This window comes from Rana temporaria, chromosome 2 (assembly GCF_905171775.1).
Source record: "Rana temporaria chromosome 2, aRanTem1.1, whole genome shotgun sequence".
In the NCBI taxonomy this organism is placed as follows: Eukaryota; Metazoa; Chordata; class Amphibia; order Anura; family Ranidae; genus Rana; species Rana temporaria.
In genome coordinates, this window is record NC_053490.1 from 49518097 (window position 1) to 49779823 (window position 261727).

The window sequence follows — 261727 nt, forward strand, 5'->3', positions numbered from 1 at the left end:
TTTCTAAATGGCCCGGCGGCAGGGAAGGAGGAGGTGGGCCGAACATCTGACGTACCTGGACGTGGCAAGGTCCGACGGAAGTGGGGACGGGTACCTGTCAAAAACAGGTACCCGCTCCCCCCAGGAAGGTACCAAATGTGGCACCGGAGGTGGGGAGGAGACAGATAAGCAGAGCTTCCACTTTTGGGTGGAACTCCGCTTTAAGGATCTTTACAGTGTGTAGGATGGCTGCATCTCCCACTGCGCTCTGTGGTTTCTCCTAGTAACCCGTACTTCACTACTCTGTCCTGTAATGACACAGGGGTTAATAGGAGGACCACAGAGTGCAGCAGGGGACACAAGCATTCAACAAACCCAGAAGTATTCCAGATGTGAGAATTCTTTGTGTGGCAAAGCTCTACAGCAGAGTGAAGAGTCCATGAATGGGCATCAGACCAGGTGAAGTCTTCCCAGATAGCAAGGATAACTTTCCAATTTTTTTTAGCAGTGTTGAATTGGAAGGCCCCATGCACACGAGAAGCAAATGCAAACACATGTAAACTCAAGTTTTCAAAGGCAAAAACCGGCGTTTAAAACGCCCGTTTTTGCCGCGAATTTTGCGGCGTTTTGCCGTGTTTATTGGCGTTTTACCGCGTTTGCGGCTATCAGTGTTCATAACAAAGACATTGTAGACCCTCCCAAAGCTTTGAAACGCAAAAACGTTTGCGTCTGAACCCAAAATTTTGCGTCTGAAAAAACGAGCCTAAACCCAACTGCTTTAAAACGCAAAAAAAACGTGAATGTGTGCCTTTGAACTCGAGTTTACCAGCGTCTCGTGTGCATGGGGCCTAAGTCTGTTAACTTGCTGCACATTTTCACTGGCAAGTTGTATGCTTACAGAGCATGTGAAGCACAAGTTCTAGTTGACACTTTTACAATTTGTAGCAAATTTGCATGGCAAACCTCTAGCAAGAGCAAAGTTGCAGTGGTGTGTCTACAGCAAGAGCTCTGCAAGTCACAGTGCCCCCTGTGGTGGGATGACTATTGCACAACGTAACTGAAACAGAACTTACAGCAGGCTTGCAGAATGTTTGCAACAAAAGTTGATCTGGAGTCATGCAATGTGGATTTGCTGCAATTGTGCAACAAACTTGTGAAGCCCGGCAAGTCTAGCAATAATTTATCAAACTTGCAGCTCAATTGCTTGTTATCTGGGTTCCTTTACAGAAGACTTTTTGGCTGAAAAAACTCCCCACCAACAGGGTGACTTTAACTGATGTTTAATTTCTTGCTATTGTTTACTGCAATTTGTACATCATTTTTACTTTCTTAAAAGAAACGTATACCAAGAAGAATACGTATGCTGCTACCGCTGACCTCTCCACCTGAAAATGCTGGTTGTCTGGCAGTCATGCCATTTCTACAGCTTCAACAATTTCTCAGCTGCTGACCAGGAATTAGTATACTGTGGAAGAGGTCCTACTTCAGTTTCTGCACACTGGATCCATGAAACAAAGACAGCCAGGCAACTGTTTTTAGATATAGGTCAGTGATGGCAGTATGTGCCTTTTCCTGAATAAGCCCCAAATGCACTTCTTTATTGCTACCACTAGGTGTCAGTGTCTATCAATACTATTTGGTCCTGATACTAGTGACTTTAGCAGGTTCATAGTTTGGGGGACGTGGTTTTGGGTAATGTTTGTTGGGTTACAAAGAAAGGACACGTCCCTCTGCTGGTATACTCAGCTGGATTCGACAGAGAAGGCAAAACACATTTGGCTACCTTTGCAGAAGTACACTTGTCACAGGAAGGCAGAAGGTGTTTATTACATGTGCAACGTGTGCTTTATACAGCCTAAACACTAGCTGTTGATTCACTGTGTATTCATCCCAACTCGGAATAAGAAGGATTTGTTTCCCAAAGATTAAACAGATCCCTTCTCCACTAAAATGTTTTATTCATCAGTCAATTTGATGCAAGTTAAGAACTTTTTACAGTATATGTGGTATTAGACTGCCACCTTTTAGAAATGGTTGACCTGATCTTAGTTGAGATCTGATTTTGGGACAGCACACAGCTTAGCTGAAAAAGTATTCACACATGCTACACATGATAAGAACATAGGCCCGGATTCACGTAGAGCGGCGTATATTTGTGCAGGCGTAGCGCATCTCATATGCGCTACGCCGACGTAACACAGAGAGGCAAGAACAGTATTCATAAAGCACTTGCTCTCTACGTTGCGCCGACGTAGCGCAAGTTGGTCGGCGTAAGCCCTGCCTAATTCAAAGTAGGAAGGAAGTGGGCGTGAAACATTAAAATGAAGCGTGACCCCATGCAAATGAGGGGCCGAACGAACGGCGCATGCGCCGTCCCGTGGACTCTTCCCAGTGCGCATGCTCAGAACTACGTCGGAACGAACGCCTAAGATACGTCGAATCACTGAACGTAACCTACGCCCAGCCCTATTCACGTAGTACTACGTAAACAATGTAAAATACAACGGCTGTTCTGACGTCCATACCTTTGCATGGGTTGCGTCACCTATATGTGGAATAACTTTACGCCGGACGTACGCCTTACGTAAACGGCGTAGATTACAGCGACGGGCGCAAGTACGTTCGTGAATCGGCGTATCTAGGTCATTTACATATTCAACGCGTAAATCAATGGAAGCGCCCCTTGCGGCCAGCCTAAATATGCGCCCAAGATACGACGGCGTAGGAAACTTACGTTGGTCGTATGAAGCCAAATTTTAGGTGCATCTTACTTGCAGAATCAGGCGCAGAGTACCAGTAGATACGTCGGCGTAAGTGCTTTCAGAATCCGGGCCATTATATACAACTTGAATCAAAATCAACCTGAATCAAATCTGGGTAATACAGCTCATAGGGTTGTAATCATAGAAAAAAAAGAAAAGGCTATTTAAATTTGCCCTCTGAAAGTGCATGTACATTCCTCTCATGTGAATGGGGCAAAAATAAATGTTATGAGGCTATTTCCTGTGTTAATCTAATGTTTTTCATTCAACATGGAAAATTTCACATTTGGCCACTAGATGGTGCTAAGTATCAAAAGAATTCCTATAATACTTGGCACCATATAGTGGCCAAATGTGGTATTTTTCGTATTAAACCAATGAATGAAATAAAACAAATAAATAGCTTTATATATTTTTTTATAAATACATCCCATAGTATATAAAGATGTCAAAACATCTGATAGGGTCTAAGATGAACTTGAATGCAAATATAGACTTTGGGGAAAAGTGTGATTGTGTGTACGGGCTTTAACAGTTTCAAAAAGCAGTTAGTAATCCTGGCATTCTGGGTGTAACTGTCACATTTCTTGTGTCCTCAACCAAACTGTCAAACCATCAAATGGCTGGTGTCATAACTGATCACATGTACAGCACCATGGCAGTTCAAACAGAAGCATGTTCCTTGTCTGTAAGGCTGCATTCACACCTGAGCGTAGCGTTTTGCTGCGTTTTTTACCGCGACAAAACACAGCATTTTTTACCGCGATTTGCCGCAATTTGCTGTGACAAAACGCGGCGTTTTTTACAGGTCTAGGGTCACCAATGTAAAACGCCCAAATTCGAGCGACAAAAAAGGGTCCAGAACTTGTTTGGGCTTCAGGTGTTCGGCGTCAGGCGTTTTGTAGTGGAGATGTGAACCATCTCCATAGAGAATAATGTATTTTTTCCCCTCTAGCGTTTTGGGGCGTCGCGCTTCAGGCGACAAAACGCTCAGGTGTGAATGCAGCCTTAAAGGGGTGGTTCCCCCTAAAACAAATTTCTAACAATGCATTCGTAAGACCCGTTACACTGTTGATTGACGTTCCTCCGACGGGCGCATACTGCGCGTCACGACTTTCCGACAGAAGCCGAACGTCGCTGCGCAGGCGCCGTATAGAGCCGACTCTATACGGCGCCTGCGCAATGACGTTCGGCTTCTGTCGGAAAGTCGTGACGCGCAGTATGCGCCCGTCGGAGGAACGTCAATCAACTAGGAACGCCCACCGCCAAGGGACGAAACGGCGAGATCGAGGTATGTACTAAAAAACAAAAACAAAAGCCAGCCTACCCGCAGTGTAACGGGTCTTACGAATGTATTGTTAGAAATTTGTTTTAGGGGGAACCACCGCTTTAAGGATGGCAAGGTTTAATTCCACTTTAAGGCCCCTTTCACACTGGGGCGTTTTTCGAGTGTTATTTGAGCGTTTTTCGAGCGAAGCCTCATCTGCAATCCCAATGTGCTGGTAAAGCACCGCCAAGACCCTAACGTTTTATGAGCTTTTTAATAGCGATATTTCTAACGCTAAAACGCTTCAGTGTGAAAGGGGTCTTAGACTGTTAGCTGAAAGGCCTCTACAAACTTGGCAGTGCCTAAAATGGAGAGTAACTGAGCATGTGCAGAGCAGGATGAGACTGTGTATTATTGGATTTTAAACATTATAAGAACCTATTTTTAATGCTTACATAGCTATACCTGCAAAAGGGGCCAGCATGAAGTAATCTTAGCAGGACTTAATTTTCTGACTAAAGTTCCACTTTAATAATGCTATTGGGGCAAAGCAACGCAAATGACCTAATGAGGAAAAGAAAAGCAATCATACAACCTATAGTAGCCCATTAGACACCTGCCTTATTTTCTAACATCCAGGGGAAAATTTGTTGTAAGGGGGGGTTGGCATTTATGGGCCTCACTTCCCTTCTCTACATTATACATGAGGTTCAATATGTTGAATTTTTTTTTTATGTATGACCTTTGAAAATCTCATCTAGGTTGATGTCTTTCATCCAGTCATCATTGATGTGACCCGTTTTCAATAAGGCATCAATAAAGTCTGAGTCATTGCTGGGCGATGAGCCTAGTCCACCATTCTGTGAAATAAAATCAAAGGAACCCAAGTCGTTATTTGAGTCGCTCCTTGGAAAAGCTCTAGGTATCTGATCGGTGGGATTAAATGTGTTTGTTGATGCTGTGGCAGCTCCTCCACCAGCTTGGCTTAAGTTGGTCAGCATTTGAGATCTCTGGGGGCTTTGTCCACGATTAAAACCTCTTAGAGGTTCCATAGATGGTCCACTGTTTGCGGACGTCATCTGATTGATCTGTAGACCTTGGTTGACCTGGCTGGGCATTGAAAGACCACGTTGAGGAAAATGTTGATGAGGCATCATGCCCTGAAGTGACTGGTTAGAAAACTGATTATTGGAGAAGCTCACCATGTCCTGTCTTTTTATTTCTGGACCTATCCACTTCTGTGTGGCTGTTGTGGTATTGATGATGTTTGGTGGTCTTAGCGCCACTGGATTATTTCCATGATTTGGACCAGGTCTGAATGGTGGAGGGTTGACTCCTGCTGGATTAACAAAAGGAGTTACATTGTTTCCCGGTGTAACTGATGACTGTCGTGGCAAAACATTGCCATTTGGGCTTGTTCCCATATGACTTGGGCTGGTTTGCTGTTGTACTTGATTCACGTTGCTGTACATGTTCGGCTGTGGGCATGGGACATTTCCGTACAAGCTTGGACTTCCATGTACAGAAGTCATTCTAGAACCATGACTTTTTGAAGAATGGGTTGGATTCTGAGGTGTTATATGTCCTGATGTTGCATTGGTTACTGGAGGATCAGAGGTGGCACCTACAGTTTGCAATCCACCTGACAAAAAAAAATTGTGCATACATGAAAGAATCCCGATACCACAATGCATAATATTTTTAAATGTTAGAAAAGTATTTTCTGCCCACCCTCCGTATAATAACATCCTAGAGCAATTCCCTATGTTGGGGATACATTTATAAATATCCACCACTTTGAAAGCCACCAGACAACAACTGCAACTGGTGGCTTTCAATCCCAGCTGCCATCATCGTGGAGGGCACAGGTCCTATTGGAGGGTGATATGCGTCGGTGGGACGTGGGTTGGGAGGCGACAGGCTGAAGCCCCTTCTCTACTCTTGTACTAGATTGCCTTCAGTGTGCAGCATTCAACCTTCTATAGTAGGGGGCATATCCTCAAAGATCTGCACCGGCGCAGCGTATCTGAGATACGCTACGCCGCCGTAACTTACCTGGCTTTGGTTTGAATCCAGAAAGAATTTGCGCCGTAAGTTACGGCGGTGTAGTGTATTTCTCGCGGCGTAAGGGCGCGGAATTCAAATTCGGCGAGTAGGGGGGGCATTTCATTTAAATGAAGCGCGTCCCTGCGCCGAACGAACTGCGCATGCCCCGTCCGTCAAAACTCCCAGGGTGCATTGCTCCAAATGACGTCGCAAGGACGTCATTGTTTTCGTCGTGAACGTAAATGGCGTCCAGCCCCATTCACTGACGACTTACGCAAACAACGTAACATTTTCAAAATTATATGCGGGAACGACGGCCATACTTAACATTGAGTACGCCACCAGATAGCACCTTTAACTATACGCCGGAAAAAGCCGAACGGAAACGACGTAAAAGAATGCGACGGCCGCTCGTACGTTCGTGGATCGTCGGAAAAAAGCTATTTTGCATACTCGACGCGGATTACGACGTGAACGCCACCCATCGGCCGCCGGAAAAATGCATCTTAGATCCGACGGCGTACTAAGGCGTACGCCTGTGGGATCTAACACAGATGCCGTCGTATCTTGTTTGGTGGATACTAAAACAAAGATACGACGCGCAAAATTTGAAATTACGCGGCGTATCAACAGATACGCCGGCGTAATTTCTTTGAGGATCTGCCCCTAGATGTTGCATGCAGAGCCAGGACAAGTTTTCTTTGGATGCCTGCACCTGACAGCGGGGGGAGCCACTGGATAATCTGAAGCTGGTGCTTGGAGCAGCACTCTGCAAGCATTCATTTAGGGCAGGGATCTCTAAACTACCGCCCTCCAGCTGTTGCGGAACTACACATCCCAGGAGGCATTGTAAAAGTCTGACATTCACAGGCATGATGAGTCATGATGGGAATTGTAGTTCCTGAACAACTGGAGGGTCAGTGGGCCAGATCCACAGCCAGCCAGCGCAACGTAACTTTTTCCATTTAAGTTACACTGCCGCAAAGTTGCCAAGTTAGGTGCCGATCCACAAAGCACTTACCTGGAAATTTGCGGCGGTGTAACTTAAATCCGTCCGGCGCAAGGCGGGCCAATTCAAATGGGCGAGTCCCATTTAAATTAGGCGCGCTCCCGCGCCGGACGTACTGCGCATGCTCCGTCGGGTAACTTACCCGACGTGCATTGCGCTAACAGACGTCGCTCCGACGTCATTTGCTTAGACGGTAACGTAAATGGCGTCCAGCGCCATTCACGGACGTCTTACGCAAACGACGTAGAGTTTGAATTTTCGACGCGGGAACGACGGCCATACTTAATAGGGCTTAGTCCAATAGGACTCAGCCCTATTTTTACACGGCGTAACTTGACGTAAACGACGTAGAATTAGCGCGATGGGCCCGTCGGAACGTTCGTGGATCGCAGTAAGTGTTCATTTGCATATTCTAGGCCGGCCGCAATGGCCTCGCCACCTAGCGGCCGGCCTAGAATTGCATCCTTAAGATCCGACAGTGTAATTCAATTACACCTGTCGGATCTTCTGCCTATCTCTTGGAAACTGATTCTGTGGATCAGTTCCATAGATAGAAACAGGGATACGACGGCGTATCAGTAGATACGCCGGTGTATCCCTTTTGTGGATTACCCCCATAGTTTGGAGACTCCTGATTTAGGGTCACAGGGAGTTTTCAGCCATACACATTTCTCTTCCGCTGGAGAACTGAGCATCTTTGCCTTATGTTACAGAGATGAAAAGGAGTGGTTGTTCTGTGGTCTAAATCAGTGTTTCTCAACTCCAGTCCTCAAGGTGCCCCAACAGGTCATGTTTTCAGGATTTCCCTCAGATGAAATGGCTGTGGTAATTACTAAGGCAGTGAAACTGATTAAATCACCTGTGCAAAATAATGGAAAGCCTAAAAACATGACCTGTTGGGGCGCCTTGAGGACTGGAGTTGAGAAACACTGGTCTAAATCATAAGTGAATAGCCTAGATCGGGGATATGCAATTAGCGGAACTCCAGCTGTTGCAGAACTACAAGTCCCATGAGGCATAGCAAGACTCTGACAGCCACAAGAATGACACCCAAAGGCAGAGGCATGATGGGAGTTGTAGTTTTGCAACAGCTGGAGGTCTGCTAATTGCATATCCCTGGCCTAGATTGACAACCCTGCTCCTTCATAGCTACAAGACAGCAATTGAGAAATGTCACTCTAGGACAGAGTATGGGACTGGCAAGATAACCAACTAAAAAAAAGCCTGAAAAAAGCAAACGAATGCAGCCACCTCACCTAAGGAGTGGTAGGGTACTACAAATATATTATAAATGTGTTCTTGGGTTTAGATACACTTTAGTTCACAACTTTTATTGTACACCTGTGCTAGCCACCTCTTTATATGAAGGTTGTATTTCAAAATGTTCAATATTGCATAGTTGATTAGCCATCCAAAAGCAGGGCTTGAGTTACAGGTACCAGTCACCCTCTTAAAAGCTGCAACTCTCCCAAGAATCTGAAATGGCAGATTTTTGGGCCTTTAAACTGAAACACCTGCTCCATGATGTTAAGAACCTGTGATATCTATACAGCTTGGGACAGCACCATAACATATGAAAATGATCACCAAAATCAGATTTCCAGCTGGTACAGATAGGTTCTGAAAAAAGGCTTATATAATGGAGTTCCCTCAGAGTATAATAAACTCAGTTTATAACATACAGGTGAGTAAGCCGTTATTCAGGGACTTAAAGTGCAATCCGCAGTATATCTTCTCACTGATATCTTTTTTATAGACCCTGGCCCGGATTCACGTAGAAGCGCGTATCTTTGTGCGGGCGTAACGTATCCTATTTATGTTACGCCTCCGCAACTTTGTCAGGAAAGTGCTGTATTCTCAAACCAAAGTTGCGGCGGCGTAGCGTAAATAGGCCCGGCGTAAGCCCGCTTAATTCAAATGTGGAAGATGTGGGTGTTATGTAAATTTAATGTGACCCCACGTTAATTACGCTTTTTACGAACGGCGCATGCGCCGTCCGTGAAAGTATCCCAGTGCGCATGCTCCAAATTAACCCGCAAGAAGCCAATGCTTTCGACGTGAACGTAAATGACGCACAGCCCTATTCGCGAACGACTTACGCAAACAACGTAAAACGTCAAAAATTGGACGCTGTTCCGACGACTATACTTAACATTGCTACGCCTCATATAGCAGGGGTAACTTTACGCCAGGAAAAACCTAACGTAAACGGCGTATCTGTACTGCGTCGGCCGGGCGTACGTTCGTGAATTGGCGTATCTAGCTGATTTACATATTTCTAGGCGTAAATCAGCGTACACGCCCCTAGCGGCCAGCGTAAATATGCAGTTAAGATACGACGGCGTAAGAGACTTGCGCCGGTCGGATCTAATACAAATCTATGCGTAACTGATTCTAAGAATCAGGCGCATAGATACGACGCCTCAAACTCAGAGTTACGACGGCGTATCTGGAGATACGCCGGCGTAACTCGTACGACAATCTGGGCCCCTGTTTCCACTTCTCATTTTGCTTTAAGGCCCAACTATAGCCCAAACTTTTTTTTTTTAACAGAGTGGGGAGAGAATAGAAAAAGGTTTTCAAACATACGTTAGGTTTTTTATGAAAATGGAACTAAGCTGCGCCAGGGCTAGTTTTTAGCTCAGTTATGGTCAGTTTGAGATTCGGAATGGCATTGTTTTTTTTACCTTTTTACAAGTAAACATAAATACAGGCATACCCCACTTTAAAAGCAGAGTTCCAGCCTTTAGTGTAGCTGCTGACTTTTAATAAACAGACACTCACCTGCTCCACGGTCCAGCGATGTGGCCGCCGGAGCTCCGCTCCTCTCCCCCCTCTCTGGCCGGCGCCTCCATTCATAGTGTGGGCATCTGGACGTGACAGCTTTCGCCTTTATGGCCGGGTACTCACTGCTCATGCGTGAGTCGCGCTGCGCTCTATGAGTGGACAGGTGATCTTTTGGGACCTGTCACGTGTGCCTGGAGATCACCTAAAGGTAGGGGCCACCTAAGGCGAGAAGAGAAGTCCCCACTCCCCCCTCCCCCCAAAAAAAATTACATGCCAAATGTGGCATGTAAGGGGGCGATGAGTGCTTAAAGCGGAAGTTCCACTTTTGGGTGGAACTCCACTTTAACTACTTGCCGACCTGCCTGCAGTTCTACGGCGGCAGGTCGGCTCCCCTGCGCGAGAGCCCGTACAATACCGTTGGCTCTCTTAGCGGCCACTAGGGTGCCCGGCGGCGACGCCGGGCACCCGCGATTGCTCGTTACAGAGCGAGGACCGGGAGCTGTGTAAACACACAGCTCCCGGTCCTGTCAGGGGGAGAAATGCCTGACTCGTCTGTTCATACAATGTATGAACAGCGATCAGTCATTTCCCCTAGTGAGGCCACCCCCCCCTACAGTTAGAACACACCCAGGGAACATACTTAACCCCTTCCCCGCCCCCTAGTGTTAACCCCTTCCCTGCCAGTGGCATTTTTATAGTAATCCAATGCATTTTTATAGCACTGATCGCTATAAAAATGCCAATGGTCCCAAAAATGTGTCAAAAGTGTCTGAAATGTCCGCCATAATGTCGCAGTACCGAAAAAAAATCGCTGATCGCCGCCATTACTAGTAAAAAAAAAAAATATTAATAAAAATGCCATAAAACTACCCCCTATTTTGTAAACGCTATAACTTTTGCGCAAACCAATAAATAAACGTTTATTGCGATTTTTTTTTTTATGAAAAAGATGTAGAATACATATCGGCCTAAACTGAAGAAAAAAAATGTTTTTTTTATATATTTTTGGGGGATATTTATTATGGTAAAAAGTAAAAAAATATTATTTTTTTTCAAAATTGTCGCTCTATTTTTGTTTATATTGCAAAAACTAAAAACCGCAGAGGTGATCAAATACCACCAAAAGAAAGCTCTATTTGTGGGAAAAAAAGGACGCCAATTTTGTTTGGGAGCCACGTCGCACGACCGCACAATTGTCAGTTAAAGCGACGCAGTGCCGAATCGCAAAAAGTGCTCTGGTCTTTGACCAGCAATATGGTCCGGGGGTTAAGTGGTTAAGTACACAATGGGGTTTATTTACTAAAGCTGGAAAGTGAAAAATCAGGCTCACTTCTGCATAGAAACCAATGAGCTTCCAGGTTTTATTACCAAAGCTTAATTGAACACGCTGGGGTTAGAAGCTCATTGGTTTCTATGCAATGTGAGCCTGATTTTGTGTTTTCCAGCTTTAGTAAATAAACCCCATTGTGTACTTAAAAGTGGGGTATGCCTGTATAGGGCAAACGCTTCAATCTCATGGCAAACCGATCACAAATGGTTCTCAAACGACATGTGCACTAGCCTTAAATGTGCAGTTGTTCTCTCTCTTAGTGGATAAAGTATAAGGTGGACCTTTGTTAACCTTTAATCCATGTCATAACCCTCCCTTTGGCATATTTGGAATTTTTGGGGTGGGGTAGCAAGGTGTGTGCTTCTACTTCCGATGTTTCACCCACAGCCCCCAGGATCACATAACCCATCCCAGGAGGCTACAGTACTTGTAGCCTTACTTTTGTAGAACCTGGGAGAAGTTTCTCTTTAAGAAATACTGTATGATTAAACATAGTTTTGCGACCTTAGCATTGATACTGGTATCAACAGGACGCAACCCTGAGAAGAATTAGCTGTACAACACCCCAAAGCACACTATACTTACCGGGGAACTGGCTTGGCTGCTGCATTCCCACAGTGTTCCTTCTCTGATCCTTGTAGTCCGGTGGTGGTCTTGTCAAATGCCTGTTCAGCTGATCCTGGTTGTTACACTTTTCCTATAACAAAATATAAAATAATCAGTTATATTTGGCCACTGAATGATCATTTATTGAAAAGTTATATCTTATGTATTCAATTGTCTCATGTTGTACATAGTGCCAAGCTAAGCGCCTGTGCAACATTAGAGGCTGCCCGCAAGGAGTAATTTTACAGAGGTTGCCCTGATCTGGGTGTACTGCTTCTATTGTTGTATTAGAAGACAGTGAATAGAATTATTTTAATAATTCCAAGAAATAATCTAGTTAGGATAAGAGTGATTTCTCCATAAAGGAAAGAGGTCCATGACCTTAGGACACTAGCAAAAAAACTGAGAACTCCCTGAGTGGGGCAGGGCTTTAGGGGTGCATCCTTAAAACCTTTGCCACTGTCTGATTACTTGAACGTACCAGCCTATAACCCAGGTTCTACGAGTATCAAGCGTTTGGTATGATTAAGATGTACACAATAACCAGTTATAACTGGCTAATGCATAATCATTTATTGAGAAGTTATTCCATATGTATTGATTTGTCTCCAAATTCAGGCAATTCTACTTTTCAATACAGTAAATGTACATCTAAAAGGTTTCTATCTGAACTAAACTCTCCTTCATTTGTGTCTCACATGCTCCCCCTTCCCAGACACTGCAGCTCACAGTGGGAGGGTTTAAGCAACAGAGGTAATGCTGTCAGTACAGAAAGCAATGAGTAGGACTAGGTGTGGCCGGGTGATGACTGACCAGCAACAGACTTATGAATCAGCAGTGTCAATGATAACTGCCTCCCCCAATGTCTTCTCATCCCACTGAAGTAGTGGAAGTAGCATACCTCCCAACTGTCCCTAATTTGGAACAAAGTCCCTCTGTCCCTCATTCCTCCTCATGTGTCCCTCATTTTGGTCTGATCTGTATAGTTGTATATAAAATGCACTATCTATCTTTCAAAAGGTGTTTCCCAGAAATAAATCTTTCATCCCATTACTAAATTGCTGCATTTGTACACTTCAAAAGCCAATATAAAGGAAGAGTAGTGGTAAAAATAAAGCACTTGTGGGTTTAATAAATATTTTTTTGCTGTAATTCTCCTTTAGGAGGGCGTGGCAGGGGTGTGTCCTATACCTACATTTTCTAATAGGTGTCCCTCGCTCCCATCTTAAAAAGTTGGGAGGTATGGAAGTAGGCACCGCCTACATTAGGGGGAAGCTTATAGTTCTCCTGCAAAGTCCACCATATGCTGTCATGGGGTGACAGCGCTGCAGCTCCTATTTGAAGCATCTTAGATGACAGGAATGCAGGAGGGGGGGGGGGGGTGCTGGCTCAGAAGCTATTACAGGGAAACCTTGGTTTGAGAGTAACTTGGTTTGAGAGCGTTTTGCAAGACAAGCAAAACGTTTTAATAAATTTTGTCTTGATATACAAGCGATGTCTTGATATAAGAGTAGCGTCATGTCACAACCGAGTATAAAAAAGAAGAGAGGAGCCTCTAAGTGTAGCAATATGGTTACATTTAATGAAGGTACAACATTTAGCAACTTATTGCTACACTTAGGTGCGCCTCTCTCCTCGTTTATACCCTGAAAAAAAAATGCTTTAATATACAAGTTCTTTGGATTACGAGCATGTTTATGGAACGAATTATGCTCGTAAACCAAGGTTTTACTGTACTGACTTATTTTTTGGGGAGGGGCAAAGCACAGCTATGAATTTTGGAAAGCAAAAAGGAAATTACCGTTCTAGCTATCATCTGCTGTTGCATCATTTGTCTCTGTAGAATATTCGTCTTGTCCACCATTTGCTGATTTAACAAGGGCTGCTGGTTGTTATAACCATTGGGACTTGAACAGGAAGCAGTATTGGATCCGGGACTCTGGGTGGTGCTAGTGTGCTGCTCCTGTTGAGAAAAAAAATACCAAAGAATTAGTAAAGTTTTAGCATTACATTACACACCAGAAGAAAAAAAAAAAGAATTAGGCAGAATGGGGCCCTGTGCTTGCATTGCTTGTCCACATCAGATACCAACTCCTGCAAGTGCATCCACCATTGTGAAGTGACAGGAAGGTGCACAGCTTTGATGAATTGCGCTATGCGCGCCCACCCCCCGGTTTGCTGCAAGAGTTTGAAGGTTTTAGCTGAACATCATCAGGCCCCAGGCCCCTGCCTTGGTTGCCATAAAGAGGATCCAGCTCTGCCAGAAATGCCTACTATAAATTGGGGACTAGTGGCACAGTGACATCAACTCATAAAGAACAATTTAGGAAACAAAGCATCATAGCCCTGATGGTTCAATAGTTCGATCCTCTTGATAGAAAAATGTAGAACTTTCATCTTTCCCTAAAAATATCAGAAAGAGGTTGAAATTGATGACCACATAGCTGTTTTTAAACCTATCTGGTTAGGAAGCTATCTCTGAAGTCAATGGGGGTTATTTACAAAAGGCAAATCCACTTTGCACTACAAGTGCAAACTACAAGTGCATACCTCCCAACATTTCAAAAATCCTGTTAGTAAAAGACGATTAGCGCTTTTCTGTCTGTTACAGCGTGATGAATGTGCTTATTCCATTACGAATGCTAGTTTTACCAGAACGAGCGCACCCGTCTCATAACTTGCTTCTAAACATGCGCAGGTTTTTAATGTCGTTTTAGCCCACACATGATCATTTTTTACAACCCGAAAAACGACATGGTTTAAAACGTCGCTAAAAAATGCAGCATGTTCGGGAAAAAAATGGTTGTCGTTTTTCAGAACCCGAAAAATGATGTGAAGCCCACACACGATCATTTTAAATGAATTTTTTTTAAAACTTTGTTTTTTTCATGCCGAAAAATGATCGTGTGTACGCGGCATAATGAATTCTATGGGGCCAAAAACGCTTGTAATCTGCCAAAAAGAAGCTCATGTACTTTTTTGAGCTTCAGGCGTTTTGCTTTAGGTGACAGATGTGAACAGGGGCCATTGAAATGAATGGGATTTGGCTTGTTGAGCTTTTAGAGCTACGTTAGGCTGTTATCATATCTGTAGAAGCTATAGCAGACATGATAGACAGCCCCATGTGTGTTGAATGCCTGCTTCCCCCACTAAGGGACAGTGGTGATGTTGATAAGTATAAAACAAATTAAAAGTGCTGAGGAAGTGTAGGGGGTAGAAAAGAATAAGTGGAGAAAAAATATGGCCGGGGCTAGAGCAAGCCCAATGTGGCAGTATGCTTCAATGGGCGGCATGGTGTTACAGGGAGTTGCCGACAGACACTAAAAAGCACCCGCTGATAGGCCCTACTCTTTAAATGGCACACAGGCTATTTGTGAAGGGGAAATTGTCAACAGTGGACTCACCGCTTTTTCCAATCTTGGGGAACCCACAGTTCGAACCAGGATTGTTGAAGAAATCATTTAGTGGATTAATAGAACAGGGGTTGTTTCATCCATCTCATTTTCTGAAGAAGGGCTCATGGTATACTATGCAGGAGATGCTAGCGGGTGTGATGCCCTACCGATTGGATTTTTGGAGGGCACTACAGCTGCGACATTTCCTGGATACTTGAAGTCCCCAGCTAGATACGAGCGTAGGTTGACAATGTTTGAGAGGTACTGTAGTGGAAGTGAGATGCTTTGGCATTCGCTCTCAAGAATTAGTGAGCTATTGAACGCACCTGCAGAGGACTCTCAAATACCCTTTTTCAATAAATGGGAGGTTGAGCTGGGAAGACCCTTTACAGAAGAGCAAAAGAATAAAATACTCCAGAATATATTTGAATCATCTGTGTGTGTGAAGACACAAGAGATGAATTTTAAGATTCTATCTCAGTGGTATCATACCCGGTAGTATTAAATAGGTGTTACCCAGATATGTCAGACAGATGTTGGAGGTGCAGGAGAAAAGGAGGAACCTTAATGCACATCCTTTGGGCCTGTCCTAAGATTTTCAGTTTTTGGGCAAAGGTCCGGGAAATAGTGCAAAAATTCAGTGAGGAGGAATTACCAGGAGAGTGGTCCTTTTACCTGCTGCATGATACGGAGATTTCGGTTAGGCGGTATAGGAAATCTGTAGTCTGTCATTTTTTAAACGCAGCTCGTGCTTGTATACTAGTGATGTGGAAACAGTGTCAGCCACCAACTGTAAGGATGTGGCTTAAACGAGTGGAAGAGTTGAATAGAATGGAGGACTTGGTCTGGAATTCAAGGCAGAAGCGGAAGGTGTATTTGGCTACGTGGGCGGAGTGGAACGTGTTTAGGTATTCGGAGGATGGGAAGGCTTTGATAGATGTGAATTGACGGATGGATCCGGGGGTGGGGGGTGCGATGGAGAGGGAGATGTTGTTAGAGGATTGGGGGGAGGGGGTGGAGGAGAGGGGTTTCCCCTTTCCTTTTATTCTTCTTTTTGGGAGAAGGGCGGGGGGGGGGGGGGGGGGGTAGGGGCGGAAAAGCAGAGAGAGACAGAACAGGGGAAGGATAAATTGCCCCAATCCCTCGGGGACATAGGGTACCCAGAGGGGTGGGGGCTTATTTGCCCACAGGAATGTAGAAATGGAATCCAAAGATTAAGAGGGGGTATTAGTTGAATAGACTCTGGGTCATTGAGGTTGGGTAAAGAAGAGTTATGATGATATAAGAAAGATACAAACTGTTTTTTTTTTTGGAAATGATACTTTGAATTACTTGTAATGTTTGTTGATATCTTTTGTTGTATTATGTGCTGGTCTTAATTTAAAACCAGAGGGAGTGCCTTCCTGGTTTATGTTACTTTTCTGCTTGAAAATCAAATAAAAGAAGATTGAAAGAAAAGAAAAAGTGCACTTAAAATGCACATATCTTTTCATTGTACTCTCTTTTCAGAGGGCTGATGGGTGACAGGAATAAAATGACTTAAAAAAAAAACTTGTTTACTATGGTGAGGACACTATCAAAAGGGTTCTCGAGGGCCACCTGTGGAGCACCACTCACAAAACCTGAAGCATATTGCAAAGTTTAGAGCATTGTTACCAGAACTATGTGGAGATACAGAGATCAGTCCTACAGAATGCATAAAAGCAACAAACACACTGGGGTGTAAGCAAGGCAGCACTTTTTTTTTAGAAAAAATACCCGCTTTGCGTTCTCCTTCCTATTAATAACACTGGTGACATATCCCATTTTTACCAACCAGGCCAGAAAAATACCACTCAAGTGGCAACCACAGTTTTTCTATTTCTCCAAGCTGTAACTAAGGGGAGGTGGGGGCCAAAAGAGGAGTTTGGTAGGATGCATTGAATCCTTGGTACACAAATTATAACATTGGGAAAAAAAGAGAGAAAAATAAATACAAAATAACTAAGAGGTCAGTGCATGTGGGTGAAAAGTGAATCAGACTCTTATGTTTTTACGACAATTCCCAATGCCTTGGAAGATATTCCATGAAAAATTGGTACAGCGCGTTGGTTGCAACTTGGAATAAAAAAGTCATGTGGTTTGAAATCTTAGAGGGTGTGTTACACGTACCAGGGTGTCACGATGGAAACACATTCCCCTAAAAAACAGGGAAAAGTCACCGGTTTCTAAATGCTCCTTCTCCAGCAGCACCAACTTAAAGGATAAGTTCACCTTTCGGAACACGTAAAAAAAAAATTCAATAAATGCACATGACTGCTGAGAAGCTTAGGCTTAACTTAAATACCACTTACTGTATTTATTGGCAAATAACACTCACTTTTTTACCTTGAAAATAGAGGGTAAATTGTGCCTGCGTGTTATACGCAGGGGGCTCTGGAAAGTTTTTTACCTGAAACTTCCCTCTTAAAGTTAGGGTGCGAGTTATACGCCGATAAATACGCTAATTAAAACCATAATAAACCTTGCCCCCCCCCCGAATAATTACACATATACCATTTAAAGTTGGAAGTGGGCAAGGCCACAGCTTTATTAAAACATATACAAAATTCCAATCCAAAAAAAACATTCCAGTCCCGGTTACACCGTGAGCATCTAAACAAACTGTTTAGTCTAAGAGGCCTGTCTCCACCATCAGTGCAAGACGGGCATTAAACTGACCCCGTAATGCAACTTAAGGGCTTAGCCATAAAGTAATGCCAATTGCTGGCCAGGTAAAACCACCATAGAAGCTGTGACGAACAAACACCATGGGAGGGTGGGTGGGCAACTCTTGTGACGTCAAATGCCTCGTAAGAAGTGGGATGTGCCCTTGCTTAGCCTTTTCTAGAGTTATGGCTCCACCTCCTCACCTCGTGCCGTTGTAACCAATCCCAGCGGAGCCGCTCCAACTCCCTGCTTCTGTTGACGTCCCCTCATGGTTGCCAAGAATCCAGCAGTCAAGGCTCCCTTTCCTTAATGCAGGGTGGGTGAAGGGGCCTTAATTTTTTTTACTGGCAAAAATATGTGCATTTATAAAAAAAAAATTTAAAGGTGAACTTTCCTTACCTCCCCTGCTGCTCTGTTCAACCAAGATGGCACTGGATGATTGGCCCAGCATTGTAAAATAGAGGTTAAGGCTGGATTCACACCTATGCATTTTTTTTAGCTTTGCACTACAGAACGTGTTCCATAGGAAACCATGGTAAATGGACTGTAGTGCAAATCTGCAAAAAAACACTAACAATGCATCGGTGTGAATCCAGCCTTAGAGACAGTCTTTAGCCTGTGTAACCAGGGTGTGGTAGGGTGACCAGACATCCCCAGTTTCTGGGGACAGTCCCCGGATTGAGGACACTGTCCCCGGACCAAGTCTGTCCCCGGTTTTGGATTTGAACAGGGTCTGAGGCAATTTCAAAAGACAGTCAGTGCAGAATAATAAAAAAAAAATCTGAAGGAAAACACTGGACAGGGCCTAATTCAAGTACAAGCCCAGATACTCCAAGTGATCAGGTGGTCCCACAGATTTCTGGAGATTTAGGATCTACCTGAACCTTTGTAGGATCTGCACGTTCCATCAAACATTGGCTGAGAGATGCGCTGATTGTTCCCTGAAAGCGAGGTGGTCCAAATATCCAACAATGGAAATGCCCTGAGTGTTGATGCGCTGGGGACTAATGTAACAAAACGTCCCACACTCAGCTTGAGTGCTTTCGTCATATACCACTTCCTCCCAGTCTAAACCTAGATATCAGATATTCCAACTGCTATCAACGACAAACAAGACGATGCTTGATTGCTGAACATGAACTGTTTATTAGAACCAAAATACAAGTCTTATATACAGTGGAGGAGGAAAAGGGGGTTCACCTAATTAACATGAGCTAATTAACTAATCTCTTAAAGCAGCCAATGTGACTCCATGCTCTTCTGGCCATTGTGGTGATCAGGATTTCACTACAGGTCAGACTTGTCACCGAGCTTCACACAGTAGATTATACATTATCATAAGTATAAACACAGGACTCCTTCTCACAATAGTAGGAGCTCCAGCAGGAGTCGGCCTGTCTCCTACATCAGGGGTCTCCAAACTTTTCAAACAAAGGGCCAGTTTATTTTCCTTCAGACTTTAGGGGGGCCGGATTGTGGCCAACAGGGGCAGAAAATGTAATGGGCCCATCATCAGTGAGAATAAATATGGCCTCAGGGTTGGTGGTCAATAGAAGTGGTGCCCCTATTAGTAGGAGGAATAGTATCCCATCATTGGTATCCATAGAAGAAAAAATGCCCCATGGTTGGTGTGAGCGGGAGGAATAGTGCCCCAAGGGCCGGATAAAGGCTACCAAAGGGCCACATCTGGCCCTGGGGCCGCAGTTTGGAGACCCCTGTCCTACATTATACAGAGGCCAATGTGATCAGCTCTCTCAACTAACATGTTGAGTTCAGAAGCAAACAAACCAAGAATAGTCTTTACATATATCCTGAGAGATATTGTGGATAAATATTACTGTCCCATCTTAAGTAATCCAAGATATATTTTCTCAGTCACCCAGGGACAAACTAAAACAATTATTTCCTTAAACCCATTGTTAAATAATGATCCCATTTTTTTGTTCCCCCCCCCCCCCAGCAAATGCACCTATTAAAACTTTTAAAAAGTGAAAGTTCCAGGGGGACATGTGGGGTCTGGAATTCCAGCCATGTTCCTTGGAAAAGCAAGGCTTAGCCGTACAACTTAGCTGTGCTGTCCTTGGCAGCTCCGACTATGGCACATACATTCAGAGGATTAGATGAGTTTTATGCTTAATACTGTCAAGCTGTGGTTATGGCAAGGATGTTTGGAAATTATTATAAGTAAGCTTATCTGTCCACCGGCCAAGAATCGCTGAATGGAAGGTCAGGAAGATATACTGCTTTACATTGAAGTTAAATTAGAGAAAAATACTGTATATAACTCTAATGCTGCATGACATGTATGTAAAGGAGAACAGGGGCTGAAATGTAATGGCCTCCTGTATGAAGGTAAAACAACATGCTTTGGGCACAGTCACCCTGGAAGCATGCAGTCTACAGGTTACCACATGCCTAATTTAGATGTTAAAGCGGATGTGCCAGTATAAAAAAATATTAAAAGCCAGCAGGTACAAATACTGCAGCTGCTGACTTTTAATATTAGGACACTTACCTGTCCTGGAGTCCAGCAGCAGAGGATGAGCGATCGCTCGTCTCTCTGCTGCTCCCCCCGCCATCCTCAGTGAGGGAACCAGGAAGTGAAGCGCTCCGGCTTCACTACCCGGTCCCCTACGGCGCATGCGCGAGTCGCGCTGCGCCCGCTGATTGGCTCACACGCTGTGTGCTGGGAGCCGAGTGTTCCCAGCACACAACGGGCGACAGACGGGAAGTCAGAAAAACCCGTCTTTTGCCCGTAGCGTGTGGCCGGAAGTGGGTGCAAATACCTGTCTTTAGACAGGTATCTGCACCCCCCTCCCCCCTGAAAGGTGTCAAATGTGACACCGGAGGGGGGGCGGGTGCCGATCAGCGTGAGTTCCACTTTAGGGTGGAGCTCCGCTTTAAAGTGGATCCAACCCCCTAGGCAAGATTTTGTGTATTTTAAATAACTGCAATGTGTATTTTATTTATTTCATTAATACTGTTGTTTTCATCTTTTTTTCTGTCCCAGTGCTGCTGATCTACTGCCGCCTCTTTTAGTCACCATGGCCCAGATTTACAAAGCACTTACGCCGACGTATAACAAGTTACGCCGACGTAAGTGCAAATGTGCACCGTCGTATCTGTGCGCCAGACCCACAAACTAATATGTGCCTAAAAACAGGCTACACCCCGCCAACGTATCTTGCTTACGCCGGCGTAGAGTGGGCGCACATTTAAGCTGGGTGCATGATGCCGCTCCCATTGATTAGCCATTTAAACAGGGAAATTAGGGAAATTAGGGAAATACAGCGATTCACGAACGTGCGTGTGCCCGGCGCATGCTACGCTAGATGCACGTAAGTTGTACGTCCGGCAACAGACATGCTCAGGTCTGCACCAGGGAACACAAGCCGGCGTATTGTGCGTTGGACGTGTGTCTGGCTGGGCGTACGTTACAATCACGCAGTGATCCGGCGTAGCTTAGGCAGTTGTGCCGGCGTAGTTATGAGCAGGCGCGCGGGGGGGGGGGTGTGCGCGCATGCGCAGTTCGTGATACGTACCTGTCTGGCGCTCGGCTCATCATTTGCATGGGGTCACGCCTCATTTGCATGGGTCACGCCCACTTCCACCTACGCCGGCGTACGCCTTCGAAACCCACGCCACGCTGGCGCAGCGTTGGGAGCACTGGCTTGCTGAATGCAATGCGCTGCGTTGGCGTAGCGTACGGTGGTTACTCTACGGCGGCCTAATGTGCGCCTTGCTCTCTGTGAATCTGGGCCCATATGTCTACATGTACCCACTCCAGCATGCCGTGCACATTTTTACTCTGGACTGACCTTCTGATAATGGCAATGATGGACAACGCCTGCACAACTCGGCTAAATTACATAAGGTGTTGAGAATCTTCACAAAATAAACTGTGTGAATATTAACTTCAGTTATCTAACCATGTGAAAAGCATTTCATCTGCACCTGATGGCATAAAGTAAATAAGCCCGTGTGTGTCGCCACAGCTACTGTAGTCGCCATCATGGGCCCCGTTTGACAGGGTGACATGCAGGGACACAGCTGGGAGATTGTCGTCACCCCAGAAAGTGCCTAAACAGGGACCTTTTTGACAAGATCACCAGATAATATTTTAATGAAAGCCACAGGTTTTAAACAATTAAAAACAACAGGGTCACATTTGTGGCCTGCGGCGATGTGGTTCCTGTGCGCTGCAGCCCAGCTATTCAAGTGGCTGGAGATACGAAACTCAGAAGCTAGACCGGGCGAAGGTGGAAGCGCTGGGGGAGCCGTGACAGAGATGCGCTGGAAGGCTCTGTTTGCTGGTAAGTCTGTTTATAATGTGCTAGTATGCAATGCACACTGAGGCACTTTTCAGGCGCTTTCACTCTAAAAAGAAAGCACCTGAAAAGCTCACGAAAACCAATTTCCATTAACATCAATTAATGCTTTCAAGCAGCATCTTTGGAGCATGCATCTTTGGAGCATGCTTGCAAGCAGCATCTTTGGAGCATGTTTGTCATACATCCCAAAAGCCTTCAGGGGGGGGGGGGGGGGAAGGGGTTTTCTTGGCTAAGCACACTCTCCTGCATGCATGCTTGAGCTAAGGGCAGGAAGTAAATCCTACATGAATCATTTGCCCTTACTCAAGATGGCCACGGCCAGAAATGCTAGGGGGTGTTTTTCAAAGAGATTTCTCACTAAAATAGAGCATAGTGACATAGATGGATGGGGAAGTTTTGTATATTAAGAATGAATTAAATAGTGTTTTTAGTTTGTGGTGCTCGGATGCAGTGAAGTCTTTGAAAAATCAAGGACAAATGGGGTCCCCATTAGGCACCAAATATTTGACCCTTTTCTCTTTGAACAGCTATTTCTACCTAAAACAAGTCCATCTCACAATATTTTTATTCTTTATAAGATGTTACTAACATTAGACCACGCACACAAAATTCCCTGGCTACCTTTAGTATAGAACTCATTCAATACTAAAATAATAAAAACATGATTTGTTGTTGTTGTTCAATCGTTTAGTCGTGTCAGACTCTTCGTGACCTCATGGACCAGGCTTTTCTGTCCTCCACTGCCTCCCGGAGATTGCTTAAAGGGGTTGTAAATGTACCATTTTTTTTACCCCTAAATAGCTTCCTTTACCTTAGTGCAGTCCTCCTTCACTTACCTCATCCTTCCATTTTGCTTTTAATGTCCTTATTTCTTCTGAGAAATCCTCACTTCCTGTTCTTCTGTCTGTAACCCCACGCAATAATGCAAGGCTCTCTCCCTGGTGTGGAGTGTCATGCTCGCCCCCTCCCTTGGACTAGAGGAGAGTCAGGACGCTCTCTACGTTGCAGATAGAGAAAGGAGCTGTGTGTTAGTGGGAGTCCTGACTCTCCTGTAGTCCAAGGGAGGGGGCGAGCATGACACTCCACACCAGGGAGAAAGCCTTGCATTACTGTGTGGAGTTACAGACAGAAGAACAGAAAGTGAGGATTTCTCAAAAGAAATAAGGACATTTACCTACCGTATTTATCAGCGTATACCGCGCACTATTTTGCCCTGAAAATCAGGGCAAAATCGTGGGTGCGCGGTATACGCCGATACCCGATTTCCCGCGCTGAATTTGAATACTGCGCCGGCATATACCGAGCGCAGTACACTCGTGTATCTTTGCGCAGTTCCGGCGCCTCTCGCGCTGACGTCCTGGACGTACAGGACGTCACCACGAGAGTCGCCGAGCCTGCCCGACGATACACGAGTGTACTGCGCTCGGTATATGTCGGCGCAGTATTCAAACTCGGCGCGGGGAGGGCGCGAGGACGCCGCAGAAGGACACTGGACCCGACGAAGAGGACACCCGAAGCCGCAGACAGACGCCGGACCCAACGAGGCCGCCGATGGACGCCGCGGAAGACACCAAAACTGTAAGTACAAAAAATCTTTTTTTTTACAGGAATCCGGGTCAAGTTTAGGGGTGCGCGCTATACGCAGGAGAGCGCTATACCCCGGTAAATACGGTACTTGCCGACCAGCCGCCGCAGTTAAAAGGTGGTAGGTCGGCTCCCCTGCGCGAGATCACGTAGATCTACGTCATCTCGCGAATCAGCTAATAGGGGCGCCCCCGCGCCCCTGGTCCTAACGCGCGTGCACCCGCAATCGCTCGCTACAGAGCGAGAACCGGGAGCTGTGTGTGTAAACACACAGCTCCCGGTCCTGTCAGGGGGAGAAATGACTGTTAGCTGTTCATACAATGTATGAACAGTGATCTGTCATTTCCCCATGTCAGTCCCACCCCCCTTCAGTTAGAACACACCCAGGGAACATACTTAACCCCTTCCTCGCCCCCTAGTGTTAACCCCTTCCCTTTAAGTGGCATTTTTATAGTAATCGATGCATTTTTATAGCTCTGATGGCTATAAAAATGCCAATGGTCCCAAAAATTTCTCAAAAGTGTCCGAAGTGTCCGCCATAAGGTCGCAGTACCAATAAAAATTGCTGATCGCCGCCATTACTAGTAAAAAAAAAAAAATATTAATAAAAATGCCATAAAACTATGCCCTATTATGTAGACGCTATAACTTTTGCGCAAACCAATCAATAAACGCTTACTGCGATTTTTTTTTACAAAAAATATGTAGAAGAATACGTATCGGCCTAAACTGAGGAAAAAATCATTTTTTTAATATATTTTTGGGGATATTTATTATAGCAAAAAGTAAAAAATATTCATTTTTTTTTCAAAATTGTCGCTCTATGTTTGTTTATAGCGCAAAAAATAAAAATCAGAGAGGTGATCAAATACCACCAAAAGAAAGCTCTATTTGTGGGAAAAAAAGGACGCCAATTTTGTTTGGGAACCACGTCGCAGGACCGCGCAATTGTCAGTTAAAGCGACGCAGTGCCGAATCGCAAAAAGTGGCCCGGTCATTGACCAGCAATATGGTCTGGGGCTGAAGTGGTTAAAAGCAAAATGGAAGGATGAGGTAAGTGAAGGAGGACTGCACTAAGGTAAAGGAAGCTATTTAGGATTTTTTTTTTACCTTTACAACCCCTTTAACTTCATGTTCATTGTTTCGATGATGCTATCTATCCATCTTTTTTCTGTCGTCCTCTCTCCTTTTTCCTTCCATGTTTCCCAGCATCAGGGTCTTTTCCAATGAGTCCTCTCTTATTAGGTGGTCAAAGTATTTGAGATTCAGCTTCAGGATCTGTCCTTCCAGTGAATATTAAAGGGGAGTTCCAGCCAATTTGTATGTTTATTAAAAGTCAGCAGCTACAAACAGTGTAGCTGCTGGCTTTTAATAAACAGACACTTACCTGCTCCAGCGCTCCAGCGACGCACCGGCCGGGGCTCCGCTCCTCTCCCCCCCTCCCCGGCCGGCGTCTTCATTCTCAGTGTGGGCACCCGGCCGTGACAGCTTTCGGCTTCACGGCCGGGCACCCACTGCGCATGCGCGAGCAGGACTGCGCATGCGCGAGCGGCGCGGCGCCGTGTAATTGGCCAGGAGATCGCCTAGGACCTGTGACGTGTCCTAGGCGATCGCCTACAGCAGCCCCTTCCTGAAGGCGATTAAGCTTAATCGCCTACAGGAAGGAGGAAGTGGGACAGGAAGTCCCACTCTTCCTGAAGCCCCCACTCCCCCCCCAAAAAAATTACATGCCAAATGTGGCATGTAAGGGGGAGAGGAGTGGGTTAAGAGGAAGTTCCAAATTTGGGTGGAACTCCTCTTTAAGGTTTGCTTTCTTTCAGGATTGACTGGTTTTATCTTGTTGCCATCCAAGGGACTTTCAAGAGTCTTCTTGCCACTGACAGACTACTGGAAACAAGTTATCACATGTATTCAGAATAAATGTGATCCTTGGGTGATTGTGTTTCATAAGGCAACCATCCCAACCGCAAAAAAAAAAAAAATGATGCTGCCCCACCTGGATACAGATAAAGGTTTGATACTGAGAAAATGGAAATCACCTATCCCCTCCCCCAGAAGAAAAGTGACTTCTGAGAACAGACAACATAAAGTGTAAACTCCCGCTTATCCGTCTATGCCTCTCCCCCCCCTTCCGGTGTCACATTTGGCACCTTTCAGGGGGGAGGGGTGAACAGGTACCTGTTTTTGAAAGGTACCCGCTCCCCACTTCTGGGAAACGGGCCGCTGCCAGTCTCCTGGAGGTTCGGCCCCCTCTCCTCCTTCCTCCACTGCCGGACCAATTAGAATGCGCAGTGCGATTTGCGAACTGCGCAGTAGGGAACCAGCTGTGAAGCCGGAAGCCTTCACTGCCGGGTTCCCTTACCAGGAATGGCGGTGGCTGCACCCGACAGCCTATCCGAAGATCTGCCAGGGTGCCGACATTGCAGGCTCACTGGACAGGTAAGTGTCCTTATATTAAAAGTTAGCAGCTGCAGTATTATGCATGTAGCTGCTGACTTTGAATTTTCCGTGCCGGGCTGGACCTCCTCTTAAGCTTGATGAAAGAAATCAGAATTGTAAAAAGATTTGATTTTCCTTAATTTTACACAATCTGGTTGTTTGTCAAAAACTCTCTTATAAGATCTCACTCTTATGTCTAATGCCGCATACACACGATGGTTTTTCGGCTTGTAAAAAACAGCGTTTTTCAGCCTCTCGAAAAAACGAAGTTTTTTTCAACTTCATCATTAAAACGACGTTGCCCACACACGATCGTTAAAAAAAAATGCTCTAGCAAAGCGCGGTGACATACAACACGTACGACGGCACTATAAAGGGGACGTTCCATGCGGATGACGCCACCCTTTGGGCTGCTTTAGCCGATTTCCTGTTAGTAAAAGACGGTTCGCTCTTTGCAGTCTGTTACATCGTGATGAATGTGCTTACTCCATTACAAACGGTAGTTTTACCAGAACGAGCACTCCCGTCTCATAACTTGCTTCTGAGCATGCGCGGATTTTCACGTCGTTTTAGCCCACACACGATCGTGTGTACGCGGCATGAGATTCTATCGCTTCAAAGAATTCATTACTTCCAGTGTAAAAACTCAAATAAATCACTGCTGTAAACTCTCTTTATACTACAAAAATAATACAAAGACAGTTATCCCACCACCCCTGCCCCTCTCCTTCGTCATATGTCAATGTCTACGTCGATGTCTGGGACCCAGGTGCCCTATTTCTTATGACCGTGAACTGGTTATTCTATATATTGTTATTCCCTACAAACTATGGGCCAGATTCACAGAAGAAGTACGCCGGAGTATCTACTGATACTCCGTCGTACTTTCAAATTTGCCGCGTCGTATCTTTAGTTTGAATCCTCAAACCAAGATACAACGGCTTTTGGCTTCGATCCGACAGGCGTACGGCTTCGTACGCCTTCGGACCGTAGGTGTAATACTTTGGCGCCCGCTGGGTGGAGTTTGCGTCATTTTCCCGCGTCGGGTATGCTAATTAGCTTTTTCCGGCGATTCACGAAGGTACGCGCGGCCGTCGCTAGTCGGCTTTTCCCGGCGTATAGTTAAAGCTGCTATTTCGTGGCGTATAGATAGACGTGCCATGTTAAAGTATGGCCGTCGTTCCCGCGTCAAATTTTAATTTTTTTTTTGCTAAAGTCGTCCGTGAATAGGAAAGGACGTAACTCACGTCGACGTTCAAAAAATCAGGTCGGTGCGAAGTAATTTTGCGCAAAGCACGGCGGAAAATTTCAAAACGGAGCATGCGCAGTACATTCGGCGCGGGAACGCACCTAATTTAAATGATCCACGCCCCCTACCCGGATCATTTGAATTAGGCAGGCTTGCGCCGGAGGGATTTACGCTACGCCGCAGCAACTTTACAGGCAAGTGCTTTGTGAATCAAGCACTTGCCCGTAAAACTTGCGGCGGTGTAACGTAAATGCGATACGTTACGCCGCCGCTTTTGTACCTGAATCTGGCCCTAAGTATTTAAAGCGGGGGTTCACCCTAAAACATCAACATACTGTTACATCCAGCATACTGCTGACATCAACAGTATGCTGGATTTTTTTTTTTTTTCAATGTACTTACATTTTTCGTTGTTTTCACCCGGCTTCTCGCTCCCCCGTGGGAGTAGGCGTTCCTAATACGACGCATAGATGATTGACGTGCGGGTAAAGCGCGTCATCGCCTTCCAAAAATATCCGAGGGGGACTTTAGGGCGCCTGCGCATTCAGCTCTACACGGCAGGCGCAGGCGCCGTAAAGAGCCGAGTCCCCGTCGGATATTTTCGGAAGGCGATGACGCGTTTTACCCGCACGTCAATCGTCTCCTGGGAGGATCAACACTCACTCCCAGGAGACATTGCGCAGAGCTCCCCGTCTGGGAAAAGGAGCGACACCCCCACTCCCCGCAAGGAAGAAGACCCGGAAGTGAGGCTGAAGACAGGCAAGTGTCCAGATTTAAAAAAAAATGACAACGCTACAAGCCTTTATTAAAGCGGGGGTTCACCCTTAGAGGGCACTTTTCCCCCTTAGATTCCTGCTCGTTTTTACTAGGGGAATCGGCTATTTATTTTAAAATATGTGCAGTACTTACCCGTTTACGAGATGCATCCTCTCCGTCGCTTCCGGGTATGGGCTTCGGGAATGGGCGTTCCTTCTTGATTGACAGGCTTCCGAGAGGCTTCCGACGGTCGCATCCATCGCGTCACGATTTTCCGAAAGAAGCCGAACGTCGGTGCGCAGGCGCAGTATAGAGCCGCACCGACGTTCGGCTTCTTTCGGCTACGAGTGACGCGATGGATGCGACCGTCGGAAGCCTCTCGGAAGGCTGTCAATCAAGAAGGAACGCCCGCTCCCGAAGACCCATACCCGGAAGCGACGGAAGAAGATGCAGCTCGAAAACGGGTAAGTACTGCTCATATTTTAATACAAATAGCCGATTCCCCTAGACCAGGGGTCCTCAAACTTTTTAAACAGGGGGCCAGTTCATGGTCCCTCAGACTGTTGGGGGGCCGGACTATGGTTTAAAAAAAATATGAACCTATGCACACATCTTATTTGAAGTACAAAAAAAACAATACAATATTTAAAATAAAGAACAATTTAAATCAACATAAACTTATTAGTATTTCACAGATTCCCCTCATCACAGAACCCCCTCCCTATCACAGACCCCCTTATCAGGGAACCCCCCCATCACCGATTCCTCTCCATTACAGATCCCCCTATCAAAGATTCCCCCGTATTAGGTCCCCCCATCACAAAGCCCCCCAACACAAACTTCTCTCCGAGCCCCCAATAACAGGCCCCCCCCATCACACAGACCCCTAACACAAAGGGAGGGGAGAGGATAGGACAGAGAAGAAGCAGTCAGGTGGAGGGTAGAATAGAGTTGGAGCAGCCAGGTGGAGGGTAGAATAGAGTTGGAGCAGCCAGGTGGAGGGTAGAATAGAGTTGGAGCAGCCAGGTAGAGGTAGAATAGAGTTGGAGCAGCCAGGTGGAGGGTAGAACAGAGTGGGAGCAGCCAGGTGGAAGGAAGGATAGGGTGGATGCAGCCAGGTTGAGGGGAGGACAGGGTGGGAGCAGCCAGGTGGAGGGTAGAATAGAGCTGGAGCAGCCAGGTGGAAGGAAGGACAGGGTGGATGCAGCCAGGTGGAGGGTAGAAAAGAGTTGAAGCAGCCAGGTGGAGGGTTGAACAGAGTGGGAGCAGCCAGGTGGAAGGTAGAATAGAGTTGGAGCAGCCAGGTGAAGTGGAGGACAGAGTGGGAGCAGCCAGGTGGAGGATAGAATAGAGTTGGAGCAGCCAGGTGGAGGGCAGAATAGAGTTGGAGCAGCCAGGTGGAGGGTAGAACAGAGTGGGAGCAGCCAGGTGGAGGGTAGAACAGAGTGGGAGCAGCCAGGCGGAGGGTAGAACAGAGTGGGAGCAGCCAGGTGGAGGGTAGAACAGAGTGGGAGCAGCCAGGTGGAGGGTAGAACAGAGTGGGAGCAGCCAGGTGGAGGGTAGAACAGAGTGGGAGCAGCCAGGTGGAGGGTAGAACAGAGTGGGAGCAGCCAGGTGGAGGGTAGAACAGAGTGGGAGCAGCCAGGTGGAGGATAGAATAGAGTTGGAGCAGCCAGGTGAAGTGGAGGACAGAGTGGGAGCAGCCAGGTGGAGGATAGAATAGAGTTGGAGCAGCCAGGTGGAGGGCAGAATAGAGTTGGAGCAGCCAGGTGGAGGGTAGAACAGAGTGGGAGCAGCCAGGTGGAGGGTAGAACAGAGTGGGAGCAGCCAGGTGGAGGGTAGAACAGAGTGGGAGCAGCCAGGTGGAGGGTAGAATAGAGTTGGAGCAGCCAGGTGGAGGGCAGAATAGAGTTGGAGCAGCCAGGTGGAGGGTAGAACAGAGTGGGAGCAGCCAGGTGGAGGGTAGAACAGAGTGGGAGCATCCAGGTGGAGGGGAGAACAGAGTGGGAGCATCCAGGTGGAGGGTAGAACAGAGTGGGAGCAGCCAGGTGGAGGGTAGAATAGAGTTGGAGCAGCCAGGTGGAGGGTAGAATAGAGTTGGAGCAGCCAGGTGGAGGGTAGAACAGAGTGGGAGCAGCCAGGTGGAGTGGAGGACAGGGTGGATGCAGTCAGTCAGGTGAAAGAAAGGACAGGGTGGATGCAGTCAGGTGGAAGGGTAGAATAGAGTGGGAGCAGCCAGGTGGAAGGTAGAACAGAGTGGGAGCAGCCAGGTGGAAGGTAGAACAGAGTGGAGCAGCCAGGTGGAGGAGACAGAGTGGGAGCAGCCAGGTGGAGGGGAGGACAGAGTGGGAGCAGCCAGGTGGAGGGGAGGACAGAGTGGGAGCAGCCAGGTGGAGGGGAGGACAGAGTGGGAGCAGCCAGGTGGAGGGGAGGTAAGTTCTTACCTTGGAGGGTAATAAAAGAATCACTGGCTCCCTCCACTCATCAGCCTCATGGCATTTCTTCTCCTCTCTTCCTATTCCCCCTCCCACTCGGCATGTTGGGGGCTGAACTCCTCGCAGGGAATCATCATGGGACCTGCTGGTATCCAGGACTACAATTCCCATAATGCTCTAGTTTCCCAGCTATTGGCTCTGAATGTAGCCAATAGGAGCAGGCATTGTCAGGTGAATACTCTGCTGAAGGAGAGGGAGGGGTGGAATTCCCCCGCTGCTGCGGCTCTGCCTGTGTCCCTTCTCAGAAACTGTCAGTTTCATCGCCACTGCCCTGTCACTAGTTTCAGTCCACGGGCCGGGTAAATCACACTGGCGGGCCGGATACGGCCCGCGGGCCGTAGTTTGAGGACCCCTGCCCTAGACCGAACGAGCAGGAAGCTAAGGGGAGAAAAATTTTTTTTTTACAAATGGGTGAACTCCCGCTTTAAGGCTGCAGATAGCATAGATAAAAAGTTAGTTTTGAGGGTGAACCTCCGCTTTAAGAACTTATTTCTGGAAATAACGAATTGTGCAATTTTACGGCGTAGCGTATAGTATTTACGCTATACCGCCTTAAGTCAGAGAGGCAAGTACTGTATTCTCAAAGTACTTGCCTCCTAACTTAATGCGGCGGGCGCAAGCGCGCCCAATTCAAATTCGGCTGAGGGGGCGTGTTTTATTATAATTAGGCTTGACCCGACGTGATTGACGTTTTTTTGCAACTGCGCATGCGCCGTGCGCCTACACTTCCCAGTGTGCATTGCGGCCAAGTCCGCCGCACGGGCCTATTGATTTCGACGTGGACGTAAACGACGTAAATCCCTATTCACGGACGACTTACGCAAACGACGTAAAATTTTCGAATTTCGAAGCGGGAACGGCGGCCATACTTTACATTACTATTCCATCTATAAGATGGAATAACTTTAGGCCTGATAAAGCGTTACGTAAACGGCGTATCTGTACTGCGTCGGGCGGGGGCGGGGGCGTACGTTCGTGAATAGGCGTATCTAGTGATTTACATATTCTACGCCGACCGCAATGGAAGCGCCACCTAGCGGCCAGCCTAAATATTGCACCCTAAGATAGGACGGCGCAAGCCGTCGTATCTTAGATAGGTTTAAGTGTATCTCTGTTTGAGAATACACTTAAACTTAGGTCGGCGCAGATTCAGAGTTAGGTCGGCGTATCTACTGATACGCCGACCTAACTCTATGTGAATCTAGCTAAATATGCCTGGCTGTTAGCTCTGGTAAAGGCAGGGTTAACAACTTTCCTCTCCCTTCTCACTCTCAGCTGAGCAAGGATTGGGGTAGAGGGTGAACTGGAGCAGTAGACTGCTTCTAAACTCTCCTGGACTATATGCTGTGTCTGGCACAGACAACACATAGAAGACATCCCCAAGTAAAAGAAGAGTACATGTGTAAGGATTATTATTATTATTATTATTATACAGGGTTTATATAGTGCAGGTGGTACAAAAGGTTGTAACTGTGGGGAATGAGCTAATGGAAGTGGTAAAAGATTAGTTGGAGACGTGATAGGCTTCCCTGAAGAGATGAGTTTTCAGGGATCGTCTGAAGGTACCAAGAGTAGGGGATAGCCGGACAGGTTGAGGTAGCGAGTTCCAGAGAATGGGAGAGGCTCTGCAGAAGTCCTGGAGACTAGGATAATGTATACTACTGCATTATGCCATTATGGTTTCCTTTGTACTGAAGGGGAGATCAAAGGATATCTATATTTCTTGATCTGACCTTAAATTAAATAAAGTTGAATCTGGACCTCTAAGCTGCATCTGATGGCAGGCGATGTTGGCAAGTGATAATTCGAATCTGGTGGCTGGACACTGTGGCAAGCGACAAGCTGCATCTTGTGGCAGGCAATGATGGCAAGTGACAAGCTGCATCTTGTGGCAGGCAATGGTGGCAAGTGACAAGCTGCATCCGGTGGCAGGCAATGGTGGTAAGTAACAAGCTGCATCTGGTGGCAGGCAATGGTGGCAAGTGACACACTCAGGGCTTCCACTGATTCTGCTTTATGGCGAGTTGAATTATTTCATTTTATATTACATTGAAATAATAGAAATGATACGCTTCAATCCTCCTGACACCGTGATGATTAAAGCGCTAACACCAGCCATTGCCCCGACAAATCACCGCGGCCGCAACCACAACCTCCCCACCCCACCCCTTGACAAATGGTTCTTTCACTAAACCGGTCCCCAGTGCCAAAAAGGTTGGGGACCGCTGCTTTAAGAAACCATGTTATTTACCAAAGCAACTGTTGTTTTCCTCAAATTGCATTGTGGTTACATTATGTGGTTTTTAGTGCTTAGCAGAGTTCTTACAGAAAAAAAAATGAATTATACACTGTAACTTATTTTTCTCTATCTCTTGTTTTACTTTTAAATAGTCAAGATGAAAGCAAATCTTTGAAAGAAGACCATTTCTAGCAGAATGAAAGAGTCCGTACAGCTCATTTACCAGATTACTGGCGTGAGTTGTGTCATAAACATTTGTGCTAAGAAGGTAGCAAAGATTTATATGAGTCATTGGAGTCGTTTCAGCTAGAATTTACCGTTATTTGAAGAGGAGTTCAAAGACAGCGCAGGAATGTGTGGAGGTTGGGGATGTCACTCCAGAAAGACTTCAGAATTATGCCCAAACTTTATTGGCCGTATTTCAAAGAACCTCAGAGTTCCTGATAAACTAAAGCCGACCACATATCAGCATTAAAGAGAAGTTTAGGTATGGCAATTTTTACATAGTTACATTGGTCCAGCTTGAAATATGGATGTGCCTGTAGGATCCCCTTGGAAGCTGGAAATCACTGTAGTAGCCATCACTACTACAGCCATGGCCAAAAGTTGTGAGACTGACACAAATATTATTTTTCACATAGTCGGCTGCCTCAGAGTTTTTAGATATTTTATTCAGATGTTACTATGGTATAGTGAAGTATAATTACAAGGATTTCATAAGTGTCAAAGGCTTTAATTGACAATCAAATTAATTTATGCAAAGAGTCCATGTTTTCAGTGTTGGCCCTTCTTTTGCAAGATTTCTGCAATTCGCCTTCTGTGCCACATTCTGACTGATGGCAGCTCATTCTTGCATAATCAAGAAAGCTTTTTGGCTTCTGCCAATGCATCCTGAGAGCTTTCACTTGTTGGGTTGCAAGTGGCTAGGTTCGTTTTTTTGTGGATTGCTGCTTGCCGTTGGGTTGTTCTTATTACATGCGCCTTTACTTGGATGACTTTTTGTGCATTGGGCCATCATATTACAGAATTTGCACTGTACTGCTGGGGTCGTTACAACATGTGGCAGAGCATTTTAGGGTTCCCCTAGACCAGTCAAGACAGAATGCCTATCCACGGAGTTGATTTTTCTGGGAATTACGATTGACTCCATGGTCATGGAGTGTCGTATTCCCTTGGAAACATTGACTGCATTAAAGGTGGGGGTGGTTCGTGCTCGGCAACAGTGTAAAATTCAGCTTCGGGACTTGCCATCTATTTTGGGGAAATTGAATTTTGCCTGTAGGATCATCCCGATGGGCAATATTTTCTGTCGCCACTTGGCAGCAGCAATGGCAGGGGTTCATGGTCAACGGCACTATGTCCGTTTGACGGGTGAGCATAGGTCTGATCTGTTGGCTTGGGAGCGTTTCTTACATTACAATGGGTGTTCATTGTAGATGGAGGGGCCCATTAGCAACGTGGATCTGGAACTTTTCACGGATGCGGCAGGTTCAGCTGGTTACGGAGCCTACTTCCAAGGACAATAGAGCGCCAAACCATGGCCCGAGGAATGGCGGTCGGCTGATTTTATGAGAAACCTAGTGCTATTGGAACTATTTCCTATAGTTCTGGCGGTTGAGACTTTGGGTTCTGCTTTTGTGAAGAAGGTTAGGTTCCACTGCGACAACATGGGAGTGGTCATGGCGATCAACAGTGTGTCTGCATCTTCACCCCCAGTTATTAGGCTTTTACGTTACATGGTTCTGCTTTGCTTGGGGTGAGTTTCGTGTGTTGGCACTGGAAGCGGAGCAACATGGTGTTCCTTGTCCTCTGTGAATGTTGGGGATTGCGCTGGAGTCGCCGCTGGACTGATTCACAATTCATTGGCTGCTACAACATGGGCAGCATATTCAAAGCTATGAAACAATTGCTTTCCCTGCCGGAGGAGGTAAGGGTGGGTAACGCTGACTTGGATCTGGGTTCCATGGCCTTATACTTTGTCTGTCGCAACTTTGTAGAGGGTATTTCAGCATTCGGTTGGCTGCAAGTTTTGCGGTCCCTCAAGCACTTAAGGGTTACCGGAGGGGCTGCCGTGTTAGCGACATGCGCAGGCCAGTCTCCTTTTTGGTGTTACGCTCTGTTCTGGGGCAGCTGCCTGGTTTGTGTTCATCTACTTACGAGGTTCTTTTGTTCCGGGCAGCCTTTTTGGTTGTCTTTTTTGGGGCTATGCAAATCAGTGAATTGGTGAGTCCTTCCAAGATGGTGGCTTGGGGTTTGCTGGCAAAAGACATGACTTGCAGGGATGATTCAGTTCAGCTTGTGATTCGCATGTCCAAGACAGACCAAGGAGGTAGGGGTGTGCGGGTCATTTTATTACGGGGTAATTGCCCAATTTTATGCCCGGTCAGGGCGGTGGAGGAACTTTTAAACATACGGCTACAAGTGGATGGCCCTTTGCTGCAGCTCAGGGAAGGTGTCTTGCTGTCCAAATTCCAGTTTGTTGCAGTATTTTGAAAATGCCTCCTGGCATCTGGTTTCAATCCAAAGGACTATTCTTCCCATTAATTTCGCATTGGTGCAGCCACCAAGGGCATCACGCAGGAGTTATTAAACGCATCGGAAGGTGGAAGTCGGATAGGTACAAGTTATATGTACGTCCGACCTCACCTGCTCTGAACTCTAGCATTGGTCTGTCTCTTTCTCTTTTGTTAGTGTTGTCTTTGTGTTGGTTATATGTATCTGCTGCACTGTTCCTTGTTTTTTAATTTCAGGTCACCCAAGATGCCTTATCTGGATTGTGGGGCATTTGTATGTGTTCTGGGGGCTAGCAGTGCTGACGTGCGTCCGAATGGCAGGCAGTTGGGGCTCTCCAGAGAGGTCGGCATGGTTAAGTGGATAGGTGTGCCGGGCATGCTCTGGAGCCGTGTATTACCCGAGGTCTAGTGTTTTTCCAGACTAGACTGCCCCCTGGATATGCTGGTCCTGCACGTGGGGGACAATGATTTATGCCTGCGTAATATACGGGAACTCATTCGGGACATCAAATATGATTTTTTTGAGGATCCAATTGTCTTTCCCATCCATATTACTGGTGTGGTTGGACATTGTTGCCCACACATCTTGGCGGGGGGCACGGTTCCTGGAGGGATTAAACAAGGCTCGCATCAAGGTCAATAAGGCAGTGAGGCATTACTTTGTCAGGAATGGGGGCCTAGTGGTTCGACATTTTGAGCTGGAGCAGGAAACTTGGCGCTACTTGCTCAGGGATAGCGTACATCTGAACGCAGTTGGGACCGATTTCTGGCCTTTAGTCCTGGGAGATGGTGTGTAGCGTGCCGTTAGGGTTTGGAGGGGCGCACAAGTGTAAGGCCTTAAACTTGTGGCACAATGGCGGTTGGGACCCCTTGGATTAGGTTCAAATATCTGTCTGTGGGATACAAGGGGGGAACCATCTTTGTTATGATGTCCTCTGGTTGGGTGTGGTCCACTAAGAGGGACCAGGCAGTGGTCGACCTGTAAGGTCTGTGGGGCAAGTGTTAATGTCCCTGAGTCGGTGTTCTTGCAGCTAGGGACATCTAGCTTTGATTTATGTTACTGTTTAAATTGTTATTTATTATTTATGTTGTTTAATAAAAGGGCGGACAGCATTATGCAATTGCCTTAAAGGCGTTTTTTTTGTTTTTTAACCAGCCGTGGTTTATAACCGCTTTAAGGGTTACTGAAATTTGACTTGTATCTTAGTGAAGTTTTCTAGGAAAATCAACAAGCCAATCACACCAGCAGGAAATAAAATTTCTGATGTGTTCTTAACACCACCTGCGTACAGAATGCCTCAAGGTTGCCATATTGTTTTGAATTTTACAGAACATTACAGTGGCTGCAGATTGAAAAGGAAAGTTCATTTTTAATAAAATAAATTTACAACATTTATAGCATGTATAGCAACTGTACAGTACATGCTATATTTATATTTTGCTATCTTTTTTTACGAAAGTCGAGTGACCCTATAACAATCACTCTAGATCAGCCTCTCTCAACCTTTTAATACCAGAGAAACCCTTGAAACAATTTTCAGGTCTCAAGGAATACTTCCAAAAATCAACTGATTGGTGGTCAGGGGGAAAAATGGCCCTGGCATTGGTGGTCAGTAGGAAGAATGTTCCTCATATTGGTGGTCAGTGGGAAGAACGTTGCCTATATTGGTGATCAGTGGGAAGAATGCCCCTTACATTGGTGATGGCCAATGGGAAGAATGTTCCTTACATTGGTGGTCACTTGGAAGAATGCTCCTTACATTGGTGGATAGTGGGAAGATCAACTGCTTTGTGGTGGTTGTCTGAATTCAACCTTTACAGACAGCTGAAAAGACCATAGGTGTCATGCAGTTGGCTCTGCCAAATGGCACTGACCCTTGAAACAATTTTCAGGTCTCAAGGAACCCTTCCAAAAACCAATGCATTTGTGGTCAGGAGGAAAAATGGGGGGTCAGTGGGAAAAATGTTCCTTACATTGGTGGTCGATGGGAAGAACGTTCCTTATATTGATGGTCAGTGGGAAGAAAGCTCCTTGCATTGGTGGATATTAAAGGGATGTTCCAGCCAATTTTTATGTTTATTAAAAGTCAGCAGCTACAAAAAGTGTAGCTGCTGGCTTTTAATAAACATACACTTACCTGCTCCAGCGTTCCAGCGTCTTTATTTCAACTGTGGGCACCCGGCCGTGACAGCTTTCGGCTTCACGGCCGGGCACCCACTGCGCATGCGCGTGTGGCCCGGCGCTGCTCCGTCTGACTGGACAGGAGATCGCCTAGGACCTGTGACGTGTCCCAGGTGATCGCCTACAGGGAGGGGCTGCTGTAGGCGATTAGGCTTAATCGCCTAACCAGCCTCTCGGCGAAAGGAGGAAGTGGGACAGGAAGTCCCACTCCTCCTGAAGCCCCCACTCCCCCCCAAAAAAAATGACATGCCAAATGTGGCATATAAGGGGGTGAGGAGTGGTATAAGCGGAAGTTCCAATTTTGGGTGGAACTTCGCTTTAAGAAGAATGACCGCCTTATGGTGGCTGTCCAAATTCAAACTTTACAGACAGCTAAAAAGACCATAGGTGTCATGTTGTTGACTCTGCCAAATAGCACTGACCCTTGACCTATGGAGGCTCCATCAGATGAAAGGTCAATCAGCCACAGCTCAAGGAACCCCTAGCAACCTCTGAAGGAACCAAAGGATTCCACGGAACCCTGGTTAAGAATGGTTGCTCTAGGTAATTATTTTTTTTTTTTTTACAATTCTTTGTTTATTTCAAGAATTACGCATTACAGCATATAACATTTCAATATTATCAAAAAATTGGGAGTAAGATGGATATTTGCCTCCAAATCCTCCTCCCACTTTTATCCTGTAATCATAATACTTTCCATTTCCTCACTTTCTTTCTATCTTTTATTACCCGTTATCCCCCCTCCCCTTACCACCCACCTAGAGAAAAAAAAAAAAAAAAACAAGAAAAATTTTCTGCTGGCCATTTGCATCCTCCCGTCCCCCTACCCCTCCCTGTATCTCACATAAGGAGCCCATATCGCCTGGTATCTCTCATCTTGGTCTTTCAATGCCAATGTTAGATTTTCCATTAATTGTATCTCTGCTACTTTTGCCAACCATTGTGCTTTCGATGGGGGAGTCTCCTGTTTCCACAGGGCAGGGATACACGCTCTAGCTGCTATAATAAGATGTCTTATCAGCGAGTTTTTATATTTTTCCGTTGACAGTGGGATGTCTAATAATAGAACTGTCGATGGTTTATCCGTTAAGTTAATTCCCGTGATTATATTAATTGTTTCTATTATCGTTTTCCAAAATTCTTTTATTTTCCTGCATTCCCACCAAATATGTACCAGTGTCCCTTCCGCTTCAAGACATCTCCAGCAGATATCTGAAGTCTCTGGGTATATTCGGTGTAATACCGCTGGTGTTCTGTACCATCTTGTCAGTATTTTGTATCCCCCTTCCTCATACTTACTAGCCACTGACGCCTTATGGGTAAATCGAAATATCCTGTCTTTTTGTTCTTGGGTGAATGTTAATCCAAGATCTCTCTCCCAGGCTCGTATGAACGTGAATTCTTGTGGTCTGTCTAGTTTAATTAACGTTGCATAAAAATAAGACAGAGAGTGTCTTACTATGTTCCCATCCAGACAAATCCGTTCGAATTTAGACGGGGGTCTTATTTCTGAGAAGGTGTCTGCCTTTATTCGAAGGAATGCTTCTAATTGGAGCTGCCTTAGAAAGTCTAATTCTGGTATACCTTCTCTTTCGATCTCTCTCCTTGTCATCAGTCGATTATCTTTTGAGAAATGTATAATTCTACTTATCCCCCTCTGTCGCAAGGCCTTAAACCTTGGGTCTATCAGTCCTACTTGAAAAGCCATCGTCCCTAAAACCGGTGTCATTGGGCTAGGGTATTTTGATATCATCGTTCTTTCAAAAATCTTTTTAGTAATCTGTCTGGTAGCTCCTATCATTGGATGTTTCTTTATCTCTGTTGTTATTTCGCTGTCTGGGATCCATGCCATTCCTTCTAGTGGGACCTCTACTGTCGCTTGTTCCATTCTTATCGAGGGTTTTTTATTCTGTCCGCACCATTCCACTACTTTAGTTAGGTGTGCTGCTTCCTGGTATTTTATTAAATCTGGGAATCCAATCCCTCCTTGTCCCTTAGGTAGTGCCAAGATGGTTCTACTTACCCTAGCTGGTTTCCCTGCCCAGATGAATTTCAGGAATCTTGATCTTAGATCTCTTAAAAAACTTTGTGGAATCTTAATTGGCAAGGCTTGTATTAAATATAGAATTTTTGGAAGCACGTTCATCTTTAATATATTTGTCCGCCCGAACCATGTGAATATTCCTTTGTCCCATCTATCTAGGTCTGATTTTATTCGCCTGGCCACTGATACATGATTAACTTCGAATAGTCTATTCAGGTTTCCTGTTATCTTTGTTCCCAAATAGGTTACATGGGAGTCTGTCCACCTAAAGCCAAAATGAGTTTTAATCTGCTCCAATATTTCCACTTTTACTTCTATTCCTAGTGCCTCTGTTTTCCCATAGTTAACTTTAAAGTTGGACAGACTTCCATATTCTCCTATTTCTGCCATTAGGGGAGGTAGGGAAATGACTGGGGATGTTATAAAAAAAATTAGATCGTCCGCGTATGCCGCCACTTTCTGTACCTCTTCCTTTGTTGCTATTCCCCTAATATTTACATTAGCACGTATTTTCCTTAGGAAAGGCTCCATTGTCAAAACAAAAATTATGGGTGATAGTGGGCATCCCTGTCTTGTCCCGTTTCGAATATCGAATGGTTCGGATGTTTTACCTTCTATTTTAACTTTCGCACTTGGATGTGAATATAAATTCGTGAACCAGCTCATCATCCCTTCTCCTAATCCAATATGTTGCAGCGTTGCTTTTAGAAACAGCCATTCAACGCGGTCAAACGCTTTTTCTGCATCACTGGCAACTAATATCATTGGCTTTTTTTCTTTTTGGGCTAGATATATTGCGTTTACCACTCGCTGTGTATTCTCTCTGCCCTCCCTGCCTGGTATAAATCCCACTTGGTCAGGATGTATCAGGTCTGGTATACATTTTATTATCCTTTGGGCTAAAATTTTTGTAAATACCTTTAGGTCCACGTTCAGCAATGATATGGGGCGATAGCTGGCACATTGAGAGGGGTCCTTCCCTTCTTTGGGAATAACTACTATATGTGCCAGCAATGTTTCGTTTGGTATTTTTTTTTCCTTCCCGTAGGGAGTTGAAAGCTGTTATAAATCTATGTGCTAGTTTCTCCGAGAACATCCTATAATATGTTAGACTAAACCCGTCAGGGCCTGGTGCTTTGCCCAATTTTAATGTTCTTAGGGCATCCGAAAATTCCTTTATCGTAATTGGTTCGTCTATTTTCTTTGCTTTCTCTTCCGATATTTTTGGCATCAGAGTATCTTTAATATATTCCCTGGCTTTTTTTAATTTCTCAGGTAATTATTTTTTAACATTTGTGAAATTATAGATCTGCCTCAAATATGAATACAGTTGTAAAGTACAACAAGACAGATCCAGTGTTTAGCTTAGCGTGAATATTTTTCCGGTAGAAGTAAAAGATAAACCCTGGGCAAGACAAGTTAATGTCATGCTTTTGAAATGGGTTATGCTGCAATTTCTAAGATATACAACTTTCCTGCACTGTCCTTACATTCAGTGCTTCCTAAGTAAGTATGGACCACACAGAGGAACCACTAAACGTGAGAGCCCCAGAAATAAAGCCTGATACCAGGGGAAATGTTTCTATCTATCAAGGTGTAGTAAAACAAACACTTGTTGAGTGTTTGTGTGTATGGAATCGTTTGGCTCGATAAACCCTTACGGCCCAGGCAGGAGCCCTTGATAGATCTGGAGTAGCCTCCTGCCACCGCTGTTTGGCCTAAACCTATACCATGTTATATACAATAACAATGCACTATACAAAACATACACTTCCTACATTATACAGCAAATAAATCTAGCCTACATTAAAAGTGCAGAAACAGCGCCGTATCCTGTATAAGGTACCACTCCTGCATATTATCGGATTTAATGAGCATATTAGCTGGTGGAATTTCTTCAATAAAAGTGCTGATCCAATTAAATGGAAATGAGTGGAAAAGTAAGACTCATAAACATGCATATAAATCGAAAAGTTTTACTGTAAAGTCCTCCACCGTGCTAAAGTCTTAAAGCTGGAATGTAGCTCGTCAGCAGTTTAATGCGATTTCCCCATTTCAGAACGGTCAAGTGCGTGCAGTTCAGATAGCAGGGATTATGACAATAGAAAAAAAAAATAGCTAGGGTTTTCTAAAGTCAACTTAACTTTACCCTTTATCCAGACTCCCAGAAAGCGATAAAATTATACAATGGTCTTTATGGGTCGGTTCACAGCACATGTACATGTAGTTACTGTGATCTTAATGGCATAGTTCACACCAGTGCAGTGCGTTTTAGTGCAACAAAATTAGAACATACTGCATTTGTTCTGCATGGAACTGCAGTGGAATATGGCAAAACATATAAAAAATGCACTGGAATGTAATTTTGCCTGTGATTTCTGTTAGGAGCTGGCACCCACTGACATCATAAGAACCAGTGACTAATCCCTGCTGTCAGAAGCAGCAATGAGTCATTGGTTGTTAAGGAGCCAACACCCGCTGGCTTCCTAACAACGATGAATCATCCATGCTGTCAGCAAGGCTGCTGACAGCAGAATGTAAACAAAAGGGCCAGTAAAAAAAAAAAAAAAAGGTCCCCCCTTATCCATACCAAGTCCTTTGGGTTTGGAATCGATTTTGAAAAGGAACTCACACGAAGAAAACTAAGATAAAAAATACATTGGGTCCCCTTAAAATGCATATCAGGCTCTTCGATCTTTTATGGATTTTAAGGGGAACTCCATGTAAAAAAAATGGCATGGGATCCCTCCCAAAATCTATACCAGACCCTTATCTGAGCATGCAGCCCAAGAAAGGTGGGGGGGGGCACTCGTTTCTGAACCATACCAAGTCATGTGCCCTCAACATGAGAGGGCTTTTCTAGGGACAGCAGGGTTGAGAACGCTGGAGAAAAAGCCCGGACTGCTTGCTTTCTAGGCATTCGATCATGTGATCATTATCTTTGCTGAGGTTTCCGATTGGCTGATCATCCCTATAACTAGACTATTGATCATGTCACTGGGTGCTATGGGATCCTGGCGGATGGGATCTTGGCGGATCTGTTTCTGTAGAAAAGGTATAGACTTATTCTTCAAACAATGCAAGTCAGCTACTAATGAACAGCACGTAGGGCTCAGTTGCACAAGCTTTGCTCTGTGAAAAGCAATCTGCATTGAAAAAAAAAAAGGTAAAAACCTGTTATTGCAGTTGTAAAGTTTGCTGTGCAGACATGGTGCAGGTGTTTTCCATCCATATCTTTAGCTAAGGGGATAAGCCTGTAATCTAAACGGCTTCCCTGGATAGAAGGCCATCCCATCCCATCCTTCTCTTCTCCTGTGGTCTTCACCGTATCACCACTTCACTTCTGTTTCCCCCCCACTTCCTCTCCCCAAGTTCACACTCTACCCACGCATGCATGCTACAACATTCCCACAACTCGTCCTATGAGATGAGAGCCTGATCATATCTGCTCTCCTGGTCCGTTCCCTTCAACTACTTTGGGCCAAATTCACATCTTTGTGCTCTGTAACCACTGAGGTCTGTGTGTTTTGGTCAGGCACTTTCCTATGTTCACGGTGCATTCATTACATTAAATACCGTCCTATTCTGACCTTAGCACATGCTGTATATACACATCCAAAACAACCAGAGAAATTCAAATGTAATCTTCTAGCTCTGGGTTTCATAAACTATGGGTCAGGACACAAAATGGGTTGTTGACGTGTCTGTAATAGGTCGCAAAATAACTTTGGGGGTCTATATATAAAAAAATAGCTTTGTGAAAACCTCAAGCATTCACACAACCATCATGAATAATTGTCTTAAAGCGGGAGTTCACCCTAAAAAAATGTTTTTCTTTATCTACCATCCAAACCAGCATACTAGCATCAGCTACAGTATGCTTTTTTTTTTGCGCTGTACTTACTGTTTAATCCGTCACTTTCGTTTCAGACTCCGGCGGGGAAATAGGCGTTCCTATGAAGAGGGGAACATGATTGACGTCCGGCTATGGCGCGTCACGCTTTCCGAAAATAGCTGAAATAGGACTCGGATATATACGGCGCCTGCGCAGTCAGCTCCTAGTCTGTGCGCAGGCGCCGTATAGCGCCGTGAAGAGCCAAATCCTACTCCGGCTATTTTCGGAATGCGTGACGTGCCATAGCCGGACGTCAATCATGTTCCCCCTCTTCATAGGAACGCCTACTCCCAGCGGGAGTCTGAAACGAAAGTGACGGATTAAACAGTAAGCACAGCGCAAAAAAAAAGGCATACTGTAGCTGACGCTAGTATGCTGGTTTGGATGGTACATAGTTGTTTTTTAGGGTGAACCTCCGCTTTAATAAACATGTTACCTATAATCGTCAGCTCCATCTAGTGGCCATAATACAGCATTTTTCTGAAATATTCCACCCAGGAAAATCTTGCAATTATCAGTAGATGGAGCTGGCGAACAAAATAAAACTATAAAGTCAATATTCCTAAAGTTTGAGGCATTTAAACAGCCTATTTGTTGTAAGTAAATTTAGCGGGCCATTGGTGAATGATAGAACTCTGACTATGTATGAGAGCATGACACAAAATTCTCCTGCGCTCTGGTGTTTTTGCTAAAGGGTAGAGTGGTCCAATCTTAAGGCAAGGTTTAGAGTCTTGCAGCCCTCCTCAGAACCATGGGCGTTCATGTAGCTACAGAAAAAAAGAAAAGAAAAAAGGAGAGCGCACTGACCTAGTGCATTACCGCATAAAAAGGTTTAATTCGATAAAATAAAAGCAATAGTCAAAAGGAGCTTGAATACACGCTTGCAATCAGACTGCATAGGATGCATTAAGGTGCACTAAAACACGAGGATTTACAACCCCTTTAACTGCTTCCCGACCGCCCACCGTCATTTTACGGCAGCAAATCGGGTCCCCTGCGCGAGAGCACGTAATATAACGTCGGCTCTCGCGCAGGCCACTAGGGGCGCGTGCCCGGCGGGCACAATCGCCGCAGGGCACACCCGATCGCTCGTTACAGAGCGGGGACTGGGAGCTGTGTGTGTAAACACACAGCTCCCGGGACTGTCAGGGGGGGAAATGCTGATCTTCTGTTCATACAATATATAAACAGAAGATCGGTCATTGAGTAGGCCACCCCCCCTACAGTTAGAACACACCCAGGGACATACCTTACCCCTTCCCCCCCCCCCCCTAGTGTTAACTCCTTCACTGCCAGTGGCATTTTTATAGTAATCCAATGCATTTTTATAGCACTGATCGCTATAAAAATGCCAATGGTCCCAAAAATGTGTCAAAAGTGTCCGATGTGTCCGCCATATTGTCGCAGTACCGGAAAAAAAAACGCTGATCGCCGCCATTACTAGTAAAAAAAAATATTAATAAAAATGCCATAAAAATACCCCCTATTTTGTAAACGCTATAACTTTTGCGCAAACCAATCAATAAACGCCTATTGCGATTTTTTTTTTTAGGAAGAATACATATCGGCCTAAACTGAGGAAAAAAAAGGTTTTTTTATATATTTTTGGGGGATATTTATTATAGCAAAAAGTAAAAAATATAATTTTTTTTCAAAATTGTCGCTCAATTTTTGTTTATAGCGCAAAAACTAAAAACCGCAGAGGTGATTAAATACTACCAAAAGAAAGCTCTAATTGTGGGGAAAAAATAATGCCAATTTTGTTTGGGAGCCACGTCGCACGACCGCGCAATTGTCAGTTAAAGCGACGCAGCGCCGAATCGCAAAAAGTGCTCTGGTCTTTGGGCAGCAATATGGTCCGGGGGTTAAGTGGTTAAGAAGGAAAATCTGCTGCAGCTGAAAATGTACTGTTTTGATCAAGCTAAATCATATATTTATATGCTGTATATGTTATAACATAATAATTAAGTATTTACTGTGAAATTACTGTACTGATTTGAAGTTAAAACTTCAAACTTCAGTAATTTGTATTTTAAGCCACCTGCTTAATTACAGTTTTTGAAAATATAGTAAATTACCTTAAAAACAAAATATAATAATTATATGTATATTACTTACTTTTGGTAATTAACCCCTTGCCACCCAGGCCAATTCCGACACGTCTCTCCTACATGTAAAAATCATAATTTATTTGCTAGAAAATTGCTCAGACCCCCCAAACATTTTTTTTTTAGCAGACACCCTAGGGAATAAAATGGTAGTCGTTGCAACTTTTTATATCACACGGTATTTGCGCAGCAATTTTTCAAGTGCGTTTTTTTGGATAAAAAAAAAACACTGTTAGCCCAATTTATTTGTATGTGAAAGATGATGTTACACTGAGTAAATAGATACCTAACATGCTTTAAAATTGTGCACACTTGTGAAATCCTCCTCCTCTGATCTCCCCACATCCTGCCGCCATAATCCTGCAGTGCAGCGGTGGTTAGAAGAGACGACAGACCTGTGACATGCACTCATCAAGAGTGCCAACTACGCCTGCCATTTTTTGCCCACCTTCTCCATCCCATAGAAGCCACACTATAGCTTCTATGAATGAAACCTGATTTATGAATGGAGGGCATGGGCCATACATTCATATGGCCCTCCTCCATTCATAGATTGTGTTTTAGATAGCATGTAGGGTTGCCACCTTTTCTTCAAGCCAAACCCGAACACTTTAGTGGCCTGGGACACCTTTCGGTGCCCCAAGGAGAGCAGTAATGCGGTGCGCATAGCGTGCCACAGCGAACAGTAGGTGTGGCCAAATTGCTGTTGCTGACATCATCACCCTGTGATGCCACGTCTGCACCCAGACGGCCGCCCGCAGCTCCCGGATGGCAACAGATTTGTGTGTTACTTGGGGAGCCACAGCCCGGTCTGAATAATGTGTCCGCCGGACAGGGTGGCAACCAGGGCCGGCCCTACCATGGGACCCGATGGTACCATTGTACCAGGCAGCACTTTCAGGGGGGCAGCAAATTTCCTGCCCGCACGCCATCCTATTCCGCCAGCTCCACTCTCCACTCCACTGTGGGGCTAATTGCCGCCCGACCGCTCCTCCCGTTCCGCTCTCCGCTCCACTGTGGGGTTAATTGCATGAATAGAGCCATAACAGGTCCTTTTTATACTCCTATATACATGTATAGAGCCATTATAGGTCCACTTTAGTTATCATGATATAAAATAATGGATGTGGGGGCATTTTGGTGGGCGTAATTTTTTTTGGGGGGGGCAGCATTTCATTCTTGGTACCAGGCAGCACAATGTCTTGGGCCGGCACTGGTGGCAACCCTAATAGCATGGCTTCTGTGAATGGAGGAGATGGGTGAGCATAATTGGGCACTTCTATTGAGTGCTTGTCACAGCTATTGGCTCTAATAACTCTGCTGCACCGGAAGGTTACGGCGGTGGGGAATTAATGGATCAGAGACAATAGAGGAGCCAGCAACACAAGGGACACATCCTATTTACTGTAAGTAAAGTTCCTTGTGCTGATTTTTTTGTAACACTGCGTTAATTGATCATTTTCTCAGTTCAGCAAAGACAGCGGCCATCGTAAGTACGTGAAAAAGAGTTTTCTTCTCTTTCTAGCTGGAGAATCCCGCCACCAGACACATAAGAATAAACATCCCTAGAGCTTCAGGTTCATTTAGTTAAAGCTAATGTAATCTTCCATCTTGATACTTTTACTGATGTCTCCATAAAGCCTGCACAGGGAGCTTTTAAGGTTGAACCTTGTCTAACAAAGCCATAAGTAAATGAATACCACATGCACTACTGCAGGCCCCGTCCTTCTCCTTCCTACCGCTGCTGACACACACTGATAGAGATCCAGAGCTTTATTACTGCCTGCTTGGACTTCTCACACAAATCCTCCCCCTCCTTCCCAGCTGAGAAGTGGCCCCTGGGGAAATCTGAGGCATTTCAGCTTGGCAATGGATCTCATTCCCATGAAAGTGAGCGCTGACTTCCCAAACACACCGTTTAACAACATGGTAACATTCTCAGCTCTGGTGCTCATTTCCTCTGTGCATCGCCGTGTGGAGAAAAGCTGGCTTTGCTTACTTTTTATCCGCAATTAAAAAATATAAAAAAACACCTCAGTGCAACGAGAAAATCATTCTGTAAACTGCTTAAAGAACCTTCCTAAAGATAAAAAGTTCAACGATGGGAAACCTGACATGAGTGACATTTGAAGGCCGCCCTTTCGGTAAGGTGACCAGATTTTTAAAATGAAACCTGGGGACATATTTTTTCTTTACTAGTAATGGCAACAATCAGCGACTCTCTGCCCGTCCCGCCCGCCTCACAGCCTCTCAAGTCTCACTCTTCGGGCCCCAGCTACTACTGGGTGGGGAGCGGAGGAAGATCACTCCGCCAGGGAAGGCAAGGAGACAGGCAGGTGGCTGGCCAGGATTTGAGCCAAGGCAGAAGAAAATGCGAGTGGAGCTGAGTGGGCATGCACCCGAAACTGAAGAAATATTCCCTCCGCTCCCACCAGCACATGATCATCAGAAAGGGGCACAGATAATGGGAAAAATACAACCCCATTATGCTAGTAGGCACGGCGGAGTGGGGGTGTGTAATTCTAATTTTTTAAATTTTAATTCTGCACTGATTGTCTTTGAAATTGCCCCTGCCCCCTATTAAATCCAATCTGGGGAAAAAACAGGGACAGACTTGGTCCGGGGACAGTGTCCTCAATCAGGGGACTGTCCCCTGAAACTAGGGATGTCTGGTCATCCTACCTTTCTGACCTCCTTCTGAAAAGGATACTAGCAACAAGTGATGAAAAGATGATCATTTTTCCTTGTGGCTAAAATAAAAAACGGCGAAGTACAAAAACGTCGGACGACGCTGTATGCAAACGCGCAAATAAGCATGAATATGCGCACCAAAACGCCGGGAAAAAAACGCCGGAAAAAACGACCGACGCTCAGGTGTGAATGCAGCCTACTTTCCAGGGCAGGGGTAGGCAACCTGGGGCCCTCCAGCTGTTGCAGAACTACAAGTCACATCAGTAATTGTAACTATGTAGTGAGCAAGGCGATGTGACGAAACGTGTCTGCTTTTGTATTTTTAACATGTGCCAATAAAACTATTTACATTTGATATGGACATGGAGTGGCCGGGCCTTTCTCTCTTCTACCATTATCTATGTGTTGTTTGGAACAACACAGCAGCCAGAGCACCCTATCGTGGACTTCAGTTTACATCCAGGAGGCTCCCGTTGTGAGAGCGCTGCAATCCATTGTCTACATTCAATGAGTAATTGCAACTGTCAGCCTTGCACTGCCTCATGGAAAATGTAGTTCCGCAACAGCTGGAGGGCCCCAGTTTAAAAAAATGATATAATGTTTAGGGGTTTTAAGTAATTTTCGAGCAAAAATTATGATTTTTACATGTGAGAATGGTCAGATTTGGCATGGGGGTAAAGTGGTTAGGCAGGAGTGAGTTATGGATCATATGACCCCTCAGGATTCCTCCAATTTTAGTAGTCCAGTATGCACTTGCTTCAACAGTACCGAGCCCTGATGAAGGAAGGGCCTTTGAACCCTCAAAACACTATGGCTTTTTATGATACAAGACTTGATCTGGGGTCTCAAACTGGCAGCCCTCCAGCTTTTGCAAAACTATAAGTCCCATAAGGCATTGCAAGGCTGACGGTTACAAGCATGACTCCCACAGGCAGAGGCACGATGGAACTTGTAGTTTTGCAACAGCTGGAAGGCCACCAGTTTGAGACCCTTGCAATGAAATCTGGACATGTTTTTGGTGCTTGCACATCTGATCCCTACTCAAGCTAAGAGATGACCTTCAAAAACCACCCCTGGGAGAGCTGCCCAAGGGTAATCATTCCCTTAGGCCTGGTTCACATATATGCATTTATGTCCATTTAATATGGTTTCCTATGGATGTAGTTCACGTGTGCATTTTATGGGGATTTTTGTTCTGGTTTCTGGCTCCATAGACTTCAATTGATTAAAACTGTGTATTGAAAAACGCAAAATGCACCTGGAACGTGCAAACTGCAACCTGCAAGGTGTGAATCAGGCCTTAATGCGGCTTCAGGCTGGGTTCACACATGTCCGTCTGCGGTTTGCAGTCCGGAGCGTTTTCGTTTACCGATTGAGGTGCAAATGTTTACTTGAATTCCTACCTAAACTGGACCCTTATTGGAAACGGACAGCGGCCTGACCCCCAGACATGTGTGAACCGGCCCCATTGAAAGCTGGTCCGGTTCACGTGTTATGCGAATCGGATACGGTTAACCACTTAAGACCCGGACCTTTAGGCAGCTAAAGGACTTGGCCAGTTTTTGCGATTCGGCACTGCGTCGCTTTAACTGACAATTGCGCGGTCGTGCGACGTGGCTCCCAAACAAAATTGGCGTCCTTTTTTTCCCACAAATAGAGCTTTCTTTTGGTGGTATTTAAGCACCTCTGCGGTTTTTATTTTTTGCGCTAAAAACAAAAATAGAGTGTCAATTTTGAAAAAAAATCAATATTTTTTACTTTTTGCTATAATCCCCCAAAAATATATAACAATTTATTTTTTTTCCTCAGTTTAGGCCGATACATATTCTTCTACCTATTTTTGGTAAAAAAAAATTGCAATAGCGTTTATCGATTGGTTTGCGCAAAATGTATAGCGTTTACAAAATAGGGGATAGTTTTATTGCATTTTTATTATTTTTAATTTTTTTTTACTACTAATGGCGGCGATCAGCGATTTTTTTCGTGACTGCGACATTATGGCGGACACATCGGACAATTTTGACACATTTTTGGGACCATTGTCATTTTCACAATGCATTAAAAAAATGAAAAATGCATTGTTTACTGTGAAAATGCCAATAGCAGTTTGGGAGTTAACCACAAGGGGGCGCTGAAGGGGTTAAGTGTGACCTCATTTGTGTTTCTAACTGTAGGGGGGCGGGGCTGTAGGTGTGATGTCATTGATCGTGTTTCCCTATATCAGGGAACACACGATCAATGATGGCGCCACAGTGAAGAACGGGGAAGCTGTGTTTACACACAGCTCTCCCCGTTCTTCAGCTCCGGGGACCGATCGCGGGACTCCAGCTGCGATTGGGTCCGCGGGTCCCGCAGCCCTGGAGCTTCAGACCGGGTCGCGTGCACGCCAGACCCGGTCTGGCGTGCACGCGACCCGCGTGACCCCAGCCGTGCCATTCTGCCGACTTGAAGGGTTCCTTAAGTGGTTAAAAATGCATCCAATTCGCACATATGTAAACCGAGCCTGGGACCTTACTGAAAATACCCGCTGTTGTAGGTAACACCCCCACACCTTACTTCTACTAATGATTAGTGTAGTGTAGGGTTGCCACTTTTTCAAGCCAAACCCAAACACTTTTTAGCGGCTCACAGCAACAAAAACATTTTTTTTGTAAACACTATAGGATTGTAACAGACCCGGGACACCTTTGGGCGCTCCAAAGAGAATAGTAATGCCGAATGCATAGTGCCCCCTTCACCCTTCTGTCAGGCCCTGTTTACCGAGTCACATTCCTGTCAGAATAATGTGTCCTGGTTTCAGGCGCACTGAAACCCGGACACATGATTCAAAACCCAGACTGTCTGGGTGAATCCTGGACAGGTGGCAACCCTAGTGTAGTGGCCCACTGAATGACGTTGGTGCCATAAATACGAAGGTGCTGTCAGGCGGGATGATTGATCCCTGAGATGCAGCACCAGTAGAAAAAAAATATCATGCTTTATCTCAGTAACAGTGTTAAGATATTGGGGTTGATTAAATAAAGGTAAATAGACTGTGCACTTTTCAAAGTGCAGCTGCTCCAGAGCTTAGTAAATGTGGCAGTGGCGGTTCGTCCATAGAGGGCGCCAGAGCGCCGCCCCCTCTGGCTCTTGCACCGCCACTGAAATACATAGATTCATGCATTGCCACCCACTATTCAGATGGCCGGATGGTGAGCCTGAATAACGGCAGCTGGTTGGCTGTGTGGAAGTGTCTATCAGAGCCAGCTGCAGGCTGTAATCGGCTTCCGAATGCTTATCTAAGGGACGTACCGGCGGTGCGTTCCTTGGATAAGACTGTCAGGCCTCTCAGCCAATCAGGTTCACTGGTTCTGGTTACCGGTAACCCGATTGGCTGAAGCGTCACCGAGGGCGGGAGAAGACATCGAGGGATGTGGAAGGAGGATGGCTGACCCCCAGAAAGGTAAGTGCTGGGCGGGGGGAGGGGCATTTTACAGGGCACAGTGGCGACAATGGACACAGTGGCATCAATGGGCACAGTGGCGACAATTAAAGGGCACATTGGCATCAATGAGCACAGTGGCGAAAATTAAAGGGCACAGTGGCATCAATTGGCACAGTGGCGACAATTAAAGGGCACAGTGGTGACAAAGGGCACAGTGGCGACAATTAAAGGGCACAGTGGCATCAATTGGCATAGTGGCGACAATTAAAGGGCACAGTGGCGACAATTGGCACAGTGGCGACAATTGATGGGCACAGTGGCTGCGTTTGATGGCATGGCAGAGTGGTGACAATTTATGGCACAGTGGCTGTGTTTGATGGCATGGCACAGTGGCTGCGTTTGATGGCATGGCACAGTGGTGACAATTGATGGCACAGTGGCTGCGTTTGATGGCATGGCACAGTGACTGCATTTGATGGTATGGCGCAGTGGTGACAATTGATGGCACAGTGGCTGTGTCTGATGGCATGGCACAGTAACTGCATTTGATGGCATGGCACAGTGGTGACAATTGATGGCACAGTGGCTGCGTTTTATGGCATTGCACAGTGGCGACAATTGATGGCAAAGTGGCTGCATTTGATGGCATGGCACAGTGGTGACAATTGATGGCACAGTGGCTGCGTTTGATGGCATGGCACAGTGGTGACAACTGATGGCACAGTGGCTGCGTTTGATTGGCACTGTGGCTGCATTTGATGGGCACAGTGAGGCTGCAATTGTTTTTTTTTTTTTCGTTTGCGCCCCCCCCCCCCCCAAAAAAAAAAATTGAGCACCAGCCGCCACTGAAATGTGGTAAAGCTTCACTTTGCAAAGAATACCCAATCACGTGCAGGGTAAATAAAAAAAACAGCATTTTTGCTTGCACATGATTGGATGATGGGAAGTCAGTAGAGCTTTCCTCATTTACCAAGCTCTGCAGAAATAGCTCTTGCAGAGTGCAGCTGCGCTTCGCAAAGTGCACAGTCTATTTGCCTTTAGTAAATCATCCCCTATGGTTTGAGACTTTACACAGCCCTCTGCTTTAAATAAAACATGATGGGCTTTCTAATAAGAAAGCCACGCACTGGCAGAAATCCTTTGTGGCAGCCCTTACAGACTGACTAATTAGAAAATTCCTGTTGCTGCTAGGAGAGAGGGGGAGGGGGGACGTGTGTCCCCATTTGAGAAATTCAGGCTTACTTTTAGAAGAGCGATGGAGCAAGTTCACACATATTTCACTGTCTTTGCACATTATCTTCTCATCTCCCCTTCAGTACAAAGGAAACCATAATGGCATAAAGCAGCAGTATACACATTCCTTACGCATTTAAGTGGTTGTAAAGCCTCACATATACCCGTTGATGTGACTGGCCTCAGGTGATACACAGAGATAAAGCAAGACCTCTTACATAGGTTATACCTGTTTATCTGCAGCCATCTCTTCTCCGGAGCAATTCAAAGTGTCCATTTTACACAGCATTTCTGCACTGTCAGAGGCAGGAGGCAGGAATGTTATATACTACACAGCATAGAGCTGAGTGTAATCTGAGATCTGAGCAGAGGGGATGGACACACCCACCTTCTACACAGCATAGAGCTGAGTGTAATCTGAGATCTGAGCAGAGGGGATGGACACACCCACCTTCTACACAGCATAGAGCTGAGTGTAATCTGAGATCTGAGCAGAGGGGATGGACACACCCACCTTCTACACAGCATAGAGCTGAGTGTAATCTGAGATCTGAGCAGAGGGGATGGACACACCCACCTTCTACACAGCCTCATTGGAAAACATTCACAGCTGAGGCTGTTAATCACCTGCTGTGTGCAGGAGACGGGGGTGTTGCCATCCCCTGGGTTTCCTTGGTGTTGTCATAGACAGTCAGGAGTGACTCATACAGATAGCAGTGGAAGGGGACAGCTGCCAGAAATCACACTAGGTGGTCTGGATTGAGGCAAATACACACTATAGAAGGATATGCCTTGTTTATTTTAGAGGTTTACAAACCCTATTACGTAACTAAAGGCTTGTGAGGGATTTATCAGGACATGAGTTCCAGAGGTGAGTAAACGCCAGTGGCAGCCCGTCCATTAGGGGGGCCAGAGCGCCGTCCCCTCTATCCACGAACCCCCACCCCCATGCACTATCCACGACCGATATTTTGCAGGACACCACCACCCCCTTTAATGTGTCCGGACCCTTTAAAGTGGATGTAAACCCCAAATTTTTTTTTTTTATGCCACAATGTAGAGAATACGATTTTTCTATCATCTGTGCCCAGTCTTGCCACACAGTTAATCCAGCTCTGAGCAATCCTCTTTTATTGTTCAGTGAAAATTAACAGACTTCCAGATAAAAACCTGTCTAAATAAAAAGTCCTTTCCTCTCTCCTTGCTTTGAGTGACAGGTTATTTACATATCTAGCTTGGACATGTTTATCATATGTTATGTTATGTTTATCATAATATGAGGTGATCCACAGTTCATTGTATATTACCAGGATGTGTTATGTGGGGGAGGGGTGGATTTCTCACTTTTTATACTGTGGATCACCTCATATTATGATAAACATGTCCAAGCTAGATATGTAAATAACCTGTCACTCAAAGCAAGGAGAGAGGAAAGGACTTTTTATTTAGACAGGTTTTATCTGGAAGTCAGTTAATTTTCACTGAACAATAAAAGAGGATTGCTCAGAGCTGGATTAACTTTGTGTGGCAAGACTGGGCACAGATGATAGGAAATCTTATTCTCTACATTGTGAAAAAAAAAATCGGGGTTTACATCCACTTTAAGGAAGCCGGGGGCATGAATTACAGCAGCGGGGGTGTTTTTTTGAAGCACCTGATTAGAGCCATAGGCTCTAATAGGCTTCAAAATAGGGTGGGCTCGGAACGCAGAGTATTGCGCCAGGAGCCCACCCAGGTGTTACAACAGCGAATGAATATTCGCTATTGAAAACACTGATCCTCAACCCGGCCAGTCAGAAGCAGGCCTGAGACCCTTTTTCCGATTGGCTGAAAAGAGAAAAGTCCCAATTGGCCGCTGAAGAGGAGGGAGGAAACGGAATACTGCGGTATGGCCACTAGACATGTGTAATTAGTTTTGTTCCGAATTTGTTTTTCGCCAAAATTCGGCATATTCGTTTATTCGGAAACATCCAAATTAACAAAAAAAACTGTTTAACAATTTTTTCCAAAAAAAAAGTTTTCAAAAAGAATGAAAATTCGAAAGAACGAAAATCTGAAAATCTGAAAAAAGGTCAATTCAAATATTTGAAAATCCGAAAGAACAAAAAACATTTGGATAATTTCTATTATAATTAAATTATTACGTTTATTAACCATTATTATATTTTTCTATTATTATTATTTATTATTATTAATAATAATAATAATAATAATAATACAAACTATAAAAATAGTTATAAACGATTAAATTATAGGTATTGGAATTTCCTTTCAAATTTGTCTCTTAGTAAACATAATGAATTATAAACCATTATTATAGTTTTTTATTATCATTATTATTATTGTTTATTAATAATAAATAATAATAAAAACTATAATAATAGTTATAAACTATACAATTATAGTTATTTCCTTTTAAATTTGGCTGCCTGACGGTAAACGTAACGAATACGAATTTACGACATAACGAATACCGCATCTATATGAATGGAATGTACCGAATTCAAATTTTTGCCGAATTTACAAATTACCGAAATAACAAATACCGCATCTATACGAATAGAACGTACCAAATCATTTTTTTTCCAAATTTATTTGGAATAACGAATTTCAATCATAACGAATGATCGGAAAAACAAAAAACGAAAAAGCGAAAACAAAAAAAAATAAAAATACATTTTCAGCCGGGCACGTGTCTAATGGGCACTAGATAAAATGATGATCATAGTGAATAAGTCTGAATTCGTATTCATCAGCTTTTTCTTAGCAAAAAAATGACCGAACTGATGGCGCCCATATGAAAGAATCCTTAGGACTCGTGTACACAAGCGTTGGCCCGCTGAAGTGCAATCTGCAGTGGATCTCTCTTCAGAGGACATTTAACAGGTGGTGAGGAGGTAATATGTCACGTCCTCACTCTCTGTCCAAAACTCTTTAACCACTTAGTGACCGCCCGCATTGTACTGTGGACAAGCAGCCGTTGTGGGCGTCGCTGCCTTCCTCCGGGTTTAGGGCAAAAACATGCCTGCCCCTCTGGCCTGCTCCTGCTGTTATTGAACCCAGCAGGAGCCTGTCAGCAAGCCCGGCCAATGATTCACGACCGGGATTTTTTGATTGGCTGTGTACATTCATAGCCAAGAGCTCTGTGTTGACATTCAACACAGAGCTCTGTACACAGGTAGCGATCTCTCAGTTTTGAGAAGTAGTTAAAGCGGATCTCCACTCTAAAGTGGAGTCCCGCTGATCGGCACCCTCCCCCCCTCCGGTGTCACATTTGACACCTTTCAGGGGGGAGGGGGGTGCAGATACCTGTCTACAGACAGGTATCTGCACCCACTTCCGGCCCTACGATACGGGCAAAGGACGGGTTTTTTCTCCGCTTCCCGTCCGTCCCCCGTTGTATGCTGGGAACACTCGGCTCCCAGCACACAGCGGGAGCCAATCGGCGGGTGCAGCGCGACTCGCGCATGCGCCGTAGGGAACCGGGCAGTGAAGCCGGAGCGCTTCACTTCCTGGTTCCCTCACCGTGGATGGAGGGGGGAGCAGCAGGGTGACGAGCGATCGGCTCGTCATCTGCTGCGATCACCGCTGGACTCCAGGACAGGTAAGTGTCCTTATATTAAAAGTCAGCAGCTGCAGTATTTGTAGCTGCTGGCTTTTAATATATTTGTTTAGTGGCACATCCGCTTTAAAGCAGGACACTGTACACACATTACACATAGTTAGGCATATATTTAACCCCTTGATCATCCTAGATATTAACCCCTTCCCACCCAGTGTCCTTAGTACAGTCACAGTGTATATTATTAGCATTAGCGTCACTGGTGATGTCAGTGGCATTGTCAGTTCCTCCTGTACAAACAAATAGCCACTGCCCACACCTATAACTGGGCTTTGCAGAAAATAGCACATGGAAAGGGTGATGCATGTCAAACAAAACCAAAGCAAATTCCCAGCTTCCCCCGCCGCACAAGTCGTTGATCGCCGCCATTAGTAGTATAAAATATATGCAGTAGTATGTAGACACTATAACTTTCACGCAAACCAATCAATATACGGTTGAAGCAGAAGGTGTATGTCAACATACACCTTCTGCTTCAACCGTTGTAACTAATCTCCCTATATATACTTTTCAGAAAATGTTTGCATTTATTTGTTTGCATCTATTCACTGCTATGTAATTTATTTACAGTCAATTAATTATGTGTGTTTCTTTTTGATACTCAGCATTGTCTATAAACGCTCCAGAGGAAGCTCTTATTGAGTGAAACATGTAGAGCGAATCGACAAATGCTTCATCTTGATCCTTCATACTTTATCCAATGGAGATCGAACCTATTTATCGTAATTGATGTCATATAATTCCCCCTTCGTATTTTCTATTAATTAATTGGGGCGAGGTGTTTAGACAATTGACATTTGTCCACTAATTTCATATTTACTGATGAGGCATTGATTGGCACCACTGGTGGGCATTGATAGCTGGCACTCCTGGGCATTGATAGTTGGCACTGATATACACTGGTGGGCACTGTGTCCGCACTGGCAGGCGGTACTGGTTGGTACAGGTGAGGCTGCTGTGCCTTTTCCTATTCGGGACCGATGTCCCTTACACAGAACCTGGTGATCGTTTTTGTTTTTTCTCCTCACGCTGTCAACAAATTTCTTCCTCAGTTCAGGCCAATATGTATTCTTCTACAAATTTTTGGTAAAAAAAATCACAATAAGCGTATATTGATTGGTGTGCGCAAAAGTTATCGCTTCTACGCGAGCTGGTCACCAAGTGGTTAAAAATACCGGGGTAATGGCAGCTAGCTTCTGCCATAACAACAATTTAACGTCAAAGTAGCGACGTAGAACGACGGCGGGGGGGCGGTCCTTAAGTAGTTAAACATATCCTCACATATCCCCTTTGATTACTTGACCAAAGGGACCCACCACATAAACCTGCCGCGATGGGGGGGAGGGGTTGGTTTTGGGAGGGAAGCTCTTTCTGACGACTCATCTCTGGCGACTGGCAACAAATTTGTGTCAGGGGGCCCCTTAAATAGCCCCCCAACAAACCTTCCAGAGGGTTCACTGGCCAACCTCCTAACCTTCTGGAAGCTTCTCTGTCATGTGAACTTATCCCACCTATTAGAATAAGCCACATTCAAAACCTATTGTGATTAACAGATTAGCCAACGCTACGGCCCCATGAGGCCCCCCTTTTTACCTCACATTCTTTGCAAAGTGAAGCCTTACCTCATTTACTAAGCTCTGGAGCAACTGCCTGTCTATTTGCGTTTAGTAAATGATCCCCTTAGAGTTCAGACAGCCCCAACCAATGCCCTTGCCCACAAATGTTTATTTTATTTATTTTTCATGAAAAATTAAGTACTGTTCCTTTAAAAGCCCTTGTAACAAAGACAAATGCTGATCCGGCTGCATGTATGGCGTGTATTTCATCTTGCTGCCTGTCAGGACTCCATGAAAAGCAGCTCCAGCCTGCAAGGTCATGGGCTTTGTAGTGAATTCACATTCAGGGAGGCCTTTGCCCCGCTTCTGAGGAAAAAAACTAAAATGTATACAGTGTTTTATAGCGCTATGATTTGTGTCAGGAAGCTGGAAATGAGGAGCAGAGACCAAATGTGGAGCTCTGGGTTTTTTCCCACTGATTACAAAGTAGTAACAAATGACGAACTCGTTCTCCGAGTCGCTCAAATAGAAGCTTAGATAATAGTTCATGTGGTGTCCAAGGCATGTATGAGCATGTAGACTGTCATAGGTGTTTGCAGTCTAATATATATTTATCAGAAGAGCATCTATACAGAAGTTTAGGGGCTATTTATACTGTTAAAAAAAAACCACACATGAATTTTGGCTACATTTTTGCCACGTTTTCCCCCAACGCCTCACTCCAATCATGCCACTGTAAAACCTGGACATGTGACTCAAAAAACGCACCAAAAAAACACACCACGAGTGCATTTTTGATGCATTCTCTATAGAGATCGATAGGAGATACGTTATTGCGTAAAAATGCACCGGTACCAGTTTTTTAAGACTTATTCTCAAGAACTCGGCAATACCAATTACCGATATTAGAAGTGCGATTTTAAAGAGTCAGCCCCGGTTCACATACATGCCAATTGGATGCATTTTGAATGTGTGCATAACCACTTCAGCTCCGGAAGATTTTACCCTCTTCCTGACCAGAGCACTTTTTACAATTTGGCACTGCGTCGCTTTACTGACAATTGCGCGGACATGCAATGCCCAAATTAAATTTGCGTCCTTTTTTCCCACAAATAGAGCTTTCTTTTGGTGGTATTTGATCACCTCTGCGGTTTTAATTTTTTGCCCTATAAACAAAAAAAAGCGACAATTTTGAAAAAATATATATTTTTTACCTTTTGCTATTAAAAATATCCCCAAATTAAAAAACAAAAAACAAATTTCTTCATCAATTTAGGCCGATGTATATTTATCTACAAATTTTTGGTAAAACAAATCGCAATAAGCGTATATTTATTGGTTTGCGCAAACGTTATAGGGCCAGATCCAGAGAGAGAGTACGCCGGCGTATCTACTGATACGCCGGCGTACTTTCAAATTTCCCGCGTCTTATCTTTAGTTTGAATCCTCAAACCAAGATACGACGGCATCTGGGTTCGAATCGACAGGCGTACGGCTTCGTACGCCTTCGGATTGTAGATGCAATACTTCGGCGTCCGCTGGGTGGAGTTTGCGTCGTTTTCCGTGTCGGGTATGCAAATGAGATTTTTCCGAAGATCCACGAACGTACGCGCGGCTGTCGCATTCTCTTACGTCGTCTCTAGTCTGCTTTTTCCGGGGGTATAGTTAAAGCTGGTATTTTGCGGCGTATAGATAGACTTGCCATGTTAAGTATGGCCGTCGTTCCCGCGTCGAAATTACATTTTTTTTTTTTTTTGCGCAAGTCGTCCGTGAATAGGAATGGACGTAACTCACGTCTAAGTTCAAAAAATGACGTTGTTGCGACGTCATTTCGCGCAAAGCACAGCGGGAAATTTTGATACGGAGCATGCGCAGTTCAATCGGCGCGGGGACGCGCTTCATTTAAATGAATCACGCCCCCTAATCGCCGATTTAAATTCCACCGCCAGAAATACACTACGCCGTCGTAACTTTCGGCGCGAAATCTTTGAGGATTCTAAATTCCGCCAGGAAAGGTACGGCGGCGTAGCGTATCTCTGATACGCATACGTAGCGTATCTCTGATACGCTACGTCTATCTAATTCTCTGTGAATCTGCCCCATAGTGTCTACAAACTATGGGAAAGATTTGTGGCATTATTATTATTTTTTACTAGTAATGGCGGTTTTTAGCGGTATTGCGAAATTGTGGCAGACAAATCGGACACTTTTGACACATTTTAGGACCGTTGACACTTATAAAGCAATCTAAAAATGCACTGATTACTGTGTAAATGTTACTGGTAGAGAAGAGGTTAACACTAGGATAGGCACACTGGCGGGCAATTGATGGGTACAGTAGCGGCAATTGATGAGCACACTGGCAGCAATTGATGGGCACAGTTGCGGCAATTGATGGGCACAGTGGCTGCGTTTGATGGACACAGTGGCTGCGTTTGATGGACACAGTGGCTGCGTTTGATGGCACAGTGGCTGCGTTTGATGGCACAGTGGCTGCGTTTGATGGCACAGTGGCTGCGTTTGATGGCACAGTGGCTGCGTTTGATGGCACAGTGGCTGCGTTTGATGGCACAGTGGCTGCGTTTGATGGCACAGTGGCTGCGTTTGATGTTTTTTTTTTTTTCAGTTTGTTTGCACCCCCCAAAAAATTTGCCACCACTAACAAGAAACCTGACTGTGACCTAGAAGGTGCCCACTCCTGCTGTAGGTTTAGTATACATGCTCTGCATTGATGCCAAGAGACAGCAGAACATGGTCAGCAGATGCGTTAAAGCTTAATTATTTGCACATTTAGCAATAACACGGAAAGGAACTGGTTAGCAAGCACGAAAAAGACTCATCTTTTATGAATAAAACTCAGGAAATGCTGAGGAAGGGCACAGCCTGTGTAAAAGGTACTCTAAGGTGAGCCCTGGGTTTGCACAGTCGGCAGAAAACCAAAGTATAGATGGCAGTACTAGGCTCTTATCAGCTCTTCCTCACTCCCTGAGAGCTGCTCTCTCTTCACAGCTTACTCACAATTTCCACCTGGAAATAATCCTTCAAGAAAAAAAAAATCTGCAAACGCCTTGCAGGAAAAAGGGCCAAAGAAAGACACAGTATAATAGGAGTAGATGTTCTTCATTGTGCTCTTTTGAATAATAATGATTTAACATGAGAAAACATTTTGAGCCCCGATTTACACATGCAAGTCATTACACCCAAACTCGCACGAACGATCATTTTACCTCGCTGATGCTGGTCGGAAATTAGAACATGTAAAACAGAAACTCAAGCCTCCAAATGAAAGTCTCCACCAGTTGAGAACCTCCCTTTGTGTTAGGATGCACAAGCATATTAGAGGACAATTCGATGTATAGGAAAATAAAAGGAGAGTTAGGGCCAAAGCTCTTTTGTGCTCTTTGTTCTGGACTTTAGTCACCCGATTTCAGCCAACAGCGGGCTAAACTCCTCTGTCTGCTGACATCACTGAGCAGGCCCAGGCTATAGAGAGAAGTTGGAATTTACCAAGATGCCTGGGTCGGCAGATGGCTTGGCCTCTGAGACAATAACTGGGAGACTGAGCCAGCCGCTCCCGCCCCCTCCACAGCCGATGCTTCAGTGAGCACTGAAAAGGCAAAGCAGAGAGCCGCTGACTGACAGTCACCATCTCTCTGCAGGCTGAAGACGAAGAACTGAGCGATCAGCAGTCTTTGATTGCTTAGTTCTCGGTCTTTAAACTGGTAGGGCACAGATGTAGCAACGGACCGATACTGCATTCACCTAGGTGAGAATAATTTTTATTTTATTTTTGCAATTCCAAACTTTTCTTTTAATAACTGCCCTCAAACTAACGTCCCTCCAGAGCATTGACGCGACAGTTGGGCAACCTATATTGTTTTTTCAGGGCCGATACCGATTTTTTGGCTGCCTTTAGGGCTGATAGCTGATATCAGGTGCAGGTTTAAACTTTTTATTTTTACACTGTCCTTTTAATATTTTTTTTTTTAAAACACTGTTATTGCTGTCACAAGAAATGTAAACATCCCTTGTGACAGTAACAGGCAGTGACAAGTACTCTGTATGGAGGGATCGAGCGTCTATAAGACCCCAAACACCTCCTCTGCACTTGAAAGTATTCAAAACTTCAAGATCAGCGGTTTTAAATACTTTCTATTTTTTTAAACTGGCGCCTTTAGGATGCTAGTAATCCGGAAGGGATTTCATGACATTGCTTCCGGGTAACTAGATCCGAGACCCAAACAAAGCCAATCTGGCTTTGTTCGGGTCTTCGGCCAGCCGGTGCATCCGCCGGCTGGTCGCTCAGGCCTCCCGGTGGGATGTGAGACCCGGGCGGAGCGGCGGAAGGTGATTTCCCCCTCCGGCTGTTGAGCTGCATCAGTTTTTATTACAAGAAAGCCGACCGTTCGCTCTAAAGAAAGGCACTGGTGTGATGCCTGCAGCTCCAGGGATCACCCCTGTACAACCACGTGAAGCAATATCAGTAACATCTGTAATTTTGTGACCGATGCTTCAAAAAAAGTGAATATCGGCCGCAGCGATAATCAGTCGACCCCTAATGTTTATACATTGTAAAAAAAAGATAATACAGCGCCTGTGGAAAGGGAAAGCTGTGTGTGTTAACCGTTGCCATGACAATTAATGGTATTGAACCAATAAACAATAATTAGAAAAGAGAGAGAGAGAGTTGAAACGATGGTCTGTTTTCCTTTTCGTGACCGATGTAGGTAAAAATGTTTGCAATAAGAGATCTACTGATACCTGATCAATTGAATCCAAATTCTGTCTCATTTACTATACACAGTGACTTCCTATAATCAATAAACTAAAATAAAGTGCAAATGTTGTACAAAATATGCAATACAGAAAAAATGTGCAAAGTAGCAAAAAAAATAACAAAGTGCACCGTGCTCAAGTATATAAATGAAATGTCCAACTCAGAAAAAAACAAGTGCTCAAAAAAAAAAAAAAAAAGGAAAACAAAAGAGTCCCACAAACAAAAATCCCCAACTCCTCAGCAGGCGAAGTTTCAAATGGCATCAAGTGTCCTTCAGTGCGAATCCTTCACCAGCAGAGCCATTTTTAAGGCAGGGCAAAGGGGGTTCAGAGCGTCTCCCCGCAGGGATGTAGTCCCAAGGGAGGGGGTGAGCACGCTGACTAACCCCCAGCCATAACGGCTAGGATGATGGGGGCAAGCTTACCGAGGAGAAACAGGAAGTGAGAAATTCAGACAAAGAAAAAAAACATTTAGAAGGGAAATTGAAGGAAAAGGTAAGTGAACCAACAATGCACTAGCTTAAAGGAACCTATTTAGAAAATAAAAGACAAACCTTTACAACCCCTTTAAATCCCCTTTGTTCCTTGAATTTTTTAGTCCTGTGCTGTGTCCCAATATCTCAGTGTGAAGTCATGTTACTAATGCTGCCCAGCTCTGCCCTACTGCCGTGTACAGATGACTCACCTGCAGACCCTGTGTTTACATGTAAATAACATGCATTGATATGTAAAAGATGCCATTAATATGTAAATAGTCATGGCCCGGCTGCATTGATATGTAAATAGAGGCAGAATTCATATGTATATCATGCCACCCTATGGTCATATCCAGTGCCGGCCCAAGACATTGTGCTGCCTGGTACCAAGAATGAAATGCTGCCCCCCCCAAAAAAATTACGCCCACCAAAATGCCCCCGCATCCATTATTTTATATCGTGATAACTAAAGTGGACCTATCATGGCTCTATACATGTATATAGGAGTATAAAGAGGACCTGTTATGGCTCTATTCATGTAATTAGCCCCACAGTGGAGCGGAGAGCGGAGCTGGCGGAATGGGATGGTGGGCGGGTGGGCGGGCGGCCGCCCCCCTGAAAGTGCCGCCTGGTACAATGGTACCATCGGGTCCCATGGTAGGGCCGGCCCTGGTCATATCCACCATCACCTCTGCTGAATGCTTCCCCCTGGGGAGGTAAAGGGGTATGCTTGAAAGTCCTGCCTACAACTGTGGTCATCAGCCTGTTCTGCAAAGGTAAGCAAATTGGAGGTGGAACCCTTTTTTAAAATAACATGGTGCCACAGCCCTATGAATGTTGGTGGATGTGAATACACCCATATCAGCAGATGTGTGAGAGTGTCATTAACAATAATGGCACTGCTGTGTATCTGCTAAAGGGCAGCACGTTTCTGTGATATTAGGAAAGCGATTTTGCATGCGTTCCCGACACAAACAAATGTGAACGCAGGCTACATGTCTCAGTTACATTGGTGGTCAGTGTAAATCTTCTTATTACATTGGGGCTTGGTGTACAATCCTTTTATTTATACTAGTGGCCAGTGTGAAAGTCCCTCTTACATTGGTGGTCAGTGTAAATCCCTCCTTACATTGGTGGTTACTGTGAATGCTCCTATTACATTAGTGGTCAGTGTAAATCCCCATTACATTAGCGGATCTGATCCGATCTGCTAAAAACAGACGTCTGGCAGACTGGATGGCAGTAGGGTGTAAACGGACAGGTGGTCCATTTACATCTGACAGCCATAGAGGAGAGCGGGCTGTGTCTGTGTCCTCTCTGCCTAAGCGGAGCAGACATGGACCAACCATCTGCCTGTTTAGCTGGGATGAGCGAACAGATTCCCCGCTGAAGCAGTAGTATCGCCTGGTCAACTCTTGGAAGCTGCTGCTCTACCAACCCTCTGAAAAGCATTCCACCACAGATCGCTTTTCAGAGACTGCTGCCATTTGGACCTGGCCTAAGTGTTCACTTCAAATACTCAATCATGTGTAGATCAGTAATTTTTTATTTTTTTTTATTTTAGGGACTTTTATAGCGGCATCAATTTATGCAGCGCTTTGCATACAGTGCATCAGGACGTATTCACTGCGCTTCGCTTTTTCCACATTTTGTTATGTTACAGCCTTATTCCAAAATAGATTAAATTCATTCTTTTTCTCAAAATTCTACAAACAATACCCCATAATAATGTGAAAGAAGTTTGTTTGAAATCTTTGCAAATGTATTAAAAATAAAAAACATATATCCCTGATATCAAGCACTTGTGCTGTTTGAAAATGACTTGCCGGGCTTCACAAGTTTGTTGCACAATTGCAGCAAGTCCGCATTGCATGATTTCAGATCAACTTTCTTTGCAAACATTCTGCAAGTTCTGGTTCAGTTACGTTGTGCAATAGTCATCCCACCACAGGGGGCACTGTGACTTGCAGAGCTCTTGCTGTAGGCTCACCATTGCAAATTTGCTACAAATTGGAAAAGTGTCAACTAGAACTTGTACTTCAGATGCTCTGTAAGCATACAACTTGCCAGTGAAAATGTGCAGCAAGTTAACAGACTTACAATTTAACACTGCCACAAATTTGTGGCAAGTTATCCTTGCTATCTGGCATAAGGTCCCACAGTTAACAGTGCATGTCAGAGCACAAACCAAGCCATGAAGTCCAAGGAATTGCCTGTAGACCTCTGAGACAGGATTGTATGGAGGCACAGATCTGGGGAAGGGTACAGAAACATTTCTGCAGCATTGAAGGTTCCAATGAGCACATTGGCCTACATCATTTGTAAATGGAAGAAGTTTGGAATCACCAGGACTCTTCCTAGAACGGGCCTCTCAGCCAAACTGAGCGATCGGGGGAGAAGGGCCTTAGTCATGGAGGTGACCAAGAACCCGATGGTCACTGTGACAAAGCTCCAGTGTTTCTCTGTGTAGAGAGGAGAACCTTCCAGAAAAACAACCATCTCTGCAGCACTCCACCAATCAGGCCTTTATGGTAGAGGCCAGATGGAAGCCAATCCTCAGTAAAGGCACATGACAGCCTGTGACGAGACCCGTTCTCGCCCGGTTCTGCTCTCCCGACACTCCTCTGCTACCAGTGAGTCAGCTTTCTGATTGCAACGTCTGATGGTCCAGTCATCCAAGGTTCCGGGATCCAAACTACAGCTATGCGCCGTTCAGACCCCATTAAGAACACACACCAGGCAGGCTGTATGTAAGTTCAAACAGGACTCTTTATTTTCAAGTACACAGCACACTTTTATACAGAATTTTGGAACATCCCACTCCCAACAACCGCTTTCCTATTGGCCAATTGTAAAGTATGCAGTCTTCACTCAGGTCCTCCTTGACCATGCAAATGAGGACTTGAAATAGTCAACAGGGATTGGTCCAATAGCTTGGATAGAAAGACTTGTGTATTGAGACAGAAGCCCCAGGGGGTAATCAATGTACACAATAACCCGGTCTACTTAATTACTACCTCTGAGAGGTTACATTCCTTTTAGACAATAGAATGCTGACAGGAGGCTTCTGACCTTTAGAACAATACAAAGTCCCTTAGCGTAAACACATACATCTTCAAACATCTTCAAACACATCTTCAAACATACATAATAGATTCAATTAACCTTCAATCCCCAATTCTAGCCAGACGGACTGTCTCCGACACCCGCTCTTAACCTGCATGCAGAACACAATAAAAGGTATTTCACAAGCTGGTTCCACTTAGCATTTCAAAAGCCGGTGTCCTTGCATTGAATGTCCCTCTCCTGTGTAACAGATGTCAAGTAGAAACACTTTAATATCTCAAGATCCATGACACAGCCCACCTGGAATTTGCCAAAAGGCACCTGAGGGACTCTCAGGCCGTGTACACACGATCGGTTAAACGGATGAGAATGGTCTGATGGACCATTTTCATCGGTCCGAACCGATCGTGTGTGGGCCCCATAGGTTATTTAACCATCGGTTAAAAAAAAAAAGCCAACTTGTTTTAAATGTAACCGATGCATTCCTAACCGATAGGTCAAAACCGATCGTTAGTAGGCACGACCATCGGTTAAAAATCCACGCATGCTCAGAATCAAGTCGACGCATGCTTGGAAGCATTGAACTTCGTTTTTTTCAGCACATCGCTGTGTTTTACGTCACCGCGTTCTGACACGATCGTTTTTTTAACCTATGGTGTGTAGGCGTGACGGACCATCAGTCAGCTTCATCGGTTAACCGATGAAATCGTTTCATCGGTCCGTTCTCATCGGATGGACTGATCGTGTGTACAGGGCTTCAGACCATGAGAAACAAAATTCTCTGGTCTGATGAAACAAAGATTGAACCCTTTGGCCTGAATGGCAAGTGCCATGTCTGAAGGAAATTGGGCACCTGGCCGATACATCCCTACTGTGAAGCATGGTGGTGGCAGCATCATGCTGTGGGATGTTTTTCAGCGGCAGAAACTGGGAGACTAGTCAGGATCGAAGGAAAGACGAATGCAGCAATGTACAGAGATATCCTTGATGAAAACCTGCTCCAGAGCACTCTGGACCTCAGACTGGGGCAAAGGCTCATCTTCTAACAGGACAACGACCCTAAGCACACAGCCAAGATAACAGAGGAGTGGCTATGGGACAACTCTGTGAATGTCCTTGAGTGGCCCAGCCAGAGCCCAGACTTGAACCCGATTGAACATCTCTGGAGAGATCTGAAAATGTCTGTGTACCGACGCTCTCCATCCAACCTGATGGAACTTGGGTGGTCCTGCAAAGAAGAATGGGAGAAACTGCCCAAAAGACTTGAGCCTGTAATTGGTGCCAAATGTACTTCAATAAAGTATTGAGCAAAGGCTGTGAATACTTATGTACATGAGATTTTTTTGTGTTTTATTTTTAATAAATTTGCAAAGATTTCAAACAAACTTCTTTCTCGTTGTTATTATGGGGTATTGTTTGTAAAATGTTGTGGATAATAATGAATTTAATCCATTTTGGAATAAGGCTGTAACATAACAAAATGTGGAAAAAGTGAAGCACTGTAAATACTTTCCAGATGCACTATATATATATATATATCATTCACATCAGTCCCTGCCCCCAAGGAGCTTACAATCCAAGTTCCCTAACTCGCATGCATAGCTACACTAGGACCACTTTAGACAGGAGCCAATCATCCTACCAGCATGTCTTTGGAGTGTAGGAGGAAACCACAGTACCCAAAGGAAACCCACCCAGGCACAGGGAGAACTTGCAAACTTTAGAGAAATTATTGTTGCACATTATTGGATGGAGTGAACACAAGCTGTCTGGACTGCTGAATATTAGTAAATTAACTCAAATGCTTTCCCTGGCAGGAGCCATTTGTGTAAAAAAAGAAAGAGATTTCAAGCACCTTAGAATGAAAGTAAAGTCAGCCATAGACTGTTCGAATCTTGGCTGGTTCAGCAGGGACCGGCCGAGATTCAAACCAAAATCAATCTATGGCGGGCTTAACCACTTAAGGACCAGGCCATTTTTTGCGATACGGCACTGCGTCAGTTTAATTAACAATAGCGCGGTCGTGCGACGTGACGTCCTTTATTTCCCACAAATAGAGCTTTCTTTTGGTGGTATTTGATCAACTCTGTTGTTTTTATTTCTTGCGCTATAAACAAAAAAAATTCCCCAAAAAACTATAAAAAAAACAAAAACAAATTTCTTCCTCAGTTTAGGCCGATATATATTCTTACATATTCCTCCATATTTTTGGTAAAAAGTTATAGTGTCTACAAATTAGGGGATAGATTTATGGCATTTTTATTATTATCATTATTTTTATTATTATTTTTTTTTAACTGCGGTTTTTAGAGGGACTGCGACATTGTGGCGGACAGATCGGACACTTTTTTGGAACCAGTGACATTTATACAGCGATCAGTGCTATAAAAATGCACTGATTACTGTATAAATGTCACTGGCAGGGAAGGGTTTAAAACCAAGGGGTGATCAAAGGGTTAAATGTGTTTCTAACTGTATGGGGGCTGGGCTGGAGGAGGAGAGAGATCGCTGTTCCTAATCACAAGGAACAGACGATGACTCTCAGCTCCCCTGTCAGAATGGAGATATGCCATGTTTACACTGTGTGGAGCGATTGCGGGTGGCTGGTGGACATCGTGCCTGCAGGGCACAGGCTCTGGGGCCGCGCTGCAGGCACGTGCCTTACACGAAGCATTGTTCAATGATGGCGATTTGCGGAATAGAGCCAAGTTGCCGCAGTACAACTGCGACGGCTGTTCTTTAAATAGTGGTTGTAAAAAGGTACAATTTTTTCCCCCTAAATAGCTTCCTTTAACTTAGTGCAGTCCTCTTTCTCTTACCTCATCCTTCCATTTTGCTTTTAAATGTCCTTATTTCTTCTGAGAAATCTTCACTTCCTGTTCTTCTGTCTGTAACTCCACACCGTAATGCGAGGCTTTCTCCCTGGTGTGGAGTGTCGTGCTCGCCCCTCCCTTGGATTACAGGAGAGTCAGGATGCCCACTAACACACATCTCCTTTCTCTATCTGCAAAATAGAGAGAGTCCTGACTCTCCTGTAGTCCAAGGGAGGGGGCGAGCACGACACTCCAAGCCAGGGAGAAAGCCTTGCATTACTGTGTGTAGTTACAGACAGAAGAACAGGAAGTGAAGATTTCTCAGAAGAAATAAGGTCATTTAAAAGCAAAATGGAAGGATGAGGTAAGTGAAGGAGGACTGCACTGAGGTAAAGGAAGCTATTTAGGAAAAAAATTGTACCTTTACTATCCCTTTAAGCAATCATTCTACTCCTTTGTTACCTCATTCCCATTAAAACAAATAGTACTGCTTATGCTTTATGGCTGAACAATGACAATTCTCCAAGCTCAGGGAAAGAAAAGGCAAAGATAACAGGTTACATTTGCAAAGTTGATTTGTGCAGTTGGACTAAAATAGTTTAAATGTGCAGTTATCCTTTAAAATGGTTGAAACAATAGAACCTACCTCATCTTGTTACAGCTGGTACTAAAATTCCCAGCTCCACCCAATTGCCGCCGCTGTTGCAAAGCCAAGTGATGATGTCACAGTCCTCCAATTTGGTTTTCTGTAACTTACAAGTACAATAAACAGCTCAACAATAACAAATAGAAAGCAGCTGCTTGAAACGGACACCTGTCTTTTTGCAAAGGGTACGGACACACAAGTTACTATAGGAAGCAACCCAAAAATGATGATTCTGTTTAGGGTGGAGCTGACCTCCACAATCGACCATGATTAGTGTACCTGTTCATTGAACAAACACGAACTTTCCCATTGAATAACTCTATAAAGATCTCCACAGCCACATGTAAACGATAACCCTCTGGAAATAATTGTTTCCTGCAGTGGCTGTGAGTTCGACAAGTGCTTAAAGAAAACCATATGAGGAGACCCCAGGTTTGGACCAGATCTCATCAAGGTTGGAAACCATATACTTGCTATACTGGGACTCCAGGAATGCCTACATGTGCACAACACATTGTTTTATGGGAAAGGTTTAAAAGAAAAATGGTAAAGTTACCTCACGACTTGTGACACCATCTCCGTAAACTTCCCAATAACTCCAGTGAATGATCAGAGGATCGACTGACTTTAGAGAAAACAAGTACACTGTACACATTGTTTTATTATGTGGTCTGTGTATACAGTTACTTGTAATTTACAACATCCCGCAAACCAGGAAAACAAAGGATCTAATTTCATAAGATGGTGTACGGTGGAGAACAGTTAAAGCTACTCTCCGGACTCCCACCTACTCCCCACCACAGCCCCACTCTAAGGAATCACTGCCGTTCAAAATAAATAAATAAACTTACCAAATTGCCCCTTTAAAGCCCCGTACACGATCGGAATTTCCGATGGAAAAAGTCCAACGGAAATTCCGACCACGTGTATGCCCCATCTGACTTTTTTCCGAGGAATTCCATCAAAGTTTAGATAGAGAACATGTTGGCCCAGATTCACAAAGAGTTACGCCGGCGTATCAGTAGATACGCCGACGTAACTCGGAATCTAAGCCCCTCATAAGTTTAAGTGTATGCTCAAACTGAGATACACTTAAACCTAGCTAAGATACGGCGGCCTGCTAGGTGGCGCTTCCGTTGATTTCGGCGTAGAATGTGTAAATGACTAGATACACCGATTCACGAACGTACGCTTGCCCGTCGCAGTAAAGATACGCCGTTTCCGTAAGAGATACGCCGCGTAAAGATAAACATGCCCACTAGGTGGTGTGGCCAATGTTAAGTATGGCCATCGTTCCCGCGTTGAAATGTGAAAATTTTACGTTGTTTGGGTAAGTCGTCCGTGAAGGGGGCTGGACATAATTTACGTTCACGTCGAAACCAATACGTCCTTGCGGCGTACTTTGAAGCAATGCACACTGGGATATGTACACGGACGGCGCATGCGCCGTTCGTAAAAAACGTCAATCACGTCGGGTCACCAATAATTTACATAAAACACGCCCCCTCATCCTCATTTGAATTAGGCGCACTTACGCCGGCCCCATTTACGCTACGCCGCCGTAACTTAGGAGGCAAGTGCTTTGTGAATACAGCACTTGCCTCTCTGACTTACGGCGGCGTAGCGTAAATACGATACGCTACGCCGCCGTAAAAATGCGCGGATCTACCTGAATCCGGGCCATTCTCTTTTACTCCGATAGAATTCCGTAGGAATTACGATGCGAGTTGGGCCGGGCAAAAGCCTGATCGTGTGTACGGGGCATTACTCAACTTAAAGTGGAACTTCACAAACCAAAAATGCTGTTTAATTTATTTTTAATATTCAAAGCAAACTCATCCTATCCATCCATATTTCCATACTTTATTTTGCTGAGAAATCTTGTTTAAAAACACCCCCTTAGTATTCTAGTATTTCCGGACGTGTCCATCTTGAGTAAGGGCAGAAGATTCATGCAGAATTTACTTCCTGGAAACCACCTGCCCCTTGCTAATGCATGCAGGCAGGAGGGTGTGCTCAGCTAACAAAACACCCCCCCCCCCCTGAAGACTCCTAGGATATATGACATAATTTGCCTAGGCATGGAAACCAGTAACTGAAGAAATGTAAAAATAAAAGTTTAAAACAAGTAAATAGGATATCATTTCCTATCTATTTACAAATGCTTGCATCATAAGGATAAAACATAGTCAATGTTGACTTGAGAGGGTGAACTTCCTCATTCATTCATAGTCTTTAAGTCTTTTTTATTTTTTTTCATGTACAGTAGGTGGGGCCCTGTAGGAAGAGGACACTTCCTATTGGCTGTCCAGTGGTGGGATCCTATAAGGATCCAGAAGAGCAATCTACACTGCACCCAGGAATGGTGCTAGCTAGGGACATCGACAGTGGACTACCACTTCTTCAGAAAAAAAATCTGAAAGGGTAGGGGGTGGGGATCATGTTTACTTGGCTTTAAAGGCAATACAAACCTATAGGCATGTGCGAATCTCCTGCAGTCTTTAGATGGCACTGTGACATTGTAATAGGTGGAGTGGAGTCAGATCAGGGAACTGTCCCCTTATGGACTTCATAAATGTCTCAGAGGAGCCAGCTGTCCAGTTGGATGCTGAAATCTCTCAAGATCTCAGGTGGCCATCTTGACAGGGTTTGCCAAGTGGACAAAGTAGTAGGGTCATTAAAGGGACAACACCTGCAGTGAGGAAATATCCCAGGTCTTGGATAGTATTGTGGACTCTCCATAGCAGCATTTCAGTCCCTCCAATGGAAGCCTGCACACGATGTGCATGGATCATTTAGTTTCATGGTATCAGTTGTTGCTCTGTATGCACAGCCTATAGTAGAGTAAATCTCAACATTCTAATGTCAGAAGTTTCTGTTTGTGTTTAAACATCAGGCATGCTTGGTATTGTCTCTAGTATGAGAACTGACACTTCTTGTGAAGAAACAACATATTCTACAATCCCTGGGTCTCAGTTTAATGTTGGGGCAGGTGAGAGCTAAAGAGTAATTAGATCTGACACAGTCCCAAACAGGCAAAGTATTTACAGACACACATAAAGCTCACTATGCAGGTGGAAGACTTTTTTTATTATATACATTAGCCCTTCCACGTTTTTGATGTGACGCAGATAAGGCCAAACCCGAAAACTTTAGCGGTGCACATCATTTTTTTTGTAGCATACACTCTAGGGGCCAGATTCACGTAGATCAGCGGATCTTTAGATCCGCTCGATCTACCTGATTTAAGATCCGCTCCCGCAAGTTTGCGAGGCAAGTGGGTAATTCACAAACCACTTACCTCCAAACTTGCGGCGGCGGATCGTAAATCCCCCAGCGGAATTCAAATTCCGCGGCTAGGGGGAGTGTACTATTTAAATCAGGCGCGTTACCGCGCCGATTTAAATGAGTATGCGCCGTCCGCGGAATTTCCCGGCGTGCATTGCTCCCACTGACGTCACTAGGACGTCAGTGGTTTCGAGGTGAGCGTAACTAGCGACGCGCGGGTTTCTGAATCGGCGTACGCAAACAACGTAAAAAAATGTAAAAGCGACGCAGGAACGACGGCTATACTTAACATTGGCTGCGCCTCATAGAAGCAGGGGTAAGTATACGCCGGGAAAGCCTCTACGGAAACGTCGTAAGAACACTGCGTCGGGTCCGCGTACGTTCGTGAATTCGCGTATCTCGCTGATTTACATATTATTCAACGTAAATCAGCGTGAACGCCCCCGGCGCCATTTTCAAATTGAAAATAAGATCTGACAGTGTAACACAGTGTAACACTGTCGGATCTTAGCCATATCTATGCGTACCTGATTCTATGAATCAGACGCATAGATAGGACCAGTGTAAGTCAGAGATACGATGGTGTATCAGGAGATACACCGTCGTATCTCTTTGTGAATCTGGCCCTTTGGTCGTAAAAGACCTGGGGCACCTTTGGGTGGCACAAGAAGAGCATTAATGTGGCGTGTATAGCACAGTGGAGGACATTGGATGTAAAGGGGCATGATTAAATAAAACAAAAGCATTCTTGTACCTATAAAATGTGCTGTGCCACAGCTAAGATTCTCACAGACATGTACAAACCTCAGCACAATCATTTAAAAAAAACTAATAAAGCTCTTCCATTACATATGATTTTCTGTACACTGAAAATAGACGGAGAGCTAACATTTTATCCGACCTTACAGAAGAACTTCACTAGAATAGTCGTGGACTACTTAGCAACCAGCAACTGTTAAGACAATAGACATTTTGGTGAGAAGTATGTAATGTACAATATAGTGTACGTAGTGCAGGAGTATGTAATGTTTGGGGAGGGTCTTCCGGTGTAATTTTTTGGGGGAATGGGGGTGTCTCCTGGTGAAGTATGGGGGGGATAAGGGAGTCCCCTGGTTTGCACAGAATGGGAGAAGGGTTGTAGTATTGGTGGGGAAGGGGGTCTCCCAATGTGTAAAATCTTCTCCTGGTGGGGGAGGGGATCCGTGGGTGAGTATTCTGTCCCGTAGGTCACACAGAGTTTTGGTCATGGTGGGCTGTACTGTGTTTGGTCTCCCGGCAGTCCATGGCTCAGTGGGTACGTGTCTCTCCAGTAATGCCATGCTGCCACCTCTAGTGTGTCCCTGCCCGCCCCCGGGGTTGTATAATAGTAAGGTGCAGGCTTTCCCTGACTCCCCACTCTCTCCTCAGCCTGGATAGGTGTGGGAGTCCTCTGCTCACCCACAGCCATTTAAAATGTTCCAAAGACTTGCCCCCCTACCTCCTCCTCTGCTCCCCTCACAATCACCCTCTCCCCAGCTCTCCACCTCCACTCCCATCCTGAGCTCCCTTCAATCTTCCATCAAGCCCTGCTCTGAGCCACAGTCCGGTTTGAATAATGTGTCCGGGTTTAAGGTGCACTGAAACCCGGGCACATGATTCAAAACCCACACTGTCCAGGTGAATCCCAGACAGGTGGCAACCCTAGACACAGAGTGGACTGCAACGCATGCACTGGACGCTGTGTGACCAAAACAGAAAGCCGTGTTTTTCCTTTGACAAATAAGGACAGTCCTGCTGTAGAAAACATGGACATAAGAATCAATCAGCCATGACACTACAAACTTTAGCCACAACATACCAATCATTACAAGGCACAGCAAACAAACGGTACAGGCAATATAACTACACTAATACCTGGTTAAAACAACAAAAACATTTGAAAATGTAAAATGCCTTTAAAAAAAAAAAATCTTCATTCGTGGATTTGCGATACTGAACGATACGCATGCCTCATCACCAGTAAAAAAACTGCTTCTGTTCTGTAAAAATGCCAAGATCACTATAGTGAGGACTAAGCTGGAAACACAAGCTGCATTGTGACATGCCCTGAATATCCCACAAAATATTTATTTACTAGTTAGAACAAATGAAACCCTAACTGCTAGAATGATACGCATTCCATAAATTAAAGATGAATTCCAGGTTCCAGGAACAATGTAGCTATGTATATAACATTGGTGCTTGGAGGCCAAACTGTTGTTATTAGTGCGAGACCATCATAAGCCAAGTTGGAACCTAAATTCTGTTTCTATTTTTATTGTAAACTAGCATATAAAAGTACAAATAAGTGTAAGGATCATTCTTCAAAAAAATAGATAAAAAGTGTTAACTAAATCAAATGACGAATTTGAGGGCCAAGTCAACTATATTTCTAATGGCACACACCCCTCCTAGGTTAAAGCATTCAGATGACCTAAAGTTACTTTGTTCTGGCTACTTTAAGAGGCGACGTTCAGTCTGACTTGTCCAGTTTAACCACTTAGGACCGGACCAATATGCTGCTAAATGACCCAAGGGGTTTTTACAATTCGGCACTGCGTCGCTTTAACAGACAATTGCGCGGTCGTGCGACGTGGCTCCCAAACAAAATTGGCGTCCTTTTTTTCCCACAAATAGAGCTTTCTTTTGGTGGTATTTGATAACCTCTGCGATTTTTATTTTTTGCGCTATAAACAAAAATAGAGCGACAATTTTGAAAAAAATTCAATATTTTTTACCTTTTGCTATAATAAATATCCCCCAAAAACATACATACAATTTATTTTTTTCCTCAGTTTAGGCCGATACGTATTCTTCTACCTATTTTTGGTAAAAAAAAAAACGCAATAAGCGTTTATCGATTGGTTTGCGCAAAATTTATAGCGTTTACAAAATAGGGGATAGTTTTTTTTTTTTACTACTAATGGCGGCGATCAGCGATTTTTTTCATGACTGCGACATTATGGCGGACACTTCGGACAATTTTGACACATTTTTGGGACCATTGTCATTTTCACAGCAAAAAATGCATTTAAATTGCATTGTTTATTGTGAAAATGACAGTTGCAGTTTGGGAGTTAACCACAGGGGGCGCTGTAGGAGTTATGTTTCACCTAGTGTGTGTTTACAACTGTAGGGGGGTGTGGCTGTAGGTCTGATGTCATCGATCGAGTCTCCCTATAAAAGGGATCACTCGATCGATGCAGCCGCCACAGTGAAGCACGGGGAAGCCGCGTTTACATACGGCTCTCCCCGTTCTTCAGCTCCGGGGAGCGATCGCGATCGCACCCTCATCCTGGATCGCTCCTGAAGCCACGGGAACCGCCGCATGTACCGGGGGGGGTCCCGATCGGACCCCGACCCACGTCTAGGCAGGGACGTACAGGTACGCCAATGTGCCTGTCCGTGCCATTCTGCCGACGTATATGTACATGCGGCGGTCCGGAAGTGGTTAAAAGGTCCTTTCACGCGGGTTTTCCGATCAGGTCCGCCTGTCAGACACATGTTCGCTGATACCTGCCGCCACTTGATCCGATCCGACCTAATCCTGCCCACAAAATCCAGATGTATGGTGGTCCTATTTTCCAACGATCTGGCGGATCAGATAGAATCAGATGAAAACGGACAGGCGGTCCGTTTCTACCCGATTTCCTAATAGAGGAGAGTATGTCCGCTCTGCACAGCGAGGATCAGCAGCAAGATGGAGGAGCCAATGTAAAAGGGGCCTAAAGGTGGATCTCAACTTATAGGGCTCATAGGACTGCTAGGTAAGCACATGCAACACCCTCCTGAAGCAGATCAAATGCAGTTCAGAAGGTGGTCAGCTGCAGGTCAAATGCACTTATCAATGAATTCTAAATGATATCAGAGGTTTCTTAACTAGAGGACATCCATGGATGTCCTTCCACGTGTACCCCTCCCGCACGCCCTCTGGGGCTCACTCTGTGACCGCTGTGTCCTGCTCACAGATTGAGGTAAAGGGATAATCACAGCGGCTCTTTATCATGTGATCATCTGTGTCCAATTACAGCTGGTCACATATAAACAGACTTGCCAGCTATTGGCTCTCCTTTCCTCACACAGAGACAGCGTGTGAGGAAAGGAGAGACGATAACTGGCAAGTCTGCCATGGCACAATGGCCCAGATTCTGAAAGGGCTTACAACGGCGCAACGCCAGGTGCGCCGTCGTAAGTCCTAATCTGGGCCGTCGTATCTATGCGACTGATTCTTAGAATCAGTTACGCATAGATAACCATTAGATCCGACAGGCGTAAGGCTCTTACGCTGTCGGATCTTAATGCAATTTTTTTTTTTTTGCCGCTAGGTGTCGCCTCCGTCGTTTTCCCGATCGAGTATGCAAATTAGCAAAATACGCGAATTCCGGAACGTACGCGCGGTCGACGCAGTGAAGATACAACGTTTACGTTAGATTTGCGACACGTAAAGTTGCCCCTGCTTATATGAGGGGCAACCAATGTTAAGTATGGCCGTCGTTCCCGCGTCGAAATTTAAAAATTTACGTTGTTTGCATTAGTCGTCCGTGAATGGCGCTGGACACCATTTACGTTCACGTCAAAACCAATGACGTCCTTGCGACGTCATTTAGCGCAATGCACGTCGGGAAATTTTAGGGACGGCGCATGCGCAGTACGATCGGCGCGGGAACGCGCCTAATTTAAATGATCCACGCCCCCTACCCGGATCATTTGAATTAGGTGGGCTTGCGCCGGAGGATTTACGCTACGCCGCCGCAACTTTACAGGCAAGTTCTTTGTGAATAAACTTGCCCGTAAAACTTGCGGCGGCGTAACGTAAACGACATATGTTATGCCCGCTGAGATTTACGCCGAGATACGAGAATCTGGGCCAATGAGTACATTGTTTACACTGATAATCAGGGTACTGATAATCTGTGCAGGTTAGCAGTGCCCATCAGTGTAGCTTATCAGTGCAGCCTCGTTGGAGCCTCCTCATCAGTGCCGCCTTATCAGTGCACATCAGTGCAGCCTCGTTGGAGCCTCCTCATCAGTGCCGCCTTATCAGTGCACATCAGTGCAGCCTCATCAGTGGCACCTCATCAGTGAAGAAAAACAACTTATTTTCAAAATGTTATAACATAAACGAATAATTAAAAAATAAAGTAAAAATGATCTTTCTTTTTTCTTTTGTTTAGCAAAAAATACAAAAAAAGTGGTGATTAAATACCACCAAAAGAAAGCGCTGTCTTGCCTCGTACACACGACCGTTTTCCTCGGCAAAATCCATCAAGAAAAATGGTGGCAGAGCTTTTTTGCAGAGGAAAACGGTCGTGTGTATGTTTTTCGTCGAGAAAACTGTTGTGGATCTCGACGAGAAAAAAAGAGAATGTCATTTTCACAGCAAAAAATGCATTTAAATTGCATTGTTTATTGTGAAAATGACAGTTGCAGTTTGGGAGTTTACCACAGGGGGCGCTGTAGGAGTTATGTTTCACCTAGTGTGTGTTTACAACTGTAGGAGGGTGTGGCTGTAGGTCTGACACATCGATTGTGTCTCCCTATAAAAGGGATGACACATTCGATGCAGCCGCCACAGTGAAGCACGGGGAAGCCGTGTTTACATACGGCTCTCCCTGTTCTTCAGCTCCGGGGACCGATCGCGAGGGGGTGGCTAGAAACGAATAGCCGCCCCCTCATCCCGGATTGCTTCCAGACGATTTCCGACCGACGCATGTACCGGGGGGGGGTTCCCGATCGGACCCCTGACCCACGTCTAGGCAGGGACGTAGGGGTACGCCCATCTGCCTGTACGTGCCATTCTGTGGATGTATATGTACATGCGGTGGTCGTTAAGTGGTTAATGTACACTACTGAAGTCGCTCCGACTTCAGAAAAGGTTCCTGTACTACTTCAAGGCGACTTCTAGGCAACTTGTACCCATAGATTTCAATGGAAGTTTCCTCCAAAGTCGGATCACTGTCTTAACTGAAGCAACTTTACAGGAAAAGAAAATGGTTTACCCGGCAAACCCCTCCCTCCCACAGAGCTGATTATTCTGTGATTGGCCACAGCCAAAGTCGCCTGTCCTGGAGGCAACTTTAAGTCGCATTGTAAGTTGCTCCAAGTCACGCTGAAGTTGCCTTGCAAAGTCGCACTGTAAGTCGGGTTGCCCCTGTGTGAACCGGCACTCATGGTTAGTGTTTGGTTGAAGCCATTTATTATCAATCAACTGATAAGAGAAATCACCCAAATGACCCTGATCAAAAGTTTACATACCCCTGTACTTAATACCGCGTATTGCCCCCTTTAACATCAATGACAGCTTGAGGTCTTTTGTGGTATTTGTGGATAAGGCTCTTTATCTTCTCAGGTGGTAAAGCTGCCCATTCCTCTTGGCAAAAAGCCTCCAGTTCCTGTAAATTCTTGGGCTGTCTTGCATGAACTGCACGTTTGAGATCTCCCCAGAGTGGCTCAATGATATTGAGGTCAGAAGACTGAGATGGCCACTCCAGAACCTTCACTTTATTCTGCTGTAGCCAATGACAGGTCAACTTGGCCTTGTGCTTTGGATCATTGTCATGTTAAAATGTCCAAGTACGTCCCATGCGCAGCTTCCAGGCTGATGAATGCAAATGTTCCTTCAGTATTTTTTGATAACATACTGCATTCATCTTGCATCAATTTTGACCAAATTTCCTGTGCCTTTGTAACTCACACATCACCAAAACATCAGCGATCCACCTCCGTGTTTCACAGTAGGAATGGTGTACATTTCATCATAGGCCTCTTCTCCAAATGTAGCGTTTATGGTTGTGGCCAAAAAGTTTAATTTTGGTCTCATCACTCCAAATGACTTTGTGGCAGAAGGTTTGAGGCTTGTCTCTGTGCTGTTTGGCGTATTGTAAGCGGGATACTTTGTGACATTTGCTTGGTAATGGCTTTCTTCTGGCGACTCGGCCATGCAGCCCATCTTTCTTCAAGTGCCTACTTTCTGTGCATCTTGAAGCAGCCTCACCTGAAGTTATTTGTGGATTTTTCTTTGCATCCCAAACTATTTTCCTGGCAGTTGTGGCTCAAATTTTAGTTGGTCTACCTGACCGTGATTTGGTTTCAACAGAAGCCCTCATTTTCTACTTCTTGATTAGAGTTTGAACACTGCCGATTGGCATTCTCAATTCCTTGGATATCTTTTTATATCCCTTTCCTGTTTTATACAGTTCAACTACCTTTTCTCGCAGATCCTTTGACAATTATTTTGCTTTCCCCATGACTCAGAATCCAGAAACATCAGTGCAGCACTGGATGAAAGATGCAAGGGTCTGTCAGGAGTCCAGAAACTCATTAACCCTTCATACACACACATTAATTACAAGCAAACAGATCACAGGTGAGGATGGTTACCTTTAAAAGCCGTTCAAACCCCTTTGTGTCAACTTGTGTGCATGTTACCAGGCCAAAATCACCAAGATAGGTAAACTTTTGATCAGGGTCATTTGGGTAGTTTCTGTTGCCTTTATGATTTAAAAATAGAAAACACAGTTGATTGATAATAAATGGCTTCAGCCAAACACTAACCATGAGTGAAAGAAATGTTTATTGTTATCATTCATATTTTCTGAAAAATGGCCAAGAAATCATAAATTCTGCCAGGGTTTGTTAACTTTTGAGCACAACTGTATATAATTGAAAGATGACATATGATTTGCTGAATTTGTTTGCATTTAACCATTTAAGCCCCGGACCAAAATGCAGCTAAAGGACCAGGCCCCTTTTTGCAAATCGGGACTGCATCGTTTTAACTGACAATTGCGCGGTCGTGCGACGTGGCTCCCAAACAAAATTGGCTTCCTTTTTTTTCCACAAATAGAGCTTTCTTTTGGTGGTATTTGATCACCTCTGCGGTTTTTATTTTTTGCGCTATAAAACAAAAATAGAGCGACAATTTTGAAAAAAAATCAATATTTTTTACCTTTTGCTATAATAAATATCCCCCAAAAACATACATAAAATTTATTTTTTTCCTCAGTTTAGGACGATACGTATTCTTCTACCTATTTTTGGTAAAAAAAATCGCAATAAGCGTTTATCGCTATAATAAATATCCCCCAAAAATATATAAAAAAATATTTTTTTTACTCAGTTTAGGCCGATACGTATTCTTCTACATATTTTTGGTAAAAAAAAAACGCAATAAGCGTTTATCGGTTGATTTGTGCAAAATTTATAGCGTTTACAAAATAGGGGATAGTTTTATTGCATTTTTATTATTTTTTTTTTTTTACTACTGATGCTGGCGATCAGCGATTTTTTTCGTGACTGCGACATTATGGCGGACACTTTGGACAATTTTGACACATTTTTGGGACCATTGTCATTTTCACAGCAAAAAATGCATTTAAAATGCATTGTTTATTGTGAAAATGACAGTTGCAGTTTGGGAGTTAACCACAAGGGGGCGCTGATGGGGTTATGTGTTCCCTGAAGTGTGTTTACAACTGTAGGGGGGTGTGGCTGTAGGTGTGACGTCATCGATTGTGTCCCCCTATAAAAGGGATGACACAATCGATGCAGCCGCCACAGTGAAGAACGGGGAAGCCGTGTTTACACACGGCTCTCACCGTTCTTCAAGCTCCGGGGACCGATCACGGGTCTCCAGTGGCGATCGGGTCAGCTGGTACCGGTCACGGAGCTTCGGACCGGGTCGCGGGAGCGCGCTGCGGGCACGCGCCCGCGACCCACGGCTGGGTACTAGTACAGGACGTACCTGCAAGTACATGTGCCCAGCCGTGCCATTCTGCCGACGTATATGTGCAGGAGGCGGTCCTTAAGTGGTTAAAGAGGATGTATATATACGTCCTTCTGCCTGCCCGAGCCATGCTGCAGACATATATCTGCGTGCGGCGGGCAGCAAGCGGTTAATATCACTTTAAAGCGTATTTCCACTTTTGCAGCAAAATTTAAATAACACCTACTTTATAATTGTTACATGCTCCCAACAACATAGTATAAAAATTAAAAAATTGCTGGCTGCCCTTTTAAAGTTATTCTAAAGGCTGACGTTTTTTTTACCTTCATGCATTCTTTGCATGAAGGTTTAAAAACCTTCTGTGTGCAGCGGACCCCCTTATACCTAACTGAGCCTGATCTCGATCCAGCAATATGCACAAGAGCAGCAGCTCTCCCGGCTCTGTCTCTCTTCAATGGCTCAGACACAGCAGCGGAAGCCATTGCCTCCTGCTGCGGTCGGTCGATCACAGTCAGTAAGGAGGAAGCGGGGCAGGGTGCTGAAACACGTTCTATGTGTCAATGGACACACAGATCAGGGCTCGGGAGCAAGCACACGAGTGCCCCCATATCAAGCGACTTGCTATAGGGGCACTCAGCAGGGGGGGAGAAGACCAGGGCTCCGGCGGGGGACCCGAGAAGAGGAGGATCGGGGTTCCTCTGTGCAAAGCCACTGCACAGAGCAGGCAAGTATAACATGTTTTCTTTTCCTTTAGTATCAGTTTAAAAGGAGAAGTATGGCCAAAGCTTTTTTGGTCCTACTTCTCCTATGGATCACAGGAGTGCAGTTCATTCTGCACTCCCGTGACCCATTTTTACCTGTCAGCTGACATCACTCAGCCGGGATCAGGCTAGGGAAAGATCGGGACTTTATGGTTGGTATCCACCCAGATGTCTGGACCAGCAGCTGGCTCAGCCTCTCAGCTGTGCTGCTGGGAGACTGAGCCAGATGGCTTCCTCTTTTCACCAGCCCAGAGCTCCAGTGAGTGCTAAAGGGGCAGAGCAGAGAGCTGGTGACTGACAGTCACAACTCTCTGCTCAGAGTGGAGGTGAGAACTGAGCGATCAGCGGTGTTTGAACGCTCAGTTTCAGTGCAGAGGCGGCGGGGGACAGATGCAGCATCGGATCGATGCTGCGTCCACCTAGTTGAGTATAAGGTTGTTGTTTTTTTTTGTACCCCATACATCTCTTTTAAGTGCTTTTTACATGCTCTCCCACATTGTGATGTTTATTTGGGGGCTGTGGAGTAATGTTTGCCTAAAGTCTGCTGCACACTCTTATTTCTCCGGTCAGAGCCACTGTACCAACGATCCAACCTTAGTACAGCGATCCCCCCCGTTGAGCTGTTGTGTTCTTACAGGGGAACGGCCCACCCGTCAGAACACTCCGATCAGAGATCTCCGCCATTGGCTGCGAGTGCTGATCGGGAGCCGGCGGCATACACACGGGACGTTTTTTTTTTTTTTACCGGCAAATGTCTCCCAACATCGTCCCGTGACACCTTCTCCTTCTAAAAGGTAATACTTTTTATTTTTTTATCCTTTTTTTTAGGGCTGCTGTATGAATGGGAACACACAAACATATACTAGGGTTTAGTGGAAATACACTTTAAAAATCTTGGGAGCCGGTCTTGACACAGAACAAGGAACAGAACAGCTGTCACCGTCAGCCGAGAACTGTAGCAGGTCGCAGTCCTAGAGCAATAATATTAGTAGCCGGGTCCCTGTTGTTGTTCTCAGAAGATATCTGTCGGTCTATGGGCAGACATACTGCACTTTATGGATTGCTATGGGCTTTGTTGACTACGTCGCCCGTGCCCCAGACGACGTCATTTGTGTGACGAAACGCGCGTCGGGAGAGGAGACGTGCTGACGTTTTGCGTGACAGTCTGAGTGGACGGGCGTTCGTTTAAGCCGGCCGGCTTTTTTTTTATGCTTCTATGTGAGCGATCTTTTGTAAGTGTTTTATCTCATTAAATTTTACATTTTATATTACGGTATTTCACTATTGTGAGTCCCATTATTTTTGGGGTATCCCATCCATCTGGTGACATCTGTGCCTTGAGGATCCATTTCCACTGGTTTGTGCTGCAGTCCATGACTAAAGGCCCGGGCTGGGGTTTACAGCCGCAAGCTATCTTTGCTTGCCATCTGGTAAGCCTGCATTCCTTGTGGTGTCTTCACTTTTGGTGGTGGATTTTTTCAACATTTTGAACTACAATTTGAACTGCAGAAGAATTTATTTTAAATTGTGTTTTATCTTTGGACTTCACTGAACACATGATTTACACAGCTGTTATTGCTCCATATAATATTTTTTGTCACTTGTTATAGTTTATATAGTTTTTTTCAATTTATTATAGCGCACCTACATTTTTTCTATTGATTGTTTGGTGTGTATATCACTTTTTAGTTGTAGCTTCATATTAGTGTTTTACTTAGCTCTGTAATTTCTTTTCTATATTTATACATATTAGTTTACAGATAATCTGTGTAGGTAATGACATTTAGCTGATCATTAATTTACTGTCCTGTATGGAAGATCTGCAGTACATTGTTCTCTTACCCTTGCCCTATACATTTTCCAAATTCCTTACTTAAATTTAAGTCACCCCTCTTGCAATATTGATTTAATTTGACCTGTTACTTCCTGAACATCTGCAGTTCTTCATGACAGACCAAAAGTTTTAGAGCCTTTTCCCCCCCCCCCCCCATTTTACAACTTCAGACAATAAAAGCTGTGCTATAGAATACTTTACTCTAAAGTTGTGCAACATACAGTGCCTTGAAAAAGTATTCATACCCCTCGAACTTTTCCACATTTTGTCATGTTACAACCAAAACCGTAAATGTATTTTATGTGATAGACCAGGGGTCTCCAAACTTTTCAAAGGGCCACTTAATTGTCCTTCAGACTTTAGGAGGGCCGGATTGTGACCAGCAGGGGCAGAAAATGTCACGGGCCCAGCATCAGTCAGAATAAATATGGCCTCAGGGTTGGTGGTCGATAGGAGGAGTATTAGTAGGAGGAATAGAATCCCATCATTGGTATCAGTGGACAATATAGTGCCCTATTTTTGGTGTCAGTGGAAGGAATAGTGCCTTATATCAGTGGGAGGAATTGTGCCCCAAGGGCCAGATAAAGGCTAGCATAGGGCCAGTTTGGAGACCCCTGTGATAGACCAACACAAAGTGACACATAACTGTGAAGCGGAAGGAAAATGATAAAGAGTCTTAAGTCTTTTGCAGACTTACTGGTTTTCTTCTAAGATTGCCCTGTATTTGGCTCCATTCATCTTCCCATCAACTCTGACCAACTTCCCTGTCCCTGCAGAAGAAAAGCATCCCCACAACATGATGCCACCACCGTGTTTCACAGTGGGGATGGTGTGTTCAGATTGATGTGCAGTGTTATAGGTAGATTCAGTAAGAGTTAGGCCGACTTATCAGTAGATAAGTCGACCTAACTCAGAATCTACGCCGACTTATGTTTAAGCGTATGCTCAAACAGAGATACGCTTAAACATATCTAAGATCTCCCCGTTCCTTTTTGCCTTAATGATGGAACCCATCGCCAGGGCCCTCAGGCGTTCGGATGAGGTGGGAGGAATTAGGGTTGGCTCCATCATGGAATCTGTTGCGCTTTATGCAGACGACTTGCTCCTGTTTCTCCGAGACCCGGGGTCGTCGCTTACGGCGGCCTTGCGGATCCTGGACAGATTTGCATCTTTTTCGGGGTTGCGGGTGAACTGGGGCAAGTCGTCTATCCTCCCTCTGGGCCCGGAGGCCCAGTCGCGAAGGGATGACACATTGCCGCTGATCTGGGTCTCCTCCCTCACCTATTTGGGGGTGAAGGTTACTGCCAATATATATGATTATATGCCCCTGAATCTCCTCCCGGCAGTGGAGTCCCTGAAACAGAAAATACAGGCCTGGAAAAAGCTGCCTCTCTCATTGGTAGGTAGAGTCAGTCTACTTAAAATGAAGTTTTTACCAGTACTTCTTTATTTCCTGCGACACTCTCCAATTTGGATACCAAAATCTTTTTTCACCAAGCTGAATGGTTTAATTGGGGCTTTCATTTGGTCACCCCGGGCACCCAGGATTAGCATCAGGGTTCTACAGGAACCATGGAGACAAGGAGGGCTGGCGCTTCCCGACTGGCAGAAATACTATCTGGCTGGCCAGATGGTGTTCGCCAGGAGGTGGCTGCTGGCGGATGAGGGAGACACGGCCACGGTACTGGAGGCCGCACTCTTAGGTTCGTATGAAAGCCTACGGTTGGCCCTCTATAGGGGCCCGAAATCCTCCTTACCTATCACCACTTCCATGAAAGCGACTATCAGAGCGTGGGAGACTGCCACGGTCCTGATGTCACCCTCCTATTCGGGTGTGTCCCCCTCGGCTCCTCTATGGCTAAACCCCAATCTATCGGACTTTTGCTCCCTCCCGGACCCGATGATCTGGGCTTGTGGGGGAGTTAAGTTGCTAGAGCATATCACCGGAGAGGGCGAGCTCATTACCTTTGACCAGTTGAAAGATAGGCATGGTCTCCCGAACTCTTTCTTCTTCAGATACCTACAACTGCGCCATGCCTTTCAGGCGCAGTTCGGAGATCGCAGGGTGGAATCTCTGCCCTCGACACTAGAGAGTCTCTTGGGAAGTGAAGAACTGCCCAAGACTTTGTCCACAGTATACAAAGCATTGTTCACGAAGACGCCCATAGGAGTCACCAGATGTAGAGAGCGTTGGGAGAGGGAAGTTCCAGACATTCAAGGCGAAGACTGGGAGGATATGTGGGATCATCCCTTCAAACATTTAGTCTCAGCTAGGGATCGCTTAATACACTTTAAGTTTCTACACCGTATTTATTATACTCCTGCTAGGTTATCCCGAGTGTACCCATCGGCTAGCAGTCAATGCTGGAGGTGTGTATTCTCTCCAGCAGATTCGGAACACATTTTCTGGACATGCCCCCTCATAAAAACTTTCTGGACAGGGGTGGTGGAGTGTTTGTCAGAGGTTCTCAGCATACCGGTCCCCTTGACGGCTAGAGTCTGTCTCCTGGGATTGGTCGAGGAGGTTGCTCCCTCCTTGGCCCATCGCACCTTGATAAATATAGGGCTTTTCTATGGCAGGAAAGCTATCTTACTGAGATGGAAAAAGTCTGCTGCTCCCACGCTAGAGTACTGGAAGGGACTAGTAAACTCTGTACTTCACCTGTACAGGGCCACATACAGATCAAGAGGTTGTGGGAAAAAGTTTACAAAGGTTTGGCAGGCATGGCTAGACAGTCCGATAACGGTGGGTTAGACCTTTAAGTCAATTGACTACTGTATTATGTGATTGCACCTATGCAAGATTTCTCATTTCAAGGTTGTTAGATCAAATATACACAAAACTCCTGTATGCAAGGGTTGTGGGGGAGGGTGTTGGTCGGGGGGGGGGGGGGAGGGTGTGCTCAGGGAACTGTGTTTTCCCTATGTAAATGTGTTTTAGGCCCTGCGCGGCCGCTTTTGTGGTGGGTACGTTGCCCGCCTGTATGTGTTGTTTTTGTGTGCAAAAACCTAATAAAAAGAATTTTCAAAAAAAAAAAACATATCTAAGATACGACGGCTTGCGCCGTCCTATCTTAGATTGCAATATTTTGGATGGCCGCTAGGTGGCGCTTCCATTGCGGTCGGCGTAGAATATGTAAATGAGGAGATACGCCGATTCACGAACGTACGCCCGGCCGACGCAGTACTTTTACGCCGTTTGCGTAAGAGATAGGCCGCGTAAAGTTAGAGCTAGGCCCTAGTGGAATAGTAATGTTAAGTATGGCCGCCGTTCCCGCCGCGAAATTCAAAATGTTTACGTTGTTTGCGTAAGTCGTCCGCGAATCGGGATTTACGTCGTTTACGTCCACGTCGAAATCAATAGGCCCGTGCGGCGTACTTAGCGGCAATGCACACTGGGAAATGTAGACGCCCGGCGCATGCGCAGTTTAAAAACATTGTAAAAAACGTGAGGTCAAGCCTCATTATCATTAAACACGCCCCCCCCAACACATTTTAATTAGGCGCTCTTACGCCCGCCGATTTAGGCTACGCCGTCGTAACTTAGCAGGCAAGTACATTGAGAATCATGTACTTGCCTAGCTTACTTACGGCGGCATTGCCTAAACACGCTAAGCTACGCCGCCGTAACTATAGGCTCTGCTACCTGAATCTACCTATTAGTTTTTGCCACACATAGCGTTTTGCTGTTAGGCCAAAAAGTTAAATTTTGGGCTCATCTGACCAGAGCACCTTCTTCCACATGTTTTCTGTGTTCCCCACATGGCTTCTCACAAACTGCAAATGGGACATCTTTTGGCTTTCTTTCAACAGTGGCTTTCTTCTTGCCACTCTTCCATAAAGGCCAGATTTGTGGAGTGCACAACCAATAGTTGTCCTGTGGACAGATTCTCCCACCTGAGCTGGGGATCTCTGCAGCTCCTCCAGAGTTACAATGGACTTCTTGGCTACTTCTCTGATGAATGCTCTCCTTGCCCAGCCTGTCAGTTTAGGTGGACGGCCATGTCTTGGTAGGTTTGCAGTTGTTCCATACACTTTCCATTTTCAGATGATGAATTGAACAGTCCGTGAGATGTTCATAGCTTGGGATATTTTTTAATAACCTGACGCTACTTTAAACTTCTCCACATCCTTATCCCTGACCTGTCTGGTATCCTCTGAGGGCTTCACAGAACAGCTGTGTTTATACTGAGATTCAATTACACACAGGTGGACTCTATTTACTAATTAGGTGACTTCTGAAGGCAATTGGTTGCACTAGATTTTAGTTAGTGATAAAGGGGGCTGAATACAAAAACACGCCACACTTTTCAGATATGTATTTGTAAAAAGAAATTGAAAACCATTTATCATTTTCCTTCCACTTCACAATTATGTGCCACTTTGTGTTGATCTATCACATAAAATTCCAATAAAATACATTTACGTTTTTGATTGTAACATGACAAAATGTGGAAAATTTCAAGGGGTGTGAATACTTTTTCAAGGCACTGTAGCAAAAGAAAGGAGTTGTAAAGGAAATTGTTTTCCCTAAGTAGCTTCCTTTACCTTAGTGCAGTCCTCCTTCACTTACCTCATCCTTCCATTTTGCTTTTAAATGTCCTTATTTCTTCTGAGAAATCCTCACTTCCTGTTCTTGTCTGTAACTCACCACCGTAATGCAAGGCTTTCTCCCTGGTGTGGAGAAAGCCTCTTGAGGGGGGAGGGGGCGAGCAGGAGTGTCAGGACACTCTCTACTTTGCAGATAGAGAAAGGAGTTGTGTGTTAGTGGGCGTCCTGACACTCCTGCTCGCCCCCCTCAAGAGGCTTTCTCCACACCAGGGAGAAAGCCTTGCATTACTGTGTGTATAGTTAGACACAAGAATAGGAAGTGAGCATCTCAGAAGAAATAAGGACATTTAAAAGAAAAATGGAAGGATGAGGTAAGTGAAGGAGGACTGCACTAAGGTAAAGGAAGCTATTTAGGAAAACAAATTTACTTTACAACTCCTTTAAGAGAAATAAATAGAACATTGAATAAAAATCCCCTCCAGTATTTTGGGAGGTGCGTGCTTCTCTGGTGATGAAATCTCTCACATGCCGCGTATGATGCAATACTATCCTGGGTATCATCCAGAAGACACTTATATTTGCTCTGTTTGCTTTATTTTAGTATTTCAAGCAAGTACTGCAGCACATTTATAAAAAGACGGCGCTGTCTGTCCCTTTACACACGTTTTCTCTGCTTTACTTGCTTTGGACTGTGAAGAAACTGAAGGGTCATTTATTTTAGTGAATGGGGAGAAAAGAAAGTCCGAAGGAGGAAGACACTTGTCACATGACTGGGAGAGATTTCCCCACACTAGCAAACAGGAAGTGAGGAGGAATATAACATGGTCACACAGACAGAAGGGTTTTGTTTTTGGCAAATTAGAACCCCTCTAGCTCTCTAATCTAATATAATCCTTCCCCACTCTATCCAAAAATGTAGATTTTTTGGCACACGTTAAAAAGACACATTTTAGATTAGGGCCAGATTCTCAAAAGAGATAGGACGGCGTATCTCCAGATACGCCGTTGTATCTCTGAGTTGCGCCGTCGTATCTATGCGCCTGATTCTTAGAATCAGTTACGCATAGATTTCCCTTAGATCCGACAGGCGTAAGTCTCTTATGCCGTCGAATCGTAACTGCATATTTACGCTGGCCGCTAGGGGCGTGTACGCTGATTTACGCGTCGAAATATGTAAATCAGCTAGATACGCAAATTCACGAACGTACGCCCGGCCGACGCAGTACAATTACACCGGTTACGTTAGGCTTTTTCCAGCGTAAAGTTACCCCTGCTATATGGTGGCGTAAGTGGGGCGTACCAATGTTAAGTATGGCCGTCGTTCCCGTGCCGAAATGTGAAAATTTTACGGCGTTTGCGTAAGTCGTCCGTGAATGGGGCTGGACGTAATTTACGTTCACGTCAAAACCAATACGTCCTTGCAGCGTATTAGGAGCAATGCGCACTGGGAGATTTCCACGGACGGCGCATGCGCTGTTCGTGAAAAACGTCAATCACGTCGGGTCACAGAACATTAACATAAAACACGCCCCCCTGTCCCACATTTGAATTAGGCGGGCTTACGCCGGCCGATTTACGCTACGCCGCCGCAACTTACCGAGCAAGTGCTTTGAGAATACAGCACTTGCCCGTCTAAGTTGCGGAGGCGTAACGTAAATCGGACACGTTACGCCCGCGCAAAGATACGCGGATGTACGAGAATCTGGCCCTTAAAGTTTAGTTAAAACCCCAAAATATAATACATTTTCCAAAAAAAAGAGACCCATTAACATTAGGGGGTACCATGCAGGGGACGGTCGGTTTACACATTGACGATGAGAAGCTGAACCAATTTGAATTATAAAGACACACTTTTTTTTTTTTAAGATATTTTTATTGTATTTTTGTACATAAAGACACACTTTAGCTATAAATAAATTATAAAATAAAATATACAGTGGAATCTTGGTTAACAAGTAACGTGATTAACGAGCGTTTTGAAAAAAAAGCAACCTTAAGAAAAATAAACCCTGCCTCGGTTTGCGAGTGTTGTCTCGCAACACGAGCAGGATTCAAGCCAATGGGATGTGCAGTATCGCATTTGGCCAGAGGTGCGGGGGGCGCCGGTGACACTCGGAGACATTCTGAAATACTCGGAATCAATTGGATATACTCAGTTTCCGAGTCTTTCCGAGTTCAGCCAAGCTGTCCCCGAGTATTTCCCCCCACCTCTGGCCACATGCGGTATTGCATGCAATAGAAGTCAATGCGTAACAAATTATCTTCGTTTTCATTGACTTTTGTGGGGAAACTCGCTTTGGTATGCGAGTGCTTGGATTACAAGCATTCTCCTGGAATGAATTATGCTCGTAATCTAAGGTTCCACTGTATCTTCAATTTAAAACCACTAAATACATTACAGGAGCATTGTTTTACAGTTTGTTTTCCTTCTAAAGTAGCTACAAAGCCTGTCCCCTGCCAGCATGCTGCAGAGTGGGACCCTTGCACATTGAGTGGAAACAGTGGTCTCACTCCAGAGGTCCAGCAACCCCCCCTCCCCGTTGAGCCGAAACAATAGTCCCTTTAGGTAAGCCTACAATAAGGCTTACCTATAGGTACTGTAAATATCTCCAAAACATGCACGGTTTAGGAGGAGATATCATTTACTATATATATATATATATATATATATATATATATATATATATATATATATATATATATATATATATATATATATAGAGAGAGAGAGAGAGATTCAGCCAATGACGTCACCAGAACATGCCGCCCGGGCCATTCCTTCAGAGTCAGGTGTCATAAATGGCAGTTCCCCTGCACATGTGCGGGAGTGACATCATCACGCCACTGGGCAATCACATAGCCGGACTGTCTGCGGACCCGGAAGGAAGACCAGGTGAGGATGGAAGCGCCCACCAGCTGTGACAGCGCATTCCTGAAATGCTAGCACATTATGACATTACCTTTCAGTCAGAAAAAATACAATCACCCAGTGGTTTACTACCACTACCGCTTTGAAGAGCTCTGGCTTAGAAACTTTGCACACCTTTTTGTTTTGATGCACCTGGAATGCATTTAGCCAATTTAAACTTAAAGTGGAGGTTCACCCAAAAAGTTAATTTTTAACATTAGATTGAGGCTGGTTTTGTCAAGGGGAATCGGGTGTTTTTTTTTAAATTGAAGCCGTACTTACCGTTTTAGAGAGCGATCTTCACCGCCGCTTCTGGGTATGGGCTGCGGGACTGGGCGTTCCTATTTGATTGAAAGGCTTCCGATGGTCGCATACATCGCGTCACGATTTTCCGAAAGTAGCCGAACGTCAGTGCGCAGGTGCCGTATAGAGCCGCACCGACGTTCCGCTTCTTTCGGCTACTCGTGACACAATAGATGCGACCGTCGGAAGCCTGTCAATCAAATGGGAACGCCCAGTCCCGAAGACCATACCCGGAAGCGGCGGAGAAGATCTCTCTCTAAAACGGTAACTACTGCTTCAATTTAAAAAAAAACACCCGATTCCCGACAAAATGAGCCTCAATCTAATGTTAAAAAAAAAAATTCGGGTGAACTCCCGCTTTAAGTTCAATTGGGCTTTAGGATCCATTCACATTCATGATGGGGCCCATTTGCGATTTCCTGCAGGAGACTCAGCAGGGATCCATGCCCATAGGCGCAGGACGAAAGCCCCATTCAAAGCAATGGGAGCCTGACAGCACCTGCAGCTACTCACAAATGTTTGAGGAGCACAGCCTACGCTTCTACTTTTCTCACCTTGGTGGGAATGATGTCCGCCACTCCGCCTGATGCCTCTTGGGTTACCCACGTCGCACATCCCAAGAGACTTTAGGGCCATGTAGAACACACTGAACATGCATGTAGCCTCATTAGGGGGTTGGCTGCTACGACCTGGAAGAGGTAGCCGGCCTCCTAATCATGGGTGCATAGAAGATGCTGGTGCATCCTGGCATAGACCTAGCATGTGGTGGAGGACAGGAGGACAATGCTGTGTGATTACCTGCGGGACACTTAGCAGAGATCCTTGCGAATAGATGCAAGCAGGAAGCCCCATTCAAAGCAACGGGACCCTGACAGTACCTGCAGCTATTTGTGGATGTTTGCATGCAATTGCTCATGTCTGTGTCCAGGGTCCATCATTTGCAGGAAATCAATGCATGATCAATTACATGCAAATGGGCACAAACAGCTGCAGGTGCTGTCAGGCTGTAAAAAGAATAGGCTGCACACCACGATTGTGATCCAAAATCCTTTATTGGGACATCCAACAGTGACACAACAAAAGCAGACAGAGTGCGCGGTAAACCGGGCACTATATTCTTGTGGTGTCACTCTGGGATGTCCCAATAAAGGATTTTGGATCACAATCGTGGTGTGCAGCCTATTCTTCTTTTTACATATTTATGGCGGAGGTGAGCCGAGGCGGGCACCCACGAGTTCCATCAGGCTTCCTCATCTCACCTGGAGTGGCAAGCCTTCTCTGTCTAGGTGCTGTCAGGCTCCCATTGCTTCCCACCCGTAACTATTCCCAGGGATTCCATCCGAGTTTTCTGCAGGTAATCGCAAATGTCCCCAATTTTATGGGAGATGACCTTTTTTGGCGGAGCAAAGCCCACACTTCTGCCTTTCTCATGTACGTGGGAATGACCTTTCCCCACTGCCCGAAGCCACCTGGGATATCTGCGTCACGCAACCCAGTAGGCTTCAGGGATATGTAGAACACACTAGGGCCCCCGAAAGGGAAAGCCAATCTCCTGATGATGACCAAAAATAAGATGCCCAGATAGCAAGCATAACTTGCCACAAATTTGTGACAGTGTTAAATTGTAAGTCTTGTTAACTTGCTGCACATTTTCACTGGCAAGTTGTACACTTGCAGAGCACTTGAAGCACAAGTTCTAGTTGACACTTTTCAAATTTTGTAGCAAATTTGTGTTGCAAGTCTCTAGCAAGAGCAAAGTTGCAGTGGTGAGTCTACAGCAAGAGCTCTGCAAGTCACAGTGCCCCCTGTGGTGGGATGACTATTGCACAACATAACTGAACCAGGACTTGCAGAATGTTTGCAAAGAAAGTTGATCTAGAGTCATGCAATGTGGACTTGCTACAATTGTGCAACGAACTTGTGAAGTCTGGCAAGCCTAGCAATAACTTAGGAAGTCATTTTCAAACTTTCAGCTTAATTGCTTGCTATGTGGGTGGTGGTGGTGTGGGGCACGCATGCGATGGATGACAGCAGGACAACGCTTGAAGCGATTTGCGGGTAAGCATGCTACTGCAGTTTAGAAGGGGTTATAACCAAAATTACCCAGGGGGAGTGAAGTTCCTTTAAAGCGGAGTGCCACCCTAAAATATTTACACCCTTACATATTTACAGTCCTTTCATAGTATTAATAAACATTTGGGATTTTTTTTTTTACTTGCTATGTAGTGGCTCCTAATCTGCCACTTCCGGGTCCGAGGCGCTCCGCATCACTTCCTTCCTCGCCTCATGTCAGTGGGCAGTACTGTGAGCAAAAATTGCGTTAATTCCTGACAGGAAATGACGTGATTCAAGGCAGATCACATCTATGTTGCCAAAACAACGGGGCGGGGACATTCCTCCGTGGCCGCCCGTTATGGCAAGTTTCTAAAAAATTGGCGCTACGGCTGGTGGAGCATGGTTACCCAGCATGCACCTCTCCATAACAAATTTAGGAAGAGGTTGAGATTGGACTTCACATGCCCACAATCATCATGGCAATGACCAGAAGAGGATTTTCTTAATTGTAAGTATAAAAAATATATGAAATTCAGATCCACTAGCAAACAAATATAAACTTGATTTTGGTTATTAATGCATTATGACGGGATGCCTAAAAAGATAACGTTTTGTGGCCGGAAGTCCGCTTTAAGTAAGGTTAGTTAAAGTGGAGGTTCACCCAAAAAATACATTTTTAACATTACATTCAGCCGAGTTGTCCTAATGACAATCGACTGTTTTTTTCCCCAGTACATACCGTATTTTCCCCGCCGCTTCCTGGTATGTCTTCTGCGGGACTGGGCGTTCCTATCTGATTGACAGGTTTGCGACCGTTGCATACTACGCGTCACGAGTTGCCGAAAGAAGACAAACGTCGGTGCGCAGGCGCCGTATAGAGCCGCACCGACATTCGGCTTCTTTCAGGCAACTCGTGACGCGCTATATGCGACGGTCGCAAGCCTGTCAATCAGATAGGAACGCCCAGTCCCGCAGAAGACATACCCGGAAGCGGCGGTGAAAATACGGTATGTACGGAAAAAAATAAAAATAAAACAGCCGATTGTCATTAGGACAACTCGGCTGAATGCAATGTTAAAAAATTATTTTTGGGTGAACCCCCGCGTTAACTGGTTCTTACCAAATTGGCCCAATACAGGGGGTCCCCGACTTACAAACGCCCGACTATCTGCCGTTCAGCGTGGCCATTTTCGACGGCGGGCACATTTGATGGTGCAACGGAAAACAACGTATCTCCCGTTCTGTGCATGCGCGCCCACATCGGAAAATTACGTAATTGCCGTTCTGAGCATGCGGTTCCGACTTACGAACATTTTCGACTTAAGGACAAACCTACAGTCCCTAACCCGTTCGTAAGTTGGGGACCCCCTGTAGTGTATACAGGACTGGTGGGGACCTTAGGTGTGGGGGCTCCTTTAGGGCCAGAACTAAAGTGAATGGACCTATGTACTGTACTTTGTTTAAGAACTGAGTATCATGTTAGTGCTACAAAATACAGGAAATAATAATGATGGTGTATGACTAATGCCTGGGAAAACCTGCTGCAGCTGTTAGCAATGAGGCCAGTGAAATGGTTGTGACTGAGGAGTCCTGACTGCAGCTGAAACATGCATCGTGAATATGTATGTGGACTTGATATGGAATAAATATGAGTCACTGCTAGGGGGGGAGCAGGGAGCCCCAGGCATGACCATGGAGCATTAATAAGATTTCCACAGATGTGTGTGTTCTCGCTGGCTCCCGCGCTCTCGTTTTTATGTGGATCTGTTGAATGTTGCTCTCAGGAAAGTCAAATCTCAGGCAAAATAAAACACAGTCGAGCTCTGTGCAAGCTTTCCCACATACCACTGCCAATGTAAATTAGAGTGACTGTGACCCGCCTGCAACCCAGCTATTCCAGCGCTCCGACACCACTGATACTACGATATGGAAAAATACTAAGCCCGGGAATAAACGAAGAGCTGCTTTTATTTGCTTAAAATTATCATGTGGGGAACACTGGCAAAAAACCTGCGGTGTCCCTGTAATGGGTCATCCCAGGCTATAGAGTTAGCTGGTGCTGCCCTAGGCAACAGGAGAAAATATGTCCAAATAAGCCATGCTAGGCAAACATGCCTTCACATCAACCTCACATAGTGGAGTATTTGTTCTGCATTCATTTTCTTCCATTTATCTCCTTTTATTTAATGTTTTACTTCGATAGGTTTTACAGGAGGCCCTGGTTGTGTGACTCAAAACACAGGATCTCTGTAAGAAGGGCCCGTCCAAGACCTTGTTCACATGGGTGTAAAGTGTACGCCTGTGCGAGGGCCGTCAAATTGGAAGCAGCAGCTGTGTCTGCTCTCCATGCTTGTCGCTTTGCTTTCAAGGCTGTGCTCTTTGCTAAAGTACTAAGGAGTTCCACTCAAGTCTGATCTGCAGCTCACATGTTATGCTCACTGCTATAGATACCAATTACCTGCATTGCTTTACATGCATGCTGACGTTTGCTTCCATGCCTGTGTGCACTGCTAATATTATTGAGTACTATAGAGCACCCCTAGAGTCTCAACTACAGCATTCAAGTTTATCTTCACTGCTACAGATATCCTCACCATTGTGCTCTGCCTATGATGTCGGTTACTATTGGTACTAACCATTGAACTATGATATGTAGACTATTTTGTCCATAAGGAACCCAGTCCTGTCTGTATAATACCAGTATCACTGAGTTCACTCTCTCTAATTAGTCTGACCCCTAGTGTGCAGTTCCAGTACTGCGGCTACACTTATCCCTATACCTGTTCTATACCAGTAATACCAAGATTTACTTTTATGTTGCTTATGCTGGCGGGCTTGTGTGCTGCCGGCGGTCCGCTCCTGCTGTGATTATACAAAGCAGGAACTAATCTGCAGGTACCATGGACTCTATGTCCGCCGGGAACCTGCTGACCATTCAGTACAGAGGCAGAACAGCAGTCTGCCTATGTTAACAAGGCAGACTGCTGTTCTGCCAGTAGGGAAGGCATGGATCCTGTCCCAGATAGCAAGCTGCTGTTGCTAGATTTACCAGGCTTCACACGTTTGTTGCACAATTGCAGCAAGTCCACATTCCATGACTCCAGATCAACTTTCTTTGCAAATATTAAGTTCTGGTTCAGTTATGTTCTGCAATAGTCATCCCACCACAGGGGGCACTGTGGCTGAATTTTCATTCCGTAGACATGCAGAGCTCTTGCTGTAGAATCACCACTGCAACTTTGCTCTTGCTAGACACCTGTCATGCAAATTTGCTACAAATTGGAAAATTGTTATCTAGAACTTGTGCTTCAAGTGCTCTGCAAGTGTATAACTTGCCAGTGAAAATGTGCAGCAAGTTAACAAAACTTACAGTTCAACACTGCAACAAATTTGTGGAAAGATATCCGTGTTCTTGCAAAGCAGTAACAAGGACCAATGTGTTCCCCTAGTAAAAGCACCTGCCACACTGTACAAAAACACTGACTAGGCACACAGTTAACGATGTGTATCTGTGCTGATCTATGCCATGTCCGGAAGCTCCTCCACCCCCCCTCGCTGTCTTCTGGGGGAAACACAGGTCCAAGAAGACACCAGGGACCAGTCAGAATGCGCAGCATCACTTGCGCATGGGCAGTAGGGAAACAGGCTGTGAAGCCACAAGGCTTCACTTCCTGATTCCCCTTACTTAAGATGCCGGTGCCTCCACCCGGCGCCAAGGGACGGGTCGGCTTCGGGTGAGGACATTGCAGGCGCTTTGGACAGGTAAGTGTCCATATTTTAAAAGTCAGGAGTTGTAGTATTTGTAGCTGCTAACATTTATTTTTATTTTTTTGCAGGCAGAACTTCGCTTTAATATATAGTATTATTATTATTTTGTGCAATATTGATTATTTCCCAAAATTAAAAACATAATTTACTGTAATCCTGAAAGCATTAAATATACAAAGATTATGAATTCCAATTGCATATTATTCCTAACAAACTGTTGAAAACATTAAGGGCTTATTCACACTTGCTCAAAATACTGGCACTTATCAAACCCACCTCTAGCGTAATGCACATTAATAGGTGCAGTTGATAAACATTTAATGAGCATTAAAAATGCTCCCCCAAAGGCCATTTGCGGAGTGGTTGACAAGCGTTTTTGGCTTGTGAAGACCGCACCACAAATGCCTAGGAAGCTGGCTGGCACTTTCTTGACAACCGATAAATTGCCGGCAATAAATAAATCTGGGGAAAAAACTACGTGTCCCCAATCCGAATACATGCCTTTGGGTCTGGTATGGATTTTAAAAGGAACCCCATGCCAAAATAATAAAAAAAACTGCCGTGGACCCTCCCCCCCCCAAAAATCCATACCAGACCCTTTTCCGAGCATGAGCGCCCCCCTTCCTGAATCATACCAGGCCACATCCCCTCAAAATAGGGGGGCTGCTTTGGGGCAGGGGGCTCATCAACATAGGGGGCAGAGCCCCCTGCCCCATAGCACCCCACCCTATGTTGAGGGCATGTGACCTGGTATAGTTCAGGGGGGGGGGGGGTGTTTGCTCATCCCCTCCCTTTCCTGACCTGCTGGGCTCCTTGCTCGCATAAGGGTCTGGTATGGATTTTGGGAAAAAAAAATAATAGAAATAAAAAAAAAAAATCGTGAAAAAAATTGGCGTGAGGTGCCCCTCAAAATCCATACCAGACCCAAAGGGCCTGGTATGGATTTGGGGGGTAAACTACATGCCATTTTTCCCCCGATTTTTTTTTTATTGCTGGCACTTTTTTTTTACACGTTCAGCTGTCAGCAGGGAAGCCTGCTGCCAGCTGATGACTATTCAGTTGTTAAGGACCTGGTATGGATTTGGGGGATAAACCCCAAGCCATTTTTTCCCCCCAATTTTTTTATAGTCGGCACTTTGTTTTTTACACATTCAGCTGTCAGAAGTGAAGACTCATCGGTTGTTAAGGACACATCGGCCGGCTTCCTGTCCCACTCCTTAACAACCAGCTCAAATTCACAATCTACTAACACGCTGCAACCGTGCTGCAAAGTGGCCAGTGCAGTTTCGGCACTTTATATAGACTTGAATGGGAGGCGTTGAAAGGCTTCATACGCCTCCTGACTCAACATGAGGCCTAAATATTGAAGCAAAGTGACGCAGCGCTAACACTTCATGTTTTGATAATGTTAACAGCACTGTGTGCTTTCCATTGTATCATTTGCATAGGCATTTGAGAGGCATTTTTAATGCCCCTGAAACGCCTGTGTTTAAAGCCCTTTCACATTGCGCAGCGGGCCGCGTTAGCGGTATAGTGCTGCTAGTTTTAGCTGCGCTTTACCGTCATTTAATCGGCACTATTCGGCCACTAGCTGGGCGCTTTTAACCCCCGCTAGTGGCCAAAGAAAGGGTTAAATGCACCCGAAAAGCGATATTTGCATGACTATGCCCAAGGTAAGTATACTATCTAACTCTTACCCCCCTCCCCCCATACAGTTTTGTTTTATGTTGCTTTTCTAAAATAAGGAGGGGGACCTTCTCAAAAAGTGGACCTTGCATTTAAGCTGAAAAGTCCGCTTTAAAGTTGCACGAGTTTTACACATTTCAGCCTTTATGTCTGCTTTAACCCTCTCTTTGTGCTGACCGCTAGAAAAGCTTACAATAAGGCGGCGTTTAGAACAGCGGAGTGTGAATTCAGAAGCAAGTAGCCATAAGCAATTTGCTATCACTGCTTAAAGCGGAGGTCCCATGAAAAAAAAAATATTAAAAGTCAGCAGCTATAAATACTGGAGCTGCTGACTTTTAATAAATGGACACTTACCTGTCCATGATGCCCGCGATGTCGGCAACCAAAGCCGAGCAATCGCTCGTCTCTCGTCTGCCCCCCATCCTCGGTGAAGGAATAAGGAAGTGAAGCGTTGCGGCTTCACTGCCCGGTTTCCTACTGCGCATGCGCTAGTCGCACATCGCGTCCTAACTGGTCCCCACTGTCTCCTGGGAGCAGTGTGTTTCCCAGAAGACAGTGGTGGGGGGGGGGGCAGAGGCGAAGGGGCGTGACTCCCGTGGGAGTCAATTCCCGGAAACGGAGGTTAACTTTTTGTGTGGACCTCCGATTTAAAGTATTATTAAAGGTGATTACTGTCCTGTTTATCTACTGAGATATTGTATACTGAATTTCAATGCTATAATACGTGTTACTGTCCTTTCCTTTAACCGGTTAAGCCCCGGACCTTTAGGCAGCTAAATGCCCAAGCCAGGTTTTGCTATTCGGCACTGCGTCGCTTTAACAGACAATTGCGCGGTCGTGCGACGTGGCTCCCAAACAAAATTGGTGTCCTTTTTTCCCCACAATAAGAGCTTTCTTTTGGTGGTATTTGATCACCTCTGCGGTTTTTATTTTTTGCGCTATAAACAAAAATAGAGCGTCAATTTTGAAAAAAATTCAATATTTTTTACTTTTTGCTGTAATAAATATCCCCCCAAAACATATATAAAAAATTTTTTTTTCCTCAGTTTAGGCCGATACGTATTCTTCTACATATTTTTGGTAAAAAAAAAAAATCGCAATAAGCGTTTATCGATTGGTTTGCGCAAAATTTATAGCGTTTACAAAATAAGGGATATTTTTATTGCATTTTTATTCATTATTTTTTTTTACTACTAATGGCGGCGATCAGCGATTTTTTTCGTGACTGCGACATTATGGCGGACACTTCGGACAATTTTGACACATTTTTGGGACCATTGACATTTTCACGGCAAAAAATGCATTTAAATTGCATTGTTTATTGTGAAAATGACAGTTGCAGTTTGGGAGTTAACCACAGGGGTCGCTGAAGGAGTTAGGCTTCACCTAGTGTGTGTTTACAACTGTAGGGGGGTGTGGCTGTAGGTCTGACGTCATCGATCGAGTCTCCCTATATAAGGGATCACTCGATCGATGTAGCCGCCACAGTGAAGCACGGGAAAGCCGTGTTTACATACGGCTCTCCCCGTTTTTCAGCTCCAGGGAGCGATCGCGAGGGGCCGCGCCCTCGCTCCTCGCGGGTTTCCATTATTAAAGGCAAAACTTTTTTTGTTTTGGACAGAGTGGAGATGGATTAGAACACCTATTAGGCTTTTTTTTTTTTTTTTGCAGTCTTTGCCTCCGTTCCAGAGATCCACTCTCTATTTGTCCTGTTTATCACGATCATCAAAAGTGAATTTAGAGAAAACCCCCACATTTTGGTTGTCCCCAGAAAAGTAATGGAGGGGTAGTTTTCCAATGAGGACTCTAGTTCAGTGACCTGGGGGTCCCCAAGGAATTCCCTTAAAGTGTTCCTAAACACAGTAATATGAAAATAGTTAATTCACACCCCCCCCTCCCACAGTGCCCACAGCTTATAAATATTTTTACATTAAAATACTTCCACTATATACCTTTTTTGCTGATCTGTATACCACGATTACATAATAAACTGCAGACTTTCTCCAGTGCTAAGAGTCAGGTGGGTGGAGATTTCCCCTGCAGCCTGTATACACGCCCACATGTGTGATGCCAATATCATGTGACCTGGCTATCTCTGAGAAAAAGTAACTGTTCTCTCCAGCACAAAAGACACAACTGAGCATGTGCAGGTTGGCTATTGCCTGTGTGTTAGCTGGCCTTCCCAAGATATACATTGCAGTGCATACAGGATAAAACAGTATTTTTACACAATGCAGAGGATTAACCCCTTAAGTTCCACAGTGAGTATAACATGCATGAAATGCTGCATATATAGACAGATTTAACTGTTGTGGGTTTAGTAACACTTTAATTTGCGGGGATTATCTCTCACTTACTGTTTTGGCTATGAGACAGGAAGTGAAGGTAAATCTCCCCAATGGGATCCAGATGGCAAACAAACTGACAGGAGCATAACCCTCCCTTCTCAGTCGTACTAGTCAAAATGAAAAAAATAAAAGGTTTTGCCAATAGTTCTACTTTAAAGAAGGAAAATTTCTGTTGCATTTTTGGAAATATTGTTTTTTAACTGGATCAGACCTGCACAGCTATTCAATGCTGAAGTGGTATGGTCAAACAGGTAGGAGGTGCATTTCAGTCTAAACATACGTGAAATGGACATCAGAATAATTAGCCTTTGTTCACATTACCTGTTGTTGATGTACATTTGGGTACTGCAGTCCAGGCATTTGCTGACTTTGCTGCATCTTTGAAATCATCATCTTTTGCTGGAATCCTCCTGACCTTGGAAGTGTTTGATTGGCAGTCAAGGGATTGACCTGCTGTACTTGTTCATGCTGCTGTGACGTGGAAGAATTTTGCTGCTGTGGGAATGGCAACATTGGTTTACTCTGTGGCACCAAACCAGATGACGCTTGTTGGTTAGTTCGCTCAGGGCTGTAGTGGAACATAGGTTTTGTAAGGCTATGGTGATGCTCTTCAGGCAAATGACTGGAATTGACTGAGCCCTTGTTAGAATCGTGAGGTTTCATCAAGTCAAGTGAGGCACTCTGGGCACTAGAGTTATTTTTATAGAGGTAGCTATTAACTGTTTTTGGCTGATTTCCACTTACAGAAGCTCCACTCATTGAGGTACCATGAGGACTTAACTGTTGCTGCCGAAAAGGGCTAGGGACTTTCTCCATCCCATACTGTCTTGAAGACTGTCCGGTGGCTGGGACACTTGTCCAGCTTGTGGATGGATTAGTCTGCTGTATTATGTTATGCTGCCGGTTGGCAGCTATCTGTTTCAACTGTTGAGCGTGAGATAGCTCCTGCCAGTTGTTCAGACGGTTGGAACAAGTTGAGGCTTTCGGCTGGCCATGACTGGGGAGAGTGCTAGGAGAAGATGTCAAAGGGGAACTAGACATGGAAAAATTTGGCCCTGTTGATGAAGGCCTTATTTGTGGTGATCCAACCCGTGTATGATTCAAACACTGTGGGAATTCGCTTTTAATTACTTTGTCCAATGGTGCGGATGTTGATGAACTTCTTTGGTTATGTTGATCAATGTCTATGTTAAATGGTTCATCTTGCTTAATTGTTATGTTTATCATGTTCTGCAGTTCAAGATCAGTCATTGGTGGCACAGAAATATAAGCGAAATCGCTGAACAATTCTTGGAGATCTGGATCCATAAGTTGCTCTCCAGAGTCATCTCCATACCTAAAAGAGTTTTCATGAGATATCCGATTATCAATACTGTTGCCACATGATATATCCTCTCCAGGTTCTTTCTTTATACCTTTTAATGTTGAGTTAAATAAATCATTAGCCTCACAATTACTGGTTGCATTGCTGTTTTTTCTATGTAAGGCTTGCTCCATTGGTAAGAGTCTATTAACTGACTGGTTCACTCCATCGACTCCGTGATACATGTTCTGCCCGGCTCCTAAGCAGTCATTGGTACGAATTTTCTTAAAGTCAAGGAATGAGTTATCCAAGGCACCATTGGATCTCTTGCTGTTGGTTGGAGATACATTTACCACCAGTCTCCTCTTCAACGAACCTTGAAGCTAACAAAGAACAAGACAAAAGCAAAGTTAGCAAAGTATAACTGTAAGGTATTAACTACATCCAGTAGCCAATGCACTACTGTAATATTTCCCAATCTTTGGTTAATGTACCATCAACATGAACTATGCCAAGTTTATTGAGAATGTCCTATCTGTAATCACTGGTCTTGGCCATAGGTTGCCATTAGTACAGATCACCTTCTTAACCATGCTTACCTAAAGATGCTGCATTATGGCCTTCATGAAGGACAGTATCTAATCAGGAATTCTGCTCCCTCTAAAATGGCTGGTGCTATTAGAATGGACTACTTTGGTCCATGGTTTAAAGCTGAACCCCAAGAAGATATAAAAACACAATTTAATTTAGTTACAAATTCTTTAACCACTTCAGGATTTTTAATGTAGGAGATATATATTAAACTTCAACAACAGTTTTCTGTTGGGCAGTATTGCCGCGGTTTCCCATTGTTTTAAATGGGAAGGAGCGGTATACATACCGCTCCTCTCACCGCTCCAAAGATGCTGCTTGCAGGAGATTTTTTTCTGTCCTGCCAGCGCATCGCCTCAGTGTGAAAGCCCTCGGGCTTTCACATTGAAAAGGCTGGGCAGGAGTTTTTCAGGTGGTATTTAGGCGCTATTTTTAGCGCTGTACCGCCTGAAAAACTCCTCAGTGTGAAAGGGGTCTAAATGTACTTATTTTACAAAAATAAAACAGCATCCCATTAATTCTACAAAGGCTTACCTCACTTTCTTCATAGCTGTTTAAACACACTGCTTGGTTACTTCTGGTCAGACTATAGGTCATGACACAGGAAGAAGTTGACCAGCTGATCTCATTAGCACACACCTTGCATCATCTACCCTCAGCTGGTTAACTCCTTCCTGTGCCATGACCTAAAGTCTGTCCAAGAAGCAAGGCAGAAGTAATGGAAAGTGTTTTTAAACAGCCATGATGTGTCCGGTCACCTGAAGCCAGGTGAAAGATGCACACTGTTGGGGTCAGGAGTGTAACGCTAAGGTAGTGGACCCTGTGGCTGACTGCTGCGGATGGAACTCTGGGTGGTACAGGAAAGCAGGTCCACTGGAGCACCAACACAGATCCCACTGGGAGCTAGAGCATAAGATTCCCTAGGGCACAGAGTCCAAGAGCCAGCGGGTGTTCACCAGAGCCTCTAGTGGTTGAACTGCGCTGCAACTGGCTCCAGGTTGCGGCCCCCAGGGTCTCCCAGCTCACGCTCACGGTAGGCTACAGGAGGATAGAAAGGAAACAGCAGCCCAGGACAACAAGGGATAAGCCAAAGGTCAGGGCAACTAGCAGACAAGGATAGACAGAGAACACGCCAAAGGTCAGGGTAACAAGCAAGCAGGGATAGTCAAAGAATAAGCCAAGATTGGTATCAGTAACAGATGTAGAGCACACGGCAAGCAGCAGACAGGAAACCAAACACACAATATTGCTCGGGCAAGGCAGGCTTGGACAGTACAGTGTTAAATAATGTATCCTGTAGAGGCCAGGGTGGAGCCACGCAGAGGGAAGATTACTTTACCATGCAGGTGTGAGAGTACAGGCCAAAGGCTGATTCTCAGACCAGAGGTAAGCAGACAGATAGGGCATGAAGGTATTACTGGCGATTCATGACATGAAAACAGTGAGGTAAGGGCGTATTAATGCAAAGCTGTTTTATTTTTTGCAAAAGAAGCACATTAATGTTGTATTGGTACATAGAGGAGCTGAAAATTAGAAAAAAAAATAGAAAAAGGGGAACTTAGCCTTAAAGTAATGACAAAGTTAAAGGTTATTATAAAGGAACAAGAGCAAATGTGGTTAGAATTCCTTCAATGTATGAATTCCTTCAAAATAGGGTCAGTAGTCAGCGGATCCCACCATCTGCTGCGCCTACTACGCAGACTCATCCCCTTTATCCCGAAAGAGGACATTGCAGTCGTGGTGGGAACAATCATCAATTCCAGACTCGACTACGCAAATGCCCTCTATCTAGGACTCCCCAAATATCAAATCACTTGTCTGCAAGTCGTTCAAAATACGGCCGCTCGACTAGTGACTGGGAAAAAAAACATGGGAATCAATCTCACCTTCACGGAGATCCCTTCATTGGTTGCCAGTAAAAGACAGAATCACTTTCAAGGCACTCTGTCTAATACATAAGTGTATTCAAGGCAACGACCCCCCAATATCTATGCGAAAAAATAAAAGCCCATAACCCCAATCGCATTCTGCGATCCACCAATCAAAACCTACTCCAGATACCCAAAGCCAGATACAAGTCCAAAGGAGATCGAAGATTTGCAGTCCAGGGACCTCGCCTGTGGAATACACTACCAACCACCATGGAGTCGGACCACTTGGCCTTCAGGAGAAAGATTAAAACCCATCTCTTCTGAGGTCAAGGGGTTCCTTACCCATGAAATGGATACAGCGCCCAGAGGCGATTCACTTTGCATGTGTTGCGCTTTACAAGTCTCTCACTCACTCACTCAATGTATTATTTACATACAACTAAAATAAACACCCAAAAGGAGATGAAGACTCGGTGCTCCACAGTGCTTATATATACGAATATAGGCTGGGTGAAGGTTGGTGACCAAGCTGTATTCTTTTTTTTTTTTTTTTCTAAGTGTATTTTGTGCGTGTACTCGAGAGAGGAGCCGGACTGCAGGAGTTGGGAGTAGGCAGGCCTCCCCCAGAGGCAATCTGCCACCTTTCTCCATGCCCCGGGTGGCAATGGCAGGTGTGTGAGGGGGTCCTCCCACACAGCCCGCCCTACCTGCTCCGCTTTGAAGCCCAACGGAGCAGAGGGACTTCCTATAAGGGAGTGAGAGGATTTGCCCGCTCAACCAGCCCCGTTAGTCCTTCGCCTCTCTTTTTTAGAGACCGCGTGGTCAAAGTGCGTGCATGTTAACCCAATTTCGAGTGCGTGTAAGTGTGGTGGTTTTTGTGGGTGGGGGGTGGGCGTACTAAGCGCAGGCTTACCTCGCATAGCACACCCACCGGGAGCCGGGCTGAGACCACCAAACTCAATTCACATGTAGCCGAGACCGGGATCCGAACCCCTAGCTGCAGAGGTGAATGGCTTATCAGCGCAGTGCCAATCGCGTTGAGCCACCACAGCTCCCTTCCAAGCTGTATTCTAAAGTGCATGGAAGAAGAAAAAAAAAGGTCATCAAGCTGGCTGTGCTTCCTGGCTTGTATACCTGGATCAGAATACAGGCTGATTAGAATTACAAATGTTTGGGACATTTCCCATACATTTATTTCAACTGTGTATTTAGCCATTTGCCTTGAAGCTTGTTTTATATTACCGTTTTCCTTCTGGCAACAAAGCCCACTTCATTGGTGTCCTATAAACTGGAGAATTTCATGGCTGGCCCACTTATTTGTAAATCGTTAAATAACCCCCTCTTCTTTTTTTATTGCAGGTAAATCATGAATTCCAAGCAGAGGCAATGTGCCATCACTGAGTTCTTGACAAAAGAGGGGTGCAGGCTGTCCGACATCCACAGAAGGCTACAGAATGTTTATGGGTATGGCACCATTGACGAGAGCAATGTACACAGATGGATGAAGAAGTGTAAAGAAGGGAAAACCAACACTGGAGACAAACAATGCAGCAGGAGACCATAAACTGCGATCAATAAACACAAATTATTAGCAAGGGGAACGCAATGACGGCACATTGTTTCTGCTTGGAATTCATTATTTACATGCAATAGAAAAAAAGAAGAGGAAGAAAATTTACTACAGAGGAAGAGTTACTCTACCAACAGCCTTCGTAAAAAAGCAGATTCCTACTCCATTTTCTAACCCGCCGTAAAAACACAACTGGAGTCCAATGGGTTTCTACGAGTATCACAGTCACCTTTATATTATACCCCTATTATATGCTCTGTTCAGCTTGGATATCTATACTCATGAAGAAAGCAACAGCAGCCTCTGGAAATGAATTGTGCAGGCTCTGTTGGCAACACATTCATCTATGAGAACCCAACTCGTAATCCGATATCAGCACTGTGAAATGAAAAATGCTCTCTGATGCCGTCATAGCAAGTAGGGAATATGAGAAACTGAATGCAGTGAAAAGAATGAAAGTAGAGCTCTGCTCAGATCTTGTACAAAGTGAGAGTGTATTTGCCTTACGGTGATTGTTGCCCCATTAGTGCACTTGCAACAACACAGTTGAGTACTGTCTGTGATAGTTTTATTTTTTACAGTTAATTTTTCAGGACAAGCTTTCCAGGGTCAACCCCCTTCTTCTTGGTCCAAACAGTACTGCTTGGACCTAGATGAAGGAGATAGACCCTAAGAAGGTTGTTCTTAAAAATAATTAGTGAAATCAATACGAAAGTATCCTACGAACACTACTCAACTGTGTTGAGGTAAATGTCAGAAATTGTTTTCTCCTGTATCCAATTGCCAAATTGTAAGTATTTTCCATTCCTGCATCTATGGACCGTAGCATACTGCAGCAGATGCAGGTGGTCAGCCATTCTGGGTAGAGCTAGAAGTTGCCCACTTTGGCTAATGTCCAATGTACTGTATGGTCAAAAATGTCTGCCAGTTCTCCACTGACCACTCAAGTGATCCCATTGTGCAATGAGCCCAAAAAAAATCTATAGTGTTTGAACGCACTTACATATTTCTTCCAATGGTGTAGAACAGCCTTTTTCAACGTAGTAAACACAGAGGAAACCTTGAAAAAACTTTCCAAGTTCAGGGAACCCCTGATAAAAATTACTATATCTACAACTCATAATACATTAGTGGGAAGAATGCCCCTTACAGCTCAATGGTGTCTGTGGGAACTTATCTGAGGGGCAAAAATTGCTCTTTGCTCAAGGACCCCCTAGCAACCTCTGGAGGAATCCTGGTGTAGAACCTTAGGCCTTTTGCTACTCCCATATGCTAAAGCTGCTGCCATCTTTGCTTGCACTGTTTGCCCTTCTTTCTCTTACACTCATTTGTCCACAGTTTGAGTCATTTACAAATCCTGTGCCCATGCACAAAACGACACATCTGTCTAAGATATGGATGTGCAGTGTCACATAGGAAAACCCATTTACAATATCTAGACAAGTGAAGGACACTCTCCAGGAGGTGTAAATATCATTGTCAAATTCTACAAACAAGAGAAGACTTCACGAGAGAAAATACAGAGGGTTCGCCACAAGGTGCAAGCCATTCATAAGCCTGAAGAGTATAAAAGCCAGATTAGAGTTTGCCAAAAAACATCTAAACCCAGACCAGTTATGGAAAAGCCTTCTTTGAAAAGATGAAACTAAGATTAATCTGTACCGGAATGACGGGAAGAAAAAAGTGTGAAGAAGGCTTGGAACAGCTCATGATCCAAAGCACACATTATCTGTAAAACGTGGTGGAGGCGGTGTAATGGGCATGCATGGCTTCCAGTGGCACTGGGTCATTGATGATGTGACAGAAGACAGAAACAGCTGAATGAATTCTGCAGTGTTTAGAGATATAGACGGTCAGCCCAGATTCAGTCAAATGCAGCAAAGTTGATTGGACGGCATTTCAGCAGTACGGATATACAATGATCCAAAACACACAGCGAAAGCAACCCAGGAGCTTCTGAAGGAAAAGAAGTAGAATATTCTGCAATGGCCGAGTCAATATCCTGATCTCAACCCAATTGAGTAGGCATTTCACTTAAAATAAAACTAAAGGCAGAAAGACCCATAAACAAAGAACAACTGAGGACAGCTGCAACAGTTAGTTGGAAAAGCATCAGAAAGGAGGAAACCCATTGTTTGGCAATGTCCCTGGGTTGCAGACTTCAGGCAGTCATTAGTAAAAATGTATATAAACCTGCGCTTAGGACCGTGTGAGCTGGCTGCTGCCCCCCCGCAACCAAACCCCTAAAAAGAAGTTGGTTAAGTAGAAATGTGAATAGGAAAGGGAGAAAGCCTCGCATTACTGTGTGTAGTTACAGACAGAAGAACAGGAAGTGAGGATTTCTCAGAAGAAATAAGGACATTTAAAATCAAAATGGAAGGATGAGGTAAGTGAAGGAGGACTGCACTAAGGTAAAGGAAGCTATTTAGGGAATTTTGTTTTTTACCTTTACAACCCCTTTAATGTTTATAAATGTAAAGTTATGCACTTGGGGGCTAAGAATATGCATGCATCATACATGCTAGGGGGAGTACAACTGGGGGAATCAATGGTGGAGAAGGATCTGGGGGTTTTGGTAGCTCATAAGCTCAATAATAACATGCAATGCCAAGCTGCGGTTTCCAAAGCGAGCAAAGTCCTTTCTTGTATTAGGAGAGGTATGGACTCTAGAGAAAGAGATATAATTGTTCCCCTGTACAAATCATTAGTAAGACCTCATCTGGAATATGCAGTTCAGTTTTGGTCACCAGTTTTCAAAAAGGATATCATGGAACTGGAAAAAGTGCAGAGAAGGGCAACCAAACTGATAAGAGGCATGGAGGAGCTCAGCTATGAGGAAAGATTAGAGGAACTAAATCTATTCCCTCCTGAGAAGAGGAGATTAAAGGAGTTGTAAATAAAAAAAAAAATTTAAGGGGGGATATGATCAACAGGTACAAATACATAAGGGGTCCATAAAGTGAACTTGCTGTTGAGTTATTCACTTTAAGGTCATCACAGAGGACAAGGGGGCACTCTTTACATCTAGAGGAAAACATATTTCATCTCCAAATATGGAAAGGTTTCTTCACAGTAAGAGCTGTGAAAATGTGGAATACACTCTCTCAAGAGTTAGTTCTGGCCAGCTCAGTAGATTGGTTTAAAAAAGGCCTGGATACTTTCCTAAATGTACATAATATAATTGGGTACTGACATTTATAGGTAAAGTTAATCCAGGGAAAAGTCGATTGCCTCTCGGGGGATCAGGAAGGAATTTTTTCCACTGCTGTAACAAATTGGATCATGCTCTGCTGGGGTTTTTCACCTTCCTCTGGATCAACTGTGGGTATAGAATTGTGTATACGAGATTGTATTATTTTTTTTTGGTTGAACTAGATGGACTTGCTACCTGACTAACTATGTAACTATGTATGCAAGTCGGGCCGGGATGTCAGATTCAAAGTCGCGGCAACCGGGCCTAAAAAGCCCAATTGTTTTCAGGAAGTAAGGCAAACATTCTCATTCTTCAATGTCGAAAATAAGGGAAGTTTGCAGATTGGCTGCTATGGATTACTGCACTGTGCTGATCAGCATGTTGAGTTTTGATTTTCTTTTGTAGAAAAACTCTTGATAAAGGACATATGTTCTGATCAGACCTTGCTGCAAGGCATAAAGCAGGATGCCATTAAGAGGATCCATGGACACATGATCCACATGTTGCAATTGTCTTTCCTAATTAATCAGATGGCTTGCCACCTTTCTTGGTGTAATCCCGGGAGAACATTTTTAGCAACGTTCTAATCTGTTTCATGATCTCTGATCGTCTGTTGCCAGCTGTATATTTTACAGCCTATCTGGACATCTGGAGAGCTGCGAAAAGACGGAAAGCACATTTCAATTTTGGCAAAGGAATGAACAATTAAATTGGGTCCCTGATTAACAGCTCCTGTGTGTTTTTTTCTTTATCCGGTTGTTGCAATATTAGGCATGACGCAGAAAATGAGAAAAAGGAAAGCACACTGTATTTTCAGTGAGCACATATTTTGAGCTATTATTGCACTGTAAAGTACCATAATTATTGACGTGTTTAAAAAAATTTTGATTGCCTTTTTTGGTATTGATTTAAATGTAGAGATGTGTAATTTAACCACTAGAGGCAGGACAGAAAATAGCTTATACAATGACTACCTACGGTAACTTCTTAAAGCGGGAGTTCACCCGAATTTTTTTTTTTAACCTTAGATTGAGGCTCATTTTGTCAAGGGGAATCGGGTAGTTTTTTTAAAATCTAAGCAGTACTTACCCTTTTAGAGAGCGATCTTCTCCGCCACTTCCAGGTATGGTCTTCGGGACTGGGCGTTCCTATTTGATTGACAGGCTTCCGACGGTCGCATATATCGCGTCACGAGTAGCCGAAAGAAGCCGAACGTCGGTGCGGCTCTATACGGCGCCTGCGCACGGACGTTCAGCTACTTCCGGAAGCGGCGGAGAAGATGCATCTCTAAAACGGTAAGTACTGCTTCGATTTAAAAAAAACTACCCGATTCCCCTTGACAAAATAAGCATCAATCTAAGGTTAAAAATTAGTTTTTCGGGTGAACCTCCACTTTAACCACTTCAATACAGGGCATTTTCACCCCCTTCCTGCCCAAGCCAATTTTCAGCGGCGTAACATTTTGAATAACAATTGCGCAGTCATGCAACGCTGTACCACAAACAGAGCTTTTTTTTGGTGGTATTTGATCACATCTGCAGTTTTTATTTTTTGCACTATAAACAAAAAAAGAGCGACAATTTTGAAAACAATATATATATTTTGTACTTTTTGCTATAATAAATAGGCCAATGTTTTTTTTTCAAAGACATTTTTTTGCCTCAGTTTAGGCCGATATGTAACCTTCTACATATTTTTGGTAAAAAAAAAAAAAAAAATCGCAATAAGCATTCAAATCTCTGTGATGGGGGAATGTTTTATTTAAATACGTCGTGACCCAACGTAAACAACGTTTTTTTTAACTGCGCATGCGCCTGTGGGGGTATCCCAGTGCGCATGCTCGAAATTAACCCGGAACAAGCCAATGCTCACGACGGTGACGTCATTCTACGCAAATCCCTATTCGCGAACGACTTACGCAAACGATGTAAAAATTTCAAATTTCTACGCGGGAACGACGGACATACTTAACATTGAGTACGTCTCATAATAGCAGCTTTAACTATACGCCGGAAAAAGCCGAACGCAAATGACGTAAAAAAATGCGCCGGCCGGACATACGTTAGTGGATCGCCGTAACTAGCTAATTTGCATACTCGACGCGGAATTCGACGGAAACGCCACCTAGCGGCCGCCGGAAAATTGCATCTTAGATCCGACGGCGTATTAAGACGTACGCCTGTCGGATCCATCCGAGATGCCGCCGTATCTTGTTTTGTGGATACAAAACAAAGATACGACGTGCAAAATTTGAAATTACGCCGGCGTATCAAGAGATACACCGGCGTAATTCTTTTGTGGATCTACCCCATAGTGCCTACAAAATAGGGGAAAGATTTATAGCATTTTTATTATTATTATTATTATTTTTTAGTGTGTTCAGGAGAGGGAGGTTTAAACTCACCTAAACGCGGCAGCTTCTAAACTCTACTAAAAGTCCATGCATAAATTGACACATGAGCTTTTATGGAGTTGAGTTTAGGAGCTGTGGCAAAAGAACAGCAAATTCTCCTAAACTCAAGTTTAGGAGCTGCCAGTGTAGGCTAGTGTACATGAAGCCTAAAGCTTGATACACACTATACAATCTTCAGATTTACCAAAACCATCTAATATGAGGTCAAACCTTGAGAGTTTAAAATTGTCTGCAATCAGGCAGGCCCTTGTACTACAAGGTTTTGGTAAATCTAAAGGAAATCAGACAGCAAAAGTTGTATAGTGTGTATGGGGTCTAATGCCGCGTACACACGATCGGACATTTCGACATCAAAACCGTGTATTTTTTCCCAACGGATTGTTTGCTCAAATTCCGAACATCAAGAACACGGTCACGTCCAACACTACGACGAGCCGAGAAAAATGAGGTTCAATGATTCTGAGCGTGCGTCAAATTGATTCCGAGCATGCGTGGGATTTTTGTGCGTCAAAATTGGCTACAAACTATCAGAATTTCCGACAAGAACTTTTGTTGTCGGAAAAATTGAGAACCAGCTCTCAAACATTTGTTGTTGGAAATTCCGACAGCAAATGTCCGATGGAGCCTACACACGGTCGGAATATCCGACCAAAAGCTCACATTGAACATTTGTTGTCGGAAATTCTGACCGTGTGTACGCGGCATTACAGTTCTTTTTTGTTTATTACAACTATTGTGTTGCACAATACAAGTAGTAGAGCCTGCTCATGTAATGATCAATTATGGCCACCCCCCATGTACATATGTAACTATAAAGTCTCTTACACACTGGACGTTATAAAAACGGAAGTAGCGTTAGCTGTAGAAAGAGTTTTGCAGCGTTTTCAAGCGTTTTTTTTTTTTTTTTACTTTTTTTAAATCAAAACTATACTCCCACAAAAGCTTTAAAAGTGCAGACAAATGCAGAATAGCCGCGTTTTTTTAAGCTTTTATCATAATTAGAGTGTTTTTACAACTGAAAAACTCCTCTTAAAATTGACTAGTTCTTGTTTTTTTTTCCAGGCAGAAAACGCCCCTGCCAAAAAACGCTGGCCCAGATTCACAGCCGAGATACGACGGAGTATCTCAGATACTCCGTCGTATCTCTCAGAGTATCTATGCGACTGATTCATAGAATCAGTTACGCATAGATAGCCCTTAGATCCGACAGGTGTAATTGTTTTACACTGTCGGATCTTAGGATGCAATACCGCGGCCGCCGCTGGGGGGAGTTTGCGTCGTAAACCAGCGTCGGGTATGCAAATTAGTAGTTACGGCGATCCACGGCGGTTTTTCGTGTTCGCTACGTCGCTGCTAGTCTAGTTTCCCGTCGCAAAGTTAGTCGTCGTTTTTGGTGCCCTAACTTTACACAGCACATGTATGTGCTGTATAAAGTATGGCCGTCGTTCCCGCGTAGAAATTTGAAAATGTTTCCTAATTGTTTCCTTGCGTAAGACGTCCGGGAATACGGAAGTACGCTACGCATGTCGCCGTTCGAAAAAATGACGTCACTTCGCGCAAAGCACGGCGGGAAATTCAAAAGGGAGCATGCGCAGTAGGTCCGGCGTGGGAGCGCGCCTAATTTAAATGGCACACGCCCCTTTGAATTACGCGGGCTTACACCGGAGGCCGCCGGCGGAAGTTTTCTCGCAAGTGCTTGGTGAATCAGGCACTTGCGATGAAAACTTGCGGCGGTGTAACGTATCTACGATACATTACGCCACCGCGATTCTATGTGAATCTGGGCCTGAATGTATAGCAAAATCTTTTTTTTGCCAAAAAAGCATTAGAATTATGCACTTTTACCTACTACAAAATATTTAATTCAATCTTATTTTATTCATATAGAAAACGAGAGAGACAGATTTTTTTTTAAAGATTACAAACATTGGTAAGGTACACACAACAATAAGTATCATTTTACTACAAAATATTTCGGTTTGCTTCCTCTTCGGGTCATGTCATACTGGCGATCCTGTCGCTGGTCACAACTTCGCAGCAGCCGGATCGCTTTGGAGGGCACAGCAGGGAGTGAAAACACCTACGTTGTTTTTCAGCAGCGATATGGACATTTTAAAGCAGTATTGAACCCAAAAGCAGGCCAGTAAGAAGATGTTGGCACCACAATGTTCAAATGGAGGTTAGTATCTGCAGGTTTTAGTTCCACTAACCCACCCATTAACTAAACTAACCACTGGTCCCATGAGCCATTCCATGTTCCACCTTCGCTACGTACCATGGCGCTTGTCCTTTCTAGTGACATACATGTCTGCCACTATAATCACCAGGATCCATGCTCCCCTGGTGGCCGAGCACCTAAATGAAAGAATTGGTCATGCGTACACCACCAAAGGGGTATGGGGCATTGACATTCGGTTAGAACCGGCTAATCAATGCCTTTTGCTTAAACAGATATCCTCCCCTTTCGTAGAGTTCACTTCACAGCAGGATGTGGAAACCTTGCAAGAAAATCTGAACAAATTATTGGGGTGGACAACTACATGGCAAATGGGGTACAATGTAGAAAAATGTAAAATAATGCACTTGGGAGGCAAAAATATGAATGCAATCTACTCACTGGGGAAATCTAGGATGGAAAAAGACCTGGGGGTCCTAGTAGATGATAGGCTCAGCAATGGCATGCAATGCCAAGCTGCTGCTAACAAAGCATTAAAAAGGGGATTAACTCCTAAAAAAAATACGAAAATTCTCCCGCTCTACAAGGCTCTGGTCCAGCCGCACCTGGAGTATACTGTCCAGTTCTGGGCATCAGGAAGGATGTACTTGAAATGGAGGGAGTACAAAGAAGGGCAACAAATCTAATAAAGAGACTGCAGGACATTAGTTATGAGGAAAGGTTGCAAGCACTGAACTTATTCTCTCAAGAGAAGAGACACCTGAGAGGTGATTTCAATTTACAAATACCGTACTGGTGACCCAACAATAGGGATAAAACCTTTTTTGCGAAAAGGGAGTTTAACAAGACACCTGACCACTCATTAAAATTAGAAGAAAAGAGGTTTAACCTTAAACTACGTAGAGGGTTCTTTACTGTAAGAGCGGCAAGGATGTGGAATTCCCTTCCACAGGCGGTGGTCTCAGCGGGGAGCATCCATAGTTTCAAAAAACTATTAGATAAGCACCTGAACGACCACAACATACAGGGATATACAATGCAATGCTGACATATAATCACACACACATAGGTTGGACTTCAAGGACTTGTGTCTTTTTTCAACCTCACCTACTATGTAACTATAAGCTTAGATTCAGAAGAATACAGCAAAAGTTAAAGTGGAGTTTCACCCGAAAAACGTTTTTTTTTTTACATTAGAGCCAGCATAGTAAGGACATTTCATTTCGGCAGGTTTATTTTTATTTTTTTCTCTGCACTTACCTTTATATCCTCATTTTGTCCAGGGCTTCTGCGTTCTGATGTCTCCGGGACTGGGCGTTCCTATCCCTGCCTCAGGCTTCCCGATGCTTGCGGGACTGGGCGTTCCTATCCTTTCGTTGGATGATTGACGGCTTGTGAAACAGGTGACCTGTCGCACAACGCGCGTCACCAGATTTCCAGGAAATACCCGAGCTAAGAGTCGGCACTATACGGCGCCTGCCCGCCGTGTAGAGCTGACTGCGCAGGCGCCGTATAGTCCCGACTTGCAGCTCGGCTATTTCCCGACATCTGGTGACGTGCGTTGTTTGACAGGTCACCTGTTTCACAAGCCGTCAATCATCCAACGAAAGGATACGAACGCCCAGTCCTGCAGTCATCGGAACCTGGAAGCCCTGGAGAAAAGCAGATTATAAAGGTATGTACAGAGCAAAAAAAATAAAAATACGCCGAATGTAAATGCCCTTACTATGCTGGATGTAATGTGTCTAAAATTTAATTTTTTTTTTTTTTGGGTGAACCCCCGCTTTAAGAATTTGAACATTTCCAGCCACATGTTCTTGCTGGCAAAGTCAGTTTATAGAGGATAAGCGCCATAATTTGTCTCTACCTTGGTGAATGCTATCAGGGCAACCAGTATTCCCTTATTCCATGTTCTTGTTGGCAAAGTCAGTTTATAGAGGATAAGCGCCATCTTTGTCTCTACCCTGGTGAATGCTCTAAGGCAGTGGTCTCCAAACTGGGGCACTATTGGGCACTATTTTGGGCACTATTTCATGCACAGATACAAACAATCAGGCTTAATTCCCCCCAACTAATGCCTATTTAGGAGTAAAATTCCTCCCAATGACACTAATGATGGGGCACGATTCCTCCCAACGACGCCAAAAATGGAGCCTAATAAAACCAATGATGGGGTACAGTTCCTCCCACTGACACCAATAATGGGGCACAATTACTCCCACTGCATTAAATGATTGACCAAGTTTTTCCCCCACTGACGCTGAGACATCTTCTACTCCCAATGGCCCCTGTCCGGCCCCCCTAAAGTCTGAGGCCGCGTACACACGACCGAGAAACTCGACGGGCGAAACACATCGTTTTCCCCTTCGAGTTCCTTGTTCGGCTGTCAAAAAACTCGTCGAGCCAAATGTTCCCATTGCCCAACGAGGAAATAGAGAACATGCTCTCTTTTTGGCTCGATGAGTTTCCCGGCGGGTTTCTCGGCGAAAAATGTACACACGACCGGTTTTCTCTGCAAAATACGTCTCCCATCGAGTTTCTTGCTGAATTCTGCCGAGAAAACCGGTCGTGTGTACGGGGCCTGAAGGACAGTAAACTGACCCTTTGCTTAGAAAGTTTGGAGACCCCTGCTCTAAGGGCAACCATTATTCCATTATGTTGTTGGCAAAGTCAGTTTATAGCGGATAAGCGCCATCTTTGTCTCTACCTTGGCGAATGCTCTAAGGGCAACCATTATTCCCTAGGATCAGGTGAGGATCAAAAACGTTGATTTCAGAGCATGTCCGAGTGTAAAAGGATATAAACACGTTTTGCTCCTGAGCAGTGAAAAGTTGGATTGTTTGTGAAGGGTGGTGAAGGAGGATTCCTGAATTTAGAATAAAGTATCCTTTAATATTTAAATTACTCAACTACAGTCAAACGAGGTGAAGCCTGTAGAAACGGATGACCTCATCCGCATGTGATTGGGGAAGCACATGTGTGACCCCGACTGCGAAGACACTCTGCCCGTAGGTCACCATGTCCCTGTTTGTACATGCTCTGGCTTTGTACAGCGCACTCAGAAACAATACATAGAGTATTTTGTGAGGCAGTCTCATGTGTTTTTGTAATTAGGAATATTGCCTTGTGCCATAGCGCTCTCCAGGACTGGATAAGTGTGTGTGTCAGCAATATTATTTGTTCCAGTATAAAGACTTTTTGGCAAAGTCAAGGAAACTGGTCAACAGCCCAGCACTGAAAACACAACCCTCCAGGCCATGCAGATGTAATAGCCAGTACAGAGGAATAATTCAAGCTTTTAATTCCTGGGTATTCTTTGTTAGACTTTAATGGCCCAAATAATTGTTTCTAAAGGTTACTTCTATTTTTAAATTGTCCTCATTTCTCAGGAATTCTCTGTACAGTTAATTAGAGCTGAGATCACTTATGCATGAGTATAACCGGCCACATAGAGTCAGAGGGTGACCAGAAGACCAGCCTAATCCATAGAACATGGATTGTTACCCCTTTGAAAGTTCCCCTTGTAGTGGGGTTCACCCTGCACGGGATAAGTGCTCATTTTTCTTTAGGGAGCAAAAACAGCAGTAATACTTACCTTATACATTGCACCTGTAGGCTTCTTCCCGTCTGCACAACTGGTCCCCTAAAGCCATTGTCTACCGCTCCATCAACAGCGTTCACTCATTCCCAAGATCATTCATTTCAACAACAATCTTACCATAAGATTATAAATGCATAGAACATATTTTATATATGTTATTTACCTATAAAAGCTGCCATTGTGTAGACATCCAAAAGCCATGAGACTGCTGCCATCTTGAATGTGATGCCAGCAGCCCCAGCAGATTTAGAGCTGTCGCTCAAGTGACACTCTACAGTGGTCTCACCTTCATTGGCAGCTACAAAAAGGTTATGGGCCAGATTCAGAAAGAACTGCGGCGGCGCAACTTATCGTCTTTGCGTTACACCGCCGCAAGTTTTCAGCGCAAGTGCCTGATTCACCAAGCACTTGCGTGTAAACTTACGGCGGTGTAACGTAAAGCCGCCCGGCGCAAGCCCGCCTAATTCAAATGGGGCGTGTACCATTTAAATTAAGCGCGCTCCCGCATCGGACGTTCTGCGCATGCTCCGTCCGAAAATTTCCCGACGTGCATTGCGCGAAAATACGGCGCCCGACGTAATGTTTTGAATGGCGACGTGCGTAGCGTACTTTCGTATTCCCGTACGTCTTACGCAAATAAAAAAAAAAATTAAATTCGACGCGGGAACGACGGCCATACTTTAACATAGCTCGTCTAAAGTTAAGCCATGAAAAAGAAGGCTTAACTTTGCGACAGGAAAAACCGACTAGCGACGACATAACGAACGTGCGTACCTTCGTGGATCGCCGTAAAAGCTAATTTGCATACCCGACGCTGGAAAACGACGCAAACTCCACCCAGCGGCGGCCAAAGTATTGCATCCTAAGATCCGACGATGTAAGTCAATTACACCTGTCGGATCTTAGGGCTATCTATGCGTAACTGATTCTATGAATCAGCCACATAGATACTCTCAAAAATATGACGGCGTATCAGGAGATACGCCGTCGTATCTCTTTTGTGAATCTGGCCCTATGTAGGGATGTGATTGAAGTGGAAAAGGAGCTGGACCAGCATAGAAAGTAATTAGACACTTCCAGAAGAGGAGTGGGGGAGGGGGCTGTGACATGTAAGGAGAGGATGGGTACTGTGGATGTGCCAGGGAATCAATTCTTCTTGGAGTGGTCAAATTTTTAGGAAGTTCAGAAGCACATTTCAAGTTGGTTATAGGGTTTCTTTAAAGCATAACTTCATCCCCCAAATCCCCTGAACCCCCTAGCCTTCCCACCCCTCCCTGAACACCTGCCCCGCAGCACCCCCCCAAAAACATTTATTAAAATTCCCCAAAAAAAAACATAATTTTAGCGGTTTTCTGGGAAAATTGGTAATGTGGGTCCTTCTTCTTGTCTGTCAGAGGTCCTTACTCCTAAACCAGCCTTTTTCAACCAGAGTGCCTTCAGGTTTCTTCAGGGGTGCTTTTTGCCAAGGCACTCCTGAAGAAACCTGAAGGCACCCGGTTGCCCAAATATTGTATACAAGCCAGCAGGTGGGTGAAGCCTGCCTTTTAGTTACACAAAGCTACAGGTTTTCATTGTGCACCCTTACAACCTTCTGGCCGCCAGTCCTAACAACCAATCATGACATTGGTTTGATAAGGAGGATGTTGGATGCCCCTCCCCTTCGGCAATGGGGTCCTCAGTTTGAATCTGAGCCAGTACACCAGGGGTAGGCAACCTCAGCCCCCCAGCTGTTTTGAAACGACAAGTCCCATGAGACATTGCAAGACCCTGAAAATCACAGGCATGACTTCTAGAGGCAGAGGCATGATGGTATTTGTAGTTTCACCACAGATGGAGGGCCGGGGTTGCCTACCCCTGCAGTACACTATCTCAGGGGTTGACAAATTTGCTTGGAATCTAGGAGCCACCTAAAAAAGTTAGGAGCCAGAAAACGCGCCCCGTCCCGACGAGCTTGCGCGCAGAAGCGAACACATACGTGAGCAGCGACCGCATATGTAAACGGTGTTTAAACCACACATGTGAGGTATCACCGCAATTGGTAGAGCGAGAGCAATAATTCTAGCCCTAGACCTCCTCTGTAACTTAAAACATGCAACCTGTAGAGTTTTTTAAACATCGCCTATGGAGATTTTAAAGGGTGAGGCCCCGTACACACGGCCGAGGAACTCGACGTGCCAAACACGTCGAGTTCCTCGTCGAGTTCTGGGATGAAGCCGCCGAGGAGCTCGGCGGGCCGCCTTCTCCCATAGAACAACGAGAAAATAGAGAACATGTTCTCTATTTTCTCGACGAGTTCCTCGGCGGCTCCATCGAGCCAAAAGTGTACAGACGACAGAGTTTCTCGGCAGAATCCGGGTTTTGACCGAGTTTCTCTGTGAATTCTGCCGAGAAACTCTGTCGTGTGTACGAGGCCTAAAAGTTTGTCGGCATTCCACGAGCGGACGCAATTTTGAAGCGTGACATGTTGGGTATCAATTTACTCGGCGTAACATTATCTTTCATAATATTAAAAAAAATGGGGATAATTTTACTGTTGTCTTATTTTTTAATTAAAAAAAGTGTAATTTTTTCCCCAAAAAAGTGCGCTTGCAAGACCGCTGCGCAAATATGGCATGACAGAAAGTATTGCAACAGTCGCCATTTTATTCTCTAGGGCGGGGATATGCAATTAGCGGACCTCCAGCTGTTGCAGAACTACAAATCCCATGAGGCATAGCAAGGCTCTGACAGCCACAAGCATGACACCCAGAGGTAGAGGCATGATGGGATTTGTAGTTTTGCAACATCTGGAGGTCCGCTAATTGCATATCCCTGCTCTAGGGTGTTAGGATAAAAATATATATAATGTTTGGGGGTTCCAATTAGAGGGAAGAAGATGGCAGTGAAAATAGTGAAAAATAACATTAGAATTGCTGTTTAACTTGTAATGCTTAACTTGTAATACCAACGACCACCACCAGATGGCGCCAGCTTACACATCTGGTGGTAATAACTTGTAATACCAATGGCTCACCACCAGATGGTGCCGGCTCACAAAAAAAAAAAAATTTTTGCCCCCCCTTCCAAGCCAAGTCGCCAGGACCCTATTTCTAGTCGCCATGGCGACCTGGCGCCCGGGATTTGTCGAGCCCTGCACTATCTACCTCTGAGCCTGTAATGGTGAAACGCATCAGTGAGGAGAGGTCCCCAGACATGGATTTCCAGCATGTACAGGTTGTCTCAGAATTTTTTTTTCTGAAGATGTGACCTCATTGGTGTGTGTGACCTTCCGTTGGCCGGCACCAAGCGTATCCTGCAGTGAAGAGAAGTGATTGGAGCCTTTTGGAGTGGTGACGTTTCTGTGGATCTTCTCACTTTTCGTATATAGTTTGCACATTCTTCAAGTAGTTGTATGGTGTAACAGGATGACCCGTGACCCCCAGAGACTTTGTGAGGATGGGGGATACTCCTGTGCCAGCGGCCCTAAGAACTCTTGGGTCTAAGTTCACCCTGTGCCCCTTTTGGGCATAGGGTGGCTAATCATAATTCATGTATTACATGAGATGGGACATTAATAATAAATCATGTTTGCAGGATGTCTTGAGATATCACGAGTTGTTGGCTATTCAATGTGGTGACTCATTCTATGATTAGCCCTGACTAGTGACATGCTAATTGAGTCAGGGCCTGGAAGACATTTCATTGTCCATTGTGTAAAGGTGTTAATCCAGGTCTGCTCCCAGACCTCTAATTATGTATGCTAAATACTGTTTATGTGTGGAATGTACTTGTCGGAGACAGAACGTCTGCCTAGGGAACTCAGTGTGTGATGGTGTTTTGTTTGTTATGCTGTTAATGAAGGAATGTGCAGTGATGAGATGATGATAATTATAGGCCGGCGCCGACACATCTAGAATGTTTAGTAATTAGCCTTAGTGTGTGATTAGGGGGGTGGAGATCTCATTGTCCCTTTGAATACTGTCACATGGTTGTACTGTATATAAGACTGAGAAGAAACCATTAAAATAGTCATTACATTTGGAACAAGTACAGAGCTGTGTCTCGTCTTGATTCTGGGAAAATGGGATGCCTGCTGATTTGTCTGTGTGTCAGATGAGCTGTCTTGGATGGGATGGAAGATCATAAACGGTGGTGAACGTTACATATGGGTTTGCTCCAAAGACACCAATGATGGGGCACCATTCTCCACTCCAAAGACATTCTGGTAAGATAGTTGGTTCCTGTCTAAACTGGCCCTAGTAGACCTTCTACTGTAAGCTTCTTGAGGGCAGAGACTGATGTGAATGCACAGTAGGTGGTGTCAGTGTTATATAACTGCCTGTAATAAGTCAATTTATTTGGTCTTGGTTAAGTGTTGCCTGGTCCGACTCAATAAACCAGTGAATTCTGATAAGGCGCTAAGGGTTACTGTTCCCTTAAATGGTTACTATGGCAGGAGTCACTTTGGGCGGGGGGCCCGTGGAACCCAGAATCCCTTGGAGAGGTTGGGAAACCCTTGATGGAGCTCCCTGTGCACCCTCCTATGTCTAAGTAATCCTGTGTCTATCACAGGGTGACGAGAACCCCAGTCTGATCTCAAGACTATATGAAGATAAAGTCCCCCTTTCATCAGAGATCCTTGCTAGATGGTTTGAGGTGGGGTGGGGGTTGCTATGTGTTTGTTAAATGCCTGTATCCCATTGTTCTATTGTTTGCGTCTGCCTTGGGAGCAACCTATTATGGGATGTACAGTATGGGCCGGAGTCAGAAAGCACTTACGCCGACGTATCTTCTGATACGCCGCGTAAGTGCACTGATGCGCCGTCGTATCTATGCGCCTGATGCTTGAAATAAGATACGCCTGAATGTTGGCTCCATCCGACCGACGCAAGTCTCCTACGCCGTCGTATCTTGTGTGCATATTTACGCTGGCCGCAAGGGGCGCTTCCATTGATTTGCACGTCAAATATGTAAATGAGCGAGATACGCCGATTCACGAACGTACTTACGCCCGTCGCTGTAATCTACGCCGTTTACGCAAGGCGTACGTCCGGCGTAACGTTAAGCCTCATAAAGCAGGTGTAAGTCATGTTAGGGTATGGACGTCGGAACAGCCGTCGTATTTTACGTCGTTTACGTAAGTTGTACGTGAATGGGACTGGGCGTAGGTTACGTTCACGTCGTAGGCATTGAGCCGTTGTATCTTAGGGAGTAAATTTGCCGTGATTCTGAGCATGCGCACGCATGCGCCGTTCGTTCGGCCCTTCGTTTGCATGGGGTCACGGTTAATTTAAATGTATCACGTCCACTACCTTCCTACTTTGAATTAGGCGGGCTTAGCTTACGCCGGCCAATTTACGTTACGCTGACGCAACGTAGGGAGCGAGTGCTTTGTGAATACTGCTCTTGCTTCTCAGAGTTACGTTGGCGTAGCGCATACGAGATGCGCTACGCCGGCACAAAGATGCGCCGAGCTACATGAATCTTGCCCTAAATGTCTCTGTGGATTAGCTGTGAGAGGGAGGGGGGTTTCTCCAGCAGCCCCTCCCAAAGACAGTCTACTGGGAAGTTTGACTACCCCTGTGTCATGCTACTGGTGGAGGTAAAATCTACCCTGCCCTGTTTCATTATGCAAAGGAGGGGGCTTGTCCCCTGAGTGTATATCTACATACCTGTGTTCAAATAAACAGTTCTGCAGCCAAAACGAGTACTGCCTAGTTCTTGGTTGCAAGCGGTTGGAATATCTGATATCTATATTCAGACTGGTAGGAAGCGGTATATGACGGAAGCACTCAAGCGGAGTGTGGGAAGCGATTCCGCTACAGTTACTGCAAATGATCTTTAATTCAGTTGCATTTTTCTCAGGACCATCTCATATATAAAGTATCTTTATGTTTCTCTTGGTAACCAAATGCAGCCTGATGCCGCGTACACAAGATCGGACAATCCGACATCAAAGCGTGTTTTTTTTTTTTTGATGTTCGCTCAAACTTGTCTTGCATACACACGGTCACACAAATGTTGTCGGAAATTCCGAACGTCAAGAACGCGGTGACGTACACTACAACGAGCTGAGAAAAATGAAGTTCAATGATTCCGAGAATGCGTCAAACTGATTCCGAGAACGCGTAGAATTTTTGTGCGTTGAATTGTGTACACGGTTGGAATTTCCGATAACAACTTTTGTTGTCGGAAAATTTGAAAACCAGCTCTCAAATTTTTGTTGTCGGAAATTCCGACAGCAAATGTCCGATAGAGCCTACACACGGTCAGATTTTCTGACAACAAGCTCACATTGAACATTTGTTGTCGTACGCGGCATAAGACTGCATGCAAAATGTATTAGCATTTCAAATGCTATTCTCAATACTATGTAAGTGATTTCATTGGTGGGTAGTGCTGAAGATCTCCGCTGAACTTTGCTGCCTTGGCCTACATTTGCATCTATTTCTCAGGCAGTGCGATGTGGTGTTTTAAAGATGTTTTTGAGGCATTTTACAATTGCTTTACATGTGTTAAAAATTAATTGCTATGGAAGATCCGCTTTGCTGGAAACCACAACAAAGATGCCACAAGCAGAAACGCACCGCACTAAAATGAATATATGTGATCATCCTTAGACAGCAAAGCCACGGCTTGGAAGACGGAATGAGGAATGCACTGGAGCATAACGAAGCTTGGACAGAGTGCGGTGCGTTTGTGGAGGACTTGCCTGGTAGGATGGAGATGCTTCCAGTGTACAACTAAGGAATACAAGGCTTCATGATTAGTTCCTCAGGAATATTGGCAAACTTTATTTCATGGAATGCTAGCTTATGTTATAAACTTATTAGACCCATGGGCGGCTTACATAATGAACTCAGTCATCTGGTAAAGGGATCACTAGCAATTGAAGTAGAATTAAACCTTGAGCTTTTTGAGCACATTCAAATAAATACTCCTCAGTAAACTATTTGTTAGAATTCTCTCCCCGTCACTTGCCGTTTACAACTTTCAATGCGGCTGCCTCTTGCTCTCTCAGTGCTGCTTCCCTGAACTTCCGGCCCTTACAATAAAGATTTAACAGTGGAAAGTGAAGTCTCTAGGCAGTATGTTAGCTTGGGGGGGGGGGGCACTGCACACAGTTTGGGTGACATAACTCAAGATCCTGGCCCAGATTCAAGAAGCACTTGCGCCCGCGCAACCATAGGTTGCGCGGCGCAAGGGCTTACTTGCTCCGGTGTAACGAGTGCTCCTGATTCAGGAACCTCGTTACACCGACTGCAGCCTAGGATGTGACAGACATAAGCCTCCTTATGCCTTCACATCCCAGGCTGCATTCTTGCGTTGGCCGCTAGGGGGCGCGGCCTTTGTGATCGGCGTATAGTATGCAAATTGCATACTACCACCGATTCACAAAAGTTGCGCGGGCCCTGCGCACGCAAGGTACGGAGTTTCCGTACGGCCACTTTAGCATAAGGCTGCTCCTGCTAATAGCAGGCGCAACCAATGCTAAAGTATAGCTGCGCTTCCCGCTCGCGACGTTCAAATTTTACGTCGTTTACGTAAGTGAACCGTGAATGGCGCTGGACGCCATTCACGTTCACTTAGAAGCAAATGACGTCCTTGCGACGTCATTTGCCGCAATGCACGTCGGGAAAGTTTCCCGACGGAGCATGCGCTGTTCGCTCGGCGCGGGAGCGCGCCTAATTTAAATGATTCCCGCCCCCGGCGGGATCATTTACATTAGGCAGCCTTACGCACGGCTGATTAACATATCGCCCGCGCAATTTACAGAGCAATTGCTCCGTGAATCGCGGGCAAAGCGCAATATTTGCGTGGGCGCAGAGAAAAATTTTTGCTCTTTGCCCACGCAAATATTGCGCGATTCTACCTGAATCTGGGCCCCTGTATGCAAGTGTAGCTTCATAGGACGCAGCAAGAGAAAGGAGCTACCTTGAAACCAGAACCAGTCATGGCACCAGCTTAAAGCGACACTAAAGTTACATTTAAAAAAAAAAATAAAAAAATAACAAACATGTTATACTTCCCCCCATTTTGCACACAGTGGCCCCGATCCTGGTCTTCTGGGGTCCCTCGGCAGCTGTCATGGTTCCCCCTCCGCAAGAGCTTTCCACCTTCATGCAACTCGCATGGTGGAAAGCTCTTGCAGGCGCGCTCCCGTGATACAGCGGCGGGCATAGCCGCCGACTGTATCACTGGGCCCCCGCCCCCCAGCGCGCCGCGTCATTGGATGTGATTGACAGCAGCGCCAGCCAATGGCTGCGCTGCTATCAATCCGTCCAACCTAGCCAATCAACGGCCAGGCTGGGAGCCGAAGAGGATGACGGGGACGAGCGGGGGACTTTCAAGGGGTGAGGTAAGTAAAACGGGGGTTCGGGGGGGGCGGTGCTGTCGGATGTTTTTTCACCTTAATGCATAGTCCGCTGCTGGTTGTCCTCCTCGTGTTGTCTTCTGGGAACTGTGTGTATCCCAGAGAACAGCCCAGCCGCCCATTCATAAAGAGCGAATCGCACATGCGCAGCAGGAAACGGGCAGTGAAGCCGCAAGGCTCCACTGTCTGTTTCCCTTAGTGAGGATGGCAGCGCCAGGACCTGCACAGAACGAGGGAATGGCCTCAGGGGGGCGACATCGTGGGGGCACCTAGGACAGGTAAGTGTCCTTATTAAAAGTCGGCAGCTGCTGATTTTACCGCGTTTTCAATTCATTTCAATGGAGAGGGGCGTTTTTGGAGCGTTTTTTTCAGCGCTCAAAAGCTGCTCCAAAGATGCTGCTTGCAGGACTTTTCTCAACGCTCCTCCAGCGCAACGCCTCAGTGTGAAAGGGTCCATTGAGATGCATGGGGAGCGTTTTTTGAGCATTTTAATAGTGCTATTTTTACCGTGAAAACACGGCAAAAACGCCGCAAAAACGCACCAGTGTGAAAGGGCTCTAATGCATCCTATGCATTAGGAAGAGGCAGACTGGGAAGATTGCCTAGCAACCACCATTTCTGGTAAGTAAAAAATATTTCAATTTTTATTTATTTTTTAGCATTTTTATGTAATTTTTTATTTTTTTTAGGGTGGACCTCCGCTTTAAACTAAAGGGTTTAATATCACAGAAAAACAGATTGAGCCTAGGTTCACACTGCTGCGAATTTAAAATCGTGGTAAAATGCGCGATTTTACCGCGATTTCGCGGCCGCGATTTGCTGCGATTTCGGACGCAATTTAATGTAAATCGCGGCCCGAAATTCGCAAAAAGTAGTACAGGAACTACTTTTTGAAATCGCAGATGCGGCGTCGCACTGATTAGGACAGTGCCATTGCCGACAATTGCCGCCGATTTGAGATGCGATTTGACATGTCAAATCGCATCTCAAATCGTTCCAAATCGTACCCAGTGTGAACCAGGGCTGAAGTCATTTCTGCTTTGTAAAAAAAACATTAACTTTCCTAAGTTGTATGCCACGTCCAGGATTGCTGCTCTTTTCTTGAAAACGTGTATACCTTTATTACTTCTATTAATGATGATCGTACATGCCCTGCTAGACTTCTGGCCTGCTGTAGACATAAGAGCAGTGGCTCTCATGCATGGAGGTGCTAGTTTCCCCAGTGTCCCCAACATTGGTGTCAGTGGGAGGAATGGTGCCTTCTCATAGGTGTCCATGGGAGGAATGGTCCCCTATTATTGGTATCTGTGGGAGGAATGGTGTCTGTGGGAAGAATGGTGCCCCAGCATTGGTGTCTGTGGGAGGAATGGTGCCCCATCATTGATGTCTGTGGGTGGAATGGTGCCCCAGCATTGGTGTCTGTGGGAGGAATGGTGCCCCAACATTGGTGTCTGTGGGAAGAATGGTGCCCCATTATTGGTATCTGTGGGAGGAATGGTGCCCCAACATTGGTGTCTGTGGGAAGAATGGTGCCCCATTATTGGTATCTGTGGGAGGAATGGTGCCCCAACATTGGTGTCTGTGGGAAGAATGGTGCCCCAACATTGGTGTCTGTGGGAGGAATGGTGCCCCAGCATTGGTGTCTGTGGGAGGAATGGTACCCCAGCATTGGTGTCTGTGGGAGGAATGGTACCCCAGCATTGGTGTCTGTGGGAGGAATGGTGCCCCAGCATTGGTGTCTGTGGGAGGAATGGTGCCCCAACATTGGTGTCTGTGGGAGGAATGGTGCCCCAGCATTGGTGTATGTGGGAGGAATGGTACCCCAGCATTGGTCTCTGTGGAATGAATGGTGCCCGATCATTCATTGGTCTCTGTGGAATGAATGGTGCCCCATCATTGATCTGTGGTGCCCCATCATTGGTGTCTGTGGAATGAATATTGCCCCATCATTGATCTCTGTGGAATGAATGGTGCCGCAAGGGCTGGATAAAAGCCAGCAAAGGGCCAAATCCGGCCTACAGGCTGCAGTTTGGAGACCGCTGTTCTAGAGGAATCGCACAGGTATAAGGCAGGGTTTGACAAATTTGCTTGGAATCTAGGAGCCAGCTAAAAAAGTTAGGAGCCAGAAAACGCACCCCATCCCAACGAGCTTGCGCGCAGAAGCGAACACATACGTGAGCAGCGCCCGCATATGTAAACGGTATTTAAACCACACATGTGAGGTATCGCCGCGATTGGTAAAGCGAGGGCAATAATTCTAGCTCTAGACCTCCTCTGTAACTCAAACATGCAACCTGTAGATTTTTTTAAACGTCGCCTATGGAGATTTTAAAGGGTAAAAGTTTGTCGGCATTCCACGACGCAATTTTGAAGCGTGACATGTTGGGTATCAATTTACTCGGCGTAACATTATCTTTCATAATATTAAAAAAAATGGGGATAACTTTACTGTTGTCTTATTTTTTAATTAAAAAACTTGTAATTTTTTCCCAAAAAAGCACGCTTGTAAGACCGCTGCGCAAATACAGCGTGACAGAAAGTATTGCAACGATCGCCATTTTATTCTCTAGGGTGTTAGGATAAAAAATATATATAATGTTTGGGGGTTCTAATTAGAGGGAAGAATATGGCAGTGAAAATAGTGAAAAATGACATTAGAATTGCTGTTTAACTTGTAATGCTTAACTTGTAATACCAACGGCCACCACCAGATGGCGCCAGCTTACACATCTGGTGGTAATAACTTGTAATACCAATGGCTCACCACCAAATGGCGCCAGCTCGCCAAATTTTTTTAATTTTTTTTACCCCCCTTCCAAGCCAAGTCGCCAGGACCCTTTTTCTAGTCGCCATGGCGACCGGGATTTGTCTAGCCCTGGTATAAGGTATTTACATACCGTAGTTACACTGATCCAAGGTGGACCAATCTAATTATGTACAAATGATCCATACATTCTTCTTTAAACAGATAAAACAAGCATGTATTTCAGCGACGAACCACAATTTTTTCCCCTAGACATACCATTTATAACACGACGGAACTAAGCAGGGGGTTTTTAAAGCTGCCTAAAGTTCAATGTAGGAATTGCGCAAAAGCTGGCAAGAGCCGGACCTAACTAGATGTCAACCCTGAAAAAATGCGAAATGAAACATATTTCCACCCAAATCTGACACGTCAGAGAAAATCGCCTCTCATGGTGGTCTGCCTTCCTTTCTAATTCCAAAGTTGGTGAGATACATTCTGGTCATCATCATCATCGTCGCCACTTCTGTTCAGCTTCATAGTCTGCGAAGCTGGACGGGGTGAAAGGCGCACATCGCGCACACAGACACAGAGCCAGATCTGTTGTATTCACATCACCGGCTAATTGAGGAAGTGGTTTTGGAGCAGAGATGGAAAGAGGCTTCGCTGGGCAATAAAATAATAACAGCGATTAAATCGCAGTGCCAGATCCACACTGGTGTTAATCGCTATTCAAGGAAACATTCATGGATGGAAATCCAAAGTTCAGTGAGCGTGTGCATAGAGCAATAGATCTGAATCTGTGGATGGCAATAGGGGATGTTTACCACATGGAAAAATGCACTGCTTAACCACTTAAGACCCGGACCTTTAGGCAGCTAAAGGACCCGGCCAGTTTTTGCGATTCGGCACTGCGTCGCTTTAACTGACAATTGGGCGGTCGTGCGACGTGGCTCCCAAACAAAATCGACGTCCTTTTTTCCCCACAAATAGAGCTTTATTTTGGTGGTATTCGATCACCTCTGCGGTTTTTATTTTTTGCGCTATAAACAAAAAAATAGCGACAATTTAAAAAATATATATATATTTTTTACTTGTTGCTATAATAAATATCCCAATTTTTTAAAAAAAAACTAAAAAAAATTTCTCAGTTAAGGCCGATACATATTTTTCGACGTATTTTTGTAAAAAAAATAAAAAATTCACAATAAGCGACTGGTTTGCGCAAAAGTTATAGCGCCTACAAAATGGGGAACAGAATTATGATTTTTTTTTATTATTTTTTTTTTTTACTAGTAATTAGCGGCGATCTGCATTTTTATTGGGACTGCGATATTGCGGCGGACGTATCGGACACTTTTGACACAAATTTGGGACCATTCACATTTATACAGCGATCAGTGCTATAAAAATGCACTAATTACTGTATAAATGTGACTGGCAGGGAAGGGGTTAACACTAGGGGGTGAGGAAGGGGTTAAATGTGTATCCTGGGTGTGTTCTAACTGTTTGGTGGGGAGGGGGGTGACTGGGGGAGGGGACCGATGCTGTGTCTCTATGTACAAGAGACACAGATCGGTCTCCTCTCCTCTGACAGCACGTGGAGCTCTGTGTTTACACACAGAGCTCCACGTCCCTGCTGTGTTACCGACGATCGCGTGTACCCGGCGGACATCGCGGCCGACAGGTACACACATCGGCTTCCCAGCGATGCGCCGGGACAGTGTTTACCCACTGCGTGCCCCCCAGAGGCGCGCGCGGGTAATGCACTTTAAAAGACGTCCAAAGACGTCCAGTTGGCACCTGAGAGCCGCGCTGTTGACGTCTTTTGTCAATAGCGCGGGTCTCAAGTGGTTAAAGGGACACTAAAGTTAAATTTTTTTTTTTTTTAAATAACAAGCATGTTATACTTACCTCCACTGTGCGGCTCGTTTTGCACAGAGTGGCCCCGATTCACGTCTTCTGGGGTCCCTCGGCGGCTGTCATGGCTCCCCCTCCGCAAGAGCTTTCCACCTTCATGCGAGCTCTCATGGTGAAAAGCTCGTGCAAACGCGTTCCCCGTGATACAAAAAAAACAAAAAAACGCAATAAGCGATTATTAATAGGTTTGCGCAAAAGTTATAGCGTCTACAAAATAGGGGATAGTTTTGTGGCATTTTTATTAAGAATTTTACTTTTTTACTAGTAAAGGAGGTGATCAGCGATTTTTATCGCGACTGCGACATTATATCGGACACTTTTGACGCTATTTTGGGACCATTCACATGTATACAGCGCCGAACGAACTGCGCATGCGCCGTCCATAAAAAATCCCAGGGTGCATTACTCCAAATGACGTCGCAAGGACGTCATTGTTTTCGACGTCAAGGTAAATATTACTGTAAAAATGTGACTGGCAGTGAAGGGGTTAACCACTCGGGGGGGGGGGGGGCTAGGAAGGGGTTAAGTGTGTCCTAGGGAGCGATTCTAACTGTTAGGGGGCGTGGCTTACTGTGAAACGTCACTGATCGCTGCTCCCAATGAGAGGGAGCTCTGTGACCCGATCGCGGGACACCGGCAGACATTGAGTCCGCGGGTCCCCGCGGGCACGGAGCACGCGGCAGAGGCCGTATATATACGTCACTTTGCACAGGAGTGCCATTCTTCCGACGTATATTGGTGTGAGCCGTTCGTCAAGTGGTTAAAGGGGGATGATTTCTTGATTTTAGCTAGGTTGTTTTTATTGTGCTTTTGTTTCTGTTTGTTTTTGCTATGAAATTGAGCCTGGGTATGCCCAATAGCCTCTGCTATGTACTGTTAACTTCGAAACTTGCAATAAAAATAATAAAAAAAAGAAGGGGGTTAGGGTTTCCCCGACTTGTTCATTCCCCGACTTAGTTGGGGTAGGCGGTACACTTTGGTGGGGGTGGGTCAGCCACGCCCTGTGACCTTTGACCTCTGGGAGCCCGCCTTCTGACCTTTGGGGGAGGTCCCTGTTCCAATTCCTGAGTCCTAGCCATTGTCTTCAATGGGAAACCCTAACCCGAACCCTTAATTTTCTATACCCACTGTGGGCTAGATTCAGCAAGAATTTACGTTGGTGTATCTATTGATACGCCGCATAAATTCAAAGCTGCGCCGGCGTATCTTCTTTCTGTATTCAGAAAGCAAGATATGCCGAAATTAGGCTAAGATCCGACTGGCGTAAGTCTCTTACGCCGTCGTATCTTAGTTGCATATTTACGCTGGCCGCCAGGTGGCACTTCCGTCGATTTCAGCGTAGAGTATGCAAATGAGCTGGATACGCCGATTCAGAAACGTACGTGCGCCTGGCGGATTTTTTTACGTCGTTTGCGTAAGACTTTTTCTGGCATAACGTTACTCCTGCTACATGTGGCACAGCCAATGTTAAGTATGGACGTCGGGCCAGCGTCGAATTTTGCGTCGTTTGCGTAAGTCGTTCGCGAATAGGGCTTTGCGGAAATTACGTTCACGTCGAAAGCATTGACTATTTGCGACGTGATTGGGAGCATGCGCACTGGGATACGTTCACGGACGGCGCATGCGCCGTTGGTGAGAAACGTCATTTACGTGGGGTCATGTTTTATTCACATAAAACACGCCCACCTCTTGACAATTTGAATTTGGCGCGCTTACGCCGGCAGATTTACGATACGCCGCCGCAACTTACGGAGCAAGTGCTTTGTGAATACTGAACTTGCCTCTCTAAATTGCGGCGGCGTAGCGTAAATAACATACGCTACGCCCGCACAAACTTACGTCCCCCTACCTGAATCTAGCCCTGTATGTTTATTACAAGCAAAAAGGTCACACTGGTAGGTGCCTGAAAATGCCAACCACCATGAGCTCTTCTATTGTCACAGAATGAAAGTGTATGTTGTGATCGTAGCTTTCCTATAACAAAACTGGAGTTTTTCTCCACCAGAACCCAGCCCATGGCGAATGGCGTGACCCCACACACAGATCCCCATTCGGTCAGCAAGTGGGAATGGTTTATAATAAAGTAAGCAAGCTGTTACACACAGCATGCAGCGCCTGCATTCGTTGGTCTCTAGAGCAGCGCTACATTCTATCAAATAAACAAATCGTTCCGCGCCTCTCCATTCTCTCACGATCTGCTAACCTCTTCTATCAACAATGACTTTGTAGTCTGTGGTTTAGCCTCAACAAACCTCAATGAAGAGGTTTTTTTTTTTCGCAAACTTTAATGAATTCAATGTCAGAGACATATTTACAGTACCGAGCAGCGTACAGTGCGCTTAGAAGGCGGATTGTGCTACATAATATGTATGAAACCGCAGACATTCGGGCGTAATTGTCTCTCTTTACAAACTGAGTTTCTCATGTCACTATTCATTTTTATAACTCCAGCTGAAAAAGAAAACATGGAGATAATCATTATATGTTGAAACTGCGTTGTGTAACGTAAAATAGTCAATTTCATGGGACTTTTGATTATTTTATTCTTTTTGCTTTTTTGTTAGGTTTGTTGTGCCGCAATATAAAAAAGATTCTATTTTAAAGCAGCCAGAGAGGAAATACAGCATAATGAAAGTTTCTATCAGGCCCCTTTCACACTGGGGTGATTTTCAGGCGCCATTGCGCTAAAAATAGCGCCTGCACACCGACCCTAAAACAGCGGCTTTTACATTGGAGCGGTGTGCTAGCAGGGCCGCTCCAAAAGTCGTGCTAGCCGCATCTTTGGAGCGGTGAGAGGAGCGGGATGTTTACCCCTCCTCCACCGCTCCTTCCCATTGAAAGCAATGAGAAACCGTGGCTATACCGCCGGCAATGCGCCTCTGCAGAGGCGCATTGCGGGCGATATTAACCCTTTTTCGGCCGCTAGCAGGGGTTAAAACCGCACTGCTAGCGGCCAAATACCGCTGCAATTCCGACGGGACAGCGGCGCCACAGCACCTCCCGTCCCAGTGTGAAAAGGGGCCTCAAAGAATGTGTTAAAGTGGAGGTTCCACCTGAAAAAAAATATTCCACCAAAAATCTAAAAAAATAATAAACATTTTTTTTTTACTTACCCTAAATAGCTGTTGCTATGCGGAAGTGCCGAATCTGCCTCTTCATCCTCCGCGGTGGATTCTCTTCCTTCTCCTATACTCAGTGTCTTCTTGTGAATGGGCGCACTGCATTCTGGGAACTGTGCGAGTCCCAGAAAGGAGCCGGCCCATTCACAAAGCGCCGCGCTGCTCGCGCATTCGCAGTAGGAAACGGGCAGTGAAGCCGTACGGCTTCACTGCCTGTTTCCCTTTCTGTGGATGGCTGCGCCTGGAGCTGTCAGGATCGAGGATCGGCCTCGGCGGGGGCCGACATCGCTGGCGGCTAGGACAGGTAAGTGTCCTTATTAAAAGTCAGCAGCTACAGTGTTAGTAGCTGCTGACTTTTAATTTTTTTTTTTTTGTAATGGAACCTCCGCTTTAACAAGGCACAATTTTCAGTCAATCATGGGTTAAATAGCAATATTTTTACTTTTTGCTATAATAAATACCCCCCCCCCCAAAAAAAAATCTCAGTTTAGGCAGATATGTATTCTTCTACATATTTTTGGTAAAAAAAAAAAAAAGAAACGCAATAAGCGTATATTGATTGGTTTGTGCAAAAGTTATAGCGTCTACAATATAGGGGATAGATTTATGGCATTGTTATTCATATTTTTTTTACTAGTAATCTGCGATTTTTATCGTGACTACGACATTATGGTGGACACATCGGACACTTTTGACGCTATTTTGGGACCACTGTCATTTATACAGCGACCAGTGCTATAAAAGTGCACGGATTACTGTGTAAATGACACTGGCAGGGAAAGGGTTAACCACTAGGGAGCGATGAACGGGTTAAGTGTGTCCTAGGGAGTGATTCCAACTGTGGAGGGGCTGGGCTACGAGTGACACAACATTGTTCACTGCTCCCGATGACAGGGAGCAGTAGATCAGCCTCCTGTCACAAGGCAGAACAGGGAAATGCCTTGTTTACAAAGGCATCTCCCCGTTCTGTCGCCCTGTGACACAATCGCGAGACACCGGTGGACATCGAGTCCGCGGGTCTCTCGAGGGCGCGGTCACGGAGCTTGCGCCCGCACGGTGGCAAATTTAAAGCAACATACAGGTGCGCAGCCGTGCCATTCTGCCGACGTATATCTACAGGAGACGGTTGGCAAGCGGTTAATGCAAATGCCATACATGCAGGCCTTTTTCGGTGCCCCATGAAGCCTGGCCAAAATACTCCTACTTTCTTTTTTTCTTCTTCAAGGGCTACAACAAAATGGCTGCTGAGTGTCCACCTTTCAGGACAACTTTCAGGACAACTAAAGTGATCATCTCTTTAGGTATCTCTTCAGGCAAAGACGAAGCCTCGGTGGACATTTTAAGTACTTTTCTTTTTTTTTTAGACCTAAATGTAACAGAGTGGATGTAAAAGACTGTAAACTAACTAATGCACATATGTTTTACATCTGCCTCCCCTTAGATCTAACATGGGTTTGTTATTCTCCGGGATGGCAAAACTGAACAGACACGGGTGTCACAAAAGTGACATCGGTACCAATCTGCTCTGATTCAGCAGGAGATCTGTTCACAAATCTTATTAAAAAATTAATTATCTTATTATCTTATCTTATTAATCTTATAAAAAAATTTTTATTTGCATTTTTGCAGTGTTTAGGAGCGTGTTCAAAAGTGTTTAGGAGCTGTAGAGCTTTTGTTAAGGAGTGGGCGGCCGCTGGCGTCCTTAACAACGAGTGAATAGCTTTACTACGGATGACTCATTAGCTGAGCTAAACAATTGCCGGTAATAAAAAACAGCCCCCCCCCCCCAAATCCACACCAGGCCCTTTAGGTCTGGTATGAATTTCAAGGGGGAACTTCACACCTAAATTTAAAAAAAAAATGGTGTGGGGTCCCCTCCACAATCCATACAAGACCCTTATTCGAGCATGCAGCCTGGCAGACCAGAAAAGAAGGGGGTGAACGAGCGCCCCCCCAAACCATACCAGGCCACATGCCCTCAACATGCACCATGCCCTGTACAGCACGTTGGACACGGGCCTCTTCCCGGTAGTTGGGGGGGTGACTTATCAAAATCTGGATTTGGGAGGGGACCCCAAGCTGTTTTTCAGGGTTCTTTTTTTCCATGGGGTTCCCCAAAAATCCATACTAGACCTAGAAAGAGAAAGACCTGGTAAGGTTTGGGGAGGTTGACCAACACTGTTCTCGTCTCAAATTGTATTGCTGGCAACTGTTTTATTTACATTTAGCTGTCAGCGGGGAACCCCACTGACAGCTGATGAGTCATCTGTTGGTAAGGAAGCAGAAGCCGGCTTGCTGGCCAGCTCCTTAACAGCCAGCTATACACTGCTTGTTAAAGGAGTTGTAAAGGAAAACATTTTTTTTGCCTGGAATGCCTGTTTCTAGGGTATAGAGACATAATAGTTAACAGATTCCTTTTAAAAATTATTAAAAATAGATAAAAATCAATCATATAATGTACCTGCAGTTTTTCAGTTTATTTTTTGCATGTTGTTTCCTGCTTCTGTGATGTACAGAGCCACAGAGCCAATACAGGGCAGTGATGGTTTGGAAAAGGAAACTGATTGGTGCTGAGGGGTTTTAGACACACAGTAATCACACCTCCTTGATTAGTGACCACAGAGAGAAAGCTCCCAATACTGTGGTCATCAGGAAACAGACAACCAGGAAGTGTGGAGATCAGAGAAGAATTACAGCAACTTGAGAGAAAAAACGAACAATGAGGACATGAAAACAGCACTGCATTAAGGTAAAGGAATCTATTAAGATAAAAAAAAAATCCTTTACAAACCCTTTAAGGACGCTGGCGGGCTGCTGGGTAGGAAAGAAGAAATGCTGGAAACAGGCACTTAGCAGTAGTTATCAGTGTTTAGGAGCTTCTAGGAGCCATCAGCTTTTTTTCTGCTGGCAAATCGCCCCCAACATTTTTTTCTGCTCCTAGAAGCTGAAGCTTAAAAAACTTTGGACACATATAATAATACTGCTTCTAAGTGCAGAGAAACAAAATTCTCAAAGTAGCTGCTACAGTGCATGGAGCCCAAGTAGAAATTTCCAAAGCATCACAATACAGCAACTTCAATAGGAAAAACATAACTGTGCATTGCTATAGTGAAAACAAAGTAGCACTCAGGTTCAGAAACACTTGAGGGAACCCAGAACTGCCAAGATAACATTCCTTAGGGTCCAATCACACCATCTAGTTGCAGTAATAATTGCAGTAATGTTACTTGAGGTACTATGTACCCCATACTCATTCACATGGAGTGAGTCTTATTAAAGGGGGCTTCCATATTTCGATAAGCCCCCTGCCCGAAGACCCCCACCACCACAGCCCAGGGTTGTGCGGATGAGGCCCATGTTGAGGGCATGTGGCCTGGTATGGTTCAGGAGGAAGGGGGCGCTCGCTCGTCGTCGTCCCCCCCATTTCCTGGCCTACCTGGCTGCATGCTGCGATAAGGGTCTAGTATTGATTCGGGGGGGGGGGGCCATACCGTTTTTTTTTTATTTTAGCATGGGGTTACCCCTCAAAATGTTTTATGGGGCGGGGAGGACCCACACCATTTTTTTCTTGAATTTCTTAAGCCGGAAAATATTTTAACAGCTGATGGCTCTTTGGTTGTTTAGGATGTGGTGGCCGGCTTTCCGGCCCGCTCCTTACAGCCGACTATATACAGTTGATAGAAAGCAAAAAAAAAAAAACGCAAATCATGGTAAGATCGCAGAAAGCACAGCAAAAACACTCAAAAGCAACATGCATAGATGTGAATCAAGCCTAGGGGGGCATATATAACCGTAACAGATACACAAAGTGCTTGAGAATTTTAGCTACCAACTAGGGATGAGCTTCGAGTTCGAGTCGAACTCATGTTCGACTCGAACATTTTTATGTTCGCCGAACAGCGAACAATTTGGGGTGTTCGCTGCAAATTCGAAAAGCCGCAGAACACCCTGAAAAAGTCTATGGGAGAAATCATAAGTGCTAATTTTTAAGGCTTATATGCAAGTTATTGTCATAAAAAGTGTATGGGGACCTGGGCCCTGCACCAGGGGACATGTTTCAATGCAAGAAAAAGTTTAAAAAAAACGTCCGTTTTTTCGGGAGCAGTGAATTTAATAATGCTTAAAGTGAAGCAATAAAAGTGAAATATTCCTTTAAATTTCGTACCTAGGGGGGAGGTGTATAGTATGCCTGTAAAGCAGCGCTTGTTTCCTGTGCTTAGAACTGTCCCTGCACAAAGTGTCATTTCTGAAGGATAAAAAATAATTTAAAATCACTGCTCCCAGAAAAACCTGCAGTTTTTAAAACTTTTTTTTGCATTGATACATGTCCCCAGGGGCAGGACCCAGGTCCCCAAACACTTTTTAGGACAATAACTTGCATATTAGCCTTTAAAATTAGCACTTTACATTTCAAATGTTCGAGTCCCATAGACTTTAACAGGGCTCTAAAGTTCACACAAACTTTTGGTCTGTTCGCAGGTTCTAGTGCGAACCAAACGGGGGGGGGGGGGGGGGGAGGTGAGTTCGGCTCATCCCTCCCACCAACATCCATTGGAGCTTTCGCTGACTTACCCTTTAATATGAAGAATATTTTCCTGTGTAACGCGTCTTTGTGAACGCTCCTCTGGTCAGCAGCCAGTAATGCTTGTCAAATAAATTGAATTTTAATAGTAGCAAAGTCTGATAAGAGCCGAGAATTCCCAGGAAATGTGTAGGGGGAGCGCACATCTTGCCTGTCCACTTAAAACTTCCTATGTACTGACTTAGCTGGATTAAATAACAAGAAAAAGTGTGTGAATCTTTCCTTTTGTATACATTATAAAGTTATGAGGACTTTTTAGTACAAAATGCCAAAAGACAGACCAGGGAGTGGGGGAGGGAGGATGGAGCTATTGGGGCTTGCATGTGCTATACCTTGCATCTGGGGCAGTTATAATGCAATGTGATTATCTGCACAAGTCTCCGTATTTGCCTGTGTTCTAATCGATGTTTTACTATATGTGACCCCAAACAATATTTTTATATTTATTTATTACAGGTACTTATATAGAGCCGTCAATTTCCGCAACGCTTTACATATATATTGTACATTCACATTGGTCTCTCGCCTCAAGGAGTTTACAATCTAAGATCCCTAATTCCCATATACGGTACTACCAAAAGTATTGGGACGCCTGCCTTTAGGCCCCGTACACACGACCGAACATGTTTGCTGAAACTGGTCCGTGGACCAGTTTCAGCAGACATGTTCGGTCGTCTGTACAGCCGAGCAGACAGGATTCCAGCGTACATTTGCCCGCCAGACCGTTTTCGAGCGGGCAAATGTTTCTAAACTTCCTTAGAAACATGCCCGCTGGAATCCTGCCCGTCGGACATGTTCGGTCGTCTGTACAGACCTACCGTACATGTCCGAGCGGCCGCCATCCCTCGCATGCGTCGAATGACTTTGACGCATGCGTGGAAGCATTGAACTGCCAGGGCCGCGCACGTCGCCGCGTCATCGTTGCGGCGATGGCGCGGCCTCGTCGCCGCGTATCGTGTACGCGCGGATTTCTGTATGATGGTGTGTACAGCCATCATACAGAAATCTCCGGGCTGGCATGTACGCTGAAAACGGTCCGGCGGACCGTTTTCATCGTACGTTTGCCCGTCTGTACGAGGCCTTACACGCACATGAACTTTAATGGCCTCCCAGTCTTAGTCCGTAGGGTTCAATATTGAGTTGGCCCACCCTTTGCAGCTATAACAGCTTCAACTCTTCTGTGAAGGCCGTCCACAAGGTTTAGGAGTGTGTCTATGGGAATGTTTGAGTATTCTTCCAGAAACTAATTTGTGAGATCAGGCACTGATGTTGGAGAGAAGGCCTGGCACCGCTCTAATTCTTCCCAAACATGTTCTATCGGGTTGAGGTCAGGACTCATCCATGTCTTTATGGACCTTGCTTTGTGTGCAGTCATGTTGGAACAGGAAGGGACCATCCCCAAACTGTTCCCACAAAGTTAGGAGCATGAAATTGTCCAAAATGTCTTGGTATGCTGACGCCTTAAGAGTTGCCTTCACTGGAACTAAGGGACAAGCCCAACCCCTGAAAAACAACCCCACACCATAATCTCCCCTCCACCAAATGATTTGGACCAGTGCACAAAGCAAGGTCCATAAAGACATGGATGAGCGAGTTTGGGTTGGAGGAACTTGACCGGCCTGCACAGAGTCCTGGCCTTATCCTGATAGAACACCTTTATGATGAATTAGAGCAGAGACTGCAAGCCAGGCCTTCTCATCCAACATCCGTGCCTGACCTCACAAATGCGCTTCTCGAAGAATGGTTAAACATACCCATAGACACACTCCTGTGTCAAACACTAGGCCTGTCCCCCGAATCCAGCCCACCAGGCCATTTCATGTGACCCTCGTACCTTTTCTGTAGCAGCCCCCCCCCCCATCTGCTCCACCCAACTTGTCTCAGCAGTCGGAAACAGAGGAGGACAGAACTCCTCCTACACATCCTGCGCCTCTCTGTGCAGCAGACGCACCCCCTTGTCTCCATCTTCCCTGGTCTCAGCATTCAGCCAACTCTGGCAGTTGACTCCAGCCCACCTCCAGACCCTGCACTTTCTGCTTCCCGGCTCCATGCCCAAATACTTCCCAGCAGCAGCACAAGATAAAGGGGGTGTGCTGTGATGTAAGAGAGGCTAGGGGAATCTTCATTTCTGATGGTTGGGGGGCCTTTGACATCTAATGTAAGGGTGTCAATGCATGTAAAAGAAAATGGGGGGAGGGAATTTTATATGCTTGGCTGTGACTTTAATTCTTTACAATTAAATTATTATTATTTTTACTTTTTCTCATCAGACAGGGGGATCTGGAAGTGACATCACAGACGTCGCTTCTGGGTCAACAACAAGAAGGGGAGGAGAGCGAATGTGTGTCTGCTTAGCTCCCTCCCCCCTACCATGCGGCACCCACTACGGCAGGGGGCACATGCATGGGATTGAGCATTACTGGTGGGTGTGAAAGTAAGTGCCGGACTGCTTTTATCTGACAGGCGGCAGTCTGCTTATCAGATTTACGCATAGTGGCTGCAGCCTTGTAATAGGAATATATTGTGACAGGTCCACTTTATGGAGAGATGGGGGGTCAATAAGACCCCACATCTCTCCTCCAGGCTAGAAAACATTTGATCAGGAAAAAAAATCACGATCTCATGCTTTCAGCCGCGATTGCGGCTTTGTTTACTTCCGGGTACCTGGCGTGACGTCACAACTTCGTGCCCGGGCCTCCGACGGTCATAGAGATGACTAGTGACCATCTGGTCACCCGGAAATCTCTATCGTCGTGAGCTGGCGCCGGCCGATTTGTTCTCCGGGCCCCCGATGGCACGGGAGAGCCTGGAGAAGCACTGGATGGCGGTGGGAGGGGGGTGTCCCCTCCCGCCGCCTATAAGAATGATCAAGCGGCGGAACTGCCGCTATGATCATTCTTATGGTGCGCAGAATCACCGGCAGAAAAGAAGGATATCTGAAGATGCCGTAGCTGCAGGCATCATTCAGATATCACCGCACAAAGTCGAGGACGTCATATGACATCCTCGGTGTAGTATTGGTTAAGGTAAAGAACCTTTGACCTTTACAAAGACTTTAAATCACTTATGGACTCTTCCTCTAAAAATGAATACTAATCCAATCTCAAGCAGATCATCTCTACAGAAAATATTTTTATATAAACTATTTATCACGAGAATATACATCCCGCTAATTTTAGGAGGGTGAGGCGTTATATAAACAGTCATTTCCGTTGCCCATTTACCAGTGTGAGGAGCAGAAATGTATAATCTATGCCGCTAACCCCCCTTTACTGTGTTTTATAACCTTCAACAAATAGTTCCTTTGCTGTTTCAAAGTATTAGAAAAAAAAAAGGGTTTCCTCCACAGGAAAACGTGTACAAGCTGAGAGGAAACCGTCTTCCTGTTTTCATTGCAAAAACACGATTCCATGGATTATGCAGCGCAGGGCATTTCTCCTTCTCTTTAAATGAAATATCTACACCGACTGTACTTCCTGTGCTCTAAGGCTGGCCATACACCAGTAGAGTTATGTTCCAATGTTCATGAAAATTCTGAAAAATTATTTATCACTGTATTTGATCTTGCGATCATCGCGTCAAATAATTTCATTCAACACCACTTAAAGGGGTTGTAAAGGTTTGTGTTTTTCCCCTTAATGCATAGGATGAAAAGACACCTGGAAGTGACCGGCCCCCCAGCCGCCCGTTTTACTTACCTGAGCCCGTTCATCTCCTCGGTGCGCCCCCCGCTGTCCTCCTCTCCACTGAGTCCCAGGTTTGATTGGATAGATTGATAGCAGCCATTGGCTCCCGCTGCTGTCAATCAAATACAATAAAGCGGGCACCGGGGGGCGGAGCTACACTCGGCGTCTATGGACGCCAAAAGTATGACTCGGGAGCCCACCCGCAAGGTAACCCCCTCGGGAGAGCTCTTCTCCAAGGGGATTATCTAATGCAGGGAGGAGCCGCCGAGGGACTAGGGATATCACGTGTCCCGGATTGCCCGCATTTTGCAGGTCTGTCCCGGGCACATTCATTCCAGGACAATACAGTGTCCCGGGAATGAAACTGACACAGCCACCCCCCCCCCCCCGGGCCAATCGGATGCCCCCAAAAAAGGCCGCCACATCACCGCTTTACTCAATGACAGTACTTGTCCTGGCCGGGAATGCCTGAAGGAGCACAATCCTGCCCCCTGCTTGTGATTGGAGAAAATCATAAATCCGTAGTCCAATCACTGTACTGTGATTCGTTACAGCACAAGTTGATTTTTGGGAAGGAACGGTAGTTTGAAAATGTGGTCACCCTATGAGGGACCCCAGAATAGGATGTTCGGGGACACTCTGTGCAAAACGAGCTGCACAGTCGAGGCAAGTATGACATGTTTGTTATTTAAAAAAAAAACCGGAACCTTTAGTATCACTTTAAAATTTCATCCAGACCTGATATTTGAACGGGGATACCAGATGTAGTAAACAGATTTCATTACAATATGTATGATTTTTCTCCGGGTCGATTTGTTTAAAATCAAGTCCATTTTAAACCATAATTTTTAAAAAGCAACTGTCATCTCTGTCCCGCAGTGGCTCCTCCTCTGACCAGCTGTTGACTCACGACAGCTCCAATCACTTTAATGGGACGGCTGGTGATACAGCAGTAACACAACAAGGTGAGGGATATGGCGGCAGCAGGTGAGTTGATACCCGCTAACAGGCGCTGCCATGAGGGATCTGAAATGACAGGTGCTCTTTAACCACTTAAGACCCGGACCAAAATGCAGCTAAAGGACCTTGCCCCTTTTTGCGATTCATTCGGCACTGCGTCGCTTTAACTGACAATTGCGCGGTCGTGCGACGTGGCTCCCAAACAAAATTGGTGTCCTTTTTTCCCCACAAATAGAGCTTTCTTTTGGTGGTATTTGATCACCTCTGTGGTTTTTATTTTTTGCGCTATAAACAAAAATAGAGCGACAATTTTGAAAAAAATTCAATATTTTTTACTTTTTGCTATAATAAATATCTCCCAAAAATATCTAAAAAACGTATTTTTCCTCAGTTTAGGCCGATACGTATTACATATTTTTGGTAAAAAAAATCGCAATAAGCGTTTATCGCTTGGTTTGCGCAAAATTTATAGCGTTTACAAAATAGGGGTAGATTTTTTTTGCATTTTTATAATTTTTTTTTTTTTTTACTACTAATGGCGGCGATCAGCAATTTTTTTCGTGACTGCGACATTATGGCGGACACTTCGGACAATTTTGGCACATTTTTGGGACCATTGTCATTTTCACAGCAAAAAATGCATTTAAAATGCATTGTTTACTGTGGAAATGACAGTTGCAGTTTGGGAGTTAACCACAGGGGGCGCTGAAGGAATTATGTTTCACCTAATGTGTGTTTACAACTATAGGGGGGTGTGGCTGTAGGAGTGACGTCATCGATTGTGAAAGGGATGACACGATCGATGCAGCCGCCACAGTGAAGAACAGGGAAGTAAAACCTCATCTGGAATATGCAGTTCAGTTTTGGGCACCAGTTTTCAAAAAGGATATCGGGGAACTGGAGAAAGTTCAGAGAAGCGCAACCAAACTGATAAGAGGCATGGAGGAGCTCAGCTATGAGGAAAGATTAGAGGAACTAAATTTATTCTCTCTTAAAGCGGGGGTTCACCCTTAGAGGGCACTTTTCCCCCTTAGATTCCTGCTCGTTTTCTCTAGGGGAATCGGCTATTTATTTTAAAATATGTGCAGTACTTACCCGTTTACGAGATGCATCCTCTCCGTCGCTTCCGGGTATGGGCTTCGGGAATGGGCGTTCCTTCTTGATTGACAGTCTTCCGAGAGGCTTCCGACGGTCGCATCCATCGCGTCACGATTTTCCGAAAGAAGCCGAACGTCGGTGCGCAGGCGCAGTATAGAGCCGCACCGACGTTCGGCTTCTTTCGGCTACGAGTGACGCGATGGATGCGACCGTCGGAAGCCTCTCGGAAGGTTGTCAATCAAGAAGGAACGCCCGCTCCCGAAGACCCATACCCGGAAGCGACGGAAGAAGATGCAGCTCGAAAACGGGTAAGTACTGCTCATATTTTAAAATAAATAGCCGATTCCCCTAGTAAAAACGAGCAGGAAGCTAAGGGGAGAATTTTTTTTTTTTTTGCAAATGGGTGAACTCCCGCTTTAAGAAGAGGAGAATAAGGGGGGATATGATCAACATGTACAAATATATAAGGGGTGCATATAGTGAACTTGGTGTTGAGTTATTCACTTTACGGTCATCACAGAGGACAAGGGGGCCCTCTTTACATCTAGAGGAAAAGAGATTTTGTCTCCAAATACGGAAAGGTTTCTTCGCTGTGAAAATGTGGAACAGACTCCCTCCAGAGGTGGTTCTGGTCAGCTCAGTCGATTGCTTTAAAGGGGTTGTAAAGGAAAAAAAATAATTTCATAATAAGCATCCTTTACCTGCAGACATTCTTCTTTTCACTTCCTCATTGTTCGTTTTTGCTCAGAAGTTGCTCTATTTCTTCTCTGTTCTGTTCACTTCCTGCTTGTCTGATTGTCACTCACCACCGTGAAGAGAGGCTTTACTGCGGTGGTCAGTGACGTGCTCGCCCCCTCCTGGGAACTACATCTGTGTGGCAGGACGCTCTCTACGCGTTAGAGACTTCAAGGAGGTGTGGATTACTGGGTGTGCCGCAATGCATACTGGGAAATGTAGTTCTTACATGAACGAGCGCCGCAAACCAGGAAGTGAATGAGAGAACAGAAACTAGAACGCCGCAGGTGATAAAGATGAAGGAATTTAATAGGTATTTACTCATTTTTTAACAGAATCATTACACTATTCTGTCTGTCTATCTTGCAGACATTAATTTTAGGCAAATAATGTTTTTCCTTTACAACTCCTTTAAGAAAGGTCTGGATACTTTCCTAAATGTACGTAATATAACTGGGTACTGACATTTTATAGGTAAAGTTGATCCAGGGAAAATTCGATTGCGCCTCGGGGAATCAGGAAGGATTTTTTTTTCCCATGCTGTAGCAAATTGGATCATGCTCTGCTGTTTTTTTTGCCTTCCTCTGGATCAACTGTGGGTATAGAATTGGGTACATGGGATTGTACGATATTTTTTTTTTTTTATGGTTGAACTAGATGGGCATGTGTCTTTTTTCAACCCGACTAACTATGTAACTTACCCTTTAAGGCAGGGGTGCCCAACCTTTTGAAGAACGAGGGCCACTTAAGCAACTTGGTAACCAGTCGAGGGCCACAATAAGCGAAGCGGGCGGATGACAGATCACGACTACTCTATAGATCCTCCGACCCACCCAGATGAAAGGGGACAAATTCCCTTCTGTTTTTCGGATTGGAGGTAGGCGGGCATAAACAAACATCTGTCGCTCTGTAGAGGTGAATTGAGGGTCCCATTTGGTCGGGCTGATCGTGTGAAAAGGGCCTAAGACTGCTTTCACACTGGTGTGCTGCAGTTTACAGCGTAGTGCACCTGTGTCTATCCTGCGGGTTAGCTGAACTTTTCCATAGAGTCCACCTGTGGCAAAAGCCAGCACTTTAGAGGAAGCATTGGCTCATGGGGCTCTGCTCTGCAGCCGCTTTCTTCCTCTACCACCAGCTTCATTCACAACACTGATGCTATGGTATGGTGGGTCGGCAACCTGCGATCTGGGCTTGCCAACCCACCATTCCAGAGCAGGAGGTCGCAGGCCACATCAGAGGGCTCCGGGGGCCACATGTTGCCCCCGGGCCACTGGTTGGCCACCCCTACTTTAAGGTATCTGGTTGTAGGATTTGGGAAGCCTTCTGATGAATACGGGGTAACGAGGACTTGGGGTATGAAATGTAACATGAGGTTAAAGGATTTTGATTGGGGGGGCGTGGCTTGCACGCGATCGGAATGGCCGCTTGAGCACAGAGCTCCGTCAGAGAACCGGGGATAAAGCGACATATTACCGTTTTGAGCTGTCAGTGAGAGACGGTAAACATCGTCAAATAACCGCGGATCTTGAGAGATGCTGCCGAGGAAAAAAAAAGACAAGATGCCTATCAAAAAGCTCAATGAATTATTGGAAACACCGGCTATAGTGGACATGCCGATTAACACAGGTTCCGGTAACGAAACATTACAGCAGACGTCATATTCAGATTTACCTGATGATGCCTGCGTCCTATGGAGTGATGATCATCCTCCCGGTACCGATGAAAACTATCCTTCACGTAGCCCCTCATCGCAGAGCCCCGCTAAATCAAAAAGGAGGGTTGATGACGCAGCTAGTAATGTGATCCAAGGTATGTCACCTGTGCTGCACACCGTGAACAACTCCTGTGACGCATCACTCATTAATAATTACCCTACAATGGGTCAGCCAGTACTGGATACAACGATGAAAAATATGCTAGTTTCACTGCATACATCGCTTATGTCTAACTTTTCATCGATGATGAACTCATTTTCTAGTGAATTGAAAGGCCTAGGTGACAGAGTGGTTACAATTGAACACAAATTGGATGACCAGACAGAAACTGTCACTGACCTAATGGACGCATATAAAGACCTATCTGATGATAACCTGAAAATAAAAGCCAAGCTCGCAGACCTTGAGGACCGTTCAAGAAGGAACAATATTAAATTAAGAGGGGTCCCTGAATCTGTACCCCCTGATGGCCTATTAAAATACGCAGATGACTTAATTGTTGCTCTGTTACCAAATGCGCCACAGATTGAAAGAATGATTGACAGGATTCATCGTATCCCTAAACCTAAAAGCCTGGCTGCTTCTATTCCCAGAGATGTCCTTATGAAGGTTCATTTTTATCCCACAAAGGACAAGCTAATGGCTAAAGCTAGAGCCCTGTCAGTGCTCCCTAGTCCATTTAATGACATTCACCTGTATGCAGATTTATCACAGTATACCTTGAACTTAAGGAGACAACTAAAAACCACAACTAAAGCCCTATATGACCATAAGATTCCATATAAATGGAAACACCCAGCTACATTGGTGATTACAAATAATGGTACAACCACTACTATTTTCAATCCTCAAGATGGACTTCGCCTACTTCAATCGTGGGGTATTGTCCCGACTGACTCTCCTGAAGGCAGAAGAAACGCAACAACAGGACCTTACTTCGATGGTCAACACCGTGCAGATCATCTTATGTATAGAGGAAAATGAATTGCTAATATGCTTTTCCTTCATCTATTATTTCTCATCTCTCTCTCCCTCTTATATATTGCTATGGAAATAGTTAATTATCTTTACATCCCCCTAGTATCTGATATATTATCCTGATTAATTTTACCTATATATCTGTTGAACATTGCCCCTACTTTCAGTCGGTTAAACACTTCACCCGACTTTTATGACATTTTATTACTGGTGCTGAATTTATTTTTCACCAAAGTTACATAGTATTTAATTTCTCTTTATTGATACTAATAAGAACTTATTTACGGTTTGTTATTATCTTAACCACTTAAGATACTTAGTTTTATTTTGTTTTGACTTCAAATGTTGCGGTTTGGTTTTCTTTTGTTTTGTTTATTGTTTTGATTTTATTTTTATTTTAGTTTCATATTGCAACTGTCAAAGAACGATTGGTTGACTCCTTGTTCCCTGACAGTACATACTCTGGACATACAACGATTTCGTATCATACTACGCTACCCGAAGGCACTACAGATCTGTGAGTATCATACGTGACGCATTTGTATACTACCTAAACATGTCTATCAATATCCTCTCCATCAATACTAATGGTTTAAATCACCCAGCCAAAAGATCCTCAATGTGGAAGACTGCTCTATCCTCTAATTGCGATGTTCTTTGCCTACAAGAAACTCATTTCACCTGTGATAATGCTCCACAATGTCTCCATAATTCCTACCCTCATATATTTAGGGCGGATTACATTCGCAAACAAAGAGGGGTGTTAATAGCCATTCGCGATACTATAGACTTTGTACTTATAGACAAGTGCATAGACCCAGAAGGTAGATATATTATTTTAGTGTGCTCACTGGATAATATCATATACACACTGGTTAATATATATGCACCCAATTTCAGACAAATGAAATTTCATAAAGCTACAATGAACATAATTAAAAGCATACAAAAGGGTCATTTATTAATTTGCGGAGACTTCAATCTGATACCTGATATTGTCATTGACTCATCATCTAGTGCCAAAAGATTTGCTTCTCCTCTGTCTACATTCTTATCAGACAATGGATTATATGACATATGGAGGTGTCACCACGCATCTGAAAGAGACTACACGTTCCATTCCTCTCGTCACAACACATACACCCGTATTGACCTATTTGTTTCTGACAAGTGGTTGTTACAGAATGTATTAGACTCTCAAATTCATACTGCTACATGGTCGGATCATGCCCCTATCAGTGTCAGATTGAAAAATGTAAACTCCAACAACAAATCTTATCTATGGCGTACTAATAATTTTTTATTGCAGCTACCTGAAAATATAAAATACATTTCTCAAAAATTGATCGACTTCTTCTCAGACAATAAAGGATCAGTGACTGATCCAAATGTGATATGGAATGCACACAAGGCTGTTATACGTGGACTATTTATACAGCTTGGTTCTAAAGCAAAGAAATTGAAAAATTCTAGGATAGAGGAATTAACTAAGGAATTAAATGATGCTGACTCCAAAAATAAAATTAACCCCTCCTCCACACTTAAATCCCAAATATATAAATTGAGACACGACCTGAGATCTATTCTAATGGAATCTTACGATGTCAAAATTAAAAAATTAAAAGCGCGCTCATATATCGCTAATAATAAAGCTGGTAAACTATTAGCTAATCGTATTAAGGGCTATAGACAGAAAACTAGAATACCTCATTTATATGACCCTATTACACGAGACAAAATTATTAATCCCCAACTCATTGCGGACTCTTTCAGTTCTTACTACGACGGATTATATAATCTCTCAAACGACAGTACCACTCACCAACCAACCACTAATGAAATTCAGACTTTTCTTTCACATGTTAATTTGCCTTGTTTGACATACAACCAACTTACAAAATTGAACAATCCTTTTAATAATTCTGAAATCCTTTTAGCTATAGACTCTTTACCCAAAGCCAAAACACCCGGCCCTGATGGATATTCCAATGAATATTTTAAAATTTTTAAACGATTACTTGTACCTCACATGCAGGAAATGTTTAATCACTCTGCTTCTCAATCTTCATTCCCCGAGGAAATGCTATCTGCAATAGTAGTAACATTGCCTAAACCAGGCAAGGAACCAACTTGCCCTCAGAACTTTCGCCCTATCTCTCTCCTAAACACGGATTTAAAAATCTATGCTAAAACCCTAGCTAATAGAATTGTTGATTTACTCCCCAACCTTATCAATATAGATCAGACAGGCTTCACCAAAGGTCGTCAAACATCTGACGCGACTAGAAGATTGATAGACGTCATCCATCATGCAAATACATCTAAAACACCTTCTCTGCTCCTATCATTAGACGCGGAGAAGGCGTTTGATAGGATCAATTGGTCATACCTATCACTGACTTTACAGAAATTTGGCTTTAATGGATTTATACTTACAGCAATTCTAGCCCTTTACTCAAACCCTACAGCACGTGTCTTCAACTCTAACATGCTATCTAGACCTTTCCGTATCTCCAATGGTACTAGACAGGGCTGCCCATTATCCCCTTTAGTATTTAACCTAATGATCGAACCTCTGGCGGAACATATTAGGTCTAGTTCGGAAGTTTCAGGTATTTCTATTGGCAACCGCACTCACAAGATCAGCCTGTTTGCAGACGATATAATACTGTTACTATCATCCCCTTTCTCTTCCCTTTTGGAAGTTCGAAAAATTCTGAACTGGTTTAGCACAGTTTCATTCTATAAAATCAATGACAAGAAATCCCACGCCATGGACATAGGTATTGATGCTGTGACGAACAATCTGCTTCAGCACCAATTCCCTTATTCTTGGGCGGAACACAGTATTCCATATCTTGGCATTCAACTGACCAGATACACTAAATCTCTTTTTACACACAATTACATTCCCCTTAAAAAAAGATTGCAAATCGATTTATCAAATTTGGACAAACACGAATTTTCCTGGTGGGGTAGAATGTCTGCTTTTAAAATGATGCATTTACCCCAGGTACTATACTTGTTTAGATGTCTGCCTATACCTATCCCCGTCTACTTCTTCAAATCTCTACAATCTATCCTTTCCAAGTTCATTTGGAAAGGAAAAAAGTCAAGATGTGCCCACCATAAGTTAATCAAACATAAGTTATGGGGGGGAGTGGGATACGTTGACTTCCGCGATTACTTTCATTCCTCTATATTATCCCAAATGAAGGAATGGTTCCAACACTCTCCAACTACATCTTGGGGTCAAATTGAGTCCTCCTACTGTTGTCATGGCCCTGCCAATCTTTGGTTGTTTGGCGCACACTTGGGGATCAAAATACCTGCACAACTTCCTCCCACGATGAAGGTATCCATTACCACCTGGATCACGGTTTTACAATCAGTGGACTCTTCCGTCTCCAATCATATAGCTAATATACCCCTGAATGTATTACGACTTGTTTTAAAACATGTTCCACTAGATCTTTGGGGAAATCACGGTATTGAATACATCCACGACCTGTATGATGATAAGGGTGCGATTAAATCGTTCCAGTCCATACAATCTAAATTTAATTTGCCGCTATCCTATTTGGATCACTTCCCTCTCATAACAAACTGTTTGCAAAAATTGAACGTAGAAAATATGCTTATACAATCTTCAATGTGGTCTTATCTTTCTTCGCCTGAACCTAGGAAAAAAGGTATCACCATATTCTATAATTTATTACAAGGAAAGCAGAAATTTACAAAAACCTCATCTCATATACAGTGGGAAACAGATCTAAAACAGTCATATACAGATGACCAATGGCGTACAGCATGCAGGTTCAATCAATCATCTACTAAGTGTTCTTCCTTATGGGAATTAACAATTAAAATAACTTTACGGTGGTACTATACACCAGATGTCGTTTCTAAATTTAGCGACAAACACTCGGACAAATGCTGGAGGTTGTGCGGACTTAAGGGAGACTTGCTCCATACTATGTGGGGCTGCCCTTTGCTTACAAAATATTGGAAAGAGGTATTTAAAATTATTTCTGCTTTATCAAGCACACAGATCACCCCCAACCCAGCCTTAGCTTTGCTCTCTTTGGGCATTGAAAACTTTGTATTGAACCTCAGAAACTCCATTGTCCATCTCCTTATGGCTGCTAGGCTTTCAATTACAAGGAAGTGGAAAGATCCGTTTCCACCTTGTATTCTGGATGTTATTGATCTAACTAATCTACACTACACATATGAGAGAATGATGGCAGTACCCCTGCTTACTCTACCTACACATACTTTGTCATGGGCACCTTGGAAAAACTGGTACGAAAATAACATATGAACTTTGACACTTGTCCTTTTCTTAATACCACTGTTGCTTATGCTTTATTTCAAAAACCCTGAGACCCTAAATCTTCCTTTCGACTCAGGTTCAACCTAAAATAGTTTAATGTATTTTTATTATATTTCTTTCCAGCCTCATACTACATACATTTGGGGCCTGCTATAATTGAAGTGATGTTGTGTATTTCTTTATCTTGACAGTTTTATTTTCATTGATCGCTTGCAAATCCTTTAATAAGCTTATCTCTACTGTCCAAGCTAAAATCTTGTATAATTTTGTACATGTTTCTTATCTCTACTTACTTCCATCGATTCATGTGCTTATTGTAAATGTTTTATTATAATCCAATAAAAATTTATTGAAAAAAAAAAAGGATTTTGATTGCAGGTACATACCACGGGTTAAAGATGTTAGGTGGAGTCGTAATTTTGGGGATGAGAGCCAGGGACATTGGGTTTTATCCTACATCAAGGACAAAGAGTGTCAAATGATGTCAACTTTAGAAACACATTTCCATTAGTATGTGAAACCATAGCTTCCAATGGACAATGAGTAATAGTCTTTCATGGTTTTATGTGCAAATCTTCCTGGGAAGACCCTGATATTTACTCATCCCCTGAGAAAAATGGCCTGTCACCAATCCAAGAGGTGCCCAGCCTCTTTAATGTTTCTCATTACTCGGTTTCACTAAAGTAAATGGCATGGGTCTAGAAAGTCGGATCTACTTTCTGTAGACGAGAAGGAGGAAGAATGTGGGAATGTTTAACTAAAGTTTGCCACATCAGCAATCTTGTCACTCTTTTGAAAATATCCAACCACATCTTAGCACATTTCAAAGAGTACTGAAAAAAAAATTGTGTTTTCTTTATTTTATTAAAGCTTTTTTTTTTTTTTTTTAACATATGCTGATAAAAGAAAGGACACAAAGGCAGACAACCTTGATTCATGAAAACAAATCAAGAAGCCGTTGGAATGGTTTCAAAGGAGTTTCATCCAGCCGCTGAGTAAATACAGAGTGCTAGGCATATCCTCATGTTGCCCTGGAAGATTAAGTAAGGTGAACGTTCTACTAAAAACTAATAGTGTTTGTAGAAGTAACTGGTACACTTTAATGCAAAGCGGCCACCACTCTCAGATTTGTAGGCCTCATCACACTAGACCAGGGATCTTCAAACTACGGCCCGCCAGCTACGGCCCGAAACTACACATCCCATGAGGCATTGTAAAACTCTGAAGCCTCGTACACACGACCGAGGAACTCGTCGGAAAAGACACATCGTTTTCCCTGACGAGTTCCCTGTTAGGCTTGTCGAGGAACTCGACAAGCTTGCTTTGCGTACACACGGTCAAGACAAAATCTCCTCGTTCTCAAACGCCTTGACGTACAACAGGTACAATGGCAGGGGAAGTTCGATTCCACTGGCACAACCCTTGGGGCTGCTTTTGCTAATCTCATGTTACTGCGTGTTAAGTAAAAGTTTGGTAGGAGACGATTTGCACTTTTCAGTCTGTTACAGCTTGACAAATGACAGGAAAAGGGGCAATTTTAGCCCCCTTTTCCTCATGGGAGAGAGCGACGGGGGACAGTAGTTTTCTCCTGGGAACGGGGGGTTTCTTACCTAGAAAATGGATTAGTAGCCTTTGGGTGACCTTTCCTGGGCCTGAATAGAATGCCCGGGAAAGGTCAGTTCAAATTTAGCCATTTGTCCCCCAGGTGACCTTTCTGGGGGAATTTTGGCGGGCTCTTTGAACTTTGGGTGACCCTTCCTGGGCTTCTGGACAGAAAGCCCGGGAAGGGTCAGTTCAAACTAGTCAGAACCAGTGGGTTTTTAGCCCATTCTGGGCTATTTAAAGCGGGTTCCGTCCAACCCAGGCTCATTCGCCTCAGAAGACTTGGAGCTGTGGTGTTCTTCCCCTCCCTATTTTCAGAAGATACCTTGTCGCGGTTATTTTTTATGTGGTAGTGTCACCTTTGCTTTATATAAAAAAAAATAAAAAAAAGGATAAGAGAGAAAATTTTTAACAGCAAAGGGGGACTAGCTATGCTCATATTTATTTGATTATTTATTATGAAAGTTATCTGTTGTGAAGTTGGGTACTAGTGTGCTAGCTGGGTAATTGGTAATTGTGTTGGCAGCCTGAGCCGTAGTGGCTAGGTTAGCTTTAGGCTCCGACGCCGGACGCTTGTGCCGCTAGAGGGGGGAATTCCCATTGCTGTCTATGGAGATGGTTCACATCTCAGACGCCGTACGCCTGTCGCCTGAAAAAAAGTCCCGGACCCTTTTTTTCAGGCGACATTGGCGTTCTCCCATTGACAGCAATGGGAAGAATTTGAAAAAAAAAAAAGTTTCACACTCGCGGCAAAATACGCTGCGTACGCCGTACGCCGTTGTCGCGGAGGTGTGAATGGAGCCTTAATGCTTTACATTTATGCTTATTTATTTATATTTTGTTGATAATATTTATCACAATATTTTGAAAACCAATATTAAATAACCGCGGCCTTTAAAATCCAACAGTAGTCTGTTGTCTTTTATTTATTAATTGATTTATTTTTTAAGTGTTACGGTTATTCCCATCTGCTATCCCATGTGTTATCTCCATTACAAATGCTACTTTTACTCCCGTCTCATACTTTATTCTGGTTTCTTAGCATACACACGCTCGAGTTTCTAGTCGAAAACCAGCCCGACGAGGAAATTCAGACTCCCGTAGAGGAAAAAGAGATCTTGTTCTCTTTTTTTCTCATCGAGTTCCTCGACAATTTCCTCGATGAAAAACGTACACACGACCGTTTTCCTCGGCAAAAAAGCTCTGCCACCAAGTTTCTTGATGGATTCTGTCGAGTTTCTCGGTCGTGTGTACGAGGCCTGACATTCATCGACATGACTAGGCATGATGGGAATTGTAGTTCCTGAACAACTGGAGGGCCGTAGTTTGAAGACCCCTGCACTAGGCGTTTGCCCAGATCTTTTCTCCTGGCAGTGTAAGAAATCCACCTAAAGCCCATTTTGCAAATGCGTTTAGGTGTGTAAAGCAGTCGGGTGTTCATTCAATCCATTGGCCAAAACACTGCAAAATGGGCTTTAGGTGGATTTCTTACACTGCCAGGAGAAAAGATCTGGGCAAACGCCTAGTGCAGGGGTCTTCAAACTACGGCCCTCCAGTTGTGGTTGTGGTTGTAAAGTGGTTGTAAAGGCTGAAGTTTTTTTACAGAAGGTAAAAAAAAACTTCTGTGTGCTGCCCCCCTAATACTCACCTGAGCCCTCTCTTGATCCAGCGATGTGCACGGGAGTCTCGGTTGTCCTGGCTCTTTCTTTCCTCATTGGCTGAGACACAGCAGTGGGAGCCATTGTCTCATTGTCAATTACAGCCAGTGAGCCAATGAGGAGAGAGCGTGGGGTAAGGTGTCTTATGGATGCATAGAGTGGGGCTCGGAAACGAGCACACAGCAGTGCCCCCATAGAAAGCGGCTTGCTATTGGGAGCACTGATCAAGGAGGAGGAGCCAGGAGCACCGGAGGGAGACCTGATAAGAAGAGGATCGGGGCTGCTCTGTGCAAAACCATTACATAGAGCAGGTAAGTAGGACAGGTTTGTTATTAGTTTTTAAAAAACACTGAACCTTTAACGATCACTTTCATTTATATTAACCACTTCCGCCCCGGAAGATTTTCCCCCTCAATGACCAGGCTTTTTTTTTTGCGATACGGCACTGCGTCATTTTAACTGACAATTGTGCGGTCATGCAAGTTGCACCCAAACAAAATTTACGTCCCTTTTCCCCCAACAAATAGAGCTTTTTTTTGTGGCATTTGATCACCTCTGCAGTTTTCATTTTTTGCACTATAAACAAAAATAGTGACAATTTTGAAAAATATATATATTTATATTTTATACTTTTGCTATAAAAAATATCCCCCTAAAAAAAAAAATCTTCATCAGTTTAGGCCGATATATATACTTGTACATATTTTTGGTAAAAAACATAAAAATATATCACAAAAAGCATATATTGATTGGTTTGCGCAAAAGTAGCGTCTGCAAAATAGGGGATAGATTTATGGCATTTTTATTTATTATTATTTTTTTTTGCTAGTAATGGTGGCGATCTGCGATTGTTGGAGGGACTGCGACATTACGGTGGACAAATCAGACACTTTTTTGGGACCAAATTGACATTTATACAGCGGTCAGTGGTATGAAAATGCACTGAGTACTGTGTAAATATCACAGGCAAGGAAGGGGTTCAATCAAAGAGTCAAATATGTTCCCTCATGTGGTAGAGGAGGAGACAGATCACTGTTCCTGCTTAGTAGGAACAGCAGATCTGTCTCTCCTCTCTTGTCAGAACGGGGATGTGTGTGTTTACATACACACATCCCCGTTCTGGCTCTCGTGCCTGTGATCTCGGGTGGCCGGTGGACATAGAGGGTCCCCCGCTGTGCGTTTCCGGCGGCGTACGCACGCCTTAAAAGGTGCCAACGTACACCTACGGCGATTCGCGGGAACAAGCCAACCTGCCGCCGTATAATGACAACGGCTGGTCGGTTTGTGGTTAAACACTAAAATGAACGCTTTAGTGCTAAATGCGCCTAGTAGCGTTTAGCATTTTTTCTGCCAGGATAACGCGCCCAAAAACTATTTTTTTTCTGCTTCTAAATGCTGAATCTCAAAAAATGCTACTAGCCAAAAGTAGTGTGCATGGACACACAGGATAAAATGCTAATAACAGCTTCTAGCAGCCTTTTTGCTGAGAAAAAGCAACCATTTTAGGCCGTGACCATCTTGAGTAAGGGCAGATGATTCATGTAGCACTTGCCTCCTGGAATCCACCTGTCCTTAGCTCAGGCATGAAGGCAGGAGAGTGTGCTTTTTGACACCTTGTAGCAGGGGTCGACAAAATCCGGGCGCCAAGTCGCAATTGCGACAAGACATTGTGACCTGGCGGCCGTGGCGGGGGGCGCACGGAGGCACAGGATCCTGTGTCTCCGGGCGGCCCCATCTCCCCTGCCGCGCGATCCAGCGGGTCCGCGACGGCTGGTAATTGAGGACGCGGCTTTGCGGCCTTGTGAAGTCCCAAGCTCTTCCTTCTGTGAGCTGTGACCTTCTGTGAGCTGGCGCCATCTGGTGGTGGCCGTTGGCATTACAAGTTAAACAGCTGTTCTAATGTGTAATCTTTCACTATTTTCACTGCCATCTCCTTCCCTCTAATTAGAACCCCCAAACATTATATATATTGTTTATTCTAACACCCTAGAGAATAAAATGGTGATCGTTGCAATACTTTCTGTCACTCCGTATTTGCGCAGCGGTCTTACAAGCACACTTTTTTGGGGAAAAATACACTTTTTTTAAATAAAAAATAAGACAACAGTAAAGTTATCCCAATTTTTTATATTGTGAAAGATAATTTTACGCCGAGTAAATTGATACCCAACATGTCACACTTCAAAACTGCGTCCGCTCGTGGAATGGCGACAAACTTTTACCCTTTAAAATCTCCATAGGCGACGTTTAAAAAAAATCTACAGGTTGCATGTTTTAAGTTACAGAGGAGGTCTAGAGCTAGAATTATTGGTCTCGCTCTAATGATCGTGGCAAACACCAAAAAAGTCCGCGCTCATGGATATGAGCGCGGACTTTTTTGGTGTTTTCTCTGATTGTTTGGTACTTCCGGGTACCACGGTTTTCGCAGCACTGGACTGTTCACGCCTACCCCACATAAGAGTCTTCTATGCTGACATTTTGGGATACTAGTCCTTTCCCATAGAGCGCTAGTGAACTTTTGTGCGTATATCTAACGATCGTGGCGATACCTCACGTGTGGTTTGAATACCGTTTACATATGCGGGCGCTACTCACGTATGTGTTCGCTTCTGCGTGCAAGCTCGTCGGGACGGGGCGCGTTTTCTGGCTCCTAACTTTTTTAGCTGGCTCCTAGATTCCAAGCAAATTTGTCAAACCCTGCATTATAACATTGACACCCGCAGTGGTTCGCATGAATTGTGATGTGGTGCGGGAAATCCTTTACACAAGGGAGGATTTTCCAGGTATGCACCATGCCTAAAATGTGTTACATGCACATACACTCTTATGGGAAGATTGTTGCTGTTATAATTGGTGGTCTGGCGTCAGGGTCCCTTTAGATCGTTGTCGTAGTTTATTCCTAGAAGCAGCGCACAGCTCCTCCCGGAGAAGTCATTACCAGCCAGTGCACCAGACAGACTTTTCTCACCGTACCGGCGCGGTGTCCCCGTTGCACACAGATCCTCTATACATGCCGCGGACAGAGCGGCTCCATGTAAATACTTCTTCTTTACATTTCTTTATTACATTTTATGAGGCCATTGGGAACCACAACGTCTAGCGCCACACACATTCCAACACTCAGCAAATTCTGAAAATATGTTGAAAATGTGTCTGTAAAATCTCTCATCGACTACACACCATGTGACCTTCCAGAAAAACGACATTTCTTTAAGCAAAATATAAAAATAAAATGAAAAATTAACATAATTTATATAAACCACTACACAAGTAGGTATTGAGGTTTATGTATTAAAGGGGAACTAAACAAATGTGCTTATCTTCTGCCATGAGGCAGTCTCTTCATTGCAGAAGGTAAGTCATTTTACTTAGGTGATCCTCCGAATGCGCGGAAAAATGGTGCATCCCCATTCTCCAGCAGTGGACTGTTCCTTGGTGTCATCATGTCCAATTTAGGGCTATGGACCCTGCTCTGGTCAGGATGATGTCAGGACCTTAGACTGTTGCAGTGTGGGGGAGAAGAAGCTGCTGGGACCTTTCTAGCTGCAGGGAGGCAGATCTGGAAAGTAAATTACACTCTGTTGTTGCTGTCAGTGGGAGGAATAGTGCCCCAAGGGCCAGATAAAGGCAAGCAAAAGGCCACACCGCCCCCCGGGCCACAATTTGGAGACCACTGGTCTAGGGGAACGAAAAAAAACAAGATTCATGTTACTGATACCAATAGGGCACTATTCCCCCCACTGACACCAATGATGGGGCACTATTCCTCCCACTGACACCAATGATGGATGGGATGCTATTCCTCCCACTGACACCAATGGCAGGACACTATTCTTCCCACTGACACCAATGATGGGGCTCTATTCTTCCTACTGACACCAATAATGGTGCACTATTCTTCCCACTGACACCAATGATGGTGCACTATTCTTCCCACTGACACCAATGATGGTGCACTATCCTTCCCACCTGATACCAGCAATGGGGCACTATTCTTCCCACTGACACCAATGATGGTGCACTATCCTTCCCACCTGATACCAGCAATGGGGCACTATTCCTCCAACTAATACAAATGATGGGGCACTGTTTACTCCCATTGACACCAGGGCATTTTCTACTCTCACTGACCACAGTCCAGCCCCCTCAAAGTCTGATGGACAGTAAACCGGACCTTTGCTTAGAAAGTTTGGAGACCCCTGGGCTAGACTAAAATGAGCAATTAAGCCTTGCACTGCAGGCACAGCCCCACTGCAAGGCATCCTATTTTAGTTGTGTCGCTTTAAATTACAATTTCGCTGTTGTGCGACGCTGTACCCAAACAAATTGACATCCTTTTTTCCCACATATAGAGCTTTCTTTTGGTGGTATTTGATCACCTCTGTGGATTTTATTATTTGCGCTATAAACAAAAAAAAGCGTCAATTTTGAAAAAAACGAAATATTTTTTACTTTTTGCTATAATAAAATATCCCCCCATAAAGCAAAAAAAAACTAATTTCTTCATCAGTTCAAAGCAGAGCTCCGCCGTAAAAAAATATTAAAAGCCAGCAGCTATAAATACTGCAGCAGCTGATTTTTAATAAATGGACACTTACCTGTCCTGGAGTCCAGCGACGTCGGCAGCAGAAGATGAGCAATCGCTTGTCTATCTGCTGCCCCCACCACCATCCTCGTGAGGGAATCAAAAAGTGAAGCGTTGCGGCTTCACTGCCCGATCTCCTACTGCGCATGTGCGAGTCATGCTGCGCCGCCCTCACTGGTCCCCGCTGTGTTCTGGGAGCCGTGCGTTTCCCAGAACACAACGGGGGGGGGGGGGACAGGAAATGATGCACTACCCACAGGTCCCTGCAGAGTGTTCCCTTAAGTGGGTGCAATATTTCTTAGACAGGTATCTGCACCCCCTCCCCCCTGAAAGGTGCCAAATGTGACACCGGAGGGGGGGGGGGGTTCCGATGAGCGGAAGTTTCACTTTAGGGTGGAGCTCCGCTTTAAGCCAATATGTATTCTACATATTTTTGTATAGCGTCTACAAAATAGGGCATAGATTCATGGCATTTTTATTATTTATTTATTTTTTACTAGTAATGGCGGCGATCTGTGACATTGCGGTGGACATATCGGACACTTTGGGACCATTGACATTTATACAGCGATCAGTGCCATTAAAAATGCTCTGATTACTGTGTAAATGTCACTGGCAGGGAAGGGGTTAAATGTGTTCCCTAGGAGATGTTTCTAACTGTGGGGGGAGGGGACTGACTGGAGGAGGAGAGAGATCGCTGTTCCTAATCACTAGGAACAGCAGATCTGTCTCTTCTCCCCTGTCAGAATGGGGATTTGTCTGTTTACATTGACAGATCCCTGTTCTGGCTCTCTGTGGAGTGTGACTGCGGGTGGTTGGCGGACATCGTGGCCGTCGGCCTCACGCATCGGCTTCACTGACTGGAGGAGAGAGATCGCTCTTCCTAATCACTAGAACAGCAGATCTGTCTCTCCTCCCCTGTCAAAATGGGGATCTGTCTGTTTATATTGATCGCCGTCGGCCACGCGCATGAGCTCCGGCGTCACACCGCGGGTGCGCTTGCCCCCTACCGCTTTTAAAACAGTCGATGTACACCTACGGCGATTCGCCCAGGAGAGCCAACCTGCAGCAGTATAATGACCGTGGCTGGTCCTTAAGTGGTTAAAGCATGATAAGACAGCACAGTGCTTGTGCCGTGTCAATTATGTTCTAAAAAACCTGGAATAAAACAATAACATATTTAAAAAGTTCATGTGTCCCCTGTCTTCTCTCCCCCTCTCCCCGTCAGCTTAGGAGTCAGCACCGTGGTTAAAGTCCTTGCGAAATTATGTAATCTGTTCTGTAAAAAGATTATATAATGTGCAGTGTGTCTCCTTGTGTAACGCTCTGTAAATAAGTTACACCTGGAGACATACTGCACATTATATAATCTTTTTACAATACGGATTACATGTTTTTACAAGGACTTTACTAGGGCTTATATTGCAGCCATCCCTGAAAACCACGCTAGGTCTTATTTTTGGGGTAGGGCCTAATTTTCGGGGAAACAGGGGTAGCAGTCTCTTGTGGCTTCTATCAGTTCCTTGTAGGAGGAGTTTTCATACTGCACTGAGCTGTCCTATCAGGATCCAGGACCCCTGACCCTCTGTCTGGACAGTGCTGATTGGTCCTGTGCTGATCTCATGCACTCTCCCAAGAAAAGAAAAAAAAAACTCTTTAGCAATACACACCAAACTGAGCATGTGCAAAGTGACTCCAAAGGCTCTGTATTATCCGGACATGTTCTGGAGTCAGTGGAAGAAGAGAATGATCTGTGCATACAGGCTCAAACAGCCTTTTTACACAATGCAGAGAATTAACCCCTTAGGTGCCACCATGAGTATAACAAGCATGCTATACTGCATATACAGATTTTTACTGTTGTGGGTTTAGTAACACTTCAAAAATTAGAGATGAAACCTTAGGAAGCCTCACCAAAAAAAAAAAAAAAAATTGTCGTAGCGGATGTGAAGATAAATTCTGATTGGTTAACCACTTTAGCCCCAGAGGATTTGGCTGCCAAATGACCGGGCCACTTTTGGCGATTTGGCACTGCGTCTCTTTGACAATTGCGCGGTCGTGCAACGTGGCTCCCAAACAAAATTGACGTATTTTTTTCCCCACAAATAGAGCTTTCTTTTGGTGCTATTTGATCACCTCTGCGATTTTTTTTTTTGGCGCTATAAACAAAAATAAAATAAAGCGAACATTTTGAAATAAAAAGCCACATTTTTTACATTTTGCTATAATAAATATTCCCAAAAAATATATAAAAAAAAACTATTTATTTTTTCCTCAGGTTTAGGCCGATATGTATTCTTCCTTATATTTTTGTTTTAAAAAAATGCAATAAGCGTTAATTGATTGGTTTGCGCAAAAGCTATAGCGTCTACAAAATAGGGGATAGTTTTATGGCATTTTTATTAAAAAAAAAAAAATTTTTTACTAGTAATGGCGGCGTCATTTTTATTGTGACTGCAACATTATGGCACTTTTGACGCTATTTTGGGACCATTCACATGTATACAGCAATCAGTGCTATAAAAATGCACTGGTTACTGTATAAATGTGACTGGCATTGAAGGGGTTAACCACTAGGGAAGGGGTTAAAGCGGAGCTCCACCCTAAAGTGGAACTCCCGCTGATCGGAACCCTCCCCCCTCCGGTGTCACATTTGACACCTTTCAGGGGGGAGGGGGTGCAGATACCTGTCTAAAGACAGGTATTTGCACCCACTTCCGGCCACAGTCTGCGGGCAGAACGTCACCTCCCCTCCCCCCCCCCCGTTGTGTTCTGGGTACACTCGGCTCCCAGAGCACAGCGGGAGCCAGTCAGCAGGCGCAGTGCGAGTAATGCATGCGCTGTAGGGAACCGGGCGGTGAAGCCAAAGCGCTTCACTTCCTGGTTCCCTCACCGAGGATGGCGGGGGGGGCAGCAGAGCGACGAGCGATCGCTCGCCCTCTGCTGCGAACGGCGCTGGACTCCAGGACAGGTAAGTGTCCTAATATTAAAAGTCATCTGCAGTATTTGTAACTGCTGGCTTTTAATATTTTTTTTTCAGCGGAGCTCCTATTTAAGTGTGTCCTGAGGAGTGATTCTAACTATGCGGGGACGGGGCTTACTGTGACAAGTCACTGATCGCTCCTCCTGATGAGAGGGAGCAGGCGATCAGTGTCCTGTCACTAGGCAGAACAGGGAGATTCCTTTATTTAAACAGGCATCCACCCATTCTGCCTCACGGTCACGGAGCTTGCGGCAGGGGCGCGCGTGCCCGCACGGCGCGAAATTCAAAGTAACGTAAATATACGTTACTTTGCGCAGCCGTGCCATTCTGGCGAAGTAAAAGTACAGGAGGTGGTCGGCAAGCGGTTAATATGGCTGACTTACAACCTGTACACATTCACTGTACTTTGCATTACTGTATTAAATAGGCATAAATGTGTCTAAATAGTATCAGCGCTGTGCTTGTTTTCACATAGCTGAGGGTTTCGGGAATTACTGGCAGGAAACAAGGTTCATTATTTCAAGCAGAAATCTTTTTTATTTGTCATAGGCACTTCCTGTCTGCCTCAACCATCTGCCGATCACCATCACAACAGCTTTTGTGATTTAACTGCTCATACGTTACACAGCCTCTGTCTGCTGCAGACCAGTAAATCCTGTGACCTCAGCCTGTGTAATAGAAGCATTGAGGATCAGACAGTCCATGTTAGGAAACCTTATCAAAGTGTAATACAAGAGCATCCGGGAAATTATTCACAGCGCTTCACTTTTTCCACATTTTGTTATGTTACAGTCATATTCTATAATGGATTCAATTCATTATTATCCTCAAAATTCTACAAACAATTAGCTAGATTCACAGAGTTAGGTCGGCGTATCAGTAGATACGCCAACCTAACTCGGAATCTGCGCCGACCTATGTTTAAGTGTATTCTCAAACAGAGATACACTTAAACCTATCTAAGATACGACGGCTTGCGCCGTCCTATCTTAGGTTGCAATATTTAGGCTGGCCGCTAGGTGGCGCTTCCATTGCGGTTGGCGTAGAATATGTAAATCACTAGATACGCCTATTCACGAACGCACGCCCGGCCGACGCAGTACAGATACGCCGTTTACGTAACGCTATATCAGGCCTAAAGTTATTCCATCACATAGTTGGAATAGTAATGTTAAAGTATGGCCGACGTTCCCGCTTCGAAATTCGAAAATTTTACGTCGTTTGCGTAAGTCGTCCGTGAATAGGGATTTACGTCATTTACATCCATGTCGAAATCAATAGGCCCGTGCGGCGTACTTAGCCGCAATGCACACTGGGAAATGTAGGCGGACGGCGCATGCGCCATTCCAAAAAAACATCAATCACGTCAGGTCAAAGCAAATTATCATAAAACACGCCCCCTCAGCCTTTTTTGAATTAGGCGCGCTTGCGCCCGCCGCATTTACGCTACGCCGCCGTAAGTTAGGAGGCAAGTACTTTGTGAATACAGTACTTGCCTCTCTGACTTAAGGCGGCGTAGCGTAAATACGATACGCTACGCCGTCTTAAAGTTGCGCGCCCCTACCTGAATCTAGCTAAATATTCCATAATGACAATGTCAACGAAGTTTGTTTGAAATCTTTGCAAATTTATCAAAAATTAATAAATAAAATAAATCCCATGTACAGAAGTATTCACAGCCTTTTCTATGACACTCAAAATTGATCTCAGGTGCATCCTGTTTCCACGGATCATCCTTGAGATGTTTCTACAAGTTGATTGGAGTCCACCTGTGGTAAATTCAGTTGATTGGACATGATTTGGAAAGGCACACATCTGTCTATATAAAGGTCCCACAGTTAACAGTGCATGTCAGAGCACAAACCAAGCCATGACACCCAAGGAATTGTCTGTAGACCTCAGGATTGACAGGATTGTATCGAGGCATAGATCGGGGGAAGGTTAGAGAAAAATGTCTGCGGCATTGAAGGTCCTAATGAGCACTGTGGCCGCCATCATCCGTAAATGGAAGAAGTTTGGAACCACCGGGACTCTTCCTAAAACCGGCCGCCCGTCCAAACTGAGCAATCAGGGGAGAAAGGCCTTAGTCAGGGAGGTGACCAAGAACCCGATGGAGAACCTTCCAGAAGAACAACCATCTCTGCAGCACTCTCCCAATCAGGTCTGTATGGTGGAGTAGCCAGATGGAAGCCATTTCTCAGTAAAGGCACATAAAGTTTTCCAAAAGGCACCTGAAGGACTCTCAGACCATGAAGAAACAAAATTCTCTGGTCTGATAAAACAAAGATTGAACTCTTAGGCCTGAATGGCAAGCATCATGTCTGGAGGAAGCCGGGCACTGCTCATCACCTGACCAATACCATCCCTACTGTGAAGCATGGTGGTGTCAGCATCATGTTGTGGGGATTTTTTTCAGCGACAGGAACTGGGAGACTAGTCAGGACAGAGGGAAATATGAATGCAGCAATGTACAAAGACAGCGCATTGGACCTCAGGCTGGGGTAAAGGGTCATCTTTCAACAGGCCAATGACCCTAAGCACACAGCTAAGACAACAAAGGAGTGGCTATGGGACAACTCTGAAATTCCTTGAGTGGCCCAGCCTTGAACCCGATTGAAAATCTCTGCAGAGATCTGAAAATGGCTGTGCACTGATGCTCCCCATCCAACCTGATGGAGCTTCCAGTGGGTGTAACAAGATAACCGCTTGCCGCCTACTCACTGTATCCTTACTGCGGACGAGTGCGGGGTGTAGGAAGATGGCGGCGACAGAAAGTCACTTCCGTTACAAAATCTGATGGGTCGCCTAATCTGACGAAACAATGGCGGACATCGGGTCTGTGCGACATGCTGATGAGAACCGCTGATGGTGCGCGGCTGCCCTATAGCAGTAAATGTGCTATGGGGCGGTCAGCAAGTGGTGAAACCATCATGCAGGAAATAGCTGATGAGCTCATTATGGTTGCTTGTTTGGCATTCTTTCCTATAGCTCTGTTTTATTACACTGTGTACTGCCCTTACACTGCCCCCCGACCCCAATTATCTAGCCCTCCACTACAATGGTTGCCTAACCCTGTATTTTCTGCCATAACATCACACGTATGCCCTCCATACTCTGAGACACTTTTTTACTGTATGATTAAAAATCAGCAGCAGGAAGTCATTTTTCACACAAAATTTGCGGTGTAGAAAGCCGAGTCATCACTTTCAGGAACTCTAAGTGGATGACTCCAGCAGGCAGCAATGAATACTCTTGTTTACGCTCTTGTCCGGTGATCAGACTACAGCTGCTCTGACCACAGATTTTATTTTATTTTTTACAAGTTTTTAGGTCTTTGTTTCCTCATTCCTGTTTTCATGCTCCTAACAGTTCCGAGAAACAATGTTCTGGCTAAACTCACACAAGCTTCTCTACTCTTTGTCACGTAGGTGTGAAAACGTTTGCACGCTGCCTGTAAGTGGTCCTGTGCGTTCAGGTGTGTGCCAAACACAAGGCAACTTGGTTTGTAGTGTGACTGTACTACCAGAATGGGGAACAGACCTCCATAAAGTACAATCACACACCAAAACATAGTAGATCAATAGCTCAATAATAACATGCAACGCCAAGCTGCGGTTTCCAAAGCGAGCAAAGTCCTTTCTTGTATTAAAGCGGTAGTTCCCCCTCAAAAAAATTGTTACCCTTAGATGGATGCTCATTTTGTCTAGGGGAATCGGCTAGTTGTTTTAAAATCGAAGCAGTACTTACCGTTGTAGAGAGTGATCTTCTCCGCCGCTTTCGGGTAAGGTCTTCGGGTCTGGGCGTTCCTTCTTGATTGACAGGCTTCCAACAGGCTTCTGACGGTCGCATCTATCGCGTCACGATTTTCCGAAAGTAGCCGAACGTCGGTGCGCAGGCGCCGTATAGAGCCACACCGACGTTCGGCTTCTTTCGGCTACTAGTGACGCGATGGATGCGACCGTCGGAAGCCTGTCAATCAAGAAGGAACGCCCAGACCCGAAGACCATACCCGGAAGCGGCGGAGAAGATCGCTCTCTACAACGGTAAGTAGAGCTTCTAATTTAAAACAACTAGCCGATTTCCCTAGACAAAATGAGCATCAATCTAAGGGTAACAATTTTTTTGAGGGGGAACTACTGCTTTAAGAGAGGTATGGACTCCATAGAGAGAGATATCATTTTGCCCCCCTGTACAAACCATTAGTAAGACCTCATCTGGAATATGCAGTTCAGTTTTGGGCACCAGTTCTCAAAAAGGATATCAGGGAACTGGAGAAAGTGCAGAGAAGGGCAACCAAACTGATAAGAGGCATGGAGGAGCTCAGCTATGAGGAAAGATTAGAGGAACTGAATTTATTCTCTCTTGAGGAGATGAAGGGGGATATGATCAACATGTACAAATATATAAGGGATCCATATAGTGAACTTGGTGTTGAGTTATTCACTTTACTGTCAACACTGAGGACAAGGGGGCACTCTTTACGTCTAGAGGAAAAGAGATTTAGGCCCGGATTCACGTAGCACTTACGCCGACGTATCTCGAGATACGCCGCGTAAGTGTCAATGTGCGCTGTCGTATCTATGCGCTGTGCCCATAGAACTAGATACGCCTGAAAATAGGCTTCCGCCGACCGACGTAACTTTCCTACGCCGGCGTATCTTGGGCGCATATTTACGCTGGCCGCCTCATTGCAAATATGCAAATGAGGGAGATACGGCGATTCACGAACGTAGTTGCGCCCGGCGCATTAAATACGCGGTTTGTGTAAGGCTTACGTCCGGCGTAAAGTTAAGCCTCATAAAGCAGGTGTAAGTCATGTTAAGTTATGGACCAGGGAACAGTCGTCGTATTTTACATCGTTTACGTAGTAGTACGTGAATAGGGCTGGGCGTAGGTTACGTTCACGTCGTAGGCAGTGATTCAACGTATCTTAACCACTTACCCCCCGGACCATATTGCTGCCCAAAGACCAGAGTACTTTTTGCGATTCGGGACTGCGTCGCTTTAACAGACAATTGCGCGGTCGTGCGACGTGGCTCCCAAACAAAATTGGCGTCCTTTTTTTCCCACAAATAGAGCTTTCTTTTGGTGGTATTTGATCACCTCTGCGGTTTTTAGTTTTTGCGCTATAAACAAAAATAGAGCGCCAATTTTGAAAAAAATGAATATTTTTTACATTTTGCTATAATAAATATCCCCCAAAAATATATAAAAAAACATTTTTTTTCCTCAGTTTAGGCCGATACGTTTTCTTCTACATATTTTTCGTTAAAAAAAAATCGCAATAATTGGTTTGCGCAAAAGTTATAGCGTTTACAAAATAGGGGGTATTTTTATGTCATTTTTATTATATTTTTTTTACTAGTAATAGCAGCGATCAGCGATTTTTTTTTCTGGTATTGCGACATTATGGCGGACACTTTTGACACATTTTTGGGACCATTGGCATTTTTATAGCGATCAGTGCTATAAAAATGCATTGGATTACTATAAAAATGCCACTGGCAGTGAAGGGGTTAACACTAGGGGGCGGGGAAGGGGTTAAGTATGCCTGGGTGTGTTCTTACTGTGGGGGGGGGGGGTGGCCTCACTAGGGGAAACACTGATCCTCGGTTCATACATTGTATGAACCGAAGTTTACACACACACAGCTCCCGGTCCCCGCTCTGTACCGAGCGATCGCGTGTGCCCGGCGGCGATCGCGCCCGCCGGGCACACGCACGGGAGTCGGGGGCGAGCGGGGGGCGCGCGCGCGCGCCCCCTAGTGGCGGCTGGGAGAGAGGACGTCATATTACGTGCTCTCGCCCAGCAGAGCCACCTTGTGGACATATAACGACGGTGCGCGGTCGGCAAGTGGTTAAGGAGTATTTCCGACGTGATTCTGAGCATGCGCACTGGGATGCTTCCACGGGACGGCGCAGGCGCCGTTCGTTCGGCCCATCATTTGCATGGGGTCTTGCATTATTTAAATGGATCACCCCCACTTCCACCTACTTTGAATTAGGCCGGCTTACGCCAAAGAACTTACTTTACGCTGGCGCAGCGTTGGGAGGAAGTGCTTTGTGAATACTGTGCTCACCGCTCTGCGCTACGTCGGCGTAGCGTATATTCGATAGGCTACGCCGGCATAACTATGCGCCGAGGTACGAGAATCCGGGCCTATATCTCCAAATACGGAAAGGTTTCTTCACAGTAAGAGCTGTGAAAATGTGGAACAGACTCCCTCCAGAGGTGGTTCTGGCCAGCTCAGTAGATTGCTTTAAGAAAGGTCTGGATACTTTCCTAAGTGTACATAATATAACTGGGTACTGACATTTATAGGTAAAGTTGATCCGGGGAAAATCCGATTGCCTCTCGGGGGATCAGGAAGGAATTTTTCCCCTGCTGTAGCAAATTGGATCTCATGCTCTGCTGGGATTTTTCACCTTCCTCTGGATCAACTGTGGGTATAGAATTGGGTATATGGGATTGTACCATATTTTTTATTTGATTTACTTTACGGTTGAACTAGGTGGGCTTGTGTCTTTTTTCAATCTGAGTAACTATTTAACAAGATATTACTAACGCCAATCTAATCGCTCCCCCCAAAAAAACTGCAAGGTGAACTTACACAGGACCCCTTCCTGTCTTGGTGCGCGGCGATCTCCCGTTCTGAGCCCCAGTATAAGCGCCTCAGGGGTCCGGGGCTTAGAAATCCCCTCGGCATTCACTCTTTTTCTCCAGTGAGAGGATGGGCTACGCAGATTCTGATCAAATAGAATGCTCCTAAACGCACCTCCTAATGGGGCACATTAAGCCTCAGGGATTTATAATCTCGGGAGCCGTGAGGCGGCTATACCGGGGCTCAGAACATGAGATTACCGCGCTGCTGGTCAGCGAGACTTGGGGAGGGGGTTTTGTGTAAGTTCACCAGATTTTTCTGTAAAGGTGAACTTACCCTTTCAAGTAGAACTGCATCTGAGCACCACAAACTAAAAACACTATAATTTTGGACAGCGGCCATCTTGAGTAAGGGCAGATGATTAAGCACTTCAGCCCCGGAAGATTTTACACCCCCCTTAATGACCAGGCCATTTTTTGCGATACGGCACTGCGTCACTTTAACTGACAATTGCGAGGTCATGAGACGTTGTACCCAAATAAAATGTATGGGCCAGATTCACGTAGAAGTGCGGCGGCGTAACGTATCATAGATACGTTACACCGCCGCAAGTTTTCATCGCAAGTGCCTGATTCACAAAGCACTTGCGATGAAAACAACGCCGGCGGCCTCCGGCGCAAGGCGGGCCAATTTAAATGGGTGTGTGCCATTTAAATTAGGCGCGCTCCCGTGCCGGACCTACTGCGCATGCTCCGTTTCTTAACTCCTGCCGTGCTTTGCGCGCCGTGCCGTAATTTTTTCGAATGGCGCCGCGCGTAGCGTAATTCCGTATTCCCGGACTGCTTACGCAAACAACGTTATTTTTTTAAATTTCGACGCGGGAACGACGGCCATACTTTAGACAGCAATACGTTTGCTGACTAAAGTTAGGGCACCAAAAACGACGACTAACTTTGCGACGGGAAACTAGACTAGCGGCGACGTAGCGAACGCGAAAATCCGTCGTGGATCCGCCGTAACTCCTAATTTGCATACCCGACGCTGGTTTACGACGCAAACTCCCCCCAGCGGCGGCCGCGGTACTGCATCCTAAGATCCGACAGTGTAAAACAATTACACCTGTCGGATCTTATGGATATCTATGCGTAACTGATTCTATGAATCAGTCGCATAGATAGAAACAGAGATACGACGGCGTATCAGCAGAAACGCCGTCGTATCTCTTTGGTGAATCTGGCCCTATGTCCTTTTTTCCCCACAAATAGAGCTTGCTTTTGGTGGTATTTGATCACCTATGCTGGGTTTGTTTTTTGTCAAGTCACACGTTTTCACGCATTTCTATTAAAGTCTGTGGGGCCAAAAACACTTGTAGTCAGCCAACGAGAAGCTCACGTACTTTTTTAAAGGCGACAGGCGTTTTGCTTTAGGCGACAGAACGCGCATATCTGAACAGGGGCCATTGAAATAAATGGGATTTGGCTTGTTAAAGCGGTGGTTCACCCACACTAACAACATTTTACCATTAAATTAGGCATAGTAGCGCGAGCTACAGTATGCCTGTATTGATTTTTTTATCCCCGTACTCACTGTGCAATCCTCTATAGAAGATTCCGACTCCCCGCAGGGAATGGGCGTTCCTATCAAGAGGGAGGATGATTGACGGCCGGCTATGGCACGTCACGCTCCCCGAAGATAGCCGGAACAGGTCTCGGCTCTTCACGGCGCTATACGGCGCCTGCGCACAGACTATGCGCAGGCGCCGTGAAGAGCCAAGTCCTATTGGAGTCGGAATCTTCTATAGAGGATTGCACAGTGAGTACCGGGATAAAAAAATCAATACAGGCATACTGTAGCTCGCGCTACTATGCCTAATTTAATGCTATAAAAAAAAAAAAATTTCATTAGGGTGAACCACCGCTTTAAGTGTTTTAGAACTACAAGCTTCAAGCGGAAAATCGCTCAGGTGTGAACGGGGCCTTAGAAGAAGCAGTACAAGCAGCTAATCAGAAAACAGGGGAAGAAAGAACAGAGATGAGCTTCAGTACTGTGCCGCTTCTCCTTTAATTGTCCAGTCAGGAAAGTAAAGGAAATCAAAAGGAAGAAAGCAGGAAGGTAAACCCCAGTTTTACCATCCCCTGATCACCCACCTAAACAAGGGCATACAGACGCTCAAGGCTGCACACATGCCGCAGCCACAGCAATAATTAAAACAGCATGTTGCTTTCGGCAGGCGGCACCACTGCCGACCCGACCAAGTGAATAGGGATGCATTGCGACAGCGTGCAATACAAGTGCCTGCTCTGGATTTTAAGGAAATCTAAAATAGTTTCCATTTTCTCTTAGTCTGTAAATTTTTAAGCAGGCTTCACATGCAGAGTAAAAAAACAGATTTATAAATTTTTTTACTAACATTTGATACAGAGTATAACTAGGACACTGATGTCACAATGCCCTACAGACTTTTTAAAAGAGAGAGCACAGCAGAAGCGGTTTGCTTTCAGACATTCTCTCACTAACTGAAACTACATACAAAGCCATGCGAGTTTATTGTAGGTGTGCAAATCTGAGCTCGAGTTCCTCAGCTCTGTAACAGGCTGAATCAACAAGAAAACATGTGAAAAGTAGCCTGATGTCCTACTTTTTGGCTGTTAACCACTTGCTTACTGGGCACTTATACCCCCTTCCTGCCCAGGCCAATTTTCAGCTTTCAGCGCTCTCACTCACACTTTGAATGACAATTGCGCGGTCATACAACATTGTACACAATTTACATTTTCAATCATTTTTCTTACACAAACAGAGCTTTATTTTGGTTCTATTTAATCACGACTGTTTTTTTTCTGAACATGTTTTTCATATTTTGCTATAAAATTTTGCAAACAGGTAACTTTTCTCCTTCACTGATGTGTGCTGACGGGCAGTGATAGGCTGCACTGATAAGGCAGCACTGATGGGTGGCGCTGGTGGGCACTGATGAGGCTGCAGTTATAGGTGGTACTGATAGGCAACACTGGTGGGCACCAATAGGCGGAACTGAGGAGGCTGCATCGATGGGTGGCACTGGTGGGCACTGATGAGGCGACACTGGTGGGCACTGATGAGGTGTTACTGGTGGGCACTGATGAGGCGAAACTGATGAGGTGGCACTGGTGGGCACTGACGAGACTGCACTGATAGACGACACTGATGTGCGTCACTGATAGGTGGCACTGATAAGTGACATTGATGAGGCAATGATGGGTGGCACTGGTGGGCACTAAGTACTGATTAGCAGTACTGATGGGCACCAATAGATGGCACTGATTAGCAGCACTGGTGGGCACTAAGGGGAACAGAAACTGGTTAAAAACTGACACAGCGAGGGGAAAAGAAGCTGATACTGTTTACTTTTGGTTTACCTCTCAAGTATCTACTGAAAACGGAGAAATAGGTTTTGGGTGTAATGATCCTAAAAAACAAAAACTAAAAAGAGAGTATCTATAAAACAAAAAAAATACATTGGACACGTACAAAGCTTTCTATTAGACCTACAGTAAATGAAGCCCCATTGTGCAGGACAGAGGGACCGAGGGATGTGGGTCCAACGGAGGGACAGTCAGGAGCTAGACACACATTTCTGCAGCTATTAAGAAAAAAGAACTATAAGTACAACTTCTGTATGGAAATAAATAACCCCAATAAATCAACAATGTGTTAGGTCTAACAAGTCAGCTAAATTTAACTCAGGACGGGGAAATATTGGAGGACCCATGCAGTAAATTAAAGCCAAGTCTGTTAATTGGAATAAAACAAGGAGCTCACTGTGCCCGGTATTAGGTCTACGTGCTCGGCGGCTACGGCGAATCAACACCTCCTGTTTACTTAAATGTTTTTTATGCAAATGAAAAGTTGTGCTTCTACTTGGCTGTGACTATATTTAGACATATCTGAAGACACAGAGTACCATTATAAGGTGTCAAAAGGGGTGACAGGCATATTTAGAAGAAGACCAGCAACCAATAGCACACGGTTTTGTTTAACCCTAATAGAAACTTAAAGTGTTACTAAACCTAAAAACATTTTTTACCTTAAAGGAGTTGTAAAGGAAATTTTTTTTTGCTGAAATGACTGTTTACAGGGTATAGAGACATAATAGTTAACGGATTCCTTTTAAAAACGATTAAAAATAGATAAAAATCAATCATATAATGTACCTGCAGTTTCTAGTTTTGTTTTTGCATGTTGTTTCCTGCTTCTCTGCTGTACAGAGCCACAGAGCCAATACAGGGCAGTGATGGTTTGGAAAACGAAACTGATTGGTGCTGAGGGGTTTTAGACACACAGTAATCACACCTCCTTAATTAGTGACCACAGAGAGAAAGCTCCCAGTACTGTGGTTATCAGGAAACAGACAACCAGGAAGTGTGGAGATCAGAGAAGAATTACAGCAACTTGAGAGCAAAAAAAGAACAACGAGAACATGAAAACAGCACTGCATTACGGTAAAGGAAGCTATTAAGATAAAAAAAAAAATTCCTTTACAAACCATTTAATGCATTGCTTTGCATCATTGGTAGCTTTTAGCAGCGTTTCTCTGCCTCTATTTAAAATCAACGGTTCCCTATGAGAGCCCATTGATTTGAATAGAAGTCGAACCACAAGTCGAATAATGATGATCCGACTTGCGGTGTGGCTTGTGCACCGAGAATCTTGAAAACGAAAAAAAAAAAAACTGCAGTGGGTCCCCCCAAGCGCATACAAGACCCTTCGGTCTGGTATAGATTTTAAGGGGAACCCCACACCAATAAAAAATTGTCATGGGGTTCCCCCTAAAATTCATACCAGACCATTATCCGAGCATACAAACCGACAGTGCCCCTCCTCGGACCATACCAGGCCACACGCCCTCAACATGCCCCAAAGCACAAAGCACTGGTTGTTGGGGTCTGTGGGAGGGGGACTTATCGGAATATGGAAGCCCCCTTTAACAAAGGGGCCCCCAGATCCCAGTCGCCCACCCTATGTGGATGGTATGGGGTGCAAAAAAAGTGTCAAAATAAAAACAGTACACAGGTTTTTGACAAAGTAATTTATTAAAGCAGCGCCGGCGTCTCTTCTCCTTACGATTTATTTTCCCGCCGGTTCTCCTCTCTCCGCTGTCTTCTCCCGCCAGGAGAACATTGGAGGAAGAACAGAAGAAAAAGGCAGCGGAGATAGGAGACTCGGCGGCAGAAGACAGCGGAGAGAGGAGAACCGGCAGTGGGAGAAGACAGCAGAGAGAAGAGAACCAGCGGCTGGAGAAGGTATCAGCGGAGAGAGAAGAACCAGAGGATGAAGACATCGATGAGGGGGGGGGGGGGAATCGGAAGGAGAGGAGATGCCGGAGCTGTACTATTTTTATTTTTGACACTTTTTCTTTTGGGCGAATGTGTAGGAGTACAATGTACCTCATACTCATTCACAGGACCTGTGGGGCCCCTTGTTAAAGGGTGCATTCAGATTTCGATAAGCCCCTCGCCCGCAGACCCTGATAACCACCGGCCAGGGTTGTCGGGAAGAGGCACTTGTCCTCAAAGCACCCCCCCCCCCCATGTTGAGGGCATGTGACCTCATATTATATGGTTTTGGTAAATCTAAAGGAAACAATCTAATAAAAATTGTATAGTGTGTATCCAGTTTTAATTGAAGCCAAACTCCAGAAAACTGTTTTTGTAAGCGCCCCTTCCAGCATTAAATGGTTGACCTCATCTCTGTACTCAATAAATTCTGCTGGAGAGCTTGCTCTTTTGAAAAACAACAGAGTTAGTAGTTGCAAGCCTAAAAAATAAAACTAATGCATCCATCACATCTAAGAAATGGTAAGCTGGAATATAATAAATGTTTTCTTTTTGGGTTTAATGCTGCTTTGAAGTGTTACTAAACTAACATTTTTGGCCTGGTCAGTAAGGGGGATAAACCTTCCAGATGGCAAGTGGTTAAAATGGTCAGAGGTCCCACAGCGTCACCAGGAGTGCGTACAAAACTCTCGCCAAGACACCTTGATTTGCCAGGTTCTCATCCGAGTCTTTCATGGTGTGAATGTTACTCTGCTTCGGTACACACCTGTGCACAACAAGCAGGGAAGTGATCGTTTATTTCCAAGCAAACCAAATGTCTTACCGAATGGCTGAGCAAGAACAAAGTCAAAAAGACAGATGACCAAAAAAGGCAGCAGATAAACAAGGTCAGAGGATGAGCCAGGTGGAAGACTGAAAAAGCCTGAATACAGTCCAAGTCCGGGCTCCAAATCCCAGGCGCCAGGTCGCCTTGGCGACTAGAAATTGCATCCTGGCGCCTGGGCTTTTGTCAGCACATTCACTGTGAGCAATTTGTAAATTCTGCATTTCCAGGTAGGGAGCATGTGCACGTGTCAGCCCAGCCTGCAGTCTCACTGGCTCCCTTACATGCCAATCACTGGGTCCAAGTCAATGATTCATGGCCCGGAACCTGCCAATCAGGACAGGAGAGAGATCTGTGTTCTTCTATTGACAGCGGGATGTGCCCTTTTTTGTCTTCCTGCACATGCCTTAGTAAAACCCAGGGCTTTTTTTCTCAGACAATAGGTGCAGGAACTCCCCCTTTCGGAGTTACCCCTTGTCTCTGCCCCCTACCCACCTCCCAGTACTGCCCCTTTTAGACAATATAGAACCAAGTATCATTTTGTGGTGCTAAGTAATTTATATGGAATTTGGTAATGATATCAAGAAAAGCAGTAAAATAGATCCCCTGAAGCCAGCAACAATAGATCCACCTAACAACAATGGACCACCCACAACAACATTTCCCTACCAGCAACAATAGACTCACGGCAGCATCAACAGATCTCCATACAGCCAGCATTAATAGACTCTCTGGCTGCCATCAACAATAGACCCCTCCCCCAACAGTAGATCTCTTTCAGCAACAACTGACCCCCCCAGCAACATAAGACCCCCCTAGAAACAATAGGTCCCCCACCAGCAACAATAGACCCCCCTGCAAAAATAGATCCACAGCAGTGAGCATCAATACCCTGCAGCACACCCCAGCATCCCTTGCTATTACATACAGTCAGTTCAGAAGGTCCCGGAACTGCGTTCCCCCGCGTTCCCGCTGAAAAAAAGCCCTGGTAAAACCGTATATAGTGCAGTTACATTACACTCCCCACACACAGTTAACCCCTTGATTGCACCAGATGTTAACCTCTTCCTACCCAGTGTTATCAGTACAGTGACAGTGAACAGTATTAACACTGATTACTGTATTAGTGTCACTGGTGATGTCAGTGTCAGTTAGCCTGTGTCAGAATGCCCGCCGCACTATCACAGTCCTGCTATAAGTCGCTGCTCGTCGCCATTGCTATTCTCAAAAAATAAATAAAAAAAATGCCAGTACATACCGGTATATATAACGTCATTTGTATGAGCTATAGTTTTTATGCAAACCAATTAGGATACAGTTATTGGGATTTTTTTTACCAAAAACATGTAGCAGATTATATTTTGGCCTAAATTTATGAAGAAATTACATTTTTTTTATGGTATATGTTTTATAGCAAAAAGGAAAAAAATATAGGGCCAGATCCACATAGATCGGCACCGGCGCAGCGTATGTGAGATACGCTACGCCGCTGTAACTTTACTTTTGGCTGCTTTGAATCCTCAAAGAATTTGTGCCGTAAATTTAAATCGGCAATTAGGGGGGCGTGATTCATTTAATGAAATGAACTGCGCATGCTCCGTTTCAAAATTTCCTGCCGTGCATTGCGCGAAATGACGTCGCAAGGACATCATTTTTTAAACTTAGACGTGACTTACGCCCCCATCCCGATTCACGGACGACTTACGCAAAAAAAAAAAAATTCAAAGTTCGACGCGGGAACGACGGCCATACAGCGGGGGTTCACCCTATCAACGAAAAAAAAATGTTTTTTTTTTCTTTTACCATAAAATCAGGCATTGTAGCGCGAGCTACAGTATGCCTGTCCCGAATTTTTTACCCCCGTACTCACCTTGTACTCGTAGATCGAAGATACCGGGGAATGGGCGTGCCTATGGAGACGGAGGATGATTGACGGCCGGCTCTGGCGCGTCACGCTTCTCCGGAAATAGCCGAAATAGGCTTGGCTCTTCACGGCGCCTGCGCATAGCCTGTGCGCAGGCGCCGTGAAGAGCCGAGACCTACTCCAGCTGTCTTCGGGGAGAGTGACGTGCCAGGGCCGGCCGTCAATCATCCTCCCTCTCCATAGGCACGCCCATTCCCCGCGGGAGCCGAAATCTACGATGTCCGATTACAAGGTGAGTCCGGGGTTAAAAAAATCGGGACAGGCATACTGTAGCTCGCGCTACAATGCCTGTCTCGATGGTAAAATCAAGCCAGTGAGGGTGAACTACCGCTTTAACATGGCAAGTCTATCTATACGCCGCAAAATACCAGCTTTAACTATACGCCGGAAAAAGCCGACTAGAGACGACGTAAGAAAATGCGGCGGCCGCGCGTACGTTCGTGGATCGAGGTAAATAGCTAATTTGCATATCCGACGCGGAAAACCACGCGAACTCCACCCAGTGGACGCCGAAGTATTGCATCTACGATCCAAAGCCGTACGCCTGTCGGATCTAACCCAGATGTCGTCGTATCTTGGTTTGAGGATTCAAACTAAAGATACGACGCGGGTAATTTGAAAGTACGCCGGAGTATCAGTAGATACGCCGGCGTACTCTCACTGTGGATCTGGCCCATAGTTTTTATTTTTTTCAGTCTTTTTTCATTTACACAGCAAAACATTTTAAACCTAGTGGTGATCAAATACCACCAAAAAAAAGCTTTATTTGTGTGACAAATTTATATACATTTGTGTACAGTGTTGCACGACAACGCAATTGTTCCTTAAAGTAATGCAAAGCCATACAGCAAAAAAAACTTTGTTAATTCAAAAAAATAAAAAAAACCTGGCTCCTAACTTTTTTTAGCTGGCTCCTAAATTCAAAGCAAATTTGTCAAGCCCTGGTCCAAGGCTACTTTCACACTGGGGAAGGGTAACGCGCCGCTGGTTTTAGCGGCGCTTTATTGTCGTTTTAGCAGCGCTTTTTGATCGCTAGCGGGGCACTTTAAACCCCTGCTAGCGACCAAATGGCTAAAAGTGCCCGTGTTGCGTTACTGACGAAGCGCTTTGCAGGTGCTTCGGCAGCGCTGCCCATTCATTTCAATGGGCAGGGTGTTTTGGGAGTGGTGTATACATCGCTCCCGCACCGCCCCAAAGATGCTGCTTTCAGGACTTTTTTTCCCGTCCTGCACCGCGCCAGTGTGAACGCACTCAGGCTTTCACACTGGGGTGGCATGAGAGGCGCTTTACAGGCGCTATTATTAACGCTAAAACACCGGAAAAGCACCTCAGTGTGAAAGTGGTCTAAGTGATCCAAAATGCAGGGTACTAAAGCTCCATTCACACCAATGCGTCTTTCATGCTTTTTGCAGAAACACACAACATTTTTTTAACATGGGTTCCTATAGAACACGTTCACATCAAGGCATTTTTGTGCCTCTGCGTTTTTTTGAAAGAATGGGGGACTTTTTTAAACGCAAAACGGTGCTTTTTTGTGTTTTTGGTTCAATAGACCTCAATAGAGAAGCTGCAGAAAAGCATGCAGTGGGCCAGATTCACGTACATTTCCGCCGGTGTAACGTAAGCCATTTACGTTACACCGCCGCAAGTTTTCAGGTTTAGTGCCCGATCCACAAAGCACTTACCTGGAAACTTGCGGCGGTGTATCTTAAATGCGTCCGGCGCAAGGCGGGCCAAATCGAATGGGCGGGCAACATTTAAATTAGGCGCGCCCGTGCCGGACCTACTGCGCATGCTCCGCTTCCCAACTCCCGCCATGCTTTGCGCGAAGTGACGTCATTTTTTCGAACTGCGACGCTCGTAGCGTACTTCCGTATTCCCGGACGGCTTACGCAAACGACGTTAAATTTTGAATTTCGACGCGGGAACGACGGCCATACTTTAGACAGCAATACGCTTGCTGACTAAAGTTAGGGCACCAAATACGACGACTAACTTTGCGACGGGAAACTAGACTAGCGGCGACGTACCGAACGCGAAGAAACCGTCGTGGATCGCCGTAACTGCTAATTTGCATACCCAACGCTGGTTTACGACGCAAACTCCCCCCAGCGGCGGCCGCGGTACTGCATCCTAAGATCCGACAGTGTAAAACAATTACACCTGTCGGATCTTAGGGCTATCTATGCGTAACTGATTCTATGAATCCGCCGTATAGATAGAAACAGAGATACGACGGTGTATCAGGAGATACGCCGTCGTATCTCTTTTGTGAATCTGGCCCAGTGTTTTTACCACGATTTGCGTTTTTTAATCTGACCTACAACAAATTTACCCCCGCCCCCCCAAAAAATAAGCATACAAAAACACAAATTGCGGCAAAATTGCGGTAAAAAACCCCCCCCCCACAAAAAGCACTGCAGAAACGCTCAATGTGAATGGAGCCCAAAACAGGTTTCACACAGAAACTTTGATCAGGATTAAACCTGGTACACACGAGATTATTGGACGAATGATCGTCCGGTTTTATTTGCATGCTAGTCTCATAACGAAAATTAAGAGTTTACTAATGTTACAAAAATTCTTGTATGACAGAATAAAAATTAAGAAGGGATGTAACATACTGTATTGGTATTGTATTGTCAGATGAAAACTATATAGATTAACCGCTTAGGACCAGCGCACGACGATGTACTTGGCACAATGTCGCAGCTGTGCAAATGGGCATACAGGTACATCCACTTTAAATCATGGCTTAGTGGGCGCGCGCCCGCCGCGTGCTCCGAGAGCGTGCCCGCGGACTCAATGTTTAGCGGTGTCCCGCGATCGTGACGCAGAGAGGCAGAACAGGGAGATTTCAGTGTAAACAAGGCATTTCCCAGTTCTGCCTAGTGACAGGACAAGGATCTACTGCTCCCTGTCATTGGAAGCAGTGATCGCTGTCATCATGTCAGTGGTAGCCCATCCCCCCCACAGTTAGAATCACTCCCTAGGACACACTTAACCCCTTGATTGCCCCTAGTGTTAACCCCTTCCCTGCCAGTGGCATTTACACAGTAATCAGTGCATTTTTATAGCACTGATCGCTGTATAAATGACAATGGTCCCAAAAAAGTGTCAAAAGTGTCCGCCATAATGTTGCAGTCCCGATAAAAATCGCAGATCGCCGCCATTACTAATAAAGAAAATGCCATAAATCTATCCACCTATTTTGTAGACGCTATAACTTGTGAGCAAACCAACCAATATACGCTTATAACAATTTTTTTTTACCAAAAATATGTTGAAGAATACATATTTTTTTATATATTTTTTGTATATTCTGCAATATTTACATTTTTTGGTAAACTCATTTAATAAATCCAAGCTCTGCAAGCTGAGATAACATGCACTGCATTGATGCATTCACACAATTTCACAGTAACCATGAGATAAAAAGAAAGTTCAGGAATATTTCTTTATCCCATTGTTTTGCAAATCTATGTACACTACAAACTGTATGATTGAATCGGTTCTGATTTATTTCCGTTTACTAACTTGACATTATATTATTCTAAATAGAAAACCTTCATTATTTTTGCAAATATTAAAACAGGGCTCGACAAATCCCGGTCGCCAGGGCGACTAGAAATAGGGACCTGGCGACTTGACTTGGCTTTTTTGTGAGCTGGCGCCATCTGGTGGTGGCCGTTGGTATTACAAGTTAAGCATTACAAGTTAAACAGCAATTCTAATGTAATTGTTCACTATTTTTCACTATTTTCACTGCCATCTTCTTCCCTCTAATTAGAATCCCCAAACATTATATATATTTTTTATCCTAACACCCTAGAGAATAAAATGGCGATCGTTGCAATACTTTCTGTCACGTCCTATTTGCGCAGCGGTCTTACAAGCGCACTTTTTGGGGAAAAAATTACACTTTTTATAATTAAAAAAATAAGACAACAGTAAAGTTATCCCCATTTTTTTTAATAATATGAAAGATAATGTTACGCCGAGTAAATTGATACCCAACATGTCACGCTTCAAAATTGCGTCCGCTCGTGGAATGCCGACAAACTTTTACCCTTTAAAATCTTCATAGGCGACGTTTAAAAAAATCTACAGGTTGCATGTTTTGAGTTACAGAGGAGGTCTAGGGCTAGAATTATTGCTCTCACTCTACCAATCGCGGCGATACCTCACATGTGTGGTTTGAACACCATTTACAATGCGGGCGCTGCTCACGTATGTGTTCGCTTCTGCGCGCAAGCTCGTCGGGACGGGGCGCGTTTTCTGGCTCCTAACTTTTTTAGCTGGCTCCTAGATTCCAAGCAAATTTGTCAAACCCTGTATTAAAAGATTCTAACTACTCACCTGCTGCCGCCACGTCCCTCACCTTGTTGTGTCACTGCCGCATCACCAGCTGCCCCATAAAGGGAATGGGACCGTCGGTGAGTCAACAGCGCGTCAGAGGAGGAGCCGCTGCGGGACAGAGATGACAGTTGCTCTTTAAAAATTAGGATTTAAATCGAGTTGACTTAAATTGAGCCTTTTTACTAGTGATTTAAATCAAATCCACCCTGTCAGGCAGTACATGAAATTGATTCAAAGTTCATCAGCTCCACATACAGTATATAATCTTTGTTTCAAGACGTGAGAAAAGCTCGGTGGATTCTAAAATAAGCTGTCGGAAGGAAGTGGAAGGAGTTCGGAGTGTGAAAGGAATGCGACTTTTTTTTCCTGGATATGTAAACTTTGAGATCAGAAACATATAACCCCGGGTTCAAACATGTGGAATCTCAGCCGTATCTGCCGCTTCCTAGAGCAATATTAGATCACTACAGTAGTGAGGACCGCAAGGACAATTCTGCAAGAAAGGAACAACAGAAAAATACAACTTTAAAGTGAAAACGCTAATAAAAAAAAGTGATACTTTAGTTACAAGTGGGAACTGATTGGTTGAGAGGCGTCGGCTCAGAGATGACGCAATTATGTAAATCTTGGTACATGTACAGTTTAGACATGTGCGCTTCGTTTCGTTCCGAATTGAAATTTGGACGAATTTACAGTATTCCGAAATTCAGATTTACAATAATACTGAATTTAAAAGAATCCGAAATTCCGAAAAAAAATATTCAGACGAAATTCAAATTTTACAGCCAGTGGCGGTGCGTCCACAAAGGGCACACATGTGCTGCCCCTTCTCTCCTGCCACCTCTTAACCATAGATAGATTCATGCATTGCATTAATCTCTCTATGGTCGCTGCTGCCACCCCCTATTTAGGTGCCTGACCCCTTCTCGGGCACCGGGCACCTGAATTACAGCGGCAGGGAATTTTTGGAAGCACCCGGGTCTGTTACCTGTCACCTGATTGGCTGAAATGACAGGCGCTGTGCTTGGAAACCACCTGTCCAATCATAGCATAGGATGAGAAGAGAGGACAGGAGAAGACATCGAGGAGCCTGGAGAACATTGCCGAGACCCGCTGCCCCACCAAGACAAGGAAAGTGCCGGGCGGGGGATGCTCAGTGGCAGCATTTAATGGGCACAGTAGTGGCATATGATGGGCACACTGGCAGCAGTTGATGGGCACACTGGTGGCTATTGATGGGCACACTGGCTGCAATTGATGGGCACAGTGGCTGCAATTGATGGGCACAGTGGCTGCAACTGATGGGCACAGTAGCAGGAATTGATGGGCACAGTGGCTGCGTTTGATGGCACAGTGGCTGCGTTTGATGGCACAGTGGCGGCAATTAATGGGTACAGTGGCTACGTTTCATGGGTTGCGTTTCAAGGGCACAGTGGCTGCATTTGACGGGCACGGTGGCTGCGTTTGACGGGCCGGTGGCTGCGTTTGACGGGCACGGTGGCTGCGTTTGATGGGCACGGTGGCTGCGTTTGACGGGCACGGTGGCTGCGTTTGACGGGCACGGTGGCTGCAATTGATGGTGTTTTTCTTTCAGTTTGTTTGTGCTCCCCCCAAAAAAATTTGAGCAGCAGCTGCCACTGGTTACGGCTGATTGGTTTCTGTAACCCAGTTGTAGTATAGTGCTTCGGCCTTTTTGGGACACATATTGTCTCCCAGCCGCTTGTCCACCAGTCCACCGCGTTTTGCTTTTCCAGAGGGGCATCAAGGGCTGCTGTACGTGATAATGAGTCCTTACTGGACAAAAAAATAATTTAAAAAGCCTTTACATATGTAGGGCTAGATTCACATAGATCAGCGGATCTTTAGATCCGTGTGACCTATGCGATTTAAGATCCGCCGCCGCAAGTTTGAGAGGCAAGTGGGTAATTCACAAAACACTTACCTCCAAACTTGCAGCGGCGGATCGTAAATCCCCCGGCGGAATTCAAATACCGTGGCTAGGGGGTGTGTAGCATTTAAATCAGGCGCGTCCCCGCGCCGATTTAAATGCGCATGCGCCGTCCGCAGCGTGCATTGCTCCCAATGACGTCGCTAGGACGTCATTGGTTTCGGCGTGAGCGTAACTCGCGCCTTTGAGAATCGGCGTACGCAAACCACGTATAAAAATAAAATTCGACGCGGGAACAACGGCTATACTTAACATTGGCTGCGCCTCATAGAAGCAGGGGAAAGTATACGCCGGGAAAACCGCTACATAAACGTCGTAACAACACTGCGTCGGGCCCGCGTACATTCGTGAATTGGCGTATCTCGCTGATTTACATATTTCTCAGCGTAAATCAGCGGGAACGACCTCCGCGGCCATTTTTAAATTGCAGTTAAGATCCGACGGTGTAACACAGTTACACCTGTCGGATCTTAGGCATATCTATGCGTAACTGATTCTATGAATCAGTCGCATAGATACGACCGGCCTAAGTCAGAGATACGATGGTGTATCTATGTGAATCTGGCCCGTAGAGGTTAAACGTCTTTTCCTAACCAAAAATAAGTTTTAGATTATGGAAAACAAATCTAAAAAATCTCTGAATTAAAAAAAGAAAAAAAAAAAAAAAGAAGAAGGAATGTTTGAAAAAGAAGACGACACAAAGCCCATTAAACAGCAGTCTGTGTTGTGAAACTCCAACAGTTCACATCATAAAATAAAATGACTGTGTACTCGTTCTGTGGTGATAACAACCCCTCGAAGGACAGAAGGGGCCCAGAGGTGATCTGTAACAAAACGCGGCGGATATCTTTTTTAGTGGGGCCCCCCATGCGTTCTAGCTCTGAGAATGAAGGATGCTCAATGTGAAAGGTCAAAGCTCGTGTTCCAATTTATAATTGCTGTAGCCAGTGGGCAGAGAGCGGGAAGCATGTGGCTTTCTCAGATTATCGCACAAGTTTTGGTAATAAATACATCTGGTCTGTTCAGAGGGAGGCTAAATAAATGAGTGTGATGGATAAGGACAGCTTTGTTGTGTCGGGGGGTGGACAGTGTCCGAGCCGAGGATCATTATGCACGCACTGTATTAATGTACGCTTTCCAGGTAACTGACTGTTGCATTATGGGAACGGGTAGTTATTCATTTTTTTTTATTATTATTAACCACTTAAGACCCGGACCTTTAGGCAGGTAAAGGACCCGGACAGTTTTTGCGATTCGGCACTGCGTCACTTTAACTGACAATTGCGCGGTCGTGCGACGTGGCTCCCAAACAAAATTGGCGTCCTTTTTTCCCCACAAATAGAGCTTTCTTTTGGTGGTATTTGATCACCTCTGCGGATTTTATTTTTTGCGCTATAAACAAAAATAGAGCAACAGTTTTGAAAAAAATTCAATATTTTTTACTTTTTTCTATAATAAATATCCCCCAAAAATATATATAATAAAAAAAATTTCCTCAGTTTAGGCCGATACGTATTCTTCTACCTATTTTTAGTAAAAAAAAACGCAATAAGCGTTTATCGATTGGTTTGCGCAAAATTTATAGCGTTTACAAAATAGGGGATAGTTTTATTGCATTTTTATTAATTATTTATTTTTACTACTAATGGCGGCGATCAGCGATTTTTTTCGTGACTGCGACATTATGGCGGACACATCGGACAATTTTGACAAATTTTTGGGACCATTGTCATTTTCACAGCAAAAAATTCATTAAAAATGCATGGTTTACTGTGAAAATGACAATTGCAGTTTGGGAGTTAACCACTAGGGGGCGCTGAAGGGGTTAAGTGTGACCTCATCTGTGTTTCTAACTGTAGGGGGGCGGGGCTGGACGTGTGACGTCATTGATCGTGTTTCCCTATAACAGGGAACACACGATCAATGACAGCGCCACAGTGAAGAACGGGAAAGCTATGTTTACATACGGCTCTCCCCGTTCTTCAGCTCCGGGGACCGATCGCGGGACTCCAGCGGCGATCGGGTCCGCGGGTCCCGCGGTCACGGAGCTTCGGACTGGGTCGTGGACGCGTGCCCGCGACCCACGGCTGGGCATTTAAAGAGGACGTACCTGTACGTGCTTGTGCCCAGCCGTGCCATTCTGCCGACGTATACATCTGCAGGAGGTGGTCCATAAGTGGTTAATATAATTTTATTTATTATTTATTTCTTGGATTTTTATAATGCCGACATTTAGATTCAGAATACTATATTAATCCCAAAGGAAAATTATTAAACATATTACATAACTCTTACATAACTCTTTATGAAAGTATTCGGCCCCCTTGAACTTTGCGACCTTTTGCCACATTTCAGGCTTCAAACATAAAGATATAAAACTGTAATTTTTTTTGAAGAATCAACAACAAGTGGGACACAATCATGACGTGGAACGAAATTTATTGGATATTTCAAACTTTTTTAACAAATAAAAAACTGAAAAATTGGGCGTGCAAAATTATTCAGCCCCTTTACTTTCAGTGCAGCAAACTCTCTCCAGAAGTTCAGTGAGGATCTCTGAATGATCCAATGTTGACCTGAATGACTAATGATGATAAATAGAATCCACCTGTGTGTAATCAAGTCTCCGTATAAATGCACCTGCACTGTGATAGTCTCAGAGGTCCGTTTAAAGCGCAGAGAGCATCATGAAGAACAAGCAACACACCAGGCAGGTCCAAGATACTGTTGTGGAGAAGTATAAAGACGGATTTGGATACAAAAAGATTTCCCAAGCTTTAAACATCCCAAGGAGCACTGTGCAAGCGATAATATTGAAATGGAAGGAGTATCAGACCACTGCAAATCTACGAAGACCTGGCCGTCCCTCTAAACTTTCAGCTCATACAAGGAGAAGACTGATCAGAGATGCAGCCAAGAGGCCCATGATCACTCTGGATGAACTGCAGAGATCTACAGCTGAGGTGGGAGACTCTGTAAATAGGACAACAATCAGTCGTATACTGCACAAATCTGGCCTTTATGGAAGAGTGGCAAGAAGAAAGCCATTTCTTAAAGATATCCCCATAAAGAGTGTAGTTTAACCACTTAATCCCCGGACCATATTGCTGCCCAAAGACCAGAAGACTTTTTGCGATTCGGGACTGCGCCGCTTTAACTGACAATTGCGCGGTCGTGCGACGTGGCTCCCAAACAAAATTGGCGTCCTTTTTTTCCCACAAATAGAGCTTTCTTTTGGTGGTATTTGATCACCTCTGCGGTTTTTATTTTTTGCGCTATAAACAAAAATAGAGCGACAATTTTGAAAAAAATGAATATTTTTTACTTTTTGCTATAATAAATATCCCCCAAAAATATATAAAAAAACTTTTTTTTTCCTCAATTTAGGCCGATTCGTATTCGTCTACATATTTTTCGTTAAAAAAAATCGCAATAAGCATTTATTGATTGGTTTGCGCAAAAGTTATAGCGTTTACAAAATAGGGGGTATTTTTATGGCATTTTTATTAATATATTTTTTTACTAGTAATGGCGGCGATCAGCGATTTTTTTTTCGGTACTGCGACATTATGGCGGACACTTCGGACACTTTTGACACATTTTTGGGACCATTGGCATTTTTATAGCGATCCGTGCTATAAAAATGCATTGGATTACTATAAAAATGCCACTGGCAGTGAAGGGGTTAACACTAGGGGGCGGGGAAGGGGTTAAGTATGTCCCTGTGTGTTCTTACTGTGGGGGGGGGGGGGTGGCCTCACTAGGGGAAACACTGATCATCTGTTCATACATTGTATGAACAGAAGATCAGCGTTTCCCCCGCTGACAGGACCGAGAGCTGTGTGTTTACACACACAGCTCCCGGTCCCCGCTCTGTAACGAGCGATCGCGTGTGCCCGGCGGCGATCGCGCCCGCCGGGCACACGCACGGGAGTCGGGGGCGAGCGGGGGCGCGCGCGCCTCCGGCGGCGCGCACGCGCCCCCTAGTGGCGGCTCAAAGAGCCGCCGTATAGCTACGGGCTCTCGCCCAGGAGAGCCGACCTGCCGCCGTATAATGACGGTGCGCGGTCGGCTAGTGGTTAAAGTTTGCCACAAGCCACCTGGGAGACACACCAAACATGTGGAAGAAGGTGCTCTGGTCAGATGAAACTAAAATCAAACTTTTTGGCAACAATGCAAAACGTTATGTTTGGCGTAAAAGCAACACAGCTCATCACCCTGAACACACCATCCCCACTGTGAAACATGGTGGTGGCAGCATCATGGTTTGGGCCTGCTTTTCTTCAGCAGGGACAGGGAAGATGGTTAAAATTGATGGGAAGATGGATGGAGCCAAATACAGGACCATTATGGAAGAAAACCTGATGGAGTCTGCAAAAGACCTGAGACTGGGACGGAGATTTGTCTTCCAACAAGACAATGATCCAAAACATAAAGCAAAATCTACAATGGAATGGTTCACAAATAAACATATCCAGGTGTTAGAATGGCCAAGTCAAAGTCCAGACCTGAATCCAATCGAGAATCTGTGGAAAGAACTGAAAACTGCTGTTCACAAACGCTCTCCATCCAACCTCACTGAGCTCGAGCTGTTTTGCAAGGAGGAATGGGCAAAAATGTCAGTCTCTCGATGTGCAAAACTGATAGAGACATACCCCAAGCGACTTACAGCTGTAATCGCAGCAAAAGGTGGCGCTACAAAGTATTAACTTAAGGGGGCTGAATAATTCTGCACGCCCAATTTTTCAGGTTTTTTATTTGTTAAAAAAGTTTGAAATATCCAATAAATTCACTTCATGATTGTGTCCCACTTGTTGTTGATTCTTCAAAAAAAAATACAGTTTTATATCTTTATGTTTGAAGCCTGAAATGTGACAAAAGGTCACAAGGTTCAAGGGGGCCGAATACTTTCACAAGGCACTGTAAAAACAGACTCTGCAGTCTTTAGTAACATCAAACACCCACAGTGCTCCAAATATCCGGATTATATTTGAAGTCCAATCAGGGAACAGCAGTTTGTTTTATTCATGGTAAGAAAGTGGTCCTTTTAAAAGAGAAGTTTGGGAATCAAGAAAAACAAACACATATTTACTTCCATGCTTAAGCATCAGTCTGATGCAGCAGCTGTGCCCCCCGCTGGTTCTAAGCCTGAGAACTGAGCGATCAACGACCAGTGATCGCTCAGTATTGGTGCATTCTGAGCCGATAGCAGTGACGGTCAGTCTCTCTGCTCCTCCAGTGCTCAAATTGTATAACGCTCCAGGTGGCAATCTTACAGCTACACCTCCCCTGAACATGGAAAGGGTGCTGGCTCTGCAAGAAGATCTGGACAACCGCACTCCAATGCAATCACCTTTATTGGTATAAAAGACAGTCAATACAGAAAAATGGAGGTGGAGGAATCAGCTGTAGCTAACCTGTTTCACACCCTCACTGGTGCTTAGTCATAGTCCTGCTACAAATCGAAGGGAGAACGAAGATTTGCAGTCTAAGGACCACGGCTATGGAACGCTCTACCCATAAACTTCAGCATTGAAGAAAACCATCGGGCCTTCAGGAAAAAACTTAAGACCCACCTCTTCTGAAGGATCGGGACGACACTGGATGGAAATAAGCACCTTGAGGCGATTAAGTTAGCATTTGCATATACAAGTTATTCACTCACTCAGCTCACTGGAGCACCAGGCAAGCAAAGGGGGCAGTAGCAGCTTTTGCTCAGGCTCTCAGCAGTGCACTGTGAGGCTGAGCCAGCTGCCAGTCAGGCATCTTGGTGGATCCCGACATTATTGTCAGGATCCTTCCAGAGCCTGGACCGGCTCTGTGAAGTGAATTTGGGTGACAGGGGAGCAAAAGTAAGAGCACTTCCGTGACCCACAGGTGAAGTATGATCAAAAAAATCTTTGGCCATACTTTGCAAATCCTAAACTGGATTTGGTAACGCTTACTTGTGACTTGTGTAAAGGTACACTTTATAACAGACCAGATGGTAACCGTGAATGTGGGTTTTCTTTGCTCCTGAATTGGCCTTCATCGGCTATAACATTTTATATTTGAGCTTCTTAATTTAATGTGAATGTTAACCAAGCCTGCATATTTATCACTTTATAAAGAAAAGGACATGGCACCGGAGCAGGTAGGAAAATTCTATAAATGGAAAAGGTTTCTGGTCTTATAATATAAAGAATAAGCAGGGAGCTATAGATATTTAATGGATTAAGCAAGCAGCTACTCCGTACCATATGGTGATTACCTTGGCACAGGGTCGATCTTGCTACCGCTGGGTTCCTGCACTGCGATCTCAAGCAGCAAGGTTATAAAGAGTTTATATGCAAGTGGTGTGCTGGAAAAGCCATAAAATAGAATGTTAGTTTTGGGTGAGCACGCTGTAATATTTAGTATTTATCTGTTTAGTTACCTAAAATATCAGGACTTTCATTGCTCCATATGTGTTTGGGTGTACATTGCTCTGGGGGAATTTGTTTTCCAAAAAGAGGAATCCAGAAAGGGGGAATAAGAAAATATCTGTGGGCATAGCACAGGGAACATGGATTATTACTTACAATTATCGGTTTTCTTATCCCTATTTTGTAGCAGATATTGATTGCCGCTACAGATCACTAATGCCAGTAAAGGAACCAAGTATTTAAATCGCTAGTGACGCTGGAGACAGTGCTAGAGAATTGGGTTGTGCCAGTGGCGGCTGGTGCTCAAAATGTTTGGGGGGCGCAAACAAATTGAAAATGTCTAAAAAATACTGGAAAAAAAAACACATCAATTGCAGCCTCACTTTGCCCATAAAATGCAGCCACTGTACCCCATAAAATGTAGCCACTGTGCCCCACAAAATGCAGCCACTGTGCCCCACAAAATACAGCCACTGTGCCTATCATATGCAGCCTCTGTGCCCATCATATGCAGCTCAAAATGTTTGGGGGGGGGGGGGCGCAAACAAACTGAACATTTCTAAAAAATGCTGAAAAAAAATTGCAGCCTCACTATGCCCATAAACTGTAGCAACTGTGCCCCACAAAATGCAGCCACCGTGCCCCACAAAATGCAGCCACCGTGCCCATCATTTGCAGCTCAAAATGTTTGGGGGGGCGCAAACAAACTGAACATTTCTAAAAAATGCTGAAAAAAAACTGCAGCCTCACTATGCCCATAAAATGTAGCCACTGTGCCCCATAAAATGTAGCCACTGTGCCCCATAAAATTCAGCAACTGTGTCCCATAAAATGCAGCCACTCTGCCCCATAAAATGAAGCCACTGTCCCCCATAAAATGCAGCCACTTTTTCCCATAAAATGCAGCCTCTGTGCCCAACATATGCAGCCTCTGTTCCCAACATATGCAGCCTCTGTGACCATCATATGCAACCTTTGTGCCCATCATATGCAACCTTTGTGCCCATCATATGCAGCCTCTGTGACCCCCCACTCGCCGCCTGACTGGCACACACTTACCCCATCCTAGTGGCGGGTGACGGCGGCAAGCTGTGGGACATGCAGCAGGTCAGGTGACAGTTCCTGTGTCCTCCATGGTTCCCTGTCCTCCTGTGCATCTCTTCTTCCATTCCGTTAGGCGTCCAATCGAAATGCACCAGTGCCTTCAGCCAATCAGGTGACGGGTATTAGATCTGGGCCGGCTGAGAGGCGGTTCAGTGTTAGAAAAGCAAAAATTCATTTGCTTTGCTAACACACCTGGGGGGACTGCGAGCGCAATTTTTTGCGCTCCAAGTCCACCTTTTTCGAAGCCTATGGCTCTAATCAGGTGCTTCAAAAAAACATCCCTGCCGCTGTAATTCAGGCGCCTGGCAACCAAAAAAGGGGCCGGATGCCTGAATAGGGGGTGGCTACAGCGCCCATGGATAGATTCATGCTATGCAATGCATGAATCTATCCATTCTACACAGAGGAGGGTGGCGTGACAGAGGGGGTGGCACCCGTAATAGACGCCCCGCCGCGGGGTTGTGCCTCGCTACAAATTGCTCTCCAGGATACATTCTACAGCAATGACCCATACACACGATCCAAAAATCGGAAAAATACCACTTTCGACGCGATCGTATGATAATCGGATCCTTAGTACACAGCAATCGATAGCCGATCACGACAGTTCATCTGATATTATCCGATCGGACAAACACCAAAAAAAATCTCGTATGATGCCAGATCATACGATTTTCCTTTAACCACCTGAGACCCGCGCTATTGACAAAAGACGTCAACAGCGCGGTTCTCAGGTGCCAAGTGAACGTCTTTGGACGTCATTTGAAATGCATTACCCGCGCGCGCCACTGGGGGGCGCGCGGCGGGTAACCACTGTGCCACCGCCGCATCGCTGGGGACCCGATGCGTGTACCTGGCGGCCGTAATGTCTGCCGGGTACAGGCGATAGTCGGGGAAACACAGCCGGTAACAGCAGGGACGTGGAGCTCTGTGTGTAAACACAGAGCTCCACGTGCGGTTAGAGGAGAGGAGACCGATCTGTGTCTCTTGTACATAGGGACACAGCATCGGTCACCTCCCCCAGTCACCCCCCTCCCCCCACACAGTTAGAACACACCCAGGCTACACAGTTAACCCCTTCCTCACCCCCTAGTGTTAACCCCTTCCCTGCCAGTCACATTTATACAGTAATTAGTGCATTTTTATAGCACTGATCGCTGTATAAATGTGAATGGTCCCAAATTTGTGTCGAAAGTGTCCGATACGTCCGCCGCAATATCGCAGTATCGCCGCAATAAAAATCGCAGATCGCCGCCATTACTAGTAAAAAAAAAAATACTAAAAAAAAAATCATAATTCTGTTCCCCATTTTGTAGGCGCTATAACTTTTTGCGATTTTTTTTTTTACAAATATACGTCGAAAAATACGTATCGGCCTTAACTGAGAAAAAAAATCGTTTTTTTTTAAAAAAAATGGGAGATTTATTATAGCAACAAGTAAAAAAAATATATATTTTTTTTTAAATTGTCGCTCTTTTTTTGTTTATAGCGCAAAAAATAAAAACCGCAGAGGTGATCAAATACCACCAAAATAAAGCTCTATTTGTGGGGAAAAAAGGACGTCAATTTTGTTTGGGAGCCACGTGGCACGACCGCGCAAATGTCAGTTAAAGCGACGCAGTGCCGGAAGCTGAAATTTCGCCTGGGAACGAAGGGGGTTTATGTGCCCAGTAAGCAAGTGGTTAATCAGTACAGTTGTCGTCCAAAAATATAATAAAAATACACTACAACACATCACATCACTTCTGATTTTTTATTTTGTTGTACAAGAATTTTCATTACTTTACTATCAGGTTTGACCAGTATGAAAAAAAAACGGACGATCTGTCATGCGATTTTCGGATTGTGTGTACGGGGTATTAATCCCCTACATATGAGCCTTCGAGTTGCAAACTTTCAGGCTGGGTTCACACTAATGACAGCAGATTGTGACCGGGTCTCAATGGAGCCAGTTCATACACCACTGGGACAGCTGCGGTCCGAATTGCAGAAGGGTCCTGTGCGTGTTCTGGTCTAATAGATTCGCACCTGAAACGGTGCACAGGGACGCACCGGACCCCCCGCTCTGAGCCCTGTCCGCAGCTAATGTGAACCCAGCCTCAAAGATGTGAACACGTGTTTGCACAGGTTTTTTTTTCATTCAAGCCAGTGGGCTGAATGAAAAAAAAAAAAAAATGGTCTCCAGATCCTTATAACTTGTTGCTTTGTATGCTGATTTCAAGAGCAGCCGTCTAGACCAGGGGTCTCCTCATGTTACACCCAGTGGGCAGTGCTGCTGAGTGTGGCCCATTTAAATGAATAGAGCCACTCCACAACTGGGCAGTGGTTTTGCACAGGGCAGCCTGGAATTTCCTCTTCTCGGGTCCCTCCTTGCTACTCCTTGCCCCTCCCTCCTGTTGAGTGCCCCCACAGCAAGCAGCTTGCTATGGGGGCACCGAGCCGAGCTGCAGCTCCCTGTGCCCATTCGGACATGGAGCTTCAGCCTGGCCCTGCCCCCTCTCTCTCCTGATTGGCTAACTGACTTTGATTGACAGCCACAGGAGCCAATGACTTTGCTGCTCTGTTTTATTCCTATTTCTGAAAAAACACATGGAACGACTGTTTCGGGTGTACCTCCCTTTCTCAAGTCCATGAGCATTCGTGAAAATAAAGAAACTTATCAAATTCTTGTAGATATATAGGCCCAGATTCTCAAAAGGCTTACGACGGCGCAACGCAATGTACGCCGTCGTAAGTCCTAATCTGGGCCGTCGTATCTATGCGACTGATTCTTAGAATCAGTTACGCATAGATATCCATTAGATCCGACAGGCGTAAGGCTCTTACGCTGTCGGATCTTAAATGCAATTTTTTTTTTTTTGCCGCTAGGTGTCGCCTTCGTCGTTTTCCCCGTCAAGTATGCAAATTAGCAAAATACGCGAATTCCCAAACGTCCGCGCGGTCGACGCAGTGAAGTTACGACGTTTACGTTAGTTTTGCGACGCGTAAAGTTGCCCCTGCTATATGAGGGGCAACCAATGTTAAGTATGGCCGTCATTCCCGCGTCGAAATTTAAAAATTTACGTTGTTTGCGTAAGTCGTCCGTTAATGGGGCTGGAAGCCATTTACATTCACGTCGAAACCAATGACGTCCTTGCGACGTCATTTAGCGCAATGCACGTCAGGAAATTTTAGGGACGGCGCATGCGCAGTACGTTTGGCGCGGGAACGCGCCTAATTTAAATGCTCTACGCCCCCTACCCGGCTCATTTGAATTAGGCGGGCTTGCGCAGGGGGATTTACGCTACGCCGCCGCAACTTTACAGGCAAGTTCTTTGTGAATAAAGCACTTGCCTGAAAAACTTGCGGCGGCATAACGTAAATGACATACGTTACGCTGCCGCAGTTTAACGCCCATCTACGAGAATCTGGGCCATAGTATAGTACATTTACGCAGAGGGACAGAAAGAAGTAAATGGTACAAATATATGGAGCCCAGTTTCTTCTCTCCGATATTGCAAAGGGCATCAACTTCGGCACAGCTTCCCTTGATTTGGCCGCTTGGAACTCTGCCCAACAAAACACTGAACTCCCCTCACGTCTTGGTCTTCTCCATGACAACCCTGAACTCATCAGCACAGGAAACAATCCTTCCAATTAATTTGGCTCCCAAGCATTGCTATAGATATTACCGCGGTTAATCTAAGCTGTCTTCTCTGAGCGAAGGAGAACAAGTAAAACAAGATCACGTTACCATTTACTTTTTACTTAAGAGAGATGAAAGGCGCGCTGCCTTGATGATCTGTAGTTAGACTTCTGCTGCCAGTGCTTCTGGAAGCCAATGAGATTCCAAAGGTATGGTATAACTAGGAGTTTAGATTTTGGCCTCAGACAGGGAAAACTATAGCCTTAATGGCTGTGCAGCAATATACACTATGTTACCAAAAGTATTGGGACGCCTGCTTTTATACACACATGAACTTTAATGGCATCCCAGTCTTAGTCCGTAGGGTTCAATATTGAGTTGGCCCAATCTTTGCAGCTTTAACAGCTTCAACTCTTCTGGGAAGGCTGTCCACAAGGTTTAGGAGTGTGTCTATGGGAATGTTTGACCATTCTTCCAGAAACTCATTTGTGAGATCAGGCACTGATATTGGATGAGAAGGCCTGGCCCACAGTCTCTGCTCTAATTCACCCCAAAGGTGTTCTATTGGTTTTTTTTTTTAACTTAATAGCTTCCTTTACCTTAATGCAGTGCTGTTTTCATGTCCTCATTGTTTGTTTTTGCTCTCAAGTTGCTGTAATTCTTCTCTGATCTCCACACTTCTAGAACATCTGATCTAGAACACTTCCTGGTTGTCTGTTTCCTGATGACCACAGTGCTGTGAGCTTTCTCTCTGTGGTCACTAACTGCAAGAAGGTGTGATTACTGTGTGTCTAGTTTCTAGTTTAGTTTTCCAAACCATCACTGCTCTATGGCTCTGTAGGCTCTGTAAGGCAGAGAGGCAGCAAACAACATGCAACAACAAAACTAAAAACTACAGGTACATTATATGATTGATTTCTATCTGTTTTTAATCATTTTTAAAAGGAATCAGTTAACTATTATGTCTCTATACCCTGTAAACAGTCATTTCAGAATTTTTTTTTTTTTTATTTACAACTCCTTTAAGATCAGGCCATTCAAGTTCCTCCACCCCAAACACACTCATCCATGTCTTTATGGATGCCACAGCAGCAGAGGGAGAAGACCGGAGGAAGAACACATCACTGGAGTGGGACGACCAGGGGAAGAAGACCAAAGGAAGAACACACCAACGGAGGAAGAAGACACATTGGCCCGGATTCACAAAGCACTTACGCCGACGTATCTCCAGATACGCCGCGTAAGTGCAAATATGCGCCGTCGTATCTATGCGCCGGACCAACAAACTAAGATACGCCTGAAAACAGGCTTCATCCGACCGACGTAACTTGCCTACGCCGGCGTAGAGTGGGCGCATATTTACGCTGGACGCATTTGGCGCTCCCATTAATTTTCTATTCACATATGCAAATGAGGGAGATACGCCGATTCACGAACATACGTGCGCCCGACGCAGTGCGCGTAAAGTCATACGTACGGCGTAAAGTTATGCCCCATAAAGGAGGTGTAACTCAGCAGCATCCATGCAAAGGGCTGCACCAGGGAACACAAGCCGACGTATTTTACGTAGGACGTGAATATGACTAGGCATAGGTTACGTTCACGCCGTAGGCAGTGATCCGGCGTATCTTAGGGAGCAGTTCTGACGTGATTCTGAGCATGCGCACTGGGACGAGTCCACGGAACGGCGCATTCGCCGTTCATTATACGTATCTGTCTGGCGCTCGGCCCATCATTTGCATGGGGTCACGCCTCATTTGCATGGCTCACGCCCACTTCCACCTACGCCGGCTTACGCCCAGGAAACCCAGCGCAGTTTTGGCAGCACTGGCTTTGTGAATTCAGTGCTTGCCTCTCTGCGCTGTGTCGGCGTAGCGTAAAGGATATACGCTACGGCGGCATAAATGTGCGCCGCTGTCTGTGAATCCGGGCCATAGAAGCTACAACAGGGGACATTCTTCATTTATAATAAAGAACTTGTCAAAAATCATCTCTTGTTTTTCTTTACACTACACTGCCTTTTTCTGAGGTGAATGGGTAGGGGTACAATGTACGCCAAACTCATTCACATGGGGGGGTCGGGATCTGGGGGCCCCCTTGTTAAAAAGAGTCTTTCAGATTCCGATAAGCCCCCTACCCACAACTACTGCCCAGGGTTGTCGGGAAGAGGCGCTTGTCCCCATCAACACAGGGACAAAGTGCTTTGGGGTGGGGCATGTGGCCTGGTATGGTTCAGGAGGGTGGGAGCTTGCTCATCCCCCCTTTCCTGACCTGCCAGACTGCATGCTCGGAGGGTCTGGTATGGTCTTGGTGGGGACCCCACGCCGTTTAAAAAAAAAAAATTGGCATGGGGTTCCCCTTTAAGATCCTCAGAGCAAAAGCCACATGTCGGACCATGCGACTTCCATTCAAACTAATGGGCTGCAAGACGGCTCTCGTAGGGAACTATTGATTTTAACATGTCGCAGCAAACACTTTTACAGCTGTAACGCTGGTCTTCAGAACGCGCTGGCTCTGGGGTTTTTTTTGCCGCTTAAAAACGTCTATGCCACTTACAGCATCTAAAAGCCTATGTGTGCATGGACACATAAAATAACATGAAAATTGGTGGAAAAATTGCGCTAAACATAAATAATGTGAAACCTGTAGCGGCCAGCACCAACAAAAAACAATGTTGTGTACAAAAGGTGAGAAAGAAAAAGTGCAGCGCTAAATATTGAGTGAAGGGATTCAAACAATACGGTAAGTAGTCCAATTCGATGAAACAATTCCAATAGAATTGGACCCAGGAGGCACTCGCCAGGTGATGTGGTGAGTGAAAAAAGGGGAAAAAAAGTCTGAAACAATGTAATAGTGTGAAAAACCACTAGGAGGTGGTGTTCCTATTGGAAATGTATACTACACACTATAATAGGTGATGTGACACCTGTAAGTGATAACAAATGGGGTAAACCAACCACAAAGTCCAAGCAAAAAATATATATAGCAATCCGATATCGGACTGATATGTACAGTCTCTGAGAGATGGAATTGGTCGGAAATTCTTATAAAGGAAAAACAAACGGCCACTCAAAAAGAACTGATGTAAGATGATCCTCTCTGGTATATCGGTCAGACGATCAGTGTAGGTGGTGAAAACCTCATCAGTGATTCACAGTGATGTCCAAAAAGATAGATAAATGGATACTCTTACCAGAATATGTGGACATACACGTCAGCGACGGTATGTCGATCAGGCATGCACGAACTCCTAGGCAAAGATGGTGTTGATGGGAAACGTTCCAATATGTCAACCTTTAATCCCCGGGAGTCGGTAGAATCCAAGCGGCAGAAAACAAATCTTGTTTAAAATAACATGGACAGGCGTTTTTAAGCTACAAAAAAAAAAGTCTTGTTGTTTATTTTTACCTACGGGTAAGCTAATAAACCTTGGGGTAGATTCAGGTAGGGGCGCGCACTGATCCGGCGGCGCAGCGTATCGTCTTTACGCTACGCCGCCGTAAATTACAGGAGCAAGCGCTGTATTCACTAAGCACTTGCTCCATAATTTGCGGCGGCGTAGCGTAAAAGGGGGTCGGCGTAAGCACGCGTAATTCAAATGATCCGATAGGGGGCGTGGATCATTTAAATTAGGCGCGTTCCCGCACCGAACGTACTGCGCATGCGCCGTCCCTAAAATTTCCCGACGTGCATTGCGGTAAATGACGTCGCAAGGACGTCATTGGTTACGACGTGAACGTAAATGGCGTCCAGCGCCATTCACGGACGACTTACGCAAACGACGTAAAACTTTCAAATCGCAACGCGGGAACGACGTCCATACTTAACATTGGCTGCGCCTCCTAATAGCAGGAGCAACGGTACGACGAAAACGACTTATGCAAACGACGTAAAAAACTACCGCCGGGCGCCCGTACGTTTGTGAATCGGCGTAAGTATGTAATTTGCATACTGTACGCTGACAACTACGGGTGCGCCACCTAGCGGCCAGCGTCAGATTGCACCCTAAGATACGACGGCATAAGAGACTTATGCCAGTCGTTTCTTAGGCTACAGTCGGCGTATCTAGCTTTCTGAATACAGAAAGTAGATACGCCGGCGCTACTTAGCAATTACGCTGCGTATCTATGGATACACAGGCGTAATTGCTTTCTGAATCTACCCCCTTGACTGTAAGTAAAATTAATATCTACTAAACGTGCACCGTCTAGGAGATATTCTATTAAGCAGCAGTCGGTGACGTCACTGGCGCATGCGCTCTGTTCCGTTCCTTCAAAGCTCCGTGCCATGGCCATGACTCCCACGCGCATGCGCGACATCATCCCAACTCGGCTATTCGAGCAGATGCAGACCGCGAACCCAGAAAGAAGACAGGTGAAGATAGAACCCCTGACAGCGGTGACAGTGAGCCGATGAAGGGCTTTGTTTCAAGAGAAGTCTAGTCACAGTACTAGCACAGTACTTACCTTACAGGGAAACTTTTTTTTTTTTTTTTAATCCTGAACGTTTACTACAGCTTTACCACTTCAGCCCCGGACCATTTTTCTGGCCGCAAGGCTTCACTTCCTGATTCCCTTACCGAAGATGGCGGCGCCTCCACCCGAGGGACAGATCGGCTTCGGGTGCCGACATCGCGGGCGCCCTGGACAAATAAGTGTCCCAATATTAAAAGCCAGCAGCTGCAGTGGGGTAGATTCAGGTAGCAATTATGCCTGCGTATCCATAGATACGCAGCGTAATTGCTAAGTAGCGCCGGCGTATCAACTTTCTGTATTCAGAAAGCTCGATACGCCGACTGTAGCCTAACATACGACTGGCATAAGGCTCTTATGCCGTCGTATCTTAGGCTGCATTCTGACGCTGGCCGCTAGGTGGCGTTCCCGTAGTTGTCAGCGTAGAGTATGCAAATTGCATACTCACGCCGATTCACAAACGTACGCGCGCCCCGGCGGTCGTGTTTTACGTCGTTTGCGTTCGTCGCTTTCGTCGTAAGGCTGCTTCTGCTATTAGGAGGCGCAGCCAATGGTAAGTATAGACGTCGTTCCCGCGTCGCGATTTTCGAAATTTACGTCGTTTGCGTAAGTGGATCGTGAATGGCACTACGGGATCATTTAAATTACGCGCGCTTACGCCGGCCCCTTTTACGAAACGCAGCCGCAAATTACGGAGCAAATGCTTCGTGAATGAAGCGTAGCTCAAGTAATTTACGGAGGCGTAGTGTAAAAACTGTACGCTGCGCCGCCGTAGCAGTGCGCTCCCCTACCTGAATCTACCCCAGTATTTGTAGCTGCTGACGTTTATTTATTTATTTATTTATTGGCAGGTCTGTGCTGTGTTGCAGAGCTGTGTAAATCTTTGTAGTGAATGGATGGCAATACAAATCCTTTGGCAGATAAAACAGCTCCCTTACCTTTATTTTATCTGCGCAGTTAGCCTGGAGTTCAGCTCTAAAATCAATTTAAATTAAGGTTTTAACACAGATCCAGATAAATAGCCATGAATCACTCATATGTGCAATTTGAAAATGAGCCGTCATCATATAACCATCGCTAATGATGAATGGCCTCTGTAATACCCTTCAGGCACCTACAGACGGATTCGCTGTGAATGGGCCACCCAGCGCAGAAAGTGTTAAAGAGCAGCCAATGAAATGGAATGCAGATGTATCAACATGCTGTAAGGAATCCCAAGTATGCAATTTAGGAAATACATTTTCCCACACAATTATATTGCTACAATAACCACAAGGTAGCCAAGAGAGAGCAACTAGGAAGAAGCCAAACTACTCATACAAGGAGATGTTCTGCAACTTTCCTTTTTCCTGTCCCTTATGCCGCGTACACACCATCATTTTTCTGGTTGTAAAAAACGTTGTTTTTTAAAAATGTAATTTAAAATGATCGTGTGTGGGCTTCAGAGCATTTTTCGGGTTCTGAAAAACGGGCACATTTTTTTTTGAACATGCTCTATTTTTTCACGACGTTTTAAACGTTGTCGTTTTTCGGGTTGTAAAAAATGATCGTGTGTGGACTTGAAAAACCCGCGCATGCTCAGAAGCAAGTTATGAGACGGGAGCGCTCCTTCTGGTAAAACTAACGTTCGTAATGGAGTAAGCACATTCATCACGCTGTAACAGACAGAAAAGCGCGAATTGTCTTTTACTAACACGGAATCAGCTAAAGCAGCCCAAAGGGTGGTGCCATCCGAATGGAACTTCCCCTTTATAGTGCCGCTGTACGTGTTGTACGTCACCGCGCTTTGCTAGAGCATTTTTTTTTCATGATCGTGTGTAGGCAAGGCCGTTTTAATGATGAAGTTGAACAAAACATAGTTTTTTCTAGAGCCTGAAAAACGTTGTTTTTTTACAACCCGAAAAATTATCGTGTGTACGCGGCATTATAATCGGATGAAAATGATGGGATGCAAATAACTTCCCTGCAGATGTCTTCAGCTTGAGTGTCACACCATCTACATACTGGGGTTCATTTACTAAAACTGGGGAGTGCAAAATCTGGTGCAGCTCTGCATGGTAGCCAATCAGCTTCTAACTTCAGCTTGTTCAGTTAAGCTTTGACAATGAGGCCTTCTACACACGAGAGGATTATCCGCTAGAAACGGTCCTCCGGACCGTTCCCGCGGATAAATCCTCTGGCGGATTTTGATCTGATGGTTGTACTAACCATCAGATCGAAATCCGCGCGGAATTCATCCGCGGTGACGTTTCACGCCGTCGCCGCGATGATGACGCGGCGACGTGCGCGACGCTGGAAGGTAAAGACTTCCCACGCATGCGTCGAATCATTACGACACATGCGAGGGAGGGGATCGGACGGATTGATCCGGTGAGTCTGTACAGACCACCGGATCAATCCGCTGGACAGCATTCCAGCGGATAGATTTCTTAGCATGCTAAGAAATTTTTATCCGCTGGAAATCCATCGGCCCGAAAAATATCCGCGGATAAATATCCGCTGGGCCGTACACACCACAGGATCTATCCGCTGGAACTGATCCGCGGATAAATACCAGCGGATAGATCCTCTCGTGTGTACGGGGCCTAAACCCACGTTCACATCAGGCCATTTTGACATGCGATTTGGCATGTCAAATAGTCGCCTATTGCCAACACCGTCTGATTCAGCAGGGTCTGACGTCATCAGGGACATCCCTGACATCTCTTTGAACATGATTTTCATCTCTATTTTGTAAGTGCAATCTGTAGTTTTAATAAACATGCTTCTTAACGTTACTTGGCCGTTTGCCGTTTTTGACTACCTGTCTTGGGTGTCAACTTCGTCCGGTGAGAAGGACACTTACCCAATAGCTGGTGAAAGGAGACACACTTTTCTTTGGAGACACCACTGTGTTTTTTCATCGTAATTTTTAATAAACTAGCAAATATATTGGCACTTGGTGGTGGACTATTGAACTTTACTTATCCATTTACTTACCTGTTTGTGTATGTTATTTTTGAAACACATTCTTTTTGCCTGCAATACTTTTGGCAACTTTGATTTGAATAGACATCTGTGCATGAATCCGCACTGATGTATGTCAAATCACCCCTGAAGTCGGACTGAAACGCTGATTTGAAATCGTGCTAGTTCAGCTGATTCGGATGGTGCCATTGCCAGCAATAGCCGCTGCACCTTCTTTTTATTCTACTGGTCCTATGCTTTCAGAAAATATATGGTTTGGGGGGTCTTTAACAAACTCTGAATGCTGTAAGGGAATAATGAAAACCTTCCGATTTTTTGAGAAATTTGGTTATTTACATTTTTGCCTACGTTCAGTCTTCACCATTTTGCAAAAAGGCGTAATTTTAAATTATAAATATTTGTAATTTCTTACCTCAATACAGGTTAAGCTTTTATATTTAGTAGGAATTTTGTAAAATCGACTGTGTCTTTATCTGCTAATAATGATTTATTGTATTTTTAAGAAAAATATTGTTTTGGTAAACATTTGCGCAAATATTATTGTGCCCTAAAAATCAGTAGCACCTTATTTGTATTCTACTCGTCATGTGCTTTCAGAAAATATATGGTGTGGGGGGGGTCTTTAACAAACTCTAAAAGCTGTAAGGGAAAAATAAAAAAGCAATCAAGTCGAGTGTAAAAATGGAGCACAGGGCCTGGCAGCGAAAGCGTTAATGGCTTTACTTGTTGCATGGTGCTATTTTATAAAGGCACCTTCTAAATGAAGTCCCTTTTATTTTCCTGCTATATATATGGTATTACATAAGCTTTCAGGTGTCACAGCATGTTAATGTGAATGGGCGGAAAACAGATCCAATCTCTCCAAATCGCCCCAAGACATTCCTAAATCAGGGGGATGATGCAGAGCGCTGGCTGACTTTGCTGAGAAGCTATTTGAAAGAGTTACGTTTTCTCTCATTAAAGACCATGAGTGTTTAAAGGAAATTAATTAGGAAGTTTCCACCATTTAGGGTGACAGATATCAGTGGCACTGAGTCATACTTTACCTCTACTTTTCCAATTATCACTTGTCAAGAGAAGGGTTAGGTTTGCACCTCCACCCTATAAACTAGTAAACAGCATATTATTCCGAATCATGGAGGTTCTGCAACAACCTTCCGTATGGTCATCCAAGAGACCAGAAATCAAGATCTGATTCCCCTGGAGGGATGGTGGTCTTAGAAATCTATTCTGTATTTCCCATTGAGCACTTAGTTTGAGTTTGCTGTACCATATTATTATACCACAAAGAATGTTGTACATTCTTCAGGGAGTTTAAAGCAACACTAAAGCTTATTGTTCAAATTAATCCAAATACATCCACTACTTATCCTGTATTCTATTTTTCATTTAAATTGTTTCCTTATTTTTTATTTATTTTTGCTCCCTCTCTATTTTTTGGTTGGAACAAGCAGTGCACGCTACGTCTAAACTGTTCTCTGGGGCAACTGTACTAAATCCATTCTTCTCTTTTGTTTTTACAACGGAAAAAGAGGGGTATAGTAATTGGTCAGGCAGTAAATGCCAACAGAAGCCAGTGTTTAAAAAAGACTTTGAAAAACGTATTGTAACCAGGAACAAATGACTTACACCCGAGAGTCTTCAAAGAACTCAGTCAGGTTATAACGAGATCCTTATTCCCAATATTCACAGACAACTTAGTAATTGGATTGATACCAGCTGATTGGCGCAAAGCCAACGTGGTACCAATATTTAAAAAAGGGCCGAAGTACATACCTGGAAAATACAGTACCGGCCAGTCAGTCTAACATCGATAGTATGTAAACAATTGGAGGTGATAAGGGACTATATCCCAAAAATTGCACATGAAAACAGTATCATTAGTAGTAATCAGCATGGATTCATAAAAGATCACTCTTGTAAGACCAATCTGTTAACATTCTATGAGAAAATGAGCTGTCATCTAGATAAAAGGAGGACATGGTGTATCTGGATTCCATACAAATTCCCCATAAACACCTAGGCCCAAATTCTCAAAGGGCTTACGATGGCGCAACGCCATGTACGCCGTCGTAAGTTCTAATCTGGGCCGTCGTATCTATGCGACTGATTCTTAGAATCAGTTACGCATAGATATCCATTAGATCCCACAGGCGTAAGGCTCTTACGCCGGCGGATCTTAAATGCAATTTTTTTTTTGTCCGCTAGGTGTCGCCTCCGTCGTTTTCCCCGTTGAGTATGCAAATTAGCTAGATACGCGAATTCCCGAACGTACGCGCGGCCGACGCAGTGAATTTACGAAGTTTACGTTAGGTTTTTCCGCCGTAAAGTTGCCCCTGCTATATGAGGGGCAACCAATGCTAAGTATGGCCGTCGTTCCCGCGTCGAAATTTATAAATTTACGTTGTTTGCGTAAGTCGTCCGTGAATGGGGCTGGACGCCATTTACGTTCACGTCGAAACCAATGACGTCCTTGCGACGTCATTTGGAGCAATGCACCCTGGGATATTTTTCGGACGGCGCATGCGCAGTACGTTCGGCGCGGGAACGCGCTTAATTTAAATGCTACATGCCCCCTACCCGCCTAATTTGAATTAGGCGGGCTTGCGCCGGATGATTTACGCTACGCCGCCGCAACTTTACACGCAAGTGCTTTGTGAATAAAGCACTTGCCTGTAAAACTTGCGGCGGCATAACGTAAATGAGATACGTTACGCCTGCCGACATTTACGCCATTCTACGAGAATCTGGGCCTTAATTTGCAAACTGAGGTCTGTTGGCTTAGATGATAGTGTATGTACCTGGATAGAAAACTGTTTACAGGGGCACTTACAAAGAGTGGTGACAAATAGTATGTACTCAGAATGGACTGGAGTGCAAAGTGGGGTACTCCAAGGCTCTCTCCTGGGACCAATTCTGTTTAATTAATTCATAAACAATATAGAGGTTGGTATAAATAGCTCAATGTCAGTGTTAGCTGATTATACAAAGCTAAGCAGGGCAACAACTTCCAACTTCACAGCAGGATATAGAAACTTTACAAAAAGGTTTTACAAGAGTGGGCAACTTGGGCAACTACATGACAAATGAGGTTCGATGATAAAAAATTGAATGTAATACACTTGGGGAACCATATAGAAGCAAAGCGGCTCCAGGTGAGTAATTAGCAGTCCACCTACTAAATCACCCAGGGTAAGCCCTGGTTCACACTGGGTACGATTTGGAACGATTTGAGATGCGATTTGACATGTCAAATCGCATCTCAAATCGGCGGCAATTGTCGGCAATGGCACTGTCCTAATCAGTGCGACGCCGCATCTGCGATTTCAAAAAGTAGTTCCTGTACTACTTTTTGCGATTTCGGGCCGCGATTTACATTAAATTGCGGCCGAAATCGCGGCAAAATCGCGGCCGCGAAATCGGGATTTTGAATTCGCAGCAGTGTGAACCTAGGCTAAAGGTTCTAGCACAGCTCGTCTTGTACAATTCTCCTTTAGATTTACCAAAACCATATAATATGAGGTCCAACCAAAACACTTTCAATGTGTATGCAATCAGGCAGGCCCTCACACTACATAGTTAAAGTTAAATGTAAAGGAATTTGAATAAGAAAATTGTAAAATGCCTCAGATCCCTTTCACACTGGCGGGTTTGCAGGTGCTATTGCGCTCAAAATAGCGCCTGCAAACCGACCCTAAACAGCTGCTGCTGTTTCTCCAGTGTGAAAGCCCGAGGGCATTCACACTGGAGCGGTGCGCTGGCAGGACGGGAAAAAAAAGTCCTGCTAGCCGCATCTTTGGAGCGGTGTGTTTCCCGCTCCTCCACCGCTCCTGCCCATTGAAATCAATGGGACACTGGCATTATTGCCAATATGGGTGCTGCATTATTGCCAATGTGGGTGCTGCATTGTTGCCAATGTGAGTGCTGCATTAATGGCAATGTGGGTTCTGCATTATTGGCCATGTGGGTGCTGCATTATTGCCAATGTGGGTTGTGCATTAATGGCAATGTGGGTGCTGCATTATTGGCAATGTGGGTGCTGCATTATTGCCAATGTGGGTGCTGCATTATTGGCAATACGGTGGGTGCTGCATTCATGGCAATGGGGTGGGTGCTGCATTCATGGCAATGGGGTGGATGCTGCATTCATGGCAATACGGTGGGTGCTGCATTCATGGCACTTGTGAGACTGCAGATGGGCACTTATCCTTTTATTTGCTTCACAGTTCTTTATTTAAAATGTAAGATTTCCTCCTGAAACGTCCTTTTTTAAAGTGAAGGTGCGTGTTTTAAGCCGATAAATATGGTATATCCAAATAATACGCCCAAGCTCATCTCTTCACCACACACAGCCACAAAGGCAAGAGAATTATTGTTGGGCAGTGTATTGGTGCTCGAACTAACACAATTAGACTGAATTTTACTGAGTTAAAGCGGTGGTTCACCCTCAATAACAACATTCTAGCATTAAATTAAGCATAGTAGCGCGAGCTACAGTATGCCTTTATTTATTTTTTTTGCCCCGTACTCACTGTTTAATCCTATAGTGAAGATTCAGACTCCCCGCGGGGAATGGGCGTTCCTATCCAGAGGGAAGATGATTGACGGCCGGCTATGGCACGTCACGCTCCCCGAAGATAGCCGGAGTAGGTCTCGGCTCTTCACGGCGCTATACGGCGCCTGCGCACAGACTAGGCGCAGGCGCCGTGAAGAGCCAAGGCCTATTTCGGCTATTTCCGGAGAAGCGTGACGCGCCATAGCCGGCCGTCAATCATCTTCCCTCTGGATAGGAACGCCCATTCCCCGCGGGGATTTTGAATCTTCACTATAGGATTAAACAGTGAGTACGGGGCAAAAAAAATAAATAAAGACATACTGTAGCTTGCGCTACTATGCTTACTTTAATGCTAGAAAAAAAAAAAAATTATAGGGTGAACCCCCTCTTTAACGAACGTCAAGCAAAATGGTCGACCCTCAAGCATGTTCACTTCATCAAATCTGGCCCTCTTTGAAAAAAGTTTGGACACCCCTGATATACAGGGATATGGGAAATGATTTTGACATAAACACACCCACACAGGTTGAACTGGATGGACGGGTGTCTTTATTCAACCTTACCGACTATGTAACTATGAATGCAACCAGAGCTGGGGACTGTGCGCAGCGCTGGAGGGATCCTACTGGAACCACAGGGGTAAGGTAAGTATTCATTCCATTTCTGTGCACGAGAACGAGAATTTAACCCTTGCAGTTCAGGGTGCATTTTTTTTGTATGTTCCTGTACAAAGCAAAAGAGCAGCTAACTTGGTGGTAAGATTTGTTTTTCTTGCTACTTTAAGAAGGAGGCAGCACAGAATACTTTACTGCGCAGGATCTGCGTGTAAAACTTTTCCTGGATTTGTTTGGAACTTGGGAATACCTAATGGATTGCCTTTTTCAGTTTTATTAAGAACTGCGATCTGCGAGCTCTGCGACATCTCTGCAAAACATATTGAGGGAAGGCGCTGATAGGTGCAATACAAAAAGCTATCTGGGGACCGGTGTTTATTGCAGTGTGTTGTATACTCTTTATTGTTTGATGAAAGTTGGATTGCGCTTTCTTAGCTTTATGTCTCTTTTGCTGTTTCCTGATCACTTTTACAAAACATTGTTCTAAGCCAGTGGTCCCCAAACTGCAGCCTGGGGGCCAGATGCGGCCCTTTGCTTGCTTTTATCTGGCCCTTGGGGCACTATTTTCATCCACAGATCCTAACAAGGGGGACAGCCCCACTGACACCAATGAAGGAGCAGAATTTCTTGCTATGAAACTAACAATGGGGCCCAATGACGCCAATGATGGAGCACAATTCCTCCCAATGACACCAACAATGGGGCCCAATGACACCAACAATGGGGCACAATTCCTCCCAATGACACCAACAATGGGGCCCAATCACACCAATGATGGGGTACAATTCCTCCCAACAACACCAACGATAGGGAGCCATTCCTCCCACTGACACTAAAGATTGTTTATTCCCATTGATGGCCTTTTCTACTCCCAATGGCCACAGTCCGGCCCCCCTTAAATCAGGAGGACAGTAAACTGGCCCTTTGTTTAGAAAGTTTGGGGGCCCTTGCTCTAAGCCATACCTCCTTGGTGTAGGTGAGTCAAGGCTAGTGGGATAGATTTTTCTGACCAATCACTATCATATCTTCTGGCACAGCCCTCCAACCCAATCTGCTTGATGGGCACAAATTACGAACGTTCTCCTAAGGCCAACATTCATGTTTGTAGAATGATTTCTCATTAGGTTGGCTTGGACATGGATGGCTGTCATCTAAAGTATGTAGGCAACTATATACTCAAGGAACTTCATAAAATTACTAGGGATGCACCGATACAATTTTTTTACAAAGTACGGAGTACCGATACTTTTTTTAAGTACTCGCCGATACCAATTACCTATACCAGGGGTGTCAAACTCAATTTCATCGTGGGCCGCATCAGCATTATGATTGCCCTCAAAAGGGCTTGTTGTATCTGTAAGATTAGATGTCCAGCGCATCTCCTCCCCATATATTAGATGTCAAGAGCCACCCCACCATCAAAAGTTGAGTCCCCCACTCTCCCTTACATCACAATGCACCCCCTTTCCTTATGCTGCTGCTGGGAAGAAGCTGGATGTATTGCTTGAAAGCAGAAAGTAGTGGTCTGAAGGAGCACCAGAGGAGTGCTGGAGCTCTCCCGCAGCTGCAGGAGAGGTGCAAGGGCCACATGAAATGGCCTGGAGGGCCGGATTCGGCCCGCGGGCCTTGTGTTTGACACATGTGACCTATACCTACCACAACTGTTTTGTTTTCACTTCATACAACAGCAATGGTACAGATCATTGAAAAGTGTTTTTTTATTTTTTATTTAGCGCTTTTTCAATGTGAAATAGATGTTAATATGTGTAAATATATTCACTAAAAAAGCAAACAAAAAAAAAGTTTTAATTGTTTATTGTTTATAAAATAGACTTATAGGAAATAATAATTAAATAGATGAGAATAGGGAGTTAATTAAGGCTGATTAGAATAAATGAAGGGTTAATTAGGGGCTAAACAGAGGAACATGTGTTCATCCCTTTGATCTGCAGATGAAGAAACAGAAAGATACAAAAAGATACAATGTTTATTTTTATCTTAGTGTTTCAGTGGCTGAGCAATGTTAATAAACAATGCAGGTGCTTTTTTTTTTTTTTTTTTAGACAGCTCCAATTACCGGACTTCTTTAATACTTGAAATGTCAACAGGGGAGATCAACTGACAGCGCAAAGAATCGATCCTGAAAGTATCGGTTCCAGGTATCGGTGCATTTGCACAAGTACCGATACTTGTGCAAATACTGGCACCGATACTGATACTAGTATCGGTACAACCCTAAAAATTACCATGATTACCAATGCCATACAATGATACTCCTCCAAAAAAATTACTATGTCTAATACTTCTGATAGATTTGTTACATTTCCTATGATGCTCAACTACACTGCAGAGTGTGTGAGCATCATGGGAAATGGGATGGTTCGAATCTGAGCCGAAACTTTCCGAGATGTATGGGCATGCTGAATGTACCTAAGTTGACCAATTGATCACCTTGGGTAAAACCAAGCTGTCAGATTTTACATGCGATTATTGCTAGCAGCTGTTATAGTCACTAGCAATAATCACTGTGCTCTCCCAGCGGGGGGCAGCTTCCCACACCATGGCTCAGCAGAACTGTGCCCATCAAATGAAACCACTGTGCCCATCAAGCGCAGCCACTGTGCCCATCAAATGCTGCCACTGTGCCCATCAATTTCCGCCACTGTGCCCTATAAAATGCTGCCAGTGTGATTATCAATTGCCGCTATTGTGCCCCATCAAATGCTGCCAGTGTACCCATCAATTGCTGCTACTGTGCCCCATCAATTGCCGAATGGCGCCCACTGTTCACCTTTTTTGGACGCCTATTAGAGCCTAGGGCTATTAGAGCCTACGGCTCTTTTTGGACACCTATTAGAGCCTATGCCTATTAGAGCCTAGAGCTTACGTCTCTAATCAGGTGCTTCCAAAAAATACCCCCGCCGCTGTAATTCTGGTGCCCGATGCCCGAAAATGGACCAGACACCTGAATAGGGGGTGTCAGCGGCGACCATAGATGGTATGAATTGCATGAATCTAAGTCCTTTGAGTTGGGTATGGATCTTGAGAGGGAACCCCACGCCAAAAAAAACAGCATAGGGTCCCCTGAAGACCACATCAGACCCTTGGGTCTGGTACGAATTTTAAGGAGAACCCGTGGGTTCCACCCCCAGATTCATACCTAGCCCTTTAAGTTTTGTATGGATCTTGAGGGGGAACCCCATGCCAAAATAATAAAAAAAACAGCATGGGGTCCCCCCCAGAAATAAAAAAATGTAAAAAGACGTAGGGGTCCAAATCCCATACCAGATCCTTATCCGAGCATGCAGCCTGGCAGGTTACAAAAATATACAAAAATAAAAACTGCGCTGGAAGAAATAAATAAGATATAGCTGCAACTTAAGTGAGATATACGCAGGTCAGAAGTACATGTGGCCTGGAATGGTCCTGGGGGGGGGGGCTTCGCTTGTCCCTCCCCTTTCCTGACCTGCCCAGCTGCATGCTTGGATAAGGGTCTGGTATGGATTTTGGGGGGGACCCCACGCAGTTTGTTTTTTACATTTTGGCGTGGGGTTCCCCTGCAAGATTCATACCAGACTCACTCAAGTCGGATCCTGTTCATTGAAGTTGCATGGAAGTCAGAAATGAAGTCGCAGGGCAAAGTCGGATCAGAAGTCGTACTACTTTCGTGTCGGATCAGTGTGAACACAGCCTGATTCTTATTTTGCTCTTGAATACCACTGTACTCACACAAGTCTTATGCCGCTTACACACTCTCTGATTTTCCGTCGGAAAAAACCTCGGATGGTTTTTCCGTTGGGATTCCACACAAGCTTGGCTTATATACACACGGTCACACAAAAGTACTCTGAATTTTAAACCGTCAAGAACGTGGTGACGTACAACACTACGACGAGCCGAGAAAATTAAGTTCAACGCTTCCGAGCATGCGTCAAAATGTTTCCGAGTATGCGTCGGAATTTTGTGCGTCGGAATTTCTACAGACGATTGGATTTTCCAATAGGAGCTTTTGCCGTCAATTTGAGAACCAGCTCTCAATCTTTTGTTGGCGGAAATTCCGACAGCAAAAGTCCGATGGAGCCTACACACGGTCGGAATTTCCGTCCAAAAGCTCACATAGGACTTTTCTTGTCGGAAATTTTCCGATCGTGTGTACGCGGTATTACTGATATCTTTATTTCTTCAATAAAAAGTTTTGAGAATTAAAAGTCAATGGTTCCTCTTTATGGGCCCTGCCTGCCCCTGGTACCGAACGTCTCTGTAGCAATTACATTATGTGAATATGGAACTCGGAGTGTTCACACCATAAACCTGCTAGACCAGGCCTGTGTAAGGAAACTTTAGAACTAAGCCTAAACCAAACATTTTGCCCTTGAAATAATAAAGCTTATTCTTCTCTCAGACCTCCGGCATAACATGACTCTTCCATACTGACGGTTCTAGAGAGAACACTAATCTCTTTGTATAGTTAAGTATCGAGTATAAGTATATTATGGTATGTTAATGTACCTGGCTTTACTTTGTGTTAAGAAAAGCCGCTCCTTCCTAATCCTTTATACACACTACAGAAAACATTTCTATACAATTAGTTCCCTCGCCGTCTCTATTACCAGCAGAGGTGTGCGCAGGGCTATACAGTGTACACACCACAATAAAGTTACCCTTTCATACAATTCCCATTATATTGTCTGAACTCCACCCCCAATACGGGGAACTCTGGTCTTTTCCAATTTTTAATACATGTTAATATGATCAGAACAATGCCAATCCTCATACTCTTGCAAACACAAAGGGCCAGATTCACAAAGAGATACGACGGCGTATCTCCTGATACGCCGTCGTATCTCTGAGATCCGACGGTCGGATCTATACGACTGATTCATAAGAATCAGTTACGCATAGATCTCCCTTAGATCCGACTGGTGTAAGTGACTTACACCGTCGGATCTTAGGCTGCAATATCCCGCCGGCCGCTAGGTGTCGCTTCGGTTTTTTACGCGAGGAATATGCAAATTCCGATTTCCGCTGATTCAGAAACGAACGCCCGCCCGTCGCTTTTTTTTTTACGTCGTTTGCGTTCGGCTTTTTCCGGCGGATAGTTACCCCTGCTATATGAGGGGTAGCTAATGTTAAGTATGGCCATCGTTCCCGCGCCGAGTTTCACATTTTTACGTCTTTTGTGTAAGTCGGTCGGGAATACGGATGGCCGGAATTTACGTTGCCGCCGAAAACAATGACGTCCTAGCGACGTCCTTTGGAGCATGCGCACTGGGAAATATCGCCTAGCCGCGGAAATTTGAATTCCGCCGGGGGAGTTACGATCCGCCGGCGCAAGTTTGGAGGTAAGTGCTTTGTGAATACTGCACTAGCCTCGCAAAAGTGCGCCGGCGGATCGTAAATCACATAGATTACGCGGATCTAAAGATCCGCTAATCTATGTGAATCTAGCCCAAGGTCTGGTACCAAAAGTAATGCAAAAGTGGCCATACCTTTTATTAACCGCTTCAGCCCCAGAAGATTTTACCCCCTTCCTGACCAGAGCACTTTTTACAATTTGGCACTGCGTCGCTTTAAATGACAATTGCGCGGTCGTGCGACGTTGTACCCAAACAAAATGTGCAGATTTTTTTTCCCAACAAATAGAGCTTTCTTTTGGTGGTATTTGATCACCTCTGCGGTTTTTCTTTTTTTGCGCTATAAACAAAAGAACAGTGACAATTTTGAAAAAAAACATCTTTTACTTTTTGTAATAAATATCCCATTTTTTTTTCTCCAAAAAACGTTTTTTTCCTCAGTTTAGGCCGATATGTATTGTTCTACATCAGGGGTCTCCAAACTGCTGCCAGAGGGCCGGGTGTGGCCCTTTGCTAGCCTTTACCTGGCCCCAGGGCTGGACTGGGACAAAAATTTGGCCCTGGACTTCATCCAGACCGGCCCACTTTAATTCAATAAAATGCTGCCCCACCCACGAAAAATCACGCCCACCAAAAGGCCCCTACATCCATTATTGTATATCATGAGAGGGTGAGAAAGAGAGAGAAAGAGAGAGAGAGAGAGAGAGAGAGAGAGAGAGAGGGGGGTGAGTGTAAGAAAAATATAGTGAGTGTAAAAGAAAGGGGGTAAGTGTAGGACCCCTTTTTACACTGAGGCATTTTTTAGGCGCTTTTGGGCTAAAAATAGCGCCTGTAAAGCGACTGGGGCGCTGCCAGGGCGTTACAAAAAGTCCTCCAAGCAGCATCTCTGTTTTAAAAAACCGGCCCACTGAGCCATCGGCCCACCGGGAAACTCCCTGTAGTCCCCTGCGCCCCCCCCCACCTCTGGCCACATGCGGTATTGCATGCCAATGAAGTCACTGCGGAACTAATTATTTTTGTTTCCATTGACTTCTATGGGGAAACTTGCTTTGATATGAGAGTACTTTGGATTACGAGCATTCTCCTGGAATGGATTATGTTCATAATCCGAGGTTCCACTGTATCTGTAGGTGCTAAAAAAAATGATCTCCTAAACCTGCATCTGTCCGCCGCAATGTCGCAGCCCTGATAAAAATCGCAGATCGCCGCCATTACTAGTAAAAAAATAAGAATAATAAAAACGCCATAAATCTATCCCCTATTTTGTAGACGCTATAACTTTTGCGCAAACCAATCAATATGCGCTTATTGTCATTTTTTTTACGAAAAATATGTAGAAGAATACGTATTGGCCTAAACTAGTAAAGACTTTTTTTTTGGGGGGGGGGGGGGGATATTTATTATAGCAAATTTTTTTGAAATCGTTGCTTTTTTTGTTTATAGCGTAAAAATTTAAAATCGCAGAGGTGATCAAATACCACCAAAAGAGAGCTCTATTTGTGGGAAAAAAGGGACATAAAAATTTTGTTTGGGTACAGCGTCGCACGACCGCGCAATTGTCAGCTAAAGCGACACAATGCTGTATCGCAAAAAATGGCCTGGTCATTAAGGGGGAAAATCCTCCCGGGGCTGAAGTGGTTAATAACATTCAATTACGATATGACTTGTGTCGAAATTGTATACGCTATATTATTATTTCCCCCACTGAAGTGGAGTTACCCTTTGAACCCCGCGGCGCTATGGAACACGACTGCGGCATATGTAACAGATCGCCTTTGGATTGGAGCATTTTCTTTGTAAATAATCCTGAGAGGGAAGGACAACGTGGTGTACAAGGGTGAATGTGCTACCTTTATACAACTGTTTACCGGCATGTCTGTGGAGGAGGCTGGGTGTCTATCATCGGAGTGACAGCTCAACTGAGTGTGACCTCATGGAGATCCATGCCTAGAATCAGTCATCGCAGTCATCATTATTCAGGATTTCTACATCACACACGCAGGGCCGGCCAACATGAATCACACGCCGTGCCCAAACACTCAGGATATTGTTCAGAATATGACGGCCCTACCGAAAGATTACTTAGGGAACTAGATGAAAATTTGCTTCTTAAAAGGTCAGTCCACAGCAAACTGATGTTGCGGTTTTTAAAGCTGGACTATATTCCTTATTAGCCACAAATACACTTAGATATTACCTTGTAAAAGTAGTAGTGTCATCATTACATCATTACTGCGCTTGTACAGACAGCAGAGCCACATGTCCAGCAGGCCCCACCCACTACAGGCTCTCTGCAAGAAAATACAGGAGGGGCGGAGACAAGACCAGTCACTCTGCACAAGATAAGGGAACGGCAGTGAGTGGTCTTTATTACAGGAAGCTCCGTCTTACACTGGATTACTGCACAGATCTGGAAGAAATATACAAAGCACACTGAGGGGCAGATCCACAAAGATCTGCCCCGGCGCACCGTATCTGAGATACGCTACGCCGCCGTACCTTACTTCTCTTTGGTTCAAATCCTTAAAGATTTTGCGCCATAAGTTACGGCTGCGTAGTCTATCTCTCGCGGCGTAAGGGCGCGGAATTCAAGTTGGGCGGGTAGGGGGCGTGTTTCATTTAAATGAAGCGCGTCCCCGCACCGAACGAACTGCGCATGCGCCGTCCCTAAATTTCCCGCCGTCGCAAGGACGTCATTGATTTGACTTGGACGTAAATTACGTCCATCCCGCGATTCACGGACGACTTACACAAAAAAAAAAAAAAAAAAATTCAAATTAAACACGGGAACGACGGCCAAACTTAACATAGCAGGTTTAACTATACGCCACGAAAAAGCAGCTTTAACTATACGCTGGAAAAAGCCGACTAGAGACGACGTAAAAGAATGCGACGGTCGCTCGTACGTTCGTGGATCGTCGGAAATAGCTAATTTGCATACTCGACGCGGAAAACAGTGTGAACACCACTCAGCGGACGCTGAAAAATTGCATCTTAGATCCGAAGGCGTACAAAGAGGTACGCCTGTCGGATCTAACCCAGATGCCGTCGTATCTTGTTTTGAGGATTCAAAACAAAGATACGACGCGGGAAATTTGAAAGTACGCCTGAGATTCAAGAAAGAATACACATGACAAATGTATTTAGACAATATTTGCTTATCCGGTGTTCAGCTTCCGTGTTACATTTCGGAGATTTCCCTTCACTTCCTGTCCTATAGATAAACAGGAAGTGAGAGGAAATCCCTGCAAATTAAAGGAATTCCTTGGGGACACGCAGGTCACCAGAACTAGTCACCCCATTCATGGGCATCCGCTGACATTTTTTCAGAGGGGGGCGCTTCGGCAGCGGCGACACACTTAAAATGTAAAAACACCCCACTGTGTCCCCTGCATCTTTCAATATCTCTTTGTCACTACTGTGTACCCCCTCTCCACAACTGCACCTCTGGACCCCTTTACATTACACAGCACCCCACAGCTCTGGCCCCCTTTACATTACACAGCACCTCACAGCTCTGGCCCCCTTTACATTACACAGCACCTCACAGCTCTGGCCCCCTTTACATTACACAGCACCTCACAGCTCTGGCCCCCTTTACATTACACAGCACCTCACAGCTCTGGCCCCCTTTACATTACACAACACCTCACAGCTCTGGCCCCCTTTACATTACACAGCACCTCACAGCTCTGGCCCCATTTACATTACACAGCACCTCACAGCTCTGGCCCCCTTTACATTACACAGCACCTCACAGCTCTGGCCCCCTTTACATTACACAGCACCTCACAGCTCTGGCCCCATTTACATTACACAGCACCTCACAGCTCTGGCCCCCTTTACATTACACAGCACCTCACAGCTCTGGCCCCCTTTACATTACACAGCACCTCACAGCTCTGGCCCCCTTTACATTACACAGCACCTCACAGCTCTGGCCCCCTTTACATTACACAGCACCTCACAGCTCTGGCCCCCTTTACATTACACAGCACCTCACAGCTCTGGCCCCCTTTACATTACACAGCACCCTGCATCACTGGCCCCCTTTACATTACACAGCACCTCTTTCCCTTGACTGAAACACTACACTATATTGACAGTATATTTATTTCAGGTCTAAAAGAGGAACCTTTTCGGAATGAGGGACAAATGGATTTGATTCCAGAAGAGGGACAGGCACTCTTAATTAGAGGGGAGCGCTGCAGCCACCGCATAAATCTTCCCCAGGGCCAGTTCGGCCCTGCTCCTGGCTCTCCCTGGCAATTTCAAGGGGGGCAAACGACCCCCCTTTCCCTATGGAGCGAACGCCCATGTCCCCATTCCATTACTTTTCTGGGGACAACCCAAAATGTGGGATTTTCTTGTACTTTCACTTTCAATGATAATGGTAATCAGTTCAAATAGAGACGGTGAATCTCACTAACGGGGACACAGACAGCAATAAAACCTGATATATGTTCTAATCCCTCTCCACTAACTACTTAGGGATCAGACCTATTTTTCAAACGTGTTGTTTTAAGTTAAAATCATTTTTTTTTTTTGCTAGAAAATTACCTAGAACCCCCAAATATTATTAAAAAAATTCAGACACCCTAGACAATAAAATGGTGGTTGTTGCAATACTTTACGTCACACCGTATTTGCGCAGCGGTCTTACAAGCGCAATTTTTGTGGAAAAAATACACTTTATCAGTGTATCACAAAATCAGCTAAAGCAGCCCCAAGGGTGGCGCCATCCGCATGGAACTTCCCCTTTATAGTGCCGTCGTACGTGTTGTACGTCACCGTGCTTTGCTAGAGCATTTTTTAAAAATGACTGTGTGTAGGCAATGTCGTTATAACGATGAAGTTGGAAAAACTTAGTTTTTTCTACATCCCGAAAAACGTTGTTTTTTTTTCATGCCGAAAAATGATCGTGTGTACGCGGCATAGGGCCCCCAACTCACATTCATATACTAGGGCCAAAATATATTTTTTAGGTCACTTTTATTCCTATTACAAGGAATGTAAACATCCCTTGTAATAGGAAAAAAAAGCATGATAGGACGTCTTTAACCTCCCTTGCGGGATGATTATGTCAGATTTCTGGTGCTGAAAGCGATACAATTCTTTCGCATGGATATTTGGCATTTCATACTGTAGGCCTGTAATTCTTAGAAATAACTCACTTAAATCTGTCCAAACAAGAGTCTAGTAGACATCCCGTATATGATAAAGTTTGAAACACAAAATCATAAATTATATAATGATAAATAACTATAAATAATTATAACAAATAATAACAAAATGTATTCCAAAACACTGAAATTTGCTCAGTTGCAGAATTGTCGCTGTCATTACTTTTATTGTTTGATGACGAATTTCCCCACAAATCGCTATCGCTCAATTCTGCAAGTGATTCTTATTTATTATCGCTGTTTTCGAACTGCTCTAAAACCACTTTTGATGTAAACGGACACTTTTTGGTTGCTATGGACAATCTCCAGTTTCCAGGCAGAAAGAACTGTATACATAATATAAAAGTGCATTCAGGACACTGGACAGACCACTAGGGACAAAAGGGATGTGAAATAATTTGATACAGTACTGCAATCTGTAACATGTGTTTTTCACGATTTGAATTTGACGCCGTGCTCCGTCCCCGTGTGTCGCAACGCTCGCAGGGAACAGAGCTCAGCACTGTGATAAATCGAGCAGAAGACACGGCCCGCATACCCAGCGAGGAGACATCGCAGGATCCTGGGGACAAGGTAAGTAACTTTGCCTGGATACTGCGATGCAATTCCAAGTGTGGCTCAAGGTTGCCGCTTTTGGTACTGAAAATTCACCCCGAGCCAAGCTTGGGAATACTGCTAAGGAGGTTAATGTGAGATCTAGGGTCAAAAAGACCTCAGATCTCACAATTACACTTAAAATCAATAATAAACAAAAAAAATATATATATATATATATATATATATATATATATATATATATATATATATTGTTTTATGTATTTTTTTCCCCCTTTAAGACCATTGGGCGGAAGTGACGTTTGAAGTTGCTTCTGTCATCCAATGGTATGGAGCCGAGTGGGAGCCATCTTTCTCTCACTCGACTCCATGCCTCAGAGGGGAAAGGACCCGATCGTGTTTCGCCGATACCGATGGCTCCGGTAAGCGGCAGAGACCACCAAGGAGTGGTGGCATGCGCCGATAAAAGTGATCTTGTGGCGAATCCACCGCAGAGACTACTTTTATCTAAAAGCAGACCGCTCGCTGTTTAAAAAGATACCGGGGTTAGGCCAGGTATATGCTGTCATAACAACGGTGTTCAACGTCAAACAGCCAACGTATAACGACGGTGGACGGTCTGTAAGTAGTTCATGGCATTGCTACATGTCTGGTAAAAGGCAGCATGTTTCTTTGTGTGCCAGGAAAGACTGAGAATTTGCGCTCCTTCCCAACACACAAGGGTCTGAACCTAGTGTGAGATTTACACATTTATCATGGTACAGGTTTGACGTTTGGGCCTCATTTCCTTTTTACGCTTTTCCCCCATAGTTCCTAACTAAGGTAAATCTCTTCTTCATCGGAGCACCTTGAAACGCATTAGCCACATTGGACCTGGATGGCTTCTTCCCATGCTGTCAATTAAGTGCTGTAGGTTTGGCCATCATGGCTTTTATTTCACTGATATGCTTGTTAACCTAATCTGTATGCAAATATAATGTTTACTTTTATTAATGAATAAATGGTATAAAAAGTTAATGCGCTAGGCTAGTGTGCCCTCTTTTTGTTGTTTTTGTGCAATGCATGACCTCTGTCTGTAGTCTAAGAACTGACACTTCCTGGGAAGAAACTAGATATCCCACAATCCCTGGGTCTCTCAGTCTAGTGCTGGTGCAAGTGATAGCTAAATCGTAATTAGATCTGACACATACACAAGCAGGCAGAGCAATTAACTGAAAACTCGCCCTACTGAAAGAGATGTGTTTTCATCACATTAGCGCTCCCACAAAAGTGATGCAACACAGAGGAAATGAGACGGCATGGACTGGACACTGTGTGACCTGGAACAAGAAGTTGTCTGTCCTTTTTTGGTAAATAGGGACACGCTAGGTGAACGAATACATGGACATAGAGGGATCCATCGACACTACAAACTGCAGCCACAACATGTGACCCCATCATTACAAGGTACGGTAAACAAACAGCACAGGAAATATAACCACACTAATACCTAGTTATAGCAACAAAAACATTTGAAAGTGTACAATGCCTTTAAAAAATAGGTATTTAATCAATCTGGAATTAAAAAAAGAGAGAACGTGACTCTACTTACAGCGACCAGCGCCGGGTTTCTTTGTCCCAGATTATTAGACGTTTGGTGGTGCCGATCTCCGTTGAGATCACCGCTATCATCAGCGAGCAGTTGCTGTTGTTGCTGGTGTTGGCGGTAGTCTGGTGGAGCAGCACAGGTGCTCTTGTTGTGCTTACTGTTCTTCCTGGTACCTTGGCCATGTTGCACCAAGGTCAACAGTTGTAGCGTATTCTCCCTCTCTCTGTCCGAGCTCTCCGCCCTGCTGCGGTCATAGCGGCCCTCGCAGTTGAGGTGATGCTGGCGACACACTGCGATTCGCGCCCGTAAACGCTCCACTATGGCGCTGTGCAGACGAGGGGCAGCTGATCCACCACCGAGCAGGCCGACGCCAGAGACACCAATGCCAAGGCCTCCAGCCGGGGCTTGTGGGGGAGCCGTTTCCCCCATATTTCCCACACAGTATGGAGGCACTTTTCCCGTTAGTTGAAGAAATCACAGATGATGAATTATAAATCCTAGTGCCACATTAATGGAGGCTTACAGATGATCCAGGAAACGTCAAACAAAACTGATCTATGCAGCAGAGGATCCTGTCCTGGAAGAAAAAGAATGTTAGTGCCTTGTATTCATCAAGCATTTCATACACAGCACAGAGGGACGGAACCTGGAGCACTACAAGCCCCAGAATGTACTAGTAAAGGAATGGGCAGATTATAGTACCCCTGGCATGATAAAAATATCCCATGAAAATATCTGTTATTTGGCGGTTATGCTGACCCCTTAGAGCAGCATTTCTCAACCAGGGGTCCTCCAGAGGTTGTCAGGGGTTCCTCGACTAATCACTAACTTAATCGATGTAAAGGACACGGAGCATACATGTAAAGGGGAAAGGGAGGGCTCTCCACTGACCACCAATGTAAAAGATATGTCTTCTCCAACCGTCTACCAATGAGAGAAGTCCTTTTCTATTGGATTTCCAATGCAAGGTAGACCCTTCTCCAATGACCTTTAATGTAGGAGGCATGCCTCCACTGACCACCGATGTGCAAGGGCAAATTATCACTGACCACCAACGTAAGGGGGTACTTTTATACTGATCACCCACATGTGAGGGACGCATCTCTACTAATCACCACCAAAGGACACCTCTCTATTGACCACCAACAAAAAAGACACCTTTCCACTGACCACCAACATAAGGTACACCTCGTCACTGACCACTGACATATGGAACACCTCTCCACTGACTTCCAACATAAGGGACACCTCTTCACTGACCTCCAACATAAGGGACACCTCGTCACTGACCACCAAATAAAAAGGGACACCTCGTCACTGACCACCAACATAAGGGGCACCTCTACACAGACCACCAACATAAGGGACACCTCTCTACTGATCACCAACATAAGGGACACCTCTCCACTGACCACCACCAACATAAGGGACACCTCTTCACTGACCACCATCATAAGGGACGTCTCTTCACTGACCCCCTATGGAAGGAGGAAGGTCTCTATTGACCACCACTGTAAAGAGGAATTTCTCCACTTACAACCAACGTAAAAAAAAAAATTCTCCACTCACCACCAACGAAAGGAGTCATTTCTCCACTGACCACAAGTGTAAGGGGACATAATAATTTTTACTGTCTGTTCTTTTTTTTGGTCAGTATTACATGTTTTTACTTTAACCACTTCAATACTGGGCAAGCCATTTTTCAGCTTTCAGCGCTGTCACAATTTGAATGACAATTGCGCGGTCATGCAACACTTTACCCAAATTAAATTTTAATCATTTTTTTCCCACAAATAGAAAAAAAAGCAATATTTTTTACTTTTTGCTATAATAAATATCCCCAAAAATATATATATATAAAAAAAAATTCTTCAGTTTTGCCCGATACGTATTACTCTACATATTTTTGGTAAAAAAAAAAAAAATATCGCAATAAGCAAATATTGATTGGTTTGCGCACAAGTTATAGCGGCTACAAAATAGGGGATAGATTTATAGCATTTAAATTTTTTTTACTAGTAATGGCGGCAATCAGTAATTTTTATCGTGACTGCGATATTGCGGCGGACACATCGGACACTTTTGACACTATTTTGGGACCATTCACATTTATACAGCGAACAGGGGTTAACACTAGGGGGCGATCAAGGGGTTAAATGTGTACCCTCTAACTCTAGGGGGAGGGGACTGACCGATCTGTGTCCCTATGTCCTGCACGGTCCTGCTCAGTTACAGGGCAATCGCGGGTGCCCGGCGGACATCGCGGCCGCCGGGCACGTGCATCTGGTTCCCAGTAACGCGGCGGGTGAGTGGCGCACGCACCTCCTAGTGGCTCGGCAAGGCGAGGACGTCATATGACGTCCTGCCAGAACGAGAGGGTTGTCGTGCCGCCGTCAATTGACGGCGGCCGGTGTCTTGTCGATCTAGTTCCCCTATCGATATGGTTCCCTGCTTGACTGTGCAGGCGCAGACAAAGCCCACGGAAATCTCCGAACCTCCGGCGGTATCCAGGCTCATTCCTTACCATCCCTGTGGATTGGAGGATGTTAAAAAAAGAGCCAGGAGGCCGAGCGAGCGCAGCGAGCCATCCAAACGAAGCGAGGACGTGAGGCCACTTACAGCAAATTCCACGTCGCCCTGGACCTCTTGCTCCAGCTGCTCAGGCTCGGTGATTTCCGTTGGCTTGGATTGAGCCTGCGCAGTCAAGACGGGAACCATATCGATAGGAGGAACCATATCGGCAGATCACCGGTAGTAAGGTGGTTAATCTCATTATTGCACCAATGTTATAATAAGATCTACAACTTACTGATGATGCTAATGTATAGTGAGCTGAAAATATATATATTAGCATGGAGTTCTCTGACACCTTAAATTTTTTTTCAATGGTTTGTTTGAGATAAATAGGTTCACAAGTGCTGCCCTAGAGGGTTCAATGCTTTTCTTACTGACCCAGTGTTATTTACATGCTGTGCTGCTTGAGGGTGCTCATAATCAAATGAAGCTTTTCTCAACCTCTTTATCCTAGACAAGGGGAAACTTTAAAATAATCTTCAGGTCTTGTGGACCCCCTGCCAAAACCAATTAATCAGGAGTCAGTGGGAAAAATACTCCTTTCATTGGTGGTCCATTAGAAGAATACCCTCCCTTACAGTAGCGAGCAGAACGCCACCCTCACAGATACCTAAAAAGATCCTTGGTGTCATGCCTCTGACTCTCCCAAGTGGCATTTGCTCTGAGCCCTAGGCAGTCACCATTAGGGTCAATCAGCCACAGCTCAAGGAACCCTAACAACACCTTGACGAACCCTGGTTGGAGATGGCGGACGATACTTAGCACCATCTAGTGGTCAAATGCAGCATTTTCCGTTTTAAATCCATGATAATCATTCAACTAGCACAGAAATAAATTGTGCGCTATACCTTTATGAGTGAGCAACACTTGTGAAGAAATAATGTGCAACAGGTTTAAAGGTGCATAAAATATATTAATAAGCATAAAATACACAAAGGAGTCGATAAAAAATGCTGTGTATTTTATGGTTATTAACATATTTTATGCATGTTTATACTTGTTGCGCTTTATTATTTTTTTTAAATGTGTTATTCATTCTCAAAGGGACAGTGCACCATTTTATGTATTTTATGATTATTAGCAACTTGCCCTCCAGAAGACTTACCCCCTATTTCTGACCAAGCCATTTTATGTGATATGGCACTGTGTGACAATTGCACGGTCATGCTACTCTGTACCCCAACAAAATGTATGTCCTTTTTTTCCCACAAATAGATCTTTTGGTGAGCTTTGATCACTGCTGCGTATTTTATTTTTTGCGCTATAAACAAGAAAAGACCGACAATTTAAAAAAAAAAAAATCAATATTTTTTACTTTCTGCTATAAAACGTATACAATAAAAATAAAATCTAATTTCTTCATTAATTTAGGGCAATATGTATTCTGCTAAATATATTGATTGGTTTGCGCAAAAGTTATAGCGTCTACAAACTGTGGGATGTTTTTTTTTTTCTATTAGTAATGACAGCGATTAGCGATATTGCAGGGGACAATTGTACACTAACTGACACTTTTTTGGGAACCGGTGACACCAATACAGTGATCAGTTCTAAAAATATGATCTGTCACTGACACTGGCTGGGAAGGGGTTAAACATCAGAGGCGATTAAAGAGTTAAACATGTGCCTAGCTGGTGTTTTCTTACTATGGGGAGATGCTTGTGCTAGTGATCCATGTCCCTCCTTTGCAGGATCACAGGATCCATGCCTTCCCTCCTGACAGAACAGCAATCTGCCTTTTTTACAAAGGCAGACTGCCACTCTGCCTGTGTACCGATTGATCGGAGGGTGCCGGCAGACATCAAGTCCATGGTGACCGCCCATCGACTCCCCCTGTGAAAAATCAAAGCAGAAGAGAGCCAGCAGTGGCTAGCACTCTTGCCTGCTACCTGGAAGTGCAGGATCACTTATATATATATATACGCGATCCTGCACACAGCGACCACCCTGAAGCGGTAAAACTGCTATAGGGCGGTCGCTAAGTGGTTAATATAATACAGGATTTATATAACAGTTTGTGCAGCACTTTACAATATGAAAAGAGACAGTATACTTACAATACAATAAATTACAAGAGGGTTAAAATGGACCTGCTGATAAGAGCTTACAATTTAATAGGGTGGGGCAAGTGGTACAAAAGGTAATAATTGTAAGGCTCATGAGCTGATGGAAGTATTAAAAGTTCAGTTGTTAGGTGAAGGTGTGATAGGCTTCTGTGAAGAGATGAGTTTTCAGGGATCACCGCATGAGTGCCCAACCTGTGGCCCTCCAGCTGTTGTGGAACTGCAAGTCCCACCATGCCTCTGCATTTGGGAGTCATGCTTGTAACGGTTAGCCTTGCCTCATGGGACTTGTAGTTCTGCAACAGCTGGAGGGCCACAGGTTGAGCACCCATAGCTTAAAGGTCGCCAGACAGATTGAGGTAAAAAGAGTTCCAGAGGATAGTGGAGGTTCTTGAGAAGTCCTGAAGGTGGGCATATCCGAGATTAGTTCAGTATTTAGACGGTTTGGGGCAGATCCACAAAGAGAGTACGCCGGCGTATCTAGTGATACGCCGGCGTACTTTCAAATTTCCCGCGTCGTATCTTTGTTTTGAATCCTCAAAACAAGATACGACGGCATCTGGGTTAGATCCGACAGGCGTACATCTTCGTACGCCTTCGGATCTTAGATGCAATTCTTCAGCGTTCGCTGGGTGGCGTTCCCGTCGTAATCCGCGTTGAGTATGCAAATTAGCTATTTCCGGCGATCCACGAACGTACGAGCGGCCGTCGCATTCTTTTATGTCGTTTCCGTTCGGCTTTTTTCGGCGTATAGTTAAAGCTGCTATTTGGTGGCGTACGCAATGTTAAGTATGGCCGTCGTTCCTGTGTCGAATTTGAAAATATTTTAATTTGTTCGCGTAAGTCGTCCGTGAATGGGGCTGGACGTAATTTACGTCCACGTCAAAACAATGACGTCCTTGCGACGTCATTTAGCGCAATGCACGGCGGGAAATTTAGGAACGGAGCATGCGCAGTTTGTTCGGCGCGGGGACACGCTTCATTTAAATTAAACACGCCCCCTACTCGCCGATTTGAATTACGCGCCGTTACGCCGCGAGAGATACACTACGCCGCTGTAACTTACGGCGCAAATACTTTCTGGATTCGAAGATAAAAAAAGTAAGTTACAGCGGCGTAGCGTATCTCACATATGCTGCGCCCATGCAATTCTACGTGGATCTGCCCCTGCTTACCTTATTGGTTCTGGATTTCAGTACTAATTATCCCCCAAAATAAGAGTAAAGCCTCGTACACACGATCGGATATTCCGACAACAACTGTGTGATAGACATCTTTTGTCTGATAATCCAACCGTCTGTATGCTCCATTGGACAATTGTTGTCTGAATTTCCGACGACAAATGTTGGATGGCCATGCTCTCAAATTGTTTGACAACAAATGTGTTCTGTCAGATTATCCAATCGTGTGTACACAAGTCCGTCGGACTAAAATCGCATGCTCCGAACCGATGCTAACCATCAGACAACATTAGCAGAAGGTGCCCAAAGGGTGGCGCTAAAGAGCTGAAAAACAACGTAGTTTCGTGAACGTTGGCTGAAAAAGTTCTGCCGTCTATATGCAGAACAAGTTCACGGCCACCGGCCTTCGGACAAAATTCCACGGCTTTGTCTGATAGAAATCCGATCGTGTGGATGAGGCTTAATACCCTTTGTTATCTGCCCCATTCACAAAAAAACTAAAGTACAGCACTTTTACATTTGTTACTAAATCCACCCCTAAGCCCCCGTTCGCAACATTGCGATTTGACAGGTCTAATTGGAGCCTATTGCCGGTGTCCTGACGAGAAATGCCCCCTATCGAAAATGCCTGGACCAAACTGCGCATGCGCAGAACAGATCTGTCAAACAGCTAAGTTTACGATCAGCTGTAGACAGCGCCTGCGCACAATAGCCGACATTGTGCCACACGCTCCCGATGCTCGTACAAGTCTGCAAGGGGTGGATATGTTCTTGATGGGCATGTGTGAGAGGCGGATGTCTACATGAAGGGGGAGTAATTGCTTGTGTTGGCCTTGTTTAGGAATTCCACCCCCATCTTAGCAGCGTTGCCTATCATTAACCACTTAAGGACCGGCCTCACGTCGATATACGTTGGCAGAGCGGCACGGCTGGGCATATTCACGTACCTAGATGTCTCTTTTAGGATGCCCAGCCGCGACCCGTCCTGAGCTCCGTGACTTCGCTTGCGGAACCCAATCGCCGCCGGAAGAACGAGGCGGCGGTGGCAGTGTCACTGATTGTCTGTTCCCTGTCAGCGGAACAGACGATCAGTGACGTGTCACGCCAGGCCACGCCCCTACACAGTAAGAATCATTTCCTAGGGAACACTTAACCCCTTCAGCGCCCCCTAGTGGTTAACCCCTTCACTGCCAGTGTAATGTTCACAGTAATCAGTGCATTTTTATAGCACTGATTACTGTGAAAATGACAATGGTCCCAAAATGGTGTCAAAAGTGTGTGTCCGCCATAATGTCACAGTCACGATAAAAAAAAAAAAAAAATCGCAGATCGCCGCCATTAGTAGTAAAAAAAAAAATATTAATAAAAATGGGGCCAGATTCACAGTGACAGTAGGCCGGTGTATCTCCTGATACGCCGGCGTACTTTCAAATTTGCCGTGTCGTATCTTTAGTTTGAATCCTCAAACCAAGATACGACGGCTTCTGGCTTCGATCCGACAGGCGTATGGCTTCGTACGTCTTCGGATCATAGGTGCAATACTTCGGCGGCCGCTGGGTGGAGTTTGCGTAGTTTTCCGCGTCAGGTATGCAAATTAGCTTTTTCCGTCGATCCACGATGGTACGCGCGGCCGTCGCATTCTCTTACGTCGTCACTAGTCGGCTTTTCCCGGCATATAGTTAAAACTGCTATTTTGCGGCGTATAGATAGACTTGCCATGTTAAGTATGGCCGTCGTTCCTGCGTCGAAATTTCAATTTTTTTTTTTTGCGTAGATCGTCCGTGAATAAGAAAGGACGTAAGTCACGTCTAAGTTCGAAAAATGACGTCGTTGAGACGTCATTTCGCGCAAAGCACGGCGGGAAATTTTGAAACGGAGCATGCGCAGTTCAATCGGCGCGGGGACGCGCTTCATTTAAATGAATCACGCCCCCTACCCGCCGATTTGAATTCCGCCGCCAAAAATACACTACGCCGCCGTAACTTAAGGCGCGAATTCTTCGAGGATTCGAAGATCCGCCAGACAAGGTACGGCGGCGTAGCGTATCTCTGATACGCTGCGCACATCTAATTGTCTGTGAATCTAGCCCTATAACTTTTGCGCAAACCGATCAATAAACACTTTTTTCGTTTTTTTTTTTTTTTTCCAAAAATATGTATAAGAATATGTATCGGCCTAAACTGAGGAAAAATAATGTTTTTTTTATATATTTTTGGAGGATACTTATTATAAATATATATTTTTTTTACATTTTTGCTCTATTTTTGTTTATAGCGCAAAAAATAAAACCCACAGAGGTGATCAAACACCACCAAAAGAAAGCTCTATTTGTGGGGAAAAAAGGACGTCAATTTTATTTGGGAGCCACGTCGCACGACCGCGCAATTGTCAGTTAAAACAACGCAGTGCCAAATCGGAAAAAGTGGCAAGGTCCTTTAGCTGCATAATGGTCCGGGGCTAAAGCGGTTAAAATATACACCCCCTTATTATAGACATCCACCTCTCACACGCGTCCATCATGAACAAATCCGCCCCTTGCAGACTTGTACGAGCTTCGGGAGCGTGTGGCACAATGTTGTCTATTTGTTCGGCGGATGCACAGTTCCGGCCGGGAATTTTTCAATAGGGGGCACTTCTCGACAGAACACCGGCAATAGGAGCGCCCCAATCGGTGCAACGCCGCACCGATTTCCAAAAGTAGCTCCTGCACAACTTTTGGTGACTTCGGGGACGATTTCAATAGACATCTGAGCATGAACCCGCACTGATGTCTTTCAAGTCGCACTGAGTTTAGATGAAATCGCAACGATTTCAAAGCCGTGTTCAGTGTGAAGGAGGGCGCAGTGATAGAAAGGTAACTATTTATAGAAGCTGGGGAGTGAGGATTTCATGGCCTCCATCTGTAGTCAATTGCCATTTTATAGAGAAGGGAAATTTGGATTTTTACTTGCTAGTTATAACAGATTATGTATGGCACAGATTACAAAGAAAAGGTCATTCTTTAAAAAGAAATTCTATTTTCCTGCAGTCATTACTGCAATGTTTACCGAAAATTCATTCATGACGTCTCTTGCGTTTTTCCACGATACATTTCACCATCCAGGGAAAACCCACCGGCCTTCCCAGCTACAGATGCTGCTCGGTCCACGGTTCCGTGATGATTACTAACATCATATATGAGGTTGGGGAGAGGCCCGGTTCACACTGATGCGAGTTCATAACGAATGTGATGCGTAAAAAACATTCTAAATTCGCATGTCATCCATAAAGTCATTGTCATTGCGTTGCGATTCCTCTACGAATGCGATAAAAAAAAGGGTCTTGTGCGAGTTTACAGCGTTGCGTTACAAATTTAGTCTCCATTAGACATCAATGTAAATCGTTCTGGAATTGCATTGAAGGTTCACATATATGCGAATGCCACCACACTACTCTCCACAAAAACCAGGAAGTACACAGGAAGTTAAGGCTCAGTTCACACTGCTGCGCTGTGAATTTGTTCCGTTTTTTTTTGTCCTGTGTGAGGTGCGATTTACCACGATTTTACCGCAAATTTCAGGAGTTAGCAGGACATAGCTGTGATTCATGTTCTAGCCAATGGAATCAGAATGTAAAAAAAAGGTGTTAACTTCCTGTGTACTTCCTGGTTTTTGTGGAGAATAGTGTGGTGGAATTCACACATATGTGAACCATCAATGCCAGAACGATTTACATTGATGTCTATGGAGACTACATTTTTTAATTTTTTTAATAGCATCGCATTCGTAGAGGAATCGCAATGCATGTATGTGAACGACTGTCATTAAAGCGGGGGTTCACCCTTAGAGGGCACATTTTCCCCTTAGATGAATGCTCGTTTTCTCTAGGGGAATCGGCTATTTATTTTAAAATATGATCCGTACTTACCCGTTTACGAGATGCATCTTCTCCGTCGCTTCCGGGTATGGGCTGCGGGAATGGGCGTTCCTTCTTGATTGACAGTCTTCCGAGAGGCTTCCGACGGTCGCATCCATCGCGTCACGATTTTCCGAAAGAAGCCGAACGTCGGTGCGCAGGCGCAGTATAGAGCCGCACCGACGTTCGGCTTCTTTCGGCTACAAGTGACGCGATGGATGCGACCGTCGGAAGCCTCTCGGAAGACTGTCAATCAAGAAGGAACGCCCGCTCCCGAAGACCCATACCCGGAAGCGACGGAAGAAGATGCAGCTCGAAAACGGGTAAGTACGGCTCATATTTTAATACAAATAGCCGATTCCCCTAGACCGAACGAGCAGGAATCTAAGGGGAGAAAAAAAAAAAAATTTAATAAATGGGTGAACTCCCGCTTTAAAAACAATTAGCTAGATTCAGAGACAGTTACGCCGGCGTATCAGTAGATACGCCGTCGTAACTCTGAATCTACGCCGTCGTAAATTTAAGCGTATTCTGGAAACCAGATACGCTTAAATTAGGCTAAGATTCGAGCGGCGTAAGTCTCCTACGCCGTCGTATCTTAGGGTGCATATTTACGCTGGCCGCTAGGTGGCGCTTCCGTTGAGTTCGGTGTAGAATATGCAAATGAGCTAGATACACCGATTCAGAAACGTACGTGCACCGCCGCATTTTTTTTACGTCGTTGGTTACGTAAGGCTTTTTCCGGCGTAAAGTTAGTCGCACAAATAGCTGGCCTAGCCAATGTTAAGTATGGCCGTCGTTCTCGCGTCGAAATTTGAAAATTTTACATCGTTTGCGTAAGTCGTCCGTGAATGGGGCTGGACGTAATTTGCGTTCACGGCGAAACCAATATGTCCTTGCGGCGTACTTTGGAGCAATGCACACTGGGATATGTCCACGGACGGCGCATGCGCCATTCGTGAAAAACGTCAATCACAAGTTATTTAATAAAACACGCCCCCCGGTTCCACATTTAAATTAGGTGCACTTAGGCCGGCCCATTTACGCTACGCCGCCGTAACTTAGGAGGAAAGTGCTTTGTGAATACAGCACTTGCCTCTCTGACTTACGGCGGCGTAGCGTATATGCGATACGCTACGCCGCCTTAAAATTAAACCAGTGTATCTGAATCTGGCTAAATGACTTTATGGATGACATGCAAATTTAGAATGTATTTGACGCATCACATTCGTTTTGAACCAGTGTGAACCTGGGCCTAACACTTTTTTTTTTATATATATATTATGATTCCATAATAGAACAGGGATCTTCAAACTACGGCCATCCAGCTGTTGCAGAACTACACATCCCATGAGGCATTGCAAAACTCTGACATTCACAGACATGACTAGGCATGATGGGAATTGTAGTTCCTGAACAACTGGAGGGCCATAGTTTGAGGACGCCTGGGCTAGAACATCAATTGCAGCTATGTCCAACTCCTGAAAATCGCGGTAAAATCACTGTAAATTCGTGGTAAATTCGCACCTCACACAGGACAAAAAAACAAAACAAATTCACAGCGCAGCAGTGCGAACCGAGCCAGAAGTCTGACAATAGAAAGCTGAGGAAAATATTTATCTGTAAATCCAAACAGACAGTTCCCCAGAAAAGCCCTCCGTGTGTAAACAGCAACCTCCAATATTGCGGAGAAGAGCGAAATGTAGAACGTTGGGACTATTGGTCAAACCCTCATCCACAACATTTCTAACTTTAATAGGTGACTTCCAGGCAGATATACAATGCATGCGGAAAGTATTCACAAAGCTTCACTTTTTCCACGTTTTGTTATGTTACAGCCTTAAACCTTGTACACACAATCGGATTTTCTGAGGAGAAAGCGTAGGACTTTTGTCAAACATAAAACTACATGTTTTTTCAGCTCTTTAGCGCCACCCTTTGGGCAACTTCTGCTAATGTTGTGTTACGGTTGCCATTGCTTCTGAGCATGCGTGTTTGTACTTTGGAGTTTTGTCCAAAGGACTTGTGTACACACGATCGGAAAATCCGACAGAACACATTTGTTGTCGGACAATTTGAGAGCATAGCTATCCACATTTATCCGTGGAAAATCCGACAACAATTGTCCGAAGGAGCGTACAAACGGTCGCATTTTCCGACAACAGCCTTTTATTACACAATTCCCGCCAGATAATCCAATCGTGTGTACGAGGCTTTATTCCAAAATTCATTACTTTCCTCAAAATTCTACAAACAATACCCCATAATGACAACGTGAAAGATCCTTGAGATGTTTCTACAACTTGATTGGAGTCCATCTGTGGTAAATTCAGTTGATTGGACATGATTTGGAAAGGCACACATCTGTCTATATAAGGTCCCACAGTTAACAGTGCATGTCAGAGCACAAACCAAGCCATGAAGCCCAAGGAATGGTCTGTAGACCTCTGAGACAGGATTGTATGGAGGCACAGATCTGGGGGGGAAGGGTACAGAAACATTTCTGCAGCATTGAAGGTTCCAATGAGCACAGTGGCCTCCATCATCCATAAATAGAAGTCTGGAACCACCAGGACTTCCTAGAGCAGGTCACCCGGCCAAACTGAGCGATCGGGGAGAAAGACCTTAGTCAGGAAGGTGACCAAAAACCCAATGGTCACTCTGGCGGAACTCCAGCGTTTCTCTGTGGAGAGAGGAGAACCTTCCAGAAGAACTACCATCTCCGCAGCACTCCACCAATCAGGCCTGTATGGTAGAGTGGCCAGACGGAAGCCACTCCTCAGTAAAAGGCACATGACAGCCTGTCTAGAATTTGCCAAAAGGCACCTGAAGTCAGGGTTTGACAAATTTGCTTGGAATCTAGGAGCCAGCTAAAAAAGTTAGGAGCCAGAAAACGCACCCCGTCCCGACGAGCTTGCGCGCAGAAGCGAACACATACGTGAGCAGCGCGGCGATACCTCATATGTGTGGTTTAAACACCGTTTACATATGCGGATATGTAAACGGTGTTTAAACCACACATATGAGGTATCGCCGCAATTGGTAGAGCGAGAGCAATAATTCTAGCCCTAGACCTCCTCTGTAACTCAAAACATGCTACCTGTAGATTTTTTTAAACATCGCCTATGAAGATTTTAAAGGGTAAAAGTTTGTCGGCATTCCACGAGCGGACGCAATTTTGAAGCGTGACATGTTGGGTATGAATTTTCTCGGCGTAACATTATCTTTCATAATATAAAAAAAAATGGGGATAACTTTACTGTTGTCTTATTTTTTTATTAAAAAAAGTGTAATTTTTTTCCAAAAAAGTGTGCTTGTAAGACCGCTGCGCAAATACGGCGTGACAGAAAGTATTGCAACGATCGCCATTTTATTCTCTAGGGTGTTAGGATACAAAATATATATAATGTTTGGGGGTTCTAATTAGAGGGAAGAAGATGGCAGTGAAAATAGTGAAAAATGACATTAGAATTGCTGTTTAACTTGTAATGCTTAACTTGTAATACCAACGGCCACCACCAGATGGTGCCAGCTCACACATCTGGTGGTAATAACTTGTAATACCAACGGCTCACGACCAGATGGCGCCAGGTGCCCACCTTCCAAGCCAAGTCGCCAGGACACCATTTCTAGTCGCCATGGCGACCTGGCGCCTGAGATTTGTCAAGCCCTGCCTGAAGTACTCTCAGACCATGAGAAACAAAATTCTCTAGTCTGATGAAACAAAGATTGAACTCTTTGTGGCCTGGATGACAAGTACAAGGACTGGAGGAAACCAGGCATCGCTCATCACCTAGCCAATACCATCCCTACTGTGAAGCATGGTGGTGGCAGCATCTTGCTGTGGGATGTTTTTCAGCGGCAGAAACTGAGACTAGTCAGGATCGAGGGAAAGATGAATGTAGCAATGTACAGAGACATCCTTGATGAAAACCTGCTCCAGAGCGCTCTGGACCTCAGACTGGGGGAAGGTTCATCTCCCAACAGGACAACGACCCTAATCACACAGCCAAGATAACAAAGGAGTGGCTATGGGACAACTCTGAGAATGTTCTTGAGTGGTCCAGCCAGAGGCCAGACTTGGAACCGATTGAACATCTCTGGAGAGATCTGAAAATGGCTGTGCACCCACCTGATGGAGCTGGAGAGTTCCTGCAAAGAAGAATGGGGGAAACTGCCCAAAAATAGGTGTGTCACGCTTGTACCATCATACTCAAAAAGACTTGAGGCTGTAATTGGTGCCAAAAGAGCTTCAACAAAGTACAGTAATACCTTGGATTATGAGCATAATGTGTTCCAGAACAATGCTTGTAATCCAAAGCACTTGTATATCAAGGCGAGTTTCCCTATAGGAAATAATGAGAACTCAGATAATCCGTTCCACAGCCACTGCTTGTCTATGCAGTACCGCATGTGGCCAGAGGGGCGGGGGCACCAGAGATACTTGGAAACACTCGGAGAGTTTCCGAGTGTCTCTGAGCTGATGGCAGCCAAACAAAAACAAAAGAAGAATTGTATCTAAAAGTTACATCTCTAGAAGTTACACTCGGGAACGGAGTGTTTCCGAGTGTCTCAGAGCGTTTTTGTTTGACGGCAACCAGACAAAAACAAAAGAACTATTGTATTTAAAAGTTACATCTTTCTTTTTGAAATATTTAAAATCTTGTAGAATTAAAATGATTTAAAAAAATATAAATATATATATATTTTTTTGATTTAATAACACAGAGAGTTTTGTATACATGCTGGGTGGTACTCCCAAAAGGTACAAGATACAATTTCTCAAAATTAACCACTTGTCGACCGCCTCACGCAGGAGCCTGCGCCAGATCACGTGATCCGGGGCACTTCCGGGTAAGAGGGGGGGCGCGCACGTGCCGGCTGTGCTGTGATTAGACACAGCACAAGCCTATCAGCGGGTGCCAGCCAATGGATGTCTGCCGGCACCCACCGATCAGCACACACAACACAAGAGCTTTGTCTATGTAAACAATGCAGCGCTCCGTCCTGTCAGCGGGGAACACTGGCTAGGCACATATTTAACCCTTTTATCACCCCTGATGTTAACCCCTTCCCTGCCAGTGTCATTAGTACAGTGACAGTGCATTTTTTTTTAGCACTGATCACTATATTAGTTTCACTGGTTCCCACAAAGTGTCAGATTGTACGCTCCAATATCGCAGTCCCGCTACAAGTCACTGATCGCCGCCATTACTAGTATAAAAAAAATATTCCAGTATATATCCCATAGTATGTAGACGCTATAACTTTTGCGCAAACTAATCAATATATGTTTATTGGGATTTTTTTTTTTTTTTAACCAAAAACATGTAACAAAATACATATTGGCCTAAACTGATGAAAAAATTTGATTTTTTAAAAAAAGACTACTTGGATGTGTTTTATAGCAGAAAGTAAAAAAGAATGTTTTTTTTTTTAAATTGTCAGCTTTTTTTTTTATAGTGTAAAAAATATAAAAAAAACGTAGAGGTGATCAAATACCACCAAAAGAAAGCTCTATTTGTGGCCAAAAAGATATATACATTTTAATTGGGTACAGCGTCACACGACTGCGCAATTATCAGTGAAAGTAACGGAGGTGAAGTAGATTGATTACTGATCATGCTCTTTTGCCATATTTCGTCATTAGTGTTATTGATCTTTTGGGTTCACACCTGAGCGTTTGTAGTTCGGTCGTTTTTTCCGGCGTTTTGTCGCGCGTATTCATGCTTATTTGCGCGTTTGCATACAGCGTCGTCCGGCGATTTTGTACTTCGACGTTTTTTATTTTAGCCAATAGGAAAAATGATCATCTTTTCATCACTTGTTGCTATGTTGGTAGATTTTTTTTTATCTTCTGCCTGGGTGAAAAGTTCTATTGATTAAAGCGCCCGTAGCAAACGCTCGTTGTCGCGCTAGTCGCTTGAATCGAGCGTTTCCATTACTTTCTATGGGAAATAGAAACGCTCAAAAACGCCCAAACCGCCCGATTCGCACGACAAAAAAGGGTCCGGAACTTGTTTCAGCTTCAGGCGTTCGGCGTATTGGCGTGGAGATATGTATTTTTTCCCCTCTAGCGTTTTTGAGCGTCGTGCTTCAGGCGACAAAACGCTCAGGTGTGAATGCAGCCTTATGTTGCAGATGGAGCAGCAAGTTCTTCACGGTATTTTTAATTTATTTTTTGCGCTTTGTCTTCTTCCGGGCTGCTGCGCAATTTTATTTTTGTACTCCCCTAAGGGCCGGCACACGCCGTGATTCGCACAGGAACAGCACGTTCACATGCGATTTACATGCCACCCGGCGGTGCAGTCCCATTACCCCCCCCAATGGGCTGAAATAATGTCGGACCGCACCAAATGCATGTACTACTTAAGAAAACGCAGAGCAACCGGATTGCGCGGTATTTCTGTACCATGCGATTCGGCGCAGGCAAACACCTGCATTTGGGGGGGGGCCTTAGCATTGCACTTGCAGCCGCTGCAGATCGCAAGCGCAGTGCGCTGTACTGGACTGCATCTGGTGTCATTCAGCCCTTAGGAACAGTTAACACTGGGAACGCAGTGCGGGAAACCCTCATTCCGTGTGCGATTCCCGCACTGCATTCTGGTGTGAAATGTCCCTAAGGGTTTACCAGATGCAGTCCAGTGCGTTTTTAGGCCGGGTTCACACTGGTGCCATGCCAGACGTTGCATGTGATTCGCAGCACACTGCTGTGCAGATAACATGCGATGTCTGTGCGACGCAAACTCAGCTATACAAACTGTATGGCTGAATTCGCATCGCATTCGCACCAAACTCGTACAGGACCCCCCCCATTTTTTTTGTCCGCACTGGAATTGGGCGTTCACACCCATGCGATGCGATTCCTGTAAAAATTTACAGTTCACACTGCGATCTGCGAATCGATCTGGGGGTGTCATTGACTTTGTATTGACACCCTGCAGCGGTTCGCAGAGGGCCGTGTGAACGGCCTGCGATTCGGGAGCGATGTGGGAACCCGCACTGCAGAGGCATTGCTAGGGGGGTGCGGTCCGCACCGAGTGACACCCGCTAGAGGGGTGACACCATCCCGTGTTTTTTTTTTTTTTTTAGCTGACATGCCCAGCCTGCCCTGTGCAATCACAGCCTGCCCTGTACCACCCCAGCCTGCTCTGTGCCACCCCAGCCTGCCCTGTACCACCCCAGCCTGCTCTGTGCCACCCCAGCCTGCCCTGTACCACCCCAGGCTGCCCTGTATCACGCAGCCTGCCCTGTACCCCCCCAAACAGCCCTGTACCATCCCAGCCTGCCCTGTGCCACCACAGTCTGCCCTGTACCACCCCAGCCTGCCCTGTACCACCCCAACTTGCCCTGTGCCACCCTAACTTGCCCTGTACCACCCCAATCTGCCCTATGCCACCATAACTTGCCCTATACCACCCCAACCTGCCCAATGCCACCCTAACTTGCCCTGTACCACCCCAACCTTTCCCATGCCATCCCAACTTGCCCTATGCCACCCCAACTTGCACTATACCACCCCAACCTGCCCTGTACCACCCTAACTTCCCTATACCACCCCAACCTGCCCTATGCAACCCTAACTTGCCCTATACCACCCCAAACTACCCTATATCACCCCAACATGCCCTATACCACCTTAACCTGTCCTATACCACCCCACTACACCAACCTGCCACTATACTACCCTAACCTGCCACTATACTGCCCTATACTATCATTTACAGGGGCTGGTTTGGGGTGCGCCCCGTGCCCGTGCGCTGCCTGCTGGTGCTGGGCAGCCTAGACAGAGGGGGGGGGGGGTGACACCATGTTTTACCGCACCGGGTGACACCAACCCTAGTGACGCCACTGCCGCACTGGAATCGCAGGGTCCCCGCATCGCACCGGTATGAACTGAGCTTTATTCTGCATCAAAAACGCATGCGCAGTGTTTACCACGGACTCCAATGGCCCACCACTGCAGTCACACAAAATTAGAATAAGTTGAGATAAAGAAAAAAGGATCCCACTTCCCCGTGTGTGTCGGATCGATTGGGAATAGAAATAGAAGAATGTACGACGGTCATGAGCGGTCGCTGTGCGTTCCAAGGGAGCGCGTCCACCAATGAGGGACCCCCCAAAACTCTCTCCCTATTCCATACGTAGAAGTTGTCATTACACCATGATGGCAGTCACCTGTGCCCCTCCTCCATGTTGGGACTTGTAGTCCCCCTCTCCTCCATGTTGGGACTTGTAGTTCCCTCCTCTATCCTGGGACTTGTAGTCCCCCTCTCCTCCATGTTGGGACTTGTAGTTCCCTCCTCCATCCTGGGACTTGTAGTCCCCCTCTCCTCCATGTTGGGACTTGTAGTTCCCTCCTCTATCCTGGGACTTGTAGTCCCCCTCGCCTCCATACTGGGACTTGTAGTCCCCCTCCTCTATGCTGGGACTTGTAGTCCCCCTCCTCTATGCTGAGAGTTGTAGTTCCCCCTCCTCTATGCTGGGAGTTGTAGTCCTCTATGCTGGGACTTGTAGTCCCCCAGCCCCCTGCAGAAGTAACGATGTACGGATATGTAGGTCGGATATGGGGTGTCACCTACCTAGTGGCAGCGATCGGAGCTCCTAGGAGAGCGGTGTGTAGCTCCCTCCCGATCTCCGGCGCTCTCACACATCGGGCTGCGGATAGAACTTTCCTCCCTCCAGCCTGCAGACACCGCCGAGCCCCGGATCAGCCCGACCCGCGGACACTGCACAGACCCTCATTGTGTAGGCTGGGGAGCGCCGGAGGAGCACTCCTACTCCCCCTACTGCTACAATCCGGGAAGTGCAGCTCACAGCAAAACAGGGCTGAGAAACGCTCATTGAGGTGCAGAGGCGCCCTCTGATGGCCAATAGTGAGAATGCAGCATATTTGGTCAAGTTAAAGCGGAGGTTCACCCTATAATACAACTTTCTACCATGCCATCCAGCATACTAGCGTCAGCTACAGTATGCCTTTATTTTTATTTTTTGGGCTGTACTTACAGTTTAATCCATTGGTTTCGTTTCAGACTCCCCGCGGGGAGTAGGCGTTCCTATGAAGAGGGGAACATGATTGACGGCCGGCTATGGCGCATCACGCTTCCTGAAAATAGCCGGAGTAGGACTCGGCTCTTCATGGCGCTTGCGCACAGACTAGGAGCTGACTGCGCAGGCGCCGTGAAGAGCCAAGTCCTATTTCGGCTATTTTCGGGATGCGTGACCCGCCATAGCCGGCCGTCAATCATGTTCCCCTCTTCATAGGAATGCCTACTCCCCGCGGGGAGTCTAAAACTTAACTAACTGATTAAACTGTGAGTACAGCTAAAAAATAAAGGCATACTGTAGCTGACGCTAGTATGCTGGATGGCATGGTAGACGTAAAAAATTTTTTTTTTTTTAGGGTGAACCCCCGCTTTAACGTTTAATAAAGGTATAACTACAGGCAAAACTTTTTTTTTTAATAAAATAATAACCCCTGTCGGTCTTCTTTTTTTCTGCCATATGTGTCCCATTGGGGAGATTTACCTTCACTTCCTGTCCCATAGCCCAAACAGGAAGTGAGAGGAAATCCCTGCAAATTAAAGGGGTTGTACACCCCCCCCCTGCTGACTTTTACCTATAGGAAAGCCTAGAATAAGGCTTACCTATAGGTAGTGGACATATCTCCTAAACGTGCGCCGTTTAGGAGACATTTCACTTGTAGGACCTCCGTGCCTTTTCTTTCCTAGCGTGCACCATTACCGACGGCTCCCGTGCGCATGCGCAGGAATGACGTCACGCTGCTCCGGCCAATCACATAGCTGGAGTCTACAGCCCCAGAAGGAAGAGGAGCTAAAATGGACACACCGGGCCAGATCCACAGAGCGAGTACGCCGGCGTATAGATAAGCCGGCGTACTTTCAAATTTCCCGCGTCGTATCGTTGTTTTGAATCCTCAAAACAAGATACGACGGCTTCTGGGTTAGATCCGACAGGTGTACGTCTTCGTACGCCTTCGGATCTAAGATGCAATACTTCGGCGTCCGCTGGGTGGCGTTCACGTCGTTTTCCGCGTCGGGTATGCAAATTAGCTATTTCCGACAATCCACGAACGTACGAGCGGCCGGCGCATTCCTTTACAATGCATCGTCTCTAGTCGGCTTTTTCCAGCGTATAGTTAAATCTGGTATTTCGTCGTGTATAGTTAGACTTGCCATGTTAAGTATGGCCGTCGTTCCCGCGTTTAATTTTAATTTTTTTTGCGCAAGTCGTCCGTGAATCGGAATGTACGTAAGTCACGTCTATGTTAAAAAAAATGTCATTTAGCGCAAAGCACGGCGGGAAATTTTGGGACGGCGCATGCGCAGTTCGTTCGGCGCGGGGACGCGCTTCATTTAAATTAAACACGTCCCGTAATCGCCGATTTGAATTCCGCGCCGTTACGCCGCTTGAGATACACTACGCCGCCGTAACTTACGGTGTGAAATCTTCCTGGATTCGAAATAAAGGCAGGTAAGGTACGGCGGCGTAGCGTATCTCATATACGATGCGCCGGGGCAGATCTTTGTGGATCTGCCCCAGTGTTCACAGGGGATTGCACGGGCTTCGGTTGCAGGTAAGTGTCACATAATGGGCTAGTTTGCAATGCATACTAGCCCATTCTACTTTTCATTTGCAGGGTTTGCACAGAGCTAAAGGGGAAGTAAAACCCGTTGGGTGTAATTCTTCATGGCATAGATTCAACAAGGTGTTGGAAATATCCCTGAGATTTTGGTACATATTGACACGATATCATCACGCGGTTGGTGCAGATTTGCCGGCTGCACATCCACAATGAGAATCTCCCAATCCACCACATCCCAAAGCCACTAGATGGCGCAGAGGATCAGAAATATATTAGGCAACATACAGGGATTATTTATGATGGCTGTGCGACTGCTTGAGACATTCACACAGCATTTGTTTTTGTTTTTTTTATGAAAAAATAAAATGTATTTAAAAAAAATACACTTCAGCCCCAGTAGATTTTACCCCCTTCCTGACCAGAAGACTTTACAATTTGGCCCGCCGCTTTAACTGACAATTGCGCCGTCATGCAATGCTGTACTCAAACAAAATTTGTGACCTTTTTCCCCCGCAAATATCGCTTTCTTTTGGTGGTATTTGATCACCTCTGCGGTTTTTATTTTTTGCGCTATAAAACGAAAAAAGAGCGTCAATTTGGGGGGAAAAAACACAATATTTTTTACCTTTTGCTATAATAAATATCCTTAAAAATGTTTTTTTTTTTTTTTTAATTCTTCATCAGTTTAGGCCAATGTGTATTCTTCTACAAAGGTTGGGCAAAAAAAAAAAATCGCAATAAGCGTATATTGATTGGGTTGCGCAAAAGTTATAGCGTCTATAAACTATGGGAAAGATTTATGGCATTTGTATTTATTAGTAATGGCAGTGATCTGCAATTTTTAGGGGTTCTGCGACATTGCGGCGGACAGATCGGTCACTTTTGACACATATTTGGGACCATAGACATTTATACAGCGATCAGTGCTATAAATATGCACGGATTATTGTGTAAATGTCACTGGCAGGGAAGGGGTTAACACTAGGGGGCGATAAAGGGGTTAAATGTGTTCTAACTGTATGGGGATAGGACTGACTAGGGGAGGAGACATATCGTTGTTCCTACTTAGTAGGAACAAACTATGGGCCAGATTCTCAAAGGGCTTACGACGGCGCAACGCCATTTGCGCCGTCGTAAGTCCTAATCTGGCCTGGCGTATCTATGCGACTGATTCTTAGAATCAGTTACGCATATATATCCATTAGATCTGACAGGCGTAAGTCTCTTACGCTGTCAGATCTTAGATGCAATTTTTTTTCCCGCAGCTAGGTGTCACCGACATCGTTTTCCCCGTCATCTATGCAAATTAGCTATTTACGCGAGATTCCCGAACTTACGCGCGGTCGTTTTTCACTCACTCAACAGGGATTTGTGCGTTTACACCACACAAATCCCCGTGCTGGCTCTCGTGCACGCGATCGCGTGTGGCCGGTGGTGATCGTACCCTCTGGCCACGCGCATCGGGCGTGTGTGCGCCCTCTGGCGGCCACTAGAGGGAAGGACGTACCTATACAGGATTTCACCCAGGAGAGCAATTCTGCCGCAGTTTATCTGCGTGAGCCGGTCAGGAACCGGTTAAATAATAATAATAGACAGATTTCTGTATTGGACAGAGATAATGCAATCGCCCTGCCATCTAGTGTAGGAATCCAATTGAGATAGTTTAGAAATGCTGTAATGATTCCTGCTTCACATACACAATGTACAGATTGGTTGGGGGTTTGCAGTTTCTCTTTAAAACACCAACTGACCTCTGTGCTGTGCTAGAGCCCCATTTATTATTATTAGCGTTGGCCGCCTTTGTTACACACAGGTGACAGGCACGCAGTTTTTTTTGTTTCACTGTTCCACCTAATTCCCCGTCTTGACGCAGTCCATTAAAAGCACATTTTATGAATCATCTAGAATGGATTTATGACAGGGTGACAGGTCTGGCTAGCGAGCAGAGAAAGATGCTGTCAGGTCTGGTCATTTCAGTGTAATCTGACAGCCCAGCACCGGCCAGCTTGTTGGGCACCGCAGTTAATCAATCACGGCGGACCTTCCTGTCTGAACCTTGCCAATCACGCTCTGCGCCAGCTGCGGGGGCATACTTCCATTACTCAGCATACTGAGAGTTCTGAGCACATCAAAATATTTCTGCGGCCTTACAAACTGCTTTTGTGCATTTTTTATAAGTGTTAAAACACTAAAACCAGCACATCCCAGCTACACATGTACTGTACTAGTAGCCAGGAAAGTCCATAAATGATAATTGCTTGTCATAGTGATCCTCTGGTTTCATCCCGAGTCATAGACCCAATACAAGCATGTCGATGAAGGCCCCATTCACACCGCTTGAAGCTTCAAAATACTGGAGGAGCTCAATGCAGCTAGACGCCTAATCCCAATTGATTGGAAAAGCTCTTGCATCCTGAGTGAAGTGGAATGGGTTGGGGAAGGTGGGGGAGATCATCGAAGCAGAGGCATGGCTTGCCACATGTAGGGGTAACCAGAAAAAACTCCATTTGGGAATCTTGGAGAACTCGTATCTCTGGGTCGCTTTCAGTCTCTTCCAGCTTGGAGACTGCCTTCCTGGCCTTGGCTGACCCCAAATTTAAACAAATAAAAGGATGTTTCTGGACAGCCGCACTCCAAAAAATATTGCCTTTATTAGTAAAGAAGGATCAAAAAACTACAAGCCAGAGCAAAAGCTGAACACACAGCCGACACATTTCACACTAATACTTAGTGCCTAATCATAGGATTAACCACTATTAGTGTGAAACGCGTCAACAATAACGTTAAATCATTTTCTGGTCATCAGTATAACGATTTGTGTTGTGAGCCCTATGTTGGTATGGTTTGTGTTTAAAGTTGACAGGGTCCTCCTCCCTGTCGGGGGATGTTGTGTCCATAGGGACCGAGCCCCCGTTTCACTCACCTCACCGTTCGAAAGTCCCGGGTGCCTGCTTGTCATCTTGCTCGGTTCCCAGCCTGGCCGTTGATTGGCTAGGCTGGGCGGATTAATAGCAGCGCAGCCATTGGCTGGCGCTGCTGTCAATCACAGCGGATGTTGCGGCGCGCCGCGGGGCCGAGTGATACAGTCGGCGGCTATGGCCGCTGCTGTATCACGGGAGAGCGCTCGCAAAAGCTTTCCACCATGCTCGCTCGCTCGCATGAAGGTGGAAAGCTTTTGCGAGGAGGAGCCGAGACAGCCGCCGAGGGACCCCAGAAGACACGGATCCAGGCCACACTGTGCAAAACGATCTGCACAGTGGAGGTAAGTGTAACATGTTTGTTATTTTAAAAAAAAAAAAAAAAAATTGACTTTAGTGTTCCTTTTAGGCCGGGTACACACGGACAAACATGTATGGTGAAAGCGGTCCGTCGGACCGTTTCCACCATACATGTCTGCCAGAGGGCTTCTGTACGATGGTTGTACACACCATCGTACAGAAGTCCGCGCGTAAACAATACGCGGGGCGTGTCCGCGGTGTCGCCGCGTCGATGACGCGGTGTCGCCGCGACAATGACGCGGCGACGTGGGCGGCCCGCCTTTAAAATGCTTCCACGCATGCGTCGAAGTCATTCGACGCATGCGAGGGACGGCGGGCGCCTGGACATGTACGGTAGGTCTGTACTGACGACCGTACATGTCCGAGCGGGCTGAATTCCAGCGGACTGTTTTAAAACAAGTCCAGGAATATTTGTCTGCTGGGAAAAGGCCCGGCGGGCAAATGTTTGCTGGAATTCGGCCCGCTCGCGCCCACACACGACCAAACATGTCTGCTGAAACTGGCCTGCGGGCCAGTTTCAGCAGACATGTTTGCTCGTGAGTATGGGGCCTAAGAGGTATGGACATTATAAATAATAATAATAAACACCCAAACCGAACAAAAAAATTATTTTGTGTTCGGGTGTTTTTTTTTTCTTTTAAGAGTAGTAGTAGTAAGAGTAGTAGTACCACCCTAAAAAAATGAAGCTAGTTCAGCCAATACTAAATTCTCATACAGTTAATGCAAATTCTTCTGCAGCTACTGCTCATTCCCATACAGCTAAATGTGCACCAGCTCAGAGTAATATCCAGTGTGCACTGAGACGTAGGCGCCTCCTGACCACCCTGTTGTCTTCCTGTGTATGACCCGGCTCACCTTGACTAAGTCCCTGACTGTGGTAGTCACCTGCCATCAAGCTACTGGCCCCCGTGAACCTTGTACCTCTGTCAGCACATTCAGGGGTGCTCAAACCAGAGCCGCAGGAGAAGCCCTCTCGTTAACTCGGCCTCCAACCAAGGTACGCGACACCCTAATCCTAATCTAATCTATAATCCCTTATCCTAATGAAAAAAAAAATGAAATAAAAGCCAAGGGAAAAGCTAAAAAAGCTGAAATATCTAGCAACAGATGAGTTTTCTCGCTAATAAAAAAAAAAGACGCCAAAGCTCAAAAATGCGCACAAGCCACGCATAAAAACGCGCCAAAGTCGCACATAAAGGATGTGAAAAAAAAAAACACTACGCTCAGGTGGGAATGCAGCCAAAAAGTCTGACTTCAGGAGATGCATGCTTGTCCCAGTGGATAAGAACAGCCAGGAGAATAGAATTTTCAACAAGCTTAAAAGTACTATATTTTCTTCCTGACATAACTAGAAATCCTACAAATCTGTGCCACAGGAAAAAAAAATATATATATATTTTTTTATACTAAAAAAGAGAAGTACAGCCAAATCTTGTTTGGCTGTACTTCTCATACGGATCACAGGAGTGCAGTTCTTTCTTCCGCATTTGGCTGATGTCACAGAGCTGGTCCAGGCTTGGGAAAGAGCGCGACAATCTGGTCCGGATCCGCCCACAATCCTGGACCGGCATCTGACTCAACCGCTGACAGTCACCAGCTCTCTGCTCACGGAGCGCTCGGTTCTCAGTCTTAGAGCTGGCAGGGGGGGACAGATGCTGCATCCACCTAGGCAAGTATGATCCTTGAAAAAAACAAACCTGAACTTTTTTTAAACGCAAAATAATAATTATTATACGAATGAATTGAAGCTGCAGCTATCTTACACAACAGTGCATTAAGATATTAGTTATACATTTATAGCTGCGCTGGACGATTAATAAAAAACAATTTATATATACCAAACCTTACACGGCAATTGTGCATATATAACCACAGTTCCATATGTGTTATAGACCACCAACAAAGCGTCCAGAAAGTGTCCATCACATGTAATGTTTCATGCTTCAAACCACCACCTTCATTATATTCTTCCAAGTGAACAGAAAAGTGCCTCCACCTTTGACACAGTTCAAAGTCCATCCAGTTCAATCATAAAAAAATAAAATAAGAATATCGTACAATCACATATACCCAATTCTATACCCACAGTTGATCCAGAGGAAGGCAAAAAAAAAAAAAACAGCAGAGCATGATCCAATTTACTACAGCAGGAGAAAAAAATCCTTCCTGATCCCCCCGAGAGGCAATCGGATGTTCCCCGGATCAACTTTACCTATAAATGTTAGTACATTTAGAAAAGTATCCAGACCTTTAACCTCCTTGGCGGTGTTCCCGAGCGTGACTCGGGGTTGTTTTTTTCTGCTAGGATCGGTGGGCCAGATTCACAGCGGAGATACGACGAAGTATCTCAGATACTTCGTCGTATCTCTCAGAGTATCTATGCGACTGATTCATAGAATCAGTTACGCATAGATATACCTAAGATCCGACAGGTGTAATTGTTTTACACTTTCGGATCTTAGGATGCAGTACCGCGGCCGCCGCTGGGGGGAGTTTGCGTCGTAAACCAGCGTCGGGTATGCAAATTAGGAGTTATGGCGATCCACGGCGGATTTTCGCGTTTGCTACGTCGCCGCTAGTCTAGTTTCCCGTCGCAAAGTTAGTCGTCGTTTTTGGTGCCTTAACTTTACACAGCAAACGTATTGCTGTATAAAGTATGACCGTTGTTCCCGCGTAGAAATTTAAAAATTCACGTTGTTTGCGTAAGCCGTCCGGGAATACGGAATTACGCTACGCCCGTTCGGAAAAATTACGCCACTGTGCGCAAAGCACGGTGGGAATTTCGAAACGGAGCATGCGCAGTAGGTCCAGCGCGGGAGCGCGCCTAATTTAAATGGCATCCGCCCATTTTAATTACGCGGGCTTACGCCAGAGGCCGCTGGCGTAGTTTTCATCGCAAGTGCTTTGTGAATCGCGATTATACCTGAATCTGGCCCGGTAACCCTGAGTCACGCTCGGGGTAGCTTTGCAGAGCCTGCAGCGTTCCCTTACCTTCTCCTGGCGATCCAGCGATTATATCCCATTGCTGTGATCACCAGCGAGATCACAGCCGCTCCGTCCGACTGTCATCTGACTTCCTGGTTCCGTTCCCTGGGAGGGAAATTCAAATGTAAAGTAAAACACCAACACATAAAAGGAGGTGATACATTGTAATCAGAGAATTACACTGCATCACCTCAGGATCTGACACAGTGCCTTTACAGTGTCCCTTGCCTGTCATTTGTGCCCATAAAAAATCTTTGGAAAATGGCATAAAAAGCGCCACTTTGCTACAAAGGCGCTTTTGGATCAGTTGTGCGACAGCGGCACGGAGATGCTCGCAGAACAGAGCGATAGTGAGTCGTGGGGAGATTTGTCATCTGACACTGATCCGGAAAGTGATAATGGCAATGATCCTGCACCTGACCTCAGCGATGTGCGCACTTGGTGCCCTATAGACAGCGATACGAACCAGGTAGCGCCCCCGAGATTACGATTCACTGGATCACCTGGGATGAAGGTAGATGTTGAGAGTGACAACCCTCTGGCATACCTACCATGATCAGCAATCCGCTACGCTGCATGCCAGGATTTCCGGAACCAGAAAATGGGAACCGGTGACTAAAAAGAGGACATCTGGCAGTTTCTCTGACTCATCATTCTTAAGGGGGTGGTGGAGAAACCGCTCCAGAAATGGTACTGGACCACAAATAGGTTACTGGCCACTCCGTTTTTTGGCACCGTGATGTCCGAATAATGTTTTTCGCTTATCATGAAAATATTTCCACTTCACTAACAACGAAGAGTTTGATGAGGCCACGTAACCTGCGCCCAAACTAAAAAAAATCTGGGAGGTATGCCAAATGATTGTGACCAATTTCCAGCAGGCCTACGTGCCAGAAAGGGACGTCAGTGTGGATAAAAGTCTGATGGCCTACATGGGACCCCTAAGCTGGATACAGTTTATTGCATCCAAAAGAGCGCGGTTTGGCATCAAATTTTACATGCTCTGCGAGTCAGCCACCGGATACATCTGGAATGCGGTCATTTACACCGGTAAAGGCACGAGGTTCAACCCCAGGTACAGCGGCTATGGGATGGCCACATCATCTGTCCTTACACTGCTGGAGCCATTGCTGAACTAGGGATATTGCGTGACAACGGACGATTTCTACACGTCTCCGGAACTGTATGAGGTTTTGCTCCAAACTGATGCGTATGGTACCATTAGGCCTAACCGACGTGACATGCCATCTATGTTTGGCAAGAAAAAACTAAAAACCGGAGAAATGGTTGCCTTTCAGAAGGGTAAGATGATAACAATGCGATGGCGAGAAGAGGACGTGTGTCTCATGAGTACTGTGCACAATACCTCCACTGCCATGGTCCACACAAAACATGGGAAAGATGTGCTGAAGCCGCAAGTCGTGATCGACTATAATCACACGGTGGGAGGTGTCGACAGAGCCGATCAGGCAATGACATTTTACCCGGCAATGCGCAAACAGCAAAAAAAATATTATAAGAAGATTTTCAGGCATCTTCTGGAACAATGCCTTTGGAATTCTTATATCCTTTATAGAGCAAAGAGTGACATACCTCTTGTTCATTCTGACTTTATCTGGAAGGTGGCTGAGCAGATTTTTGTCAACCACCAGAAACCATCAGTAGCTGCGAACAGACCCGGACGACGTGCTGTTGATGTTGTCAACCCAGAACGCCTGACAGGTCATCATTTTATGGACTACACACCGCCAACCGCAAGAAAGGCAGCGCCTACCAGGATGTGCGTGGTTTGCTGTCCAAAGAGATGGCAATGGAAAGAAACAAGGTTCCATTGTCCTGATTGCGATGTCAAACTTTGTCCAGTTCCATGCTTCAAAATGTATCACACTCAGGATGTTTATTGAATTTCTTTGTTTGACAAATTTCATTACATTACTGAATAAAATTATATTATTTATTAGATTATAATTCACGATTTTGTGTTTCAAATTTATCACATCTGGGATGTCTATTTGTCCAAAGTCTTGTTTGTCCAAAGTCTTGTTTGGTCAGAATTGCAGTCCTATAATACATATCACCAAATTTCCATGCAAAAAATTGTACCGCTTTTGGTACAAAATTCCAGACATAATCATGCCGCCAGGGAGGTTAAAGCAATCTACTGAGCTGGCCAGAACCACCTCTGGAGGGAGTCTATTCCATATTTCCACAGCTCTTATGCCGCGTACACACGATCACTTTTCGGCATGAAAAAAAGTTTTTTTTTTTAAAATGTCATTTAAAATGATCGTGTGTGTGGGGCTGCACATCTTTTTCGGCTTCTGAAAAAAAAATTAATGTCGTTTTTTCAAAATTTCATTTTTCGTGTTGTAAAAAATGATCGTGTGTGGGCAAAAACAACGTTTTAAACCCGCGCATGCCCAGAAGCAAGTTATGAGACGAGAGCGCTCGTTCTGGTAAAACTACCGTTCATAATGGAGTAAGCACATTCATCACGCTGTAACAGACAAAAAAGCGCAAATCGTCTTTTACTAACATAATTTTTCAAAAAACGATGGTGTGTGGGCAACGTCGTTTTTAATGATGAAATTGGAAAAACGTAATTTTTTGGACATGCTGAAAAATTACATTTTTTTTCATGCCGAAAAACGACCGTGTGTACGCGACATTACTGTGAAGAAACCTTTCCGTATTTGGAGGTGAAATCTCTTTTCCTCTAGACGCAAAGAGTGCCCCCCTTGTCTTTTGTGTTGACCGTAAAGTGAATAACAACACCAAGTTCACTATATGGATCCCTTATATATTTGTACATGTTGATCATATCCCCCCTTATTCTCCTCTTCTCAAGAGAGAATAGATTTAGTTCCTCTAATCTTTCCTCATAGCTGAGCTCCTCCATGCCTCTTATCAGTTTGGTTGCCCTTCTCTGCACTTTCTCCAGTTCCCCGATATCCTTTTTAAGAACTGGGGCCCAAAACTGAACAGCATGAGAACACTCACCGGATCACCATGACCCTATTTACCTTATGGGTCACATAGCGCTTTTCCACTTCAAGGGAAGGGGGGCCCTGACCTGCAGCTCACTCTTAGGCCCCGTACTCACGACCAAACATGTCTGCTGAAACTGGTCCACAGACCAGTTTCAGCAGACATGTTTGGCCGTGTGTTGGCCCGAGCGGACCATTTTCGGGCGGATCGGACAGGTTTCCAGCGGACAACTGTTTCCTGGACTTGCTTTAAAACAGTCCTGTCCGCCCGGACATGTATGGTCGTCTGTACAGACCTACCGTACATGTCCTGCCGCCCGCCATCCCTCGCATGCGTCGAATGACTTTGACGCATGCGTGGAAGCATTTTAAAGGCGGGCCGCCCACGTCGCCGCGTCATTGTCGCGGCGACACCGCGTCATCGACGCGGCGACACCGCGGACACGCCCCGCGTATTGTTTACGCACGGACCTCTGTTCGATGGTGTGTATAGCCATCGAACAGAAGTCCCCGGCCAGACATGTCCTGCAGACCGTTTTCATCGGACATGTCCTGCCGTGAGTACAAGGCCTTATACATCTTTCCTCAGATACCTACCTCCAACAGTCTTCCCTCAGGGTCAGATACAGCCAAAGTAAGGATCTTGCATGGTGTAAAATCCTCAATTTTTTTAAAAATACCTCTAAAAAAAAAAAAATGCTCACTCACTTTCACATGTGCACAGCCAAGGGTGGGTCAACTCAATATTGAAGCCTATGGACTAAGACGGGATGCCATTAAAGTTAATTTGCCTGTAAAGGCAGGCGTCCCAATACAGTAATACAGTGTATATAGTATGCACCCGGTATTGTCGTTTGTCTTCTCACTTCAGTCCCTTTACAACAAAATACGCAGACACGTACATTTTTAATCTCTCTTTTATTATGGATACTTGTCATTTCTGTACAATGCAATTTTATAATACAAAATGAAGAATGAGCCATTTGCAAATGTTTAATTTGTCTGAATATTTACATGCAGATACATTAATAGGAATAGCAGGAATAGCACACAGTTATTTTTGCTATAGTCATATTTTCAATCATTGCTGCAGCAATTTTCCTTTAAATCTGAACTCTCATCAAGTTCAACATTGTATGTGATGATGTCGGCGATGGGGTGACCACGCAACACGACAGGAGAAGGAGCTGCCTTATAGAACGGGTTGTTTAGTAATTCAGCCTATTCCATGTCCCCTGGGCTTTAGAGCTTTAGTATATGGGGTGGAGGATTTTGTTTTTGATTTAAGTGATTTTTGATGTAACCGTCAAAAAAATTTTACATGCCGACTCTGCCTTTTTATGTTATTAAATGACACAGACTGTAGATTGGCCACTGAAAGTCGGGGAGATTGACTACTACAATAACTTACTGCTTAAAAGGGCAAGTTCATCTTTCCATGCAAAATGAACAGGCCAACTAATTTAAAATATCCTGGTCATCCCTCTAGACCCCCACTGCATAGTGACCATGATGACCCAATGCCGGTGTGGCTGTCGTTCACCGTACACTGCAACGCACGGACCCTGAGTGAGTATCCATCATAATGCCCGCAATGGCAAGTGCTCATTAAAACCACATGCGCGTGTTGACCTGTGAAAAACACATCAGAGGCTTCTTCTTCTTCTGTTAGGGTGTCTAGGAAGAAAAAAAATCCCTTCTCATTGGTCAGCATCACCTCGTGGTTGCGCTGACCAATGAACGCTTGCTATTGTTAGCATTATGGTGGTTACTCACTCTGAGGCCATGTATGTAGTGAACAGACCTCTACACCAGCAGCACAGGGCACCATGACCGCCAATGTGCAGCAGGTCTGGATATTTGGAGTTGGTTCACCTTTTAATTTTTCAGGAAAAAGGTGAGCTTATCCTTCAACAACTGCTGCTATAAAAACTCAGCCACACTGGAGGTGCATTGTTTTTAGCCAGTCAATTAACTCACAGACTTGGGCAAGCTGTACACACCTACGGGCCGGATATGAGAAATCAGTATATTCCCTCATCTACGCTAAACCGTTATTGTATTCTGACAGCCACTACCCTGTGACTATCAGAAGACCCAAACGATGGCTGCAGGAATGCAGGGCTCTCTGGATAACAGGACTGGCCAGAGGTAATGGGCCAGATTCTCGTATGATCGCGTAACTTTGTGCGGGCGTAACGTATCTGATTTACGTTACGCCTCCGCAACTTAGACGGGCAAGTGCTGTATTCTCAAAGCACTTGCTCCGTAAGTTGCGGCAGCGTAAATCGGCCGGCGTAAGCCCGCCTAATTCCAATGTGGAACAGGGGGGCGTCGTCCGCCGTCCGTGGAATATCCCAGTGTGCTTTGCGTCAAAGTACGCCGCAAGGACGTAGTGGTTTCGACGTGTACGTAAATGACATCCAGCCCCATTCACGGACGACTTACGCAAACGACGTAAATGTTTCACATTTCGTCGCGGGAAGCAATTCTCCAGTAGGGAAAAATACAAAACAGTAGGCGCCTCTAAGTGCAGTAAACATAAGACTTTAATTGCCCAAAGATAAAAAACACACTTACTAGAATTAAAAATGAACAAGGCTCATTATGGTATATAAGGTGGGAAGTCCAGCAGCAGGTATTCCCAGAGATGATCCATTTTTCAGCTAGATGGAGAAAGTCCCAATCGACCAGAGTTGGGGGGCCGCAGGAGGAAGCGCCAGGAAGAACAGCCGCACTGCAAGGTCTGGATGTGATGTCAGCAGGAAGCAACCCGGGCCAGTGTGGAATGCAGGTGCCCAGGTGTGCTCCAGGCTGGCCTCGGAACATCTCACGCTTTTAAATTGCGTATGCCCGAGGATAGGCGACAAACTACGGTACTTAAAAATCTCCATAGATGACAATTTAAATGCCTTTAAAGGTTTCCAGTTTGGAGATATACAGGAGATCTGTTGCTAGATTTATTGCTCTCGCTAGAGCGTTGATGGTGATAGCTGACATGTGGGATGCCAACACTGTTTACATATGTGTGCGGGACCTACATATGCATGAGCCTTTGCACGTAAGCACGGGGTGGAGAGCGCTTTAAATGTTTAATTCATTTTGTTAGAATTTTTTTTTATTTTCATGCATCCCTTGTGATAGCTGGGGCAGTGACAGGTTCTCTTTCCTGAAACATCTGAGGTCTATTAGACCCCAGATCTCTCCTCTGCCATTAAAAGCATCTGAGCAAACCAAGATCGGTTTGATCAGATGCTTTCACAAGTCAGTAACATCTTGTTTACATCCTAGGAAGTGACAAAATCTGTGTCGCTTTCGGGCACTTATACCATAGAGATTAACAGGGAAGTTCCAGCACTCATCTCCATGGTAAACTTTTCTTCATTGTCTAATCATAGGATGATGGTACCCACCCCTACATATTAAATTTCCTTATTGAGGCAATACCCCCTAATCTATGGTAAGATTGCGAAAACTGCCGGCTTCAGTCCTGGGCTATACTATTCTATCCCATTCCGCCACATGTAAAAGCAATCCAGCAGCCATCTAGCTGCTTGGATCGCTTTTAGTTTATTCAGAATTGCTGTCAGAAAAAATAAATAAAAAATAAATAAAAAAAGATACTGGGGTCATGACTGCAGCTGTATAATTTAACTTCCTCAATATAACATTAGATTTAAAGTATAACTAAAGGCAACACTTTAAAGCTTTGGCTAGCATGGAGAGGGATAAGAACACCCGTCAGGGTTTTTACTGCGGTCTGTGCCCCTGCCTCTCGATTTGTCTCGTTTGCCATTATCATTGAAAGTGAAAGTAAAATATAATCCCTAGAAAGGGAATAGAGGAAACATCTCCCAATGGGGACACTTGTTTTGGTGATCTGGAAATCACCAAATTCTTTTAATTTGCAGGGATTTCTTCTTGCTTCCTGTTTGGCTATGGGACAGGAAGTAAAGCGAAATCTCTGCAATGGGACACAGATAGTGAAAATATATATATATATATATATATATATATATATATATATATATATATATATATATATATATATATATATATATATATATATATATATATCTCTATCAGGGGTTATAACTCTCCCTTATGCTATCCAAAAAAAAGGAGTTTTACCTACAGTTCTTCTAATTTAATTTTTTTTTAATAAAAAATACACTACATTTGACATCAAGCTAATTTTTTACAGGTTTTACATTTTTTTTAGGTTTATATAAAAAAATAACTGAAAAGACTGTTCATTCCCTTTCATTTGTGGAAAATCTACACAATTCAACAATCCAGAAAATGTTTATTCCTGAATTTTATAATTCTAAGCAGACTGGAGATATATACATGCACACAATCTGGAGGATCAATATATTGAACATTTACAACATTTGCAGACAGATCTACTCACATGACGTACCATTTATAAAAAAAAAAAAAAAAAAAAAAAAAAAAATTTAATAAAAAAATTGTATGGTTTGATTCTAAACATTATTGCAGCATACATTTATCTTAAAGTGCAAATCCATTCAAAAGAGTGTTCCTGTCTTTGTATACCAAGCTTGAAGCTGAACTTTGTTTTCCTCCTATCAAAAGTAATTGCTACGTATTCCCATTCAGAATCTGCCAATGGGACTGTCACCAGCAACGGCATGGGTGACACCAAGACAGGAAGTTATTGGAAATGTTTTAATTAAAGGACACTGCAAGCTATAGACAGGTACAAATGATAACCTTTTTACACTTTATCCAAAAGGAAAAGAAATACATTTCTGCTTAAAAATATGTATATGTAAATATGGTGGTTCCTGTGTGCATTTATAACTACAAACTTTACAAAGCAACACTTTAAAAATGATATATATACACTGTTAGTTAATATTATTTATATCAAGATAATTTCATTCATATGTATAGCTTAAAATGAAAAACTGGAACCCCTTGGAAAAAAAACTAAAAAAACAAACAGACACAATTTCAGCGTCATTCGTCCCACTTTCTCTGAGCCCAGTCGGTCATGGAACTGTTCCCCATGAAGTTACAGCATAACATATTAAGACTTGCCGGTGCAAAGTGGAACCTCACATACACAATATTGTCAAAAGTGTTGGAGCAGAGACTGCGTGCCTGACCACACAAATGCACTTCTGGAAGAATGGTCAAACATTTCCATAGACACACTCCTAAACCTTGTGGACAGCCTTCCTAGAAGAGTTGAAGCTGTAAAGGATGGGCCAACTCAACTCAACATTGAACCCTACGGACCAAAACTAGGCTGCCATTAAAGTTCATGTACGTGTAAAGGCAGGTGTCCCAATACTTTTGACAATACAGTGTATCAGTACATGAGCACTGCTCAATCCAATAAAAAAAAATCTAAATATACCTGCAGGTTGAGACTTACATTTATTTGTTAAAGAAATGCAACAAATGCCTTTGTTTTTAACGCAAATTGTTTTTTTTTTCTTACTAACAGGTATGTGTATAAGAAAACCAAAAAATTGCGCTAGAAATAGTTAAGATATAAGTAGTAGACAAATCATTGGACAAACAAAATATATTAATGAAAATACATCATTAAAATAATGACATCAGATAATCCCATATGGTGCTCAAAAGATGTCTCCTACAGATTGGTGCTCGGACTGGGTGCCCCACATAGATGTACACTCACCACTGGATATGGACCACCTATCTCTAGTATGGTCTTATGCGCATGTGGGGATACCCCAAATGGTTAGGATGACTTCTTGGAAGTAGAGATGTGCCTTATAAGGATGTAGTAGTCAGGGCCGATCCGCCCTATAGGCTCACTATGCAAGGTGCTTAGGGCCCCGCAAAGTTGCGAAGGGCCCCCCAAATTCTCACCCGCCTGGTGAGAAGTAATTTTCGCCCCCTCACACCCTGCTTCTCAACTCGCTGGCTGGATGGGAGACCAGGTAAGAAGTCAGCACCCCTCGCTTCTCAATTTAATGTAAGATGTCATTTCCGACAGCAGAACACCCCCATTTCTCAACTTTCTTTAATGTGACATGTCACGGTCGTCAGTGCCCCCCGCTTCTCATTTTTAATGTGCCATGTCAGTTTGCTTAGGGCCCCCGGGAGGTCAGGATCGGCACTGGTAGTAGTAGTAGTCATTCTGCCATATTGGTTGAGGGCATTTATACCCTTACTAACAATCTCATTGGTTGACTGATTGGGACTGAATTTATCATCTGCTATATACTTCAAGGGTGCTTACAATCTATATTTAATGTTAAAAACAGACTAAGCTGTCATATTCAGCAGCATATAATGATAAATACATGTATAAAAAAAAATAAAAAATACATATATAAACCAAGAAGTGAATATATCCATCAGGAAGTGAATATATACAAAGGGCCCTCTGGTAGCCAATGTATAGAATTGTGAATACCGTATTTATCGGCGTATACCATGCACTTTTTTGCCCTGAAAATCAGGGCAAAATTGTGGGTGTGTGGTATACGCCGATACCCGCGCCAAGTTTGAATACTGCGCCGACATATACCGAGCGCAGTACACTCGTGTATTGTCGGGCAGTCTCGAGAGTCGCCGAGCATTGCCGACAATACACGAGTGTACTGCGCTCTGTATATGTCGGCACAGTATTCAAACTCGGTGCGGGAAACGAGCGGGGAGGACGCGAGGCCGCCGCAGAAGGACGCCGGACCCGACGAGGCCGCCGATGGACGCCGCAAAAGACACCAAAACTGTAAGTACAAAAAAACTTTTTTCCACAGGAATTCGGGGCAACTTTAGGGGTGCGCGCTATACGCGGGATGTATATTCTGTGTGTTAAGGCCCGAAGGCCATCTTGTGGTGAAATTTAAAATTGCCCTCATACTGAAACAATAATAAAACATTAGTAACAACAGACCAAAGTCTGAATAAATGCTCCAATATAAATACAAATTATAAATGAAACATAATATATATAGTGATACCCAAGTGATAATAAGAATGAAAATAAAATAATTGAGTGAAAAAACTATATAAGACCCAATAGGTAAATATAGCTCACCCTTGGGAAAATAATTGAAATATGTGTAAACCTAGTGCATGGTTATGTGTACCAGATGTGATACACCAGTACATGCATGTTAATTTAAGTGCTACAGTGTAAGGTATGTCCCTATTATTTAATAAGGGATAACTACACATCAAATTTAAGCGATGCCAGATATCCACTCCAAAATAATATATAGAATAAAATTGGAATTTTTTTTTTTTAAATCTGTGATAAAACAATTCAGATCTAATTCCACATTTAACCCCTGTGGCGTTAAAGTCTGTAATTCATAGATCCATTTGGATTCATTTTGAGATATTTTCTGGGTCATGTTGGCTTCTCTGCATGGTTTATTGATAGCATCAATAGCATAACAGTGGTTCTCAACCTTCTAGTGCCGTGACCCCTTGATAAAATTTCCCAAGTTGTGGGGACCCCTAACAGTAAAATTATTTCCGTAGTGTGGGTTGTCAGCACCCAAGGCAAGACAAGGATTTTCCGCCCCTAACCCATGGATATTTAGCGCTCCCTGAGTCCCTTCCACTTGTACAGTATTAAAAAACCTTATGGTACATTTTAGGATGTACCACTCTCTCTTTGCTCTCCTTTCTTTTCCTTTTATCTCTCTCGCCTATGCCAAAATCTGAGGTCTCCTCCAGCCCCTCCCACTTCACATCCCTCACCAGTTAGCTGACCTCTAGTCTGTGTCCCCCAACCATGCCGTGAACTGAATGGGTGTCTGCGAAGAGGCTGAGTGGGCGGCCGCGTGCTCCAGCAACAGCCCAGCTGGGTGGCCACAGGCTCCAGGGACAGCCCGGCTGGGTGGTTGCAAAAAGGCTGGGAGAGTGGTGTGGGCTTCAGGAACAGCCCAGGATTTGGTGACCCCTGGCAAATCATCATTTGACCCCCAAAGGGGTCCCGACCCCCAGGTTGAGAACCACTGGCATAAAAGGATAGATGGGAGGGATCTCTATTGTGTACCAACCTGAAATGGTTGGATACGCTATGTTTAGGGAAACCTTGTTGGATATTGGTTAAATGTTCACCGACTTTTAGTTAATGTTCTAATGGTTCTACCCACATACTGTAAGCCACATGTACATTCTAAAACGTATGAAACATACCTAGTGCTACAAGTAATGACTATCAGGCACTCGACAATGTAAGTGTAACTTTTTAAACTTTTGTGGAACCAATACATTTTAATATGGCATTGCGCAATGAGCCTCTCTTTTTGTTCTTATTATCCCCATTCATCCTTATGAGGCACATCTCTACTTCCAAGAAGTCATCCTAACCATTCGGGGTATCCCCACATGCGCATAAGACCATACTAGAGATAGGTGGTCCATATCCAGTGGTGAGTGTACATCTATGTGGGGCACCCAGTCCGAGCACCAGTCTGTAGGAGACATCTTTTGAGCACCATATGGGATTATCTGATGTCATTATTTTAATGATGTATTTTCATTAATATATTTTTTGTTTGTCCAATGATTTGTCTACTTCTTACATCTATTTCTAGCGCAATTTTTTGTTTTCTTATACATGTTATTGCTTTGGTAATACTCGGCAAGTTTATTTTTGCAGCTGACATTCGTTATTATAGGTACATACTCATATACATAGGCACTGTCAAGTTCTTATATTCAACAGGTAAGTGTGCTTGGGCATTTTTTTTATTGTATTGTTCTGTAAATGACCCGGCCCGTGGTGCATCTTATCTATGCCAAGTGTAAACTGACCTGGGCGTTTGCCATTTAAAATTTTGCAAGAATTTAGATCGACACCAAACCATTTGAGCTGTGCTGGGATTTTGATATATTCCAGCTCCTTTAACCACTTCAATACAGGGCACTTTCGCCCGCTTCCTGGCCAGGCCAAAAAAAACACAAAAAAACGTTGGCACCAGCGGTTTTGAGCGTTTTTTCCCGCTGAAAAACGGCACTTTGAACGCAAATTTCGGGCGTTCAGAAAAAAGCCAATAAACTCCAAGGGCCAGATCCACATACAATTAGATGGGCGCAGCATATGTGAGATACGCTACGCCGCTGTAACATACTTTTTAATTCTTTGAATCCACAAAGAATTTGCGCCGTAAGTTACGGCGGCGTAGTGTATCTCTCTGCGCGTAATTCAAATCGGCGAGTAGGGGGCAGGTTTCATTTAAATGAAGTGCGTCCCCGTGCCGAATGAACTGCGCATGCGCCGTCCCTAAATTTCCCGCCGTGCATTGCGCTAAATGATGTCACAACAACGTAATTTTTTTTAACTTAGACGTGAATTACGTCCATCCCTATTCACGGACGACTTACGCAAATAAAAAAAAGAAAAATTCAAATATCGACGCGGGAACGACGGCCATACTTAACATGGCAAGTCTAACTATACGCCGCAAAATACCAGCTTTAACTATATGCCGGAAAAAGCCGACTAGAGACGGCGTAAGAGAATGCGATGGCCGCGTGTACATTCGTGGATCGTCGGAAATAGCTAATTTTCATACCCGACGTGGAAAACGACGCAAACTCCAAAGTATTGCATCTACGATCCGAAGGCGTACGCCTGTCGGATCGAACCCAGATGCCGTCGTATCTTAGTTTGAGGATTCAAACTAAAGATACGACGTGGGAAATTTGAAAGTACGCCGGCGTATCAGTAGATACGCCCGCGTAATCTCTGTGGATCTGGCCCCAAAGCACATTAACACTAAAAAACGCCCATGTGTGCATGGGCACATAGGCTAACATAGAGTTCAGTTTATGGGCTTTAAAAAAATAAATAAGCCAAAACGCCAATAAACTGCAGTTTATCAGCCTTAGTCTGTAGGAAAGTTATAGAGTCCACAAACTATGATAGAGATAGATATGAAAATTGATCAATCCTGAAACACTGACAGCCTATGTCAAGTCCCAAAAATATCAGGACAGTACAACTATCCCCAAATAACCCCTTTTTGTGATTGGCCACAGCTAATCACAGTGGGGTGGATTCAGGTAGGGGCGCGCAATTTAAACGGCGGTGCAGAGTATTGTATCTACGCCGCCGTAACATACAGGAGAAAGTGCTGTATTCACGAAGCACTTGCTCCGTAAGTTGCGGCGGCGTAGCGTAAAAGGGGCCAGCGTAAGCGCGTGTAATTCAAATGATCCGGTAGGGGGCGTGGATCATTTAAATTAGGCGCGTTCCCGCGACGAACGTACTGTGCATGCGCCGTCCCTAAAATTTCCTGACGTGCATTGCGGTAAATGATGTCGCAAGGACGTCATTGGTTTCGACGTGAACGTAAATGGCGTCCAGCGCCATTCACGGACAAATTAACGCAAACGACGTAAAAAAAATTCATATCGCGACGCGGGAACGACGTCCATACTTAACATTGGCTGCGCCTCCTAATAGCAGGAGCAACGTTACGACGAAAACGACTTACGCAAACGATGTAAAAAACTACCGCCGGGCGCACGTACGTTTGTGAATCGGCGTAAGTATGCAATTTGCATACTGTACGCTGACAACTACGGAAGCGCCACCTAGCGGCCAGCGTGAGAATGCACCCTAAGATACGACAGCGTAAGAGACTTATGCCAGTCGTATCTTAGGCTAATGTCGGTGTATCTATGGATACGCCGGCGTAAATCGTTCCTGAATCTACCCCAGTGTACAGATGGGCTGTGATTTACTGATTACATTTTTTAAACATTTTCTTGCG

At 44.9% G+C, this 261727-nt stretch overlaps 1 protein-coding gene across 1 annotated transcript; it reads right to left on the reverse strand.

Moving 5' to 3' along the window:
• Positions 1–4245: 4245 nt before the first annotated feature.
• MAML2 (mastermind like transcriptional coactivator 2) lies at positions 4246–239916 on the reverse strand. The gene is made up of 6 exons (XM_040340181.1): positions 239709–239916; positions 221418–221991; positions 102574–103938; positions 13588–13749; positions 11766–11877; positions 4246–5650 (listed from the first exon to the last, which is right to left on the reverse strand). Exons 2-6 carry the CDS (start codon positions 221841–221843, stop codon positions 4740–4742), a joined length of 2976 nt encoding a protein of 991 aa, XP_040196115.1. The 5' UTR covers positions 221844–221991; positions 239709–239916; the 3' UTR covers positions 4246–4739.
• Positions 239917–261727: the final 21811 nt, after the last annotated feature.

What these genes read in the sequence shown, in the direction of transcription:
- MAML2 (XM_040340181.1), bottom strand. Translation starts at nt 221,843, where the DNA reads ATGGGGGAAACGGCTCCCCCACAAGCCCCGGCTGGAGGCCTTGGCATT. An exon ending in AGCAGATGATAGCTAGAACG is followed by an intron (nt 11,878 to 13,587) that starts GTAATTTCCTTT and finishes ATTTTGTTATAG; the next exon opens with GAAAAGTGTAACAACCAGGA. An exon ending in GCAGCCAAGCCAGTTCCCCG is followed by an intron (nt 5,651 to 11,765) that starts GTAAGTATAGTG and finishes TTTTTTTGTCAG; the next exon opens with GTGGATTGCAAACTGTAGGT.